Source organism: Manis pentadactyla, chromosome 13, assembly GCF_030020395.1.
Source record: "Manis pentadactyla isolate mManPen7 chromosome 13, mManPen7.hap1, whole genome shotgun sequence".
Classification (NCBI taxonomy): domain Eukaryota; kingdom Metazoa; phylum Chordata; class Mammalia; order Pholidota; family Manidae; genus Manis; species Manis pentadactyla.
In genome coordinates, this window is record NC_080031.1 from 70,752,354 (window position 1) to 71,024,944 (window position 272,591).

The following is a 272,591-nucleotide window of genomic DNA, read 5'->3' on the forward strand; positions in this document are numbered from 1 at the left end:
TGTAAAATGGTACAGTGAAAAAATATTTACAAGTTGGTGAGGAAGAGGCTATTGTCAGGTTTGGAACTTGATTTTACCCCACCTACAAACTAGTAAGTTACTGTGGTTGTTTCCACGGGTGCTGGCTGAAGACATGAGACTCCTGAATCAGAAACACAGCCCTCAGTCACTCATGGCACAGCACGCTGCCTGGCGTCAGCACCCTCTCACTGGCTCCCCTGTCCTCGAGTCCCGCACGCATGGGGCAATATGCTCAGATGGACTCAGTGCATACAGCGGTTTGCATCACAGCTGCAGGGCACTGATTGTGGGGAACCCACTGCTTTTTAAAAATCAAACAGTATGCAAGCCTGTGCTTTGTCTGGGGAATGCCCTTACCTTATCCTCTCAGAAGAGAAGGAAAGTTCAAGTATATCCTAGACTCTAAACTAAACTAGGGGACATCAACAGTCACTTCCAACTCTAATATGCTAAGCTCTGTGATCAAAGATTGTGTTTTCCTGTTGAAGTCATGAGGCGTGAGAGTTCTGAGTTCAACCACAATTTTTAAACGGGTGTATGAAGATACAATTTCTCAGTAATAAATTTCACATTTTTGGTTCTGAGACCCCCATTTTACCTGATACCAAAAAATTAAGTAAAATGAGTAAAAGTCAGTGATTTCAAAGATATTTAAGTTTAACACTGAAACACAGGGGGTTCCCCCCTTACCCTTGGGGTCTGATGCTCCTGGGGCTTACCCACCTGCTGCCATAGAGTGAGTGAGCACGGGGAGAGGAAGATGTTCACTCCCTGGTCTGCAAAGGTCCCAGACTGGCTTCCTGTTCCAAGTGTTACTCCTGTCTTGTACAAACAAGACACAGGCAGGATCTTCTTGAATTGATGGTACAGTCATAAGAAAAAGAGAAGAGCACAACAAAGTGTCAGCCTACCCTACAAGGCTAATCAAGCCTTGCCCTGTGATCATAAGTGTCACGGGTGAGGGAGAAAAATAAGACTCCAAATCTTGTAAAGTTAAAAGTCACTGATCTTCAGAATTCTTTTTTCATATAGAAAGCCTAGCATGGAGTACATGTGCAATTACATACACAGTTCATAGCAAAGCAGAACCTAAAAAGAACACGCTCCAGAACATTACTCACAGTGACCAGGAGAGGGCGCCTGGCACAAATGAATGAAAGAATACGGCCAACACCACGTTTTAGATTCCTCTTGACTATCAGTGCTTTAGAAATTTATTTTATTATGTCCATTGCAAACTCCTTTTGGTCTAAGGATAATTGCAGTTACACATTCTTTCTGATGACAGTCCCATACTTATAATATCCCAGGAGGCTGAGATACTGATTTTAGGACTCAGGAACAAGTCCACAAGTATATGAAATAATTCCAGAAGGAAGAATTTATTTCTGTAGACAATTTCCTAGAATAAACACTTTACAGGAATTAAAATGTTTAAGCAATCTTTCAGAAGAGGGAAAACTCACATATGTATTGAAAGCCTCTTGTAAGGAAAGACTTCTGATTCATCCTCTTTCCTCCGTTTCTTAAACATACATGTGGTTTGGCTAAGATTGCGAGCTCACAGAATTCAGTATCAAAGAATCCGTGCTTAAAGAATTCACCTCTGACCACACTAAAACAACGGAAAGAATATTATTGTATAATAATAGGAAATGGGACACTATATATCCCAGAAAAGAAATGAAGTTGAATTCTGTGTATTTCCTTTCAGGCCTAGCACAGACATAAACAACATTAAATTGGCCAGCCATATTCTTGAGGCATATAATTTTCTTTCTTCCCAAAGTGGACACTCCCTGGGAAAATACAAATAACTCCTAATTGGTAAGCCCTTCAACACAAAAAGAAAGTAGGCCACCTTGACCAGAGCACAAAATAATCTTTTCCAAGAGGATTTGAAGGCATACCATATTATCCAAGGGAAAAATACATATCAAAATATTTTATTACTTTATTTTTTTCATTTTCAAATACTTTTTATAGACATGAAAAAAAAAACATATTGATGAATCCATTTTTCCAAAACAAAACCATTATGTCTTTTAATTTTAGCCAGAAAGTGACTCCCCATCTCCAATATTTTAGAAATAATAACACTGTGGCAGAGTGTGTCTCAGCTGCATGGGAACACACAATATTTCCAACTTTGGGGGTAATATTTCCACCCACCAGACACTGATTTTATACTATAAAGTCACCTACAAATTCCAAACTGTTTCTGTCCTATTAGACTTAAAGAAATCTCTATAAGCCAAAGACATTATGGTTTAATTTACATTACAGTAACTGTAACCAGGTTTAGATCAAGAACTTAATTATTTCCCATTCAAAGGCAGTACATTTTTGATCTTGACTGCTAATTCACTTCCATGTCATTAATAATAATAATAATAGCATTATTTAGTGACTGCTATGTACCATTCCCTTCTCAACTATCTTCCAAGATAACTTTTGTTATCCCCATTTTAGAGAAGAAAAGACTGAGGGTCTTGGATGTTAAGTATCTATCCCTAAGGACAGAGAAATTAGTGACAAAAGTAGGACTGGCACCAGCTGTGTCTGACTCCCACCTCTTGCTGTCTCCACTATGCCTCACTTCTCCTTAAGTACATGAATTATTTTACCAAACTGAAACAATTGTCATTTTCTTTTAATAGCAATAGTAACTACTTTCCTAATTGTCAATTTTGCAATTTGGTGCAGAAGGGGTTGCAAAGCACATTAACTTTTTATTGCAACAGATAAGAATCCAGAAAATACAGATTCTTATTATAAAAAGTACATTTGGGTTATTAGCCTGAATACATAATAATGCATACATTTTCCAAGAGATCTTGTTGTTAACCACTACTAAGGCATTTTGTTTATTTCGTTTTAAATCCAGGTAAAAACCTTGTTTTTAGATATAACATTTAATGATTATGGGAAAAATAAAACATTCCTATGGCCAGGATCCTCACCTGACCATAAATTACTTAATGATGTAATCGGCCTACTTCTAGGGTTGTGTTTCCACACCCTAGGCAATAAGCTATTATTGACTCAGTCACTATATAAAGAGCTCTGCCCAGAGGCAGATACTAGTTGGATTAAAAACCTGCAGACAGCTGGATGCAGATGTGATTCTAATACTTGACCTATTGCTGGGAGAATAAAGCTGGGTATAAATACTTTTACCTCAAGAGTGTTCCATTGTCATTCCTCTGTCTCTCTGAATCCATAATGAACTTGCTCAGGGCTGAAACCCTCAGGCAAAACAGTGACCTTAATCAAGTTCTTGAAACAACAATATGCAGTTAAATGTAATAGAAGACAACTTTTAGAATTCTCTCAAAAATCTGCCCATGTTCTTATACTTATAAAAATTTAAAAATGGCTTTCATGTACTTTTATCAAGTTCAAACCAGGTGATATTAAATGCTTCAGAAAATCTAGGGCTTATTTTTGAAAGATTGGCCACATAAAATCTCAGAAGTGCATGCAATTCTTTTGAACAGTTGCCATCTTCCTGCAAGCCAACAGCGTCAAAACAACAGGCGAGGTTCACCATGTGGTCACTGGCTGCCTGGCTATTTCTTGGCAGGAGTGCTCAAGACAAGATGAGCCTTGGGGAAAATACCCAGATGAACAGACAGAAGATAGAATTCTGGGGGCTCCAAGCCATCTCAGATGGGCCCCCCACCTCTGGCTGTCTCCCTGCCATAGTGGCTGCTTTAAGCCCCCAGCCTGGCCCATGTGTCTGAAGGAGACCATTTAGGGAGCTGCAGCAGCGTGTGTCAGAGAGCTAGTATGTCCCACAGGTGCAGGGCACACGCTTTCCTTTGTGGTGTGTCTCCCCACCCCCTTTGGACCTGCATGAAGTCCTGGTCTTCCAGCCAGGAGCTGGCCCCAGGGCTGCTTAGCTGGTGGGCACGGTGGATCTTGCATTCCCTCTTAACAGTTTCTTAGCTTGTTCTCTTCCAGTGAGCACCCCGGTGTCTTCAAGAAAAGGAATCCCCACATTCTATCTGTACCCTTCCCAGCTCTGTCCTCTACCCCATGGTGGCCTCTGAGATGGGAGCAAGAGAGAGAGCTGGCTGGGTGGGGAGGCACCCTGGGAGGACCCAGCCCAGGCTCCAGGTCACCCTCCTGCCATCCCAGCCTGCTCGTCACTGAGGTTCTGACCTCTGAAGACCCTAGCACTGCCTCCAGCCATCAGCCTTTCTGTCAGGCAGCATGGTAGAGTTGTTCCAGCCCCTGCTTCCTCACCTACTGCCTGTGTGACATTGGAAATCACCGCACCTCTCTGAGGCTGTTTCCTACTTTGTGAAATATAGAAATGACATGTGACATTGTGTGAGTTTAAGATATAGTACATATATCAAATCAACATATTGCCCACCTTAAACTTACACAGTGTTACATGTTAGTTACATCTCAATAAAAATAAATCACTTAATTTATTAAAATAGAACAACCAAAACCCAACTCTGAGGAAGCAGCTTGAAAGGCATTAATATATTACTGGGCCCTCAGGGACACATGGCAGACAGAATTGTTAAGATGTTATCTTTGAGAATCTTCTTAAGAAGGTAACATTGCATAGTTGTTGAAATGGAAAGCTCTGTCATCTGGAAAGGAAAATAAAATGGGATCCAATCCTATTCTTTGCACCAAAAAAAAAAAAAAAAATTTAAAATACAGCAACAGGAGCCATAAAGGAACTGAAAATAAAATTCTGTCTAGAATAACAATGTGGTAAACAAATCAGAATAATATTTGTGGCACACAGGAAAATAAGAGCTTATTCCACTCATCTACAGTCAACTGCCATAAATCAAATTGAAAGGACTAACAATCTAGGAGGCAAACCATTTGAACACTTAACAGGACTAGAAATACAAATTACTTTTATACTTATAATTCTCAAAATCACCCATAATAAAAGAAATGAAAATTAAAACTATAAAAAAAGAACCTTTTCCATTTGTTAGGTTGATAAAGATGAAAATGTCTGACAACACCCTGAGCTCAGGAGGATACAGGAAAATATTACTGATGGGAGTGCAAACTGAAACAAACCTTCTGGAAGGCAATTTAGCAGGGCCTCACAAATCAAAACACGCATACCCTTTTATTGAAAAATTCTGTTTCTAGGAATATATCCTGCATGTATACTCCAATAGGAGCTAAAAGCTCCATATACAAGAACATTCATTACAGCATGTTTTTTAATTACAGGAGATTGGAAAGAACTTAAGGATATATAAGTAAGGCTAGTCACACAAACAGAGCTCTCTATAGACAATAAACACTGCAGATATTAGCAAACCAAGAATGCCACTCAACATGTACTGATATGTAATGGTTGCCAAGACAGGTAGATGGGTAAAAAAGGCAAAAAAATCATGTTATGACACTATCTTTTTGTGTTTTCAGGATATCTATGGATACCTGTGTATATATATGCACATATATACATAAGAGATACACAAGAAATTGGTAATGGATATCCCACTAAACTGGTATCTGAGGAGCATGGGTAGAAGGGAAACTTATTTTTCACTACATATCCCTTCACTGAAATTCCTTTTAAATTTCATAGCATGTGCATGATTTAGTTTCTTTTTTTCCTTTAAGAGTAGGTACTTTGTGCTCAAACAGCTCTTTATCAAGTTCTATTTTTGTTCCTCTAGACAGATCACTTAACTTCTTGTCTTTCAATGAAGATAAGACCCTAAGTAAAAAGCAACTGCCATTTTTAAAAGTTCAAATCTTAAACAACAGTAATGATTTGCTTGTAGTAGATTTTCAGGCATAATGACAGTTTAGGGGAAACATGGGGCATGTCTTCTGACATGACATGATAGTTGTTTTGCTTCCCAGCGTTCTCTTCCCTTCCCCTGACAATCACATTCAGATAGCCATTTGGAGAACTACCAGCTTCCCAGTCCTCAAACCATTTGTTTTGAGTGGACCTGAAGCTTGGTATAGGGGGTTGACAGAGAACTTAGATCTAGCCAATCAAAGCTTTGCATCCCCTGGTCAGACTTAAGACAAAAAGCAGTAATTTTGTGAGATTGTCTTCAGCATACCATGAAAAGTGCTACTTCCAGTATCACCTCTTCCTTCCAGAGCCATACATACACTGGTCACTGGCAGAGAACCGATTTTATCTATGTAGACCCCAACTCATAAGGAGCTGAATTCCAGCTAGCCTCACAGGTGCTGTCTCCAATAAGCCATTTCATTCTCGTGTGAAGCCAGCTGCTTCTGTGCATTGGAGTTACATGGTAAGATCTACATTTCTTGTGAGCACTGGCACGTTTCTCTACTTCTTTCAGAACACTTTTCAGAGTTTTCAAGTGCAAAGCATTTTTCTTTGAGGTGCAGCTTTGTAAGTGGGCCCCCTCAGTGTCTGAGAGCAGATTCTACCCAGGGGTCTGGAAGAAATGGTGTAGGTACGATGGAACATGAGGCCAATCAGCCATGCCCAGGTACCCAGGTAAGGTGACTGCATCAGCAAAGGTCACTTCTGGTTTGAAAAGCAAGGGAAGACCAGTTCGCCAGGTAGAAGGGATTATATCTGCTGACACTAGAAGGTCAGTGGGTTTAGTTTGGAGTTATAAGCAGATTTTTAAAAATCTTCCCAAGGGTTGCATCTACAATTCTCAGTCTCGCTCTTTCCCAAGTAATGCATTTTTACATAAGACATCTGGCAATTCTTTGAATTCAACCTATGTTGTAATTTAACAAGCCATAGGGTTGGACTTTGTGATTGATTCCTGGCAACCATCGACCACAAGAAAGAAAATTCTTCTAAGGCTAAAATCTCCCTGGTTCTCTAACCATGTTGAGTAGAAAATGTAGTCCTGAAATTCTCACTTCTTTTTTAACTCTCCCTGGAGCAGTCTGCAGCAGCCAGCTGATGCCCATTCATCATGTAATACTGCACCAGAACCCTTATCACTCCGTTAGCAAAGCTATGTTTTCTAAGGGCATTTCATTCCAGGGTCAGAGATTACTATTATCCCATCATTTAAAGGCAAAGTGGATCCCATTTCTTTCAACTCCACGTACGTTAAATACCTAACCTACTATCCCAAGTGCTATTATCAATCAGGGTTCAGTCAAAGGAAACAGAAAACATTCTATTTTAAGCAGAAAGTAATTTGAATCAGGGAATTTGGTCTTGAGAAAATCAGTGACAGAGATGGAGAATTGGACCTGAACTCCAGAAATAATTTCAGAAGGATTCTGTAACAGTGGCCTGCCAAGGGAGCTGCTACCTAGACCTTGGTTAGGCACGTTGGGAATCTGGAAACTGTCCCTGGCACTACTACTCTGGGAACACTTACCTTAGCTGCAATCTAGGGATCTGGAAGGTACAGCTGTCAGCCCCCGAGCCATGCCTGCACCTCCTCAACTCTGCACTACACCCTAGCCCCACAAAGCTACTGCACAGACCTTGGGACCTCCCTGCAGCAGAGAACCCCAATTCCCACACAGTCATGCTTGCCAGCAAGAATCAGCAGAAACTGAAAAAGGAATACCTTACATCAGTTTTAAGTTTTGTGCATCCCATCTGATTGAACAGCATAACTCTTACAGTTTCAAGGATCTCTGACAGGTGTACATTGTAGCTCTTCTACCTCTGCTACTCAGGAAGGCTTTCAAGGGGCTGCATTCCTCACAAAATCACAAAGCGAAATTCTAACACACTTGAAAAAATGACCTCGCTTATACTTGGATTTGTAATAAATGTGGTTCTTGGATGCTTCCTATTTATAAAAATGTTAATAAGCTATATTCTGAGTCTAAAATCAGCTTAAGCACAATGTTTTCCCAGCTTCCTGCCAATGAGTTGGACCTTTACTACTTCCAGAGCTACCTTCTCTCCGTGGTCAAGGGCTGAATTCTAAGGAAAGCAAATTAACTCCTAGAGATCTGTGAACTGAAAGGTTCTGTAAATGTCCCTTTAAACAATGTTTAGATTTATCTAAATAAGTTTTGGGGTAAAGTTTCATGTATCTTCACAGAAAAGGCAAATAAATATTTCAGATACTATAGATGTGATGGAGGAGTATTATTACTTGAGTAGTTTATCTGATTTTCAGAAAATGTACTGATCTTTTTACTCACACTGACAAAGATGCCATATCTGACATCATATATCCTGAAAACATACAGTAATTTCCCAAAATAACGAATAGTAAAGTGTCTTACATGCAAGGGAAAAGTGGAATGTGCGAGAACGGGAGGCACACAGACACCTGTATTCAGCAGCAGGCTCATCTGCAAATGGAACCACGTACCTGTAAATTCTCAGATGAGGTCTAAACAACCACATCTCATGGTCTGGTGTTTTTAAAATATGGATTCATCAAAGAGGAGACACACTTCATACTTTTTAAATTTTTTATGTTAATGATTTGAGTTTTAAAATCCAATGGATGGTGCCCAAACATGTTAAGTGAATTGAAATAAAAAGGGGGAGGAAACTAATGCTATTGTAATTGTTTTCAGAACCTTATATATGTGCAGCAGTGAAAAAATATTTAAAATTTAAAACTGTTCTTTAACTGCTCTCTACATCTGAGAATATCCTAATTCATGCTTTGCAGAAAAATCAGCCCATTCACAAATGAATTTAAATTTAACTTTTTAAAATTAACTTTAAAATGAACGTACAGTATGCCATTTGAAATTATTTGCTCACATTTAGATTCTGCATGTCTACGAGTTCCTTCCACACTGTGCCGACTTGGAAAGAACAACAAGGCAACTCAATTCCAATGGGGAATCAGCGAGACAAGAATGTCAAAGCCCAGATCTGGACGTTGCGGCTGAGACAATGGCTGAGCAGGGATGCTGTGGCCCTCTCGTCCCTACTATTGCCTCAGGTCCTTATAGCTTTGAAGTTGTTTCCAGTGCATGTGTGGGCTCAAATAACTGACCTCACCCTCCTTCTTAACACAGCGTAGGTCTTTGTACTTACATATCCCAAAGAGCATAGTTTAATAAATAGTATACATACTATTTTATGTAGTATATATAGTGTATATATGGTTTATATCACATAAAAAAGAGAGAGATCATTAGTTAAAAGAAAAGAGGAACCAAAAGCAAGGTTATTGTCATTCAGCATTCTGAGTGAAGAAAACATACACCGTTTCTTAAATGTATTGAGTGAATTCATCGATAAATCTCTTCTCCCAGCATATGGGCTTGAACTAACCCATTAACTTTCCAACACACTCATGTCTCCACCCAGTTACTCATTCCAGAGTTATAGTTATTGAGTCAAATGCCTTGGCCATTCTAAGAAAATTCCACAAGTAACAATTACCGTACTTGGCAGGAAGCCTGTGGTAATACCCGGCTAGAACTTTATTTTTTTGTTGACTTAAAAATACATTTCTAAAATATTTTTCAGATTTATTGCTAACTTAGGAAAGTATATTACCAAACTATAATGTGAAGAAAGAGCTAAAAGAAGTAATTTAAACTGGTAAATAGATAATAATCCAAATCAACATACTATTTAATTATCATCTAAATATAATTGAGTCCCTGTCCCCTGATGGCCTATTCTCAAATAGTAAATAAAAGCAATTGGAATCTTTACTAAGTCTCTTGGTGGGGGAGAAATGCCTAAAAATGGACAGATTGCCTAAAATTCTTAATACAAGCCATATGACTTGTTCTTGGATAGTTTTCTTATTCCTTTCTTTATAACACTCAACTCAGTCCTTCCTGTGGTCCTCCCACTGTTCCCCTTTCTCTCTCATCTCTCTCCTGCCTCAGGAGGGACCCTCTTTCAGTCCCTTGCCTCCTCCAGCTTGAGCTGCCTACAGGGCCTTTCCCTGCTGCATGCAGCCCTCGGTCAAGTTTATTCTTGCTCTGTGCTTTGACTGCTTTTTCATAAGAATTATCCCACCACCCATATTCTGCATAGAATACAACCAACAAGTAAGAAGTATTTCTCCTTGAAAGAAAGAAAAGGGGTGGGGAAGGCTATGGATATTTACAAGGTAATTCTATTTTCTCTGTTGCCCTTGGCCCCATTAGATCTTTCTGAACCACTACCAAGAGGAGAATGCCATCTGTGTTTGCACAGCTCACCACCACTCATCACATTCCAACAAGCTTTTCTTCTTCTGCACTGGGGTCAGACAGGCTCCCCACCAGACAGGAACTCTGGAAAGTAAGTGTACCATGCCTGTGTCCATCTATGTTTCTCCTATATAATTGGAAAGGAAATGCACCAGCACTAGGATTTTAATGCCCACCCACTCACTCAGGGCCTTTGTTTTCATAACAGGAAAATGAAGGTGATTTCGCAGAATTCTTTCTAATACATGGCGCTTGACTACTAAATGACCTGCACCAACAGAACCAAAGCAATATGGGACCAAGCTGAATCACCAAAGTTTGGGGGAATCCGAAGTGGCTCAGACAATTTTTCCTCCCATTCTGGGTACTATAAAATGTAGGGAGTTGGGTAGCTCAAAAATCCTACTGGAGTTCAATAACGGGGGCACTTCCCAACCTGGAACTCTCTGGGCAAGACAGGGCCTCCCCAGGGTCAGAAACCTCACTTTAAAGCATCACACTTCGAGAGCAGCCAGCCTTGCCTCATGCCTTCCTCCTCAAGACTTCTCCAGATCTGGGCTTGAGGCTCATTCATCTGTAAAGCTCCTGCAGGCCAGCCACATTCATGTCTTGGTCCACTTGAGTTGAAACTTGTTTAATGTTTACTTAAGTCTAAGACTGCTTAATAATTCTTCCTGATCAGTTCTTTCCTCAGGAACTTGATCCAGGCAATCCTGAACCCATGTCATACTCTATTGCCCCCTGGAGGATGACTCATTTCAGTGGTTTTTGGTAGAAATGCAAAAGCAGTTTTTTCCCACTCAGTTTCAAATGACATATGAATTCCAGCAAATCTCCGTCCTGGTGTAACTCATTCTAGAGCGGTGAGGAGGTCTATTATGGAAAGGAAAGTATTGACTGGCTTTGACACAGTAGACCTATAGAGAACATTTTTCTGTCTCTGAGGAAGTCTACCAAAGCAGTCTTATGTCATTTGCTAACCACTCCTAAAAGTCCATTTTTGGGCTCCTGGTGAGACACCTCCCATGAATTTCTCAAATTCCTAGTAGCAAGTAGCCTGTATCAGCGAATCCAGAAACTGCTCTACTTCAAGTCTCCCAGGAGAAGCGATGCCATGAGGATATGAGGTTTTCAGAAGGTGAGTCGAGATATTAAACTAACAATAGCATGACTATTACAGTCTTCTTTCTTTTAGGAATTATTATAAGAAATTGAGAAAAATTCCAAGCAATTGAGAGAGTCTGTTGAGAATGGATTAAAAGGAAAGACTATAGATACCCTCACCACAATGCTGCATAAATCTAGTTCTACATGTAGAACGTCCTATCCCCAAAATTGTTATTTGCTTCAGTATATCTCCAGAACATTTAATTGGCTTTTAATATTACTCTAAAAACCACTGGCACTTGTTCTGGGACCATTTCCTCATTTATAACGAATCTGTTAATAACCCGGCAGGCATGGGGTGAGTGCTTGGTTCTAGTGATTATTAAACGTTAGGCTCAAAATCCCACAAAGTAGTCCCTAACACGTAACTCCCATAGAACCTGGGCTCCACACCAACTTAGCAGGATGTCAATTCAATAAACAATCGTCAGTCATCCTAATAGTAATTTAGCAGTCAGAAACTTTACTCACACTCCAAGGGAAATGCCAAAATAGAGATCACATACTAAAGACAGCCAGTTTTCTTTAAAAATGTCTTTAGACATCATGCTCAGTCTCAATCTCTAGCCAATGTGAAATAAACATTGCATTTTTAAGACAGATCTCCATTCTCTTTCAGTGTTAATGGCATTGCTTTTCAGAAATTAGGCTGAAGTACCATCATGAAATAAATCTTTGTTAAAAATGATTATGTATCAGGTAATATATTGTAGCAGCATTTTATTTAGGGTCTTCAGTATCATCAGGAAAATGTATTATTTGCCTCCAGAAATAATCAACTTGATAATATCCATTTACTTACAAGGAAACAAGCAACTTGCATCAATTTGTTCTCTCTAATCACTGTTTGTATAACTGATTATTAGTACAAGGTTATAGCATAGTAAAAATGTACTGATAAATAAAATAACTCAGTGTATGCTCATTCTTTGTAGGGTATTTTTCTTTTTTGAAAGCAAGCCTCTAATGGAGACATTTAGAGAAAAGCCGATTTGATTGTGTACATAAACGTAAACACAAAAATATCTGCTGTAATAATTTGTGGATTTTCTTTATGGTAATCTTAAAGATCACAAATGATAATTTGGCAGTTCACATGTGAAAATATCACCATTTTCACTGGAGCTAGACCTGCACTTCACTGGGGCACTGTTATTTCCCAGAACCAGTCACAGCATTTTTAAGAGCCCCATCTCAATGCTCACATACGCATTCTGCCACATAAACTTTGCAGTTTAGTGTAGAGTGCCTTAAAGTATTTCTCCTTCTCATCTTACAATTCACCACCCAGTCAACTGCCGAAACACCATTCTCAAAAAAGGGCAGCTTATAAAGTAACCAGAGTCCTAATAAGATGTCAGTAACTGGTCATTTAAATGAATTATTCAATTTACAAGTGAATAAATAAGATAACTCTAAAACTATCTAGTCTACCATAAAACTGCTTTTTTTGTTGTTGTTGTTTTGTTACAATTAGTTTACCCTTATCCTTTTTTAAATTAAGAAACATGCAGATTTTGGTACATGTAAATGTGAGAGTCTAACTAAAGCCAGCTTGGTGTGGTCAAGTATTGGGCAAGATTTCCCACTCACCTCAGCCAAGACCCTGTCATTTTAGTGAGATTAAGGTTCCAATTGCTTCAGCCCAAGAGCCCTCTGGAGCAGACTCCCTGCATTCTGGTTAAATTATGCCTATTTCTCTCCCAAGTGAGTAAATACTTACATTCCCATGCTGAGACAGCTGAAGTGACTTTATATTTGGCACACTGATTCTGGGAGTGTAATACATGTTTGTTGAAACCATGCTGGGCTGGGACAAAGTATTTTTATGATTACTACTTATTAACATATATTAAGAACAGATACTATGCTTGATCAACACACAATACATAAAGGAAGTCGTCATTTCTACAGATAGAAATAAATAGCTTGGATGATTACTGATGAAATTTATATCCTTATGGAAATTGTAGTTTGATCAGGAAGAAAGACATTGAACATGTAACTATAGGTGAGGTCAGCTTTACAAAGAAGTACAGTATACTGTGTATGTGCAAAAGAGAAAGAGGTGACCTTCTGTCGGGGTTAAGGGAGAGTCTCCAGAAAGAAATGACATTCGAACTGAGACTTGAAGAAGGAGATGAATTTGGCTAACACAAGAGTAGAGTGATTCATGCAAAAAAGGCCCTTGATGGGAGCTGGGATGACAGTTTGATCTGGAAAGGCAATGAATAGTAGCAGTGTGGCTGGGGGAACACAGAGATGGTGGTGGCATGGAACTGCAGAAGTCGACAAGAGCCGGGTCCATTAGGCCCTAGTACGGATTTTCTACTTCACCCTAAGAGCAGTGAGATTCCCCTAAAGTGTTCTGACGACAGGAATGGCACGGTCAGATGTGTATTTGTGAAAAAATTATCCTGGCTTCAGTATGGAATATGTGAGGAGTGAGCATGTGTGAATGCGGGGAAATTGGTTAGGAGGCTAGTGCCTAAGAGAGAGAATTGATGACATGGACAAGGGTGTTTGAAGTGGACATGGAGAGAAGTAGAAATGTCCAGGAAATATAAAGGAGGTCTAATGGACAATACCTGGAAATGGATTAGATGTTGGGGTAAAGGACAAGGTGACCTGAGGGATGGCTCCCAGGTTTCTGGACTAGGCACTTGAGGCTATGGTTACTAGGACAAAGAACTATAAGGGAATAAGGGAATATTATGGTGCAAAATATATATATATATATATATATATATATATATAAAATCTATTTGGAATATATGTGTGTATGTGTGTGTACGTATATATATATATATATATATATATGTATACACACATAACTTTCATTTAAAAATTATTTCCTTCTTATCCATGATTAATTGACACTTCATACATACAAGTACTGCTCCTCTTACCCAACTCTTCGATTGATTCTGTAAGAGCTAAAATTAGTTAAAAAGTAAATAAAATTATACTTTCTTCTTATCTTTTAGTTTTTTATGAATCACTATAATTAGTTGAGATGTATTAATATTTTAGATAAAATAGCAAGTGAATATTTTTGGAAGTATCTGGTTATTTCCAATATTGTGAGTATATGAAATGGGTTATTCATGTTCTTTTCAATAGTTCTTTTTGATGCTAAAAATTATTTCCCCCAATAAATTAATTCTTCATTCACTGACGCATCATATGTGTTTCTGAGACAAAGATACAACTGAATGTATGTGTATGAATGAGCTAGGTGAAAATAGCATGAGAACCTCTCAGCTAACCTGAAGGACTGTGGTATAATAGTATGTGTATTACTTTAAGGCACAGAATTTTGGGATGGTTTGCTGTATAGCAATAGTTAACTGATTTGTTACTGTTTTTTTTTTCATTACCTACTTTCTAAAATTGTCCATATAGAATCATTCCTTGTGTGTCTTGATCATCTTCTCTTATTCACATCCACCAGCCCTTGTTTGTAGTCTCTTATTATTCTTCTCAAGTCTTAATGAAGAAAAGTTCTTAAAAGGATATAAAGTCAAATATATTAAATCTATATAGTAGCAACAAACAACAAGAAAATTAAGTTCAAATACTTTCATTTACAACAACCTCAAAACATGTAAAATGCTTAGGAATAAATTTAACAGAAGTGATGCAAAATTTCCACAAAGAATGTTATAAAACATTGCTGAAAGAAATTAAAGACAACCTAAATAAGTGGAGTAATATATGGTGTTCATGGATGGGAAGATTCATATCATTAAAATGTAAATTATCTCCAAATTGATCTACATATTTAATTCAGCTTCAATCACAATTCCAGCAGTGTTTTAGATAGAAATTGACAGACTGTTTCTAAATGTACACTTAGAAATATACATTTAAATGCAAATAACATAAAAGGGGATATTGTTGGGAAAAAATAAAATTGTAGGACTTTTTCAAGATTTCAAGAATTACAATAATCATGACAGTGTGGTGTTGGCATAAAAATAAGCGAACAGATCATTGAAAAAAGAATAGGAAATTCAGAAACAGATCCATACATATAAGGCAAATCAATATTTGACAATGGTGTCAAGGGGCATCTTGGAGAAAGAATAGTCTTTTCAACAAAGACTGATGGATCAACTGGATATCCACATGGAAACAAAATAAACATCAACTCCTATGTCATACTATCCCCAAAAGTGTTCCTAAATGGCTCATCAACTTAAACATAATGCTAAAACTATAAAGGTTCTATAAGAAAACATAGTAGAAATTCTTCTGGACTTGTGTTAGAAAAAGATTTCTTAGGATACAAAAAGCACTAACAATAAAAGAAAACAAGCTAATCAACTGGGTTTTATCAAAATTACAAACTCACTTGTTCTTCAAAAGACATCACTAAGAAAATAAAAAGGTAAGCCCACAAAGAGAATATTTTTAGTACATATGTCTCACAAAAATCTGTATCCAGAAAGCATAAAATGCTTACACCACAATAAGAATATAAAAAATTAAAAATTTGGTCAAAGATAAGAATATATATTTCACAAATGTGCAGCACATGAAAAATTACACATGAAAGAAGTACTCAAAATCTTTTGTCATTAAGAAAATGTGAATTAAAACAACAATGAGATACCACTTTCTATCCAATGGCTAAAATAGAAAGACTGAAATATCAAAAGCTGACAAGAATGCAAAATAATGAGAAGTCTATATGTAGCTGGTGTGGATGTAAAGTAGTATAACTACTTATAAAAAGATCTGACAGCTTCTTATCAAATTAAACATGTACCTAAAGATTCAACAATTAGATCCTTTAAGTATTTACCAAAAAGAAATGAAAAAAATAAATCCATAGAATAATTTGTAGATGAATATTCATAGCAGCTTTGTTTGTAATAGCTTCAACCTGGAAAAGACATGCTGAGCAAAAGAAGAGACACAAAAAGGTACCTGCTGTATAACTGCCACTTACATAAAGTTCTAGACTAGATAAAACTAATCCAGGTGAATAAAAAATCAGAACTGTGGTTTCCTGGGGCAGGGGTGGAGTGGGCTCATGGGCACTTCATAGAATAATGGAAATATTCTAGATCTTGATTGTGGTGCTGGTTTCAAAGGCATATACACTTACTAAAATTCATCAAACTGCACACTTGGCAGCTATGCATCTTATTTTACGTAAATTATATATTAATAAAGTTGATTTGTTTTTCAAAGAATCTTCTTGCCTCAAAGTAACAAAATAGGCACTTTAAAAAGTAAATAATGTCCCTTTTCCCATGTTTATGGAAAATGCCTTTCTGCATGATTGCCTATAGACAAATAGTGTTTCTTGGTTTTTAAGTTCTCACATCCAAGTACCAAGCAGTAACAACAGTCACCATCTACTCAGTGCCTAAAATAAGCTAGACTCTTGGCCACATACTTATGAACATGTTATCCTCACAACATCTCTGCAAGATAGGTTTTCATATCTTTATTTTTGGTGGAGAAACCCAAGTGTCAGAATAGTTAAGTAATTAGTCCAAGAACTCCCTGTTAGTTAATAGTAGAGGTAACAGTTATCCAAGGACTGTCTTTCTTTTTTCTTCTACTTTTCGCCTTCCAGTTCACTTGCATGTCACACTTACCCCAAGGCCATCTACCTACAGGCACTGGATAAGTAGTGATTGCTAGTTTAGTCATTTAATTGGCAGCCCACAAGCCTTTTGTCATGTAACCTTTAATGAGTCTCTCAACCTAATTTTTCCAATAACTAAAGAAAGAAAGTTAAAGAAACCAGTACTTAACTTCTTTCTACTTCACATGGCTAGAATTTAATAAGAGTGTTTATCACTGGACAGGGCTGGCTTCAGGATCTAGCTCTGCCAGTTCTTCACTGAGCATGGTACTTTGTCTCTCTAAGCTTCAGTTTCTTATACATAAAACAGAACTATTAATAACCACCTCACAGGTTGTTGTGAGGATAAAATGAGGTTAACACATTTAAGCATTTTGCATTATGCCAGAACATAGTAACTGATAAGAAATAGAAATGCTTACTATTAATGAGAGGACAGGTATCACCCTGTTAGTTAGAGAGGGTGATTCAATTGTTTAGTTTTCTTATTACTGCACATTTCCTTATTATTTCATTTTTCTACTAGGAATCTGTTTAGCAAGCTTGAAAAGGGCCTGAGTATTAAACTTAGTTATTTTGGCTTTGGAGATTCATTTGCTGCAGATCATTTTGAGGCTGTACACATTCACTTAAAATTTTCACTTAATATTCATTTAATATTTTCACTGAATCAATTCATGTATTTCCAATGTGCCACTGAATTGTTTATTTACAAATAATAAAAGTAAAAATGAAAAGTTCTCCTTATACTATTTATTTGCAAAATCTTATGTAGACTACTAGGAATAAGCATAAAAGATATGTCACTGGCAAAAAAGCATGTCTTGTTCCTGTAAGTAGCCAGGATAGTGGTCAAACTGTCCTGTATGACCTTTAGAAATCACAGTCCCCACAGTCTTCATGAGCTTCAGTTTTTCTCTTTTAATCAGCCATGTTCTAGAAGGAATGACTGTGATCCTTGAAATAGTTTTAATATAAGAAAAATAGGTAGAAGCCAAAAAAAAAACCCCATGTTTACAACCATGTACTAAAATGTACAACAATATAACTGGACCTGCTTCAAAAGGTGCCCCGTAGCTTTAAAAGTCATTACATCAAAATCTTTGATTCATTGCCTAAGGGGCTATATAATCAAGAAGATGTAAGATGGTTAAATGAGTAATATTCTAATGATAGCAAACAGGAAAAACACTATGATTCTCCAAACCGACCTCAAGCACAGTTAGGAAACAGGTTTACACCTTCACAGCCTCATCAAAACCTGCCTTTAACTCTGCCTCTGTTCCAAACTACAGAATACCCTTACATGTTCTGAGAACTACTGTTTTATAGAGGAGAAAAAGAAAACGCCTTATAATTTGCCTTAGGTTGTTAATAACTTGCTGACTCGCTCCTCCTCGGCTACAACAGAAAGCAGAGCTCCTCAGTTAAATTAAAGCAGAGGGTGGCTGATGGTGGACTGCGATCACTGCTTGTGACAGACAGACAACAGGAATGCCTTCGTTCAGCATAAATGTCCTCCTTATCTCTATTGCACCTCCTCAGAGGATCACACCTAGGTTATGTTAAATTAGATAACTTTTAGGCTTCTAGGTCAGTGAGGTGAAAACAGGAAGAGTTGAGGAGCACCAAATAAGCCAGGTTGTGGTCTGGGGAACAAACCTTGGTCTATCAGTTAGAAAGAACCCTAGTGCACCCCACAGCATGAAGAACAGCTGCCTCTTTGTCACCAGCCAGTCCATCAGGCCCAATCAAATCACTTGGACTTTCCTTGGAGGCAGTTTTGCCAACTGGCTGACCCCTTATTTTTGTGGTCATTATAACCAAATTACTTTGAACTCTGATTCACTGAATTTCAAAGACCCATTCTCCTATCAAAACTTTGCCTCCTCTTATTTTTCCATTTTGTTATAATGACTAAAGTTGTTCACTTAATCATGTATGAAAATGCAGTGAAGAAACTAGAATGAAATACTTCTCCATTCCCTGGGGTTAAGTTCCACTTTTCCCTTCCCGAAGTGGCCCAAGGGGATGGATAACCAAACAAGATATATTTAAAATTCATTATTTCTGGAATTCTTCTACCCAGTCTGTTTACTGATTTTTTTTTTTCCAGTTTGGTCTTGACACACAGACATGTGTGTACCAACCATCTACCTTTTATATTTGGGTAAGTACCTAGAAGTGGTATGGGGTCGAAGACAAGGAGGAGGAGAAGGGAACACAGGCACACTGTTAACTTTAAGACTAACTTTTCCTCTCCTCCATTTTACTCCAACTAAAAAGATTCCTGGTTCTTCATTCCACTCTGTTCCCCTTTTTCTGAATTGATTTAACATGAATGTTCTCAGTGTCCTCATTTACCTCTTGATTCATCCCCCTTGTGCCGGATGTCATACTTACCTCTTCTCTCAGTCATTTCTTCTTACACATCTCCAACTTCCCACTTGCTTTGTTCTTTTTATTCTCTGTGATGTTTTCAAACTGTGTGATACCAAAGCACATGTGGACATTAGTCTTTACCAAAGAACATGATTTATATATGCTTCTTGAGCCCCAAACAAGAGAGTAGATGCTCAACTCAGAGGTCTTTGACTATGGCATTAGTGTTTTGACTTTGGATATTCAATGGCACTGCTACATGGCTTGGGCTGTCTGCATAACTCTATCTTCCTTTGCTTGAATTAGCTCACAAATATAAATACGGTTAACAGGAACTTAGCCTATGAAAACTTTGCTGTCTTGGCCAATGGGCCAGATGTTGCAGTTTAAATTCTTGATATCCATACCTTAGAACCTTAAAAAAAAATTAGCATCATTCCATCTCTCTCTCTCTTATGGTATATATATTGCAGAATTTTCCACAAAAAGAAAGTGTCAAGGTCAAAGAGGAATCAGCTATGGATCTTACCAAAGCTAAAAAGTGAAAGGCATCTTGATGTAAAGGCAATTGGTGGTGTAATTATTATTTTTTCAGTGTTGAGTTAAAGAAAGTATCCTCCTATCTTGCTGATAATAGTTTGTCACTGAACAGGGAGCACATGTGTGGCTAGATAGTCTCCCACAGGTCTCGCAGACTCTTCCAGTTCTTCCCAATGTGGTAGCCACATGTCTGTCTTCAGCTGGCTAAGCCTTAAGCCAGAGAGAGTTTAGAGAAAGTGGAAGAGAAATCCAACTAAAAATTTCATTAGGATGTGCGATTTTCCCCTTTAGTGTGCATTTAAAAGAAAATAAATACTGCACATAATTACTGTTCCAGTTAGTTATTTAGACTCTTAAGATATTTTTAAGTCTGTTGGAGCAGATTTGACATAAATGATGAACCTCATTCAACTATACATTTTGAAAATGAGTGAACGAGTTGACACTCATTGAGGGCTCATGTGTACAAATCACCATTATGGTATAGTACTCTTCAGAGCATAAATGTGTTCAAGAAATACCTGAAAAACAAATAAATGTGTATTGTATTTCACTGATGGGAACTATGTAAAAAGGGGAAATGGCAGTCTTCAGACTCACACATGAAATATGTCCAATATTTCGAAGTCCAACTAAAGAAGCTATTCAATTAAATATTGAGAATCATAATGACACATGATAGTGAATAAATGGAAAGTAGCTGTAATTACTCAGATAGTCATAAAAATCAGAGGAAAAACACTTTAGAAGGGATTTGGGTTAATCCTTGAATCCCACAGCTTTTATATGTAAGCACCAGGATTGGAAACAAGGGTATTTTATCTAAAATCCAGCATAAACTTTCTGCCCTCCCATTAGGGGCTGCTCTGGTCTGTCATTTGAACAGTCTGATCGCCATAGCAAAGGTCTTCCCTCAGCCACGTGTGGTTAAGCACTAGCAGTTGTGGGCCTTCTATTTTCTGGGAGTAAGCTGCTCATGGGCACAGCCTTTTTCTGATGAGAGGTAATTATACTCTCTCCCTTCCTGCTTTTCCTATATTTTTCCCTGTCCATCCAAATTATATACACCTGCTGCTTCTTTTTATTCCACCTTTTTATAGCAGGTTTGGAGAAACCGAGTCATTTTAGTTCTGTAACAAGTCTATGAAATGCAGCTAGAGATGTCTCTGACCTTCATACAGAGAGATGGCACTATTCCCCTGCCATCAGCGGGATTTCCATTTGAATTTTTATCTTCACCATATAAACAATAGACTTACCAATCCATTGGAAAGTTTATCTGATACCCCGTTGTGCCTGAGGAGGCTGTGTATTCATGGGTAGAGCAAATGCACCTTGACGCAAAAGACCCAAACCTATCCCCTTGGACACAGAACCGTGACATGATCAGGTGAGAGAACTCGCCACAACCCCCTCAGTGTCAGGGCGCGTTAAGTGGCAAACAACAGAAACGGACTTCGGCCTCATTAAGCCACGAGGGGATGCACTGGGAAAATGAAAGGGAAAGCTTAAGGACCAGATCTTGGAAGGTACTGGTTTAAAACAGCTCAGGGGAAATCTGTGTAGCAAGAACTCATGGGCTCCAATGTTTTTGACCCTTGTGTCCTTCCGCTCAGGATTTGAGTTTTAGGGAGTTGTCTTGAAGAGCCCAGCGTGCACCTCATGCCCACTGCTGAGAGGAGGGCAAGTCTCACGATTGCCCAGTCAGCCCCACCATGCAGTTGAGGGAGGGAAGTTTCCCAAAGGAAAATAGTTGTTTTTATCAGAAAAAAATAGAGAAAATGGTTGCTGGGCAGTAAAATCAGCCTATGTCCACCCAAAAAGGATCAAACACAAAGGGAGGGACAACCAGCAGTCATGGGCGTAGACTGAAGCATATCTAGACACCAGCCCAGTGACGAGACCAATAAAAGGGTTATTAAAATCTGGTTTTGAGTCATAGTTTTAAATCGGGCCATTTAAACTTTTTTTTTTCCTCAGAAATGCTCCCCGTGTTGCCCAAACCCTGAGTGGTGTGTGAATAACTGGTCCATTAAGCATCTCTTTCCAGTCAGTGTTTCCTACCGCCTACCCCCGCCCTCCCACCCATTCTCCTGTGGCCACTCCCACTCCTGTCAAAATCTGAATCTGGAGGCTATTTCTTTAGCAACCCTTTGTTTAGATTAGAAGACCAATCAAACACCGTTCGCTGCTTTACTGACTTCTCCACTTTTAACAAATGGTGATTGAAGTTTTTTTTTTAAATCCAAAGTCGAACCTCCTTACTAGATACAGAAAGAGAAGAAACAAGTCAGATAAAATGCTTATGTCAAGCTGCTTTCTGAGGGCTCGCTCTGGCGGACTCTGTTCTCGCCCCCTTTACTTAAACTTCCTGGTAGGCACTCTCGAGATGAAAGAGGGTTCTTCGTTTCCACTTAAGGTACAAACCAGGCCGGCATTTTGAAAAAGAGACAGGTTTATACGTTTCGGCTTTAGTGGGCTTTGTTCCCTGTAAAATTTAACTTTTGGTTATTAAAATATTCACTGTAGGAAACAAATTTGTAACCCATTTCTCATTACCTACACAGAAAAGCAAAATTTGATATCCTGGGGTTTATATGCTGAGGGAGCTTCTCATAAAAGCGAGTAAGCGTGCACTGGGAAACGTGTCTGGTTAACTCCTTATGGATAAACGTTAGTCATAATCATCCCGCCGCCCCCACCCCCTCCCCGACTCTCGCCCCCAGCACCCACCCCTCCTCCCGACTTCCCGCCTCTCCAGGGCTGGTGACCTAATAGCATTTTTCTTCCTGCATATTTTGGCGTCGCCCCATGGCCTGGCTGCCTTCGCCTGTCTGAGTCTTTTGAAATTCCTGCATGTTCGCCCCAGATTAAGCCGAGTGTGTCTCAGGATGTGTGTTCCGTTTTGTTCTTTCCCCTTAAAGCTCCCTGTGCAACGTGTCTGGGGGGAGGAGGACAGGACTGGGGGGGGGGGGGGAGGGGCAGCGGCGAGGAGCTGTCCTCCTTGCACGTTTCCAATCGCATTACGTGAACAAACAGCGGAGGGGCTGCCGGGCCAGAACGGCTTGTGTAACTTTGCAAACGTGCCAGAAAGTTTAAAATCTCTCCTCCTTCTCTCACTCCAGACACTGCCCGCTCGCCGAGGCCGCTGCGCCGCTCCCCGTCGCCTTCCAGAACTGGGAAAGAGGACAGAGGCGGGTGCCACGTCCTTCCAGCTGCCTGTACTGAAGGAGGATCTGCAGCCCAAGCTTCGCACTGCTTGGTAGGGACTGAGATAGCCGCGCTCCGCCCGCCTCCCTGTTTGAAGATCTCTCTCTCCCTCTGGTGATTTGAGATCCGTTTTTCTTTTTTCCGAGCTACGTCCTCCCAGAGAGGGCGCAATCCCGCAAAGGGAGCGATGCGCTTCGCCTGGACCACGCTCCTGCTGGGGCCGCTGCAGTTCTGCGCGCTCGTGCGCTGCGCTCCGCCGGCCGCCGGCCAGCAGCAGCCCCCTCGCGAGCCGCCGGCGGCTCCGGGCGCCTGGCGCCAGACGATCCAATGGGAGAACAACGGGCAGGTGTTCAGCCTGCTGAGCCTGGGCTCGCAGTACCAGCCGCAGCGCCGAAGGGACCCGGGCGCCACCGCCCCGGGCGCTGCCAACGCCGCCGCCCCGCAGCCGCGCACGCCGATCCTGCTGCTCCGCAACAACCGAACCGCGGCGGCGGGGCCGCCGGTGGCCGGCTCGTTGGGAGCCGCCGCTGGACGCCCCAGGCCCGCCGCCCGCCACTGGTTCCAAGCTGGCTATTCGTCGTCCGGGGCCCGGGACGCTGGGGCCTCGCGCGAGGACAACCAGACGGCGTCCGGGGAGCGCCCGGCGCTCAGTAACCTGCGGCCCCCCAGCCGCGTGGACGGCATGGTGGGCGACGACCCGTACAACCCCTACAAGTACTCCGACGACAACCCCTATTACAACTACTACGACACCTACGAAAGGCCACGGTCCGGGAGCAGGTACCGGCCGGGATACGGCACCGGCTACTTTCAGTATGGTAAGTACTCCCAAGTCGCCGGAAGCACCCGCGCCCCCTCCCCAACTCCGGAGCTCCCCGACGTGGCTGCCTAGGCGCGGCAGGCCTTAGTCCTCGCAGATCTGAGCCCTCCCCCTTCGCCTGCAAAGGCAGCCCTGGAATCTGGTGCAAACAGCGCGCTTGGCCCCTCCTGCTTGCTTTCCACTTTGCTTTGCCGCCCCGGGCGTCCCCCGTTCTCTGGCCACCCGCAGCCGGCTGGGCGAAGGGTGAGGAGGAAGGGACATGGAGCTACCCGTAGCTGGGACGGGGGCCGCTGGGTTGTCTCACTACTGTATCCATCGCCTGCTGACGTTTAGGTCTCCCGGACCTGGTGCCCGACCCTTACTACATTCAGGCTTCCACATACGTGCAAAAGATGTCCATGTACAACCTGAGATGCGCTGCGGAGGAAAACTGCTTGGCCAGGTACCTGCTAGGATCTTCACGGCCTGGCTCCCCAGTCCCGGTTCCGCGGGCTGCTCTGGGGGTCTGGGTCTGACCGCTCTTGTTGCGTGCAGACAAGAGTTGTAAAGTGGGATAGGAGCTGGGAAATGGAACACGATCTACTGGGCATGCTGACCTGGATGGAGGGTTAAAGTTTTGAAGATTTCTGTGGGTTCTGCCTTACAAACTGTGGCACAAATCAGGGAGATGGAACAAACCCCAATCCTGGAGAGTTGGGGTCTCCTGTTCTTCTTCCAAGATCCTTAAACTCTGAAGCCAACTGTTACCAAAAACTTTCTGTTAAACAAGTGTACAATAAAATGGAAAACGATTGTAATGTAAGAGCTTGATAATACTCCCCTAAAAGACTGGGAGTTAATTTGCCAGTGTGGCACCCTCATTGGCAAAGGTTGTTTTCTTTCTTCAAAGCCACAGTTCACTTAGCTGTTTGGGTATTACTTCTGCGAGAATAAGGGCATGAGCAAGAGCTCTGTTTTTACATTTGTCCTAAAATAAAATCAGAGCAATTTTGGGAATGGAATTCTTGCTTATGGAAAACCAGCAGAGGGAGCAAAAGATGTTTCAGTAGGTCTCATAAGAATTTTTACAGTGTACATAAAATAAGGTCATGAGTAGTATTTTTATATCCACAGGAAATACATCAGAAGGAATAATGTTTGTTTAGCTCTTCTAAACAATTTGTTTATATTTCTTCTGCTTTGACCCTTTAGAATAGACAGGCTGAAGGAAGAGCAGAATCCAAGCTCATCATTTCCATTCTTGAGTCTTGTATCACTCACACCCTTGCACTCCACTCCTATGATACTAATGCACTAATGCCCTTGTTTTGAAGATAGTGAAGTTACAAAATCTAATCTGGGTGTATACTTTTAGAGTTAATTCCCTATTCTACATACTTAACTGTTTAAGAAGTATGTTGTTAAGTTCAAAGTTCTTAAGCAAATATGATTTTTTTATTTGGGATAATTTCCATCTCAGTTTCACTCAGTCATATGGTTAGACTGGAATTGATTATAAATACAAAGTTTTAAAGCTAATTTTATTATGTTTTAAAAAAAATTTTAAACTGCAGATGTCTATAGCTGTTATTCATTCACCCACTGAACAAATATTCACTGAGCTCTGACTGACCTGCCGGGCACTGTCCTAGCACTGGGGTTTCAGCAGTAAACAAAATAAGCAAAATGTCTCTTGGAACTGATAGTCTAGTTAGGAGCAAGGGGTAGTCACTGTTATAAAATGGGAAGGTTTTGGTTGTAGTTTTGTTTCTAGTTAACATTTTGTGAAAATAATCATCTTCCTTTTTTGAAAATCACAGCTCAGCATACAGGGCAAGAGACTATGATCACAGGGTGCTGCTAAGATTCCCTCAAAGAGTGAAAAACCAAGGGACATCAGATTTCTTACCAAGCCGACCAAGATACTCCTGGGAATGGCACAGCTGTCACCAGTAAGTAGATGGGCTTCCTGGGTACTTTTGAGTTGAGGTTTCATTTTTCTGGTGGCTCTGTATGGGACAGATGCAAGTCTTATTTCATACACAGAGGGCAGAACTTGCTGTGGTTTACATTTGAATTTTTCTCTATGTAATTTGACATAACCAAGGGAGTCTAAGAAAATGTATCAACTACTAGTCCTGCTACCTTTGAAATGGGAAACCCTACATCCAGTGTACTTACACTGTTGACAGGATATAGCAATTCGGTTCACTAGAATTTTACTCCAATATATTACAGGTAAGATTTCTAAAAAAGCCTATTACTAGCCAAGATCATTTACAGTTAGCATTTAATAAAGACGAACATACATTTTCGAAAGGCCTCAGATATCACCCTCAAAGAAGAAAGATGCAGATGATATACTCCACTGAGCTGAGAAGGACCTACCTCCATCTTCTACAAGGCCTACACTGAACCCAGGATAGTTGCCAGTTCAGTCCTAAATTTAAAGATCTTCTCATAAGGCAATTCTATAATTTGACTTGGTAACTTGTCCAGGTGTTGACTTCCAGGAAATCCTGATGTGTGCCCTTCAACTTTCTGTAATTTGAGCCATTTCTTCTTGTTCTTTCCTTATATGAAAAGATGAACTACAGCACCATCTGTTTAATGACGTGAGAAAAACAGATATGAGCACTCTGTGATAAAACAGAACTATTTTTCTCCTAAATAAAAGTTCATATCAGTTCAGTAATAATGGTGGATAAAACATGCCGTATTTCTCTTTGTATTTTAGTAATGATTTAAAATATGTGAGAACTCGACTTTTAAAAACCTCACAGAAACCTCCCTAGTCATGTGCTCTTCTTTTCTGAAATGAAACATCCATAGTGGCAGCCAAAAGCAAAATACAAGAAAGCATATGGCAAGTTTCACTTAAACACAGACAATTTACTGTCTGTCGATTTGATATTCAAAGAGAAGTCAGGGTGTAATAAAAAAGCAAAATGCTCAAAATAAGTCTTTTTTTTTCCTAGTAGCAAAGTTAAAATCTTACAATTTTGATAGATTTCTGTCCTTGGGTAAGATATCTAGCATGAGTCTAGCTTTAAGAAGATAAACTTGATTTCAATTTTAATGTGGAGACAAATGTGGGGGGCAGTGGGGAAGTTGTCTAAATTCCTCAGTGCTTTCTCTGTATGTTACTGACTGCTGTCTCTTCATTGTGTGGAACATTAGACATTACCACAGCATGGACGAATTCAGCCACTATGACCTGCTGGATGCCAGCACTCAGAGGAGGGTGGCTGAAGGCCACAAAGCGAGCTTCTGTCTTGAGGATACATCCTGTGACTATGGCTACCACCGGAGATTTGCATGTACGGCACATACACAGGTAAACTGACACCCCAGAACCAGGAACCTCAGGCTTCAGAGTGAAAACTAAGTGGTCTTCTATTTGCTTTCTGTCTGCCTGTTTTCTATAAACTGCTCCATTTAGGAAAATAATTAGGAAAAAGAAAGTGATGACTTGATTCAAATGACTTTTTAAATATTTCATCATCATAGAAGGTCACTATGCATACTCATTAGGCTCCACAACAAAAGGCAGTTTACTCTCTGAAAAAATCTGAGTGATTTCCAGTATCTGCCCTCATTCTGTATTCTTTATCTGTCTTGGCAGGTAACCATAGGGAAGAGACCTCTGTTTTTCTCACCTGAAAAAGCATTCCCTCTCCAGATTAGCAAATTGGAGAGAAAATAAGTTTGGGCTTAGCAAAAGGAGAGAAAGTTTCTTAAAAAGCACTTTTAAAAAATGTCTCTTTTAATCATGTGAATAAGAACAGAAGGATGTAATTTCATTCTCCAGGCATATATGTTTAAACCTACGGTATAATTGATGTCAGATGTCTCCTGGATAGATTTTTAAAAATAGTGCTGAACTAAGCAGTTTGTATGTCTTAGAATGGGAAAATGTGTGTCAGTTAAAAGCCATGCCAGTATTTCCGTAAGAAACCTTAATTTGTAAAAGGACATTATAATTTTACTTAGCCGAAATCTTGGCAAGAAGTAGTGAATGTATATAACTCGGCACAAAGGGATCAGCAGCTGGCATCTTGGGAAGCAAATTCCAGGGCTGTGGCAGGAAGATTTCCGGTGACCTAAATGTTCCAGTTGCTTCTTTTTCTGAGCTTAGATCATCATAGCAATTGGAGGTAGAAAAAGTTCAATTATAAATGCCCTGGGCCAACACGTATTCTTTAAGCAAAAGGAGACTTAACCTATCCACACATTACACATATGTGCCCACAGAGATTCCCTCTCCACTCAGTGATCTCCAGGTTCCAGAGTGGCTGCCTGTGAAGGAGACCTGGAGTTTATTTTCTTCACTTAGAAAAACAGGCACTCTGGACAGCTCAGTGCTGAAATATTTGAATCCAGGACTATAGGTATCTATAGCACTTGGGTCCTTGGGGCAACCTCATTTCACTCTATAAATAAGCTTTCATGTTAATTATCCTCTGTTTATGTCCTACTTAATCATTATTCACCAGGCCTTGCATTACAAGCAATTTAAGTATTTTGTGCTTTGACTAGATTGGTATTTCTTGAACATGGACTTCATTTAAAGGAAAGAAAAAATTGTCACAAGGCCCCAATGTTGACTTATAGTTGTATTTATAATGTGGTTCGAAGCTATCCAAAGATAAACTAGATATAACTTCCTTATATTTATACTTTCATTTAGCTTTTAAGTTCTTATATAATAATTCATATATTAAATATATACAAAACTAGAAACTGTTTATTGACCTTACTAACTTCATGTAACAAACAGTTATGTTTTGTTAAAGCCAAATAGTTTATGTAGACAGCCTTGGCTGAGGTTCTACCTTTCATCTGTTTTTAAAGTTTGACTTTGAATACATAAAATGCCTGTTAGCTTAATGGCCTTAAAATGGCCTGTTTGCTTAATGGCCTGTTTTTTGTTTGCTTGTTCAAATAATCAAAGCTCATACTTACACTAAATTCCACCAGCTGACTAATCCTATCTAGTGCCAACTCCCAATTCTTTAAAGCTGTCACTCACTTGAGGTAAGATAAACATTGTAGCATTATTTAAATCACTGTTAAATAAGTATCTAACCCAAAGGCTGCCTTACAATGCCAACCAGGTGCTAGTGACAAAGAGCAGCAGCAGTACTAATAATAATAATAGCTACTGACACTTACTGAGTATTACGTGCCAGGATCAGAACCATGTGCAGGAATCAGAAACCTAAAGTTCTTCATTATCTATGTACACTACTCAACATCCTATCCACAGAAGACTGCAAATTGGTATGGGCCATAGTGGGACTCTGGTGCTCACTGCTGTGGCCCAGGTCCTTCTGAGTCTGACCTGAGCTCCCCTGTTGTGTGCTGTACGAGATCACAGTTCTCCTAAATCAGACAACAGTCGAACAAGCATTGCTGGAACATGCCTAGATGATTTTGCTATCTCTTTGGTGATCAAGGAAATCTTAGCCCAAAGTAATTTTGGGTGCTGAAATTAAATGGGAGTAGTGAGTTAAAATGATTCTAGCATATGCTTGTTAATTTGCTTTGTATTAGAATAAAAATATAACAGTTACAGCTCCTCACGAAGAACTAATGGAATCAAGAATATACCTATGGACTGCAGTTTGAGCAAATGCCTCCAGACTATGACTTTCTGGAGAGCAAGGACCGTAACATAGGTATTTTCCCCTTTTCAGCCTGTAGAAGGCATCATTACTTATTGAAGTGAGTATCATGCATGCCGAATGATGGTGGCATTCATCCACTGAGGCCTACATACACCCCTTTAATTCAACAAAATATTTCAGTGACAATGTGAGAAAGACTGTAGTATGGGGGTTGAGGATAGGGACCCTGGACCCCTGAAAGCCTAAACTCAAAACCAGCTCAGCCACTTATTAGCTGTATATCCTTGGGTGAGTTATTTGATCTTAGTGTCTCAGTTTCCTCATCCGTAAATTGGGGGTAATAATAATTGCACCTGCCTCACATAATTGTGGGAACTGAATTTATATATGTAACATATTGAAAATTGTTCCTGGCACATAATCCATACTTCCAAGCGTTAGCTATTCAAAAATGCAACACAGACTCTACCCTTAGGGAGCCTACATTCTCTAATTAGGTATATTCTTATATAGAACGATTATAATACAGAGCAGAAAGTGATAAACACTATGAAATCTATACACAAAAAAAATGTATCATGAGTACAGGAAGGTAATTTCCAAGAAGAGACTCTGGGGAGGGTTGCATTGAAAAGAAGACAGCTTAGCTAAGAAGATTATTACATGGCCTTTATTCCTGAGCTGGTGATATTCTAGAATTTTACTGGAGGTCTATTTTGTTACTTAAGATTGTATTTATCACTGGTGATTTATGACACTTTTTAAGAAGCTAGATGTACTACTACTTATATTAGTCCTGTATTTTTTTTAGCTGGAGGAGCTATAAGGCTGAGTAATATATACTCTCAGAGGAGATGAAATATAAGTATAGCTTTATGTAAAACTCTTGTAAGTACTAACTTAAAATTTAATTTGCAAATAATAAGCATATTCTTTAGCACATTCTAACTATATATACCTCTAAAATTTTTTTATTTTCTTTATTTTAGGGGTTGAGTCCTGGCTGCTATGATACCTATAATGCAGACATAGACTGCCAATGGATTGATATTACAGACGTACAACCTGGCAACTACATTCTAAAGGTAGAGACCTTGGAAAATATGTCCCTGTAATTTATTTCAATTGCAACTCAGTGGGCCTTCTCCTCTGGATTCAAATGTTAAAAAATGTGGTCCTATAAGCAATTATACATCTACAACTACTTCTAAACCAACCTAGATGTATAAAAAAGTTCTTATTTTAAGGAACTTGAGAGAAAAATACACAGCCTCCTTCTATAATGTCCCCAGTTTAACCACTTGTCTAACTTAAACCTTCTCCCGACTTGACTTAGTTGAAGTCTTCCTCTCCTTGCTTTAGCCCTGTGGGGATGGGGAGGAATTACCCAGCAAGCACTGATGGACTCTGAAACACGGATGATGTTCATGTTGCCTAGGTCAGCGTGAACCCCAGCTACCTGGTGCCCGAGTCGGACTATTCCAACAATGTCGTGCGCTGTGACATTCGCTACACGGGACACCATGCGTACGCCTCAGGCTGCACAATTTCACCGTGAGTCCTATTTGCCTAGCTAAGAAATTCTCTTCACAAATGTGTCAGCTCATCGACAGGCATGATACACATGTCTGTTTCTGCTGCCACTGCAGCTGCCTTATAAAGAGGCAAAGGGTAGAAAATGGTAGCCTGCACTAACACATAATTTGCACTGATCTTTTTCTTTGATGATGCTAGATGTACTCAGGGTTTTACCATCCCAAAGCTTAGTTTTCAAGAGAAGACATACACACGCTGTTTACTCAAAATGCCTGTGTGGTGGCTGAATGTGTCAGTTATGCAACGTGCAGTGCAGTGTGGGTAACACTGTGGGAGCCCAAACACCCGCCTCTTCTCACAGTACATGAAGGAGGTCTGTAGATTCCTAGAGTTCTTCAAAGTACATTTTGAAAATCGCTGTCCTCAAGTGTGCAGCAGAAGTCAGACTGCCTGTTTCATAGAAGTCAAGATTTCACATATGAGTTCTAGAATCACAAGTACTAGGGAAATGCCCTGCACAAGGAGGGACATGTGGAGGTTCCTTTATGATTTTCCTAGTATTAAATCTTAGAAGAAATCCTGGCACTGTAAGTTCTAACTGGGGTGATGCTTTGACAACAGTGGTTAAAGGAAGTTGGGCAGTTCTGCCTGCCTGCCTTTCTGTCCCATCCCAACCCCTTCAGCACTGCCTGCTCCACTGTGTTGGGTTACAGACCCAACAACATATGTCATCGATACCTTCCCAACAAGGGGAACACCAGTAGTGCCACACTGAACACACACTGGCTTTGCATCAACACAGGAGAGGCGCTGGTGCCTCGTGGCCACATGGCTAGGTGTAACGGAGCTACCCTGTATACTCACAGTTAACACTTTCTCCCCAATACACAATCCAGGATCATGGTTGGTGGCACATGAATCTGCAGTCTGAGGGTTGTCCCAAGTCCTAAACCTGGCTGTGCCGGTTTTCCCTGCACCTGGATCTTAGCGGGGGGTGGGGGGTGGGGGGTGGGGAAGGTGGGGCTTAAAGCAGCTCCTGCTCCATTTATGGAGCCATGCACTGTGGCTTGGGCTGCATTCACCTCAGAGGGGAACCTTTTTCTTAAAGCCATAAGGGAGCAAAGCCTGTGCTTTGGAAGTGTCCACAGCATTAGAGATAGATGTGCCCTGTAACAGGAAAGGTAATCAAACATTTTCTGAACATGCTCACAAAACAGAAAACTTGGCTGATTTACAGCCCATATTGTGCAGAATTGATCATAGTATAACTGAAAATCTGCAGAACACCAGTGGAATGTAAGCTAAAATAAACTAAAATGCTGTAAAATACATGGACTAATTAACTTCTCTTAATTTTTATAATTCCTTGGTCTAGTCATTCATTCTCTATTTATTTATTGACACTCCCAATTTTGCACTATGTATTAACCGAGGTCCTAAAATGGATATTAGAGAATAATGTTAAGATAAGTATGATTCCTGACCCTTTACTGCTCTCTGTAGCCTTATTACAGTAATTTCCAATAATATTACTTGTGAATTTGTTTAATGTTTGTCATCTCCATCACAACTGGGACCTAATCTCTTGAGCACTACTGTGTACACATTGCCAGATACACAGGTCTGCCACCATGTAGCCTCTCATTCAACACTTAATCAGTAGATAAATGGCCCTCTCTTTCAAGGAATTTTGAGTTTGGAATTTAGAAGGTGAGAGCAACACACACAGAACTGTAATAGAAATGCACTATGACAATCCCATGAGGGGTAGAATAAAATGCAGTGCAGATAGAGGGGCCTGTGCTAACAAGCCAGGTGACTTCCAGGCCCAACTGCTGACCTCACACTAAGAACAGGTCCTGAGAGGTGACTCTGTTATATAGAATGTGTCTTGCTTTTCACTGGTAGATCCATTGAACTAGATATTGCCAGATATTTAAAACAAATAAAAATTTCTATATGGTTCCAGCAAAGAGTTGCTTTTTTTTTTAATCAGTTAACACCGACTGTAAATACATTGTAAGAATGGTTGAGGTTAACTTGTAATAAGCAATATTGATCAGATAAAAATAACGGAACAGTGAAATGACCCACAGTTAGTGATTTATAATAAAATTAAAAGATCATGCTTATCTCTGAGTGGAAAATAACAGAAGTGCAAAAACCTTGACCTGAGAAAGGAACCCTCACCTTCAGGAGAAGGATGCTTGCTCTTTATATATGACTTCCACCTCCGGCCTCCCTTACTTGGGACCAGAGTTCAGAAAAAGGAGAGCCTTGCTCTGGCTGAGATTCTGGAGTGACTCTAGGGCAGCATTTGAACTGGGCCTAGAGGTCTGAGGGGGACCGCACAGAGGGAAGGGCACACCGGGAGGAGGCAATGCCACTGCAACTGCATGGCAGGAAGAAACTGCAGGGCATGCCGGCACGAGCAGATCTTCACGCTGGGCTGAGGCACAAGTTTCATGAAGTTAGGAGTTGTACAAGAAAGGTGGAAAAGTGCCTTGGGACAACATCAAAGAGGGAACTGAAGAGCCATCAATGAGTGAACTTGGCTCTGAAGGCCATGGGGACTCTCTGACCTTTCGTGAGCAAGGAGTAGAGCTTGCCTAAAGCCATGTGGCCAGTCTGGTGGTATCGTCAGCAGTGGTGTGCGTGTGTGATTCCCCTGATAACATTATAATACTTTCTAACTCTTAAAAACACATCATCTCTTGGTTCACTGACTGTTTTTCATGCTAAAATCAAATATTTGAGAGCTTTCTATTGGTGTGTAAAAACTACCCCATAAGAAAATGTGCTCTGCCTTTGATGTATCCTCTCTTTTTCCTCACTGTAAAAAATGTATGGACCAGAGGACTCTGTGGCCAAGTTCAGTCCTATGATATTATGACTAAGTCCTCTTCTCATAAAAATTACTATTAGGAAATAGATGGTTTGTAATTTGGACTTCTTTTCTTATAAAAAGTGATTCTTTTTTTTATAGAAAGTGATTCTTATTTGCTTTACATGGAGATCTGTGATATTCGATTTATTGGCTTTCACCCAGTCTTTGCCTGTGAATGCATCCTTCCATATCCAAAACTGTTCTGACAGAGGACTTGAACGTGTTTCTAGGTGGACATGCCATACCACCTCTCAACTGTGCAGGGCTACTGGTCCTTTAAATCCTGCTTTACTCTTGATTATTTCAGAGGATGCTTCTTTTAAGTTTAAACGTCAAGTCTGTAGGCATGAGGCATAGGCTTTCTGCAAGACATGGTCACCTTCTTCAAATTAGTATTAAAATAATCTATTGATGGATAATTCACAACATGAGTGTTGCTTAGGTGGAGGGAAATTGCTACATACATTTTTTAAAAGGTTGACTTTAAACTTGTCTACTGTACTTATTCATAATATTGTCAGGTTAATAACTTGTTTTATTTTGTTTCCTTAATCTAGGTATTAGAAAGCAAGCCAAAACTCCCAATGGATAAATCAGTGCCTGGTGTTCTGAAGTGGGAAAAAAATAGATTAACTTCAGTAGGATTTATGTGTTTGAAAGAGAAAACAGAAAAAAACAGCAAAAGAAATTTTGTTTGGACTCTTTAATAACAAAGCACATAACTGGATTTTGAAAATTTAAATTGGCATTATTTGGGAAATTTGTAATATTATATTTCATGTAACTTTGTGGATTAACCAATGTTTCAGTTCTGCAGTTGCACACTTGGCTCTTTCAAAGAAATCTAAATTTCTTGTGCTCCCTTAGAAATTGTAATGCAAAAGGGAAAATACTACTTCAACAAATGAGCCAAAATTACTTTGTACTGAGAATTTTCTGAAGTGAACCATAACAATAACTGGCTTATGTATGTCTTAGCACAGAGTATTTTAGAAATGAGGCTCCTACTGTTTAAATAGATACAGACACATTTGGTGCTAAAGAAAGAACAAACACATTATCATTGGTGTCAAGAAATATTACTATATAGCAGAGAAATGGTAATACATGTATTCAGATAGTTACATCCCTATATCAAAATTATGTTTACATTTTTGAATTAGTAGATAAACTTTCTTTCTGTCAAGTGTACAATTTCACTCCGACTTAAATCAGCTTTTGTTTTGGAGTGAGTTAAATAATTGAGCTGCCCAACTCCTGATCTGACATTTGCTAATGCTCCCCTGTACTCTTTAATTTTTCTATGGGTAGAGACCTTTTAAGTGGCATTCTTAAAACTATCCTTCTGGGGATTGGTACACGTAGGGCAACATCAGAATGGGAAGTCATTCTGATGACAGATATCATACATCTGGAGATGATATGCATCTAACCATATTAAACTTAGAGCCAAAAAATTTCCTTGATATAAAAGTCATACAAACAAGTCCCCCAAACCCCAACTGTCTCTCAAATACTTAAAAAAAAATTAATGAAGAACATCCTAGAATTTTCAAGGTTTCTACATTGTTTTCATGTTTGGCTTTTAAATTATACAGAAGAAATGACATAATATATGCAGATATATTATGATATATTATCATAGATAGAACTCTATCATAGGCCATCAGGAATCATTCATACATGGCTTTTTGTGTGTATTTGAAATATAATCCAAGTTAGCAAAAGCTCATAGCATTACATACTTGAGGAGTTGGTGAATAAGGTGAAAAAAAAAAACTTTTTGCAAAACCAAGGACTGTGCTGCATAATGAGACAGCTGTGATTATTATTTTAAACTGTGAAAACATGTGCCACAAAAAAATTGGAGAATTTCTCTCTTCCCTAGATTCAAAAGGTACAGGAAGAAATTAAATTATACTTTTAAGTTAGTGGTGCTTAAGCAGAAGTCTTCCTATAATAACCAGTATTAAAATCTCAAGCAAGGTATTTCCAATGCCAGGACACATTAGGTAGAATTTAAGTGAGTTGGCAACCCTGTATTGGTGTGCCAAGTCAACACCAATTACTAATAAATCATTCCGCAATCACAAGGCAAGAGCAGCTAGCAATAGACAGTCTTGAAGGGGAGGGTATAGCAGGGTATGTGGATTGTGTGGATCCACATCTGCGAGGACACACACTTACCAGCAGAAAATACAGATAGCTTGATAGAGACTCAGTACATTCATTGAACTAGTATCTTAGCTATGGAATAGCTTCTTTGATGTACCTCTTTGCCTTAAATTGCTTTTTAGTTTTAAGATTGTATAATGATCCTTTCAAACTGTAATCTTTTCTAATAGAGATATTTTAATATAGTTGCTTTTTTTTAAAAAAAGTACAAAAACTACTGTCAGTATTAATACTGAGCCAGACTGGCATCTGTAGATTTAATATCTATCATTTCATTAAGATTCTTACCCCTGAGTTAAAAACTATATCATGGCCTTTAGATACATATGACAAGACGTATTTGCTGATTCATTGGGCCATCCGTCTGTCTGCCCATCCATCACATTTGAGGGACTAATACATGTCAGGCACTCACATGCTAGGCATTGGGATATAAAAGACTGCCCCAACCTCAATAAGTATTAAAAATGTCATTATTACCCATTAGTTTTGTAGATTTGACATATTTCATTTTTAACGTCTAAAATTTTTCGATTTTAAGCACTATTATTATTCATGACCATATTTTATTTTAAAAAATAAGTTAAAAATCATAGTTATATGCATGTATGCATTACTAATAATTAAAACTATGTTTCCAATCCTTGAAATGTCTGCCTTTTAAATAGAACACCTACTCTTTGCTTAATATCAAAGAAAAAAAAGGTTTCAATTAGGAGGCTAAAGATTCTTGTTTATTCCTTATGTAACCATTCCTCCCTGCTGCCGTCCACTGGCCCTAGTCACCTCCTTAACACTCCCAAATAACTCACAAGTCAATACCTAAACACTCAGTTGAACACTTTGAACAAATTGAACACTCAGTTTTTTAAAACCTCATGGGATCTCTTCTCTGAATAACCACCAAAGCTCACACATAATGATTAGCTGGTAAAAGTTATCCATTAATAAAATGAAAAATACAATCCAGTCTTACCAAAATCTAAAGTAACCATTGTTTAAATAACAAATAGGAATGACACAAAGAATATGGAGTACTGAAAGACTGGCTTTTAAACTAATAAAGACTGTGAGAATATTGGTTCAGTAGGAAGATAATTTAGTGAGTCTTTTACATGCCTCGTAATTATTCAGACCACAATGTGGATTAAAGATGTTTAGATCTTTAGAGGATTCAGTCTCCCAACACTACCATAACATGAATCTACAACTTGCCTATTTCCAGTAAATCTTTATATTTTTACATAATAATTTTACTCACCATTTCTATCATCTAATTATGTACTAGGCATTGTTTGTAATAATGAACAACATATTTTTTTCTCTTTGAAACCTCATAAGATCATCGTACTCATAAACATTCCCAATATTCAGATTTTAGAAGAAATGCAGTTCACTAAAATTATTGTGGCACTGAGAATTCATCTTTAACAAATTATTTGGAAATATTTATTTTCTGGTCAGAAGATGTTTTGTTTTAAAAGTAACTTGTTTTGATACTAACAGGATAGTAATTGATAAGTAAAAATTACCCTTTTACTATATTTTTTATGTTTAGAATTCATAGTCACAATCAATATATTCAATCAACGGCTATTTCCTTCCCAGCTACAAAAAGTCCTGGGCCACTTTTGAACACATAAAGCATTTCATTTATCCTTGAAGCCAAAATGGTGCTGAATTATTTCAACTTGAATGTAAAATGTGTTAAGTCTTAGCTCACAGAATTTAAACATTTAGTTAATATATAACTGCTTGCTATGAACTAAGTGACATGTGATTTGGTATTGTAATGTTTTTAATAAAATTTTAGTTTCTCCAAAATTTTTTAGGAATCCTGTTTATAAGACATTTTAACTTTTCTGACGGGCTCTTATTTTAAATGCCTAGACACTGGCCTTATACTCTTCTTTACACTCTTACATTCTTTTATTATATGCCTATACTATGATTGCAAGATTATGTAAAAATGCCTTGAATAAATGATTTCAAGTGTCTAGAGTGGTCACTTGTTATATATACATAAATGATACTAATTTCATTTTAGGTTAAAATCTTAAAGCCATGTGTATGGTTGGTGGTTTCGGTTAATTGCTTTTTGAGTTAACAAACTATTTAGTTAGCTCATGTGACTTGAAACTTGTCTATGATGGATAAAAATAAAAAACCATCACACATGAACGGATCTTCACTTTTGTCACCATTACCAACCACTTCTAAGGACGCAGAGCAGCATTGTGAGAACAACCATATTCTGTTTTGATTAGGGTTTAGACACATTCAACTCAAGCTACAAATTATTTATATAAAGAGAAGCACTGCTATCATAGTAGTCCTTATTACAGGTGTACCAGATGGGCCTGGAAGTTGGTAATCTAGAGGCCCCAAACTATGGGCAAGTGTTTTATGGGAACAATTCACAAAATAAAACCACAAAAACAATTCACCTTTAAGGAACTCTTGTAAGTAAAACCTGATGCAGATGTGTGGCTGGCAGTTTGCAGATCTGAATTGTAGAGTATCAGAGATGCTTGAAACCATGGACTGATTTCCTGCTTCCTTGCCTGCCCGAGGCAAAGTATTGGAATACACTTCAGTTACTAACAGAAAAGACGATTTCCTTTGTCTCATCAGTGTTCAGTGCTTCAAACACTACTCACTCTTACCTCATTAACAAAAGATTGGGGCGTGCAGATCTTGCCTTTTGTCAAAAAAATCAACTGTGTAGGACATAGGGATAACTGAAACCCACCAATTTACTGCCTGCTTTCCTTCCTAAAAACTGCATGACTTAACAGGATCCTTTCGGTGGAAATAATCATTTCATTCTCAACAATGTTCTATTTTTAGAAAGAAATACAGACCTCCCCTATTTGTCAGATAACTTGAACACTTTATGTAACTCTTATTAAAATCTCTCCCAGGTATTAGTGGTTAATAACGTTCAAGGTGAAGCAATGTTCTTCATGGTTCATGCTTTTTGTATAATTGTATTTATTTTATGTTATACATAATAGCAAATTTAAGTCAATTTCAAGTAATTCTTAGTACTTCTCTCAGTGGGCAGGGTGAAACAGGATTGGAAATGAATGATTTGGAAGGATACAGGCATGTATTTACAATTTGCTGCCAATAGTTTGCTGCTTAACTATGGGTAATAGGTAACAACTTTGGAGAGAGAGAAAATAAAGCCACAAACAAAACCATAAACCATCAATACACTGATCGAGAATATGCCTGGGCCACTGTTAGAAATACAATATTGCCAGTTTCCAATTTCTTTACATATCATGTCAAACTAAAGTTTATGACACAAATGCATGTAACAGGGACTAACTAAAGACAAATGTAATGATAAAGCCTGGCAAGAGAGAGTTCCTTTTTTTTCAGTGAATTAAATAATAGTGGATCTTCATTGCACTATCTTTACTGAACAAATGTGTACATTTGGAGCCTGAAAAATTCGGAGCCAATAAATTACCAACTAGTCAGTTGCAAACTAGTGAATTCTATCTTTGTCAAACAGCAAACATTAGAGCCAAACACTTTCAATTACAACAAATAAAAGGGTAATATTAGGGAAAAAAACTTATATAACCATCTATAGATGGGTTGTGCCTGGGGCTAAGATTCATGCATATATAAATAATCTGGTAGTTGTGATCGCTTCACTTTCGTTTTAGAGGTCATTGGTTTCTGGTAACAGGAATATATCTTAAACTTGCTTACTCCAAAGAGGAAATTATAAGCTAAAGTAACAAAACAGAGGATGGGCAAAGTTAGGGTTTGCCTCAGAGCAGACGGAACTAGGAAATGAAAGACCAGCAAGACCATGTTCTTGCTGCCTTTTCTCTATTTGTATGTTAACTTCATTCTCTTGTTCTAGTTTCCCCATGAGGATGGAAACCTTGTTGCCTACAGATCTGGGTATACATCTACACAGCCTGTTGATCAGAAAGAAAACAGCACTAAACTGTTACTCAAGTTTGAAAAATCTAGGGTAAGGCAGGCATTCATGGGCTCAGTCTGGGTCATATGCCAATCCAAGCCTGGTCACTGTGGGCACTGTGACAGGTCCGGCTGGAGTCAAGGGGTCTTTCCCATTCAGTCAACAAAGTCAAGGAAACAGGGTCAAGAAAAAGAATGGCTGCTCTTGTCCGAATCACATGACTGCATTTTGGCTTTATGCATGGCAGTGAGGGGAAGATGTGAGAAAGGAAAATGATTACTCCAGAGGAGGGGTGAATTATTATAGGTATTTCAGTGAAAAGATTACTGGGAGCTAACACACCACCCTATTTATGTCCAGCAAAAAGACAAATAAAATTGACATCTATATAATCCAACACATAACCTTTCCTTCCAAGCTGCTCACCCACCTGATTTCTATTAAGAGAACCCTGAGTTCAGTACCCAGGAACTGACTTTTCCCCCAGAGAAAAGTAATGACAGCTTTTGCTCCCATTCAACACTCTTCTCCTCCCCTATTGGCAGGTCTAAACACCTCACTGTCACCCCACCTTCCGTCTCATGACATCTTAGTAGGGCTTTTCAAGAGCCCTATCTTGGCAAGTAGGGATTTTCCTTTTTATTTAACCAGTCACATTGGAGTTAAAAAAAAAAAGAGCATCAATCCAATGAAAAAAGAAGGGAAAAGAACAAGAGAAAGAGCCATTCTTTTAAGGTTTTGTTCCTCCAATTGCTACCCTCTGAACCCTCTACCATCCCTCCACCCTGTTGTTTGTCTTTGACCACCAGGGAGAGGCTCCCTGGGAAGGGATCTCTTGGGGGTGGCAGGACATTGCACTCTTTATTTTATTACCAGTGTTCTGGAAAAAGCACAGTGGTAATGAGAAGCTTGAGAATAGCAAGTAGTCAGCTATACCTGACCCTCTCCTGATACTCTTAGAGTTTTCCCCATGTTTTAAATCCAGGGTGCAGAAAAATGTATGTGTGGTTGATGCTGGGTTGCCATGGAAATGGTGCACAGGTATGACAGCCCATCCCAGAGGTTTCTGAACCTGAGTTCAAGCGCATCAGTAACTGGGTTAAACCTGCTTTGCAGATCAGAGATCTAAGGATAAGGTCAGAGAGATGGGATAGAAAACACACAGCTTACCAACTGGAAAATGACCTCCTGAGCCAAGATTGCCTTCAAGGCCCAGGCTGACCAGAGATGCCTTTTAGTCCACAGGGAGTTATCCTGTTACTCTTTCAGAGTTTGAGGAGGCTTATCAGGAACTAGACACACATAGCTTAATTCCCTGCCCCTTTATCCCCAATTTTCTCAGGGGAATACATCTGAGTTTTAGAGACATGGAAAAAAATGACATGATCTCCTTTTTCTCTCTCCTAATATAGAGAATTTCACAATTTAGCTACAGGGGGTCCTCTAGGATTCTTTCTCTCTCAGTGATCAACAAGAGGCCAATGTGAATGCTTTAACTCAAACACTGGTCTCATGTGAATCTGTTAGAAAAAAAAATCTAAGAGTTGGACTGCACCCTATCAGTCTTCACTCAAAAAATCTATGCTTCTATCCTGATTCCACTGAAATCATTTAAGAAGGTGGCCATCAATAAATAATATGCTTTTTACTGAGGTAACTACTAAGGTAAACAGTTCTTTGGTATCATCAAATATTTAGGTAATATTCAAATTTCACCAATCATGTCATAATTTTTTCCTTTAAGATGGTTTGTTTGAATCAGGCTCAAACAAGGATCACACATTGAACTTGGCTATTATATGTTTCAAGTCTCTTTAAAATATATATATTTTCCCTTGATCATTGTTTTCTTTGTCTTGCTATTAATATGTATGAAAAAATAGGTATTTTTTTAGACTACCTATTGTCTCATAGAATTCTCCACATTCTAAATTTTGCACACTGTATCCTGATGGTATAATTTAATACATTCCTCTGTTCTTTGCATTTCCTATAAAAAGTCAGATCATAGGCTTGGCGAGTTACAGGTTAGGTTTGATTTGGGGAAACGAGATGACTTGCTAGGTGGTGGTGCATCCTTCATAACTGCATCACTTGAAGCCCGGGGTGTTCGTTAGCTGTCTGTTTTCTTGTGATGTCAAGGAAGATCAGTGCATTCAGTATTATCAGTCTGATCCATCCACTAAAAAATTCCCCATCAGCTGCCCATTTTAGCAGCCATTACTGATCACTGCTAGACCAACTATCAAATTATCAAAATCAGTGGATTTTTTAAAAGAACTGAGAGTATTCCATAATGGCCTATATGCTTTTTCATTTGAACTGAACTATGTTTCATTCATTAATGTACTTTATTAAATAACATTTAACACAAAATTTGATACAAGCCTTTTTTCCCTCTTTTTGGTAATTTGAGAAAGTTTGGGAACCTTATGAAAGACATTTAAGGTGCTGTGCTCTTTCACAAGAAAAGCCAAAACATTGTTTTTGGAGCTGTTTTTGTCATATGCATGTGTATTTGTACCCCCATTATTGTCAAGTGTAACTTTAACCTTACACAAATGATCTGTTGATTTGAAATATCATGGGAAAACTTTGACCTAGAACATTTTCAAAGAGGTTAGTTACTGGAAATACAAGAAAGCTAAGGACACTTGGCCAAGTGGTTATATTACATGCTTTAAATCTCTACATAGCTTTCTTCTTCCTCAGATTTTACAATCTTAAATTTGGTTTCTCAATTTCCTGTGAACTAAATATGAAGAACCTGAACTAACACTCAAGGCCCCAATCCCCTACTTCTTCGGTCTCATGTCCTACCATTTTTGTCCATTTTCTCCTCCAACCAAACTAGACAACTGGCTAGCTCCCCTTAGGCCTCTGTCTCCCCAGGGGAAAGTACTTGCCCTTTGAATACACAGGGACTTTACCTCTCATTCTCTTAAGGTGTTTGTGTCTTTTTTATAGATTCACATATATGCATGCTCCCTTTAGACTTGTACTGAATAGCTATTGTTTCTTGGCTAACACCTTGGCTTCCTCTTTTTGGAAAAAGTTAGCACCCTAATTTCCTTTTAGGGAAATACCTCCCCCACATGGCATTATTAATAATCTTGTCCTACACCAAGTAGCAGACAGCTCCAGGTCCCAAGCTAGATGAATTAAAAGATACCTTTTCCCTAATATTTTAATTGTATGCAAAGTGACTAAAGATTGGTAATGGTTAGGAATGACTAACTGGCAGGCAGATGCACTTCTCAAGAATTAAAGCTAATTACTGAGTGCTTGCCGAAGAGCCTTATGGTCTAGGGATAAACTCCAATTTGCAAATGTGGCAGGGCTATGTCTTAGTGTTTATTTGCTGTTTTCAGAGTGTTTCCACACTGTTTCTTCTCACTTATACTCAGTCATTTCTCCTTTCCCAGGTTATATTCACCCAGGAACAAAGACTCAAAAAACCTGAGCCCTGACATGCCAGATGAGTTCTTACAGACATACTTCTAGGGCTATTTTCTCTGCCCTCAAAAAAACAAATTAAACTAGAAAAAAAGAGACAGAGGGTAGAGTGGGAAGTGAAACTGGAGATGGTCAGAAAGAGGAAGACAAGAACTTTGAGAGGTTCAGGTTGCTGAGTGAAATGTTCTCTGATTTTTCACTATGGATAGGCTGCCACTCAACAGTCCTGGACTCTGGTGGGTCCTCCAGAAGAAAGGGGTAAAGGAACTCAGATACCTTACATGAAGATGAAAGCATAATAAAAATATAAACCAACCACAACCCTTATCATAATCACACCAAATTGGAAATGAGTAAGATCAATGAGAAATTCCCCCATAGATGAGCAATGGTTGTAGAACCACCTAGAGGATTAATTCATATCTTCTCTTCTATGATCAAACATTACCTTCTTTTCCATTCTCATTCTCCACTATTACTACCAGGTCCAAGCCATCCTTTCTCTCACCTAGTTTATTTAAATAGCCTCCTAATTGGCAGGAGCAGCTATTCAGCTGTTGAGAAACTGAAAAACCTTCCATGATTATTTATATATTCAAAATAATATTAAAATGTTTAGAGTATATATTCAAGAAGCAAATATTTAACTGAGCACCTACTAAGCACTGCTCAAGTATGGGACATGGCAGAGAAGAAAACGAAGTCTTTGTACTCACAAAGCTTATATTCCAGATAGGGAGACTGACAACCATGTAAATATCTGGTGATGAATGTCACAGAAGATCAATCAAGGAGGGAGGATTACTAGATACTGTTTTCTCAGGGAGGTCAGAGAGTTCTCTCTAGTAAGATGGCACTGAGCAGACACCTGAAAATTGAGGGATGGAGCTTGCAGATAGCATAAATTCAAGCACCAAAGAAAGTAAACTTTAAGCACAGTCATGCAATTATAACACTTGAAAACCTCTATTTTGTCACAGGGGGTGCCTATGATAAAAAAAATTCAGAAGTAGTTCACACCTATTTTCAGACATGAACTAAATTGACTGTTACTGGTTTATGTGAAGACTAGAAACTTCTGTCCATGACCGAGAGTGTAGCTGAACACTGAATATTCATACCATGTTTAGTTTAAAAATAAACACAAATAACCCTCTCCCCTTCATTGGCCCTCTGAGTTTTGGCTGTCTTTACTGAAAAACATCCTTTTAATTTTAATCTGAAAACAACGTGGAGAATGACTTTCTTTCAAAACAAGTTTTCCCTTGAAGAGAAACACATGTTCAAAGCACAAACAGCATTCCAATATCTGACTTAAGGCTACTTAATTTCTGCATTCTGATGTCCTACTCAGGCTACTGAACAAGTTCCTACACATACCATTTCTTCTCCAATTCTATAATTTAGGCTTGCTCACGGAAGCAGACAACCATTTTATTCAATTAAAGAACAACAAAGAGAACGTGTATGAAATCCAAATACTTCCCAGGCTACAAATAATTTCTAAGAGTAATTAAAATTAATATCCCAACATAAATATAAAATATACAACTTAGTTCTAAAAACTGTTTGTAAAGAGTATATAAGAATACCCAAGAACATTCTGAGGAAAAAAATGCTTATGAGTAAACCAGGCTTCTGGGTATTTAAATAAAATCCAAAGTTATAATAATTTTAAATGTAATACTGGGTCAGAGAAATAATTAAGTAGAAAAGAAAGTGAGCCCAGGAACATTCCTGTGATTATATTGTGACATTTCAAATCAGTAGAGAAAGGATGACCCAGCTACCAAAAATAACATTAGAAAAACATTGATTTTGGAAAAAAAGTTAGATCCCAACCATATATCATATATATATTAGAATAACCCTAGCTGCAGTAACAGATAAACATCCCAAATCTCAGTGACTTAAATACTCACTATTTCTTGCTCATGAAAAGTCTAATATATGACAGGATAGGGTTAGCGGGATCTGCTCCAAACAGTCATGCAGGGCCTTGGCTGATAGAAACTTCACCATTTTCCAAATCTATCTTGCAGTGCTCTCCAGGATGTCAACATCTAGCTGGAAAACAAGAGAGGCAATGTGGAAGATTGCCTGGGAAGTTTTGTGGAGCAGGTAAAAATCATGTTATCATTTTTACCCATATTCCATTGGCCAGCAGTTGCCTAACTTCAAGGATGCTGAGAAATTTCAGCCAGGTACCTAAGGAAAAGAAGAAATAGACTCAGTGATCACATAGCCAGTTTCTAATACAGTCTTGTCTTGCTGGTTACCAAGTATCCTACCAAACCTATAGCACACTCCCTCCTTCCCCAAGGGAGACAATCCAAAATTCCATTTAGTTATTGCAACCAGCTCAAAGTCGGAGATCTCTGAATGATCGAACAAGTTACAGAAATCTCTCTAATTGTCACCAGTTCCAACATACTATGGTGAAGATAGAGTAGGTGATTTTTACTAAAAACTGCCATCTGGCAAAGGGAACATAGGAGACACACAAAAGGTATGGGTCTATATATACCACTTTTGATAGATATTTTGAGGTCCTTCTGATCTGGCAGTAGGAACATCTCCTTAATTTCCACTTTGCTATCAGGAAGGAACTACTTGGATCCAACATTCTTCACAGCTGTAGGATCTACCATTTGCAGGTTCTCTTTTGTCCACTATTACATTTGAAATACTGGGGATTGTGCCCTCTTTGAGAGGCTTTACAATTTCTGCAGCCATATCTTCCCTGACCAAGTTTGGGAGCCCCAAAATACTTTTAATGATGGAATACATAAAGGCTGCTGGATTCCATTTCTGCAATTTGTTTGGCATTACAAATAAGCAGATTTGTTTTTAAGGGAAAAGTATAGTTACATATACTAGCAGGATCTCTCAAAGTTCTTTCCTAAATATAATTCTCAAGCCTGCCTTATATATTTCCTTCCTCTGCCCTCATACCTTAAAGCTATCATGTTTGGGAGGAAATGTCACACCTTTACTCAGGTTTGTGCTAGACCCAGAAGTCTTAGTAGCCCTTTGAATGTATAATGTCTTACATTGGAGGCTAGAAGCAGTGGCTTTTCCATCTTTTAAATTTTTTCCACTTGCAAAGAAATTATTGCTCCATCCCATCTCTTTTTTTCTATCACCTTTACTGACAAGCGTAGACGGTAACAACATTACCAACATTCTACTTTCCATTATTTCCCTGGAACATGGGTCATTAGGCATGTGGTCCACATTCATAATTGCAAAGGACCATCTTAAAAATTGTTTTGTCACTTCATGACACAAATCTCATTTACAACTTTGGATATTAGTTTTCATCTTGACTGCTAGACCAATGCTATGTATTTTGGATTTGTTTTAGTAGCATTCTTCCTCTAGCACTAATTCCTGCACCAGTGTAATGACAACTGTTTTATCAAAAAAAATAAAACACAAAAACCCAGATTCTATTGATTTAACACAATAGGTGTTTGATAACTTGAGCTCAACTAACTTAAGTGGAGGAAAGGGTAGATGACTATGATTCTCAGTTATCTAGACTCCAAAGCTGAGGACAGTTCCTTCATCTTAAGAAGGGGGTCTTCTAATGTCTTCCTGGGAATTGACAGCCAGCTGAGGGAAAAAGGAGTGAAGGATAGAAGAGAATTTTATGGATTGGACCAGGAAATGGTTTACATAATGTTCATCCATATTTCACTAAGCAATTAATAAGTCACATGACCCCAATCTACCCCAAAAAGAAGCTGAGAGATGTAAACTAGTTGTGTAATAATTGGTTAAAAGAGTTTGCCAATCTCTGCCAGAATACACAGGGGTAAACTCTAGGGAGATTAAAGGCTAAAGATAAATATAAACCTATAAAAAGTACCAGAGGCACATAGACTAGAGGGATGCCAAGAACTATACAGGGTCTGAGAGTTCAGTGGGCCTACACTGGGTGCTCAGGAGAGAGAAGCGCAAAGCAGAGATAAAACTGTCTTTGAAGGTGCAAACCTCAAAGAGGAGGGGCTACTGCTGCAGGAAAGGCACAGACACCCACCAGGATCCTACCTCCCTAATGAGAAAGCCTTGAGCCATTATAAGGTCATCAAACACTGTCAACAAGGCACAGGTAAAAACCCATGTGCTTGGGTAAGTGGAAAAGGGGAAACAAAATGAAACAATAACAACAAAAAAATCTCTGTATCCCTGGGGAGAGTCAGAAAACTATCCTGTACCCAGACTATTAAGTAGATCTCCTAACTTAGGGAAGAGCAATAAACTCTCCCAAAAAAGATTCAACAAAGCTACAATGAAGAGTTTTGATGACACAAGGAAGAAGGGCAAAATCCCTGAGAAAGCCATAATCCTAAACCATGGTCCTTTAAGTATGAAAACCACAGAAATAATTTACACAACAAGAGCTCAAAGAATTCTTTCCATGAGTCATTTTTTCAGAAATCTACCAGAAAATGAACTTTATCCAAACAAAAGAGACTGGGAAAACTTAAGCAATTTAGTTTTAATATATTTCATTGGAAATCTAAGATTAAAACTAAGGTGGGGACAAGGGTAGAAGAATGTCATATAAGAATGCTCCATATATTTCAGTGAAATAAAAATAATGTAAGTACAAATGGGAGGACAATGGGATGGAACGAGGCAAGTAAAATAAACTCAGCAACTGTGATTTAGGCAGTAAGAGTTAAGGGATGTCATTAAAAATGGAAAGTGATATGGAAGCAACCTAAATGTCCATCAGTACATGAATGGATAAAGATGTGGTACATATACACAATGGAATGTTACTCAGCCATAAGAAAAAAACAGATCCTACCATTTGCAACAAGATGGATGGAGCTAGAGGGTATTATGCTCAGTGAAATAAGCCAGGTGGAGAAAGACAAGTACCAAATGATTTCACTCATATGTGGAGTATAAGAACAAAGGAAAACTGAAGGAACAAAACAGCAGCAGAATCACAGAACCCAAGAATGGACTAATAGTTACCAAAGGGAAAGGGACTGGGGAGGATGGGTGGGAAGAGAGGGACAAGGGTGGGGAAAAAGAAAGGGGGCATTACAATTAGCATGTGTAGTGTGGGATGGGCATGGGGAGGGCTGTGCAATACAGAGAAGACAAGTAGTGATCTTACAGCATCTTACTACGCTGATGGACAGTGACTGTGAAGGGGTATGTGGGGGGGACTTGGTGAAGGGGGGAGCCTAGTAAACATAATGTTCTTCATGTAATTGTAGATTAATGATACCGAAATAAGTAAGTAAGTAAATAAATAAAATGGAAAGTGCAGATTGTGAATTAAATAAGGGACTAAGAGTACTGAAAAGGTATAACCACCATAACAGAAATATAACCTTCCTAAATACCAAAGTTTAGGAATTTCCTTTTTTAAAAAAAGGACAGAACAAACACATTATGAAGAGAGATTAAATATAATTAATAAAACAATATGACAGAATTGAAACCAAATGTAGTCATATCAACAAATGTGGAAGGCTTTGCTTATTAAATGGAAAGATTTTCAACTTGATTCATAAAGACCCAACTATATGCTTTATTCAAGAGACACACCCAAAATAGAATGATGCAGAAAGGCTAAAAATAAAAGGACAGTCAAAGGTATTTCAGGCAAATGGAAACACTAAGAAAGCGAAGACAGCAACACTGGTATCAGATAAAGTAGAAAGCAAAGAAGTGTAGAGAAAGATTTTCTAATTATGATTCCAAATCCATATGTAAAAATGAAAGGAAGTAAAGAGAAAAAAAAGAGATACATCTGACACATAAAATAAGTGGCAAACAAAATGACAGAAAAATAAACAACATAAATAAAGTCAAAACACCACTGACAAATTGGGGGAAAATATTTGCAATACATACAACAGCTAAAGGGCTAGTATCCCTAATATATAAATAAATCATAAAAATTAGACAAAACCAAAATCCTCACTAATGGAAAAATGGGCAAGACATGGAAAAAACTCTTAAAAATGTATACAAAAATAGTCCTTAGAATTGAGAAAAGTATTTAACTAACTATACCAATAATAGGAGAAATGCATAGTAAACCTATACTGAGGTAACATTTCCCATGTATTTAATAGGCAAAAATCATAATGTAAAACGCCATTCTTTCTTGGAGACATTGGGGGGAAAGAGGCCTGTCTCCTGTGCTGCTGAAATTGGTACAAATTTCATGGAAGTAATTTTGGCAGTTTTTTAACATGCTACATATGCCTTTACCTTCTGACGTAACATTCCTAATTCTAGGAACTTACCCCAAAGACATAACTCCAACAATATGAAAATACATACTGTTGTTATTTTCTTTGTAACATTGTTTATAACTGCAAAACAGAAAATAACCTATATACCCATACACAGATAATTGAATAAATCCGTACATCTACTCAATGATACTGTAAAGTTTTGTCTTAAATGAGATTTCTATGGGCATATTTGTGATTTCCAGGATATATTTTTAATTGAAAAAATAAGCAAAGTTCAAAAAAGCATGTAGGGAATGTTAGTTTTTGAGGAAGAAGGGGAAATAAGAAAACATACATATATAGAAAATATAAATACATATATTTATTCATCTGTGCAAATAGATACACAGGAAGGATACATCAGAGACTAATGAAATTGCTTATCTATAGGGGATGGGTGGGCAACAAGAGAAAAGGCAACTAATCAGGCTAACTTTTTAGTGTTTTTAAAATTAAGATACAATTCACATACCATAATATTCACTCTTTTAAAATGCACGATTCAGTGGACTCTTGTATATTCAGAGTTGTGCAACCAACATGACCTCCAATTTCAGAGCACATTCATCAGTTCAAAAAGAAATAGAATACCCATTATCAGTCACTCACTCCTCCTCCCTCCCCCAGCCCCTAGCAATCACTAATCTACTTTAGGTTGCTATGGATTTACCTATTCTGGATATTTTATGTAAGTGGAACCACATTTTGTGCTTGGCTTCTTTCTTAGCATGATGTTTTCAGACTTCATTCATGCCATACCATGTATCAATACTCCACTCCTTTTTATGGCTGAATATTCTGTGGTATATATATATATCACTTGTTTGTCCAGTCATCAGTTTGTGGATTATTTGGGTTGTTTCGTCTTCTTTGCTACTGTGGATAATGCTACTATGAACACTTTTGTTCAAGTTCTTGTTTGAATGTTTTCACTTCTCTTGGGGTATACAGCTGAGAGGAAATGTGATGTCATATGAAACTCCCATTATGCCAGTGTTGATACACTTCATGGCATTCCACAAGTCTTTGAGGATCTATTCTTTTTTCTTTTCCTATTGCTCAGACTGGATAATCTCAATGGGTCTATTTTGAAGTTTACCAAATCTTTCTTTTGCCTGCTCAAATCTTTTATTGAGCCCTCATTTTTCATTTGTTACTATACTTTTCAACTTCTAAATTTTTGTCTCAATATATTATTTCTGGCACATCACTGATATTTTCTATTTAATGACATTGTTCTCAGACTTTTAGCTCTTTAGACGTCGTTTCCTTTGACCCTTTGAACATACTTAAAATAGCTTAATTAACGTCTTTGTTGAACGAATCCAAAGTCCAGGCCTCCTCAGGAACGGTTTCTACATACTGCTTTTTTCCTTCTGCATATGGCCCTATTTCTGCAGATGTCTAATGTTTTACTGAAAACTGGACATTTAAAATATAATAGTGCACCTCCTGAAATCAGGTATTACCCTGTCCTCAGGGTTTTGTTTTTGTTGTTTGGTGAGTTTGTGAACTATTTTTGTGAAGTCTGTATTTTTTGTTGTGTATGGCCACTGAAGTCTCTACTTCATTAGCTTAGTGGTTACTAATAACTGGACAGATTGTCTTAAATGCCTGGGATCAACACTTTTGATTTTGCTGAGGTGCTCTGTGTGCGTGTTGGGGTACACCTTCAACACTTAACCAGGAGGTTGACAAAACCTCAAGGTCAGCCAGAGGTGAGATTAGGGTCTTCTCAGCTTTTTCCCGAACATACAAGCAGCCCTGTACATGCACGTGATTTCCTTATTTCCAAGAAATATGTCAGAACTTACCAAAGATGCCAAACTTATGAATATTTATGGATAATGAATTCTCCAGATTTCCTTTTAAGCTTTTTGATGAACTTCTTGTTTGTCCCAATTGTTATTCGCTACCACAGACAGCCACGATGTTAAACACTGGCTATACATGTCTTTTAAAAGCGATCTCAAGAAAATAGCTTCTCAAGACAGACTTGCATGTGGGGTTTTCCAGTGAACTAACAAACCAAATAAAGTTCTCAGGGAATGTATCTTTGAAGAAACCCTAATCCTTTTCTGCCCATTCCAGGTGCTGCCAGGCTGCCAGTTTGACTGTGATTGTGAACTCTTGGTTTTCAAGACTACCATGGATCTAGGGAGTGGGAGATGAGAACAGGGCAAGCTAAAATATCACACAGATGACTGTTTTTACCAAGATTCAGCCATTTTTCTTGAATAACACTTCTGGATTGTTATAAGATTTTCATTAATTCCACAGTTCTGAAAAAGTTGCTTGTGACAATAAGTTCTCTAATTGGTTTTTATGGAGACAACTTCTAGCTGTCCTCACTCTTGTCATTTTTGCTGACATCATCCCGAGTGAGTCTCAGACTTAGTTGTGATATGGTATGCTCTTAGGCTAAAGAAAAAAGAAAACTAAACATATATTGAATTTTCATTAGTAGACTTCTATTTTGCAGAGGGGTTGATTAGCAATTCTGAAACTAACTTCTGTGTATTCTAGGGTTAAGACAGTAAGTAAATATACTGCAGATAATGGGAGCCATTTTTCTCACAGAAAAAGGACTTACATGACAAAATAACACAGGAGATGGCTGGAGAAGGCTCCCACCAGCCAAATTAAGGTAAACTTCAGCATCAAAATAATGGACTTGTGTTTCTGACTGTTATGTAATAACAGGGACTAGATTTGCCTTTCTATATTACATAACTAGAAAACTCTAAAAAATATATAAAAACAGAGGTTTTCAGACTATGCACAAAAAGCAGTATAGGACAGTAATACCTGAGAGAAAGAAAAATGAGTACTTCAGATCACTGTCTGAAAAGTTTCAGAACTATAGTGCAAGGGGAAGGAACACCCAAAATAGCCCAGTGGCCTTATTGGAAGACCTAAAATTCAGAGTTTAGATAGGCTGATGTGACTAGAATTTTGGAGGCAAAATACTAGGAGAAAGAAGACTAGAAGAAAGAAGACAAAAGACTAGAGTGGAAGAAGATGCACAGAAAGTGCTCTGAAGATCTACAGAGGTTCCCCTCAAGTCGATGGTGTAAAACTGACCTGGGCAATGTGACCCAAGAATCTACCAAGGCCAGTAGTGGGAAAAGTCACTAGAAAGGAGTTGGTGGAACAATCCCAGGGAACTACACATGCCCAGGTATAGTTTGTGTTCTCACCAGACACAACAGGAAGATTTCCTAATAGAAAGCATCAGGTAGAGTTCTAGAATGGCAATGACTCCAGTGGAGCTAAATGAGCCTTAGAACAAGGTTTCTCAACCTTAGCACTACTGACATTTTGGGCCGGACAATTCTTTGTTGTATATACTATAGAATGTTTAGCAGCATTCCTGGCCTATATCCATTAGATGTAACTCCCCTCCCCCAGATTCACATCCAAAATATCTCTAGATATTCCCTGAGGGTAAAACTTGCCCCAGATTGAGTGCTACTGCATGCAAAATCATTAAAACAGCTATTAATGTTCCACATGTTCAAGGAAGTACAGAAAAACACAAACATGATAAAAGACAAATGGAATACTAGAGCAAAAATAATGTATTGTACCATTATATGTAGATGCAAAATGTGTGTAAAGAATTGTAAAAGGCTGGGAGGAAGGAAATTCAAGTATTATGTATTAAGGTACATAGGCTCTATGTAAAGTAGCATAAACTAGTTGAAGTTAAACTGTGATAAATGAAAGGTATGTATTATAAAACTTATAAGCTAATAATAGATAAAATGAAGTAATAAAAAATATTCAACTAAAAAAATAAGTACAAATAGGATGAAAGAGGTATCCATAGATCACACAGGAATAAACTTAAAAATAGAAGAGGGGAGAAAGGAAAGCTCCTTCTTATTATAAAAAGTTGGTTAATAAATAAATGTAGACTCAAGATGAATTTTTTTTTAAAACTATCATTTACAACTACTATTGCAATAATTACTTTAGGTAAGAATCATGAACCAGTGTTAAAATAGCACATGAAAGTTTCAGAACAGGATATATATGTAGTCTCAAAGTATCCCCCTCAAAAAAATATTAAGTATAAAGAGGAAAGCAGTAACTTTACAGTGGAGAGTCTTTATGGATGTAACTTCAAACAAGTAGGCAAAGTTCACATCACCAACAATAGGCCACATTATCCACCTCCTGATATGCCCTGGGACAAACTTAACACCGCTTCTATGACTTCTTCCCAACCAAAAGTACCCAGCTTGAATTTAGTAATGGGAACATGAGAAAAACCCACATAAAGGGGCAATGCAAAACAAAACTGGCCTGTACTTCTGAAAAATGCCAGTGTCATCAAATAGTGAGAGACCCAGAAACTACTTCCAACTAAAGAGACATGAAAACTGCATGTAAGGCATGATCCTGGATTTTCTGTTGCTGTAAAGACACTGGGACAATTGGAAAACCTGATAATCTGTTAAGTGGATTGTGGTAATACAAGAGAATAAAAATGACTGTTTTTAAAGAGCTGATGTAAAGGGTAGGAGAGAGGATAAGAAATGGAGGGAGAGAAAAGGTGAGAGGAAGAGAGTAGATGGAGAAAGGGGGAAGAAAGAAATGGACAGAAATAGAGAAAGAAAGAGAAGAGGAAAAAGAGGAGGAGGAAGTGAGGGGAGGGAGGATGAGAGCCAAAAGTAAAGCAAATGCAGTGAACGTTAGTACTGGTGAAACTGGGGTGAAGGATATTGTGTGGTGCAGAACTTGGCCTTGCCCAAAGAGAGGAACTTTGCCTATGGTTTCTGGATGGAGATCTGTTTTACCTGACTGGAGTGTCTGTTTAGGTAAGAAGTTAGCTACACTAAAAAAAAACAAACTATGTGATCTAGGATGGGGGCTTTGGGTCAAGGGATATCAGTCCACTTGGAACAATCATCAGTTGATCATGTCTGTATACTGAAGCCACAATAAAAATTCTGGACACTGAAGCTTAAGTAAGCTTCTCAGATGGGCAATATGTTTTGCATACTGATGCCAGGATGATAATGCACCCTCAGGACAACAGAAGCTTTGTGTTTAGAACCTTCATATATAGCATCTCTTGCTTTGGCCGGTTATATGATAAACCTTTTCTCCATAATAAACTATATACCTGTGAATATAATAGGTTTCAGTGAGTTCTGGGAGATATCTTGTAAATTTTTAAATCTGAGGTTGTTTGGGAACCCTCCCCCTGCAACCTTCTCCTTCACCTCCAAACCTGCAGCCAGTCTAAGAAAGTGAGCATGGTCTTTGTGGGCTCATCCCTCTAACTTTGTAGTTGGATTCTAACTCCTTGCAGTTGGGGTAAGAAGTCTTGGGGAGACTTGGCAGTCTGTAAGATAGTGTACTCAACCTTGCAGTTTGGCTAAATCTGGGTAGGCAAAGACACATTTTTCTTTTCCTGTAATAATTTTCCATAATTAAAATTTCAGTTGAAAGTAACTTCAATTTTACATTATTGAAATTATGTCAAAATAAAAATTGAAAAACTGGAAAGAAAAAAGAGAAAAAACATTTTGCATGCAACACAGCAAACATAATTTTCTCTCTGCATTATCTCTTGAATTTCATTGCTCTAGTATTCAAATTCTTAAGCTCTTGGGAAAAAAAGAAATAGCTTTCCAGAGCTTATGGATTCCTGCTAACTAGAAAGTTTTTCCAGCCATTGACAGTACCTGAGGATATGCATAGAAAATATGGAATGTAGTTATCTTTACTAAGTTAACCAAGAACTGTTTATCTGTCCCAGTGTAGCAAAAGTATAAACTTAAAATGGGTTTTTAAAATCCTGTTTTCCTTTTAAATAACAGTGCTAAGATGTCTGGAGTAGTCCCTTCCTCAGTAAGTCATGTCAAACCTCTCTACTCAGCTATCAGTGGAAATGCTCTTTCAACCATACCTCCTTCAGAATTTGTTCTTTTAACTTCCAGTCTATGATTCCTCAAAAAATGTTTCTAAATGAGCATATAGTCAAGTAACTAACTACATGTTCCACATTCTTGACTTAACAGAACTATTTATATGCAGTGATACAGAAATTCCATTTCTGGTTGTCTTGCTACAGTTAAACATGTATGTTGCCTAAAAATACTGAAACATAATTCAGAAATCCAAAATTGCCCTGGGAAACGATTTTAAAACAGTCAGAAAGTACGAGATCATCAATCATTAAAACTATAAAAATCAGTATTTATTTGTATAACTTATCTGTATACCTATGTTAAAAGTTACTGTCAGTTTGGCTAACAAGGATAACTTTTAGCAAAGATGATCTATTTTAAATAAATAGTTAGAATTTCCTCATATTTTTCATTATTTTAAATATACCCCAAAATTTATTTTCAAGGCAAGACACATGGAGCTAAACTAATAAAATACACTTCATGATAAGCACTAATGAGAAAACCTGAGACAGCTATGACCTCAAAAATCTTTTAGAGAGGGAACTGTCTGGGAATATTGTTAAGAATCAATTTAATTATATGTTTGATTTATGGCAGGTTTATGTAAACACAACTTGAACAGACTTAAAAAAAGAAAAATAACAACAACTTATTCCTATAATCTCTCTAAGGAAGCTTATTCAAACACTAGTTTAAATAATGGGCTCGTAATTTAGAAAAAAGAAGGAAAGAGAATTAACTTTCAGATGGCAAGGTTCACAAAAAGAGGTATTAATCAATCATCAAATGTAATTTTTTTCCCCTGAAACAGAGCAATTTTAGATTGCTGTTCTTTTCGCCTTCTGCTTGCTTCCCATGAAGGATGAAGAGGCAGTTGTGGTTGCTGTTTTGTACTATCAAGTCCTCTTTGTGCACTCCTACTAAACTGATTCTTGATCTGAGGTTCATTTTTTTGAAAACCTGGGAAGAGAAAGCAAAATTAGTGAAAACAAACCACCTGCCTAAATAGCACACAAGAGAAGTATATTTTGTCTTCTCAAATCAGTATTAAAGGAAAACATTTCGTTTTACTTAAATGGAATACCTCACAATTTAGAATCTAAGTCTAACAGGAAGTTTGAAGTTGAGATATACATATGAGCGATCAATTTTGGTATACATACTTTCTAATCCTTGTAAATAAATGTTTATTGCATGCCTTCTAATGTATGCTGTACTGTCTTATTTACATTGACAGTAAGAAAGGAAACAGGTCAGACAACATGGAAGGCTGAAAAAAACAAAAAGATATCTTGCATTTTCAAAGGAATATCATTAGCTTGGTATCTGTGTGGAACAGATGTAACCAGATAATTCAAGTCTTAATTTACTAAGATACTGAGTCTCACAATGTTGATGGGAGAAATTATTTTTTAAGTGCTAATAATTGATTCCACTCCCTCCGCTACTGAACAAAAAGTTGTTACTGCAAGGTAAATTACTAAATTTACTCGACGTTCTTTTTTAGTCATAAAGTTAACATCCACTGGGTATGAGGGTGGCAACTTGTATTCTGGTCCTTATAGTCTCTTTCTGATGAGACACTTCAATTACACTCTCTGGACCAAAAAAGTACTGTTTTGGGGAGACACACTAGCCTGAAAAGACATGAAACAATACATATTTATGGAAATAAAAAAAAGGTAAAAATTTGAATACAGATTTATTAAGCAGTCCTATGGGTGTGTGATTTCTGTATTACCAACTTAGATGTCATTTTCTAAAGTGTTTTAAAGATCTCCTTAAAAAGTAAGTATCATACCAGTTCCTGGACTTGCCATGGGAATGAGGAAGGAGATATCTAAGCTGACCTGTGCATACAGTAAAACAACAAATTTGACTGGATCTATACTGTTGGAACTCAACCAAGAATTTGGAGAAGTGCAAATTGTAGCGCTCCAAAGTCTTACAACTACAGACTATTTACTGTTAAAAGAACATATGGCATGTGAACAGTCCCCAGGAATGGGTTGTTTTAATTTGTCTGATTTCTCTCAGACTGTTCAAGTTCAGTTGGACAATATCCACCATATCATAGATAAGTTTTCACAAATGCCTAAGGTGCCTAACTGGTTTTCTTGGTTTCACTGGAGATGGCTGGTAATTACAGATATGCTTTGGTTATGTAACTATACTCCTATTATGTTAATGTGTGTGCGCAATTTAAGTAGTAGCTTAAAACCTATACATGCTGAAGTTACTCTACAAGAAGATATGTCAAAGAAATAATCAATCTTCCCATGTTTTCTTCCGCCTGCTACTTCTATAGCTTTTCTTCTTCCTTCCTAATTACAACCCTTAAATAGAATTCGTGCCTCATATCAAATTTACCGAGTATCATAATTCTTCCAAGTGGTAAAGATACCTCAAGACAAATGCTGAGCATAGAAGCCACAGGGCATAAATCTGCAAAGAAGTAAAAAGCTAACCTTTTCAAACAATAAGGCTTCCCTCTCACTTACCAACTTTACATTTCCCTGTATGGCCCCAGAAGATGACTGGTTAGCCAGAGACGGGTAAGATTCCTCAAGGGAGGAACAACCTAAGACAGGCACAGTCGCAGGGGGGCCATCAGATGAGAAATTGGGGATCAACAGAGGTGAGGCTTAGAACCTCACCCCCCCTGTTCTGAGAGAAATCTTCTGCATACGTGGATGTTTTATTGCCCTGGTCTAGCTTGGATTAACACATAGTCTACAGGCACACATCTGATCATCTACATTTTCTCTCTTACAACACTAAACTATGTTTTCTACCTTTATCTTGTATCTACCTACCACTTCAGCATTTTATTAAAAATAATAATAATAGGAGGCGGAGCCAACATGGCGGCGTGAGTAGGACAGTGGGAATCTCCTCCCAAAAACATATATACTTTTGAAAATACAACAAACACAACTAGCCCTAAAAGAGAGACCAGAAGACGCAGGACAGTGGCCAGACTGCAGCTACACCAGCAAGAACCCAGCGACTGGTGAAAGGGGTAAGATACAAGCCCCGGCCCGGCGGGACCCGAGCGCCCCTCCCCCCAGCTCCCGGCGGGAGAACAATAGGCAGAGCGGGAGGGAGACGGAGCCCAGGACTGCCGAACACCCAGCCCAAGCCATCCGGGCCAGAGCGCAGACACAGTACATGCCCAGGGGGCCCTGGATACTGGGGGAACAGGGAGTAAGACCTCTGAGCGGATGCTGAAGCTGATGCCCCTGTGACAAAGAAAAGCGGGGGCTTTTTGAAAGTCTTAAAGGGACAGGGACTTAACAGCTTGACGGAAACAACCCAGGTCACAGTACAGCAGCTGGAAATTACAGGGAAAACCGGGTGCACTAACCCCCTGGGCAACAGCTCTGAGACCCCTCACGGAGGCAAACAGTCAAGCAGCACCCCAATCAATTACCCCACCGGGCGCTGCGAAAGCAGAGAAGCAGCCTGAGACAAATTCCGCCCACAGAAAGGGAAATTTCTCCCTTCCGGCCAGGCAAGACACAAAGACCCAGTCTACACGCAATTACCCAACACAAGCCACTAGGGGTCGTAGTTGCCCCAGTAAAGAAAGGCCAGTAGCAAGTGAAAATTTTGGCCCTCCCAGCTGACAGTCAATAGCACCTGTCAACATGAAAAGGCAAAAAAATATGATCCAGACAAGACTAACCCAGACAGCTTCAGCATCTGCTACATCTTCCCCTGAGAAGGAATCTGGGGAGATAGATTTAGCCAGTCTACCTGAAAAAGAATTCAAAACAAAAGTCATAACCATGCTGATGGACTTGCAGAGAAATATGCAAGAACTAAGGAAGGAGAATTCAGAAATAAAACAAGCTCTGGAAGGACTTCAAAACAGAATGGACGAGATGCAAGAGACCATTAATGGACTAGAAAACAGAGAACAGGAACGCAGAGAAGCTGATGCAGAGAGAGATAAAAGGATCTCCAGGAATGAAAGAATTTTAAGAGAGCTGAGTGATCAATCTAAAAGGAATAATATAAGAATCATAGGCATTCCAGAAGAAGTAGAGAGAGAAAAGGGGATAGAAAATGTCTTTGAAGAAATAATTGCTGAAAATTTCCCCAAACTAGGGGAAGAAATGGCCTCTCAGACCACAGAGGTACACAGAACTCCCATGACAAGGGATCCAAGGAGGGCAACACCAAGACACATAATAATTAAAATGGCAAAGATCAAAGACAAGGACAAAGTATTACAAGCAGCCAGAGAGAAAAAAAAGGTTACCTACAAAGGAAAACCCATCAGGCTATCATCAGACTTCTCAACAGAAACCCTACAGGCCAGAAGAGAATGGCATGATATACTTAATGCAATGAAACAGAAGGGCCTCGAACCAAGACTACTGTATCCAGCACGAATATCATTTAAATATGAAGGAGGGATTAAACAATTCCCAGACAAGCAAAAGTTGAGGGAATTTGCCTCCCACAAACCACCTCTACAGGGCATCCTACAGGGACTGCTCTAGATGGGAGCACTCCTAAAAAGAGCACACAACAAAACACCCAACATATGAAGAAGGGAGGAGGAGGAATAAGAAGGGAGAGAAATAAAGAATCATCAGATTGTGTTTATAATAGCTCAACAAGCGAGTTAAGTTAGACAGCAAGACAGTAAAGAAGTTAACCCTAAACCTTTGGTAACCACAAACTTAAAGCCTGCAATGGCAATAAATTCATACCTTTCAATAATCACCCTAAATGTAAATGGACTGAATGCACCAATCAAAAGACACAGAGTAATAGAATGGATAAAAAAGCAAGATCCATCCATATGCTGCTTACAAGAGACTCACCTCAAACCCAAAGACGCGCACAGACTTAAAGTCAAGGGATGGAAAAAGATATTTCAAGCAAACAACAGAGAGAAGAAAACAGGTGTTGCAATTCTAGTATCAGACAAAACAGACTTCAAAATAAAGAAAGTAACAAAAGACAAAGAAGGACAGTACATAATGATAAAGGGCTCAGTCCATCAAGAGGATATAACCATTATAAATATATATGCACCCAATACAGGAGCACCAACATACCTGAAACAAATATTAACAGAACTAAAGGAGGAAATAGAACGCAATGCATTCATTCTAGGAGACTTCAACACACCACTCACTCCAAAGGACAGATCCACCTGACAGAAAATAAGTAAGGACACAGAGGCACTGAACAACACACTAGAACAGATGGACCTAATAGACATCTACAGAACTCTACATCCAAAAGCAACAGGATACACGTTCTTCTCAAGTGCACATGGAACATTCTCCAGAATAGACCACATACTAGGACACAAAAAGAGCCTCAGAAAATTCCAAAAGATTGAAACCCTACCAACCAACTTTTCAGACCACAAAGGCATTAAACTAGAAATAAACTGTTCAAAGAAAGCAAAAAGGCTCACAAACACATGGAGGCTAAACAACACGCTCCTAAATAATCAATGGATCAATGACCAAATCAAAATGGAGATCCAGCAATATATGGAAACAAATGACAACAACAACACTAAGCCCCAACTTCTGTGGGACGCAGCAAAAGCAGTCTTAAGAGGAAAGTATATAGCACTCCAAGCATATTTAAAAAAGGAAGAGCAATCCCAAATGAACGGTCTAATGTCACAACTATCAAAATTGGAAAAAGAAGAACAAATGAGGCCTAAGGTCAGCAGAAGGAGGGACATAATAAAGATCAGAGAAGAAATAAATAAAATTGAGAAGAATAAAACAATAGCAAAAATCAATGAAACCAAGAGCTGGTTCTTCGAGAAAATAAACAAAATAGATAAGCCTCTAGCCAGACTTATTAAGAGGAAAAGAGAGTCAACACAAATCAACAGTATCAGAAATGAGAAAGGAAAAATCACAACAGATCCCGCAGAAATACAAAGAATTATTAGAGACTACTATGAAAACCTATATGCTAACAAGCTGTGAAACCTAGGAGAAATGGACAACTTCCTAGAAAAATACAACCTTCCAAGACTGACCCAAAAAGAAACAGAAAATCTAAACAGACCAATTACCAGCAACGAAATTGAAGCGGTAATCAAAAAACTACCAAAGAACAAAACCCCCGGGCCAGATGGATTTACCTCGGAATTTTATCAGACATACAGGGAAGACATAATACCCATTCTCCTTAAAGTTTTCCAAGAAATAGAAGAGGAGGGGATACTCCCAAACTCATTCTATGAAGCTAACATCACCCTAATACCAAAACCAGGCAAAGACACCACCAAAAAAGAAAACTACAGACCAATATCCCTGATGAACGTAGACGCAAAAATACTCAACAAAATTTTAGCAAACCGAATTCAAAAATACATCAAAACCATCGTGCACCATGACCAAGTGGGATTCATCCCAGGGATGCAAGGATGGCACAACATTCGAAAGTCCATCAATATCATCCACCACATCAACAAAAAGAAAGACAAAAACCACATGATCATCTCCATAGATGCTGAAAAAGCATTTGACAAAGTTCAACATCCATTCATGATAAAAACTCTCAGCAAAATGGGAATAGAGGGCAAGTACCTCAACATAATAAAGGCCATCTATGAAAAACCCACAGCCAACATTATATTGAATAGCGAGAAGCTGAAAGCATTTCCGCTGAGATCGGGAACTAGACAGGGATGCCCACTCTCCCCACTGTTATTTAACATTGTACTAGAGGTCCTAGCCACGGCAATCAGACAAAACAAAAAAATACAAGGAATCCAGATTGGCAAAGAAGAAGTCAAACTGTCACTATTTGCAGACGACATGATACTGTACATAAAAAACCCTAAAGACTCCACCCCAGAACTACTAGAACTGATATCGGAATACAGCAAAGTTGCAGGATACAAAATCAACACACAGAAATCTGTGGCTTTCCTATATACCAACAATGAACCAACAGAAAGAGAAATCAGGAAAACAACTCCATTCACAATTGCATCAAAAAAATAAAATACCTAGGAATAAACCTAACCAAAGAAGTGAAAGACTTATATTCTGAAAACTACAAGTCACTCTTAAAAGAAATTAAAGGGGACACTAACAGATGGAAACGCATCCCATGCTCATGGCTAGGAAGAATTAATATCGTCAAAATGGCCATCCTGCCCAAAGCAATATACAGATTTGATGCAATCCCTATGAAACTACCAGCAACATTCTTCAATGAACTGGAACAAATAATTCAAAAATTCATATGGAACCACCAAAGACCCCGAATAGCCAAAGCAATCCTGAGAAAGAAGAATAAAGTAGGGGGGATCTCACTCCCCAACTTCAAGCTCTATTATAAAGCCATAGTAATCAAGACAATTTGGTACTGGCACAAGAACAGAGCCACAGACCAATGGAACAGACTAGACAATCCAGACATTAACTCAGACATATATGGTCAATTAATATTTGATAAAGGAGCCATGGACATACAATGGCGAAATGACAGTCTCTTCAACAGATGGTGCTGGCAAAAACTGGACAGCTACATGTAGGAGAATGAAACTGGACCATCGTCTAACCCCATATACAAAAGTAAACTCAAAATGGATCAAAGACCTGAATGTAAGTCATGAAATCATTAAACTCTTGGAAGAAAACATAGGCACAAACCTCTTAGACATAAACATGAGTGACCTCTTCTTGAACATATCTCCCCGGGCAAGGAAAACAACAGCAAAAATGAACAAGTGGGGCTATATTAAGCTGAAAAGCTTCTGTACAGCAAAAGACACCATCAATAGAACAAAAAGGAACCCTACAGTATGGGAGAATATCTTTGAAAATGACACATCCGATAAAGGCTTGACGTCCAGAATATATAAAGAGCTCACACGCCTCAACAAACAAAAAACAAATAACCCAATTAAAAAATGGGCAAAGGAACTGAACAGACGGTTCTCCAAAAAAGAAATCCAGATGGCCAACAGACACATGAAAAGATGCTCCACATCGCTAATTATCAGAGAAATGCAAATTAAAACTACAATGAAGTATCACCTCACACCAGTAAGGATGGCTGCCATCCAAAAGACAAACAACAACAAATGTTGGCGAGGCTGTGGAGAAAGGGGAACCCTCCTACACTGCTGGTGGGAATGTAAACTTGTTCAACCATTGTGGAAAGCAGTATGGAGGTACATCAAAATGCTCAAAACAGACTTACCATTTGACCCAGGAATTGCACTCCTAGGAATTTACCCTAAGAATGCAGCAATCAAGTATGAGAAAGATCAGTGCACCCCTATGTTTATGGCAGCACTATTTACAATAGCCAAGAATTGGAAGCAACCTAAATGTCCATCGATAGATGAATGGATAAAGAAGATGTGGTACATATACACAATGGAATACTACTCAGCCATAAGAAAAGGGCAAATCCAACCATTTGCAGCAACATGGATGGAGCTGGAGGGTATTTTGCTCAGTGAAACAAGCCAAGCAGAGAAAGAGAAATACCAAATGATTTCACTCATCTGTGGAATATAAGAACAAAGGAAAAACTGAAGGAACAAAACAGCAGCAGAATCATAGAACTCAAGAATGGACTAACAGGTACCAAAGGGAAAGGGACTGGGGAGGATGGGTGGGTAGGGAGGGATAAGGGGGGGAGAAAAAGAGGGGTATTAAGATTAGCATCCATAGGGGGGTGGGAGAAAGGGGAGGGCTATACAACACAGAGAAGACAAGTAGTGATTCTGCAACATTTTGCTACGCTGATGGACAGTTACTGTAAAGGGGTATATAGGGGGGACCTGGTATAGGGTTGAGCCTAGTAAACAAAGTATTCGTCATGTAAGTGTAGATTAATGATTAAAAAAAAAAAAAATGCAGTTCCTATGTGGTGACCTCTAATGAGTTCTACACAATGATATAAAGGACATATAAAAGTGTAGGCAAAGGGTCTGTTTGTGTTTATACAGAGGATCAAAGCCTAATTTGGCTACCCCGAAAATGAACTAAGATACGATATGAAAAAGTACTTCCAACATCAGCACTCTCGGGAAGACTCATGACAGAAGATGATCAGAAAAAAAAAAAAAAAAAAAACTTCAACAAAGATCCACACACTGTCACAGGTGTAGATGCACTCATCCCACCAGTTCCTGGACTTGCCATGGGAAAGATGAAGGAGATATCTAAGCTGGCCTGTGCATGCAGTAAAACAAAAATTGGACTGGATCTATACTATTGGAACTCAACCAAGAATTAGGAGAAGTGCAAATTGTAGCACTCCAAAATCTTACAACCACAGACTATTTATCGTTAAAAGAACATATGGGATATGAACAGTCCCCAGGAATGGGGTGTTCTAGTTTATCTGAATTCTCTCAGACTGTTTAAGTTCAGTCGGACAATATCCACCATATCATAGATAAGTTTTCACAAATGCCTAAGGTGCCTAACTGGTTTTCTTGGTTTCACTGGACATGGCTGGTAATTACAGGTATGCTTTGGTTAGGTAACTATATTCCTATTATGTTAATGTGTGTGCACAATTTAATTAGTAGTTTAAAACCCATCCATGCTGAAGTTACTCTACAAGAAGATATGTCAAAGAAATAATCAATCTTCCCAGGTTTTCTTCTGCCTGCTACTTCTATAGCTTTTCTTCTTCCTACCTAATCACAACCTTTAAATAGAACTCGTGCCACATGTCGAATTTACCGAGTATCATAATTCTTCCAAGTGGTAAAGACACCTCAAGACAAATGCTGGGCATAGAAGCCACAGGGCATAAATATGCAAAGAAGTAAAAAGCTAACCTTTTCAAACAATAAGGCTTCTCTCTCACTTACCAACTTAACATTTCCCTGTATGGCCCCAGAAGATGACTGGTTAGCCAGAGACGGGTAAGATTCCTCAAGGGAGGAACAACCTAAGACAGGCACAGTCGCAGGGGGCCATCTGGTGAGAAAATGGGGAGCAGCAGAGGTGAGGCTTAGAACCTCCCCCCTCATGTTCTGAGAGAAATCTTCTGCATACATGGATGTTTTATTGCCCTCGTCTAGCTCGGATTAACACATAGTCTACAGGCACACACCTGATCATCTACATTTGCTCTCTTACAACACTAAACTCTGTTTTCTACCTTTATCTCGTATCTACCTACCACTTCAGCATTTTATTAAAAATAATAATAATAGAGAAATGTGGTATCCTCATATAAATCAAGTTTAAAAATCAAATGAATATTCATATTTGAACTGACTGTGTATAGTTCATAATGCATGAACAAAACCGAAAGCTTCTGTGATGACTGCCCTTGCACTGTTCACCATGTAACTTATTCACTATGTAAGAATTTGTACTCCATGTAAGAATTTGTTCATTATGCATCAGAAGATTGGAGACTGATGAAAATTAGGCTTGGGGTGGATTAATGATTGTGCATTGAGTATTGACCCCCCTATACAGAAATTTATTGTGGTTAACAACTATTTGATCAATAAATATGAGAGATGCCCTCACAAAGTATATATATATATATATATATATATATACATATATATATATATATATATATGTATATATATAAACACACTTCCAATTGTAAAATAAATAAGTAACCGGGATGTAATGTATAGCATAAGGAATATAGTCAAAATATTTTAACAACTTGGTATGGTGATAGCTGGTACCTAGAATTATCATGTATATAAATGTTGAATCACTGTGTTGTACACCTGAAACTAATGTGATGTAATACTGTGTGTCAACTACCCTTCAATAAAAAATAATTATCTACAAAAAAAAAAAATAAATAATAATAATAATAATAATAAAGAGAGAAATGTGGTATCCACATATAAATCAAGTATAAAAACCAAATGAGTATTCATATTTGAACTGACTGTTTATAGTTCATAATGCATGAGCAAAACCGAAAGTTTCTGTGATGACTGCCCTTGTACTGTTCACTATGTAACTTATTTACTATGTAAGAATTTGTTCTCCATGTGAGAACTTGTTTGTTATGCCTCAGAAAATTGGAGACTGACGAAAATTAGGCTTGGGGTGGATTAATGATTGTCCATTGAGCATTGACTCCCCTATACAGAATTTTATTGTCGTTAACAACCATTTGATCAATAAATATGAGAGATGCCCTCACAAAAAAAAAAAAAAAAAAGGACAGACTTCCAATGGTAAAATAAATAAGTAACCGGGATGTAATGTATAGCATAAGGAATATAGTCAAGATATTGTAACAGCTTGGTAGGGTGATAGCTGGAACCTAGAATTATGTATATAAATGTTTTACCACTGTGTTGTACACTTGAAACTAATGTAATGTAATACTGTGCGTCAACTACCCTTCAATAAAAAATAATTAAAAAAAAAAAAAAAAGTAAGTATCATGATGTCATATAAACAGATACACAGCCTGGGACAGCATTTCCAAAACATCACTAGTGCATGTTTCTAAAACATACACTAGTGTATGTAGTGTATGTGTATCTATTTATAATAAATATCATGAATATATAAGCTAATAAGCAAAACAAACAAAATCCTTTTACTTGGGTTTCCTCATTGGGAAGATATGGGAGTGCCTAAAGTACAGTTATCCTATGTTTATGAATATAAGGTAAATGAGGCAGATTGCCATGTTCTTGCCAAACTTAGTTTTTTCTTTTCCTTCTAAGAGCACAACCAGAAGGTATTTCCCTTCACACCACCACTGGATGAGGCCATGTAACTGAGTTACAGCCAATGGGATCTGAACAAATGCCTTGACTATAAAACCTCTCATTTTATCCTCTATTTTCTCTCTTTCTCCACTGAGCAAAGAGAACTCCTAGAGGCACAAGAGGGAAGACGACTGTAAGGAGCAGACTGTGATGAACAAGAAATAGATCACTGAGATTTAGTAGCTATTTATTACAGCAAGCAGTCAACTGTGAATAATACTGGAAGTGGTACTGTGTGGTTGGGTACGGCCATTAAAATAACAAATCTGGCTTTGGCTTAGCGGTTCAGCAGTAAGAATAAGGAAATGGGGTATCTGAGGCTGAAAAAGGGGCACCCTACGTGTTAAAAAAATAGGTAGAACTATTTATTGCCAGTGATGATGTGGGAAGCAGGCTACATGCCTATAGAATTTGCAGCACCAGGGTAAGTGGCTGAAAGAAAGAAAAGATTAGGTTCTTTGGAAATATACTACAAAAAAAAAGAAGAGTTCGGGAAGGAATTGGCCAGCTCACAGGCAAAAACTAAAGGGAACAAAGAATCCAAATGTTTGGGAACTTAGGTTTAGAAAAGCCTCTGGGCTCCAAACAGTAAGAGGTAAGACTGAGAGAGGTTTTTAAGCAGTAAAGGCTCAGAAACACTCAGACCTGCCTCAGAGATAAGAGTAAAGGTATAGCCTTCCCAGCCCAACTTGCGTCTCAATGTAGCAGATACTCTGTGACAGGGGGCGGGTTGTGGGGGTGGGTGGGACAGGGACAGACACAAACATAAAAAAGGCAAGTTTGAGCACTAGCTCGAGGGAAGAATTTCTGGTGTGGTGACTAGCTCATAGATGGACTGACTGAAAACACAGAGGTCAGAAATCCACTAAGTCTTTGAGGAAACTGCATTGTAAAAGAGATCACAAGCCTAGACTGGAAAAAAACTCTTGACCATTAAGACCTTAAACCATAGACTTTAAACCATCTTCAGGACCATATACTTTTACCAAGCACTTGGGGCAACCCCCAAAGAGATCATACAAAATGTCCACTTTAGATGTGGCCATGGAACAAAGACCTTCTCAAAAGTACAGTCAGGGACCATGGAGAACAATGGGTAAGGATGTCCTTCCCCGATCCTTAACAGTTTCTGCTCAAGGAGATGTGATGTGTGCCTCTCATTTTTCCCTAAACTGATTGAGAGTTTTTACTGTGGCTACCTGTCCCTGCTCTGCTGCTAAGTATCTGCTATGAGGTGGGGCAGTCTGTGTTTTGAATGCACAGGACACTGAACTGCGAGCAGCCACATCGATGAGGTAGTGAAAGGCGCTGCACCAACACCCAGCGATCCTGGGCTTTGAGATGGACACAGCCACTGCATGGGTCTTTGCGGGTGGCTTCCTTTGGAGCAAGGCTAGGCTGAGAGTCCTCTCTGTGTGGGAGGAAAAGCAAAATCGGCATCTGGTAATTGAAAAGAGGACCAGTGGCAGATAGTTATGTGTTCAAGAAACTCCACTTTTCTTTTTTTCTCCCAGCCCCATAATTAGACTGCAATTCTTAGTTCCTTTGTGGCTACATGTGGTCATATAATTGAATTCTGGGTAATAAAATGTACACACAACTGATTCTTGCTACTTTCTGGCCCATGGAAATCTCTAGCAAAATTTTCCATGTACTCTATTCTCTTCTGCTGGCCAAATCAAGAACACTTAGGAACTGGAGGAGAAAGGAGCAAAAAGATGGAAGGAACTTGATGCCTGAATGACTATGTAAAACACCACCTCTCTGCTAATACAGTGGACTATGATTTGAGTGAAAAAAACTTTTTTATTATTTTAAGCCAGTGAGAGTTAGGGATATGTACAGAAGTCAGCCTACTCAAATACTCAAACTTGATTTGTTATGAATTAATCAGAAAATATTCTGGTTTTACTCTTAACCCAGGAAGCAAACACTTGTTACTGAAAGTATAATGGCATGGCATTGACTAAGATATACCTTATATAATAATTTACTTAAGAATATGTTGATTTAGTTCAAGATAAATTAAACAGACCTTATTATTTCCTGGTAACTTTTGTCTGTATTTTTCTTATTGGCAGGACATAGGTAAAATAAAAAACAATCAAAAAATTTTAAATTACACTGGTAATTTTAAGATCCTCTGTTTCCATTTCTGCGAGTACATAATTCATTCAGGTTATTAGGCAACACACTTTTTTTCATCCTTTCACTGTGGCAAAGCATTGCATAACTCCATATGGAAGTCAGGCAGCCATTAGTACTTACCTGAGGTTTTGCTTTTCGGAGCCTGCTCTCTGTAATTTCTAAAAGAAGAAAAACACCATTAGGACTTGAGAAAGATAAATAAATTATCTGATCTTCATTAGATAACATAATAAAACTGTTATAAAACTCATATTATATTCCCTCATGCCACCAGCATTTTAAAAAATCATAAAACCCCCAGGTTTTAGCTACATCACATGTGGTAATTTTCCTCTCTCTACCCTCTTAAAGACTTCTGGTCATAGAATATCCTATCTTGGTTACCTTGTATCTACTCTTAAGGACTATCTAGACAAAGAATTTCCAGTCTTCTCACGGGGGAATTAATCACATATAACAAAAATTAAGACTTATATTTTATGGTAGAGGGAAGGGATAGTGGTATATTATTTTCAAGTGAGGAAAAAATGTAGCCTTTTGAGGCAGGTTTTAGAGTTATAAATAATATTTTCACTATTTTCAATTCTCTAAGATGATTGTGTGTTTTTCTCATACTCTTCCTTCACTGGAAAATCTCAATACCACAGTTTTCTATTCTACTAAAATTTATCCCTGACTTATAAATATAGAGAAAAACAGTTTATTGAAGAAAACAGTTATTACTGAATAAATTAACTAATCATGATCTTTATTATGAAATGTGAAGAGAGATATCCCTTTCCAAGTTAGAGTTACAAGTGAAATTAAACTTGACTTAGAACAGCATGAAAAGTGGTGGTTAATTACAGGGATAGGGACAGCAGTCCCACCAAGTATAAAGCCGTCTGGAGAAACTCAGTGTTAGGACAAGCAGCTGGATATACTGAAATACGAATACATAATCAAATGTTTGATGTTTACAATAGTGGCCCTGGGTCATCAAGAAAAAAACTATTTTTCAGAAAGTTCTGTTTAAAGAATGAGATATGAGACATACCCAGAAGTTTTTCATCAAAAGCTAATTCCAAGTTTCAAACGTTTGTAAGTCAAAGGAATAAACTTAAATTAGCTAGACAAATTATTTTGCTATAGGATAAATCTGGCATTGCCATATATGTATTTGTATATATTATCTCGATATAAAGTTGGAGAAGGCCAAGTCTAAACACAGGATGTATTGTATAAACTAGCATTATTTATGGGTGATAGGCTCTTCTCTTATTTTAGGATGTACAGTTACTTCATATTTTAAAAAAAATTAAGAACCAATAATTATTTCAGAATACAAAAATATACTTACCTTCTGGAGCTTTTAGATCCAGATAAAGAATGGAAAAACACTGATTCAAATTTCCTTGTTTCTGTATTTGGCTTATTTTTGTCATTTTTTATACCCCGCTGGGTTTCAAATATATCTTCTTCAGGTAACACTTTCTGGATGGTTTTTTGTTCCTCAGCTGAAGCATGGAAACTACTTTCCTTCTTTCGTGTCCGTCTGACTTTCCCAATGAAGAAGTCATCACCACTATCACTTTCCTCAGACATGGAAGACTGTTTATAAAACCTTTCTTCAGTGCTATCATCAAAATAATCCCTCTCTTCTTCATGCAATTCCTTTCCATCACTGCTACCGCTACATGAGTTATCAGACTCTCCCTTTTTTCTTGTTTTACGTAACATTTTCCCTTTTCGGTCAGCAGGTATCTTTTGGGGCTCAGAGGGAACTACAGGATCCTTTTCAGAAGGCTTTGGTGGAGAGACTGGAATATCCACTGCTTTGGGTTCATGTTCCATCTTGGATATTTTTGCTTTTGAATGTATTGGTTTCTTTGCCAATAATTTGGCTTCTTTCTCTTTTTGGTCACTGATAATAGTTCCTTCATGTTGTACCTTACTGGTATCATCATTTGAACACAAAGTGTCCTTGGAATGATTTTCTTCTGAAACATTCTTTGATGATTTAACCTCAGCAACATTTTGTCTTGCATCTTTAAAAGCTTTGACAGCAGCTGCAAGAGAAATAGCACGACTTATTTCAGCATCGAAACAAATTTTATAAAATAACATCATTTTAGTACAGTATTTTAAAGAATTACTTGTAAACATTTAAGAGGACAACTGGAATTTGTACTAAATATGTTATAAAGGGTCTGAATTCTAAATGTCAACTTTTTAACAACCAAACATTTAAGAAATGCTTAAAGGTGTCCATTTTAAATCTCCCTAAAAAAAAAAATCGTCCTAGCATGTCTTGGAGTTTATGACGGACAGTGAAAACTTCGCTGAATATAAATAAATAAAATAAGTGGTAATTTTAATTTCTGTAGAAATAATGATATGATTGTAGGTTTCAGACATAAAAATAATAAGTATCTTCTAATCTCACACATTTAATTACTTCAATACATTTTATAAAACACATACACATAAATGAAAATTATGTGACTAAGTGCGGCAACATGTAAAGTAATAAAATGAATTATATCAACATTTAGAAAATCAATTATATTCAATATCATGAATATATTACTATATAAATACAGTAATTTATATAGTCATATACTTACTATATATTATGTAAATAGTACTTTTTATACTTACATATTAGAATTTAGGAAAAAATGTAATTTAGTTTCTTGAGACATCAGATACATTTCATATTTTCAGGTATCTTCCCATTTTTGGAAATATTGAAAGAGATATTTATAATATAAAAGATCCTCAAAAGGAAAATAAACCATAAAAATATACGGTCATTTATTCAAAACTGTATACACAAATGCTTAATTAAGTATATTGCTTACAAGTCACTTAACTCCTACCTTTTAGCACATCTATCTTTTTCTTCAGAAGAGGGTGCATTGCTAGTCTGGCAATTGCTCTTTCAGGTGCAGTAGAATCAGGCTGCAAATTGAACAATAAACAAAGAGGGATGAAAATAATGTGGCACTATTAAGGCATGAATAAAATTAAATATATCATAATGTTGAAAAATTAGAGATAGGGAATAGGGATTAATAATCTCATTAGATAAACCACCTGTATAATCAATCCATGCTAAAGGTAAATAAAATACATGGTGATAAAAATGTCCTTGAACAATTAAAATCATGTATTTAATTAATGAATATTCTTTTGGGTATTTTATTTTGAATACCTACTGTTACTACTATATTCTCAGAGCCTTCCACCACAGTGCCTCATGTATTAGCCAACACTTTATAAATATCTGATGATGAATGAATGAGAACAGATCATATATAATATTTAATGTGTTTATAAATTTAGACAACTCATAATTCAGGCTAATTGCTCTAAGTATCATCTGTAGGCTGACAACTTTCAAATTTCTACCTCCAACTCTAACTTGAGCTGTGGACTTACATATTCCACCACCTACTTGACAGGTTAAGGGAGAATTCTTTAATTTTCTTTTCAAACTTGCTTCTACTGCAAGTCTTTACCATGTTATTATATGTAATTTGAATTTTTCTTGCTCAGCCCTAAAACTTTAAGGATTTTTCCATCACACTGCCATTTCCTTCATCTCACAATTCATCTGTTAGCAAATCCTGTCTTTTGTCTGCAAAATGCATCCAGAATTAGTCACTTCTAACCATTTCTATTCTTACTACCTTTGACCAAATCAACACCTCTCACCTGCACCAATGTACCAATGTAATAAACTCACTCAACTTTGCATCCTGCTTCACTAATAGCCAGTTTTCCATAAAGCAGTCGTAGGGAGTTTCTACATGTGTACCAGATCATGCTCATCCCCATATTTGTTCTTCTTTAAGCTTTCCTGCCTTCTGATGCTTGGGTTATTCCACTGCAAGCTCTTTCCTACTTGGAACACACATGGCTGATCATTTCATTGAATTTAGGTCTCTGCTCAAATGTAATCCGAACTAACACAACACTTTCCATCACTCTTTAGTTACTTCACATCACTTAACACTGCATGCCAGTGTAGATATTTTGATATCTGTAAGGCAAGGACTTTGCTTTCCTCATTGCTATAGACCCAGTGCCCAGAACAGTAACTGGTAAGAACTGGCATTCAGCAAACAATCCACAGAGCAACTGAATAAATATTTCACTAGTATGTGAACACAGAGCTACCAGCTCCAAACATCTTTATTTTAAATTTGTCCTTCATTTTAACAGTCTGATATAAGGCTTTTTTCCCTCCAGTAACATAAACATATGAGTAAAAGCAGGATGACTGGAGTTTGAAATCTATTGTTTGGAGGACTTACCTGGGTAGTGTCACTCAGAGAGCTACTTCTTTAAATTATTCCATGGTGCAAATCCTGTGCCAGGACCGCCTATTGTCTAACTGCCTCATGAACGGGGTTGAATTGTATCCTCTCAATTTCATGAATTAACTTAACTAGAAACTCAGAATGTGGCCTTACTTGGAAACAGTGTCTTTGCAGATATAATTAATTAAGTGGAGACCCTACTAGATTAGGGTGGGCCCTTAATCTACAACTAATGTCCTTACAAGTGCATTTTGGACAGAGGCACAGAGAAACAGAGAGGGAAGAAGGCTGAGGCAATGATCGGAGTTATTCTGCCACAGGCCAAGGAAGGACTGGGGCCACAAGAAATTGGAAGGAGCAAGGAAGCATTCTTCCCTAGAACCTCCTGAGGAAGCATAGCCCTACTGACACCCTGATTTCAGCTTTCTAGTCTCCTAAAAAAAACATCAGAGAAAAAAATTTCTCATGTTTTCAACCACCCAATTTGTAGTACTTTGTCACAGCAGCCTTAGGGGAGCATAATATACCTTGACTTTGACTCTTAGTTTAACCTTCTCCAAGAAATGTAGTCCATTTGAGCCACTCATTAACTACAGTGTTAAGTCAAACCTCGGCTTCTTCAACACCTTGCTAGGTTTTCTGAAGACAACACAGGATTTCTTACCCATTTTATCTACTTCAGAGACATGCAACAGAATTTGGAAAGAAAGTCTATCACTGGTATCCTGAGTGACTCAGCAATAAGCTGGGCTGCTGAAGGTTGGGTCAAACATGCTTGCTTGAGATTTTTAGGAAAGGAGCACATGATTTTTTGGGCTGAAAAGACCCAACACAACACAGGAAAATAGAGTCATATCAGAATACTCGGGTCTATAATAAGCTTTCAGAGAAAAAATAAATCACACACACACACACACTGAGGAATCAGAATCAGTGGTCAAAATACAATAGAGTAATGCTTCTGAAATTCTGAAAGAAAATGATTTCCAAACTAGGGAAGAATAAAAATACTTCCAGACCTGGAAGGTTTAAAAAGTTTACATTCCTTGAACTTTTCCCCCTAGAAGCTACTGGCTCCACTAAAATGAGGAGGGATGCAAAAGAGGAGAAGGTATGGTTGTAAGAAACAGGAGACCCAAGCAAAGGCATCTCCAGGATGGAGACAGGAGGTTTGGATTTAAATTTAGAATACCTGGTATATTAAATATTTTGAGGGATTTCAATAATGTTTGAAGAATTTGGTATTACACTTGAGAGAAGACAGAAGACTAATAAAATAAAGGTAACTATTACAAACTACAGGAAACCAAAGTATTATGCAGAAAAGCAAAAGTAATAATCATTTGCTGTATGACTCAAAATAACATGATTACTAAGTGTTTATCTCATCTAAATAAGACCAAATAGGATGGAAAGAATAAGAAGGATAATTTAACACAGGGGCTAGAGAAGGAAAAAGAGGTAAGTCCTTATAGACCACAGCAGGAAGTCAACAGCTAATGCTTAAAATGTACTAATATAAACGTATTGATGTGGGGGGTAAGTTCCAGAATCAACTGAAGTTTGGACTAATAGAGATCTTTCATTTTTCACAAAAATTCTTGCACAAGTGTTTGATTTTCAAAATCAGTGGTTAGCAAATGGGCTAGTTCTCAACTGCTACCTGTTTATTCAAAAAAAGTTTTATGGGGGCACAGTCAAATTCATTAATTTACATACTATGTTTGCACTATGTCACAATGGCAGAGTTGAGCAACTGTGACAGAGACTGTATTGCCTGAAAAGCCTAGAATATTTACTGTCTGGTCCTTTATAGAATAAGTGTGACACCTGCTCTAAATTACATTCAAGTAGAATCCTTGGTGGGGCTATCTGAAAATATTAGGAAAAAAGAAAAAATTGTTTTAGCACGCTCATGATGTGTGAAAGTTTAATTTGAAACAAAAACACCGCCTTGACATACTTTTGTTGCCAAATCATGGCAGCAGGTTATAAGCACTAAATGTGCTTCCTGAATGGTGATATGATTTGAGATCCTGGCTCAGTAGAAACAATCTGGTATTCAGTACAGAGGCAATATGCTATACTCCTCAGGACTAACCCCAGAACATTTCAGGCACACCTCATTTATTGTACTTCACTTTATTGCACTCTGCAAATACTGTTTCTTTTACAAATTGAAGGTTTGTGGCAATCCTGCGTTCAGCAAATCTATCAGTGCAATTTTCCAACATAATTCGCTCACTTCATGTCTCTGTGTCACATTCTTGAAGTATTTCAAAATTTTTCATTATTATTATATTTGTTACGATGATCTGTGATCACAACTTGCTGAAAGTTCCAAGGATGGTTAGCAATTTTTTAGCAAAATGATTTTTTAATTAAGGTATGCACCTTGCCTTTTTTTTAAAGACATAATGCTATTGCATACTTAATAGATGATAGTATGCTGTAAACATAACTTACATATGCACTGGGAAACCAAAAAATTTATTTGATTCACTTCATTGCAATTATTCACTTTATTGCAGTACAAAAACAATTTTTCCTCACAAATGTTATACATACTCCAGAAACCTGCCCTTTCTTCAGTTACAAGGGAAAAGAAGACGCTCTAGCAGCAGCTGTTTATCATTAACTGCTTCTTCCAATGTATTTCCCCCTTGGAGCTACTAAAAATTCACTTCAGATATAACCTGTAATACATGAACATATGTATTTGTAGCACAGATAAATTAGAAAGTAACTGTTCTCATCATGAGTTAATTTCACACATTTTAGATAAGACATTGTGGGAATCCTAAATAGATTTTGACTAAATGTATCCATGTATAGTTGTTCAAAAACATATCTACCACTGTTTCTAAAAATCTCTGCTTAATAGCTAGGTAAAAGCAATGATGAACTGGGCATTTTCTTTCCAAAGCTAGCTACATTTTTCTATCTTATTTATGAAGAGTTATAGAACAAGCAGTGGTACTACTTATGTCTAGTATTGACTCTAGGTAAATTTGTTATGATATATTTCTTCATTGAATTTATTTAGCAATCTTATTCCTCTGCCCTAGAATGTATCCCAAGGAACTATGACTTAATGATCTGTTTATTCAACATGGTAGTGGAGGCGTACGTAGAGGATTCAGGCAAGAAAAAGAAACAGTTCCAATCGGAAAGTTAAGAAATCAAATGGTGTCTGTAGATGACATGATCTTATATATAAAAACCATAAAGACTCCAAAAAGCTGTTAGAACTAACAAACTAATTCAGTAAAGTTACAGTACGCAAAACCAACATACAAAATTAAGTTGCATTTCTATACTTCAACAGCAAAATAGCTAAAAGAGAAATAAAGAGAATAGTCCTATTTACAATACCATCAAAAACAATTAAAATACTTAGGAATCAATTTAATCAAGGAGTTAAAAGATCTATATGCTGAAAACTGGTATGATTTTAAAGAAAGAAACTGAAGGAAATACAAATAAATGGAAAGATATATGTATTCATGGATTAGAAGAATTAATACTGTTAAAATATCCACACTACCCAAAGTGTTATAGATTTAACACTCTCCCTATTAAAATCACAATGGCATTTTTCATAGAAATAAGAAAACAAATCTTAAACTTCATATGGAACCACAAAAGACCCTGAATAACCAAAGCAATCTTAAGAAGGAAGAAGAAAGCTGGAGCACATTCCCTGATTTCAGACTATACCACAAAGCTATAGGAATCAAAATAGTATGGTACTGGCATAAAAACAGATGCAAAGACCAATGCCATAGGACTGAGAGCCTAAAAATAGACAAATGCATATACAGTCGAATCTTGGAAAGGGGGCCAAGAATACTCAATGGGGAAGTACTCATTTTCAATAAATGGTACAGGCAAAACTGGATATTCACATACAAAAGAATGAAACTGGGTCCCTATCTTATATCACTCCTAAAAACTAACTTGAAATGGACTGAAAAGACTTAAACCTGAAACCTGAAACCATAAAACTGTTAAAAAGAAACTGTAAGGGAAAAAAATTCCCTGATACGGGTTTTGGCAATGAGTTTTTGGACAAGATGCCAACAGCACAAGCAACAAAAGCAAAAATAAACAAGTGGGTTTACATCAAACTAAAAGCTTCTGCAAAATAAAAGAAGCAATCAACAAAATGAAAAGGGATCCTATGGAATGGGAGAAATTATTTGCAAACCATATCTCAGACAAATGGCTAATATCCAAAACATATAAGGAACCCATAAAATTTAACAGCAAAAAAAACAAGCAGTATGATTTAATGGGCAGAGGACTTGAATGGTTATTTTTCTGAAGACATACAAATGGTCACCAAATACTTAAAAAGGAGCTAGAATCACTAATCATCAGGGAAATGCGAAGCAAAACTTATGACTTCACAGCTGTTAAAAGGGCATTTATCAAAAAGACAAGCTAACTAAAAAGCGTTGAAAAGAATGTGAAGAAAAGGGAACCCTGGTACACTGCTGGTGTATGTAAACTGGTGCAGTCACTACGGAAAATGGAAGTTCCTCAAAAAAATTAAAAATGGAGCTACCATATGATCCAGCAATCTCACTTCTGAGTAAAGGAATTAAAGAACAAAAAGTTTATCTAATAATTAGACTAACAGTCTTGAACTGATTTCAAGATTACCTAGCTATTTAGGAACAAGCTGGAACTTGAAGTCAGTTTTCTGAATTCACTATGTATTCACAAGTTTTCTTCCAAACTATTTGAGGTGACTTTCCCTCATTTTGCATCTCAATCCAAGTCTCCCTGAAATCTTTATGTTAAGATACAAGAAGCTTGTGAAACTAGTGGCCTTGGGTTCTTATCTTTGGCAGTGTTTTGGCTTCTGCTGCAACATGTGATTGGTACACTTTGCTTAAGGTGCTGGGCTAAGCATAGGAACTCACAAGAGTAGTAGGGCAACCCCTGCCATGAGACTTCAAATCCTTTATGCCTCCTTGTTTCTTTCCTCTCCATCTTTCCTTCCTCACTACTTTCTCTCTTTAAATTACATGAACATGCCTTATTATGTGAAGGTACGGTCTGGCTTATACACAAGGACACAAACACCATCCTTTGAGGCTCACAATCTTGCTGCACTTTAAAAGGTTAAGACAAATGCACAAATAACTAACCCAAGGCAGAATGTGATAAACTTCATAGCAGAGACAGAGAATGTTATATAGGTTTGTGTAGTCATACATCTTAAATTTAAATGAATTTATTCTGAAACTTAAAAGGCTAAGTATTTTTTATGAACAGTCTTTTTTACACCTGCATGACAAAATCTTCACAATACTGAGGAGGTATGAAGGAAACCACAGCTTTCCTTATTTAAAGTTGACACAGTGTTTGCCATGGAAAATTCTCAGGAAACTGCGGTTTTCACACTCCTCCAGTTTCTTCCCTTTCAAATTAAATAAAAAGGAAAAACACCTCATCTTTTAATGGAAAAATTTTATTTTGGCATATGGGTGCTTATTATGAACACAAGCATTTGGTGGTCAATTTTGAAAAGAATTTTAAGAATGTACAATGTGAATATACACAGTCTAAAAACGAAAGGGCTCTCTTATATGCAAGGTTCATTCCTTTGCAATGTTGCCTAAAACAAATGGTTTCTAAATGAAATGGTAGAGGTAGAATGCTAGTAGCAGTACTTTTAATTAACTGGACTTAATTTCAATTCTAGGTTTTACCTAAGATTATAAATCACCATATTAATATTTGTATTTATAAAAATATTTATAATTCCTATGGTGCCATGATTCTAAAGTGTAGTTTTACATATATGGGATTTATTCCATCCTTTCATCCTAAACTTTTGTTTCATATGCAGAGACCTGGATTTAGACCTGTACCTGCCATGTCCCATTGACTGACTACAGGTGTATTTTTGACCTTTCAAGTCCATTGTCTCATCTGTTAAATGGCATTATTATCATCTTTCCTGAGAAAACTAATATATATAAAATACCTAACGAGTCAGGCAACTGGTAGATGCTAACATATATTAACTTGTTTCCTCTTATCCTCTACTTGTTTAACGTTAACTGTCCATTATTTTATACTCGATTACATATTCCTCCAGAAAATTTTCTGTCCTGTATTCTCTTCATTTCTTTCAAAGTACATAGTGTATTGCTTTGAATGCAAGATGTTTTGAACTGAGAAGTTCCTGAAATTTTGGCAATAACTATCTGGAAATATCAGAGTTCTGGTCCCTAAACTCTAGCTTTAAAATCTCATCATATACACATTAAGTGGCTGCTTAACCTTTGTACCCTCTTTCCACATTTAAAAATGAACACACTACTATTATTACCACACATACACGTGCCTGCATGAAAGCTTTCTATATGAGATCACTGCTGTAAGACCAATTGAGATAAGAATGTATATGGATGGGACTCTTATCCCAGGGGCTCTGTCCTCTCACTTTATCTCTAAATAAAACCCTCTGCCTTGCTCTCCTAAAAAAAAAAAAAAAGAATGTATATGGAAGAACTGTGCAAGCTATAAGATGTTATATTCCGATTTGGTCACCTTCCACTAAGCTCCCTTCCTATGACAAACTAAACAATAATTAGCCCTCCCTCCCCAACACTCTGCCTCTTGCTCACTTTTATTTTAGAGGTTTAATTTACTAACATTTTGATACAGAAGAACCTGAATCCAGTGGAAAAATATCACAAATAAAATAAAATTTTAACCAAATAGCTAAAATCAAAACATCCTAGGGGGAATCTGAAATGATTTTTAAGCATGGCAGTTCCCCTTGGCTTTAAATGCTTCAAGGGCTCCATCAAGAATTTTGAGCCCTTACTCCCTACTCCCTTTCCACCTTCCCTTCCTTCCTTTTGTTTGAATGGAAGTACAAAAAAAAAAAAATGAAATCAGGTTTCACTTGAAAATATTTCACTCAGATCCTAACAGTAATAAAGATTTCTATATGAATTTCTATTAGATTTCTATCTGAATTACTATCATAAATATCATGGTACAAATCTAGCTATATAAAAATAAGATTAATATTACAAAATAGCAATAATAAGTTAATATGGATGTTTGTTTCCCCATTTTTAAGATAAATGACATTTCACACAATGGAAGGTTGAACAAAGGGTTGTAAATAGAAGAAGATACCCTAAAAAACTGATGGTATATACATTAAGTAATAATAACCTTCAAAAGGGAAAAGAGCTTGGCTGAGGAAAAAAAAAAAAAGACACAAGACATTTTATTTTGGATATTTTCAAGTTCAAGTTAACTAGTAAATATTGCCAAGTTTTACTGTTAGAGTCTAAATGAAAACATATTATTATTATGGAACTAAAAATAAATTGCTTTTTACTTCCACCACAAATTAAACATTAATGAAATACTTTTAGAATTTACCAACCAGAAAGTTCAAAGAATTTATTCTGGTAAAAATCCTTCATTACTAACTTTTTGAATTCTCAAGAGAAAACAAAAGTACATTCTGCCTTATTTTTATATAGTCACCACTATTCTACTTAACATGCCATTGTTATGACTGATATATAGACCAAATCACAAATTTAAAGCTATAGGAGGACTAAACTTTTTTCTAATCTGTGTAAATGAATCCTATGAAATAAGACTACTTACTATAAAATCATGCTAGTAAAAAAAGACTGCTGTAAAATCATGCTCATGACTTTGGTACTGTCACATGACAAGGAGGATGATGACAAAATCCTTCCTCCCCTCATACTAAAACTTTTCATATTTTGGCCTTCTTACAATAAAATGCTTTAAAATTTAGCATTTTATTTATAGAGAATGTCTCATATCAATCGTAGAGATGTGAATGCTAGTCTACATGGATGTAGAACTGGAGGTTTTGGGGGTTTTTTTTGGTAAGGCTGGAACAGGCAAACAGACATATAGTTGGAGATTCCAACATACCTCTCTTAGTAATCAATAAAAGCAGGCAGAATCAGTAGAGATATTAATCACCTGAATAACACCATCACCTGATCTGATTGACATTTACAGACACTGATATCAATAAAATACATACTGTTTTCAAGTGCACATGAAATATTTACCAACATAAGCCATGCTCTGGACCATAACACAAATAATAAAAATTAAATGAATAAAAATCATAAAAAAGGGTACTGAAGGATCATGAAGGAAATAGTAAGGAAAAGATACCTGGAAATACTCCTCACTCCTCAGAAAATAAACAATATACTTGTAATTAAACCATGGGTCAAAGATAAAGTTTCAAGGGAAATTTAAAACATTTTTGAATTCAAAGAAGATAAAAATAAAACATACCAAATTATAGTATGCAGCTAAAATTAGTACTTAGAGGACACTTTATAGCATTAAATGCTCACATTAAAAAAGAATAAAGCTGTAAAATCAGTAATTTAACCTTCAACATTAAGAAACTACAAAAGGAGGCAAATGAACACAAATGCAAGAAGAAAGAAACAATATAGATTACACAGAAAATGACAATGAAACTGAAAACAGAAAAATCAATTAACCTAAAATCTGTTCTTAGGTGGAACTGTCTTATGTAGGCATTAGCAAAGTGGGTGGGAATGAAAAAAGGGAGATAATAAGAAGAGGCAGCAAATTCAAGGAGTCAAAGATCTGGGAACAAAGTCCTAACTATGCCACAAAACAATGGTATAGCTTCCATTAGCTCAATTATTCTTTCTGAGTTAGTTTCAGTTTTCTCATTTGTAACAGGATGAAAAGAATTTTTCATAGGGTGAATGCAGAGATTAATTGACAATACATGAAAATTACCTGGAAAAGAACAAAAATAAAGATTCTTTGTTCTAATTAGTAATATTCCAGACTGTTATCTAATGCATAAATGACACATTAAATTCAACATACCTTTAATGACCTTGAAGGTGTGATAACACAGCAAAGCAGAATTCATAAATTACCATAAATATATATATTTATGTGGCAACGCTGGAGATCAAGGGGGTTAAAAATCATTATATACTAATAATAACTGGCTTCCTTAGAGTTTTCTCTTAAATGAAAAAAATGACAAGAAAAACGCAGGTCAATAAGATAAATAAGGAAATTTTCCTAAAAGAAATACAGTCCATTGCAAATCTACCTTCTTGCAGGTTTTTTCAAAGTTGATATCATCACCAAGAGCAGATTTAGTTACTGTATCAGGTTTCAATTCCTGCAAAAGAATAAAATTAATAGTTTTAGTTATCAATCAGTATAATTTATTTATTTACTTACTTATTTTGGTATTGTTAATATACAATCACATGAGCAAAATTGTGGTTACTAGATTACCCCCATTATCAAGTTCCCATCACATACCCCATATTAGAGTCACTGTCCATCAGCAAAGTAAGATGCTAGAGTCACTACATGTCTTCTCTGTGCTATACTCCCTTCCCCGTGCCCCAACCCCTGTTATGTGTGCTAATCGTAATGCCCCTTATTCCCCTTATACCTCCATTACCACCCACCTTCCCCAGTCCCTTTCCCTTTGTAACTAACTGTTAGTCCATTCTTGGGTTCTCTGACTCTGCTGCCATTTTGTTCATTCAGTATTTGCTTTGTTCTTATGCTCCACAGATGACTGAAATCATTTGGTACTTGTCTTCCTCCACCTTGCTTATTTCACTGAGCATAATACCCTCTGGCTCCATCAATGTAGTTGCAAATGGTAGGATTTGTTTTCTTCTTATGGATGAATAATATTCCATTGTGTATAGGTACCACACCTTCTTTATCCATTCATCTACTGATGGACACTTAGGTTGCTTCCATTTCTTGGCTATTGTAAATAGTGCTGCAATAAACATAGGGATGCATATGTCTTTTTGAAATTGGGATACTGCATTCTTAGAGTAAATTCCTAGGAGTGGAATTCCTGGATCAAATGGTATTTCTATTTTTAGTTTTTTGAGTAACCTCTATACTGCTTTCCACAATGGTTGAACTAGTTTATATTCCCACAAGGAGTGTAGGAGAGTTCCCCTTTCTCCGCATCCATGCCACCATTTATTGCTCCTAGTCTTTTCCATGCTCACCATCCTAACTGGTGTGAAGTGATATCTCATTGTGGTTTTAACTTGCATTTCTCTGATAATTAGCAATGTGGAGCATCTTTTCATGTGCCTGTTGGCCATCTGAATTTCTTCTTTGTACAAGTGTCTGTTCATATCCTCCACCCATTTTATAATAGGGTTATTTGCTTTTTGGGTGTTGAGCTGTGTGAGTTCTTTATATATTTTGGATGTTAATCCATTGTCGGATATGCCATTTACAAATGTATTCTCCCAGACTGTAGGATGCCTTTTTGTAATGCTGATGGTGTCCTTTGCTGTACAGAAGCTTTTTAGCATGATGTCCTCTCATTTGTTCATTTTTTATTTTGTTTCCCTCATCTGAGAAGCGTTCAGGAAGAAGTTGCTCATGTTTATATTCAAGACAGTTTTTTGTCTATATTTTCTTTTAAGAGTTTTCTGTTTTCATGACTTACATTCAGGTCTTTGATTCATTTTGAGTTTACTTTTGTGTATAGGGTTAGACAATAATCCAGTTTCATTCTCTTACATGTAGCTGTCCAGTTATGCCAACACCATCTGTTGAAGAGGTTGTCATTTCCCCACTGTATATCAACGGCTCCTTTATCGTACATTAATTGATCATATGTTTGTGTTTATATCTGGGCTCTCTAGTCTGTTCTATTGGTCTATGGGTCTGTTCTTGTGCCAGTATCAAATTATCTTGAGTCCTGTGGCTTTGTAGTAGAGCTTGAAGTTGGGGAGCATAATCCCACAAGATTAATTCTTCCTTCTCAGGATTGCTTTAGCTATTTGGGGTCTTTTGTGGTTCAATATGAATTTTAGAATGATTTGCTCTAGTTCGTTGAAGAATGCTGTTGGTATTTGGACAGGGATTGCATTGGATCTGTAGACTGCTTTAGGCAGGATGGCAATTTTGACAATATTAATTCTTCCTATCCATGAGCACGGGAAGTGTTTCCATTTATTGGTCTTTAACATGTTTAATTTTTCTCATGAGTGTCTTGTAGTTTTCACAATATAGGTCTTTCACTTGCTTGGTTAGGTTTATTCCTAGGTATTTTAATCTTTTTGATGTAATTGTGAATGGAAATGTTTTCCTGATTTCCCTTTCTAAAAGTTAATTATTGGTGTATAGGAATGCAGTGGATTTCTGAGTATTAATTTTGTATCCTACAACTTTGCTGAATTCAGATCTTAATTTTAGTAGTTTTGGAGTGAATTCTTTAGGGTTTTTTATGTACAATATCATGTCATCTGCAAACAGGGACAGTTTGACTTCTTTGTCAATCTTGATGCCTTTTATTTCTTTGTGTTGTCTGATCGCTGTGGCTAGGACCTCCAGAACCATGTTGAATAAAAGTGGGGAGAGTGGGCGTCCTTGTCTAGTTCTCGATCTTAATGGAAAAGCTTTTAACTTCTCACTATTAAGTATAATGTTGGATGTGCATTTGTCATATGTGGCCCTTATTATGTTTGGTACTTGTCCTCTATACCCATTTTGTTGAGTTTTTATAATGAATGGATGTTCAATTTTGGCAAATGTTTTGTCGGCTCCTATGGAGATGACCATGTGGTTCTGATCCTCCTTTTTACTGATGTGGTGGATGATGTTGATGGATTTTCTAATATTGCACCATCCTTGCATCCCTGGAAAAAAATCATACTTGATCATAATACATGATCTTTTTGATGTATTTTGAATTTGGTTTGTTAATATTCTGTTGAGGATTTTTGCACCTATGTTCATCAGGGATATTGGTCTGTAATTTTCTTTTTTTTGACTTTGCCTGGTTTTGGTATTAGAGTCATGCTGGACTCATAGAATGAGTTTGGGAGTATTCCCTGCTCTTCTACTTTTTGGAAAACTTTAAGGAGGATGGGTATTAGGTCTTCACTAAATACCTGATAAAATTCAGCAGTGAAACCATCTGGTTCAGGAGTTTTGTGCTTAGGTAGTTTTTTGATTACCAATTCAATTTCCTTGCTAGTAACCGGTCTATTCAGATTTTCTGTTTCTTCCTGGGTCAGCCTTGGAAGGTTGTATTTTTCTAGAAAGCTGTCCACTTCTTCTAGGTTATCCAGTTAGCATATAATTTTTCATAGTTTCCTCTCATAATTCTTTGTGTTTCTCTGGTGTCCGTAGTGATTTTTCCTTTCTCATTTCTGATTCTGTTTATGTGTGTAGACTCTCTTTTTTTCTTGGTAAGTCTGGCTAGGGGTTTATCTATTTTGTTTATTTTCTCAAAGAACCAGCTCCTGCTTTCATTATTTCTTTCTATTTTTTTTATTCTTCTCAATTTTATTTATTTCTACTCTATAATCTTTATTACATCCCTCCTTCTACTGACTTTGGGCCTCAATTGTTCTTCTTTTTCTTGTGTCGTTAATTGTTTTTAGACTGTTCATTTGGGACTGTTCTTCTTTCCTGAGGTAGGTCTGTACTGCAATATACTTTCATCTTAGCACAGCCTTTGCTGCATCCCACAGATTTTGTGGTGCTGAATAATTGTCGTCATTTGTCTCCATATATTGCTTGATCTCTGTTTTTATTTGGTCATTGATCCATTGATTATTTAGGAGCATCTTATTAAGCCTATATGTGTTTGTGGGCATTTTCGTCTTCTTTGTGTAATTTATTTCCAGTTTCATACCTTTGTGGTCTGAGAAGCTGGTTGGTTCAATTTCAATCTTTTTTAATTTACTGAGGATCTTTTTTGTGGCCTAGTATATGATCTATTCTTGAAAATGTTCCATGTGCACTTGAGAAGAATGTGTAATCTGTTGCTTTTGAATGGAGTGTTCTAAGATGTCTGTTAAGTCCATCTGTTCTTATACGTTGTTCAGTGCCTCAGTCTCCTTATTTTCTGTCTGGTTGATCTGTCTTTCAGAGTGAGTGGTGTGTTGAAGTCTCCTAAAATGAGTGCATTGCATTCTATTTCCCCCGTTAATTCTGTTAGTATTTGTTTCACATATGTAGATGATCCTGTATTGGGTGCATAGATATTTATAATGGTTGTATCCTCTTGTTGGATTGACCCCTTTATCATTATGTAATGTTCTTGCCTCTTGTTACCTTCTTTGTTCTAAGTCTATTTTGTCTGATACAAGTACTGCAACTATGGCTTTTTTCTCCCTATTAGTTGCATGAAATATCTTTTCCATCCCTTTACTTTCAGTCTGTGTATGTCTTTGGGTTTTTGAAGTGAGTCTCTTGTAGGTAGCATATAGATGGGTCTTGTTTTTTTACCCATTCAGTGATTCTCTGTCTTTTGATTGGTGCATTCAGACCATTTACATTTAGGGTGATTATCAATAGGTATATACTTATTGCCATTGCAGGCTTTAGATTTGTGGTTATCAAAGGTTCAAGGGTAATTTCCTTACTATCTAACAGTAGAACTTAACTCACTTAGTATGCTATTACAAACACAACCTAAAGGTTCTTTTCTCTTTCCTCCCTTTTCTTCCTTCTCCATTCTTTACATATTAGTTATCATATTCTGTATCTTTGTTTATCCCTTGATAGACTTTGCGGGTAGCTGATTGGATTTTGTATCTGCTTAGAAATTAACTGTTTTATTTTGCTGTGGTTTTATTTCCCCAGGTGATAGCTATTTAGATTAAGGAATACTTCCATCTATAGCATTCCCTCCAAAATGCACTGTAGAGGTGGTTTGTAGGAGGTAAATTCTCTCTGCTTTTGCTTATCTGAAAATTGTTTAATCCATCCTTCAAATTTAAATGATAACCTTGCAAGGTAGAGTATTCGTCCTCAAAAGACAGAGTCACTGAATGGATAAAAAACAAGACCCATCTATATGCTGCCTACCCATTAATCTCTTCAAAAACCCAAAGAGATATACAGATAGAAAGGAAAGGGATGGAAAAAGATAATCCATGCAAATGATAGGGAGAAAAAAGCCAGAGTTGCAGTACTTGTATCAGACAAAATAGACTTCAAAACAAAGAAAATCACAAAAGACAAAGAAGGACATTACATAATGATAAAATGGTCAATCCAACAAGAAGATATAACCATTATAAATATCTATGCACCCAACACAAGATCACCTACATATGTGAAACAAATACTAACAGAATTAACGGGGGAAATAGAATGCAATGAATTCATTTTAGGAGACTTCAACACACCACTCACTTCAAAGGACAGATCAACCTGACAGAAATAAGTAAGGAAACTGAGGCACTGAACAACGTATAAGAACAGATGGACTTAATGGACATCTCAGAACACTCAAACCAAAAGCAACAGATTACACATTCTTCTCAAGTACACATGAAACATTTTCAAGAATAGATCATATACTAGGCCACAAAAAGATCCTCAGTAAATTTTAAAAGATTGAAATTGTACCAACCAGCTTCTCAGACCACAAAGGTATGAAACTGGAAATAAATTAAATGAAGAAGACGAAAATGCCAAAAAATACATGGAGGCTTAATAAGATGCTCCTCAATAATCAATGGATCAATGTCCAAATAAAAAGAGATCAAGCAATATATGGAGAAAAATAACAACAATAATTCAACACTGCAAAATCTGTGGGACGCAGCGAAAGCCATGCTAAGAGGGAAGTACAGTGCAACACAGGCCTACCTCAGGAAAGAAGAACAATCCCAAATGAACAGTCTAAACTCACAATTAATGACACAAGAAAAAGAAGAACAAGTGAGGCCCAAAGTCAGTAGAACGAAGGGCATAATAAAGATTAGAGTAGAAATAAATAAAATCGAGAAGAATAAAATGACAGAAAGAATCAGTGAAAGCAGGAGCTGGTTCTTTGAGAAAATGAACAAAATAGATAAACCTTAGCTAAACTTACCAAGAAAAAAAGAGAGTCTACACACATAAACAGAATCAGAAATGAGAAAGGAAAAATCACTGCAGACACCACAGAAATACAAAGAATTATGAGAGAAAACTATCAAAAATTATATGCTAACAAATTGGATAACCTAGAAGAAATGGACCACTTTCTAGAAAATACATCCTTCCAAGGCTCACCCAGGAAGAAACAGAAAATCTGAATAGACCAATTACCAGGAAGGAAATTGAATTGGTAATCAAAAAACTACCTAAGCACAAAACTCCTGTACCAGATGGTTTCACTGCTGAATTTTATCCAACATTTAGTGAAGACCTAATACCCATCCTCCTTAAAGTCTTCCAAAAAGTAGAAGAGGAGGGAATACTCCCGAATTCATTCTACAAGTCCAGCATCACTCTAATACCAAAACCAGGCAAAGACACCACAAAAAAAGAAAACTACAGACCACTATCCCTTAAACATAGATGAAAAAATCCTCAACAAAATACTAGCAAACGGAATTCAAAAATACATCAAAAAGATCATCTGTTATGATCAAGTATGATTTTTTCCAGGGATGCAAGGATGGTACAACATTCGAAAATCCATCAACAACATCCACATCAACAAAAAGGAGGACGAAAACCACATGATCATATCCATAGATGCTGAAAAAGCATTTGCCAAAATTCAACATCCATTCATGATAAAAACTCTTAACAAACAAAATGGGCATAGAGGGAAGTACCTCAACATAATTAAAACCATATATGACAAACCCACAGCCAACATTATCCTTAACAGCGAGAAGCTGAAAGCTTTCCCTTTAAGACAAGGAACAAGACAGGGATGCCCAATCTCCACTTTTATTCAACATACTTCTGGAGGTCCTCGCCATGGCAATCAGACAACAAAAAGAAATAAAAGGCATCCAGATTAGGAAGGAAGAAGTCTAACTGTCACTGTTTGCAGATGACATGATATTGTACATAAAAAACCCTAAAGAGTTCACTCCAAAACTACAAGAACTAGTATCTGGAAAGAAAATTAATACACAGAAATCTGTTTCATTCCTATACACTAATGAGGAACTAGCAGAAAGGGAAATCAGGAAAACAATTCCATTCCCAAGTGCATCAAAAAGAGTAAAATACTTAGGAATAAACCTAACCAAGGAAGTGAAAGAGCTATACTCTGAAAATGACAAGACACTCATGAGAGAAATTAAAGAACACATGAATAAATGGAAATACATCCTGTGCTCACGGATAGAAAGAATCAATATTGTCAAAATGGCCATCATGCCTAATGCAATCCACAGATTCAATACCATCTACATAAAAATACAAACAACATTCTTCAACGAAATAGAGCAAATAGTTCTAAAATTCATATGGAACCACAAAAGACCTCAAATACCCAAAGCAATCCTGAGAAGGAACAATAAAGCTGGGGGGATTACAAGACACTCATGAGAGTTAAAGAAGATACCAATAAATGGAAACACATCCTGTGCTCATGGATAGGAAGAATTAATATTGTCAAAATTGCCATCCTGCCTAAAGCAGTCTACAGATCCAATGCAATCCCTGTCAAAATATCAGCAGCATTCTTCAACGAACTAGAGCAAATCATTCTAAAATTCATATTGAACCACAAAAGACCCCAAATAGCTAAAGCAATCCTGAGAAGGAAGAATTAATCTTGTGGGATTATGCTCCCCAACTTCAAGCTCTACTACAAAGCCACAGGAATCAAGACAATTTGATACTGGCACAAGAAAAGACCCACAGACCAATGGAACAGACTAGAGAGCCCAGATATAAACACAAGCATATATGGTCAATTAATATATGATAAAGGAGCTGTGGATATACAATGGGTAAATGACAGCCTCTTCAACAGCTGGTGTTGGCATAACTGGACAGCTATATGCAAGAGAATGAAACTGGATTATAGTCTAACCCCATACACAAAAGTAAACTCAAAATGGATCAAACACCTGAATGTAAGTCATGAAAACAGAAAACTCTTAGAAGAAAACATTGGCAAAACTGTTTTGAATATAAACATTAGCGACTTCTTCCTGAACACTTCTCCTTGGGTGAGGGAAACAAAATAAAAAATGAACAAATGGGAGTACATCATGCTAAAAAGCTTCTGTATAGTAAAGGACACCATCAGCAGAACAAAAAGTCATCCTACAGTCTGGGAGAATATATTTGTAAATGACATATCCGACAACAGGTTCACATCCAAAATATATAAAGAACTCAAAACGCCACAACACCCAAAAAGCAAATAACCCTATTAAAAAATGGGCAGAGGGTATGAACAGACACTTGTACAAAGAAGAAATTCAGATAGCCAACAGGCACATGAAAAGATGCTCCACATTGCTAATTATCAGAGAAATGCAAATTAAAACTACAATGAGATATCACCTTACACCAGTTAGGATGGCCAACAAGGAAAGACTAGAAACAGCAAATGCTGGCAAGGATGCGGAGAAAGGGGAACCCTCCTACCCTGCTGGTGGTAATGTAAACTAGTTCAACCATTGTGGAAAGTAGTATGGAGATTCCTCAAAAAACTCAAAATAGAAATACCCTTTGACCCAGGAATTCCACTCCTAGGAATTTACCCTAAGAATGCAGGAGCCCAGTTTCAAAAAGACGTATCCACCCCTAGGTGTATCGCAGCCCTATTTACAATGGCCAAGAAATGGAAGCAACCTAAGTGTCCATTAGTAGATGAATGGATAAAGAAGATGTAGTACATATATCACAACTGAATATTATTCAGTGATAGGAAGAAAACAAATTGTATCATTTGTACCAACATGGATGGAGCTATAGGGTATCATGTGAAATAAGTCTGGAGGAGAAAGACAAGTACCAAATGATTTCACTATCTGTGGAGCTTAAGAACAAAGCAAAAACTGAAGGAACAAAACAGCAGCAGACTCACAGAACCCAAGAATGGACTAACAGTTAGTTACCAAAAGGTAAGGGACTTGTGAGGGTGGGTGGGAAGGGAGAGATAAGGGAAATAAGGGGCATTATAATCAGCACACATAACGGAGGGGGGGCACAGGGAAGGCAGTATAGCACAGAGAAGACAAGTAGTGACTCTATAGCATCTTACTACGCTGACAGACAGTGAATGTAATGGAGTATGTGGTGGGGACTTGATAATGGGGGGATTCTAGTAACCACAATGTTGCTCGTGTGATTTTATATTAATGATACCAAATTAAAAAAAAGAGAGGCAAGTAGTATAAACAATAATAAAACCATTCTCAATTAGAAAACCATGGATTGAGGATAAATAAGACGAAAATGAAGATACCAGAGCTATGTAACAGGTGCTAAATACAGGATACTGCACTAAACAACATTCAAGTAAGTATGAGAGACGCACACTAAATTAGACAAGTAAAATTTGAGCAATTTTACTTAATTGTACAAAAATGGTGCAAAGATTTTTTCATAAAAAAAGATGCAATGCATGGGAAAGTAAAAATATCAGTAATTTGCTAATCAAATTATAATTAAACATAGCTTCTGAAACTGGGCTTAAATGGTTTCCTTTTCTTAAATTTCTTTAAAATGACCCAAGTCTGAAAATCTTCACCTTCCCACTTGAAAGTGTTAATTTGTATAATACATATATTGTTTTATTTTTAGTCATTCAATCCAGTTTTATTTTCTAGCATCAGTGTAATATGCTTCTTTTATTTAAGCTTTCATAGTTAAATTATCCAATTCATCTTAAAGATAAAATAAAGTATTAAATTATTTAAAATACATATGCCAGGAGTTACTAATGCATTCACAAAACATCAGAGATATAAAGGACTTCAGTTTTCACATAATTCTATACACAGAGAAGGGTTAACTCAGCCGGCCTGGGACGCCCAAACTCTACATATACCTTAGAATGGCCTATCTTCAGGAATCCTTAGCCAGCTCCTGGGGGATTAACCCTGAGCCCTTGGAACACAGTCTACCAACCTGATGAGACAGTTTATGCTAACTATGTGATTTACGGTGACCAACTCTATGTCCGGGGAGAATGGAGCCTGAGCAGTTGAGTTTAGTCTGGTAGGTGATTCATGCCTATATGACTGGCTCCCAAAAAAACTCTGGCACCATGGCTCAGGCTAGTTTCTCTGTTTGGCAAACCCTTTGCAAGTGTTGTCACATAGTATTGCTGGGAGCATGTCCATGTGACTATACTGCAACAGGACATCTGCAACGTTACACCTGGTTTCTTCTGGACTTTCCCACAGGGCTGATGTTCTTGTGCTGATTTTAATCTGTATCCTTGAACAGCAATAAACTGTTACTGTGAGTATAAAAGCTTTTTTTGAGTTCTGTGAATCCTTCTAGGGGATCACAGAACCTCAGGGAGGTCTTGGGGACCCCTGACCCACTTAACTTTATAGAAGGGGAAATGATAACCCAAGAAATCATAACCCAAGAGACCCATTCCAAGTTTACAGCAGGGCTAGCAATTGAATTGCCACATTTTGCTTTTTGCCAAATCCTGTTAGTGGTGATAAATTAGGAATTGTTTTAATTCTTCCCTAATCACATTGCTTGACATTGCTCAAGTTTCCTACATTAAAGGCAGTCATCCACTAATAAGCAGATCCATCAGAATATTACAGACCCCTTATTCCACACCATGCCAAATACTACTGCTTTCCTTATATTCAAATTAGCAAATTTAACTGAAATTAGGTAATCCTAATTTCAGTTATTTAGCTATCTCCTTGTTAGATAGCTTTCTTCTCTCCAGAGGCTTTTATTTGAACAACTGAATATACTGACTCATAACTAGATAACCAATGTAGTGTCTCTGATTGAGAAAGAAGTATGTTTCCAACCAAACAATTCTGTATCAGGCTTTGAGGGAAACTGGGTCAAGATACAATGCAGTGGGGAGGCAGTAACCATGCTGACATTTTTAATTCCAGAGGCTTTCATTAAGGTTGGGCTTATTGATTTAATAAAATGTAAAAAGTTTGTATATTCCAAAATATGATTAAAATTGAAATGTGATGTTTAGAATATGAGGGGTTAATCCCCAACTACAAGGTGCCAAGAAAAGTCTGGATTCTTGGAGGTTTTGTCTATTTGGAAAGGAGGCAAGAAATGCATTTCTTTGAAATAAAGAATCTGAAATAACTCGTGAGTTACTGATATCCAAATCTTCATGCTTGTCCACAGATGGCAATCTCATTATGGTTACCCTTCAGTGACAACAAGAACCTTAGTTCTTAAAGATTGTTCTACTGTTTCCTAAGTACAGTTCTACCACATGGAGCTTCCATAAGGTTATACTCTGTCATTGTACTGCCAAAGGATTTTTCCCCAATAAAATACCTCTGTCTTCCTCCTTCACCTATTTCTGTGTTCCCTATTGCAATTAGTGACCTCTCCAGCCTCTGCTGCTCAGGCTGGACAGCTCAGAGTCACCTGACACTGTGGACCCCTTCGGCATGCTTCTGTTATGCTCCCATCCCCCTTTGTGCTTTCTCTGTTGCAGTGTCTGTTGAACTGGTTTCCTCCTTTGGATTACGATTATCCTACCTACAGGATCAGGACTTCATTACGGATTGTGTGGATTCTAATAACCTAACTGGGTTTCCTGCCTCCAGGATCAGTAACTCCAAGGCCTAGTACATCACTGTCCTAAACACAGAACAAAGTCAAAGGCTTTCAGTCTGATGCTCAAATCCTTTCATTACCTGGTCTCAAATCTTCCATTACCTATCTGCTCTAATATTATAACATACTTCTAGGAGTTTTATATACCACCACTCAGTTTTACATAGAATCTCCTAAATACATTGTTTATTCTTCCACTTCAGTATCTTTGGTAAAGTGACTGCTTTTAAATTTTTTATTTGTGGAATGCTTTTCTCTAACTGGTCACCTATCTTTCTCACTCCCTTTTCCCTCAATCAAAATCAAATCCATCCATGCTTCAACTCTTGGTTTCCAAATACTACTGATATTAAGCAGGGGGTCTCAGAGAAATGGTGGATCGAGGACCTGCGGGCAGGGAAAGTATGAATCCTGCATAGTTTGTCAGTCCAGAAAAAGAAGAGCTGATTGGGTTCCCCCAAAGGCCACAAACTGGCTTAGAAGGGATGGATGCAAACAGCAAAATTTGGTGTTAAAAAGAATAATGACAGCAATAAACCATACACAACCACACCGTATAATGTGTTTAAACAAGGACCCATTTGACAGAGAAATGAGGTTCTGTTAAAAATTATATGCTGAGACAAGTGGTGATTACCAGGAGAATCCCAGGAAATCTGGTCATATGGTCACCCTAACTATATACTTGCCAATTCCTGCCATCTCCAAATGCTCTTTATTTTCTTTTTTAAACTCACATCAAGCAGACTATTGCCTCGATTACTCCACCAACACCATTCTTGTAAAAGTCATCAACAATCTCCATGTTGCAAATGTAACGAACAGGTCTCAGTCTTCTTACTCAGTGCAATACATCTCACTCTTCCCCCGTCTTGGACTATTTTCAACTTTTTAGCAAGTTAATTCCTCCTTTCTCCTTGATATACTTGCTTCATCTGATGTACAGGACCCATACGCTCGTCATTTTTTCTTAGCCTCCTTTGCTATTTTTCCCTCTTCCTAGCTTAAGAGTGGACCAGGATTCTGTCCTTTCTACTCTTCACTATTATCTAGTATTACGTGATTTCATCCAGTCTCATGACTTTAAATATCAATGTCAACAACTCCCAAAAGTATCTACCTCTGCCACACCCTCTCTCCGAATCCTTTCTACTCTGCTGTTTTCCCACAGAATATCATCTACTAACTTCTAGTAATAATTAACTTTTTTGCAATAAATGGAGTTGGGAAAACTGCACAGCTGCATCCGTAAGAATGAACCTGGCCAATGTCTTACACTATATAAAAAATAAACTTAAAACTGATTAAAGACCTAAATATAAGACCTGAAACCATAAAACTCCCCAGAGAAAACATAGCAGTAAACTCCTGGACATCAGTTTTTACAACTGTTTTTGTATCTGTCTCCTCAGATAAGGACAGCAAAAGCAAAAATAAACAATTAGGACCACATCAAACCAACAAGCTTTCTGCACAGTGAAGGAAACCATCAACAAAGGAAACAGCAGTTTAGTGAATGGAAGAAGATATTTGCAAATGATGTATTGATAAGGGGTTAATACCCAAAATATATTAAGAATTCATACAACTCAACACCAGAAAAACAAACAATCCAGTTAAAAAATGGGCAGAGGACATGAATGGACATTTTCCCAAAGATATACCGATGGCAAACAGACACATGAAAAGGTGTTCAACATCACTAATCATTAAGGAAATGCAAATCAAAACCACAATGAGTTATCACCTCATACTTGTCAAAATGACTACTATCAAAAAGACAAGAAATAACAATTAGTGGCAAGGATAAGGAGAAAAGGAAACCCTTATGCACTGCTGGTGGGATATAGATTGGTGTACTGAGGAAAACAGTATGGAGGGTCCTCAAAAAATTAAAAATAGATCTACCATATGATCAAGCAACTCCACTTCTGGGTATTTATCTGAAGAAAATAAAAATACTTATTTGAAAAGATATGTGCACCCCTAAATTCATCCTAGCACTATTTAAGATAGCCAAGATATGGAAGCAACTTGAGTGTCCACTCATAGATGAATGGATATAGATATGGTGGATATACACACACACAAACACACACACTACAGAATATTATTCAGCATAAAAAAAGAATGAAATCTTGCCACCTGTCAACAACATGGGTGGACTGGGAGTTACTATAAGTGAAAATCAGACAGAAAAAGACCAATACTGTACCATTTTCCTTACTGTGTAATTTAAAAAGCAAAACAAAGCAGAAGTAGACTTACAAATGCAGAGAACAGATGGTGGTTGCCAGAGGAGAAGGGGATGAAGGGATGGTGGGACTAAAGGGGTCTAAGAGATACAAAATTCCTGTTATAAAACACATAATGGGGATGTAAAGTATAGAACAGGGAGTATAGTCAATAATATTGTAATAACTTTGCTTTCTGACAGATAGCATCTAGACTTACCACGATCATTCCACAATATATATAAATGTTGACTATGTTGTACACCTGAAACCAATATAACACTGTATGTCAACGATGCTTCAATTAAAAAAGACAAAGACAAAATAACCACAAAGAGTAGTTTAATTTTTCAAAATAACATGCAAATGATCTGACCAAACAGAAATGAGGATGAAATCAATGCAAGAGATTGATTGAAACTGGTTAGCTAAGCACTGCACGTACGAGGATGAAGTGAGCACTGGCACATTAAGTTTCTGTTTGGTGCTGCAGTTCCCAACAGTGGGAGTAATAAAGACACCCAGAGTCCCAGGGGACCTTTCTCATATACATATTCTTTCTCAAGTAAACATCTATTACAGTGTATGTCCCCAGGCATGAATCTTGATGAATCTATCTTCTGCCTCCAGACCAAAAACAGTTTTAGCAGATGATGAAGGCTGTGACAATGATTCACTCTGGTTTTGCGACAGTATGTGTGAGGCAGTGGTAAAGGCTGCCTTGTTAGTGGATAAAGGCATGGAACCTTCACACAGGAATGCACAAAGATGTGTAAGGAACGTATGCACACTGAATGGCAATGATAGAAAACGGTAGTCAGGATGTGAAGGATCAACTGTTGAAAAAGTTTTTAATGCCTACAAGGAATTAGACCCCGTGAGGTAAACAACAGGAAGCTAATATAGATTCTTAAATAGGAGAATGATTTAATAAAGTAGGTTTACTACTAGGAAACTTTACTACTGTCAGGTGCTGGCAACCAATTAAAGAATTACTAAGTGTCTACAAATAGTACTGTCTCACTCTAGTTCCAAGTAGACTTTCATGTCTAAAATTGAATCTTCAGATTCTAAAAACTAAACTGAATGCATCCTTCAACTATGGGTTATTTTCATCAAGATATAAAATAATTACAACTTCAGTAAGTTAAAAACAATTTGTATAATAATCCAAAGTTTGTATTTCATTTAAAAGTAGATAATAACTAAGCATAAACATTATCTAACAATTTAGTCAAAGGAAGTTCCAAAACCTTCTTGTCATATAATCCTCTCTCTCACAGCAGAAACACCTTTGAGAAAACAGGACAAAATAGCTCGTTTAACCAAAGTGATTATTAAACATGATCACGTTTTCTATGTCAAAATAAAAATCTACACTGTTCTTGGCACATAAAATTACCCACTTCTTTCATATTCAGAGGCAGGCAGAGAAAATGAGGTCCAGCAATTATATCTTCCTGAAGATTCTACATAGAACACTTCTGCATTATAATAAATCTGAGATTTTCTGATTAAATTTGAATAAATGAGATTTTTTCAGTGTAGTGACTCTCTTCATAAAAAGTGGCCTTGGGGAGAAGAATTTACTATTTTGAAGTGGGATCCAAACATCTGTTTGAAAAATTTTGTGGTAAATTTATAAGGAGTAAATGAAATACTTAAAGCCACTTTCTTTTTATGTCTTCTCAGGATAACATGTCAAGAATAAGAATAATCAGTGGAGGTGAGAGGTATGTAGGTATTATTATTATTCAGTATATCAAATAAAAAGAGGACAGAACTACAGCTTGATGTGATAATATATACTTGCTTTTCTACTCCTAAAATATTTTATCTACATATACTTGCTAGTTTTCCTTAACCAACCCCAAAGAGTTAAAAGGAGAAAACAAACAAAATCTCAAGCCTCATGAACAATTACTTAATCCCACAGCACATTTTTCCCCCACAGTGAATCACCTAGGAAATTCATCAAAAGACCTTAGGGAAATGACATAAGATAAGTGAGTGAGGCAGTCTTTCGCTGTATTTTTGGCATAACAACTAAAGGGATGTATGTGCTAAAAGGGACATAGCAATGTGTTAAAAGAGAGTGGTCTTTAACTGAAAGAATAAGAGACACCCTTTCAAAATTTTGAGAGTCAAACAATTTGTTATTGCAGTTCTAACTACATAAAAGTATTTTCTCTAGAAACTTCAAGTTTCCAGTTATCTTTTTTCAGGGGCATATATGACAATAAAATCCATACTCATTTCTTAATTATATTTCCATGAATTAACAATTTAAAGATCTTACGTCAATTAATACTAGGATCATGTTACGTTCAAATTTGTTTAAAATATAGTACCAAATTTGGCAAGGACTGAATGGTTTTTTGAAACCTAATCATTGCTACTAATTCATGGTCCCGAGGGAGTTACTTCGGCATTTAGCTTCCAGATTTTATTTCTAAATGTTAAATGCACTTTTATGCACCTCTAGGGATAATGAGGCAATCTCTATCTTTAGAAGGCCCAACTATTCTAATTAGGTCAGAATTATAAAGAAATCTTGGGGGTTTTTTTCCCCCCAAGAGGCAATGATGATATACTATTTCACTATCATTTTCACTTTTAAATTAACTGATCGTTAAAATTAAATTCAGCAGCACATTTCTTTATAATAATTATTCTTGATAAAATTGTGCACATACTACTTAGTAATTAGGTTAGTAGAGTATTAAGAATATGGGCTATTGATTCAGATAGATTTAGATTGAATTTTGGCTTTGCCAAGCTCTAGAAGTGTGACTTTGGATACAGTAATTATCCCTTATGTCCCGTTTCCACATCAGTAAATTGGAGCTAAACCAGAACCTTGCAGAGCTACTATACTATACAAATATACACAGCTGTATATACACATACACACACACACGGGCTATAGTAAAGGGCATGGCACAGAGTAGGTGCTCAATTATTAGTAACTAAAATTATTATTTATGAGCAGCTGTGTTCATACATCTGAAATCGAGCTTCTTACTGTTATAAATATTTAAGTCTGTGATGTGAAGTTGTATAAAACAGTACCTTTGTTACCTAATTGAGATTCAATCAAAGAAAATCATAAAAATCATATCAATTTGATTAAACAGTTATCATTTTTAATTGTCACTTCTGCCAATAAATTTTCCCTGATTACTTGATAGAAACAAGTTCTTGCTCTTTTAAAATTTTCAAAGCACCTATCATAATTTACTGTCTTTAAAATTTGTGAGTAGCAGCTCCTTTCTCTGATAGTGTAAGATTTCTGCAGAGCAAAAACAATGAATCGCATGGCATATTACCTTCCATAAAGATAGGTTTAATAAATGTCTCCTTAATGCATGAAAAAAGTCAGTCATTGCTTCCTATCTGGTTATCTTGCCTCTATGCTCCTCCAAAGTTATCTTCAAATAACATATGAATACTCAAAAACTTTTGACCATTCACATTTTCTAAAAGGCTTTGAACAGTAATCTCATCTACCATTTTAGCACTATTTTCAACCACATGTTCTTCCATTCATTCCATATTCCAGCCAGGATGTTAATTCACTGAAGAAATACTTGCTGAATGTCACTTTATGCCAATTTGTGCATTAGTACTGGATATAGAAAGATGATATCCTCTTTCCAAAAAAGGAAACATACAAAGGGATAAGTTCAATGTACTAAACCCTGTAATAGAAAGAGTGCTTCCAAATCACACTGTGCACTTTCAGACCTAATGCTTTGTTCTTGGAATGCTCTATTTACTTTACCTACACTGCCTTTTCCTAAGTAAAATCATATTTATTCTTCAAGTTGCAACTCAATGCCCCCCAGCCCTCACATTCAGTAAAGTCTTCCCTAAGTCCTGTAAGTAATTAATCAATCCCCTCTCTAGGTTCCTACAACTCTTTGATTTTAACACTGGTGTAGCATATATCATACAGACTCATGTTTGTTGCTTGTGCCCCATAGAATAGTATGTTCTCTGGCAGTAGAAATCTATATATCTATGTACATAGAAGGCTCTAAATTAAAATGTATTTAACTAACCTGAGCACATAATATGGAACTTATAATAGCTGTTCTAGAAATTCCTTATCTTTTTTTCATTTGTACTTTGTGTTTTTCTCTGCTGGTTGCAAATTTTATAGGTCTTAAGAAGATATATGACCATTAATAAACTGGAATGCTATTTTAGATTGTGATGAACAAGAATAAGTTTTGTTTTATTATAATGAATTTTATTTTATTATTTATAACAAGCTTTATTTTACTACACTGGTTTTCAACAAAAATCAAGAATTTAAAAAGTGAGGCTTTTTCTTCCTGCCTCCTATTTATAAAATGGATAAACCATATAAAGGGACTAGTTACTTTTTATAGAAGAAATGAGAGAATAAAAGTGAACTATACATTTTCATTTGTTAATTGGAACATTATTAATTGCATTCTTAATTGGAACAGTTAATTCCCCTGGGTATTATTTTTATTTGATAGGAGACTACACAGCTTACATAATATAGTGGTAGATAGAGAAAATAGAATAAATTTTTCATATTCAAGAAAAAAATCCAGAACATGACTGAGTTTTTATCACAAAATGTTAATTCTTTGAGTAGCCAAATCACTAATACTGGTTATTTTAACATATAGGAAAAAACCAAAATGCATACATAATTTCCATTATGACAGGAATCTAGTAATATATGTGGTCAAGTTAATGAATGAAAGTGTTTGAAAATAACTTGTCTCCTTTCAACCCAAAATTCAGGTGACATTCCAGTTATATAAAAAACAAAATTCTGTTTTGTGGGACTAATTAGTTACTATTGCTTTTCCCAAGAGCCCTTTGCCTCCCACTGTGTGTTCCCAACAAAATATGTTGAAATATTTGCCTCTTCTCTCAGTCACCACATTATTTCATATTGGAATGATGATAGTATTATTAGTTGTCCAAATTTTTAAATTAATAGTTGAAAATGGCTTAGGATACTTTCAGTTAGTAGAAATGTTCTGCCAAGGTTCAAATTTCCAGAATTTCAAAACTTAAAAAAAAAAAATCAAAACAATTCAAAAAGAAATAAAAAATGTTTGTCAAAGAAGTCTTGTGATACTTCTTTCTTTCGTATGACCCCTAAACACAGTTTACACATTCAGCAGCCTATGAACTAGGCTCATCCAGACTGAAGCAATTCCAAAGTCAGTTTATTTTAAAATTAGGTGTATACAGTGACTCAGTAAATGCTAATAGCACTTTCATCACTTTGCCAACAAGGACCTCTAACTTTTTCTTTGTTTTCAAATAGAAGCAAGCATGTTCAAAAACGGAGGGTGGATACCACTTTTATTTGCCGCAACTGTCTTATTGAAAGGTAAAAATATTTTAAGGCCACTGTAGACTTAACATCTTTGTATCAATAAAACATCAAATGAAAATCATGACCCCTATATATTAATGCCACACTGCAAAAGGTTTCAGGAATATGACCTATTCAAAATACTGGCTTAAGTTGTAGAAACCATATGCCAGGAAGTAAACTGAAATTCCAATATGATGATCTGTTTCTAAATTTTGTTGCATGAGTGTGAGGAGAGCAGTATATACTGAGCTTTTAAAATACCAGTATGACTTCCTGTTTATCATTTCAAATGTCACAAGTTGAGTACAGATGGACTTTAAATCAAGTAATCTTGCTCTGCCTTTACAAGCAATAAAAGTTCTGCTTTTTAAAAAAAAAATCAGTTTAGAACACTAAGAAATTAAATAGCAACACAATAAAAATTTTAAACTTTTAGGATATAAAAATGCACTGCTCACACATATGCACACGTGCACACACCCACCCCTATGATGCCAATATAATAAATCTCTGCTTTCTATAAATTATTGCTGTACAATGATTATTTTTTTAAGGAGGAAGTTTTCCAATTCATACTGCTTTACTGTTTTAAAGTCTCTATTAAATACAAATCTACTGTATAAGAGCAATGTATCTTTGTATGTAAAAACATTAAATACATATGTATAAAATAAATGAAACTCATTAAGATATTTTTCCCCATCTTATTTTATTCACTCTCCATTTAATTTTACAATCTATTAATAATTTATATATAAATCTACATAAATTTTTAATTTAGTGATTTCAAAAATTTTTACAATTATGCTAAGCACAGTATTTTTCAGTGTTACAATGTTCTTGTGAATATTCCCCTCTCGTCTTATGTATCCAGAAGTACTTTTGTGGAATATATTCTTAAAAGTGGAAATGCTTAGTCAATAATTTTAACACATGTTGCCAAATGTCTGTTTCAAAAGGATATACCAGTTTTTATGCCCTCCAGCAGTGAATAAGACTGCCTGTCTATGTAGTGACATCCTCTCCAACAACAGCTATTTTTTGATTCACCTTAGTTCAACAGCCATTAAATTTACATTGTTCAGTCTACAGGTTTACCTATTACATAAGTTATCTATTTAATTAAGTGCCCAACAAACGAGGTATTGCCAATAACATAAGAGAAAAGCAAAGGAAAAAGAAGAGAAAATATGCCAGGACAAATAAAGGCAGTAGTCATATAGATGGAACCATTCTCATGGATACCTGCGCTGTATAAATGCTTCCTCTTGGTAAAAATACTACGTCTTTAAGGTGAACCAAAGATGTCAAGAAATTATTTATTATTTGGTTTCTTTAATGCATCTGAGAAAAATCACCTTATAAAGCACAGATTTATGAAAGGGACTTATAGGTCACAGCACTGATCGTTGCAGATCATGTGGCCATAAGACACTCTATATGGGTAGGCTTATGGTGTAAGGGAAGTCAATGAGAAAGAAACGTTACACTTCTCCCTTCTAGGTTTCAGACCTCAAGGAAAAAAATACAACTATTGAAATAATTCAGACTTAATCAGACATCTTTTTCTACATAAGTAACAGAATGGATGAAGAGGAGAGGTGGGAAGATATGCTTAGATGACATGAATAACAACAAAAACCATTTTGATTCTATCAGAACAGTTCTGCTAAGCAGCTAGACAACAGAGATACCACAACTTGATAAACTCATCAATCATCATGATCAAATAAATGAGTTTCTGCTTTGAAAATAATATTGCTAACTTCAAAAACACCATCAACAAAAACCCTTAATTCATCACTCCCTCCTTGAAACAATCTCTTCTCTTGGTGCCCTAGACATACTGTCTTGTTTCTTTTTCTCCTTCAGTCTCTTACTTACTCAGATCCACATTCACAGTGTCTTGAGGGGCAAAGGCCTCTTTCCTTAGCTATTTACAACTACTTCCAACTTTCGTTACTCCCATTCCTGGTTATGAGAGGCTAAGATACTAATAGATAATATGATTAACCCCCTTTTCTCCCACCTCCCCCCATAACAACCATAAAACCTGGACATACAACAAAAAGTCCTGCCTGAAGGTAATGAAGGGTGCGTGGAAGCAGACAGACTCTGACAGCAAGTCCAAGCTTCCTGGGAGTAAAGACAGGAAGCTGTACAAAGTCAGCATCTCTTCAGAGTTTCGCCTGAGGCTACCTGCAGTCTGCATGGTCAGGAGCAGTGGCAAAGGAACCACTTTGTGGAAGACTAAAGTCAGGAGAGCTTATCCACTGAGAGAGCAAGGGAAACCCACAAAGGGAGGAACCACGTAAGAGATCCAAAACCCTGAACCTCTCATGCAGGAACAGGTTCAAAGTAGTTCACTACAAAAGATTTAAACTGAGGCTGGAGCTGCTGTCCAAAAAAATTAACTGCTACAACAACCACTCTTTGCCAAAAAAAAGTAAGCAAACCCAGAATCTCTACTACTTAATCTTCGTAATATCCAGGCTAAAATACAAAAGTACCCAGCATACAAAGAACCAAGAAATAAACATTTTTCCTCTTTTCAGGCAAAAATGGCTGTTATCACTATCCTCAATGATATAATCAAGAAGGAAAAAAAAATTCCTCTCAATGAATTGCAATCTTACCAGAGAAATAAAAAATCCCAGCAGAGAAATAGAAACGATAAAAAAGTGTTAACTGATTCTGTTATAGAACATCTATCACTGAAAAACTAGTATGAAAGTCACAGTCTCAAAGTTATCATCTCATAAAATACTTTATAAGTATTAAAATCCGGCAGACAGCATCTAAAGCAAATGACTGAAACTCAGCATCACCAGAAAAGACAATCATGGATATGATACAATGTATTATTATTATTATATTGTGGTATTACAATTTTTGAAGTTATTTACAAAAAGTTGGAGGAAAACACAAACAAAGCTTAAGGGGAGCTATTATAAATCACAGAGAGAATTAAAGCAGCTGTCCTGGGATCCATCCATTCAAATCTTTACCAGAGGAAATTGAGGGAAAAGTAGGTAATGGAGCGTAATGTATGTATCAATATACTGATAATCATCCTCCTGGAAACAGGCTAATGATTTTTGTTACCTGAAGAATGCTCTTCATAGGATGTCCCTTGTTAAGGATGCATATAGTAAATAAACCCAACATCTATGGATTTGAGACATGGCACATTGGGGAACACCATGTAAATTATATATATATGGGGTACAGTGTGGAGAAGTTTCAAAATCTATATGTTCTCTGCTATGAGGTAACAACCAGACTTCCTAATTTCAAGATCTCATCCACTCTGGGCTATAAAGTGCATGTCTAGTGTAGAAAGGGAGGCCATGTGGAACCACAGAATCCCAGATCTTTCCTTGTTTCACTTGGGCTTTCTGATTGCATGTATCCTTGAAACTATTAGTAAACCTGGATTTTAGGTAAGATCTCTAATACGTGAGTCAGACTTAATTCTTTGTATTGGCTTACAAATAAAAGGTCAAACTGTCAAAAATAATTATACTTGGATTAAAATATGTATTTTAGTAGAACAAGTGAGCTGAATGTTCATTTGACACAAACAATTAACATAGTACTTACAGGATAAGGCATTATTTACCTATGGCAAAGTTTATTTTTAAGCATTCATAAGAAAACATATAAAATCACAGTATGTGAAATTACAGAGAGAAATCTCAATAAATGTTTTAAAAGCATGCATAACCAGAAGTATTCTAAAATTCTACTATATGAATATATATAATAAGCCTGAAATTCAATGGATGTGTGCAGTGTAAGCATTTATAAACATGTCTGGAAATAAGATTCTGCCTAATTTACAGGGTTGTGGTAAAGTTCAAATGATATGATATAGTTATTATCATAATCTAAATCATTTTTCCTATTTGTGGTCCGCTAATGACAATCACTTAGAAACAGGCTCCAAAGGAGCAGGCACAGCAATCCCAACATCTGATGCAAGCTCAAGCCATGTCTTATAATAATAGAGACTTGGGCATGTAAAAATCAGGGAAGAATGAAACAGAGGGAGAGAGTTTTAAAACAGAGAAGGAAAGGGGTAGCAGTCTGAGCAAGGTCTCACAGAAGAATATGCAGGTTCTCAGTGCATAGGAATAATCAGCATAGGGAAAAGTAATGGCCCAGAGAACAAAAAGGGAAAAAAAAATGCAGATGGAGGTAACTGAGTACATTTAGCTGTGAGGCATGAAAAAAACAAAACAAAACATATTGCACATCTTTGGGCCTTTTTTCACACTGAGAAGGCAAGTATCAATATTTACTATATTATCTCGAGAATTCAACCTCTAGGAAGAGTAGTGTCGAGACATATTTCAGGAAGCTACTGTCTTAGCAGTACAATCTGGCAGTTAACACTATTAGCTTTATATAATCAGTTGTGAAGTCCACCACCTAACAACTATCTGACCTTGGGAAAATTGCTCAACTTCTCTAAGTCTTTGTTTCTTAGTCTATAAGATAGGGATAATAATGATCTCTACCTCATGTGACAATGAATATAAAACATACAATATGGTACGAGGCACGTAGTAAATGCTCAGTAAAAGCTAGTTACTGCATTTACTATAGAGAAAGGGATTTCCTGTACATTTTGATTGATTGAATGTATGCCTTAATTTTATCATCTTCTTCTCTAGCTAAAGAACTTAAGGATCTGTGAAAGTTGACAAACTAATTTCCAAAGAAAACCATAGAACTATTACAGAAGCCAGTATTTATACTAATACTGAAGTTTTCAGTATGAATACTATTAGAAAAAAGCAACAGAGCGGGTATTATGTCCCCTGACTTCAAGCTATACTCTAAAGTTACAGTAATCAGAAACAGTATGGTACTGGCACAAGAAAAGACTCATAGATAAATGGAACGGAATTAAGCCCAGATATAAACCTATGCATATATGGTCAATTAATATACGATAAAGAGCCATGGATATACAATGGGGAAAAGACAAGACTGCCTCTTCAACAACTGGTTTTGGGAAAACTGGACAGCTACATGCAAAGAATGAAACTGGATTACTGCCTACTCCATACACAAAGTAAACTCAAAATAGATCAAAGACCTAAATATAAGACATTAAACCATAAAACTCCTAGAAGAAAACACTGGCAAAAGTTGCTTGAATGTAAGCATGAACAAAGATTTGGTATTCATCCATTACAGTGTATAAAAGTGGAACCTATGACTTTATAATATCATAAAGATCAGGTCATATTTTTTCTTGGCCAGAAAACACAAACTCCCATTTCTAAAATTACCTCAGGTTTCTTCGAGGAAGTCATTCTGCAACAAAATACCCTATTATCATAGAAAGCAAGTATATGACAGTATGTCATGAACAAGGCTATAAAAATGTAGTGGTATATGAGCCAAGGGAAAAAATCCATCTGGAAAAAAGAGTAAGTAGACGTTTTTCTCCAAATTTAATTGAAACTTTGAGTTTTCTGTCTTGTGACCATTTCTTTGATACTCCCATGTACATGATATACACTTTCTTAAAAAATTACAAACGACCTTTCAATTTTTAAAAGTGCTCTATTTGCCTTTTTAAGAAAGGAAGACCAACTCTGTAAAAGAATCATGAATCAGAAATGAAATTTGACATGTAATGAAATCAAACACAGTCTTCCTCATATTCTTTTTATTCTCGTTTCTACATTTAAACTTAATCCAGTTTTAAACATCACAAAAAGTGCTGAAGTTACAGCAACCAATCTTAACTACCTAACCACTACCATGAATTCAAATATATACACTACTGATTTTATGAATGCAAGGAACATACGGATTATGAATTTTAGGTTTCTATGAGGCAACAATTCCATAAAGGTCTTACAAACCTATGAACTCTATGACTGAGCCTGATTTCTTACTGCTGATGAAATTTAAGGATAAAAGAAAACAACTTCCACATATAGATCAAATAGGATTTTCTTTTTTAATTAATTAAATTAAAGCAACTATTGAGAGTTACAGAAGGAAAGTATTCTAAAGAGTAATGCATCTTTTGTTCTCAAACTCTTCACACACTGCACATAGTCTTATTATATATAATGCATCTTTTCCATGATAAAATGAAGAAATTACATGGAAAAATTTAGGTAAAGGAATGTAATTTAGTAAGGACCTTGGTTAAGAGAAAGTGAAAGAGGCAAAAGGAAAAATCCTAATTTCCCATCTTAGTGTCATCCTCAGAACAAAGAACTCTAAAGATTTTATTTCTATAGGAATTTCATAGGGAAAAAAAACAGCATACGAAAAAGCCCAAACAATGTGTAACCCAAATTGACACAAATGATAATCAGGAGTCAAATATAGGATATTTTTACTGAATGATTGGATAAAAAGGGATTGGAGCTTTGAGAATGATATATCAAATGGATTCCATGAATTTGGCAGTATTGTGAAAATAAAACAAATGAAAATACCTCACAATAAAGGAGCCATGGAAGAAAAACTCACATAAAAAAAAACCATGCCTTAGAACTTTTACTCAGATTAGCTGTGATAATTTTATCCTATAAAACACTTAATCATCTCTTCAAAAGGAAAAAATGGTGAGAAGTTTTGGTAATCTACCTCAATTAAAATATTATTAGAGAATTGTCTTGTTTTATCTATCTCTAAACTTAGAATACCAAAATGTAATAGTCAAATATACATGCAAAATGACCCTACAATTAAGATAATTGTTGGTACCAAATGTTGTGTTTAAGTTCTGCAATAAAACAGTCTCCCAGACATTTAATAGTAGGTCATACGGTAAATGAAAGTTTCCACAAAGTAAAAGCAGTGAGAAGACATAAAAATCGTGCTAGTGAAGAGTCTGGCTGAAAGAAACAAAAATATGGATCATTTTGATTCAACCCTAATTTTATTTCAAGTTACTACAGAGCTGAATAAAATCCTAACACCACCACACAAAAATTTATTGAGTTGGCAATAGGCAAAGCATGATGTCAGCTTCCAATATCACCATCCACATTACCAAACAGCATGAACATTCAATGCCTGAACTTCTTAGACTTTATGGCTAAGGTTACAGTAAAAACAAAAACCTTAGGCATGAGGCATCATTAAACATACATGAGTTTAGTTTGGCATAGTTTGGCTCAAATTAGTCTAGTACTTTAACAAATTCCATTAAAAAACTTGGAAAAATGCAAGCTTAAACATTACAATATTCTAAATGTGCTACATTCTGCACCAAATAGACCCATTAAATAAGTCTTAGTCAATTCAAGCTAATATTCAAGTAAGTAACACCATATACCCCCACCCACTGCACGCCCACAAAGTGCAGGCTGATAGAAGACATGGAGACACACATATGTACACACCCATCTAAGTCCTTACCTTCATGGCATGGATTTCTTCAAGCAATCGTTGTGCCCGTCTCTGGTTTTTTAACAGTGCATCTTCAGTACCCCTGCAGAAAATGCAATATGTAGCGAAGAAAAGCATTTATCTTAGACTTCTCTCAAATGAAAAATCTCATTTCTTTTAAAAAGGCATAATAAATCTCTAAATAACAAACACTGTCATCCTGTACTATCCTCCCCTTGCCCAATACATACCCCAATTCCATCAACAAACTCAAGTTTTTGGCAAAGATAAGCATTGTCCCAGCATTATATTACAGACTATTAACATTAACAGTTTGTCTTCTATTCCTTAATAGGATGGCCAAATAATATTTTTTAATTAACATATTAATAACACATTGTTTAAATGTAACACAAATTTCATAAGCTATAATTAAAGGTTGAATTAAATTTTATTAAATGAAAACTTGTTCTCTGGAATTAATGGAATATGTAAGTTAAAAATCTGATTATATTGGAGGGGAAGGCTATTCTGAAATATTTACTAAGAAGGAATAAGAAATTAATCAGGAATAAAACACATCTGAAAACTATTCATGCTTAAAGTATAAAAACTATAAATAGCATATTTTTCTCTAATGCTAGAGAAACTAAAATTACAAAGTATACTTTAAGACACTGAGAATTTCAAATTAATTAGCAATTCAAGGAATAAAGTGATATAAAATCTTCATAACTGATCCAAGGTATTAGTTCATTTGTTAAACTATAGCAGCATCTTAAAGTAACTTCCAATTACATAAAACACATAAACAACCCCAAAGGGCTTTCATTCCAAAAAGGCCAAAAGGACAGCTTTGAAAAAAAGTAGAATAATTCATCACGTATTTTAAAGTAAATAAGGTCCAAACCATATAACGACTTGCTGACACAGCACATTTAATCTCACTCATATCCTTTCCACATATAAAACAAAGTGCTGAAATAGTAAGATATTTAATTATTCCTCTAGGTTCCACCCTTCACTTTTGTAAATACTGAATGAAAACAACTTTTGACATTTCATTAGTCCCAGGACCATTAGTGTAAGTGACTAACTTTTTTGACTTCAGTCTGCTCACACTCCTGACAAGTTTTCGGATAACCAAAACTCGGACTCGCTTCACTTCTTTTCTCATCTTCACAACCTTTGAGGAATAAAGCAAAAATTAGGAAGGCTGTTAATTCAAGAAGAAACATACTTTGTTTTGAGTCTTATTATAGATTACTCTACCAACTGAACCAAATTTTTGTTTAACTATATGGTTTAATGAAATCAAACCTCTTCCATAAACAGCGAAGGAATGAATCAACATTCTAAAAAATGTGTCTGAGGATTTAAGAGAAATAAGTTGTAATTTTTAAAAGGTCATAGCATTCCTTGTAGTTAGTATATTGATATTACCCATACATCTTGTTCCTGGATCATAATAAACTATGAGTTCCCTGAGGTCAGAGACCATCATGTTCATCTTTGTGTCCTTGTGGTTGAAAACAGAATTTCACCTATAATGGCAGACATTTAATTTGCTGAATGAATGTTTGTTATAACAATAGCAAATATGTTAAAGAATTATATTTTATTTATTTATAGAACACCTCTGCATTTATTTTTGGTAATAAATTATTTCAAGCATAAGTTTAAAAGAAACACAAAAAACACAAGGGCATACACACACCAGATACATGTTTTAAATCATCCCATTAGAGAACAGTGTTGAACTCTGGAACAAAAAAATAGAACTATTGGCAAAGAGATGGAGATATTATAATGACAAAGAACTCCGTATTACAATAGTGCTTACTACAAGAAGGGATGTTATCATTTGAGTTTATGTTCGTCTGTCATTTTTAGGAGCCATACACTTACAATTCTTTCTTTAATGTCCTTCTCCTTCTCCATTTGAGGAACTATATAAACTTTAGTTCAGATATAATCTCTCTTGTGAAACCTTCAATGACTTCTTCAGCTAAACATAACCTGCTCTTGAGGTTCCCACTACACTTTGTAGGTAGGATCTCACTGTACTGTCACTAACTGCACATGTGGCTGTCTTGTTCTATAGTCTGAACTCCTCTCAGAGAACAGGGCATTGCAATATTTACATACTGTTTTCCACCTTGCAATAATGCCTGGCACACACAATCCCTTAAATTCTTCTCACCAAAATAACATTATCAACCTCATCCTGTTTATTCAAGGCCCTTGGATTTAGCCTTAACAGCTTCTCTTATCTTCTATTAGTATCAGTCACCCCTCATTCATTGAAAATAATGGCAAACAATTTATAATTTCTCTCCATCCTAGGTTTTGCCATCATTCTGGGTGAGGTAGATGTCCACCTGAATAACCCATCTGATATTACATTCTCACTTCTTGACTTCCTCTTTTCTAATGGCCTAATCTTTTCCATCTCAGCCACCCAATTCCATGGTCACACTGTAGCCCTTGTCATCAATAATAACTATTTCATTTCAAAAGTCGTGAATTCAAATACTCCACAATGAGATCACAACTTTCACGAGCTAGGTTATTTTAACTTCATCCACCACAATGGTCTGTGACTTCATTGAAACCACCAGTTCACTCACCCCTTTCACGTTCTCTCAAATGGTTAGTCCTTTTAATTTTCCCCCTTTTATCCAGTTTAGGAACATGATCAACACTTGCCAATACCTTAAACTTCCTCTAATTAATCCTGGATGAAAAGAACATTCTGAGTCTTTTTCACAGCACCCCAGTAGGCAGGAAATACTTGAGATTCTACTATAAATCCCCCATGGCTAACCTTGACTGGCCTCTACACTTCCTAGCAACCCCACTGTACATTTTTCATCAATACACTCTACAACTATTTTAAACCTCCACATGCGTTCCTACAAAAACATCTGACCTTCTCTCTCTCTTTTTCCATTTCATGGAGAAAATAAATATCAGATGGGAACCATCATCTTTTATTACCACAAACACAAATTTACTTGCATCCTCATCCTCTATTAATAAAGTTATAAGAAATACCCCTACACATATGTCAGGTTAGTCTCTTATTTGTGTTTTGGAGCCCATCCTTTTCTGTCTTCCTAGAACCCTTTCTATAAACTATTCCTTTCCTCTAGCATTGTGAATATCTTAAGTGGATGTTTCCCAGTGATTTTTAATCATTCCGGGATCATTTTCACTGAAGACAAAACAAAACATCCACACTACAAAGTTTACTAGGAGCACCCTCTCTTTTCAACTGCCTCAGAGCTAAGCTTTTCAAGAGTTTAAACTATTTCATGCATGCCATATAATTCCAGTTTCCTTTCCCATGGTCCACTTAAAGCTATCACAAAATTCAACAGGAATTTTTCAGACTTCATTTACTTGACATCTTAGCAGTATTTGACACTTTTGATTGCTTCCTCTTTCTTGAAACACATTTTCCTTGGTTTCCAGGACAGATTACTCCCCTGGTTTTCCTACTGCCTCTCTACACACTCTATCTTGGTTTTTTAAGGCTCACAGACCTCTAAACAGTCATGAGTTCAAGGCCGACTCTTTTTTTCACAATATACTTTTGAACCCTAAGTGATTGTACATGTATATATTGTTTTCATTTGCCACATAACCAAAGATGACTCAAAAATTTCTGCCTTTGTCTGAGATCTCTCTTTTAGGTCCAGATCTAAATATCCAACTGCCTACCTGGCATTTCCTCTTGGGTATGTTTAAAATTATTTCCAACTCACACTTGTCCCTCCCCAGTTATCCACAATTCAGTAGTAATACATTATTTAACATGCAGATCTGATGTCACACTTTTACTTAACTCTACCCAGTGGTTTCCAGTTGCTCTTAGGATGGTCACATGGGCCTAGTTTATTCCTTCATACTAGTCATGATCACACCTACTTCCAAGTCTTTACACTTGCAATATCCTCTGGTATGAACGCTCTTTCTCCCCAAGTTAACTTGTAAACATCTTATCCCTCTGATGTTGGCTCAACTGTCATTTCTAGACTGCTGCTAGACTTACCATGACTGTTAGTTTTAGTTTAGTATTTTACTTTTAATCTAATTATGTTTAATATGTTTTCCTTCCAGTAGGTTATATATAAATTCCATGAAGGTCAAGTATCTGGTTTTACTCAACACTAAACCTAACATAGTGGATTACATATAGTAATTGTTCAATAAATATCTGTTAAATAAACAACCAAAAAGTTTGCAATACTGACTTGTTCATTCACTGTTTCAAATGCAGAGTAATCAGGTTTCTTTCCACTAGATATGTTAACCACTTTAGAATTTGTTTCAAAGTTAGATCCACTTAGAAAAAAATCACACTGAAAAGATTCTCTTCAGTAAATGTTCTTGGAAAAATTGGACAGCTACATACAAAGGATGAAACCAGACCACTGTCTCACACCTTATACAAAAATAAACTCAGAATGGATTAAACACCTAAATATAAAACCTGAAACTATTAAACACAGTTTTTATAAAACTAGAAGAAAACATAGGCAGTAAACTCTTGAATATTCATGTAATTTTTGGGGGGATGTGTCTCCCCAGGCAAGGGAAACAAAAGCAAAAATAAACAAGTGGGACTACATCAAACTAAAAGGCTTCTGCACAGCAAAGGAAACCACCAACAAAATGCAAAGGCAACCTACTGTATGGGAGAATATATCTGCAAATTACATATCCAATATGGGGCTAATAAACAAAATATATAAAGAACTCATACAGCTCAACTCCAAAAAAATAACAAGTAATCCAATTAAAAAGTGTGCATAGTACCCAAATAGACATTTTTCCTAAGAAGGCATATAGACAGGCTAACAGACAAGAAAAGATTCTCAACATCACTAATCATCAAGGAAATGCAAATCAAAATCACTATGAGATACTTCATACGAGTGAGAGTGGCTATTAATATCAAAAAAGCAAGAAATAACAAGAATTGGAGAGGATGTGGAGAAAGGGAACTTTCCTAAATTGCTGGTGTGAATGTAAGTTAGTGCAGCCACTATGGAAAGCAGTATGGAGGTTTCTCAAAAAATGAAAAATACCAAACAACCTAGTAATTCCACTTCTGGGAATTTATCTGAAGAAAACAAAATCACTAATTAAGAAGATGTATGCACTCCTATGTTCACTGAAGTACCATTTACAATAGCCAAAATATAAAAAGCAATGTAAGTGTCCATCACCAGACAAATGGATAAGGAATATGAGGTACATATATATAATGGAGTATTACTCAGCCATAAAAATGAATGAAATCTCACCATTTGCAACATAGACTGACCTAGGGGGTATTAAGCTATGTGAAATAAGACAAATACTGTACATGGAACCTTAAAACAAAACAAATGAACATAGAAACAAAACAGAAACACATGTATAAACACAGAGAACAGTCTGGTGGTTGCCACAGGGAAGGAGACAGGGGATGGGTGAAATACATGAAAGGGGAAAAAACTTAGAATGTTTGATATCTTGATCTCCAGTGATGGTGACATCAATGGATACACGTCAAAATTCGTCAAGCTGTACACTACGATTTGTGCATTTTATTCTCAGGTATCTTAATTAAAAAATACCTGTATCAATAAAAAGTCATTTAGACTAGGTTTAAGTAAAAAAACAATTGATACATTTTATAAGCAACATAACAAGGATTTATGACACATTTTGAAAATTAAGTCATAAAATAATTAACAAGTGATAAATTATGCATTAAAATTTATTAACAAATGTTTCTGAGTGCTATACCCTGCTGGCACAAGAGATAACTATATACCATTTGCTAACCACTGTAAACCAAACTTCACTAATACATTGCAGAGGTAGTCCTTGGTTGCATTCCAATCATGGGAAAGCTAGACTCCAATTTTAAAATTCCAGTTTAAGAAGTCCTATGGTTGCCAGTACTGCATCAGGGAATTCTTAAAAGCAAAGGGAATGTTTCATGCACTTAGTTTCAGGCCGATGCCAAAAAATGCTTTCCTGGTCTTTTTTTTCAGTATGTATACTGACTTTAGTGCTTTTCTTTCAGTATACTGCCTTTTTTTAGTATTAGTGTGTAGGCAGTAAGAAAATTTGATAAGCTCAGTATATTACAAAACCTAAGTATATTCACTTTATGTAAAAATGGTATTATAATTTAATTTTTCTCACAACTACTCACCTCAAGCACTTAGTTTCCTCTGAGCATTTACATTTTTGTTCCACTGACAGCTAGCTAGCTACCAATAGCCTTTCAGTTAGGATTTAAAAGGTTGACAATCCATTTGTACCTATTATGAAGCTGGTTGACAGATTACCCAAAAATCAACAAACAGGCCTAAAACACCCAATATCATCAGAGGGCCATGCTCTGTTTGAAGGCCAATGTTTCTTTTTTTCTTGATTCTTCAACCAAAAGCATACAGAACTATCATTATTAGAAATATGAAAAAGTATGATTTTGATGGGAGGTAAGGAAGGAAAGAGAAATAAAGTGAGCGGGAGAAAACAGTGGCCTAATAATGTAAATCATATGTACTGACAGAGAAGAAACAAAATGAAAAAGAAACGACAGGAAAAAATATGAAGACAGAAACTGAAGGACAAGTTTGTAGGTCATCACTAAGACTGACAAGCCCAAGCTGAGTACTTCCAAACAGCAAAAGAACACACTTAATATAATCTATGAGAGCAGGAGGAGGAGTGAAGACTTACACACAGGAGCACACAACACAGGTATTGAAAGGGAGCCCAGCCATGCAGATGCCCTCAGTTAACCTGGTAATGTAACCTGCATCACCTCTTCGGTAGACAATGACACAAAAAGGGAACCACAAAGAACAAAAGCCGGCAGTGTCCAACTCAAGGAGATTCCAAGAAGAGTTCCCCTGCTCAGAGACTAAAGAAATCCAATTTGTACTGGAATAACTCAATAATGGGGACAGATGTGTCATATAACTGAACACTGAATCATGCAACTAAAACAAAATCCTTTCTGTGGTCTAATGTAGGTCAAAAGAAAGGAAAATAATGTGTTTTACAAGGTGAACACTACTATCTACATTAGATATATTTGTTAATAAACCAGCTTTCTCATGTACACTGACTTCTATAAGCTTATGGTTAACGTGAATTTGCTTTTGAGAGAATGACCTACACTTCTGGGCTAACAATGATAGTAAGTTTCTGATCTACAAAGCTGAGAGCAAATGTAAAGGTAAAGTCTACTTTGAATTGACTCTTAGTTGGCCATCTGCTAACCAGTCAACTAGTCAGCTTCTTTTGGTAATGTACTGACTCTGCCATGTATTTTAATCAACCTGCAACAAAACCCCAGGGTTATTAGAAAGCAATTACCAAGAGCTAGTACTATTCTAGGGAAGCCTGCAGTATGAAGGAAAATGTATCTGTGTTTCTCAGAGACACTAAAATTTCTGGGTATTCATAACAGATCAGTGAGATTGCAAATACAAAAAAAATGACAATATATTCTGTTCATGAGGCTGAGAGGAAACAGGCACACTCATACACTGCTGGTAGGAATGTAAACTGGTATACTCCAGCTGGAGGGAACTCTAGTAATATTTAATAAAAATTCTATTTCCAGAAATCTCTCCAAATACACACCTCCCTTAACAGGAAAAGGCAACACAGAAGACTCTTTACTGCAGCATTCTTGTCACACAATAAAATGTTGCAGCAATAAAATGTTGCAAATAAGATAAAATATTGTATATAAAGCATAAACAATGTAGTATTTTAAATCAATACAGAAGACCTGCATGCGTATCACCTTGAAAATAATGTTTAGCAAAAAAGGTAACTTTTAGATGATAGCTGTAGTATGATACAGTATCACACTACACAGGCAAAGTTTAAAAATATACAATACAATACAATACTATACAGTGGGTATGTTACTAAAATTACAAAAAATATGGATGAGAAAACAACACATTGTAAGAGTAATTACCTCTGACTTGGAAAAGAAGGTTGGTGAAATTAAACATTACAATATGGCAAAATACTGACATTTCTAAACACGGTAGATTAAGGAACATTTGTTACATCATTTTCCATGTTTGAAATATTTTATACTTAACAAAATTTATGTTTTTTATATGGAGACTTCCAATTTGGACATTTTGAGAATAATTTATTGAATTTACTTTCTATTTGTGATGAGTAACAATTTAAAAATTCTAGAAAGCTTGGTGACTATCTACAGTTTAATCATTATTGAGCATATACTGCCATCTAGCAAAACTTCCAAGAATAGTTAAACAAGCAAACAAATGGTTTTCTTTTTATGGATGTACCCTGACTTACTATTTTAGCAAAAAATATAGAAAAGTATTAAACACTCAGTAATGAATAGGAGATTTGCAACTTAAAAAGCACACACACAGTTTTTGACACCTATCTTTTACAATATATGGAAGCAAATCCCTTGGTTCTCTGTCACTAAAGTTTTATCTTCACCATCTTATAGGAAATGAGGGTTAATTTTCCAATGGGCTTACTGGTAACTTGGTATCAAAATAAAACAATCTCAGTTTTACATAAAAGCCCTTTGCACTACTATGGAGTTAATTTACCTGATCAGATGGGTTCACCTCCTAATTCTGATTTTACATCATTACTACCTAAAGAAAGAGACGACTGGAGCAAACCCAATTCTAGTTTTGCAAATTCTTTACTCACTGAATGCTGCTCCACTGTTGCTTCTAACTGTGCATCCTTTTCTAGTTTTAACAGAAAAGGAGAAAAAAAATTACATTTAGAAGATCTGTCCCCCTCAAGCTGACTCAAGCCTAGTTATCCATACTTTCATCTGTCCAATAGATATTTATTCTTACCTGTAGACAAGGTACTCGTACAGGTTAGGGAAGTTGCTATAAAAAGTCAGTTAAATATTCTCACTTCAAAGTCTATATAAAGAACTGATGAAGGTAAAACATTTGAAAAATAATGAAGATAAAGTAAAAAGTGATAGTTTATATTTTATTTATTTATTTATTTTTATTTTTAAAAACTAAAGGTAGACTTTTATGTCACTTCAAAGTGAAGAAGAAATGTTATTTTGAGAATATAGAATCAGGAAGTGTTCTGTAATGCCTGCTTTTATTCTTGGAAAATTTTTTAAAAGATAGAATTATTAAGGGTAGAAGACATTGAAAGTATAATATATGAGGCATTTCTGCAGACAAGCTTTTATTTTCACAAAAGACATTTTGGGAAATTAAATATCCTACAATTAGATAGCCACATAAGTTCTTAAAAGAAAATGCTGTAATTAGCAATTTCATGCAGATATGAGTACCACAATCCCAAAAGTATTACCAGAGATTTATAAATCTTTGCAAATCTTACGAAACCTATGGACTCTTTTCCCTCCAGAGCCAGACATACAAACACCAATTTACACATAATTTCAGGCAGTTACAGGATCCCTGAAAGACATCCCTGAATCTCAGTTAAGCAGAGCTAATTTAAGTTATTAAGGATCATAAAAATGATGCAAGTTTTCATTCAACAGATAGGTACTGAGGATATGATTGCTAAGCAAAAATTTACTGTCAGGCAAAGGGGATAAGAAATCTCTCTCTCACACACACACACATACACACACACAAACAGCAATGACTGGAAGTGCTAAATAAATGGTGCAACAAGAGCTTATAAAAGGGGTAAATGAAAGTCAAGAAAGGTTTCCCTGAAAAAGTGAGCAGTAAAGTAAAAGTATGAAATGTAATAATAAGAGGAAAAAGAGCTTCTGGTAAAAGGAACACCATGTGCAAAGGATCTATAGGTGCTGTGCTGGACAGTGGAGGAAGGCTGAGGAGGATGTGGTACAATAGAAGGGGAAAGACTGCCCTTATTTTAGACTGCTGTTTACCAAAAGCAACAGAAGCACCAACTAGTTTTCAAGAAAAGGGTGGGGAGGTCACATGATTAGATTTATGTTTTGAAGACAGCACTCCAGCTGCACTAAAGAGAGAGATCAGATTAGAGGTGGGGAAGAGTCAAGGAAAACAGCTGGGAGTCTAGTACAGTAGTTCTGGTGGGAGATACAACCTAGACTAGGATAAAGGTGGTGAGTAAACAGTAATGCAGAGGTCTGAAAGATAACAGTGAATTTGAACTCTTTTTCAGATAATTTTTTCCCTTGGAGAAGTTGTTAATTCTTTTGCCAATTTTCTATGACACAGCATCTCAATTTCCATGAGCTATTTTATAGTAATGACATTAGCTGTTTATTCATATTTGCTGTATTTCTTTTTTCTAAATGGTTGTCCTATTTTTTTACTTTGGCATGTTCTTCAGTTTTTCTGTAGATGTATCCATATTTCTGTTTCGTTTGTACTTTTTCTTTCATTTATTTTCAATTTCAACACCTTCCCTCCTCTCCACTTCTTTCCTTTTTTCCCCCCTTCATACTAGAACATATAAAAAATTTTACTTTAGTGTAGGATGTGTATAGTTCCTAATATAAATTCATTTAGATATCCAGCAAATGTTGTAGGGGAGTAACATATACACAAAACAGAGGAACAGGTACAAGTATTTCAAGTAGAAAGCACTCTGCTTGCACACCGAACAGACACCTCGCCCAGACTGAGGAGAATTAGTCAAGACTTCCTGAAGGTCAAATTTTAACTGTTCTGAAGAGGCCTGGAAACTAAGTGCAAGAAGAAAGAGCCTTAAATGAAGAGTGATAAATGACTGTCACTCCTACTCTCGGAGTAATTTCAGAATTGAATAGGAAGCTCACTAGTATTTTCCATGAATTCCCAGGGATATCATTACAGGTAAGGTCTCAGACTACCTTAGAGGTAATCTAATGGTAAAAGCCAACCAAATGTTTTCTGGAACTAGCACAAGCTTAATGTATGTTTATGAATATATAGTAAATGCCTTCAGTTTCCCTTTTCAATATATTTCAAATGAAATCTAGACTTAAAACCTAGCAGCAAAGCAGTAACATATTTCAGTTTTATTTCCTACTTCATCCCCCAATGGAGAATTATCTATCCCTATACATTTCAAGAGGCTTCCTACTGCCACCCTTTCCCTGCTTATTCCAGTCCCTCTGCCTGAATTGCCCTCTTCCCCTTCCCTAATCACCAACTGCGATTCCTGTATAAGATCCTTTAAAACCAAGAACAAATACCACTCATTTCATTTTGCCTTTTGCACTATTTGTTTTTCGGCATTATTCTATATTATAGGTGGATGTTGCTTACCCTTTCCTATCTGGGTGTGGCTTGCCTGACTATTGAAAGTGTGTCATACACAACTACATAATATATGAACAGTGATTTACTCACGGGCACTTTCATAACCACTGAATAAAGATAATAAAAAACTTTCACTGCTGTAGCTGTGAGATCCTCATTTGATCCTTGCTTTTCCAGATTACTTTAGGTCTTCAAATGACTTATGACTCCCTTGAATAGAAGCATAAACTGGAAAGACAATAGAGGCAGAAATGGAAGCCTACTGTTATTGACATGTTATGGTGGAAGTGATGACAGCAAACGCCTGATATAAGAATGGATTTAAGAAAGAAAGAGAAAAAGTGAACTGGATACAGCACGTATAAACAGCTTTTTCTTAAAATCTCACTGTAAATGGAAAGAATACATGCGGTAATGAACATAGTTATAAACGATACGGTCTCCTGCAAGATCAGCCATGTATTAGGAATAACCTACAAGTCTCAATCCCGCCCTTCACTTCCGGCAGTCAATAAAAGGCAGGTAATGTGGCATGAGAGTTTAGTAATTGTTCGGCACTGTGGACTTTACATACACCAGTTAACACAGGTCTCACAACCTTAAGAGGAAAGTATCACGAGCTTCGTTTACAAACAAGGGCACTGAATAGACTACATCATCCTCCGAAAAGCCCCACACAGAAAAATTCATGGGGCCTCAGGGCCAGAAAAACGTCACTTGCTTCAGTCGACCACAGAACGAGAGGGGAGGTCCTGCTGCCATCACGCGGGCTCCGAGAAACCCGCCCGAGCCCTTCAAGAGGCTCCTGCAGCCGCGCTCCCCACCCTCGCTCCGCGCCAGACCACGCGCCCGTCGGAGGGACGCAGAGGAGCCGTTCTGAAGCCCGAAAAGGAGCCCCACCGGCTCCCAGACCGCGGCACTTACCTCGTTATTGAGGTTCGGAGTCCCGGGCTGAGCCATGAGAGGTCTCGAAGGGTCCGCCGCAGCCACTGCCGGCTCGTGAACTGCGCCTGTCAGACGGCGGCTGCGTAGCCACGCCCCCATACGGCAGGCCCCTCCGTCCAAAACTCATCTGCAGTCGGTTTCGGCCGACGCCCGATAAAAAATTTTACCAAGCTCTGCTGCAGAGAACAGTAGTGAGGGGAACAACTTCCAGAGCAGAGCGCTACGCACCGGAACTGCGCGTTCCTTTGGAAACCAGGCTCCGGCGGCCCAGTGGGAGCTATACAAGCGCTTCCTGTGTTTTGAATGTCTTCAAGATGCTCATTTTATTATACTCGTTTATAGACGTGGCCCGATTTTGTAAGGACATTAGGTCTGTGTCCCAATATGGTTGAAAAAGGTTTGATAAAAGCATTACTGGAATGACCACTTTTTATACCGAATTTTTATCTAGTGTTTGTGATGATTCCTGCACTTCTAACAACCATGCCTTATTGTCCAGCCTTACATTATAGCTCAGCCTCGGACATATTCTTTTCACACTGTAAGATTTAAATTTGGATAGTTAAGTGCTTAAAGCCAAACCAGGATGCACATTTACTGCTGCCTGTGGAAATGTCAGTTTTGAAGTATTAGCCTGCGGGAGAGGACACAGGGAAGTGAATCTGAATTAGAAAATATATTAATACTTAACAACTGGTAGAAGTGAGCGTTAAAATGGGTCAAGCTAGGGGACAATCCCTGAATGAATTATCTCCAAAATATTCATAGAAATCCAGTGAGATAGGAACTGTTGTTATTATTTTACAGATGTAAATGTAAACGGACTTCGCAGGAGCCAAGTATTTTACTTAGCCAGAGTTGCCCAGCTGGGTCCGATCATGGCTGCAGAAATCCAGGGCTGGTTACATAGTCGGCGAGGTCCGGTGCAAAATGAAAATACAGGACCCCTCATTCAAAAAGTAGGAAAAATGTCTTCTTTTGGTGTCTTGATGTGTCATGTGTTTTTATTTGGCATTTAATCTGGAGCTCCTCAAGCACAGGCATACTAATGAGGTTAGTCCTCACATGTACCTGGGACTCCCGCCGTAGGACTTAAGAGAGAGGCACGTATCCTGGAACAAGAGGACGGTAGTTTCTGGGCAAAGACCCAGAAATGGGAAGCCCAAGAACCCAACTGGGAGGATGTGGGAGACAGGACACCATATGACCTGAAACTAAGACCTTAACACATTTTCCTTGGTCCCCTGGATTTCACCTACAGAACTCAAAATTCAGATAGAATTATTAAGAGTTTCAAGACTGTAGTGAAAGAACCTTTAAGCTAGTCCCTCTTATGAGACTCTAAGAACAGAGCCCTGTGCGGAACCCATGCTCTTAATTTGTGATTCTGTTTTAAAATTGTAGTAACTCAGACTTTTACTTGGATTTGTATTCTTTTAGTTTAAAATGTGATTTGGGTACAAATAGCTTAATGGCTTCTTCCTGTTTGACTATTGTCACATAAAGGTAGTTTTTGCCATTAATAAATCATACACTGAATTATAATTGTCTTCCCATCATTAAAACTGAGCTCTTGGAGTGTAGGGGCTTTTAACTCAGGTGGGTCGTGGGTCGTACGCACAACATACAAAATACATAGGAAAAGACACCTTAAAGACAAATGTAGAGCTTTATGGAAAATGCTACTTCAATTTGGGAGAAGGGTGTTAACAAAATTGATTCCATGTTGCTTCATGTACTCTTCATATGAAGTTTGTCTACAGATGTCAAAGGCTCTGTAGTGTTTTCTCTTGATCACCCCTCTTGTTCTCCAACACCTCACTTCTCTAGCCACCACAGTCTCCTCGAGCTCAGCACATTTGTTTTCTACCTTTTCATAGCCCAAGCTCTCTCCTTGTCTTGTGACAAGAACCAAATCTGGGTTCTCAAGGGCTACTTTTCAAGACCAAGTCAAATTCCACCCATCCTTTTTAAGAATCTTATTCATAGCCTCAAAACAAGTTACTTTCTCTCATCAGCAGTTCATTCTTACATTATTTACAATAGTCTAGTTTGAAATTTCTTTTGTACTATTTTTTTTTATATTATAAGCTCTCAACAACCTTACATAGTCATTTTTAGAACTAACAGTTTTTCACTGTCTCTTGTGTATTATTTCCAGTTCAATCTATTTCCTCCTTTTGGTGCTACAATCTCAAAAATTATTTTGATTCCTTACAGAGATGATTCTACTAACCTGCTCTCGTTAAGTTATGCACATTTCCTCTAGTAATAATAATGTATTATATTAATCACGTTAAGTTTCTCTAGAAAGCAACACATCAAAGCACACCTCCACATTTTATTACTGAAAGACTGATGTGGATCAGTTAAATGCTGTCAGATATATGAGACAATGAAACTATTACCATTAAAGGCATCTAATGTCAGACTGTTTCTCCTCTTTATCACAGTGCTCCAGTAAGTGGAAGTAAGGATCCACCAGCATGTTCAGTGGGGGCTCAAGTTTTTTAATTTCAGTTTTCTCAAGAGTTTCTCAAATCCCACTGTATTTGTCTGCTTGGTTGCCATAACAAAATATCAGACTGGGTAGCTTAAACAACAGAAATTAATTTTCTTACAGTTCTGGAAGCTAGAAGTCCAAGATCAAGGTGCTGTCAGGGTGGTTTCTGGTGAGAGCTCTCTTCCTGGCTTACGGAGGCCACCTTCTTGCTTTATCCTCAGGTGGCCTTTCCAACGTGAGGATAGAGACTCTATGATAGAGTCTGAGATGCAGACTCCTCTGGGGACTCTTCCCCTTCTTATAAGGATAACCATCCAATTGGATTCGGACTTCAGCTTTGTGAATTCATCTCACTTCATTACCTCTCTAAAAACTTTGTCTCCAAAAACTATCACATCAAGAGTTAGAGCTTCAATATGAATTTTGATGGGACACATTTCAGTCCATAGCACCCACTTTCTTTGGGAAAAGAAAATTACCTCAAAAGTAATTAATCTTTTCCTGACAGCTTTTTATGCACTATCATTTTGCACTTTCAAAAATTGTAGCCACCATACATTTCTGGATTACAGTTAAACTCATGGATGTTTAGCAATTAGAATGAAATTGACAAATAGACAAACACATATATGCAACTGATTTTCAATAAAGTTGCAAAGACATTTCAGTGGGTGAAGATAGTTTTTTCAAAAATTGTGCTAAAACAATTGGACATCCACATGAAAAAAATTTGACATTGACTCATATCTCACACCAAAACAGAAACAACTTAAAAAGGATCATACCCCTAAATGTAAAACTTAAAACTATAATATTTCTAGGGGACAACATAGGACAAAAACATTGTAACCTAGGGCTAGGCAAAGATTTCTTGGATACCAGAACAAAAACAGAATACACATAAAAATACATAAATAAATAAATACACGTACCATTGAAATAGCAATATGAACTAAAATAATGTATGTGTTAGTATACACTTAAAATTAAATACAAAATGTATTTTCATAGTTTTTGTTGCAGCTGTGAATGATATATTTTCTCTCATTTCTGCCTATATGAGGTGGCAGTGCCAGTACAGATACAAGCTATGATTTTTTTTTTCAGTGTATTTATTATGCCATGACTCCAACCAATTTTTTTTTTGTAGAGAGGAAAATTTTCTAGGTATACAATAAAATTATCAGACAATTACATCTATTTTTTTCAGTTTTTATACTAATTACTACATTTTTGTGTTAAATGTCCTTATCAACATTAAACTTCTCTTCAAAATACACTGTTAAGAGAGTAAAAAGAGAGGTCATACATGGAGAGAAAAATTTTGCAAATAATGCTTTATAAAGGACTCTTATGTACAATATATAAAGAACTCTCCAATCTCAATAAGTAAACAACTCAATAAAAAAATAGGCAAAATATCTGAACAGATACCTCACCAAAAAAGACCTGTAGATAGCAAACAAATTCATGGAAATATATACAACATCATCATTAGGGAAGTGCAAGTTAAAAAGTCTGATCATATCAAGTGCTGGTGAGGATATGGAGCAACTGGAACTATCAAGCATCATTTGTACACACGGAGAAAGTACAATCACTTTAGAAAGAGTTCAGTAGTTTCTTAAAGTATACATTCAACACCCATGTGATCTAGGCTTTCCCCTCTGAGAGCAATAAAGAAGTGAAACCATATGTCCATATAAAGACTTGTACATGAATGTTCAGAAGAGCTTCTTTTGTAATATCCAAAATATAGAAAAACTCATTACCATTTGAAAGAAAAAGTAATAATCTGTGGTGTACACACAGATATACACACAACAAACCAACAATCAGAAATAAAAAAGCATGATATACACTACAATATGGATATACTTCAAAATAATTATGGCAAGAAAATCCAGACAAAAGGAGTACATACTGGATTATTCCATTTATGTAAAATTCTAGAAAATGCAAACTAATCTATAGTGACAACAAATAGATCAATCAACGATTGCCTGAGGACATGGAAAGAAAGGATACAATGACTGGAGAGAGAAATTATTAAAGTTCATCAGGAATCTTTGTGGATGATACATTATCTTGATTCAAGGATATTACATACATATATCAAAATATACCAAACCGTACACTTTAATTCTCACAGTTTATTCTTTCAGTTATGCCTCAATCAAGCTATTAAATAAATACACATACCATTGAACTAGCAATTCTACTCTTAGAAAACTATGTAACAGTTATATTGGTTCAAATTAATGATTCATATATAAGGTATTCATTACATAAGTATTTCTAATAACAAAAGATTGGGGAGGCAACCTGTCCATCAACATATTACTGATTAATGGATTCATTAAGAAGAATAATCAGCTATTTATTTACTGGAATGGAAGGCTCTTCATAATAAATCGTTTAATGAATAATTAAAGTGGCGTTACACTATAGTATGCTATTTTTTCAGTGTGTTTGGAGGAAAGATATGTACATACAGATATCATTTACTTGTTGGTAAAGCATCTTATTCTCTGGAGGGCAAGTCAAGTGGCTGGGAAACATGGGTTAAATCTTTCTACTATAAACCCTTTTGTATCTTTGATATTTTGTACCATGTGTTAGTATAAACTTAAAATTAAATACAAAATGTGTTTTCATAGTTTTTGTTGCAGCTGTGAATGGAATATTTTCTCTCATTTCTGCCTATATGAGGTGGCAGTGCCAGTACAGATAAAAGCTATGATTTTTTTTCAGTGTATTTATTATGCCATGACTCCAACCAATTTTTTTTTTTTTGTAGAGAGGTGAATCTTCTAGGTATACAATAAAATTATCAGAGAATTACATCTATTTTTCAAGTTTTTATACTAATTACTACATTTTTGTGTTAAATGTTCTAGAACTTTTAAAACAATGATAAGTAATAACACTAATAGCATTCCTAGCTTATTTCTGATTTTTTTCTAGTTTCATTAAGAAATATATGACATATATCACTGTATAAGATAAAGGTATACAGCATGATTCCTTGATTTACATATATTGTGAAATGATTACTACAATAGGCTCAGCTAACATCCATCTTCTCAGATAGGTAAAATAAAAAGAAAAGAAAGAAAAAAAGAAAAAGGAAAACATTTTCTTGGTGATGAGAACTCTTAGAATTTACTCTGTTTTATTAATTTTTAATTTTTTAATTTAATTTTGGTATCACTAATCTACAATTACATGAAGAACATTATGTTTACTAGGCTCCACCCTTCACCAAGTTCGCACCCACCACATACCCCTTCACAGTCACTATCCATCTGCATAGTAAGATGCTGTAAAATCACTACTTGTTTTCTGTGTTGCACAGCCCTCCCTGTGCCCCCCACGCACTATACAGGCTAATCGTAATGCCCCCTTTCTTTTTCCCCGCCCTTATCCCTCCCTTCCCACCCATTCTCTGCAGTCCCTTTCCCTTTGGTAACTGTTAGTCCATTCTTGGGTTCTGTGATTCTGCTGTTTTGTTCCTTCAGTTTTATTTGTTCTTATACTCCACATATGAGTGAAATCATTTGGTACTTGTGTTTCTCCACCTGGCTTATTTCACTGAGCAGAATACCCTCTAGCTGCATCCATGTTGTTGTGAATGGTAGGGTCTGTTTTTTTTCTTATGGCTGAGTAATATTCCATTCCGTATATGTACCACATCCTCTTTATCTATTCGTCTACTGATGGACACTTAGGTTGCTTCCATATCTTGGCTATTGTAAATAGTGCAGCGATAAACATAGGGGTGCATCTGTCTTTTTCAAACTGGGGTGCTGCATTCTTAGGGTAAATTCCTGGAAGTGGAATTCCTGGGTCAAATGGTATTTCTATTTGGAGCATTCTGAGGAACCTCCATACTGCTTTCCACAATGGTTGAACTAAGTTACATTCCCACCAGCAGTGTAGGAAGGTACCCCTTTCTCCACAACCTCGCCAACATTTGTTGTTGTTTGTCTTTTCGATGATGGCGATCCTTACTGGTGTGAGGTGATATCTCATTATGGTTTTAATTTGCATTTCTCTGATGATTAGCGATGTGGAGAATCTTTTCATGTGCCTGTTGGCCATCTGGATTTCTTCTTTAGAGAACTGTCTATTCAGCTCCTCTACCCATTTTTAATTGGATTATTTGCTTTTTGTTTGTTGAGGTGTATGAGCTCTTTATATATCTTGGATGTCAACCCTTTATCAGATCTGTCATTTATGAATATATTCTCCCATACTGTAGGATACCTTTTTGTTCTATTGATGGTGTCCTTTGCTGTACAGAGGCTTTTTAGCTTGATATAGTCCCACTTGTTCATTTTTGAATTTGTTTCCCTTGCCCAGGGAGATATGTTCATGAAGAAGTCATTCATGTTTATGTCCATGAGATTTTTGCCTATGTTTTTTTCCTAAGAGTTTTATGGTTTCATGACTTACATTCAGGTCTTTGATCCATTTCGAATTTACTTTTGTGTATGGGGTTAGACAGTGATCCAGTTTCATTCTCTTACATGTAGCTGTCCAGTTTTGCCAGCACTATCTGTTGAAGAGATTGTCATTTCCCCATTGTATGTCCATGGCTCCTTTATCATATATTAATTGGCCATATATGTTTGGGTTAATGTCTGGAGTCTCTATTCTGTTCCACTGGTCTGTGGCTCTGTTCTTGTGCCAGTACCAAATTGTCTTGATTATTGTGGCTTTGTAGTAGAGCTTCAACTTGGGGAGCGAGATCCTCCCCACTTTATTTTTCCTTCTCAGGATTGCTTCGGCTATTCAGGGTCTTTGGCAGTTCCATATGAATTTTTAAACTATTTGTTCTAGTTCATTGAAGAATGCTGTTGGTAATTTGATAGGGTTGCATCGAATCTGTATATTGCTTTAGGCAGGATGGCCATTTTGACGATATTATTTCTTCATAGCCAGGAGCATGGGATGAGTTTCCATTTGTTAGTGACCTCTTTAATTTCTCTTAAGAGTGTCTTGTAGTTTTCAGGGTATAGGTCTTTCACTTCCTTGGTTAGGTTTATTCCTAGGTATTTTATTCTTTTTGATGCTATTGTGAATGGAATTGTTTTCCTGATTTCTCTTTCTATTGGTTCATTGTTAGTGTATAGGAAAGCCACAGATTTCTGTGTGTTAATTTTGTATCCTGCAACTTTGCTGAATTCCGATACTAGCTCTAGTAGTTTCGGAGTGGAGTCCTTAGGGTTTTTTATGTACAATATCATGTCATCTACAAATAGTGACAGATTAACTTCTTCTTTACCAATCTGGATTCCTTGTATTTCTTTATTTTGTCTAATTGCCGTGGCTAGGACCTCCAATACTATGTTGAATAACAGTTCATCTGTTATTTGCATCTACGTTCATGAGGAATATTGGTCTGTAGTTTTCTTTTTTGGTGGGGTCTTTGCCTGGTTTTGGTATTAGGGTGATGTTGGCTTCATAGAATGAGTTTGGGAGTATTCCCTTCTCTTCTATTTTTTGGAAAACTTTAAAGAGAATGGGTATTGTCTTCTCTGTATGTCTGATTCCGAGGTAAATCCATCTGGCCTGGGGGTTTTGTTCTTTGGTAGTTTTTTGATTACCGCTTCAATCTCGTTGCTGGTAATTGGTCTGTTTAGATTTTCTGTTTCTTTCTGGGTCAGTCTCAGAACGTTGTATTTTTCTAGGAAGTTGTCCATTTCTCCTAGGTTTCCCAGCTTGTTAGCATATAGGTTTTCATAGTATTCTCTAATAATTCTTTGTATTTCTGTGGGGTCCGTCATGATTTTTCCTTTCTTGTTTCTGATTCTGTTGATGTGTGTTGCCTCTCTTTTTCTCTTAATAAGTCTGGCTAGAGGCTTATCTATTTTGTTTATTTTCTCGAAGAACCAGCTCTTGGTTTCACTGGTTTTTCTGTCTTGTTTAATTCTTCTCAATTTTATTTATTTCTTCTCTGATCTTTATTATGTCCCTCCATCTGCTGACCTTAGGCCTCATTTGTTCTTCTTTTTCCAATTTCAATAATTGTGACATTAGATCATTCATTTGGGATTGTTCTTCCTTCTTTAAATATGCCTGGATTGCTATATACTTTCCTCTAAGACTGCTTTTGCAGCGTCCCACAGAAGTTGGGGATTTGTGTTGTTGTTGTCATTTGTTTCCATATATTGCTGGATCTCCATTTTAATTTGGTCGTTGATCCATTGATTATTTAGGAGCATGTTGTCAAGCCTCCATGTGTTTGTGAGCCTTTTTGCTTTCTTTGTACAATTTATTTCTAGTTTTATACCTTTGTGGTCTGAAAAGTTGGTTGGTAAGAATTCAATCTTTTGGAATTTACTGAGGCTCTTTTTGTGGCCTAGTATGTGGTCTATTCTGGAGAATGTTCTATGTGCACGTGAGAAGAATGTGTATCCTGTTGCTTTTGGATGCAGAGTTCTATAGATGTCTATTAGGTCCATGTGTTCTAGTGTGTTTTCCAGTGCCTCTGTGTCGTTACTTATTTTCTGTCTGGTGGATCTGTCCTTTGGAGTGTGTGGTGCGGTAAAGTCTCCCAAAATGAATGCATTGCATTCTATTTCCTCCTTTAATTCTGTTAGTATTTGTTTCACATATATTGGTGCTCCTGTATTGGGTGCATATATGTTTATAATGGTTATATCCTCTTGTTGGACTGAGCCCTTTATCATTATGTAATGTCGTTCTTTATCTCTTGTTACTTCCTTTATTTTGAAGTCTATTTTGTCTGATACTAGTATTGCAATACCTGCTTTTTTCTCTCTGTTGTTTGCATGAAATATCTTTTTCCAACCCTTACTTTTTTTTTTATTTTATTTATTTATTTATTTATTTATTTTTTATTGAAGGGTAGTTGACAACAGCATTGCATTACATTAGTTTCAGGTGTACAACACAGCGACTCAACATTTATATACATGATATTTCTAGGTACCAGGTATCACCATACCAAGTTGTTACAATATCTTGACTATATTCCTTATGCTATACATTACATCCCGGTTACTCATTTATTTTACAATTGGAAGTGTGTTTATATATATATATATATTGTGAGGGCATCTCTCATATTTATTGATCAAATAGTTGTTAACCACAACAAATCTCTGTATAGGGGGGTCAATACTCAATGCACAATCATTAATCCACCCCAAGCCCAATTTTCATCAGTCTCCAATCTTCTGATGCATAACGAACAAATTCTTACATGGAGTACAAATTCTTACATAGTGAATAAGTTACATGGTGAACAGTGCAAGGGCAGTCATCACAGAAGCTTTCGGTTTTGTTCATGCATTATGAACTATACACAGTCAGTTCAAATATGAATATTCATTTGATTTTTAAACCTGATTTATATGTGGATACCACATTTCTCTCTTTATTATTTTTAATAAAATGCTGAAGTGGTAGGTAGATACAAGATAAAGGTAGAAAACAGAGTTTAGTGTTGTAAGAGAGCAAATGTAGATGATCAGGTGCCTGTAGACTATGTGTTAATCCGCGCTAGACGAGGGCAGTAAACATCCATGTATGCAGAAGATTTCTCTCAGAACATGAGGGGGGAGGTTCTAAGCCTCACCTCTGCTGCTCCCCATTTTCTCACCAGATGGCCCCCTGCGACTGTGCCTGTCTTAGGTTGTTCCTCCCTTGAGGAATCTTACCCGTCTCTGGCTAACCAGTCATCTTCCGTCCAACCCTTACTTTTAATCTGTACATGTCTTTGGGTTTGAGGTGAGTCTCTTGTAAGCAGCATATAGATGGGTCTTGCTTTTTTATCCATTCTATTACTCTGTGTCTTTTGATTGGTGCATTCAGTCCATTCACATTTAGAATGATTATTGAAAGATATGTACTTATTGCCATTGCAGGCTTTACATTCGTGGTTACCAAAGGTTCAAGGTTAGCTTGTTTACTACCTTACTGTCTAACTTAACTCACTTATTGAGCTATTATAAACAAAGCCTGATGATTATTTCTCTCCCTTCTTATTCCTCCTCCTCCATTTTTCATATGTTGGGTGTTTTGTTCTGTGCTCTTTTTAGGAGTGCTCCCATCTAGAGCAGTCCCTCTAAGATACCCTGTAGAGGTGGTTTGTGGGAGGCAAATTCCCTCAACTTTTGCTTGTCTGGGAATTGTTTAATCCCTCCTTCATATTTAAATGATAATCGTGCTGGATATGGTATCCTTGGTTCAAGGCCCTTCTGTTTCATTGCATTAAATATATCATGCCATTCTCTTCTGGCCTGTAAGGTTTCTGTTGAGAAGTCTGATTATAGCCTAATGGGTTTTCCTTTGTAGGTGATCTTTTTTCTCTCTCTGGCTGCCTTTAATACTCTGTCCTTGTCCTTGATCTTTGCCATTTTAATTATTATGTGTCTTGGTGTTGTCCTCTTTGGGTCCTGTCTCTCAGGAGTTCTGTGTGCCTCCATAGTCTGAGCAACTATTTCTTCCCCAGTTTGGGGAAGTTCTCAGCAATTATTTCTTCAAAGACACTTTCTATCCCTTTTTCTCTCTTCTTCTTCTTCTGGTACCCCTATAATGTGGATATTGTTCCTTTTGGATTGGTCACACAGTTGTCTTAATATTGTTTCATTCCTGGAGATCCTTTTATCTCTCTATGCGTCAGCTTCTATGCATTCCTGTTCTCTGGCTTCTATTCCATCAATGGCCTCTTGCATCTTATCCATTCTGCTTATAAATCCTTCCAGAGTTTGTTTCACTTCTGTAATCTCCCTCCGGACTTCATCCCTTAGCTCTTGCTAATTTCTCTGCAGCTCTGTCAGCATGTTTATGATTTTTATTTTGAATTCTTTTTCAGGGAGACTGGTTAGGTCTGTCTCTGCAGCTCCTCTCTCAGGTGTTGTCTGAACTATCTTGTACTGGACTAAATTTTTTTGCCTTTTCATGGTGATAGTGGTGGCTGTAGGCAGGTTGCGGGTGTGTCAGCTGGGAGAAGAAAGTCCTTTCCTGCTTGCTGGATGCCTTGCCCTTCTCCACTGCCTGTGTCGGTTACCTGCACTCCTGCAGCAGCCACCGGGTTAGTCCCCTAAGCTGCTGTGGGTGGGGCCTCCATCAGAGCAGCACAGAGCTTTCCGGGGAGTGGCAGCCATGCTAGGTGCACTCCTCTGTGGTAGTGGCGCCCCTGCCAGGCAGCTGTGTGCCAGCAGCGGCCTTTGAGTCTGGCCCGGGCAGCTGTGTGTTGGGCTGGAATTTCGGTCAGCTGCTGGGAGCGTGCCTGCTCCCTCTGGCTCCGCTGCAGGTGCACGCAGGGCTCTCCCGCACGGGCCTCTACCGGGCTCCTCTGGATCCACTGCCGCCAGTGCGCATGAGCCGTATCCGGGCTGTTCAGTTGCCGCTGCTGTGGGCTCGCACAAGCCTCTCCTGGTCTCCTCTGGCGCCATTGGTGCACGCAATCTGCTGCTGGTCCCTTCTGGCGCAGCCGCCCCCGGCACACGCTACCACTCTCCCGCTACTGGGCCAGTGTGTCGGGGTCCACACCAGTTGGAGGAACGACTGGCAGGCTGCTTAGTGCCATGAGGGGCTTCAGAGCTGCACTGCCTCCCCGGGATTTAGGGCGCCTAAGGTTTCCCGGGATCCCCAGCTGCTAAGTGTGCCGGGATGACTTCGTCCAGCTATGGGGTCCCTGTCTCTTTAAAACTTGCAGAAAGCACTCGCTTTTCTTTTGTCTTGGGGGCACCGGTTGCTGGGACCTGCCCACAGGTTTTGCTTTTCTGTTTCTCTAATATCCAGCACCCGGTGCACCTTGTATCTGTGTTCCGGGTGCGGATTTCTAGAGCTGGTTGTTTAGCAGTCCTGGGCTTTCACTCCCTCCCCGTTCTGACTCCTTTCTTCCCGCTGGTTTCTGGGGCAGGGAAGCATTCGGGTCCCGCCTGGCCGCGGCTTCTATCTTACCCCCTTCATGTGATGTTGAGTTCTCACAGATGTAGATGTATCCTGGCTGTTTTACTGCATCCACTGGTGTCTCTTTCAGGAATAGTTGTATTTATTGTATTTTCATAAATATATATGTTTGGGGGAGGAGATTTCCTCTGAGCTACTCACACTGCCATCTTCCCGTGATCCCCCAATTTTACTCTGTTTAAACAACTTTCCTTTATATCATACAGCAGTATTAACTATAGTCATCACCTTGTACATTATATCCTTAATACTTATTTATTAGTGGAAGTTTGTGCCTTTTGACTACCTTCCTCCAATTCCTCCTTACCCTTCTCTCCTCCTCTGATAACCACAATTCTGATCTCTTTTTCTATGAGTTTGGTTGTATGAGTGTGGTTTTTGTTTTGTTTTTATATTCCATATATGTTAAGTCAAACAGTATTTATCTTTCTTTGTCTGGCTTACTTCACTTAGCATAATGCCTTTAAGGTCCATCCATGTTTTTGCAAATGGTAGAATTTCCTCCTTTTTATGGGTGAAAAATATTCCACTGTTTTTTAGACCACAACTTCTTTATGTGTTCATCAACTGACATACACATAGGTTGTTTCCATTTCTTAAGTATTGTAAATAATGGTGCTGTGAACATGTGGATGCAGATAGCTTTTTGAGTTAGTGTTTCTGTTTACTTTGGATATATTCCCAGAAATGGAACTGCTGGATCACATGGTAGTCCTGTTTTTAATTTTCTGAGGCTCCACCATATTGTTTTCCATAGAGGCTGTACCAATTTACAGTCATTTTCTCCATAAACATGCCAACATTTGTTATCTCTTGTCTTTTTCATGAAGACCGTTCTAATAAGCATGAGTTGATATCTCATTGTGATTTTAATTTGCATTTCCCTAATGATTAGTCATGTTGAGCATATTTTCATGTACCAGTTAGCCCTTTGTGTATATTTTTTGAAGAAATATATATTCAGGTCCTTTACCCATTTTTAAAATTAGGTTGTTTGTTTTACTACTGAGCTATATGAGTTCTTTATATATTTTGATATTAACCCCTTATCAGATACTTTGGGAATATTTTTTCCCATTCTGTAGGTTGTCTTTTGCTGTGGAGAAGCTTTTTAGTTTGATTTAGTCCCACTTGTTTATTTTAGATTTTGTTGATTGTGCTTTAGGTGTCATATCCAAAAAATCATTACTAAGACTCATGTCAAGGAATTATATTCCTATTTTTTCTTTAGGAGTTTCATGGCTTCAGGTCTTACATTCAGTCTTTGGTCCATTTTAATTTTTGTATGTGGTGTAAGAAAGACTTCATTCTTTTACACGTGACTATCCAATTATCCTAACATCATTTATTGATGACTGTATTTTCTCCATCAAGTATTCTTGGCTCCCCTGTCAAATATTAATTGACTGAGTATACCTGGGTTTATTACTGGGGTTTTGATTCTGTTCCATTGTCTATTTGTCTGTTTTTCCCCAGTAATATACTGTTTAATTTATTATGGTTTATCATATAGCTTGAAATCAGGAAGTGTGATGCTTCAGAATTTCTTTGGCTATTTGGGGTCTTTTGTGCTTCTGTATAACTTTCAGATGTATTCTACTTGTGTAAAAAATGCCGCTGTAATACTGCTAGGGATTGTATTCAATCTATGGGTAGCTTCTGGTATCATTAACATTTTAATGATGTTAATTATCCACTCCATGAACATGGGATGCCTTTCCATTTATTTGAATTTTCTTTATTTCATCAATGACTTAATAGTTTTCAGAGTAGAGATTTTTCACCTCCTTAGCTAAATTTATTCCTAAGTGGTTTTGTAATTTTTGATGCTGTTGTAATAAAGATCAGTATTTTTTTTCCAGAAAATTTGTTGCAAGTATATAGAAATGCTACTGCTTTTTACATGTTAACTTTATATTCTGTAATTTCACTGAATTCATTGATTAGACCTATCAGTATTTTAGTTGACTGTTTAGGATTTTTTAATATATAAAATCATATCATCTGTAAGTAGAGATAATTTTTACTTCTTCATTTTCTTTTTTTTTTTTTTTTTAGATAGCCACTTTTATATTTATATGCATATTGTTTTTTACATGAATGGGATTATTTTTATATGGTTTTAATACTGTGTATAGCTTGCTTCCTTCACTTAGCAGTATGTTACACATATCTTTATGGTCCAAATAGATCTGTGTTTTTATTTTTTTTGGATAATTATTTTTTATTGAAGGGTAGTTGACACACAGTATTACATTAGTTTCAGGTGTACAACACAGTGATTCAGCATTTATATACATGATAATTCTAGGTACCAGCTATCACCATACCAAGTTGTTACAATATTTTGACTATATTCCTTATGCTATACATTACATCCCGGTTACTTATTTATTTTACAATTGGAAGTGCATATATATATATATATATATATATTTTGTGTGTGTGTGTGTGTGTGTGTGTGTGTGTGTGTGTGTGTGTGAGGGCATCTCTCATATTTATTGATCAAATGGTTGTTAACAACAATAACATTCTGTATACGGGGGTCAATGCTCAATGCACAATCATTAATCCACCCCAAGCCTAATTTTTGTCAGTCTCCAATCTTTTGAAGCTTAACGAACAAGTTCTTACATGGAGTACAAATTCTTACATAGTGAATAAGTTACATGGTGAACATTACAGGGGCAGTCATCACAGAAGCTTTCGCTTTGCTCATGCATTATAAACTATAAACAGTTCAAATATGAATATTCATTTGATTTTTATACTTGATTTATATGTGGATACCACATTTCTTTATTATTATTTTTTTTAATAAAATGCTGAAGTGGTAGGTAGATACAAGATAAAGGTAGAAAACATAGTTTAGTGTTGTAAGAGAGCAAATGTAGATGATCAGGTGTGTGCCTGTAGACTATGTGTTAATCCGAGCTAGACGAGGGCAATAAACATCCATGTATGCAGAAGATTTCTCTCAGAACATGAGGGGGGAGGTTCTAAGCCTCACCTCTGTTGATCCCCATTTTCTCACCTGATGGCCCCCTGCGACTGTGCCTGTCTTAGGTTGTTCCTCCCTTGAGGAATCTTACCCGTCTCTGGCTAACCAGTCATCTTCCGGGGCCATACAGGGAAATGTTAAGTTGGTAAGTGAGAGAGAAGCCTTATTGTTTGAAAAGGTTAGCTTTTTACTTCTTTGCATATTTATGCCCTGTGGCTTCTATGCCCAGCATTTGTCTTGAGGTGTCTTTACCACTTGGAAGAATTATGATACTCGGTAAATTCGATATATGGCACGAATTCTATTTAAGGGTTGTAATTAGGAAGGAAGAAGAAAAGCTATAGAAGTAGCAGGCGGCAGAAAACATGGGAAGATTGATTATTTCTTTGACATATCTTCTTGTAGAGTAACTTCAGCACGTATAGTTTTTAAACTACTAATTAAATTGCGCACACACATTAACATAATAGGAGTATAGTTACATAACCAAAGCATACCTGTAATTACCAGCCATCTCCAGTGAAACCAAGAAAACCAGTTAGGCACCTTAGGCATTTGTGAAAACTTATCTATGATATGGTGGATATTGTCCAACTGAACTTGAACAGTCTGAGAGAATTCAGATAAATTAAAACAACCCATTCCTGGGGACTGTTCACATCCCATATGTTCTTTTAACAGTAAATAGTCTGCGGTTGTAAGATTTTGGAGTGCTACAATTTGCACTTCTCCTAATTCTTGGTTGAGTTCCAACAGTATAGATCCAGTCAAATTTGTTGTTTTACTGTATGCACAGGCCAGCTTAGATATCTCCTTCTTCATTCCCATGGCAAGTCCAGGAATTGGTGGGATGAGTGCATCTACACCTGTAGCAGTGCGTGGATCTTTGTTGGGTTTTTTTTGATGATCATCTTCTGGCATGAGTCTTCCCGAGAGTGCTGATGTTGAAAGTTCTTTTTCATATCGTGTCTTAGTTGATTTTCAGGGTAGCCAACTTAGGCTTTGATCCTCTGTATAAACACAAACAGACCCTTTGCCTACACTACTTCTTCATTTTCTAATTTGTATACTCTTTATTTCTTTTTCTTGCTTGATTGCTCTATCTAGGACCCCCTAGTACTATTTGAATAGGAGTGCTGAGAGTAGACATCCTTGTCTTGTTCCTAATCTTAAAGGAAAAGCCTTCAACCTTTCACCGTTGACTATGTATGTTAGCTGTGAGTGAGCTTGTCTTATGTGAACTTCATTATGCTGAGATATGTTTCCTTCTATGTCTAATTTGTTAATAATTGTTATCATGAATAGTGTTGAATTTTGTCGGATACTTTTTCTGCCTGTATTGTGAGGGGATCATATGATTACTTTATTCCATTAATGTGTTGCATCGCATTGATTGATTTACATATACTGAACCAGCCTTGCATCCCTGGGATAATCCCACTTGATCATTGTGAATGACTTCTTTAATGGGTTGCTGAATTCAGTTTGCTAGTATTTTATGAAGAATTTTTGCTTCTATAGTCATCAGGAATATTGGCCTGGTCAGATGGGGCTGCAAGACACTCTCCCCAGTGAGTGGGGCTATGTCAGGCTCCCTTGCCTGGGCAGAAGGAAGAGGGGTCCAGGCTACTTTAAATTTCCCAAACAGGCTCTCAGGTCAGGAAGAGCCACAGCTACCTGCTGCCTTGGCTATAATTTGATACCCCTTGTGTGCATAACACAGGAACCCTCCACACCAGGTACTTGCTTTTCTCTAGGGACGATCAGGTCTGCTCACCTGCCTTTTAGTTAAAACTCCACTGACCTACACTGTTTCAGGACTTTGTTGCCAGACCTTTTGGTCAGATGGGGCTGGAAGACACACTCCACAGTGGGTGGGACTATAATTCAGTTACTTGTCTGGGTATGAGCAAACCAGATGTTAGGGACAGCAAAACTGCTTGAGGATCCAAGTCAGGAAGGTCTGTGCCCCACTGAGTTGTGAGATCAGAGTAAGGAATCCCACAAAATAACCCACAGTGCCACAGGGTTAGTTGATCCCTTAGGCTCCCTTTTCCCACTGGAGGAACCCTAGGCTCAGGGGAGACCCGTATGTGTGATGCTTCATTGGCCTGGGGGAATGGCAATGCAGTCAATGGGCAGCTGCTTCTCTGACCTTTCTAATGCAGTCTGCCTTGGTCTCTGTGACATAGGAGTGCTTCAGTCTTGCCCCTTTGATCCAGCATTCTTTCAGTGGTGTCTTAAACAGCTGTTAGTTCTTAATGGGTGGAGCAAAGTCAGGGTCAACCTATGTTACATCTTGGTGACGTGAACTCTTCCCAATTTTAATGAGAATGGCTTTAACATTTCATTACTTGAAATGATATTTGATATTTGTTATAATGGGTAGTTTAATAAAACTTAGGTAGTTTTTAAATATTTTTCCAATTTTTTTATCGGTAGAAATGGTTGTCAAAATTTTTATCATCTTCCTTTTCAGTTTCTGTTGATTTGATCATCCTGTCTTTTTCCTTTAAAATACTTGGCCCACATATGATCTACTTTTATTGTAGCTATTAGAAATGTATGAATATGGACACTTGCATAAGGCCTGCCTATCAGCAGACTACAGCAGCCAGACTACTTGTCTCTGGACGTTGCCAGCTGGCCCACTCCCCATCTGCACAACCTACCAACCATCCCACCTATGGACCTTGCCAATTGGCCCACACAAAGTCTTTGGCCAGGCTAACTGATGAGTGACTTTCCCTGCTGAAACCAGTCTATGAAGTCTATTAGTGGTGACAGCACCTTCAAATGTGCAGACAACAATGCAAATCTATTAGGGTCATGAAAAATCAGGGAAGTGTAACTCCACCAAAGGCACAAAACAAAGCTCTAGGAACCAACTCTAAAGAAGTGGAGATCACTAACTGCCTGATAACAAAATCAAAATTTAATTATCTTAATGAAGTTCAGTGGCTAAAAAAGAACAGAGATGTAAAACCAAATGGAATCAGGAAAATAATACATGAAGAAAATGAGAAATTCAACATCCTTTCATGATAAAAACTCTCAACAAATGGGGGTGGGTATATGTATATATACACACACACAAACAATAGAATGGACATTGCCAGGGGCTGGAGGGAGAGGAAATAGGGGGAAGTATTAGTCAAAGGGTTCAAAGTTTCAGTTATACGAGATGAATAAGTTCTAGAGGTCTACTGTACAGCATAGTGCTCATAGTTAACAATACTTTATTGTATACCTAAAAATTTGTCAAGGCGGTAGATCTTATTTGCTTTTATCATCAAAAAATAAATAGTAAATAAAGAGGGTAGGAGGAAACTTTTGGAGGTGATGGAGATGCTAACAGCATAGATTATGGTGATGGTTTCACAGTATATAGTTATCGCCAATGTTATCAAGTTGGATATATTAATTGTGTACTTTTTTTTGTATGTCAGTCTTACCTCAATAAAAAGAGCTTTTATAAAAAGAGAAAGTTATGGGCTGGTACTAACATGGTGATTGTAATGGTATACCTTTCTCTTGTTTGAATGAGTAAAGAAGAGAGAAGTTCTTGGGAATCCTGCCATTTTTGCAGCATGTTGTCTGCAATTTTTATTACTTGAACTATTATTAGTAATTCTTCTCACAATAGACTGCAACACAACTGAATGTTAGAATCCCTACTAAAAACCACTGCATTAAGTTTTTCAGTTCCTCTGGCTCTGTACTTTTCAGTCCTCTATCCCTGGATGGCAGTGTTGTTCTCCAAATTTCTCATTACAATTCATACTTGAAATGTTAAATAAAGAAAGAAACCTAAATGAATGGCTTATAGTGGCATTTTCTGAATTAGAAGGAAAACAGATGGATCTATAAGGTTTTATATTTCTGCAATCTCTAAGATTAACCCCTCAGGTTTCAATTTTTTATTTTAAGTAATTTACTAAACAGAAATCAATCCTCTAAGTGAACCACTAAGAAATTTAATATATAATGTTCTCTATACAGATGTTATATAGATACACATAAACACACACACACACATACAACATACTGAAAAGTATAACTAGTTACTGGATAGGAAACAGGTAGCTGGTGACTCACCAGGCTATTATGCTTACTAAATCAATCCTCTGGTTATTTTTTTGCCTGAATATCATTTGAATTTTTACAGTGTTTTGATTAGATTTGTTATTTTATACCTCCAGGAACTTTAAAAAAAAGTTTTTATTTTACAAACTGTAAATCTTAAAAAGCTGAAATAGCTAGTTAATGTATCGTTAAGTTTCACAAAATCTGAAGGGATGGAGCTGACCCTTAGTTTGCAATTTAGCGTTTTGGCTATAAGGGTTGGCTCTGGATTCAGACTATCTGATACCAAATTTTAATTTTATCTCTTAATAAGTATGTGCCCTTGGGCAAATTATGTAAGCTATGACAAGTTTTTTTATTCATAAGAATGAGAATGATAACCTCTTAGGATTATTGTGATGAGTAAATGAAAACACAGCATAGAGTTCCTGATCAATATTTACCTCCAAATAATTTAAACTGCTATTATGTCCCGTCCAGCGGGACCTAGTTATTTGTGGGGACGAGGGAGATCCGACCTGAAAGAAAATGGGGGCGAGAGAAGAGCGAAGGCAAGACAATGTTCTGATCAAGCCTTCAAATTTTATTGTAAGACGGGGGTAGATATACACCAGTGTTCAGGGGCAGAGTGGGCCATAGGATACTTGTAAGCAGGGGATTGGCTGCATAGCAGGGATGGCGCAGCGAGTTACATTCTGATTGGCATATGATAATGGGGAAGGAGGGGGAGAAGAGTATCTCTTGGCGCGCGCGGGCTTTCTTGTTGGCGCGCGCGGGCTCGCAGCTAATCTCCAGGAAGTGAAGCAGGAACCTCATGAACTGTGGCCATCTTGTTGTCTTTGTGTGGCTCCCAACATCTCCTCCCTTTCTATTTATTTCAGAAAGGTGGGCCTTAATCGAGTGAGGGAATAGAGGCCTGGCTCCTCCAGTAAGGTAACATCTTGCGAATGTCTACCTATATGCTCTCGGTATCTTTTAGGGAGGAGAGGCAGAGCTGAAAGCCAAATTGCTAGCTGATATTAAGGCTTTATGTACATATGGATACCAACCTCTATGCAAGCCAGGCATATTCTCAGGGAGGACCAGAGAGGTTCTAGGAAGAACCCTCCCTTGCGGTACTTTGTCTCGCACTCATCTCGATGCCCATACCCTCATAAATGGTAATGGGGTATGTCTGGTTCTGGCCGACCAGCATATGGGCCACATTAATTACGGTGCCAGAATCGATGGTACCATGGTTGAGGTGCCTGTAAAGTTGAGAACTGGAGACCGGGAGCGTTGGTTGGCTCGGTATTAGACTCTTCATCACAGGCTGTAAGTCTGTGATAATGAACAGCAACTGCTGGCTTGACGAGCTGGTCAACCTGCTCTCGAATAAAGGCTGTTAGTTTTCTTAAGGCCCAAGGGCCAAAAGACACTAAAAGGAGGAGTCCTGCTAAGGGTCCAAGGATGGTGGGGATCAGAGTTGTGAGCCATGGGGACTTAGTGAACCAGGACTCAAAGGGACTTTGGCTAGCTTCTCGCTCTCTCTTTCTCTGGTCTAGCCTTTCTCTAAGCTTTGACATTGAATCTCTTATTATTCCGGAGTGGTCTGCATAAAAACAGCATTCTTCTCTTAAAGCTGCACACAGACCTCCATCTTTTAGGAGCAGTAGATCTAGCCCCCGTCTATTCTGCAAGACGACTTCAGAAAGGGAAGTCAGAGATTCTTCAAGTTTGGTAATAGATTGTTCTATGGTTTTTAGATCGTCGTCAATGGCGATTCTCAGCCCTTCATAGTTTTGGTTCCCCTGGATGATGGCAGCTGTCCCTGTTCCCACTCCTGCTGCAATTCCTACTCCCACTAATGTGGCTAGGGTCAACGAGACTAGTTCTCTCTTGTACCTATTTTTAGGGTCGAACTCAGTGACAAATGAGGAATCATCATGATATATAAGCCTTGGTACTAGTTGAACCATAACACAGAAATCATGGGAGGAATTGAAAACAGAGGTGGAAACACACGGTGTTAGTCCAGTGTTACAAGCCCACCATCCTTGACGGGGAGGGACTAGATACCTGTTCTCGCCTGAGGAAACTATAGGTAGGGTGTGATTACACAGACTTTTATGGGTTGAGGGAATTGTTCCTAAACATGTAGCTTTTCCAGTTACCTCAGTCAGGGTTAACTTTTGCGAGCCCCAGCTACAGGCTTCGTGGCTGGTCGTATTATTAAAATTGCCTAACAATCCTAGTCCTTCATAGTAAGGAGGTGAAGAGGAAAAGCATAACCAACAGGATTCGGTAGAATTTGGGTTGGTGGTATTTAGAACTCGGAAAGCTCCTTCAAGGAGGTTGAGAAAGCGCCATCCGGTGCTAGGAAGGAAGGTGGGTCGGTTAAGAGTGGAGGCGAAGGAAGGGGTGGCAGCGTCTGCAGGTGGGGCTAGGGTTGGCGCGGGCGGGGCTGGGAGACGCGGCTGGTCTCGCAAGACAGCGTTGGGTCCTACTGGGACAGCTGGAAGAGGCTCTGCTTTAAGCTTGATTGTAAACGAGACTCCATTATCATAGCCACTCTGGTAGAGTCTCAGTCCCCATGTGGCCCCCGTTGTCCAACTAGTACTCCGTTTCCCAGGATTGGTGAATTCGATACGCAGCGGGTGACACCATGTATTGCACGTGCCATCGTTGCCCCGATTTGAGTGGGTGTAATTAGCAGTGACTTTAATAAGGTCCCATGAGGAGGAGGGCCGCCAGTAGGTGTCACCTGAGGTCTCACAACTCCAGCTTGCACAGTAAAAATCTGATAATCCTTGACACTTCCAATTAAGGGCCTGGCTACGATGGTAACCAGGGCAGACATAGAAAGTGAGGGTTTTCAACTCTCTCCTCTTGCTGGGTTCTCCGCATCCTCCCCAAGGGGGCGATCCTAGGCTCCCAGGGGAGGAGGGGGGTTTTTGGAAGTCTGTGTGTCCTTCCAAACCCCAATTGGCTGCATCTATTGCTAATGTACACAGGTCGGGGTACAGGTCTGGCCACCAGGAATAGGGGTGTGCTATTTTTGACACACTCCAAACTACGTTCCCTGTCCCACTGATCACCTCCCAGGTCAAGTTGTGAGACTGCTGTGGGCTGGAACATCTGCCTGGGGGAAGGGAGCACAGTACCAGTACAATGGCACACAGTTCGAAGGCGATCATCTTAGGGGCGTTCTGCTGATCTTGAGCTGGAGAGGATTCTTGGTAGATTGGGCTCTCCACAACAGGTTTCACATGAGATGCGTGGATCCACTTCTTGCCTTCTGAAATTAAACAGAAAGGGAAGGCTTCTCAGGGGTTAACATGCCCTGGACTAGAGTTATTGTTTTTGCTTTTATTTGTGTCTAGAAGTTTAATGAGCCTATCTGGGAGCCATCGGGCATTTTGTGCCTTAGCATCATATATACAAGCATGTCCTTTCCCCCATATGAGCACAGGGTCAGGCCCGTGCCATGTGTTGGTCATCGGATCTCTCCACATAGCCTGTGCATAATTATCTGCCGTGGAGGGATGCCAAAGGCGATCAGCAGCGGTTTTACCCGCGGAGTCATAAGTAAGGAAATTAAGAACAAACAGTGCATGATTTAGGAGTGTCTTTGCATTACCTGTTTTCGGATAGAGTACTTCTCCCCCCGACTGAAGTTTGAATAACATGTTTTTAAGGGTTAAGTGGGCTCTTTCAACAATGCCTTGGCCTTGGGGATTATAGGGGATTCCTGTTATGTGCTTAATACTTAACTGCGCACAGAACTGTTTAAAGCTAGAGCTGGTGTATCCAGGCCCATTGTCAGTTTTTAAGATTTTAGGTGGTGGTAGATATGCCAGGCATGAGAGAACATGGGTAATAACATTTTTAGTTGCCTCTCCCGTTTGCAAGGATGCACATAGGAAACCACTACATGTGTCAATAGACACATGGATATATTTTAATTTACCAAAGGGAGGGTAATGAGTGACATCCATTTGCCATATCTCTCCTGGAACCAACCCCCGGGGGTTGATTCCATTATGAGGCTCTGGGAGGAGAGTTAGACATCCTTGACATTGCCGAACTATTTGGCGGGCCTGTTCTCGGGTGATTGAAAATTTGAGTCTAAGAGTATGAGCATTGAGATGATGTAGTTCATGGGCCCGTTGGGCTGCAGCCAAGGGTGAGTCTGACGTGACAGAGGCTACTAATTGAGTCGCCAGATCAACTCTGTCATTGCCTTTGGCAAGCGGCCCTGGAAGGCCAGTGTGAGCGCGTATGTGCCCGATGAAAAAAGGGGCATCGCGGTTTAGAATTAATTTTTGCAATTTTGCGAATAGGGGGGAAGCATTTGTAGAAGGACGTATATAAGGCACTGTCTCTAATAGGGGAACAGAGGTTGCTACATAGGCACTGTCAGTGTAAAGGTTAAAGGGGGCATCTATTAAAAGCTCAAAAACTTTGATTATTGCAGTTAGTTCAACAAGTTGTGCAGAAGAGAGGTCTGTCTGTATTCGAGTAACTTGCCCATTAATACTGAAAGCGGCTATACCGGAGGAGGACCCATCAGAGAACACTATCACGGCCCCAGCAATTGGCGTGGTTTTAGTCCTTTTGGGAAAGACAACCGGGGTCTTTTGAAGGAACTGGACTAATCTGTCTGCAGGGTAATGATTATCTATTGTCCCATGGAAGGAGGTGCAGCTAATTGCCCAATCATCATCATGTTGAATAAGCCATTGTAATTGAGATGTATTGTATGGGAGGGTTATAACTTCAGGGTCTCTCCCAAACAACTTGAGAGCTGCCTCTCGGCCTAAACGTAAAAGGGCAGCAACTAATTGAGGATAGGTAGCTAAGACTCTAGGGGGGGAGGCTGGCAAATGAACCCAAAATAGTGGATGGTTTTGCCAAAGGACTCCTGTAGGGGAGAAGGGGGTAGGGAAAATGAGCAGCCACAAACTTAGATGTGGAGAGAAGTAGCTAATGGTCTGTTCAGAAATAGCCTGCTCTACAATGGTTAATGCCCTTTGTGCTTCTGATGAAAGCGAGCGGGGGGGAGGAAGGATCAGGGTCTCCACGTAGGACATCAAACAAGGGCTTTAACTCTCCGGTGGTCAGCTTTAAATAAGGCCTGAGCCAGTTGATGTCTCCTAGCAGACGCTGAAAATCATTAAGAGTGTTTAAGGAGCTTCTCTTTAACTGAATTTTTTGAGTGAGGATTTTATTAGAAAATAATTCAAAGCCTAAAAATAGTTGGGGGGGGTGGACCTGGACTTTTTCTGGGGAAATTTGTAGTCCTCGATCTCGGAGGGCAGTGACTAGCTGTTGACTGGCCGCATAGAGCTGTTGCTGGTCAGGACCGGCAAGAAGAATATCATCCATATAATGGATAATATACAAAGTGGGGAAGAGCAACCTAAAGGGGTCTATAGTCTGGGCTACAAACTTTTGGCAAAGAGTGGGGCTGTTGGCCATTCCTTGTGGGAGAACTCTCCACTGAAACCGGGGAGAAGGCCCTACACAATTGGTAATGGGTATACTAAAGGCAAAACGTTTGCAATCATCAGGATGCAAAGGTATGGAGAAAAAACAATCTTTTAGATCAATTACTAATTTGACATGCCCTTTAGGGATGGCTATTGGAGAGGGAATTCCCGGTTGTAATGCGCCCATAGAGACCATAGTCTTATTAACCGCCCTGAGGTCTTGTAGGAGCCTCCACTTGCCTGATTTCTTTTGGATTACAAAGATTGGGGTGTTCCAAGGGGATGTAGAAGGTTCAATATGTCCAGCAGCCAGCTGTTCCTGCACTAACTCTATGGCTGCATTTAATTTTGTAGTGGTAAGGGGCCATTGATCGATCTAGACAGGAACATCACTTTTCCAAGTAATCTTGTCTGCCTGGAGTGCAGGAGGAGCAACGGCCCTTACGAAAAATGTTTTTCAAACCCTAAACCTGAGCGGTCTATCTTAGGCGTGGCCAGTATCGGGTTGGGATCTCCCTGTTTTAGTTTGCCCAACCCCTGACCAGGGAGGTAACCCTGTGAAAGCATCTGCTGTGTTACAACTTCATTAGGGCTACACATGATGACTTTCATTTGAGAGAGGATATCTCTTCCCCAAAGATTTACCGGCAACCCAGGAACTACGAAGGGTTGAATGAATCCGGTATTTCCTTCTTCATCTTCCCAGTTTAATAACTGTGAGCTCTGTAAGGTGTTTCTTGACTGCCCAATTCCTTGTAGATGGGTCAAGGAAGCGTGTAAGGGCCAGCTGGAGGGCCATGAAGCCTGAGATATGACCGTAGAGTCGGCCCCCGAATCTAAAATTCCTTCAAATACTTTTCCTTGGATCTTAAGTTTAAGAGTGGGGCGTTCTTTAGTAATAGCTTGGATCCAATATAAGTCTGAAGAACCTGGGGTAGAGGAGCCTCGCTGCTTATGAATAGCAGGGTGAGATGTACTTAAAGGGAGGGGGAGCGCCTGCGCAAGGCGCTGACCTTTCATAATGCTGACAGGGCACTGGGGGGCACTAGCAAGAATTTTTATTTCTCCAGTATAGTCATTGTCAACTAAGGAAGGGTGGACAATAAGGCCGTTTATTGTGGTGGAAGCTCGCCCTAAAATTAGAAAATAAGTATCTTTGGGAGGTGGGCCATAAATTCCTGTGGAAATAATTGTAATTCCCTCCTCAGGCGTTAATATTGTTGAGGAGGAGGCACAGAGGTCAAGTCCTGCACTCCCGGGTGTGGCCCGATAGAGGGCGGGAGTGCTACAGCTAGGCTGTTCCCCGAGGCCGGCTGAAATGGAATTGGCTGGGGGGCCCGGGGCTGGCCCCTCAGCCCGTTTCCCTGAAAAGGGGGGGTGAAAGGATTTGTGGTACTGTAAAAAGGATTTGTTGGATTGTTACGGCACTCTTTGGCCCAGTGCCGCCCCTTATGGCAGCGAGGGCAAATACCGGGGACTGACCCAACTCTAGGAGGAGGAGCTGTGGTAGGGCATTGGCGAGCGAAATGGCTTGGCTGTCCACATTTAAAGCAGTTACGCATAGGCGGTGCGCCCTTGGGGAAGGAAGGAGGATAAGAAGCCGGGGGAGTTTGAACAGCGGCACCTACAGCTAAAAGGGCTTGGACTTTGGATGTAAAAGGATCGACATCTCTACACATTCTCAGCATTTCATCAAGAGTTTTGTCTCGAGTCTTACCGCGGAGGACGGCTCGACATGCCGAATTGGCGTTTTCATAGGCTAGCTGTTTTACAATCTTATCATTGGCAGCCGCGGAACCAAGGGTCCTTTCGGCGGCCTCTAACAGTCTGCTAACAAATTCGCTATAGTCTTCTTGCGAGCTTTGAGTGATCTTAGTTAGAGGAGTGTTAGCAGTCCCGGAAGCAGGGAGTGATATCCAAGGGGAAGGCGCTGCTGCCTGGTTTCAGAGATATATCTGCCCTGTCCCGTAAGCTTATCAAAAGTCCAGGACGCTGTTGGGGAATGAGGGTCTTTTACATTGGCAGCAGCGATGGTCTGACAACGGTCAGCAAAATCTGCCTTCCAAGTTAAAAACTGACCACGGGTAAGCACAGCCTGGACTGTACGCAGCCATTCACCTGGGAGTAAATGTCCTCCTCGAGACAGCGAATCAAGAACAGAAAGGGTAAAAGGGGCATTGGGGCCATAAGCTTTAACGGCCGCGTTCAGCTCTTTTAAGCTTTTGAAATGGATTTTGTGAAATTCTCTAGGGCCATCAGCAGGCTCGGCCGGCTCTGGCTCAGCCTGCTCCTCTCCCTCACTTTCTATTTCCTGAGCAGCAGGGGCGTCTTCGCCGTCGCTTTTAAGATCGCCCTCTTCCGGACTATGTGTTGTGGAGGTGGGGCCAGAGCGGGCGGAGGCTCGGGTAAGAACAGGAAAGAGCAGTTTTTTAGGTTGTTTATTAGGTTTTGTGGCTGTAAGCGGTTTCTTAGAGAGGTCCCTTTGCGAATATAACGCGGGACGAACTGGTTGGGAGACAACTAATTTTTGGAGATGGCAAGTTATTCTTTGTTCTACTATCTGTGCTATTAGGTCTTCAGTGCTGGTAGGGGGGCTAACAGGACCGGGAGCCGGAGGGGGTAGCGGAGGGGCCGACGGGGGCAAAAAGGCCGGGGCGCAAACATTGGGAGGCTGAATAGAGGGAGTGTAAGAGGCTCTTTTCAAAACTGGGGGTGTGTAAGAAGGGGGGTTAAGCGACGGGGCGGCAAGGGGCCAATCTGGGTTGTGATACTTGGCCGCTTCGTCTTCTAGTTCAGCTGCGTCTCCCGGATCTAAAGGCTCGCCATTTTGGCTCTTAGTCACGACTGGAAAAACTTTTTGTGTATCGACAAAGTCCGAATCTCGAGGGAGAGGCGGATAAGTGCAACATTTGGGAGGGGTATCATGGAGGGCACCGAGCAAAGATGGTGTCGGGCTAGGGGAGGGGGATTTAGCCGATTTTGGAGCAGGGGGATCACTCGAAAGAGACAATTTTGAGGCCGCCCGAGATAGGGGGCGGAGGCAATATTCTGCTACTGACAAGAGTTGACGTTTATCAGGGTCAGTATTTTCAACAATATCTCTGATAAGACCCCAATAGGAAAATACTGAAACAGGAACAGAGTCAGGGCCGTTTTTGATAAGATAATCATTTAAATCTCTACCTACTTTCTGCCATTTTTTAGGATGAATTTCGGGGCCATTAATGATAAACCACGGACAGACTTCATCAACAAAAATAAAAAACTTTACCAAGTCTTTCTTTTTAACTCGAACTCCTCTCTCCCTAAGTGAACTTTTTAGGTCTCTTATGAAGACCGCTTCTTTACTTAATTTAGTTCCCATTTTCTTGTAAGGCGGCCGGTACTCACCAGGGACGACGACCTCCGTGAGCGGCGAAAGGCGTCTCCTATTGTTTCATCAAGAAGGGGTCTGCGCAGACGATATCTCACTCGGGGGTCCGCCTGTGAAGGATCTGCACCTCTGGCCCCACGTTGGGCGCCACTTGTCCCGTCCAGCGGGACCTAGTTATTTGTGGGGACGAGGGAGATCCGACCTGAAAGAAAATGGGGGCGAGAGAAGAGCGAAGGCAAGACAATGTTCTGATCAAGCCTTCAAATTTTATTGTAAGACGGGGGTAGATATACACCAGTGTTCAGGGGCAGAGTGGGCCATAGGATACTTGTAAGCAGGGGATTGGCTGCATAGCAGGGATGGCGCAGCGAGTTACATTCTGATTGGCATATGATAATGGGGAAGGAGGGGGAGAAGAGTATCTCTTGGCGCGCGCGGGCTTTCTTGTTGGCGCGCGCGGGCTCGCAGCTAATCTCCAGGAAGTGAAGCAGGAACCTCATGAACTGTGGCCATCTTGTTGTCTTTGTGTGGCTCCCAACACTATTATGTCCATTTTCTCATTTGATCTTGACAGTAACTTTGTGAGATAGGTATACCTATGAGGGATTCATTTCTTATGAATAACAAATATGCCTGAGTTCAGAGAGGTAAAAAGACGTCAATCCAAGTCTCTTGACACAAAATCACTGGTGGCAGTTTTATAACAACTCCATGATATGGATGTATAAATTACATTAATATTTATGATCTCTATGCCATTCTTTCCTATTCACCTAATTACTTCTTGATTGTTCAATAATTAATGAGCTAATGCACTTTGTAAATTATAAATTGCTTCATATATATGATTTATTTAACTATTTGCCATTTAGCTCAAGATAGGTTCAAGATTATGCAACAGAGCCTATAATAATTTAAAGCTAAATTAACTATATTAAAGCCCAATTCAGATTCATTTTCCATATAGTGATTGGTTTTGATTCATTTTAATTAACACTTTGAGTGTCTATTCTGCAAAGCATTGCACTATTTTCCGTAGGAGACAAATGATTATTGTTCTTGCCCATGTTCACCATAGATTTAGACAGTAGGGACTTTAATAATTCTAACATCAAGGCCATGTATTAAGTGCTATAGAAAGTGTATTATAGGGAAATGAGAGAGCAATTTGATTAGAAGACTTCCTAGAGAAGGTGAGTTTTTGGTTCCATTTTGAAAGAAGGGAAGTATTTCTCAATAGGCAGCTGTGGAATAAATAGGGAGAAAATTCCTAGCAGTTAAATTAAAGCAAGGTAATTTGACCCCAGAATCCCACTGCTTGGAATTTACCCAAAGAACAAAACTTCTCAGATTCAAAAAGACATATGTACCCCTATGTTTATTGCAGCACTTTTTACAATAGCCAATGTTGGCCTCCTCCCTGTCTCCAACCCGCAGATTAAGGAGGCGACGTGATGAGATATAGAAGACCTGAACAGACCAGCCAGGGGACTCAAAGGCGTAACAGCTCAAGAGTAATGCCAAGAAGGCACTCCTCATATTCATTGAGTAAATGAACATCTGATGAAATCTGAGTAGGGGGTTCAGCACATGATCGTTATCTATCTTTGAGTCCAGCCCAAGGGCGGGACACTCCTCAAGGACATCGAAACCATGTGAGGGCGGTCACGAGCTGTAGGAACTTCTTATGGCTTTAATCACTCTGTCCTTAACCAAACATCAGAGGTCTTAGGAGAGACAATCAAGTCACAAATCTTCATACACTTGAATTCTATATTACTTGATTTATATATTAAGCCCATTAATCCTACAAGCCAAGATATGGAAGCAACCTAAGTGTCCATCAGTAGATGAATGGATAAAGAAGATGTGGTACATATACACATTGGAATACTATTCAGCCATAAGAAAGAAACAACTCCTACCATTTGCAACAACATGGACGGAGCTGGAGGACATTATGCTCAGTGAAATAAGCCAGGTGGAGAAAGACAAATTCCAAATGATTTCTCTCATTTGTAGAGTATAACAATGAAGCAAAACTGAAGGAACAAAATAGCAGCAGACTCAGAGACTCCAAGAATGAACTAGTGGTTACCAAAGGGGAGATGTGTGGGAGGGTGAGTAAGGAGGGAGGGAGAAGGGGGTTGAGGAGTATTATGTTTAGTACACATGGTGTGGGGGATCACGGGGAGAGCAGTGTAGCACAGAGAAGGCATATAGTGGATCTGTTGCATCTTACTACACTGATGGACAATGACTGCACTGGGGTATGGGTGGGGACTTGATAATACGGGTAAATGTGGTAACCACACTGTTTTTTCATGTGAAACTTTCATAAGAGTGTATATCAATCATACCTTAATAAAAAACTTAAAAATGAAAGCAAGGTAGTAAGACAGTCATATTTCATAAATAGAATAATACACTTAAAGAGTTTTCACACACTCTTGACATTTCCAAAAACACTGTTAGACATAGAAATTGAAACCCATATACACATCTCTTAAAAATGATAATTCTCTTAAGTTATTGACATTTTTAAGAAGGGAAGCAGTCTTTTGAGGTAAAAACCAAATTCCATAAATTTTAGTAGACTGGGAGAAGCAGGTTTCAAAATACCTGGGAATTTATGAGTTTGTAATTGACTGAGTATATTTAAGGGAAATTTTGCTTCAATTATATTAAACCATAATGAAAGAAGTTTGGGAAAGAGTGAAATGAATACTATAAAAGCCTGTTCAGAGAAAACATTTTTAACTACAATGTGACCATCAAGGAGCATGGGATTTGTAGCAAATCTTTTGGGTCATTTGTCCATTGAGACTGAGAGGGAGATAAGATGAATAGCCTGGAGACATAAATTTAGCAGGTCATTTAGCCTCTCCCTGAAGGAATTCAGTGCTATTTCTCTGGTGAGGATTAGGGTTGGAAGAAGAAGCTGTTATTTTTTCCAATTCATAGTCAGAGTTCTTCAAAGTGCTATCTCTGCTTCACTTTTCAGCTGCTCCTCAATGTACTGCACTTGGAATCCCAATACCGCTCCACTGAAATACTGCTTTGTCAGGGCACTCACCTGGGCTTTAGAGTGCTCTATGTACAAAATATACCACTTGCCCTTGCCAGGACTGACTCACCTGAATGTGTTGGCTGAGCCAGTGGCCCTCTTCCTCTTTTGTCTCCCACATGTAATATTATCTAAGCCAGAAGCCTTGTCAAACAGATGTACTATATGTAGTGGTTGCTTCATAACAGACTTTTTTTCTTGCCTGATCCTAGGCATATAGACACTATTGGTTCAACAAAGAATTATCCAGTCCAAATGTCAAGAGTGCTGGAGTTGAGAACTGCCAGTCTATATTCGTGTCTATAAGACCCTCTTCATTTACAGTAGAGTGCCAAGGGCCAGGCTGTGGGAGAGGTCAGTTCCGGGCACAGGAAATGAGGGCAGGGGTAGGGGTTTGTCTGTAGAGAAGTTAAAATCAATTATAATCCTGACTAAAAGTCAGTCTGCTTTTATTCATGCATGAGAAATCCTTTAAAAAGCCAGTGATAAAATTCTCCTCCCCAAGTAAGTATTTTGTCAGTTTAATTTCTAAATGATTACCTCAATTTTGCTATTAAGTTTTAAAAATTTACATGTAAGCTTCAAAATTAGCAAATTTTTATTAATTTTAATAAACATCATATTCTGTATAAAAGTGAGTTTGGATAACCATTTATGCAGTTGGGCCCCTGATCCATGTAGACTCAGTTACATCTATTAATAGTAAGTTTGTGTAATAGTTTGGAATCAAGCTCACTTTTTGACATTAGTTCATTTGCAAACTCTGTGATAGGACATACTAGTGCATTTAGCAGTGATTCAAAATAATAATAGTTGTATGTGATTTTCCAAGTTTCTTTCTAGTAGGAGGTTTTAGATGAGGTTAATCAAACAAAAAAATTGTAAAAATATGCATCCTTGAACATTGTATAATGAAACACTAAACTTTAAAATCATTTCTGGAAGACAGACATAGATAAAAGATGGAAAAGGATATTAACAAGCAATACCAACAACCAAAAAGAGTAAGAAAATGGGCATTCACATAGAACGAAGAATCAAATTTCAAAGAAGAATGCCAGAAGGAAACAAGACACGCTGCGGGTGTTAAATTGCCACAACAAAAAAAGAAAGAAAATGATAATATTTGAATGCCTCAACTCTTTTACCTAAAAATGTACACTTCTTCTAAAGCAATGGATTAAATAATTCCATGTTGTTTATCATTCAGTCATTTTTCTCTGATTTTTGAGTAAGAAAAATATTCTGTGGTTGTAATCAGTATTATAGAAATTTATGATAAATTTCATGGTGAAAATATTGCAGTGGAGATATTTTTGACTGAAGAGCAGTTTGAAATGACTAGTGTACATTCTAAAGAAACAAAGACAAGACTACTATAGTAATTTTTGCAGTTTATTATGAAAGGGATTACAGTGAATCTGAGACACATGTATTTCAATGCTGAAGACTTTTTTCAGTAGTTGCATGTTGCTCCATGTGAAAGAAACATCAACATTAAAATTAAAATGTGTCCCTCCACTCTAAGAAGAAATTGATAAATCTGGCTATGCTATGTAATAAACATGAATATGTTTAGAAGATCAACTTTTGACTAAGTTTTTGACAAATATCCAGAGATTCAGGCTTGAAAACAAAAACAATAAAGTTATTTTTGAGTGCTGTGACAGACAATATGTAGGAATACATTTTCCTTTCTTAAATGAATATATTAATATAATTTTAAATGTATTCATCTTCTCTGACAAAATAAACAAAATAGATAAACCCCTAGCCAGATTAATAAAGAGAAAAAGAGAATCTACACGCATAAACAGAATCAGAAATGAGAAAGGAAAAATCCCTATGAACACCACAGAAATACAAAGAATTATGAGAGAATACTATGAAAAATTATATGCTAACAAACTGGATAACCTATAAGAAATGGACAACTTTCTAGAAAAATACAACCTTATAAGCTCCAGGAAGAAACAGAAAATCTGAACAGACCAATTACCAGCAATGAAATTGAATTGGTAATCAAAAATCTACAGAAGAAGAAAACTCCCAGACCAGATGGCTTCACTGCTGAATTTTATCAGACATTTAGAGAAGGCATAATACCCATTCTCCTTAAAGTTTTCCAAAAAATAGAAGAGGAGGGAATACTATCAAAGTCATTCTATGAAGCAACCATCACTCTAATACGAAAACCAGGCAATGACAACACAAAAAAAGAAAACTACTGACCAATACCCCTGATGAACATAGATGCAAAAATACTCAACAAAATATTAGCAAACCGAATTCAAAAATACATCAAGAAGATCATACATCATGATCAAGTGGGATTCATCCTAGGGCAAGGATGGTACAACATTAGAAAATCCATCAACATCATCCACCGCATCAACAAAAAGAAAGACAAAAACCACATGATCATCTCCATAGATGCTGAAAAAGCATTCGACAAAGTTCAACATCCATTCATGATAAAAACTCTCAACAAAATGGGTATAGAGGGCAAGCACCTCAACATAATAAAGGCCATATATGACAAACCCACAGCCAACATCATACTTAACGGTGAAAAGCTGAAAGCTTTTCCTCTAAGATCGGGAACAAGACAATGATGCCCACTCTCCTTGCTTTTATTCAACATAGTACTGGAGGTCCTAGCCATGACAGTCAGGCCACACAAAGAAATAAAATGCATCTAGATTGGTAAGGAAGAAGTCAAACTGTCCCTGTTTGCAGATGACATTATATTAGACATAAAAAACCCTAAATAATTTACTCAGAAACTACCAGATCTAATATCTGAGTTCAGCAAAGTTGCAGGATACAAAATTAATACACAGAAACTTGTTGCACTCCTATACACTAACAATGAACTAGCAGAAAGAGAAATCAGGAAAATAATTCCATTCACAATTGCATCAAAAAGAATAAAATAACTAGGAATAAACCTAACCAAGGAAGTAAAAGACCTATACTCTGAAAACTACAAGACACTCTTGAGAGAAATTAAAGAGGACACTAATAAATGGAAATTCATCCCATGCTCTTGGGTAGGAAGAATTAATATTGTCAAAATGGCCATCTGCCTAAGTCAATCTACAGGTTCAATGCAATCCCTATCAAAATACCAATAGCATTCTTCAATGAACTACAACAAATAATTCTAAAATTCATATGGAAATACAAAAGACCCCAAATAGCCAAAGTAATCCTGAGAAGGAAGAATAAAGCAGGGGGGATTAGGCTCCCTGACTTCAAGCTCTACTACAAAGCCACAGTCATCAAGACAATTTGCTACTGGCACAAGAACAGACCCATGGACTAATGGAACAGAATAGAGAGTCCAGATATTAAGCCAAGCATACATGGTCAATTAATATATTATAAAGGAGCAATGGATATACAATGGGGAAATGACAGCCTCTTCAACAGCTGATGTTGGCAAAACTGGACAGCTACATGTAAGAGAATGAAACTGGATTACTGTCGAACTCCATACACGAAAGTAAACTCAAAATGGATCAAAGACCTGAATGTAAGTAATGAAACCATAAAACTCTTAGAAAAAAACATTGGCAAAAATCTCCTGAATATAAACATGAGCAACTTTTTCCTGAACCTATATCCCTGGGAAAGGGAAACAAAAGCAAAAATGAACAAGTGGGACTATATCAAACTAAAAAGCTTCTGTACAGCAAAGGACACCATCAGCAGAACAAAAAGGCATCCCACAGTATGGGAGAATATATTCATGAATGACATATCCGATAAGGGGTTGATATCCAATATATGTAAAGAGCTCAAGTACTTCAACCACCAAAAAGCAAATAACCCGATTAAAAAATGAGCAGAGGATCTGAACAGACACTTCTCCAAAGAAGAAATTCAGATGGCCAAGAGGCACATAATCTTGCATAATTGTCTGATTTATTAGCTAACCTTTCTATTGTTACATCATTTCACCTTTCTTTTATCTATTATCTTCTCATTAATTGTATAATTTGTCCTTCCTTTATACTACTGTCAAGTGGGTATGTCAATTTTCCAGTTTGAAGCTTTATTCTGTTATTCTGTTTCTTCCTGGTCTTAATTTGTTTACTTATCCCGTTTTGACCTTGTTCAGAGTTTTTTTTTCCCCTCTCAGCTTTCCATTTTTAGTTTTGTGTTTTGGCTTGTCATCTTGTCTTGACCTGCCTGTTGTATTGAAGCCAGTTGCCAGTTCTATAACATAAAGAATTCTAATGGATGTGTTTGTCTATTCCTTGGGTTACATTTAATTTCAAACAGGGGCTTTTTTCTTTATTTCATTCGGCTTTGTTTTTCTCAATATGTTTACCTAGTTGGTATGCTCTCTTTTTTTTTCTTATTGCTCTTGTTTAATTAGGGATTCCCATTCTCACTCAGCCTGCTGTATTTTACTACTGGTGAACTTACTCTGACCCTCTGTATTTCTCTTGGTCTGGGAGCTGAGAAAATCTCTCTCCACTCACCATCTTGAAAAGAAGTCAACCTCCTCATCCCTGGAACCTGTGAATATGTTACTGCAAGTATCAAAAGAGCCTTTTTAAATGGGATTTATTTAAAGATTTTGAAAGGGGCAGATTATCCTGGATTACCTGTGTGGGGATGATGTAATCACAAGAGTCCTTATGGGGAGAGGTTGGTGGGGGAGGGGGAGAGAGAGAGAGAGAGAGAGAGAGAGGCCATGTGACAGTGGAAGTGGATGTTGGAGTGATGTGTCCTAAAGATGAAGGAAATGAAGGTGAACCAGCAACGCAGGCAGCGTCTAGAACCTGGAAAAGGGAACAGATTCACCCCTACACCCTCCAGATTGGACCAATACTGCTAACATCTTGATTTTAGGCAGTAAGACCCATAATGGACTTCTGATCTCCAAAACTGTAAGATAATAAATTTGTATTTTAAGCCACTAAGGTGGTGGTAATTTGCTGTAACAGCAATAGGAAGCTAATACTATAGGTTATCTTCAGAATAATCCTCTTAGTTCTAGACCTTATCTGAACCCTTTTACTTTTGGCAAAGATTTTCTTTTTCCCTCTTTAATGTTTATTGACAACTAACTTAATAATTCTCCTTAGTCACTAGCTTATGGTTATTTCATTGATTTATGTTTTCTTTTTGTTTATGATCTCCAATTCCTTCCTGATGCCCTGCCCAGGCATACGGTTTAATGGGCTTGGCTTCTATTCTTGGAAATGTATTCTGTTGTTCATGCCAACCATATGTTCCTTATCCATTCTTCTTGAGTTAGAAACTAAAATGCCACCTCCCTCCTAGTATAAATAATGCTAAGAATATCACCCTTGTAAAGATCCCATTATAGAATGAGATTACAGGCTCATAGGTTATATCCTTATTTAATTTCATAAAATATTGGCTAATTGTTCTCCAACACAGCTACATAGGTCAATACTTCATTTTATATCATGAAGGTTCTTTTTTTTTACCCATATCCTTACAATCATTTGTATAGTTTGATCTAATTTTTACCAACTTGGTATGTGTAAAATAGTATCTAAGTTTTGGTTTGCATTTTTCCATGGGTCTAGGCCTGGTTCTCTCAGGTAATGCTTTATCCTCACCCTTGGGGAGATTTAGTAATGTGGTTACCCTAGATACATACAGTAATTGTCTTTTGTTTAATCCATATCATTGGTTCTCAAGTTTTGATACAAAGTGCAAGATAAAAATTCAAGTTGATGGTAGAGTTTGTGTTGGGTAAAAGGGATCCCCCCATCAGTGGTTTGCTCTGATGCACGTGTCAGAATGCTTTGGAACCCTGTCTCACTTACTTATCAGCTGACAAGGCTGAGAATATCTTGGGAAATGTGCCTACCGTTTAGTGGCTGAGCCCATTTGGGGGGAACACCGTGATGAGGGAGGACCTACTGGAGGTAAAGAAGGCTGAAGCTGGCTGGATCATGGCCTGGCTCTAGAACAACTGCTAAATTTGAAGGAAATACATACTGCCCCTCAGGGAGGAGCCAGTCAGTGGGAATTTAGGAGCAGAATGCAGATAACTAGAGTTCAAACCCTGTGCAGAGCCCCTTGGTTTCCAGGAGACGGGGGCCTAGAACAGAAGCTGGGGCATGAAGACTTCATGCTTGACAAGCTCAGGAGTCATGATGAGGGCCATGGGATGTAAAGCCTGGGGCTTCCTCTTTCCCTGAAGGCTCTGGGGAAGTGACAGGGAAAGGAGTTTCAAAAGAGACAATGGGTTGTTAAAACACATGAGCCTGTTCTCTATAGCAGGGAAAATTCAATAAATGTAGGAACTGTATGGAACCACAAGGTGTTCGCAAACCCACTATACATATGCACCTCCCATACAACTTACACGTGTACATGTTATATGGTACTGCTAAGATACGACCATTACCATGTTCTATGGGGCAGGCATGGGTCTAGACCTGGTTCTCTCAGGTAATGCCTTATCCTCACCCTTGGGGAGATGTAGTAATGTGGTTACCCTAGATACATAAAGTAATCGTCTTTCGTTTAATCCATATCATTGGTTCTCAAGTTTTGATATGAAGTGCAAGATTAAAAATTCAAGTTGATGGTAGAGTTTGTGTTGGGTAAAAGGGCCCCCTCCCATCAGTGGTTTGCTCTGATGCACGTGTCAGAATACTATGGAACCCTGTCTGACTTACATCATAATGGCCCTACTGGTGTACTTAAGCACCGGCCAGGCCAGTGAGTGAGTGAGTGAGTGAGTGAGTGAGTGAGTGCAGAGAGAGTTGCTTGTTGTTCTTGAATATACCTACTTGACTCTTGGCTGTCATCACTTTAACCTCTGGCAGCAGAGTTCCGGGGAGGAAGGCATCTGACTTCGGTCACTCACTCTCTGAAGTGCTGAGCCATGAAGCGCAAACGAAAAAGGAAACATCTTGAAACCACACGTGCCCCCAAAGCTGCCAGGACGTCAGGAGGTTTGTGTCAGTGATATTCTCTGAGCACTGGGGAGCTAGAAACCGTCTTCTAAAGAAAAAAGGAGCGAAGACTCCTACTTATGGGAGAGAAAGGGCAGGAAGGCGGGAGGGTCGAGAAGGTGTGGGTGCGCCGCTCCTTCTCAGGGACCTGATCATCTGAGGGCCGAGAGGAGGTTCCTGTGATCAGGTCCTTGTCTCTGTGGTTCAAGACCTGTGTTCCCCACATCATGCTGATCTGGGTTCCTGTATCACAGATTTAGTGATTGATTAGTATGATATTTCTTATAGAATGCATTTCTCTTTATTTCCTTTTTTACAATGTTATAAATTTTCCAATAACACTTTTTCCAGTTAATGAAGAAAGTGTGGCTCAAAGAGGCAAATGAAAAATTAGGAAAAAAGTTTGACTACCTAAAATTGGAGGTGCAGGGATGAGAGTGTAAAGTCATACAGAAAATGAATTGATTTCTTAGATTATCTCAGACATTGAGATCTTTCTTTCACTGTCTCAGAGTATAGAAAGGTAAATGTGAGGCTCCTTTATGAAATTTAAGAAAAAAACCAGCAGGATACACACACACACACACACACACACACACACACTTGCACACACATGTACAGACAATACCATTTAACCACGATGGTTGAATTGATAAAGTGGCTCTTTCTGGAAAAACGGGAAACTGAAATAGTTGTGATGACTGTGAGGTTTTAAAAAGTAAACAAGTCCTATAAGGAAGAGCAGGTGATCAGTAGTGGGAGGGAACAGATCAGGACCAAAACCAAGGGTCCCAGTGGTAGCTCATGAAGAGAATGTGACATTTCCAACAATGTTTGGGATTTCAGCACACTCCAGTGGAGCCTAGGAGAGAGGCTTGTAAAGTGAGTCTGTCTTCAACTCAGCTTCACTACAAACAGTGCATGTTCAGAGATATTTTTTAGTGTAAACTATGACACGTAAGACACATTCACACCAATTCACACTTACACACATATATAGCATAAATAAGCCAAGGGAAGACACAGAGTAGTTTCTAAGATAATGGCTTGCTTAGTACGTACCAGGTCCAGTTATTTGCTTCTCAAAACTCGTTTTATCACTAACGGAGTAGATTCATTAGTTGGACTAGAAGAGGCCTTAGTAACTAATACATGAAGGAATCTATTTCTTATATGACAATTAGTGTATGTGAAGGAACAGGGCAAGTCTCCCTGCTGACAGAAACTTTTTTATAATTAACACTCACTTTCAAATAGACCCAAGGTTATCAACATCCCAGAAAAGGAAAGAACACAGGAGTGCACAGAGGAGGATTTCATGCCTATGCCTGGCTGCCACTCATTTCCCACTGCAGAAAACTTAGTCACATGGTCAGAACTACATAGCTCTGGAGGAAGCGCGCTCCTGACCCAGGGCCCAGTCCCCCTCTGAAAGCGGTGAAATGAAGTCCAGGAAAAGGGCAGGTTGGGAGAAAGGCTTTTCTTCCTTGCAGTCACTGGCAGCTCATGCTCCCCAGCCTGGCACACACTCCACTGCCCCACCTCTGCTGGAGACAGTCTGAGTCACTGTGGTGTGGGCTAAGAGCGAGAAGGGGCTGAGGAGGAGCCAGGTGGGGAGACGGGGCAACGCGATGGCCCAGGCTCAGAACTGAGTCCCTTCCCTCAGCAGGGCCATAAGTGACCCCTTGCCCAAGAACTGCCCGGGGTGTCCATTTCCAATCCCCGGGCAGAAATATAGCACATGGGTGTGTCTGCCTCCTTTGAAAGAGGTTTTCAAAAGATGTGAATAGGGAGGCTAAGAGTCTTGGAGAAATACAGAAATACATTCCCAGAAGAGGAGTCTGGGGCAAGTGTATAAAGTCTTCATTAGAGCATCTCCAGCAGCCATGGTGGAATTCCCTGCGAAAATGCTGTATCTCTACACCTCTCTATATTTATATTGACATCCCTACCTTTCCATACATCAATGTAGATACCAATCGAGATAGGCAGGAGGCAGGCAGACATGCAGAAGTCTTTTAAAACTTGTACCCCATGTCCTCTAATTATATAATTTCTCATGAGGAAAAAGGAGCTAGTATCCAATTTTAGTCACTAGTTTTTGATATTCTGTATACATCTTTAGAAATATCACATACAAGATACCCAGTATCACTGACATCTACTATACCCAATTTTCATAATTGCTGTTTCCTTATATTTTGGAGCAAGTAAAGTTTCAAATGCTTAATTTCATGGGAGGGGTTTCAGTGCCTAACGTGATTATCCACTCAACATGTCTTTTTTGAATGGATACAGAACCTAGAAAATGCTCCACCTGTTTTTCTTGTATTCATTCCTCAGAATTCGAGAATTCTCAAGAGGATTCTCCTGAGCCAGAGGCACGTGTGGTGGTCCCAGACCACAGTCTGACACCGGGAGAAGAGCCCTCTATCTCAGAGTATTTCTCCTGCGTGTCACGTCCAGGACAGCTTCCTGCTACTGCTGAAGACGGTAAGGGAGACACAAAGGCTGGACAGGATGAATAGCTGCGGTGGCTCAGTCCAACCCCTACTTACTTCACTTTCCCTTCAAAAACAGGAAAGGGCTTCAGGGCAGAGGAACTAAGACTGAAGCCTCTGCAGAGGGACAAATTGGGGGTGTGCTTTCAAGGATAGGGCAGTTCCCCATGTGAACACTGGGACAGCTGTGAGTGAGATAGGGGGCTGTGCTGATAAGTGTGGGAATTCAGTTACAACCTCTTCCCTCAGATCAGCACAAACTCAGTCACACACACACTCTATATTCCTTCATACCAGATATAGCCCCATTATCCTTTCCTGTCACTTTTTCTTTCATATGCACATGCCTTCATTCCAGATGCGTCTTTCCCATTCTCTACGAGCATTACACAGATACACACTTTCACCTTCCCTGCTCACGCAGTCATGCTCAGACTCTGATGTCTACACACTAACCCATAAATAGTGTACACCCTTTCACACAGGTAACTTGTTTTACCTCCCTCATTAGAGCTAGCTCCGTATCTCTGTTCCATTTATAAAGACACACTTTGTGAAATCCAGTCACTCATGATCTATAGATGGAACAACCAATATTACCACACATTTAAAATTTTCAAGGGAAAATGGTATTATGCTATCCACATAAATGGAGGCTATCTGGGTTCACTGAAGACATTACATAGCAGACTCTTATTGTTTATTTAATGGATGGATAAATACACAAACACCAAGCACAGACCATATCTATCATTTTTATTTAATTTTTCCACAAAAGCAGATCTACAGTATGGACACAGGAGAGTGGCCACAACCCAAGGCCAGAAAGCAATGGAAAAGCTTCCTGGCCCTGGTAAGAAGGGACCACTGAATGGGATGCAATAGGCAGTGGGGATCTAGGCAGAGCTCAGAGATGAGCTGCGTGATTCTGCTCATCAGTCAGCACAAGGCTGCCCAGTACAGAAGGAAACTCAAAATGCTTCTCCATCTTCATTAATATAATCCCCAGCGGAAGTAGTAAATCCCAAGGGAAAATACTTCGAAGGATTGGAGCGAGCCCAAGGAGACAAGGGGAGGGCAGAGAGTTATTTGAGGAAATGGTGGAAGAGGGCCTAAGGGGATGAGTTGTATCAGAGGAACATGGAAGAATATGTCAGTATGAGCTGGGCAAGGACAGGTTATATTAACAGGAAGGTGTGACAGGACTAATAGCCTAAAGCAGGCCCAACACGGTAGGATCTTCAGGTCCTGACCTGAGTAGAGACATACCTGGTCCGAGACCCCAGCACAGCAGTATCCTTTCATAGCCAATGTTCTCAAGTTCAACCCTACACAGACCCATCTGCACCCCTGATCATCATCATTCACTTCCTTGTCATCTTCCACATGCATCTGAGTTCTCTACTCTGTTTTTGTCCCAACCATACAAAAGCGCTGCATTAGTTGTCCTCGTGTTTTAATGTTACATGAACATGAGTACAGAATACATGCTTTGTGTCTTCTTCTTTTCACTCTCTGTACTTGTGTTTGTAATCAGTATCCATGTTATATGTGACTGTAGTTCCTTCATTCTTGGCACATAAATAGTGTCTTTATTGATTACACTTTTACGAGCATTTGGGTTACTTTCAATCTGGGGCTACTCTAAAAGGTGATATTCTCAAAATTCTATTACATGTATTTTGCTATATGGACATATTTCTAATTGGTGAATGCCTCAGAGTTAGAGGGCTAGGCTTTAGTGTTCATATTCTACTCAACCCCTCAGAGCTCAATCTTTCAAGATTTTACTTTGTAATGCAATCATTCACATGCTGCTTTACATTTATTGTTGCATGCCCTGTCCTGCGCCCTCATTTACTTTGGATCGTCAAACAGTTCTACATTGAAAATTCATATATTCTTTCTCTTACAGCCATTGATTTTTATATTCTTCTGTGCTTTCACTGTTACCTTACATTTCACAAATACATTAATTACCCTAGTGTCAAAGAGAATACTCCCAATAATCCTGTTGCACAACTAAGCCACCTAACATGTGAAACACGCACACACATGCATAATCGCAGGACACGCAGTCTGCACACAGATATGTGCTGACCTAAAACACAGACACAAAGCACACATACCATTCTCTCACACACAGAACTATCCCATGTTCAAATGTGCAAACACAAGATCAGTCACACATTAAAGAATTTATATACACAAAGCACATGACATTCCTCACACCATTCTGTCACAATGTGTGCATGATACACACACCTGACACATTCATTAGATATGAAGGTCATCTTAATTCACTGAGGAAAAGTGAGCTTGGTCAGCAAAACAAACACACTGACTAATAATAAATAGTTAAATTCTGCAAAGATAAAAATTCACCAATTGTTTCATCTGGGATTGTAGATCTAAGAGGGGGGAATGCAAAGGGCACACCCACAAAAAAAATACGGTGGAGGAAAGCCAATGGTACCAAAAATCTTAAGCAAGGTGAGTGAGTGTGAGGAGCCTGGACTACAGGGTCCAGAGAGTAACCCAGAAAGCTGAAATAGGCCAATTCTCTGTCCAAGCCAAAGATAACTGTTTAGGACAAACTCAGTATTTCTGTGAGGGAAAGTGGGGAGAGTACATCACGGAGAAGAGTGTAGGAGGGAACAGAATGGAACCAGCCGCCTCCATTACTTTCACTCCATTTCCCAGGAGTCTCAAAGCTCCACGCATGGGGTGCACCGCCTGGGTACTCTTTGGAAGACAAAGTTGCGGGTCCTGAGGGAAATGACGGACCCTCTGAATCAGAACGCTATGCCTCTGGCTCCTCTCTTGACTCGGCCTCTTGTGCTGCTGAGCAGAGAGGAAGAGCTGCTGAAGTCTAGGCAGATCAGGGCAGTGGGAGTCTGCACAGACCTGTAGAGATCGAGCTCAGTGTCTCTGCTCAGCCAGAGAAAAAGGTCTACTTTGGGCCCAGCCGCAGTCTACTCCTCTCCAATTTGGGAGACCAGGGCTCTGTTTCCATGCCATCTACAGGAACTCATTTCAAATACTTCCTTAATTTAATCACATCTGCAGAGTCCCATTGGCCTCCTAAGGTTAACATTCATAGGTTTTGGGGAATAGGATATGGCATCTTTCAATGGTGGGGGACCTTACCCAGATTATGACAACTAAAACAAAATGTATTTAACCCAATGACATGTAGTCAGGTAAACAAATATTAAAGTATTTTATCTAATCGGTACTCTGTGGCAGCACAGGTCCAAGACAGAGAGCAAGAATTTCCATACAGACAACATGTGTGTTTTATACCCTCCTAGCCATTAACACTTGGGTAAAATCAGAAACTGTTGAATATTTGTATTTTCGAGCTCTGGCCAGAAAAGAGACTGCAGTCTCCATGCATGTAGGACACAGAGCGAGCAATCAAAATGCATGGAATCGATGAAAGAGTGGCTGTACCTCGACAGCAGATTCACGGTGGTGGCATAAGAGGGTGTATATCAGTTTCCCAGTTGACTGGAGATAGAAGCTGATACAAACCCCTGTCCAGACGTGAGAGAACACAGAAAGATAACAAAGTTTCTTTCTGCTCTCGGAGATATGCAGTGCATGTACATAAGGCCCAACCTTGAGATTCAAGGGAAATCTCAACAAGGACAAGTGCCCAAAAGTGCAATGTATCAGACGGGGCCATGTTTGAAAAGGTAGAAAAACTGACAAAATGACAGAGAAACAGGCAGACTAACTCAGGCTGAACCGGAGAAGATGTGCTTCCCTGGTCACCATGTCACAAATCTTTCACAAACAGCTGGAAGGGAGCCAGAAAGGTCCAGAACAATTTTCCCATGCAGGAACCCATAGATTCCTCCTTTGTCTTACAGAGGAGAGCAAAGCTCCTCTGTACAAACAGGTTTGCTGATACAACCCCCTGTCCAGACATGACGTGTGTGTCCTCTTGTGCATGAAGAGTGGCCACAGATTTGAAAGTGGCCCCTCAGTTCTTGCATCCAGCCACCTCCTGTCCTCATAAGCACACAGGTGTGACACTCCATCACACCCACAGCTACTCACACTCACTCACACGCACACTCCTAAGCTGATATCCACATGTGTTAAACCATCACACCCTCACTTTTCTGCACACACATTTCTCTAATACGCTTTCTCTAACATCATTCCTTCAGTACCATGGTCTCTGACCCCGCAGATAATCCCACTCTTGTAGCACTCTGTATTTCACACCAATAGGGCATGAAACCATCACAATTGTATAACAATGTCTAAAACTCCTCTTTGTTCCCAGGCTCTTAGTCCCTTCACATAATCCCCAAATACCACCATCCATCTAGTGACCGCTCTCCTATCTAGCCTTCACGTGGCCACTCTGTTATGCTTTCGTGGTCTCAACACATCTCACAAAGTTCTTCAAATCCTCACAGTCTTTGCTATAAATCAAATAGATATTATGTAACTACTGAAACTTTCATAGCACATAAAACACAGGTTACTCATAAATACATGGAAGATACACTGCCTCCGTAAGTACAAAATTATGCTTCATGTCAGTCACCCAGCACACCACACCACCTTCACACATCCAGGCCATCTCATCTCTAGACTCACTACCTAAAATTGTTGAAGAAACATGACAGGCACATACACATCAGATTATACTCTGTGCTGATAACAGTGTGGGAATTCAATTACCTCTTCCCTCAGATCAGCACAAACTCATGCACACACACACTCGATATTCCTTCATACCAGATATAGCCCCACTATTCCTTCCTTTCACTTTTTCTCTCATATACACATCCCTTCATTCCAGATGCGTCCTTCCCATTCTCTACGAGCGTTACACAGATACACACTTCCACCTTCCCTCCTCACACAATCATTCTCAGACTCTGCTTTCTACACAGTAACCTGTAAATAATGTACACCCTTTCACACAGGTAACTTGTTCCAGCTCCCCCATTAGAGCTGGCCTAAGCACTCAAAAACTCATAGGCCCTGAAATGAATTCACTGTCATATACAGGCTTTCTATTCCGCATACCACTTCACCCACAAAACCTTCAGCCCAAAGCCTTCAGCCCCTCAGAGAGCTGCACTGCTGGGAAGCTCAAGCACACTTCCTCCAACACGCTCCGTCTTTAACTGTTTCACAGTAAGAACATGTACCACCCCTGTTCACATGTATTGTCACACCACACACACATGTACACCATCATTCACCACCCCCTTACCAATGTCAGAAGCACTCACCAGGTGTGTCCCAGAACACACACAGACCTCCACACCCTCAATCCCACATAATCACACCACACACATACCTCAAATAAAATGTATGTCACACGGCATTCTGTGATTTCACATATGTATGTACTTCCAGGCCATGTGCCCACATAGGAATATTCTCATGACCATCTCAACTCCTACAGACTTCACACACTTATTCTAGTTTTCTCATGTCTGAAATTTCCTTTCCCAGGAGGAGGAGGAGGAGGAATCCCTCTGTTGCATCAGGATATTCTTCGTACTGGGCCTCTTGAAATGACTCAACCCCAGGTTTTGGAGGAACGGGAAGCTCCCTCCCTCTCTACGGAAGACTCCTTTCCACTATACCTGGGAAGGGCACACATCAAGAAGATTTACTATAGGCGTGTCCAGATGAAAAGAGGTGTGGCTGTGTCATGGGATGAGGTGGAAGTCTATGAGCCTGCCTCAAAGAAGACCAAAAGAGAATTTGCTTTTTTTGAAGAGGCTGAAAAAAAGGGTGAAGAGACCTCAGACATATGGAGCCGCTTGTCTACACGGCAACTCATAGATGTCAGCGACTATAGCGAAGCCCCAGAGGAGAGGGAGCAGGCTGGCAGTGCGGGGGAGCCTCCAGCCCAGGAGGAGAGCCCCAGGGCCAAGACGCCTGAGTGGCTGGTGGCCCTGGACAGCGGCTTCAGGTGCCTGGGCTGCTGCCGGGTTTTCCCCAGCTTGGAGGTCCTGCAGGACCACGTGGCCAATGCGGTCCGTGAGGGCTTCAGCTGCCAGGTTTTCCAGCATGCCTTGGCTTGGCTGAATAAGAATAAGAAAGAAGAGGACAAGGAGGAGGAGGAGGAGGAGGACAAGGAGTATCAATTCGAGACCACTTAGATGGTAGACCATAGAACACTTCGGCAGGAAGACATCCTCCTGCGAGTACATAGACTTTTCCAGGCCCTAGGAAAGTGGAAGTGAAGTAGTCCAGACTCTACTGAGGGCCTTCATCTCTTAGCAACCATGATACCCACTTTGTTTCCATGTATCCACCACCTTCCCTACCACCACGCAGGAACAGGAGCAGAGCGCCCCTTTTAATAGTTTCCACTGCTCTCCTGAAGACGAGGGACAAGAAGGCAGATCACACCATGCACAAGACCAAGACGTCCTCATGCAAACCAAAGAACAAGAAGCACCAGTCTAGCATCTCTACCACTATGGCTGAGAACAGGAAACTGGCTGGAAGTGGAGACTATTAAAAGGGGCCAGCTGCAGAAGAGGTGAGGGCCCCAGGGGTGAGAGAACATCTCAAGGACACTTGGGATTCGGTATCAAAGGCCAGGGGAGTCACAAAGCTCAGGACGAGGCAGAGCTAGGCCTTCTGTCCTTGAGGGTTTGCTCTACCCTTTTTCTGGGTGTGAGTGGGATCTCAAACTCCATTATGTGATTCCCATACCTGAGAGGAAACTGCTTAGCAGTTGCAACCACTTGAGAGAAACAAACCATGTAATCCTTTCTTTTTCCCCACCTAGGAAAAACATCCCTAGGTATATACAAGATGTAGTAGTTCTGGCCACTTCCTTAAAGTGTCAAGTGTAACTGGGGAAGGAGGGAGAAAAAGGTGATGCTTTTGCCGTGGACCATTTCTCAGTTTAACATGTTGCCTCCTAGAGGGACACACGTGTGCTCTTATGATGCTTCACAGTCCTCACATCATCTTCTTACTATAACAGCACCAAGGGTCTTGTTCTCTCAGCAGCCAGTGGAGGAGTTAAACATAGACAAAGCTGAAGAGACATTGTAAAGCCAATAAAGAGAGTGTGTCTTTTTAGTTAGAGGGACAAATGAAGGGCTGCTTCTCCACGTTCCAAAAGTCACAGTTAGAATGGAACCTGGAAATGGTCCTCAGCTTTCTAAATCATGCAAGAAATCCTGAGAGTGCCTGAACACTTGTCACTGAAATAAGAGCTGCCTTTCTCATCGAATGGATCCCCTTCTCTGTTTTGGTTCCTTCAGAGCAACCTAGACCTACTGGCCTGAAGATTTCAAATGAAGGCATCTGACACAGCCCTGCAGTCTGACGAGAGCGCTGCACTTCTCGTGAGCACCACAGCAACAGGCAGGGCTGGCCTGGCATGGCCTGAGCCTCTGGAGCTGTTCCCTGTTATCCCGGGAATATGCGGTGGCCGGCTCTGGAGAAGATAGCCACACACAGCCAGGTGGAGCCCACAAAATGCTGGGAGTGCCACACATGCAGGAGACCTGTGGAAAGAAGTTCCTGCTCCTGCTCGTCCCTGTCAGGGAGGCAGGGGCCACTGCTGAGTTCCACTTCTGTGTTCTCAAGTCTCTTCATACATACCTGTATTGGGCCAACCTGTGCTAATAGCTTATCTTCTGTCTGCAACTCAAATTAAGGTCTATGAGCCACTACTACTGGACTTATTTTCAGCTCCTCTCTTTTGAAGGACTTGGCTGTTTTAGCTGTTACTTTAACTAAGCATCACTACTAACCCTTCAATAAAATCTTTGTTTAGTCTCAATTAGCCTGAGTCATTTTCTGTTGTTTGTAATCTAACATATCTTAATGGATATGCAAATTAGCTTTAACATTTCTTCCTTTTTAATCACTGAAATGGTATAGCCTAGAAAGGAGTAGCACACAATATTCCTCTGAGTTTATACTGAAGCAGTAAGGAACATATACTTATACTCAGTATGTATACTATATTAATTAGGAAGCTGTGTTGAAAAGGTTTACATATGTATACAAAATAATTGGACTTCAGTAGAGTAGACCCAGGCTTAAATTCTTTACCAACTCTTAGCAGCTTTGCACACATTGGGTGAGTGCCCTCATCTTCAAAGTGGAGAGCGTGTTAACTAGAATAACAGGGATTGTGAAGGTAACAGACACAGGTTAAAGCACCTAGTACACTGTTTTGAGATTTGTTTTCCTTACCTCCGATAATCAGCAGTTTGATTATGTGTCTGGGTAGGGTTTTTAATTTTTTTAGTTTTTATTATTAAGATTTGTTGAGCTTTAAAAAAAAAAGCAAACTCTTTTAAATGTTGATATAAACTCACAAGAGGTTGCAAAAGCAGTCCAGGGTGGTCCCATCTACCCATCATGCAGCCACCCCCAACATGATCACAGTACATTATCCAAACAAGGAAGTTGACTGGAACAATACCATAAGCCAGACTACAGACCTTCCTCAGATTTCACTACGTTAGCAGGTGTCATTCTTATGTTTTCAAGTATAATTCTATGGCATTTTCTCCTATGTGTAGATTTATATGCCCATCACTGCAATCAAGATACAGAGATGTTCTGTTTCCTTAAAGCAAACCCCTCACGTGGCTCCTGATAGTAAGTCACATCTATCCTTCCTGTCCCTAACTCTTGGTGACCACTCTCCATCTCTCTCTACTTTCTTTTCATGTCAAGAACTTTAATAAATGGAATCATTTAGCATATAAACTTTTGAGATTTTTACATTTTTTATTTCAAACATAATTCCCTTAAAACCCAGCCAAGTCATTGCATATATTAATAGTCTATTACTTTTATTGCTGAGTATTCCATTTCGTGATGTAGAACAGTTCAGTGTATCATATAACAAGGGCATTATGCCGTTTCACATTACTGGTGTGATTATAGGTTAAGATTCTATGACGTTAGTGTCGAGGTTTTTGTGATAAATTGTTTTCATATTTCTCACATAAATGCCTAAGAGCGTTAATGTTTGGTCATATGGTAAGAGTATACCTTCTGTAAAAACTGCTCACCAGTTTCCATAGTGGCCTTACCATTTTTGTATTCCCACTGATCTATGAGTAATTCTGTTTCCCTGCATCCTCACCAGTATTTGATAGTGTTAAGTATTTTTAAGCCATTTTAACAGATACACAGTAGTATCTTGTGGTTTTGACTTGCATTTCCCTAATGACAAGGGTTGCTAAACATCTTTTCCTGTATTTATCATTTGCATATTTCTTTTGTGAGTTGTCTGTGTAAGTTTTTTGCCCATCTTTTAGTTCGGTTATTATTGAGAAAGTCCTTTGTATGTTCTGGATATTATATATATGTATTGAGCTCCACAACTTGGGGTGAGGGGAGGAAATTTATGCATCTCATATTGTTTTACATGTTCTAACAAATATATACGACTTTTGCAACTTAAAAATAAAGTTAGTTAAAGGTAAGAAACATTTTATTTTTTAAAAGATTATAGCAAAATTATGGATGCTAGATCAAATTTATTGCTTAACGATTACTGCACACAACACTTAAGCTAGATTGTACTAAAAGCTCCAATTTATAAGGGAGTTAAGAAAGAGTATGATAGTTTAACTATCCTAAGTCACACAGTTTGTATGTGGTTTCAGTAGTAGCCTTTCTCATTTATTTGCAAAATTGAGATATAGGAAATTTTCTTAGAAGTAGAATAGCTATGTCCAAAGTTTACAGAGTTCTTGGCAAATTGCCCTCTACAATTATTATTTCCTTTTATACACCCACCATCAAGGAGTGCTTGCCCATTTTCTTACCAACATGGATTATCAATCTTTAATTTACTAAACTCAAAGGTGAAAAAAATACTTTATTCCTCAGTTTCATTGCATTTATCTTATATTAACATTCTTTCAGATGTGTGTTGTCCATTTACAATTTATTGCTGAAGACCAATTTCAAGGGAAGAAACACAAAATATCAAAGACACAAATGTTTTCCCTTCAATCCTAGAAGGATGACTTCATCTGTGAGATTGTATCTTTGATGACTGAATAGGGTAAAATATCATGATTGACCCTATGAACTGTACTGCTGAAACCTATCATCTAAATATTTCAGTGATTATTATTGACTGGGAATAGTTGTGACTTGAAGAAAAAATAACCTCAAGACAACATGAATATTCTAATCCAAAGTTATAGATCTTACTTCTGAAAAGAAACCAACAATGAGAGAGCTGTATTGTAACTCCCTTTTTATTTTTCTCTAAATGTTCTGAAATGCTGTCTTGTGTTCCATCTCTGCTTCTGAGGAGGAGTATCACCATGGGCTCATTGCTTAACCTCTTGAGGCTTGATCTTCTAATATGCAAAATAGGGATAATGATAGTTCCTATCTCAGAGGACTGAAATAACAGGGGAAGATAATGCTTTTAAGGTGTTTGTCACATTAAATATTCTCAATAAATGCTGCTATGATCAAAGCTAGACAAGCCGATTTATATCAATGGGAGGTCTATAGGGAGCTGCCTACATCCAAGATAAAATTTGTAATGAAAGGTAGAACATGGTGAAATTGCAACAAACTAATCTGAATTTAAATGAAAATGGAGGCTTAATATTTCTCCTTCATATCACTGTTACCCATTCCTGATCTGTCAGAAAATCTGACTAGAAATTCTGTGGAGAAACTATTTCATCGTAGAACAAAACATTACATGGTAACGGTGGATTAATAAAATTCAAAATGGAAGTAAGTTATAATTTTATTTATGAAATATTTTAACTCGATTTCTTGTCCAAACTTTTTTTCATTGTGCTAAGAACACTTAACCAGAACTCTAACCTCCTAGACTTTTAAGAGCACCTATACAGAGCAACTACAGCACTGTTAAGTATAGGCAAATACCATACAGCAGGTACGTAGACTTGCTCATCTTGCATAAATGAAACTTTACACTTGTTGAATGGCAACTTCCCATGTCTCCCTTCCTTCAGCCATTCTGCTCTCTGCTTCTATGAGTTTGACTATGTTAGATATTTCATATAAGTGGATTTCAGTAGTATTTGTCATTCTGTAACTGACATTTCACGTAGTATAATGTCTTACAGGTCCATCTACTTCATCACAGATAGCAGTATTTCCTTCTTTAATAATGTTTGCAATGAACATGGGAGTGCAGATGTCTCTGAGATCTTGATTTCAGTTCTGTTGGAGAGGGAATGTTGAATCACATGGCAGTTTTATTTTTTGATTCTTTGAGTAAACTCCCTACATTCCAATTCAAAAGTATACAAGGGCTCCCAATTTTTCAACATCCTCACCAACACTTGCTATCTTTTGTGTTTTGATAATACCCATCCTGGCAGAGGTGAGACAATATTTCATAGTGGTTTTCATTTTCGTTTCCCTGAGGAGTAGTGATGTTGAGCATCTTTTTATATACTTGCTGACCCTTTGTGTGCCATCTTTAGAGAAATGTCGATTCAAATCGTTTGCCCATTTTTTATTCAGGTTTCCTTTTTGCTAATGAATTCTAGGTGTTCTTTGTATATTTCCTTATCAAATACATGATTTAAAAGAATCTTCTCCCATTCCACAGGTTGCCATTTCACTTTGTTGACTGTTTGCTTTGCAGTGTAGAAGCTTTTTAGTTTGATGAACTCCCACTTGTCTACTTTGCTTTTTTGCTGCTTATGCTTTCGGTATCATATCCAGAAAACCATTGCCAAGACCACTGTAAAGCTTTTCTCCCGTTTTCTTGTAGAAGTCTTACAGTTCCAAGTCTTAAATTTAAGTCTTTAATCCATTTTGGGTTGACTTTGTTGTGGTGCTAAGTTAAGGGTCCAATTTAGGAAATACATGATATACAAGATAGGAAAAAGTTTTTAAAAAGTGAACGAGTTTTTTTGAAAAGAAAATTTGCAAATCTTTAGCTAGACTAAGAAAACAGAGAGAACACTCAAATAAAATCAGAAATGAAGAGGAGGCATTATAACTGCTGCTAGAGAAATAAAAGGATTATAAGAGGCTACTATGAACTATTATATACCAATGGATTAGATAACCTAGAAGAAATGAATAAATTCCCATAAACATATCCTACCAAGACTGAATCAAGAAGAAATATAAAATTGGAACAGACCAATAATGAATAAGGAGATCAAATCGGTAATGAAAAGTTTCCCAATAAAGAAAAGCCAGTACCAGATGGTATCACTGGTAAATTTTACCACACATCTAAAGAATTATTGTTCTTTCTCAAACTCTTTCAAAAAATTCAAAGAGGAATGAACATTCCTAAAATTTTATGAGGCCAGCACTACCCTGCTACCAAAGATAAAGACAGACACCACAAGAAAAGAAAATTTCAAGCTGATATCTCTGATGAACAGAAATGCAAAATTCGTAAGAAAATATGACCAAACTGAATTCCACAGCACATTAAGGGAATCACATGCCATGACCAAGTGGGATTTATCCTTGGGATGCAAGGATGGTTCAATGTACACAAACCCATTGATGTGCTATATACCACAATAACAGAATGAAGAACAAAAATCACATGACCATCTCAACAGATTCAGGAAAAGCATTTGACAAAATTCAACCCTCTTTCATAATAAAAACTCTCAACATACTAGGTAAAGAAGGAATTTACTTCAACATAATGAAAGCCATATTTGACAGGGCCACAGCTAACATCATGCTCAGCAGTGAAAAACTGAAAGCTTTTCCCCTAAAATCAGGAATAAGGAGACAAGGATGTCTACTCTTGCTGCTCCTATTCTATACAGTCCTGGAGGCTCTACATGGTGCAATTAGGTAAGAAAAAGAAACAAAAGGCATCTAAATCACAAAGGAAGAAGTAAAATTATCTCTGTTTGTAAGATGACATGATCTTATATGTAGAAAACCTTTAACACTCCACAGAAAGCTGACAGAACTAACAATGAGTTCAAAAAAGTTGCAGGATACAAAGTCAACATATAAAAATCAGTTGTATTTCTATATACTAAAACAAGCTATCTGAAAATGAAGTTAAAAACATGATCTCATTTAAAATAACATTAAACACACACACACACACTACTTTGGAATAAACTTTACCAAGGATGTGAAAGTCATACACTGAAAACTACAAAATATTGATGAAAGGAATTTTAAAAACACACTAAAACTTTTTAAGAATCAACATCTCATTAGTAGTAACTAGGACTCCTATTAAATACTAATTCCTATTATTTTATATGCATACGTTTATATTTTCCTCAATGGCTCCCTTATTACTAACATAACTGACAGTTCTAGGGAAAATGCAAAATACAAATAATGAAGAGTCTGAAGATATGGAAACAAAAGAAACTCATCAAGAAGACCTTTAAATAGACTCTTAATTACAAAGTGGATTTAAAATGATCCACTTTGAACACCCAAAGTCAAAATATAATTAGTTTATTTGTAGAAACAAAATTAATTGACTCCAAGAATAAACCTCAAAATAGTTTTTCTTTTTGCCACCAGATAAAACAAAATCATACATTTTAGGAAGATGAGTGACAGATTTGAGAAGGCAGGTCATACTGCATTTCTCTGCAAGTGGAATGCAATTACTTCAATACAATGGTGTACGTCCAGGGGAAGGAGGAGTTATCTGAAAAGTACTGTGCATCCTCTGGGTTTTAGAAGTTCACATTTATCTGTCATGTTTAATCACAATGAACACCACAATAATCCTAAAATGCTCATAGATAGATAATCCGAGAGAAAGTTATTCAAGGTAACAGAGCAAGTGAGTAGCAGAGGCAGCATTCAAACTCGTCTCTGTGTGAGGTCACCAGGCACTAGAATGTATGTATATTATATGTGTGAGCTTTAACATCAGGCACATAGATGTGAAATTTACACCAATATCGTATTTAATGCTAAATTACTATCATCCTAGTACCCTATTCACTTGTTTCCAGACTTGTTCTGGGGGTTTTTTTCTGACCAATCTCTAACACATACAGATTATATGAAGCTTCAAATTCCCTCTTGACATAGGTAATGGTTAAAATATTCAACAATTTGAATGGCATCATCACTACCCAATCAGAACTGACAGAGTTGCGAACAGTCAGACTCTGTGAACAGACCCTTGATGGATGAATTCAGTACTGCTCCAAGGCAACTGGGTCCTGGCTTTTCCTATGTGCTCTATGCATACTTCCCATTCCAGGCCCTGTGTTTACTAACAAGGTTGCATCTCACCCAACACACACAAACTGGGGAAAGGAACTGTGTGGGCAAAACAAATAGGATTACCTAGTTTAAAATAACACCTTAAAGCACAAAGAAATATAGATGACTTTTTTGATATGTGCTGTGTGTTTTGCCAGATGTTTTTCATGTGCTATTTCTATTTTTCTCCTAATAACCCTTTATTAAGGGAATTACTAGTCCCTATTTTACAGCTGAAGAAACTAAAGCCAAGAGAGTCTAACTTTGCTAGGAATAAAATAGCGGAGATAGGGCACATGTTTTCTTTACTATCTGCAGGAGTTCATGGGAGAAATCTGCCTACCCAGAAAGGATGGTGCACGTCCCCAGGGAGTGGGAAGGAAAGCACAATCACTACTGAAAGGTAACACGTAGGCATGTCAAATACTGCAGGTTTCCTCTGGCTGAAAAATGAGCCCCCAAAATAGTAAACATAGCAATATCCTGACCTGCAGACAAACTTCTACATGTAAACTTAAGTATAAACTATATACTTAAGAATTCAATTTTTCTCCTTATGATCTTCGCCATCCCTGCATGTTACTAAAATTGCTGGCGCTACACTCACTGGATTCCAAGACTGGCAATATTCAATGATTTGTCATTATAAAATGACATACTTTTATGTAGAAACACCATATTTAAAAGAGCTGTGTGCGTGTGTTCTAGAATTGTGCTATCACTGGGATACCCTGTGTTCTGCAGTATGTGGTCAACCAAAGAGGCAGTGCCACCCAGAATGGCTAAGTCCTACAGGTTAGATTCTTCATCTCCATTCTGTTCCCCTTTTCACATTTTTTTTTTAACCTCGGATTTCCAGTAGTTAGACATTATCAGCATCTCAGGCAAAGGCCTTGAACCAGAACCTTCTTTGGATTCATTCTTTCTGAGCCTAAAATCTTGTAAGCCCAGTCAGAGGCCTTTAAAGAATGTTACACCCTGAAATGCTTCTGGCAGATTTTGGAGAGTAATGTTTCCAAGCTGTTCGGACACAAGGTTGTGCGTTATGAAGGAAGGCAGCGTACTGTAACTGATCGGTAACTGGCATGGCTGGGGCATGTCCTTCCTAAAGGATGCTTTACAGCCAAGTAAAACACTCTAGATCTCACTTGAATCTCTTACATATCCAAACTGTTTCCTCCTCTTGGGACTTCTTAAAGCAAATTTACCTTTTGTGAACTAACTGCTGTAAATGTGTTCTTCACTCTCCATTGAACTGTGATTATTTGAATTAGGGGATGCTGCTTGTCCAATTTCCTTCTACTCTGCTGAACTGGAAGCTGGGTGACCCAGCCCAATGTTGGCAGAGTGAATGAGTGACCTTGGGTTGTGCCAGTTGAGGTCTGGAGTAAGCAGTTACCACTTGAGAAGAGCGAAATGTCAGAATCAATGGCATGAACACACCCTGGAGATCTGAGAGCAAACAACTGATCTTCAGCTGCTGGGCTGGACCCAAATCAGAAGGACCAGAAAGAAGTAAAAAATCAGAGCTGTGAGTTTAGCAATGAGGACAACAAATGGAAGGAAGGGATGTTCAGAATTAGCTAATATTGGTTCTCTGCAATTTCTCCCAAAACTAGAGTCAGCAGCTCCCCTTCTGGGATTCCTAGGGAATTTTAGCTGAGGTAAAAGGTACAGTTCTGGTTCAACACCTTCTACTTTGGGGCATGTTCCAGAGCTTTCCTATCTTTCTCTGGAGGAAAAGTGAGATTTGTGTAGAGCTTTCTCAGAGTAATCACAACTGCCTTCCAGAGATTTCTATTTCCAGATATTGAGACTGGTTTTGATGGACATGGGACCCAGTATGTTCCTCACTGCGTATTCTGGCTCCCATCACAGGCTGTTGGGGGTGGATTCAGTGGTGTGGAAACACGAAACCATTCGCATTCCAACACAGATGCTAAGAAGCAGGAGAGAAGATGCAAGAGCTAGTACAGTGGTACCAGCAATTTGGTCTGGTTTCTATGAAACACTGTTTCTCCTCATAGAGCAGGTGGTGACCTGGATGGAAGCATAGCGTCTACAGAGATTAGATGCTGTCAATTAAAGGGTTTTATGTTTCTCCAAAGCAAGCTGATGCCAAGGATCAAATATCAACCACCCAAAATTTCCAAAACACACAGCCCCTCATTTCCCCCTTCTACACACACCTGATTTAGAGATGACAGTTGGAAAAACAGACATGAGTGAACCAAGCCTGGGACCAATTACTCACAGGTTAACAACAACGGACCCAACAAGTAGTGTTACTTGGGGTCATGACAACCCTTTACAGGTAGTGGCTTCACAATTGCTAAGATTATCAACAACTTTAAGAGTTGTGAAGTAGGCTAGCTTCCATTAATGGAATTAGAAGTCTCAGGTAGGCAGGAAGGCTCAGGGAGCCATTTGCCAGTTCAAGGTACAATTTGAAAGCCAGAGGGCCTCTTCATCTTTTTAAGGGGACTCCAGTTTCTTAAAGGGTAGACTGTGTGGAAAATCAGACCAAGATATTAATTACACTTTCATTCAGTCATTTGTCAAATTCAGATCCTTAAAAGGAGAAGAGAAGAACTACGAACTCTAAGAAGGGGTTATCTATTAGATGACCATGAGAATCCTGAATCCCAACTTCTCAGAATCCTATGCTTTAGTAGGAGTAGCCTCATTTCACTCACATATCAACTTGACTGGAAATTGTGCGAAGACTTCAGATGAATCAGATGCCTCTTATGAGTACTTGTTCTCTTCTAGACATGCCCCAGCTCTCCTCATTGCCTCCTTGCCTCCAGGCAAATAGTACCATGTCTTAGCATGGCTGAAGTGGTAAAATAAAGACACTTCTCCATGAAGAAATAGCTGACATGCCAAAGCAATTTCCATATTCAACTAAGTTCTACTGTCAGGAACCAGGAAAATATGTATGAGTCGATCTTTGAGACTTGGACCAGAATATGAAGCAGAGTATCAGGTTGGACAAGGAAGAATTTCTTGTCGTGAGCCCACTCACTCAGAAATCAATATTCAGTGCTCTGACAACAGCTGGAGCAAGTCCTAATCATCTGACTCCTTGAAGCTATACTACAATGATCTACCAGAAATAAGTGGACATACTGGACCCCCTGGTATATAGATCTGAGAAAGGGACTCAGAAGGTTGGGAGGTGGCATGTAAGGCTAAGACACTGTATGAATTTGGAGGAGATAATGTCTCTCATTTGATATTTCCGTATTTGTAAAAGAAACATAATGATACCCTAGTAGACTATAAACTACTTCACAGCAGTGACTATGTTTCATTCATTATTCTATCTCCTGTTCCTCACAGGACATCACCAACATTTGTTGTTTGAACAAATGAAAACATAAGCTTACTGTGAGGATTTAAGTGACACAATGTACAGATACACATAAAGTATCTGTCACAGAGTGCTCACTATATCACACATCTCTCTCTTTCACCTGCTTTCTTTGAAATCTGCTTCCCAATAGCTCTCCATTCCACTCTCTACAAAGGAAAGTCACATGTGCTGCCCTACTTAGGGAAATTACCTTCTGCCTTTTCTGTTAGAATGCACTTTTATGTGTTAATACCATTTTCTGCCATTATCCACAGGACTGGCTGCTAGAATTAGCATTCTCAATCTAAGATCTTGTCATAAGAGTATTTGTTTTCTTCTTAACTTTACAAAACCAAAATTCTTTACTCTGGAAATCAATGGACTTTACTGGTAATGGTAGAAACATGGACTAGAAGTTAGCAAATGCTTGCAGCATGCCCTCATCAATATTTGTTAAATGTAATGGTGTAAATTCATTCCCTTATCTGTAGAAGTTACATACAAATACCTAACAGAGGCATTGCTGTAGTGAAAAATAAGAGATAAAACATGGGAAGCACCTAGGACATGAGAGGCACCAGATTAGCTTCAAATATAACATGTATTCATCTCCCTACCTATACACACCTCCTGTCATCTCCTCTTCTACTCAAGTTGACAATCACTCCATGTATTCCATTTTGGGAGACTGAGTTAATCATGAGAACATCCAAACCCATCTAGTTAATATCTATGTTTTACAGCCAAGTAAAATGGGCCAGATCTCACTTGAATCTCTTACACATCCAAACTGTTGTCTCCTCTTGGACTTCTTAAAGCAAATTCACCTTTTGTAGCTAACTGCTAGAAATGTGTTTTTCACTCTCCACTGAATTGTGATTATTTCAATTAGGGGATACTGATTGTGTTGCTTCAGGTGTTGTTCTGGTTGTCTCTTCCCTGAAGAATGACCCAATTCCTTTCTTATTCTTCTATATTAGCTGAGATTATTCCCCAGCTGCTCCTTTTCCCTCAGGAGGTAAGAGGAAATTTAACACACAGCCTTTCTGAAGCCCTCTGAGCCTTGGGAAGTTCATGTTAAATGCCAAGATTTACAAATTCTCTTTAACTGCTCTGAAGTCTAGATTTATGTATATTTTGACTCAAGAGTATCTAATACACTTTTAAAGGGAGTTTTAAAAGACAACTTTCATTATTATTGGGTCGAATTTAATACTTTTAATAACAGGGTAAAATTTGGCCACAAATTTTAATTTACTCTTATTTTAAGAATAAATTACCCTTCAAACGAATTATGCAAGCCACTTGCTAGAGCTAAACTCACTAGGGTCCACTAGATGAGTAACTTAACTAATAGGAGATACTGGGAATTTATTTTAAGATCTGAAGTAATTCAAGGAATGCCTTGGAGAGATGGGCAACTTCCTAGATTTGGGGCTGCGGTACCTCACCTAACAATGCATCTACTCGCGTTATGATATATGAATGATTTCCCACAAAGCTTGAAAAGCAAGTAAGATTGCAAGCTTTGTGGATAAAACTCCAGAGGGCCTTAATCTAGGTAAAAACTGGAGAACCCTGAAACACAAATGGTATTTAGAGGCTTAAACATGAAGAGTTCTAACAATTCCAGCTTTCTGCCAACTATTCAGAAGTGGAAGTACACTCTAACCAGCCTGTTCAGAAAAATTCTGCTTCAAGTGCTTGGGACGGAGAGGAAAGCAAGCTTGAACGTGGTCAGGCAGGAAGCCATCCAGTCAGAAGAAAAGGGCTCTAGGGAATTACATAAAACAGTCAGAGAATAATTTATGTTCATATTAACAGTTGTCTTCCATTTGCTTGATAAAAATGGAATGAAGAGCCTAGAGTGTTAAGTTCTTCAAGGGTGGGAACACTGTCTTCATTCACCTTTGATTACTGAAATCTAGTACAATGACACATTTGTTTAACAGAACTGGGCCAGAGTGAAGAAACTTAAAATGCCTACTTCTTAATAAGAAAAGAGAAAATCTAAGAGGTCAGTAAAGTCTCTTATCAACTAAAAAGTCACATTCAGGCTTTGCTAAGGAATTTTCAGTTGCCAATATGGACTTTTTCTGTACAGAAGGAAAGCTGAAGAAATCAAATACTTGGGGGAGGGGGAGGGATGCCAGGACCAATCCTAAAATTACCCTGCAAAATAGAGCACTTGCTGCTTGAAAGTATTCCACATTACTCTGATTTTTATTTAATAATGGGTGAAGGTAAAACACTACTTAGGACTCACTGAAAGATAGATACTACGTGGTGAAGGGCCGGGGCACCACAGTAGCTAATAAGACAGGCAAGTGTTAGCTAAAAGATAAGGCACTGCTCTCTCTTACAAAAGATTTCATGCCACCTGGAAAACTCAGTTCCATTTCTAGATCCAGCAATAGACGTTTTAGAGAGCAGATATGTAGCTATTCCAAGGACATATTATACGTATTCAGTGTTGAAAAGTCATTTGGTACCCTCGTACACCGCACTTATATATGGTGAAGATAAGATTCACGAAAATTGTGAAAGAAAAAAACACCAGTTCTGTGCTAATATGGTAATTTTACACTATGCCATTTCTAGTATATGGGGTCAATTCTAAGTAAAATGACTAACCAAACAGGAACACTTAGGTTTCTTTAATACAAAACTAAATCCAACCCCCTTTTTCAGATAAAGCTATTTCTCTTAAATTTTAGAAAGATTTTCTTTACTTTAAATTGAATGAACTAGTTCAAGTCTGCTGCAATTTCAAATGCAGAACAAAATGGATTATTTCATATGGTAATTTGTAAATTTTATGCCATAGTAATACATTAAATATTTGGGAGAAAAAAATACAACTTAGATACATTTCAATTTAGAAAAAGAAAATTTTGAAAATTTTCATATCAAAGATTATAAGTATGAGGCAAACATATTGAGCAGCTTTAAAAACAAGAGAGGCAAGTAGTAAAACCACTCTCCATTAGAAAACCATGGATTAAGGATAAACAAGAGGAAAATGAAGATGCCAGAGCTATGTATCCTAAATAGAGGATACTGCACTAAACAACATTAAAATAAGTATGAGAGACTCATACTAAATTAGACAAGTAAAATTTGAGCAATTTTACTCAATTGTACAAAAATGGTGCAAAGGTTTTTCATAAAAAAAGATGCAATGCAAGGGAAATTAAAAATATCAGTAGTTTGCTAACTAAAATAGCTTCTGAAACTGGGCTTAAAAGGCTTTCCTTTCCTTAGATTTCCTTAAAATGACCAAAGCAGGAAAATCTTCACCTTCCCACTTGAAAGTGTTGATTTGTGTAAGACACACATTGTTTTATTTTTAGACATTCAATCCAGCTTTATTTTCTAGCATCAGTGTAATCTGCTTCTTTCATTTAAGCTTGCAAATAGTTAATATTATCCAATTCATCTTGAAGAGGAAATAAAGCATTAAATTACTTACAACACACATGCCAGGAGTTACTAATGCATTCATAAAACAACAGAAATATAAAGGACTTCAGCTTTCACATAGTTCTATACACAGAGAAGGCTGGTTAACTCAGCCAGCCTGGGATGCCCAAATTCTACATAAACCTGAGAAAGGCCTATCTTCAGGACCCTAAGCCAGCTCCTTGGGGGGATGAACCCTGAGCCCTTGGAACACAGGGTACCAATCTGATCAGACAGTTTATGCTAACTATGTGATTTACGGTGACCAACTCTCTGCCCAGGGAGAATGGAGCCTGAGCAGTTGAGGTCACTCAGGTAGGTGATTCATGCCTATGTGACTGGCTCCCAATAAGCTCTGGCACAACAGCTCAGGCTAATTTCTCTGTTTGGCAACACTTTGCAAGCGTTGTCATGTAGTATTGTTGGGAGGGTGTCCATGTGACTATACTGGGACAGGACATCTGCAAAGTTACACCTGGTTTCTTCAGGACATCCCCCCAGGGCTGATGTTCTTGTGCTGATTTTCCTCTGTATCCTTAAACAGCAATAAACTATTACTGTGAGTATAAAAACTTTTCTTGAGTTCTGTGAATCCTTCTAGTGAATCACTGAACCTCAGGGAGGTCTTGGGAACCCATGACCCATTTACATTTACAGAAGAGGAAATGATAACCCAAGAGATCCATTCCAAGTATTAGAGCAGGGCTAGCAGTAGAATCGCCATGTTTTGCTTCTTGCCAAATCCTGTTAGTGGTGATAAATTAGGAATTGTTTTAATTCCTCCTTATCACATTAAACTGACATTGCTCAAGGTTCCTACATTAAAGGCAGTCAACCACTAATAAGCAGATCCATCAGAATATTACAGTCCCCTTGTTCCACACCATGCCAAATGCTACTGCTTTCCTTACATTCAAATTAGCAAATTTAGTTGAAATTAGGTAATCCCAATTTCAGTTATTTAGCTGTCTCCTTGTTAGATAGCTTTCTTCTTTCCAGAGGCTTTTATTTGAACAACTGAATATATTGACTCATAACTAGATAACCAATGTAGTGTCTCTGATTGAGGAGAGAAGTATGTTTCCAACCTAACTATTCTGTATCAGGCTTTGAGGGAAACCGGGTCAAGAAACAATGCAGTGGGGAGGCGGTAACCATGCTGACATTTTTAATTCCAGAGGCTTTCATTAAGGTTGGGCTTATTGATTTAATAAAATGTAAAAAGTTTATATATTACAAAATATGATTAAAATTGAAAGTGATGTTTAGAATACCAGGGGTTAATCCCCAACTACAAGGTGCCAAGAAAAGTCTGGATTCTTGGAGGTTTTGTCTATTTGGAAAGGAGGCAAGAAATGCATTTCTTTGAAATAAACAATCTGAAATAACTCGTGAGAGAGCTACTGACATCCAAATCTTCATGCTTTTCCAAAGATAACAATCTCATTATGGTTACCCTTCAGTGACAACAAGAACCTTAGTTCTTAAAGATTGTTCTACTGTTTCCTAAGTACAGTTCTACCACATGGAACTTCCATAAGGTTATACTCTGTCATTGTACTGCCAAAGGATTTTTCCAAATTAAATACCTCTGTCTTCCTCCTTCACCTATTCGTGTTCCCTATTGCAATTAGTGACCTCTCCAGCCTCTGCTGCTCAGGCTGGACAGCTCAGAGTCACCTGACACTGTGGACTCCTTCGGCATGCTTCTGTTATGCTCCCATCCCCCTTTGTGCTTTCTCTGCTGCAGTGTCTGTTGAATTGGTTTCCTCCTTTGGATTACGATTATCCTACCTACAGGATCAGGACTTCATTATGGATTGTGTGGATTCTAATAACCTAACTGGGTTTCCTGCCTCCAGGATCAGTAACTCCAAGGCCTAGTACATCACTGTCCTAAACACAGAACAAAGTCAAAGGCTTTCAGTCTGATGCTCAAATCCTTTCATTACCTGGTCTCAAATCTTCCATTACCCATCTGCTCTAAAATTGTAACATACCACCAGGAGTTTTATATGCAACCCACTCAGTTTTAAATAGAATCTCCTAAATACATTATTTATTCTCTCACTTCAGTATCTTTGGTAAAGTGTCTGCTCTTAAGATTTTTATTTGTGCAATGGCTTTCTCTAACTAGTCACCTATCTTTCTCACTCCATTTCCCCTCAATCAAAATCAAATCCATGCACGCTTCAACTCTTGGTTTCCAAATACTACTGACATTAAGCAGGGCATCTCAGAGAAATGGTTGACTGAGGACCTGATGGCAGGAAAGGTATGAATCCTGCATAGTTTGTCAGTCCAGAAAAAGAAGAGCTGATTGGGTTCCCCCAAGGCCACCAACTGGCTTAGAAGGGATGGGTATGAACAGCCAAATCTGGTGTTAAAAAGGATAATGACAGCAATAAACCATACACAACCACACCGTATAATGTGTTGTTCAAACAAGGACCCATTTGACAGAGAAATGAGGTTCTGTTAAAAATTATGCTGAGACAAGTGGTGTACCAGGAGAATCCCAGGGAAATCTGGTCATATGGTCACCCTAACTATATACTTGCCAACTCTTGCTATCTCTAAATGCTCTTTATTATTCTTTTTTAAACTCACATCAAGCAGACTGTTGCCTCGATTACTCCACCAACACCATTATTGTAAAAGTCACCAACAATCTCCATGTTGCAAAATCTAATGAACAGGTCTCAGTCCTCTTACTCAGCGCAACACAGCAGCATCTCACTCTTCCCCCATCTTGGACTATTGTCAACTTTTTAGCAAGTTAATTCCTCCTTTCTCCTTGATATACTCGCTTCATCTGATGTACAGGACCCATATGCTAGCCATTTTTTCTTAGCTTCCTTTGCTAGTTTTTCCTCTTCCTAGCATAAGAGTGGACTAGGATTCTGTCCTTTACTCTTCACTATTATCTAGTATTATGTGATTTCATTCAGTCTCATGACTTTAAATATCACATATATGTCAACAACTCCCAAAAGTATCTACCTCTGCCACACCCTCTCTCCTAATCCTTTTTACTCTGCTGTTTTCCCACAGAATATCATCTACTAACTTCTAGTAATAATTAACTTCTTTTTAATAAATGGAGTTGGGAAAACTGCACAGCTGCATCCGAAAGAATGAAACTGGACCAATGTCTTACACTATATGCAAAAATAAACTTAAAACAGATTAAAGACCCAATGTAAGACCTGAAACCATAAAACTCCCCAAATAAAACACTGGCAGTAAACTCCAGGACATCAGTTTTTACAATTGTTTTTGTATCTGTCTCCTCAGATAAGGACAACAAAAGCAAAAATAAACAATTAGGACCACATCAAACCAAACCAACAAGCTTTCTGCACAGTGAAGGAAACCATCAACAAAGGAAACAGCAACTTACTGAAAGGGAGAAGATATTTGCAAGTGATGTATCAGTAAGGGGTTAATACCCAAACTATATTAAGAATTCATACAACTCAACAACAGAAAAACAAACAATCCAGTTAAAACATGGGCAGAGGACCTGAATAGACATTTTCCCAAAGAAGATACACCAATGGCCAACAAACAGATGAAAAGGTGCTAAACATCACTAACTGATGCCGGGGTTTTTGTTTGCGGAGCCGAAGAATGAGCTTCACTAACAGTCAAGGTAGGAGAGCAAGATACAGGCTTTTATTTAGAGATACAGTGAAAGGACAGAGCTCCTGGCTCACGCCAGGAGGGGACAAGAGGGTCTGTAGTGGTGCGCTGTCTAGGGGTTTTATAGACAGTTGAGGATTTTTCGAGAACATGAAAAAAACTTAGGGGTGTGGACTTGTTAAGTGGTCTCTGAATATTTAGAATTAACTTAACACAAGCAACTTCTTCTGATGATTTCTCTTTGAGATACCAGCATCTTGGTCTGGGGGCACAGGAAACAAGGCCACCTGCTCAGCTCTCCAAGGTGGGCTGAGGTATTGTTTGCTAAAGAGTAAGTTAAGAATTTCTAACGTCTTAACTTCTTGGGTATTAAAATGCAATCTTACCTTTAAGGTGGAATTTTTCCTGCCTTTTACTGTGTTGTTTATGCCTGGGCTTACCTGCTAAATTAGTTGCCCAGTTTGCAAAATTACTTCATCAGATCTGAAGGAGAAAGACAGCACATAGGCCTGGGCCTTTTAGTATGCTAAAGAGAACTTTACACATGATTATAAATGGTTAGCGTAAAAAAACATGTGCTACTCTTCTTTATCTGGGGAACATTAAGTGATTTTGCTGAAGAATGATTCTAGAGCTCAATGTTTAACATAGAGTTTTAGCAGGGGGGTTTCCTTGCATGTAGTTACATCATTGCTCTGACTGCAAATATCTCACCCTGCCCCTTCTGGAGGCCCTTACCCTACTCTGACTACACCCACGGTCCCTGTCTCATAATTATTAGGGAAAAGCAAATCAAAACCACAATGAGTTATCATCTCACACTTGTCAAAATGGCGACTATCAAAAAGGCAAGAAGTAACAATTGGTGGCAAGGATATGAAGAAAAGGGAACCCTTTTGCACTGCTGGTGGGATATAGATGGGTGAACTGAGGAAAAAAGAATGGAGGGTTCTCAAAAAATTCTGGGTATTTATCTGAAGAAAATGAAAATACTAATTTGAAAAGATATGTGCACCCTTAAGTTCATTCTAGCAGTATTTAAAATAGCCAAGATTTGGAAGCAACTTAAATGTCCACTCGTAGATGAATGCATATATATATGATCCTTCACATCATGACCACCGTTTTCTCTCCTTGCCATTCAGTGTACATACATTCCTTACACATGTAAAAATGTTATACAAATTTAGCATAAAAAAGAATGAAATCTTGCCACTTGGCAACAACATGGGTGGACCTGGGAGTTATTGTAAGTGAAAGTCAGACTGTATGATTCCCCTTACATGTGTAATTAAAAAAAAAAAAAAAAAGCAGAAATAGACTTATAAATGCAGAAAACAGACTGGTGGCTGCCAGAGGGGAGGGTGATGAGGGGATGGTGGGAATAAATGGGTCTAAGAGATACAAAATTCCTGTTATAAACAAATAAATCATGGGGATGTAAAGTACAGAACAGGGAATATAGTCAATAATATTGTCATAACTTTGCTTTGTGACAGATGGCATCTAGACTTATCACCATCATTCCACAACATATATAAATGTTGACTCACTGTGTTGTACACCTGAAACCAATATAACATTATATGTCAACCATGCTTCCATTTAAAAAGACAAAGAAAAAATAACCAAAAGAGTAGTTTAGTTTTCAAAATACCATGCAAATGACCTGACCAAACAGAAATGAGGATGCAATCAATGCAAGAGATTGATTGAAACTGGTTAGCTAAGCACTGCACATACGAGGATGAAGTGAGCACTGGCACATTAAGTTTCCGTTTGGTGCTGCAGTTCCCAGCAGTGGGAGCAATAAAGACACCCAGAGTCCCAGGGGACCTTTCTCATATACATATTCTTTTTCAAGTAAACATATATTACAATGAATGTCCCTAGGCATGAATCTTGATGTATCTATCTTCTGCCTCCCCGCAAAAAACACAGTTTTAGCAGATGATGAAAGCTGTGACAATGATTCACTCTGGTTTTGTGACACTACATGTGAGGCAGTGGTAAAGACTGCCTTGTTATTGGATAAAGACATGGAACCTTCACACAGGAATGCACAAAGATGTGTAAGGAATGTATGTACACTGAATGGCAAGGAGAGAAAATGGTGGTCAGGATGTGAAGGATCAACTGTTGAAAAAGCTTTTAATGCCCACAAGGAATTAGACCCTGTCAGGTAAACAACAGGAAGCTAATATAGATTCTTAAATATGAGAATGATTTATATAATGTAGGCTTACTACTAGGAAACTTTACTAGTGTCAGGTTCTTGCTGGCAGCCAGTTAAAGTACTAAATGTCTACAAATAGTACTATCTTACTCTAATTCCCAGCTGACTTTCATGTCTAAAACTGAATCTTCATATGCTAAAAACTACTGAATGCATCCTTCAACTATACGTTATTTTCTTCAAGATGTAAAATAATTACTGTTACAGAAAACCGGAAAACGTGGACTGGATAGCTGATGGAAGAACCAAGAGGCACTCAGAGGTCTTGGAGGGTGGAGGTTTATTTTATGATGGCAGGCTCAGAGGAGAGTGATCTCCAAAGGCTGAGCCCCGAGTACAGCAGGGCCATGCCTTTTACACAGTTACTACAAAGCTAAGGGGAGAGCCAGCACCCAGAAACTGTTGCAGTGGGAGCTATTAGGTCACTGTAGGTGTATTCAGGATGCTAGTTATATTTTAATCCATTTCTGTAAAGGTTATCTGGATACCATAGTATAAAGTAATGGGCTTCCATGACTAACAACCTGTTCCTTACCACTGGGTCCTGGGGGTTGGGATGGGGGTGGGGGAACAGAATACAGTATTTCTGAAGCCACCATAGAAACCCTATTTCCTTGGCTTTCATGGCTTCCCACCACACCTGCCAAGAGGGGGAGGGAATTGAGAACTTTCTGAGTATTGCCCCATCATTACAATTTCAGTGAGCTAAAAACAATTTGCATAATAATCCAAACTTTGCATTTCAAAGAGATAACTAAGCATAAACATTATCCAACAGTTTAGTCAAAGGAAGTTCCAAAACCTTCTTGTCATCATATAATCCTCTCTCTCACAGTAGAAACACCTTTGAGAAAACAGGACAAAATAGCCTGTTTTAAGCCAAGTGATTAAACAGGATCACATTTTCTATGTCAAAATAAAAATCTACACTGTTCTTGGCACATAAAATTACCCACTTCTTTCATATTCAGAGGCAGGCAGAGAAAAGAGGTCCAGCAATTACATCATCCTGAAGATTCTACATAGAACACTTCTGCATTATAATAAATCTAAGATTTTCTGATTAAATTTGAATAAATGAGATTTTCTCAGTGTAGTGACTCTCTTCATAAAAAATGGCCTTGGGGAGAAGAATTTACTATTTTGAAGTGGGATCCAAACACCTGTTTGAAAAATTTTGTGGTAAATTTATAAGGAGTAAATGAAATACTTAAAGCCACTTTCTTTTTATGTCTTCTCAGGATAACATGTCAAGAATAAGAATAATCAGTGGAGGTGACAGGTATGTAGGTATTATTATTATTCAGTATTTCAAATAAAAAGAGGACAGAACTACCTACTGCTTGATGTGATAATATATATTTGCTTTTCTACTCCTAAAATATTTTATCTACATATACTTGCTAGTTTTCCTTAACCAACCGCAAAAAGTTAAAGGGAGAAAACAAACAAACAAACAAAATCTGAAGCCTCATGAAAAATTACTTAATCCCACAGCACATTTTTTCCCCACAGTGAATCACCTAGGAAATTCATCAAAAGACCTTAGGGAAATGACATAAGATAAGTGACTGAAGCAGTCTTTCCCTGTAATTTTGGCATAACCACTGAAGGGATATATGTGCTAAAAGGGATAGAGCAATGTGTTAAAAGAGAATGGTCTTTAACTGAAAGAGTAAGAGACAATCTTTCAAAATTTTAAGAAAGTCAAACAATCTGTTATTGCAGTTCTAACTCCTTACAAGTATTTTCTCTAGAAACTTCAAGTTTCCAGTTATCTTTCTTCAGAGACATATATGACAATAAAATCCATACTCATTTCTTAATTATATTTCCATGTGTTAGCAGTTTAAAGATCCTATGTCAGTTAATACTAGGATCATGTTACATTCAAATTTGTCTAAAATACAGTACCAAATTTGGCAAGGACTGAATAGTTTTTTGAAACCTTATCATTGCTACTAATTCATGGTCCCAAGGGAATTACTTCGGTATTAAGCTTCTGGATTTTATTTCTAAATGTTAAATGCACTTTTTTGCACCTTTAGGGATACTGAGGCAGTCTCTATCTTTAGAAGGCCTAATTATTCTAATTAGGTCAAAATTATAAAGAAATCTTGTTTTCTCCCCCCCCCATGAGGCAATGATGACATACTATCGTATTTCACTATCACTTTCACTTTTAAATTAAGTGATGGTTAAAATTACAATGCAGCAGCACATTTCTTTATAATACTTTTTCTTGATAAAACTGCGCACATAATACTTAGTAATTAGGTTAGTAGAGTATTAAGAATATGGGCTATATACATGCGTAAGTTACTCTACAAGAAGATATATCAAAGAAATAATCAATCTTCCCATGTTTTCTTCCATCTGCTACTCCTATAGCTTTTCTTCTTCCTTCCTAATTACAACCCTTAAATAGAATTCGTGCCTCAAATCGAATTTACCGAGTATCATAATTCTTCCAAGTGGTAAAGATACCTCAAGACAAATACTGGGCATAAAAGCCACAGGGCATAAATCTGCAAAGAAGTAAAAAGCTAACCTTTCCAAACAATATTGCCTCTCTCTCACTTACCAACTTTACATTTCCCTGTATGGCCCCGGAAGATGACTGGTTAGCCAGAGACGGGTAAGATTCCTCAAGGGAGGAACAACCTAAGACAGGCACAGTCGCAGGGAGGTCATCAGGTGAGAAATTGGGGATCAACAGAGGTGAGGCTTAGAACTTCACCCCCCCTGTTTTGAGAGAAATCTTCTGCATCTGTGGATGTTTTATTGCCCTTGTCTAGCTTGGATTAACACTTAGTCTACAGGCATACACCTGATCATCTACATTTGCTCTCTTACAGCACTGAACTATGTTTTCTACCTTTATTTTGCATCTGCCTACCACTTCAGCATTTTATTAAAAATAATAATAATAATAATAATAATAAGGGAGAAATGTGGGATTCACATATAAATCAAGTATAAAAATCAAACGAATATTCATATTTGACCTAATGGTTTATAGTTCATAATGCGTGATCAAAACCAAAAGTTTCTGTGATGACTGCCCTTGTACTGTTCACCATGTAAGAACTTATTCACTATGTAAGAATTTGTTCACCATGTAAGAACTTGTTCATTGTGCTTCAGAAGATTGGAGACTGATGAGAATTAGGCTTGGGGTGGACTAATGATTGTGCATTGAGCATTGAGTCCCCTATACAGAATTTTATTGTTGTTAACAACCATTTGATCAATAAATATGAGAGATGTCCTCTCAAAAAAAAAAAAGAAAGAAAGAATCAACTCAGAAATAAAAAAAAAAAAGAATATGGGCTATAGATTCAGATAGATTTGCACTGAATTCTGGCTTTGCCAAGCTCTAGAAGTGTAACTTTGGTCACAGTAATTATCCCTTATGTCCCGTTTCCACATCAGTAAATTGGAGCTAAACCAGAACCTTGAGGAGCTACTACATATATAAACAGCTTTATATGTATGCGTGTGTGTGTGCACGCACACACACAGACACACACACACACACACACACACAAGGGGTGTAGTAAAGGGTGTGACACAGAGTAGGTGCTCAATAATGAACTAAAATTATTATTTATGAGCAGCAGTGTTCTTACATTGGAAAAAGAGCTTCTTAAGTCTGGGATGTGAAGTTGTATAAAACAATATCTTTGCTAATTAATTGAGATTCAATTAAACAAAATCATGAAAATCTTATCAATTTGGTAAAATAGTAATATTAATTACTTTTTAATTAAATTGTCACTTTTTCCAATAAATCTTCCCTGATTACTTGCTAGAAGTTCTTGCTCTTTTAAAATTTTCAAAGCACCTATCATAATTTACCTGTCTTTAAAATTTGTGAGTAGCAGCTCCTTTTTCTAACAGTGCAAGATTTTTGCAGAGCAAAAACAATGAATCACATGGCATATTACCTTCCAAAAAGATAGATTTAATAAATATCTCCTTAATGCAGGTAAAAAGTCAGTCATTGCTTCCTATCTGGTTATCTAGCCTCCACGCTCCTCCAGACTTATCTTTCTAGAAAATAACATATGAATATTCAAATACTTTTGATCATCCACATTTCCTAAAAGGCTTTGAACAGTAATCTCATCTACCACTGTAGCACTATCTTCAACCACATGTTCTTCCATTCATTCCATATTCCAGCCAGGATATTAATTCACTGAAGAAACACATGCTGAATGTCTGCATCAGGCCAATTAGTGCATTAGCACTGGAGATAGAAAGATGACATCCTCTTTTCAGAAAAGGAAGCACATAAAGGAGAAGTTCAATGTACTAAACCCTGTAATAGGAGCAGAGTACTGAACAGGGCTTTCAAATCACACCGTGCACTTTCAGACCTAATGCTTTGTTCTTGGAATGCTCTATTTACCTAGACTGCCTTTTCCTAAGTAAAATCATACTTATTCTTCAAGTTGCAACTCAGTGCCCCCCACCCCTTATGTTCAATAAAGTCTTCCCTAAGTCCTGTAAGTAATTAAATTAAACAATCCCTTCTCTAGGTCCCTACAATTCTTTGATTATAACACTGGTGTAGCATATATCATACACAGATTCATGTTTGTTGCTTGTGTCCCACAGAAGAGTGTTCTCTGGCAGTAGAAATCTATTTATCTACATACATAGTACGCTTTAAATTAATATTAACTAACCTCAGCACGTAATATGGAATTTATAATAGGTGTTCTAGAAATTCCTACTCTTTTTTTCATTTGTATTTTTTGTTTTTCTTTTCTGGTTGCAAATGTTATATGTCTTAAGAAGATATATGATTATTAATAAACTGGAATGCTATTTTAGATTGTGATGAATGAAGGAATAAGTTTTGTTCTACTATGCTGTTTTATTTTATTATTTATAATAAGCTTTATTTTACTACACTGAGTTTCATCAAGAATAAAGAATTTAAAAAGTGAGACTTTCTCTCCCGACCTCCTATATATAAAATAGATACACCATGTAAAGGAACTGGTACTTTTTATAGAAGAAATGTGAGAATAAAAGTGAACTCTACATTTTCATTGTAAATTTCTAAAAAAAAACATTTTAAATGGGAACAGTAATTCCCCTTGGGGTTATTTTTATTTGGTAGGAGACTACACACCTTATATAATATAATAGTAGGTGGGGAAAATGGAATAAAATTCTTCATATTCAAGAAAAAAAACCCATGATTGAGTTTCTCCAGTTACCACAAAATGTTAATTCTTTGAATAGCCAAATCACCAATATGGGTTATTCTAACTTATAAGAAAAAAACAAAATGCATACATGATTTCCATTATAACAGAAATCTAGAATATACGTGGCCAAGTTAATGAATGAAAATGTTTGAAAATAACTTGTCTCCATTTAACCCAAAATTCAGGTGACATTCCGGTTATATAAAAAACAAAATTCTGTTTTGTGAGACAACTAATTACTGTTACTACTGCTTTTCCCTAGAGCCCTTTGTCTCCCACTGTGTTTTTCCAAGAAAATATGTTGAAATATTTGCCTCTTCTCTCAATCACCACGCTATTTCATACTGGGAGGAGAGTAGTATTCGTTTTCCAAATTATTTTAATTAATAGCTTAAAATGGCTTAGGCAGCGATACCTTCAGGTAGTAGAAATGTTCTGCCAAGGTTGTTAAGTTCAAATTTCCAGAATTACAATACTTAAAAAAAAAGGGAGAAGGGGAATAAGGGGCATTACAATTAGCACACATAACAGAGGGTGGGGGGCGGGGCACAGGGAAGGCAGTGCAGCACAGAGAAGACAAGTAGTAACTCTTAAGCATCTTACTACGCTGATGGACAGTGACTGTAATGGGGTATGTGGTGCAGACTTGATAATGAGGGGAATCTAGTAACCACAATGTTGCTCATGTGATTGTATATTAATGATACCAAAAAAAAAAAATCAAATCAACACAATACAAAAAGAAATAAAAAATGTTTTTTAAAAAAGTGTTGTGATACTTCTTTCTTATGACCACTAAACCCAGTTTACACATTCAACAGCCTCTGAACAAGGCTTATCCGGACTGAGGCAATTCCAAAGTCAGTTTATTTTAAAATTAGGTATATACAGTGACTCAGTAAATGCTAATAGCACTTTCATCACTTTGCCAACAAGGGCCTCTAACTTCCTCTGTTTTCAAATAGAAGCAAGCATGTTCAAAAACGGAGGGTGGATACCACTTTTATTTGCCGCAACTGTCTTACTGAAAGGTAAAAATATTTTAAGGCCACCGTAGACTTAACATCTTTGTATCAATAAAACATCAAATGAAAATTATGATCCCTATATATTAATGCCACACTGCAAAGGGTTTCAGGAATATGACCTATTCAAAATACTGGCTTAAGTTGGAGAAACCATATGCCAGGAAGCAAACTGAAATTCCAACGTAAAGATCTGTTTCTAAATTCTGTTGCATGAGCATGAGGAGAGAGCAAGCAGTACATAACCGAGCTCTTGGAATACCAGTATGGCTTCCTGTTTATCATTTCAAATGTCACAAGTTGAGTACAGAAGGAGTTTAAATCAGGGCATCTTGCTCTGCCTTTACAAGTAATAAAAGTTCTGCTTTTTAAAAAAAATCAGTTTAGAACAAATCATTGTAAAAAATTAAATAGCAACACATTAAAACTTTCAAAACTTTTACGATATAAAAACGCACTGCTCACTCATACGCACACGTGCACACACCCACCCTTATGATGTCAATATAATAAATCTCTGCTTTCTATAAATTTTTGCTGTACAATGAATATTGTTTTAAGAAGGAAGTTTTTTGATTCATATTGCTTTATACTTTTTTAAGTCTATTTAAATAAAAATCTACTGTATAAGAGCAATGTATATGTTTGTATGTAAAAACATTAAATATACATGTATACGTATAAAATGAAACAACTCATTAGGGTAGATATTTTTCCCCATCTTATTTCATTCACTCTCCATTTAACTTTACAAGCTATTGCTTTATAATTTACATATAAATCTACATGAATTTGTAATTTAGCGATTTCAAAAAATTTTTTTTCATTATGCTAAGCACAGTATTTTTCAGTATTACAATGTTTTTATGAATATTCCCCTCGAGCCTTGTGTATCTAGAAGTATTTTGTAGAATATATTCTTAAAAGCAGAAATGGTTAGTCAATAATTTCAACACATGTGGTCAAATGTCTGTTTCAAAAGGATACATACACCAGTTTTTATGCCTTCCAAGAGTGAATAGCCTGTCCATGTAGTGACATCCTCTCTAAGAACAGCTATTTTTTCTCATTCACCTTAGTACAATAGCCATTAAATTTTACACTGTACAGCCTACAGATTTACCTATTACATTAGTTATCTATTTAATCAAGTGACCACCAAAAGAGATTACCAATAACATTAAGAAAGAGGCAAACAAAGAAACAGAAGAGAAAAATGTACCAGGATAAGTAGAAATAAAGGTAACAAACCATTCTCATTGATACCTGCACTATATAAGTGCTTCCTCTTGGTAAAAATATTATGCCAAGGTGAAGGTTTTTACTGGAGATCTTTAAGGTGAACTAAAGATGTCAAGAAATTATTTATTATTTGATTAATGCATTTAAGATAAATAATCTTATAAAGTACAGATTTATAAAAGGGATTCACAGGTCACAGTACTGACTGTTGCAGATCATGTGGCCATAAGAGACCCTATCTGGGTATATGGGTAGGCTTATGGTGTAAGGGAAGTCAATGAGGAAGAAACATTACAATTCTCCCTTCTAGGTTTCAGACCTGAAGGAATAAAATACAGCTACTCAAACAATTCAGAATTTAGAGTTAGTTAGACATCTTTTTACACAGAAGTAACAGGATGGGAGAAGAGAGGTGGGAAGATATGCTTAGATCACATGAATAACAACAAAAACCATTTTGATTCAATCAGCACAGTCTTGCTAAGTAGGCTAGACCACAGAGGAACCACAACTTCATAAATTCATCAATCATGATCAAATATATGAGTTTCTGCTTTGAAAATAATATTGCCAACTTCAAAAACAACAACAACATCAACAAAAAACCCTAATTCATCACTCCCTTCTTGAAAGAGTTATTAGGTTCAAGTCTTAGGTTCTCTTTCTTCTTCAGCTTCTTACTTACTCACATTTACAGTGTCTTGAGGTGCACAGGCTTCTTTCCTTAGCTATTTACAATTACTTCCAACTCTGGTTACTCCCGTTTCTGGTTATGACAGGCTAAGATACTAACAGATGATGTGACTAACCTCCTTCTCTCCCACCTCCCCCAATAATGACCATAAAACCTGGACATACAACAAACAGTCCTGCCTCAAGGTAATGAAGGGCGCATGGAAGCAGACAGACTCTGTTGGCAAGTCCAAGCTTCCTGGGAGTAAAGATAGGAAGCTGTACAAAGTCAGCATCTCTTCAGAGTTTCGCCTGAGGCTACCTGCAGTCTGCATGGTCAGGAGCAGTGGCAAAGGAACCACTCTGAATAGTCTAAAGTCACAATTATTATTGAAATTGGAAAAAGAAGAACAAATGAGGCCCAAAGTCAGCAGGAGGGACATAATAAAGATCAGAGAAGAAATAAATAAAATTGAGAAGAATGAAACAATAGAAAAAAATTAATGAAACTAAGAGCTGATTCCTGAGAAAATAAACAAAATAGATAAGCCTCTAGCCAGACTTATTTCAGAGAAAAAGAGAATCAACACACATCAACAGAATCAGAAATGACAAAGGAAAAATCACGATGGACCCCATAGAAATACAAAGAATTATTAGAGAATACTATGAAAACCTATATGCTAACAAGTTGGAAAAACCTAAAAGAAATGGACAACTTCCTAGAAAAATACAAACTTCCAAGACTGACCAGGGAAGAAAGAGAAAATCTAAACAGACCAATTACCAGCAATGAAACTGAAGCAGTAATAAAAAAAGTACCCAAGAGCAAAACCCACGGTCCAGATGGACTTACGTGGAATTTTATGAGACATACAGAAAAGACATAATACCCATTCTCCTTAAAGTTTTCCATAAAATAGAAGAGATGGGAATACTCCCAAACTCGTTCAATGGAGCCAGCATCATCCTAATACCAAAACCAGGCAAAGACCCACCAAAACAGAAAATAACAGACCAATATTCCTGATGAACATAGATGCAAAAATACTCAACAAATTTCTCAAAATATTCAAATTCAGTTAGACAGTATCTATCATATCACTGATAAGTGTTCACAAATGCCTAGGGTACCTAACTGGTTTTCTTGGTTTCACTGAATATGGCTGGTAATTGTAGGTCTGCTTTTGTTATGTAGCTGTATTCCTATTATATTAATGTGTGTACACAATTTAATTAGTAGTTTGTTAAAACCTATACATGCTTATATTACTCTACAAGAAGATATGTCAAAAAAATAATCAATCTTCCCATGTTTTCTTCCATCTGCTACTTCTATAGCTTTTCTTCTTCCTTCCTAATTACAACCCTTTAGTAGAATTCGTGACTCATATAGAAAATTACCAAGTATCATAATTCTTCCAAGTGGTAAAGATACCTCAGGACAAATGCTGGGCATAGAAGCCACAGGGCATAAATCTGCAAAGAAGTAAAAAGCTAACCTTTTCAAAGAATATTGCTTCTCTCTCACTCACCAACTTTACATTTCCCTGTATGGTCCCGGAAGATGACTGGTTAGCCAGAGACGGGTAAGATTCCTCAAGGGAGGAACAACCTAAGACAGGCACAGTTGCAGGAGGGCCATCAGGTGAGAAATTGGGGATCAACGGAGGTGAGGCTTAGAACCTCACCCCCCCTGTTTTGAGAGAAATCTTCTGCATCCGTGGATGTTTTGTTGCCCTTGTCTAGCTTGGATTAATACTTAGTCTATAGGCACAGACCTGATCATCTACATTTGCCCTCTTACAGCACTAAATTATGTTTTCTACCTTTATCTTGCATCTACCTACCACTTCAGCATTTTATTTAAAATAATAATAATAATAATAATAATAAGGGAGAAATGTGGGATTTTATACATATAAATCAAGTATAAAAATCAAACAAATCATATCTGACTTGATTGTTTATAGTTCATGAAGCGTGATCAAAACTGAAAGTTTCTGTGATATGACTGCCCTTGCACTGTTCACCATGTAAGAACTTATTCACTAGGTAAGAACTTGTTCACCATATAGGAACTTGTTCGTTATGCTTCAGAAGATTGGAGACTGTTGAGAATTAGGCTTGGGGTTGATTAATGATTGTGCATTGAGTTCCCTATACAGAATTTTATTGTTGTTAACAACCACCATTTGATCAATAAATACGAGAGATGCCCTCTCAAAAAGAAAATACTCAACAAAATATTAGCAAACCAAATTCAAAAATACATCAAGAGGATCATACACCATGACCAAGTAGGATTCATCTCAGGGATGCAGGATGGTACAACATTCGAAAATACATCAACATCATCTACCACATCAACAAAAAGTAGGGAAAAAACCACATGATCATCTCCATAGACACTGAAAAAGCATTTGACAAAATTCAACATCCATTCATGATAAAAACTCTCAACAAAATGGGTATAGAGGGCAAGTACCTCAACATAATAAAGGCCACATATGATAAACCCACAGTCAACATCATACTGAACAGCGAGGAGCTGAAAGCTTTTCCTCTAAGACGGGGAACAAGACAGGGATGCCCACTCTCCCCACTGTTATTCAACATAGTAGTGGAGGTCCTAGCCACAGCAATTAGACAAAACAAAGAAATACAAGGAATCCAGATTGGAAAAGAACAAGTCAAACTGTCACAATTTGCAGATGACATGATATTGTACATAAAAAACCCTAAAGAATCCACTCCAAAACTACTAGAACTAATACCGGAATTCAACAAAGTTGCAGGATAAAAAATTAATACACAGATATCTGTTGCTTTCCTGTACACTAACAACGAACTAGCAGAGAGAGAAATCAGGAAAACAATTCCATTCACAATTGCATCAAAAAGAATAAAATACCTAGGAATAAACCTAACCAAGGAAGTGAAAGACCTATACCCTGAAAACTATAAGACACTCTTAAGACAAATTACACTAACAAATGGAAACTCATCCCATGCTTATGTATAGGAAGAATTAATATTGTCAGAATGGCCATCCTGCTTAAAGCAATCCACAGATTCAATGCAATCCCTATCAAATTACCAACAGCATTCTTCAATGAACTGGAACAAACAGTTCAAAAATTCATATGGAACCACCAAAGACCCCAAATAGCCAAAGCAACCCCGAGAAGGAAGAATAAAGTTGGGGGGAATCTCTCTCCCCAACTTCAAGCTCTACTACAAAGCCACAGTAATCAAGACTTTGGTACCGGCACAAGAACAGAGCCATAGACCAGTGGAACAGGATAGAGACTCCAGACATTAACCCAAACATATATGGTCAATTAATATATGATAAAGGAGCCATGGACATACAATGGGGAAATGACAGCCTCTTCAACATCTGGGGTTGGCAAAACTGGACAGCGACATGTAAGAGAATGAAACTGGATCATTGTCTAACCCCATACACAAAAGTAAATTTGAAATGGATCAAAGACCTTCATGAACATATCTTCCCGGGCAAGGGAAACAAGAGCAAAAATGAACAAGTGGGACTATATCAAGCTGAAAAGCTTCTGTACAGCAAAGGATACCATCATTAGAACAAAAAGGCATCCTACAGTATGGGTGTATATATTCATAAATGACAGATCCGATAAAAGGTTGACATCCAAAATATATAAAGGGCTCACGCATCTCAACAAACAGAAAGCAAAGAATTCAATTAAAAAATGGTCAGAGGAGCTGAACAGACAGTTCTCCAAAGAAGAAATTCAGATGGCCAACAGACACATGAAAAGATGCTCCACATTGCTAGTCATCAGAGAAATGCAAATTAAAACCACAATGATCGCCACCATCCAAAAGACAAACAACAACAAATGTTGGCGAGGTGGTGGAGAAAGGGGAACCCTCCTACACTGCTGGTGGGAATGTGAATTAATTCAACCATTGTGGAAAGCAGTATGGAGGTTCCTCAAAAAGCTCAAAATAGAAATACCATTTGACCCAGGAATTCCACTTCTAGGAATTTACCCTAAGAATGCAGCAGCCCAGTTTGAAAAAGACAGATGCACCCCTATGTTTATCGCAGCACTATTTACAATAGCCAAGAAATGGAAGCAACCTAAGTGTCCATCAGTAGATGAATGGATAAAGAAGATGTGGTACATATACACAATGGAATATTATTCAGCCATAAGAAGAAAACAAATCCTACCATTTGCAACAACATGGATGGAGCTAGAGGGTATTACGCTAAGTGAAATAAGCCAGGCGGAGAAAGACAAGTACCAAATGATTTCACTCATATATGGAGTCTAAGAAATAAGAAAAAACTGAAGGAACAAAACAGCAGCAGAATCACAGAACCCAAGAATGGACTAACAGTTACCAAAGAGAAAGGGCCTGGGGAGGATGGCTGGGAAGGGAGGGATAAGGGGTGGGGGGAGAAAGGGGGTATTAAAATTAGCATGTATAATGTGGGGTGAGGCACAGGGAGGGCTGTGCAACACAGAGAAGACAAGTAGTGATTCTACAGCATCTTACTACGCTGATGGACAGTGACTGAAACGGGGTTTGTGGGGGGGGACTTGGTGAAGGGGGGAGTCTAGTAAACATAATGTTCCTCATGTAATTGTAGATTAACGATACCAAAAAAAGAAAAAACTCATTTCAGTGTGCCCTGACTATATTATGGAAGGTTATCAAAACAATAACAATAGCACTGGTTTACCAAATAAACTGTAATGCTACCTACTCTTCAAAATGAACACACATACATTACAATTGGTACACTAGCTGCTTCTGTCAGAAGATCTGTAATCAGAACAATCCATTACTAACCAATGAAAATTAACTTCACAAATGAAAATTCTTTACTAGGCACATGTAATACCAGGTTTACTAACTTTGAGACTAAACAAAACGCACAGGAAGAACTGAGTTCCTATGTGTGCTATCAAGCATATATAGTCAGAACATGATTCTCAACTTTAAATCTTGGCAGAGAACCTTCTTGAATATTCTAAATTCCAAAAATTATCCAAGACTGAAATAGTTGGTACTCTAATTTTAAAATTCTGTGATTTCTATAAAACACTTAGATTTTCTGATTTCACTGTTTTTTGTGTTAACCAAACATACCAGCTAAATACCCAAAGAATTTCTTCCTGGTACATTTCCTGGTTAAATGATTTATGTTTGGCATGTCATAATTAACATTATTCTTGTTTTTTTTTTAAAGTAGAAATTAGTATTAGTTCAATAATATTAAAGGTCCTTTAATACTATTTAAACATATTTTAAAATAGGCCAAGTTTTACAAAGGGAAGCCCAATTTAGTATTTGTAATGACATATGAGCACCATAAAAATCCTTCTCTTTCCCCAGATGCGAACAGTATCAAACTTTCCCTTTCTGTATTCTCTCCACCCACATAGACCCACACGCCCTCCCCCACAAAAACTTTTTCACCCTCCCACCAATGAAGGCTTCCCTAGAGTGAACAAAAAAACAGTTAAACTAAAGGACGTTTACTATCACAGAAAGTTGAGGAAAGAGAGTGCTAATGCAGCCTGCATTTTTCAACCAATACCCAGAGAGCTACAGTCAGTCTTTTGACTTCTACTCTGGGTCTCTTTGGCTAGGAACACTGGGATGTCTAATACAGAAGAGAGCCTGGAACTATATATATTATGCTTGTTTTCCCACCTATAGCAAAGGTGTTTAAATTCCAAACTAGAGATAGGAATTCCTAAATATTAACACAATCTGTCTCTTACAAATTACCTCATTTCCATTTCATTCAAATCACAGTTTGAACACTAATTATGGATAAACTACAACATGAATATTGTGTATATTAAAACACATACTGTTATATGCACAGAAATATTAGAAAAATCTAGGTTCTAATTAACTGTGACTCTTTCATTTATTGTCTTTAATAAAATATTTTTTATTCTAAAAACAAAAGTTGTCAACAGATAAGGGCCACATTGCTCACATACTTTCATTCTAAAAACAGTAGTAAATTAATAAGGAGAAAGGAGTGAGGGAAGCATTCACTTAGTATATGTGAAATCTTCCCTAATTACTCACCGGATAATGGTGGTGAAATATATAACCAAATTTGAAAAAAAGTTAAAGAAACTTTCAATAGAAATATTTTATTTGGACTTAAATCTAAATTATTAAATCTATTTTAAAACAGTAATTTTTAAATTATTGAAACAGGCTTCTTCATTATTCACCAATTCAGTCAGTACTTATCAAGCGCTTTCTATGTGCCAAGCATTAGAATGGATACAACCTTCATTTTATAATAACTGACATTTTTAAGGGCTTCACATGTACTAAGTAATGAGCTTAGACCACAGCACTTTATAATGTAACAACCTTACAAATAGGTACTACTTTAGCCCCATTTTACAGATAAGACAAAAACAGTGTAAAAGAACTTTCCCATGGATATGTAACTAACTATAAGGGACTAGGTTGGCAATTGAACCCACTATTAGGTGTCACTAGTACCTAATCACTCTTTTAGGGGCTTACAATGAAACTGTGGAAGATATACACCAGGCAAAACTGCTTAATAATATAATGAAAGTGCAAATAAAGTGCTTTGAAAGTATAAGAAACATAGTTGCTGCCTCCTAGAAGCTTTCATTCTAAGAATAAAGTCAAAGTAGTTTGATGCTACTTTAGTAAAGATGTATCTACTACTTAGTATACTAATTGTATTAGTAATTGCATATTTTAAAGTCAAAAATCCATGAGAACTAGCATTCAATTTCACTTCAATTAAAAACCTGTCAGACTATACAGAAAACAGGATCTTATCTCTCATAATATTTCTAAACAAAAATGGGTAAATCATCTGAAAACATGCAAAGGAAGGAATTACAAACACAGAACTCTCTTCACAGAAGGCACAAAGTACCAGGAGGCATAAAAGTATTCTTCAGGTGGGCCTGACAGAGTTAGATCTCATGTCCCTAATCTCAAGTAAAACTGGAGTTTAGAGATGTTTTTTTAATCTGCACATAACACCTACCATTAATGTTTACTATATTCCTATCAAAGAAAAAGAAGTCAAATCAGCAAACGTTAAAAACAAAATTCAAGGAGTAAACAACAGATTCTGCTTTTTAACACGAAAGAAAAAAAGGGAAATTTCAAGAGAGAGAAATTTAAGACGTATATAGTGTCTAAGAAACTGAGGGCAACAAAACTTAATTTGTAACAGAACTATCAACTTAATGTTAGAGAGTCAGGGATGGATTGGCTACAAAGGAAAAAGATGACTGCTCATCCTAAAACTACCACAAAATTACAGAAAGCTGGATCTCTTCACAATAAACAAAAATAAATTTATTTTTACCTTATTACTGGAATGTTTCCTGAGATCTAGAAGAAATCTGCAGTAAGCACGGTCTATGGAAACAGACTTAAAATTCAGCAGGACTAACCAAGAAACTACAAGACAGTGTAAGACAACCATATAATCTTTGGCACATCAACTCACCTCTCCTTTAAAGTAACATGGAAGCATTCACCAAGGTTTTACATACACTTGGAGGAGTCATCTAGGTGTTAGGCTGTCATATTGTATGCACTTAGGCATTCACACCACTGCTTACATAGGTTCCGAATGTCTTGTTAGAAAAAGTTCTTAGAATTTACACTGGAGAAAACACTCATATAACTTTAGGAGATGGCAGAGAATGCACTGTTACCATCCTATAATCTCGCAGAGGAAAACCCCCTTAGGATGCTGTTTATTCCCCAGCTAAATAGCAAGAACTGCAAGCAATGTCTAACTACAGCTAACTATAGTTGCTCCCTGAGACCCTGAGACTTCACTCTTCTCCTGAGTATTCAAACTCAGTATTTAGAATTAGAATCTCTAAAACTAGTGTCAAGTGCCAACTAAGGTGTGCATGCATCACTCCATGGGGAGGTACAGAACTATCTATAAAAGCAAAGAACTTGGTTGGGACAGATCTAGAAGCACAATTCAGGCACTAAATGCCTATACCATGTTCAAAAATGACTGCTTTTTCTTCTGTTATTTATTTTGACTGACAACTACCAAAAAGAAACTCAAAAGTAGAGAAGAAAACTTGGGTATCTGGTAAGCTGTTTGTCTCACTTGTATATGTAAAGTCAAGTTTCATTTTTAATCACAACTAAGAGAGCTACACAAGTTGTAGCAAAAGTAATCAGCATTATAAATGTTTAGATAAAGTGTATCATGAGCAATACTGATGACAGTTTGAAGTTATTATTAAAAAGTATAGTTGAGGCAGAAAATGCCACACTACTGGTAAGTAGCCAAAGCTTAGGGCCCTCTTCCTTCTAATATCTGGGGAAGAATGAAAAACAAGTCACTATCAATAAAAGTTAACCTGAAATTACCACTACATAGCAAACAGGAGTTTTACTGAAAAACAGATTTCAGTAATTAATGTGAGCAATCTAAAATAATAAATATTTCCCAGGACTTCTAAACTGTTACTTATGGAATTCACAGGATGGCACGAATGAATTATTTGTGGAAAAAAAATGTTTTCTTCTTTCCAAAGTTATTCCTCAGTGAACTGGAGGAAAAATAAATGAAAAGCTCTGTTTTCATTATATTTTTTACTCAGTGCTAGTTATTGATAGTGAGACAGGGACCGTGGGTGTAGTCAGAGTAGGGTGAGGGCCTCCAGAAAAAGACCCCTACCAAAACGCCATATTAAACGATCAAACAAGTCACATTAATTTTCTAAAGTAAAATATCAAACTAGGAATATAAGCATTCTTCAATGAAGATTAGTTGAAACTAAAAAAGGCCAAGAATAACCTGGCCTAAAATGTTTGAACATCCCCCAGATAAGAAAATACCTCAGCATAGCCCATGTCTTATTTGTGTCAATTAAATGAGGCTATTGTAAAATTTACTTTAGCCTGCCGAGAGGCCCAGTTTATCTTTAACTTAATCCAGATGCTGCTTTTCCTCCTCCAGCCCTAATCAAGTCAGTAACTCAGCTCACCTTGAAAGCAAAATAAGCAGCCTTGACTGATATGCTCCCAAACCAAGAAACTACTACTCTGAGAAACGATCAAAACAGTAAATTTCTTATGTTAACTCCACAAAATAATCTAGAAAACTAATAAGAAACTTAGTGTCTCCTTAAAAATAAACATTTAGAGACCATCTAGTAGTTCCACCTCCCTAACTCTGGGTCTCTCAACTACCTATAAATCCCCTAGACAACGCACCACCACGGACTCTCTTGTCCCCTCCTAACGTCAGCCGGGAGCTCTGTTCTTTCACTTTATCTCTAAATAAAAGCCTGTTATCTTGCTTTCCTACCTTGACTGTTTGTGAAGCTCATTCTTCGGTTTCGTGAACAAGAACCCCAACATCAATAGCAATCAGTAACTGTTTCAAGACACCTACTTTTTTAAATACCGAGATATATGACCGTAACTTACAATAAAGAAATGAAACCAATCCCAACTATTTCTAAACTCGACTATTTGAATCTATCTAGTGGGGTGATCAAAAGCCTGTCACACACACGTTACACAACGACTTTTGGATAAACGACTTAGGCAAACCATCCCAGAGCAAGGACGTCAGACTAAAACTTTAAAAATCCTAAGAAACATTCTAACTTCTGAGTTCAGGCTCCGTATAAGCACTTCAATGAATAGAATGTTTAAAGCTTCCTTCGCTCTCAAAGGCCAGGTCCACCCGGCGCTAGGGGCGGGGACCTCTGTGGGGGACGTGGGCGCCCCCGTCGGGCTGACGAGGCGTTCTTGGCCTCCGCCCGTCATCTAGGCCGAGCCCGGCTGACTCAGGGGCGCCGACCGGCCACGGGCGAAGCGGGAGCTTCCCTCACTCACCGTTGAAGCGCTGGTCGCCGACACTGCCCACGGAGAAGCAGCGGTCGCCGGGGTTCACAGCCCCGGTCAGACCTGGTGCAGGTTCATGTCCGCGCTTTAGTCCAGCAACGGACGCCGCGTCCAGTTCATGCTCGGGGTCGGCAGCCGCTTGCCTCCCTCCTTTTCTCAGGGGCGGCGTCCGCTCTTGGGCGGCGACGGCAGTGACAGGGGCCAGGCGCCAGGTGCCAGAACCGCTCAGCCGGGTCCGCAGCTCATTCCGAGGCCCGGAGGGGGCGGGCCGGCGAGCGGGAGGAGCGCTGCGCTCGTCCGCGCACCTGTCACAACCCGCGCGGGCCCAGGTGAAGCTCCCGGTCGATTCAGCGGCCGAGACCCCAGGCCGCCTCACTTGCAGGGCCGCGGCTTCCATACACTTGCGCCGGGCTCCAGGTGGGTAGCGCTGGGAGAGCCCAAGTGGCGCAGGCAGCACACGCTCGACTGAGCTGTGCCTTTCAGCGCCAGTGCACACTCCCCCCACTGGCCTTCGCCGCCCACTACGCATCTCTAGAGCCCTTCGCTCGAAATATCGCGAGATGTCTTGGGGAACGAGGTGAACTGCGGTAAAGGGCTCATTGTTTTACCACAGTATACAACTCTGCTAGTGGGTATGAAAACGCCTCTTCTCCTCAGATGCTGGCCAGTCCCGAGCTCCAGTCCAGTTGGGACTCCGCCCACTTCTCAGGACAGGCCAGTCTCTTTGAGGCTTGTGAGCGACTCCGTCCTTTTGAGTGTTGAACGTGGGGAACCTGGTAGAAACATAACAAGACCAGAATGAGGTAAGAGTTATCAAATTGTGCCTTAGAGCAGGGTTTGATCCGACTGAGGGTCCAGAGCTTCGAAAGGAGAAAAGCATTATAAATGGAGTTGCAGTGGCCTCAGTCCTTGTAGAGACTACAAGTCCCAGCAAGCACCGCTCCCGCAGGCAGCCCGTCAGGGCTCCAGCCAACCAACTCCTTAAAGCATCTCTATCCTGGCGCAGCACTTAACCGAGTCGCACGAGCGTTTCCAACTCGCCAAGCAAGGTACTTTTGATCGGTTCAAACACTTGACAAGAACTAAAATGAAATGTTTTCACCTAAGTTTACCTTAACCTACATTTTGAAGCAGTGCGGCTAATCATATTGCAAACAAGTACCGCGTTTGAGCATTTGTTTTGGAGAAATCTAAGAATTCCAAAATGATCAGTGTCAGCAATAGTAAGAGTCAACCCTTACTGTATTTTAACAGAGGTTTACTATTATTATTGATAAGCATCTGTTTATATGTCTCCTCCCATGTACTGTAAATCTCTTAGGGACTGACTGTCCTGTTCGTCTGTGTGTCCCAAGTTGTCTAGCACAATGCTAATTCCAGTTTAGGTGTTCAATGTTAAATGAATGAATGTAGAAACTCTCCACCCAAAAAGAGTATTTTTTTTAATTACTAAGTGTTTTTCTTATAAGTTTGTTGTGGCAAAACAAAAACAAAAAAGCAAGCCTTTGCACTTCATACTTGGATGGGAGGAGGACTACTAATTTTTATTTCCTTTTACTTTCCCAAAGGTTTTACAATGTATATTTACTTTGTTTGGCAATAAAAACCTACATTAAAAAAAAGTTTAAGAGTTACCCTCCTTTCTCTAACTTGAAAGACGTAATTAAATTACATTACTTATTCCGGTCTCATCATAAAAATGAGGGACTTAAAATTTACTTTGTCTTAAACTATTTTAGTGTTGTCTAATGTAATTGCAGTTTAATTGGTATTTTAATTATTAATTCAAATATCATTTAAAATGGTTTAGTTTAATTTTATATTTTAGACCCTACATGAAGATTTTTCTGTGTCCCACATAACTTCTACATCTACCCAAAGTTTGAGATGTTACTCATTCTATTCTGCCCAGTTTTTTATTTTGAAGGGCATAAAGTATAGCAGAGTAAAAGAAACTAAGCAACCAAGTAGTTAGGAGATCTGACATCGACTCCTCATCTCACATTTGCTATGTGACCTTGGGAAGTCTTGTTAACTTTAAGACTCATTTGTTTCATCTATAAAATTAGCAAGTTAAACCTGACTATCAACAACATTTCCAGTCCCATAACTCTGTACAAATGTTAGTTTTCATTTAATTCCTTCAGCCTTGAGAAGACTACCTGAATTTGAATTCTGGCCTAACCACTCAGGCAGGTTACTTAATCTCTCTGTGCTTTACTTTTTTTTTTAATCTATAAAATGGAGATAGTTACAGACTTTCTTTTTATATAATTATCATGAGGATTAAATGAGTACAGTGTTGGCATGTAGTCAGAAATCAGTAGATGTTAGCTATTATTATTAAATAAACCTAACCTTTTTACACATACTTACTCTTTCCAAGGTTTTCCAAATAGTGTCAAACCTCAGCCCAAATAAAACTTTCCAGGGTTGTTGGAGACTACACAAATGTTCTGAGGCCATACCAGTCTGTATATAGAACTGTGGGACTACAATAGCTAATGAAATGCAAGGGTATTCTTTTGCCTCTTATTCATCAGAAACTACTAGTTTATTAAATTTCCCCTTAAACAACCTATCTTTGATATACAGCAAAGAACTGTTGCAGTGAAACAATTAAATGCTTGTAATTCATTTATTTATTCTCCTGCAACTCTGACCTGCTGTGTGGCTTTATATATAAAAATTATATGAAATTCACATATCCATAAATAAAATTTTATTGGCACAGCCATGCATAGTCCTTCAGGTATTGTCGATGGCTGCTTTCACACTGCAACTGCAGAACTGAGTAGTTTCAACAGAGACCAGATAGCCTGCAAAGTCAAAAATATTTACTAGTTGGCCCTTTATAGAAAAAGTTTGATGACACCTGACATATAGGAAGAATCCTCTACTTTGTGGCCAATGAAATAGTTTTTGCTATGCAGAATTGTTATTCTACTAAGCACGACAACTGAGCTTAGTTATCAAAACATATAATATTAATGATTACATGAGCATCTTTAAATATATCTATTGCCTCTCTGATTCCCCAGTATTTGTCATAGCACAGTCAATATTCACTAATAGTTGAATGAAAGGATAAATGTAGACAGGACCTGACTTACATACATGCAAAATATTCCCTGAAAGAATATGACAGAGAGGTGTCTGTAGGCAATCCCTTTGCTTCCAAGCTGCTGCTTCTCATAGATCACCCCCCTAATGTCATTCACCTCCCCTTAACAAGGCTAAATCCAGTCCCGACTTCGTATGCAACTTGAATGTAACTCTGACCTTGTGGCAAGATTAGTAATGTAAGGAAATGGAGGGAGTGAAGGTAAATTATGCATGTCTGCCTTTCATCCTCCCCTCCCTGTCTCCTGCCCAGAGGCCACTAATTTACCTCCTAACATGACAAGTCCTTGGGAATTCTTGAATCTAATTATTCCCTTAACTATAACTGAATTTTTCAGTCTGTCTTTTGAATGCTCAAAGACTGTGTGCTTTTGTTTCCTCCTTTAATTTCTTTAGTTACTTCAGTTTTTTTCTTTAGCTTTATTTCTAAGAAATAAAAGAGGAAGGATGGCTCTACAAATGGAAACTTGTATTTTTTTAAAAATAAAATGTTGTATACTCCATATTATTACTAGTGTTAGGCTGGAGGAAGGAAAAACAAGGACATGCAAACAGAACAAAGAGATGCCATAGGGGGAGAACAGACAAGACCCCAAGGTCTGTGCCTTATATGGAAAGGGGACAGCTCTTCCTGAATTCCATCCTTCTGATGTGCCAACTAAGATCCGGATGTCATCCTCCTCCCTCTTGGGAGGAAAAAAGTTTTCTAGTTGTCAATTATGTCACCTTTAGCCAATCATACCTCTCCATGCCCCCTAGGATAGCTTGCCCACTCCTCCCCCTCCTAACCCCTTATAAGCCCCCACCTCCCTGACCGGGTATGACGTCCCCGGCCTGTAATACCCAGACTGCAGAACATCACCCAGGAGTTGCACTCAAATAAACTACCTGGCCCTTTGTTGCCTCTCTTTGCCTGCTTATTTTGGCTAAAATTTATCTTACAACTAGCAGCAAAATCTCTTATTAGAGAACTAAAGTGCTGGAACTGGCAGACAAAAGAGAAGCTGTGCTCTCTCCAGTGCTAGTCTTAAAGGGAAGAGGGACATGTATCAGACCTCATGGGTGGTGTAAATGTAAAGAAAAGCAAATGGGTTCAGCACTGAGATCCTGGTGGGGAAAGGAGCGTATAGGAAGCCTGTTCAGATTGAAAAGCAATCATGCCTCTTCCTTGTTCTCTGGGTTCCTGAAATCCTTGTTATTACCCTCCTCCCTGCTGCCCTCACCCTAAACTCATGAATACAAATCCCTAATCTCCCAGAGTCTATGCCACAGGAGCCACCAATAGGGGCTTCGGACACTACTGACAACACCCATGTGGGTAAAATTGTAATATTTCCAGAATATCTCACCTGGCTTTGGTACATCTGCATATCAGCAGGCACTCTGAGGTGTAAAGAAGAAGGCCTTAGTGCATTTGCATCTTTCATCTCCATATCAATGGGTAATTACCTGGGGAACAGAGGGCTTATCTGTACCAGAGAAGAGAGAGAGAGGGCCGGTGGTTGCTGCTTGAGCAGGAGAGAGAGAGATGGGCCCTGACGGCAGTTTTGTAAGACCCTTTTACCCCAAAGAGCGTTTTGCGGTCAATTTCTTTGGTCACACTGAATCCATAGGAACTTGCCTGGGCTGAAACACATTAACAAGACAACCCAATAAACCAGAGAAATAAAGGGAGGCCCTAATGTCATAACAAGGCTGAGGCAGGGGGACTGTGTGGCTGGAATTTCACACAAGCATTTTAAATTCATAATCTCATATAGTATGAGGGTCACTGTGCAACTAAGACATTGACTGCCCCATAAACCTGCCTATACTGCCAATAGGAGCCTTGCTATAGGGAAATCCATCAGGAATGTTACAGGTTAAATAGATATTTGAGCAATGATATAGGACCCTAGCCATCCTTTTTAATAGTGTTACTATCGAAAAATTGATTTCAGTACCTCTCAAATTTGATGCTTGCCATTAAATACTCTTAGTTCTTAGCTCACACATACTTGCCTAGCTGGAGGTTTCTCTACCCATTAGCACTTAAAAGGCAATTATTAATAAAGGCTATTGTTTATTAAATACCCACTAGATATCATAGTAGGTATTTTATTTATCTCATTGAAATATCAACAACCTTATAAGGGTAATATGTCTGTTTTACAAATGAAAAGAGAGCTAAACTCAGAGATAAATAATTTTCCCAAGGTCACATTAGCCTTGGGTCATATCACCACTTGAGGATTTGAACTCAGATGTCTTGTGCTTCAAAGGCTAAGTGTTCTCCAAAAAACCCTGAATCCCAAGGTGAATACAATCAGAGCCTATCACTTATCCCCTTGTGAGCAAGATGAGAGGGGAGGGGAGGGGAGGGGAGGGGAGGGGAGGGGAGGGGACCTCCTTAAGTTGTATCTTCAGTGATTCTCTGGTAGGAAGTACCATCTTCCTCAGTTTTCTCCTCCCCTTCCTCATAATGGAAGGAAAGTTCACCTCCTTACCTTGACTCACTCCCCAACTATAAAGACCAGTCCTCGTTGAAGGATAAAATACACATCTCCAACCAAAAAGTACCTGAAACTCAGCCAGTTAGAGGGATATTCACTGGGTTAAAGGCAAGTACTTCTAGAAAAGTTTTAGAATTACAAATAAGTCAAACACATCAGCTGTGGTTTTATCAGATTGTGGCTTTCCTCATACCCATTGGAGTTTTCTTTAGGGGGAAGAAGAAATCAAGATGTAATTTCCCTCTTTCCCTTTCTCCACTGCCTGGTTTGTGAGGTTGACTCTGTTCGCCATATCTTCTCATAAGACTTTCGGGATCAAGTGATTTCTGACCAAGAAACAAAAGCAAAATCATCCCATTCCCCACTGGATGCAGACGAAAACTGGAAATCAAATCAGGGACAACTTCAAAGGAGACATTGGAGAAGAGCCAAGCTGGGTCTTGCAACATGAGATGACATACGTATTTTTGCTGTTTCAAGGTCACTTGTATCTAGCCATGTCACTCTGAAAACGTCACTACTTTCTGGACAGTTGGACGTGTTTTATTAGGAAAATGATTTTTCTCTTTGTTTCTGTGTCTGTGCACTGATAGGTTGGTTCAGTAATAAATATGTGAGACCTTTCATTTGGAAAAAAAAAGAGATGCCATTTTGAAAGGGAAAGGAGAGGTCATGTGGAAGACAGCAGCAGGGAGTTCTGCTTAGAGAGGAACAAATTACAGGCAATGAGCTCTGGAACAGGAATGAAGAAGAGCAACTATCTCAATCAAAGTCCCAGCAAGCTATTTTGTGGATATCAACAAATTGATTTAAAGTTTTATGGAGAGGCAAAAGACCCAGGATAGACAATATAGTATTGAAGGAGGAGAACAAAGTTGGAGGACTGACACTACCTGATTTCAAGACTTACTATAAAGCTACTTTAATCAAGACAGTGTGGTATTGGTGAAAGAATAGACAGATCCATGGAACAAAATAGAGAGCCCAGAAATAGAATTACATAAATACAGCCAATGGATCTTTGACAGAAGAGCAAAGTCAGTACAATGGAGCAAAGGTAGTCTTTTCAACAAATGGTGCTGGAAAAAAACAGGTAATGTGCAAAAAAAAAAAATCTAGACACAGACCTTATACCTTTCACAAAAACTAACTCAAAATGAGTCACAAAATCCAACCAGTTCCTGGACTTGCCATGGGAATGAAGAAGGAGATATCTAAACTGGCCTGTGCATACAGTAAAACAACAAATTTGACTGGATCTATACTGTTGGAACTCAAACAAGAATTAGGAGAAGCGCAAATTGTAGTGCTCCAAAATCTTACAACTACAGACTATTTACTGTTAAAAGAACATATGGGATGTGAACAGTCCCCAGGAATGGGTTGTTTTAATTTGTCTGATTTCTCTCAGACTGTTCAAGCTCAGTTGGACAATATCCACCATATCATAGATAAGTTTCCACAAATGCCTAAGGTGCCTAACTGGTTTTCTTGGTTTCACTGGAGATGGCTGGTAATTACAGGTATGCTTTGGTTATGTAACTATACTCCTATTATGTTAATGTGTGTGCACAATTTAATTAGTAGTTTAAAACCTATACATGCTGAAGTTACTCTACAAGAAGATATGTCAAAGAAATAATCAATCTTCCCATGTTTTCTGCCGCCTGCTACTTCTATAGCTTTTCTTCTTCCTTCCTAATTACAACCCTTAAATAGAATTCGTGCCTCATATCAAATTTACCGAGTATCATAATTCTTCCAAGTGGTAAAGATACCTCAAGACAAATGCTGGGCATAGAAGCCACAGGGCATAAATATGCAAAGAAATAAAAAGCTAATCTTTTCAAACAATAAGGCTTCTCTCTCATTTACCAACTTTACATTTCCCTGTATGGCCCCGGAAGATGACTGGTTAGCCATAGACGGGTAAGATTCCTCAAGGGAGGAACAACCTAAGACAGGCACAGTCGCAGGGGGGCCATCAGGTGAGAAATTGGGGATCAACAGAGGTGAGGCTTAGAACCTCACCCCCCATTCTGAGAGAAATCTTCTGCATATGTGGATGTTTTATTGCCCTTGTCTAGCTTGGATTAACACATAGTCTACAGGCACACACCTGATCATCTACATTTGCTCTCTTACAACACTAAACTATGTTTTCTACCTTTATCTTGTATCTACCTACCACTTCAACATTTTATTAAAAATAATAATAATAAAGAGAGAAATGTGATATCCACATATAAATCAAGTATAAAAATCAAATGAGTATTCATATTTGAACTGACTGTTTATAGTTCATAATGCATGAGCAAAACCAAAAGTTTCTGTGATGGCTGCCCTTGTACTGTTCACCATGTAACTTACTCACTATATAAGAATTTGTTCTCCATGTAAGAACTTGTTCATTATGCTTCAGAAGATTGGAGACTGACGAAAATTAGGCTTGGGGTGGATTAATGACTGTGCATTGAGCATTGACTCCCCTATACAGAATTTTATTGTCGTTAACAACCATTTGATCAATAAATATGAGAGATGCCCTCACAACAACAACAACAACAACAAAAGTACACACTTCCAATTGTAAAATAAATAAGTAACCGGATGTAATGTATAGCATAAGGAATATAGTCAAAATATTGTAACAACTTGGTATGGTGATAGCTGGTACCTAGAATTATCATGTATATAAATGTTGAATCACTGTGTTGTACACCTGAAACTAATGTAATGTAATACTGTGTGTCAACTACCCTTCAATAAAAAATAATTATCTACAAAAAAAAAAAAAATGAGTCACAGACCTAAATGTAAAACAAAACTATTTAACTCCTAGAAGATAACAGGAGAAACCTAGAAGACTGATGACTTCTTAGATACAATAACAAAGGCAGGATCCATGAAAGGAACAATGGATAAGCTGGGTTTCATTAAATAAAAAACTTTTGCTCTGGAAAGACAATGTCAAGAGAATGAGAAGACAGACTGCAGACTGGGAAGAAATGTTTGCAAATGATGCATCTGATAAAGCACAGTTGTCCAAAATACACAAAGAATTCTTAAAATTCAACAATAAGAGAAAAACTACCTAATTTAAAAATAGACCAAAGACCAGAAGAGAACCTCATTAAAGAAGATACACAGATGCCAAATAAGCATATGGAAAGATGCCCCACATCATATGTCATCAGGGGGAAATGCAAATGAAAATAACAATGAGATACTACTACACATCTATCAGAATGGTGGTCCAAAATCTGGAGCACTGACAATACCAAATGCTGGTGAGGATGTGGAGCAATAGAAGCTCTCACTGATTGCTGGTGGGAATGCAAAGTGGTACGATCACATTGGAAGACAGTTTGGTGGTTTCTTACAAAACTAACCAAACTCTTACTATGCAATCCAGCAGTCATGCTCCCTAGTATTTACCCAAAGGGGTAGAGAACTTATGTCCACACAAAACCTGCACACGATGTTTATAACAGCTTTATTCATAATTGCCAAACTTGGAAGCAACCACAATGTCTTTCAGTAGCTAAATGGGTAAAATAATATGTGGCACATCCAGACAATGGAATATTATTCAGTGCTAGAAAGAAATGAGCTATTTAAGCCATGAAGAGTCATGGAGGAAACTTAAATGCATATTGCTAAGTGAAAGAAACCAGTTGGAAAAGACTATATATTGTATGATTCCAAAGATACGATGGTTGCAAAAAAAGCAAAACTATGGAGGCAGTAAACAGATCTGTGATTACCAGGGGTTGGAGGCATGGGATGAATAGGTGGAGCACAGAGGCCTTTTAAAAGGGCAATGAAAATACTCTGTATGATACTATCAAGATGGATACTTGTAATTATAATTAGTCCAAGCCTATAGAATGTACAACACCAAGAGTGAACCCTAAGGTAAGCTATGAATTTTGGGTGATGATAGTGTATCAGTTTTGGTTGTAACAAATGTGTCACTCTGGTGGGGAATGTTGATAATGGGGAAGCTCTGAATGTGTGAGGACAAGGGTATTTTGGAAATCTCTGTTCCTTCCTCTTAATTTTGTTTCTCTAAAGCAAAACTTCTCTAAAAAAATGGTCTCCAAAAAATAAAAAAGGGAGACTATGATTTGGAAAATCATCATAACCTGCCATTTCCCCCTAGCAGAAAAGATGAGAGGAAATAGGGGAGGTAAATTAACAAAAAGAAATTTGGGGAATGTTTCATAAGCATGAGAATAAATAATTACAGGAGACTGATATATTCTGAAAGTGAAGAGAACAGTGTATGCAAGGGGGAAAAAAACAACAATGTTTTTTTTAACTCAATTAGATTATAAACAAACCTTACCAGGAACTATGCTTGCACTCAATCATGTAAATATTATGGAATAACTGATGAGCCAGAACATAAAATTTTCCTGCAAAAGAAACTGTCAGCCTCTTTTCTGCCTAGGATAACATAGCAAGTGCCCTTAAAGGAATCTGTGTATGTCTAGGTAAGAGTCACTTGAATGGCTCCTTTATGCAATATAAGCTGAGGCTATTTTGGCATAAAGATGGGAGAGTGAAGCTGGGTCACACACTCTGTCCACCAATATCTAAAGAGCTCTCTCTCTCTCTCTCTCTCTCTCTCTCTCTCTCTCTCTCTCTCTCTCTCTCTCTCTCCCTCCCTCTCTCTCTCTCTTTCTACAACAACAGCAATGTTTTGTCTATAACAACCATTTTAAAAAGGAACACAGCCTCCTGTGATGACCAGAAAAAGTGATGGCCAACTATACAAGTAGAAGATTCAGCTCAGGCTTAGTGTGTCTCTACTTGAATCAGAAGCAGTCCTTGAAAGTAAAAACAAATCGTAAGAATTCTCACCAAGAATCCCAAATTTAGAAAGAAGTGAACTGAGAATATAGCCTTAGATTTTTCTCCTTAGCCTAGGGATGTGGACATAGCTACTAGGAAGAAATGGATGAAAAGAGAGAACCGCAACCTAGGTGGCTTTTCACCCGCCCATGCTTAGCACTGGGCCCTACACTGAACTTGGGGAATGGCAGTGGTAGTTCTCATTAGTATGGGACTGGTAATCTGGCAAGTATCAGTATATTAAAAGTAGACTACATAAATCTACAAAATCCCACCAGAATACATGCGCTTAATCCCTAGGCAATACTGTCTCATGGTAGGTTCCCTGGCCATGTAGTTTGTTCAGGGCTGGGCCCTGGTGTGGTCAGTCAGAGTCCTCTATGATTTTTCTGCTGCAGCTAGCCAGGGACTCTTGTATTTTTAAAAAGAAAGGACCATCATCCCTGAACATAGATGATGTTTGAATGTTTTAAAAAGAATGAAGAGAGAAAAGGAGAACTAAGTTCTATTTTTGATAGGGAGTAAGACAACGTCATGAGAAGCTCACTTGAATCCTTGGTCCAGTCCTGTATACTGCCTATCCTTCCAATCATGTGGGTCTAGAATCTTTCCAACTGGCTTTTTTTTTTTTATTAAGTCAGTTTGACTTTTAATTGTTTCTGTCAGTTTGGATCACAAGATTAATACATGATAATTTACACACCAGCCATCATGGGAGTTCCAATTTTCCTGAATCTTTGGAAACTATTAGCATGTAAATAAATAGAAGAGATTCAGCTATTGTCGAAAGGCAAGAAGAATACCCTTTCAGAATAGTGTTTTATACATACCTCTGCATAACTTGGCTCAATTGCTACCAGTAGGATTTTAAAAATTACAAGTATATATTTTTTAGCTATTTTACTAATGTAGTAAAGATTAGGGAGAAAAGTAACAGGTAATTTAAAAATTGTAAGTAATTTTTTCTACCAGGTAGAAAATTAATTCCACATAAAAACACCTAACAGAGCTCTGAACAAATAGAAGAAAGCAGAGTTGAGGAATGGACGAATTAGTCTGCTTTCACCTGCTGAAATTTTTCCTTTCCTATACAGTAAAGAAAAAGAGAACATTTTTAAGATGGAAATTCTGAAGGTAGCTTTCTTAAAACCCTTATTTATGTAGCTGAAATTGCCAGAAACTCAAATGGCCATAATATCTTTTCTAGTGTTTTGGAAAGACAGTGCCATTTTCTCAGTGCAGAAAATTTTGATTACTGTTCCTACATCGAAAGCATCCATAGAGAAAGAGTTCCAGGTTGTAAATAGTGCTTTAATTAAAGCACATCTATCTGAACCAATAATTTATCTACTTCTAGTTCTTAAGATTCAAATTCTTAAGAAGTAGAAGTAGATAAAAGATGTCTCTTGCTATGTATGAAAAGTCGCTTTTGCTGCATATGTTTCTGGAAAAAAATAACTTTTGTTTTGCAAAAGTGAAATTAAAAAATACATATAGGATGGTATATTTACATGTTTCTAAATTCCTATTATAGATAATGAAGTTTGGTGTCTAACATGGTACATTGTTTGCTTAATATTCTTCCTAGAAAGTTTTTATCCTAGGAAAAAAAGAGGGAGAAGATTTGAAAGTTTCTCATAGGAGAGCAGGAATGGAGGCAGGCTGCGGATGAACAGGGCTGGATGACTAGGGAAATGATATTTCACTAATGTAGTAAAAATTAGGGAGAAAAATAGCAGGACAAGCCATTTTGGGTAGGCTAAGACTGATTTTAGGGTTTGAGTTTAATGTTATCATAGGTATAGCGCTGGTAATACAACACTAAGATGTCCATTAAGTGTCAAGAGTTCACCCTCAGGGAGGGAGGTGAGTTCCAAGTGTGAGCGGGTGAAAAAGCAAGAAGTGGAGAGTCACAGGCTAAAGCCCAGCGACTGCCCGATAGTAGTCTTCAGGGGCAGCTCCTCTAATGTAGGCGGATGGAAGGAGCTGCGAGGGGCCGTAGGGGGGCTTTAGAAGTATGCTGCTTGGGGAGGAAAGGCATGCTGCCCAGAGTGTAAAAAGAATTCAGGTCCAAGAACAGAGCATCAGAGGTAGGACTTAAGGAGATTGTTGGAGTTAATTCAGGAATACATGAAAAGGACATAAGGAGGCCTTAGCTGGCAGCAGTACCTATAAATTGTGTTTGCCTTTTTACTTATTTGTTGTCCTTTTCTCAAGATGGATTCTGAAAGAGGAAAACTATGAAGGGAATTACAAGGCTTTGAAGAATTAGCCCACCATGAGGGACTCAAGTCGTTCAGCCAAGCCTTGAATCTGACCCAGGCACAGAGCTTGTGAATAGATGCAGAGTATCTTTTCCTTTCTTTCCTTCCCTCTTTTCTTTCTGCCCATACTTCTTTTAAAAATATTTTTGTTTTTCAGGGATTTAGAAGTTTTTTTTTAAGTTCCCTGGCATCTAGAAGGCTCTAACAGTTGACTAGAGAATACCTAGACTGCAGTAGATTAAAGGGCATGGTTTCCTTGGCTTCAGTCAGAGGACAAGTCCTTTCTAGCACTGGCTCTAGACCTCCATCCTGAAAGTCTAATTACTTTGCTTCTCTGACCTTGATTGCTACCTTTAAAAGAGGTTTTAAAGCCTGTTCTGTCTCCTAAGCTTGCCAAGCTCTATTACCTCAGTCTAGTCAGCAATCTTGCCTGCCCAGATCTCTTGCTGTCTGATCGCACTGAACCCCATTTGTGTCACACCCTACAGCATAAACCTCCTTTGGAAAGACTCATCTGAGAGCCAGCTCCTTACACAAATGGAAAGACATAAAGATTCTAGAGGGAGTGAAGACCAAGGATGTAAGGAATCCAGGGTGGAGGGGAAGGACTTGGAAGTTGTTAAGCGTAGAAGTAGAGACCTTTGGCTAGAGACGGTGGAGGTGGAGTAAGAAAGCTTAAACTTGATAGTCTTCATCCTTTCTGCAAAACAGGATTCAAATGCTTTTCAAAGAGGGTGTGTGAATTATACAGTATGTGAATTATATGCAATAAAGCTATTTGTTAAAAAGGAGAATATAGACATAGAATAGGATTAGGAAAGTATTGAGTTTAAAAGTCACATTCAGATCAGCATGGTAGTTCCTAGTTATGAGTCCCCTTAATGTTGTGTCTATACAGTCTGGTTGCAATTGTCTGTATGCTGTCTTTCTTTCTCATTGAAATACTAGACTGCTTCAGAGGCTTCCATACAACCTGTTCAACTTTTTAGCAGTCAGTCATTCCAGAGAAGGAACAAATGGTACACAGCCAAGTCTCCTAATCAACCAATGAAAACATAATGGATATACTAAATATTCTAATGCATAAATAATATTTATATAGGATGTTTTAGGCTACATGTAGTCTACTCTGCAACTAGAAAGTGGCTTAAATCATAAAGACATATAATTATGTCATACAACAAAGATAGCTACCAGATGGTGCAGCCACAAAATGTGGGCTTTCTCCTGATGGGCACATGTTCATTACAACAGTTCCGAATTTTTCCTCACCAGAGAACATACAGGAATGCAGGAAAACTGGGGAAGGAAAAAGACATTTTCCTTACTTTCTGCTTTTCTTTTACCAGGGAGGAAAATCTTTCTAGGAAGCTACAAAGAAAACTTCCTGTTATATTTTAATGGCCAAAAATGGGTCAAACCCTTATCTTCAAGGGGGGCTGGAGAAGTGAATAATGAGCTTTTTATCTTTAGTGGAAGAACTACAAGAAAGGATTGGAAATGGCTTTTGGGTGGGCAACTAAACTGTTTGCTACATTATTGACAGGGCAAAAAGATAAACCATGAAATAAAACCAAGAAATACTTGCTTGAGGAACTTCCAATATGAGCAGATTTCTTTTAAACTAAGATAAAGCTCAAAAACTGAGGACTAAGATTTGAGAAAAATAGCACACTTGAATAGCAAATAAAACTTCAAAAGACAAAATATGCATGTATGAAAATTTGTTATGAAAAAAAATCTGATTAAGATAGCTTTGTGTTTTAGACTCCACTGATTCTGGGAGGATTATAGATTTTTTATAGTGCTAGCTAACTTTTCCTGTATCACCTCCAGAGTAGATGCCTAGGGGGCTAAGAGTGATAGATGTGACCCTCTTAAACAAACTCTCTGAGAGTGTTTCTAACAGCCACTCCTCAAAATAGTATTTTTTTTCCATCTTAATTTTGAATTGAGTCACACTTAGCATCTCTATATTTCTGAATGAGGTTTGAAGTAAAACACTAAACATATCCTAAATATGGTACTAGAGGATGAAGAAAAGTGCTGATAGTTAGAGAAATGTAACCTCATTCTCAGATCCTGGATCCCTCCAAAAGCTGAAAAAAGAAAAACAAAACAACTATTTTTCATTCAGACAGTGACCAAATCATAAGTTGTGAAGGCCTATTCCTAATTAGTAACATCTAAACTCAAAGAATATCTTCTGTACATTTTCTACTATACAAAGTGAGAAAAGGAACCACACTAGTTTTTTATGTTATTAATAAATGAAGATATTGTTCATACATACTACTTTAACAATCTTGACTACATGGACCTTTGGATTTTATTTTTAGAAAAGGAAATACAGGGAGAGGAACCAAGATGGTGGCATGAGTAGGGCAGCAGAAATCTCCCAAAACCATATGTATTTTTGAAAATGCAACAAATGCAACCATTCCTAAAAGAGAGGCCAGAGGATATAGTACTACAGCCAGGCTACATCTACATCTGCGAGAACTCAGCATCACAAGAAGGGGTAAGATACAAGTCGCAGCCCAGCAGGACCTGAGTGCTCCCCCCACCCCTGCTCCCTGGCGGGAAGAAAGGAGAGTTGGAGTGGGCAGGGAGTGAAAGGCCAGGACTGCTGATCAACCAGCTCTAGTAATCCACACTGGGAGCGCAGACATACATTGCATGGTGTGCTGGATATTGGAGAAACGGAAAAGTAAAATCTGTGAGTGGGTCCCCGCAGCTGGCTCCCATGGGACAAAAGAAAAGCGAGTGCTTTTTGAAAGTCTTAAAAGGACAGGGGCCTCACAGCTGGATGGAAGTGTCCTGGCACACTCAACCCAAGAGCTGGGAATCTGGGGGAAATTCAGGTGCCCCAGACCCCTTGGAGGTAGCAAAGTACTGAAGCCCCTCATGGTGATAAACAGCCTTCCAGCCAGAGAGCGGCCACACCCACAGCAACCACCCAGAATCTCCTCCCAGTATGCACCTACCTGAGCCAGATGCAGAGGCCACCGCCAATGTGCAGCTGCCCCTCACAAGCAGAGGAAACCGGGGCAAGGTGCAAAGGGGTACCACTCTCGCAGGAAAGCACACCTGGTGCACCTGCCACTCCCACCATGGTTCTGGGCTACCCTGACGGCGACCCCACCCACGGCAACTAAGGGGATTAATCCAGACTCTACACCAGGTGTGCAGGTAACCAACACAGGCAGTGGAGAAGGGCAAGGCGATCAACAAGCAGGAAAAGACTTTCTCCAAGCTGACACATGTGCTACCAGACTACAGCTACCTCTATCACCATGAAAAGGCAAAATAATTTGGTCCAGTCCAGAATTACCCAGACAACCCCGAGAGAGGGCCTGGGGAGATAGATATAACCAATCATCCTGAAATAGAGTTCAAAATAAAGGTCATAACCATGCTGATGGACCTGCAGAGAAATATGCAAGAGCTGAAGGATCAAGTTGGGGGGGAGAATACAGAAATAAAACAGTTTCTGGAAGGACTTAAGAGCAGACTGGATAAGGTGCAAGAGGCTGTTAATGGAACAGAAATCAGAGAACAGGAAAACAGAGAAGTTGAGGCAGAGAGAGATAAAAGGATCTCCAGGAATGAAACAATATTAAGAGAATTGTGTGATGAATCAAAACAGAACAATATTCGCATTATAGGAGTACCAGAAAAAGAAGAGAGAGAAAAACGGATAAAAACTGTCTTTGAAGAAATAATTGCCAAAAACTTACCCAAACTGGGGGAGGAAATAGTCTCTCAGACCATGGAAGCCCACAAAACTCCCAACACAAGGGACCCAAGGAGGACAAAACCAAGACATATAATAATTAAAATGGCAAAGATCAAGGACAAGGACAGAGTATTAAAGGCAGCCAGAGAGAGAAAAAAGGTCACCTACAAAGGAAAACCCATCAGGCTATCATCAGACTTCTCAGCAAAAACCTTAAAGGCCAGAAGAGAATGGCATGATATATTATTTAATGCAATGAAACAGAAGGGCCTTGAACCAAGAATACTGTATCCAGCACGACTATCATTTAAATATGAAGGAGGGATTAAACAATTCCCAGACAAGCAAAAGTTGAGGGAATTTGCCTCCCACAAACCATCTCCACAGGATTTTTAATGGGACTGCTCTAGATGGAAGCACACCTAAGGCTAAATAGGTGTCACCAAAGAAAATAAAATCAGAACAAAGAAAGCAGACCAAAGAAATACTAACTAAAAGCAAAAAATAAAATCCACTACTCACAAAAACAGTCAAGGGAAACACAAAAGAGCACAGAATAAAACACCTGACATATAAAGACTGGAGGAGGAAGAATAAGAAAGGAGAGAAATAAAGAATCATCAGACTGTGTTTATAATAGCTCAATAAGCAAATTAAGTTAGATGGTTAGATAGTAAAGAAGCTACCCTTGAACTTTTGGTAACCACGAATCTAAAGCCTGCAATGGCAATAAGTACATATCTTTCAATAATCACCCTAAATGTAAATGGACTGAATGCACCAATCAAAAGACACAGAGTAATAGAATGGATAAAAAAGCAAGACCCATCTATATGCTGCTTACAAGAGACTCACCTCAAACCCAAAGACATACACAGACTAAAAGTCAAGGGATGGAAAAAAATATTTCATGCAAACAATAGGGAGAAAAAATCAGGTGTTGCAGTACTAGTATCAGACAAAATAGACTTCAAAACAAAGAAAGTAACAAGAGATAAAGAAGGACATTACATAATGATAAGGGGGTAAGTCCAACAAGAGGATACAACCATTATAAATATATATGCACCAAAGACAGGAGCACCAACATATGTGAAGCAAATACTAACAGAATTAAAGGAGGAAATAGAATGCAATGCATTCATTTTAGGAGACTTCAACACACCACTCACTCCAAAGGACAGATCCACCAGACAGAAAATAAGTAAGGACACAGAGGCACTGAAGAACGCACTAGAACAGGTGGACCTAATAGACATCTACAGAACTCTACATCCAAAAGCAACAGGGTACACATTCTTCTCAAGTGCACATGGAACATTTTCCAGAAAAGACCACATACTAGGCCACAAAGAGAGCCTGAGTAAATTCAAAAATATTGAAATTCTACCAACCAACTTCTCAGACCACAAAGGTATAAAACTAGAAATAAATTGTACAAAGAAGCAAAGAGGCTCACAAACACATGGAAGCTTCACAACATACTCCTAAATAATCAATTGATCAATGACCAAATTAAAATAGAGATCAAGCAATATATGGAGACAAATGACAACAACAGTAGAAAGCCCGAAGTTCTGTGGGATGCCGCGAGAGCACTTCTAAGAGGAAAGTATATAGCAATCCAGGCATATTTAAAGAAGGAAGAACAATCCCAAATGAATAGTCTAAAGTCACAATTATTGAAATTGGAAAAAGAAGAACAAATGAGGCCCAAAGTCAGCAGAAGGAGGGACATAATAAAGATCAGAGAAGAAATAAACCAAATTGAGAAGAATAAAGCAACAGAAAAAATAAATGAAACCAAGAGCTGGTTCTTTGAGAAAATAAACAGAATAGATAAGCCTCTAACCAGACTTATTAAGACAAAAAAGGAATCTATACACATCAACAGAATCAGAAATGAGAAAGGAAAAATCACGACAGACCCCACCGAACTACAAAGAATCATTAGAGAATACTATGAGAATCTATATGCTAACAAGCTGGAAAACCTAGAAGAAATGCACAACTTCCTAGAAAAATACAACCTTCCAAGACTGACTAAGGAAGAAACAGAAAATTTAAACAGACCAATTACCAGCAACGAAATTGAAGCAGTAATCAAAAAGTTACCCAAGAGCAAAACCCCCGGGCCAGATGGATTTACCTCAGAATTTTATCAAACATACAGAAAAGACATAAAGCCCATTCTCCTTAAAGTTTTCCAAAAAATAGAAGAGGAGGAAATACTTCCAGACTCATTCTATGAAGCCAGCATCACCCTAATACCAAAACCAAGTAAAGACCCCACCAAAAAAGAAAATTACAGACCAATATCCCTGATGAACATAGATGCAAAAATACTCAACAAAATATTAGCAAACTGAATTCAAAAATATATCAAGAGAACCATACACCATGACCAAGTGGGATTCATCCCAGGGATGCAAGGATGGTACAACATTCAAAAATCCATCACCATCATCCACCACATCAATAAAAAGAAGGGCAAAAACCACATGATCATCTCCATAGACACTGAAAAAGCATTTGACAAAATTCAACATCCATTCATGATAAAAACTCTCAACAAAATGGGTATAGAGGGCAAGTACCTCAACATAATAAATGCCACATATGATAAACCCACAGCCAACATCATACTGAACAGTGAGAAGCTGAAAGCTTTTCCTCTAAGATGGGGAACAAGACAGGGATGCCCACTCTCCCCACTGTTATTCAACATAGTATTGGAGGTCCTAGCCATGGCAATCAGACAGAACAAAGAAATACATGGAATCCAAATTGCTAAAGAATAAGTCAAACTGCCACTATATGCAGATGACATGATATTGTAAATAAAAAACCCTAAAGACTCCACTCCAAAACTAGTAGAACTAATATCAGAATTCAGCAAAGTTGAAGAATACAAAATTAATACACAGAAATCTGTTGCTTTCCTATACACTAACAATGAACTAGCAGAAAGAAATATCAGGAAAACAATTCTATTCACAATGGGATAAAAAAGAATAAAATACTTAGGAATAAACCTAACCAAGGAAGTGAAAGACCATACCCTGAAAACTACAAGACACTCTTAAGAGAAATTAAAGAGGACACTAACAAATGAAAACTCATCCCATGCTCTTGGCTAGGAAGAATTAATATTGTTAAAATGGCCATCCTGCCTAAAGCAATCTACAGAGTCAATGCAATCCTTATCAAAACACCAACAGCATTCTTCAATGAACTGGAACAAATAGTTCTAAAATTCATATGGAATCACCAAAGACCCTGAATAACCAAAGCAATCCTGAGAAGGAAGAATAAAGTGGGCGGGGGCGTCTCTCTCCCCAACTTCAAGCTCTACTACAAAGCCACAGTAATCAAGACAAGTTGGTACTGGCACAAGAACAGAGCCACAGACCAGTGGAACAGAATAGAGACTCCAGACATTAACCCAAACATATATGGTCAATTGATATACGATAAGGGAGCCATGGACATACAGTAGGGAAATAACAGCCTCTTCAATGGCTGGTGTTGGAAAACTGGACAGTTACATGTAAGAGAATGAAACTGGATCATTGTCTATCCCCGTACACAAAAGTAAATTCGAAATGGATCAAAGACCTGAATGTAAGTCATGAAACCATAAAACTCTTAGAAAAAAACATAGGCAAAAATCTCTTGGACATAAACATGAGCAACTTCTTCATGAATGTATCTCCCCGGGCAAGGGAAACAAAAGCAAAAATGAACAAGTGGGACTATATCAAGCTGAAAAGCTTCTGTACAGCAAAGCACACCACCAATAGAACAAAAAGGCATCCTACAGTATGGGAGAATATATTCATAAATGACAGATCTGATAAAGGGTTGATATCCAAAATATATAAAGAGCTCACGCACCTCAATAAACAAAAAGTGAACAATCCAATTAAAAAAATGGGCAGAGGAGCTGAACAGTTCTCCAAAGAAGAAATTGAGGTGGCCAGCAGACACATGAAAAGATGATCCACATCGCTAGTCATCAGAGAAATGCAAATTAAACCACAATGAGATATCACCTCACACCAGTAAGGATTGGCACCATCCAAAAGACAGACAACAACAAATGTTGGTGAGGTTGTGGAGAAAGGGGAACCCTACTACACTGCTGGTAGGAATGTAAATTAGTTCAGCCATTGTGGAAAGCAGTATGGAAGTTCCTCAAAAAGCTCAAAATAGAAATACCATTTGACCCAGGAATTCCACTTCTAGGAATTTACCCTAAGAATGCAGGAGCCCAATTTGAAAAAGACAGATGCAACCCTATATTTATCACAGTACTATTTACAATAGCCAAGAAATGGAAGCAACCTAAGTGTCCATCAGTAGATGAATGGATAAAGAAGATGTGGTACATATACACAATGGAATATTATTCAGCCATAAGAAAACAAATCCTACCATTTGCAACAACATGGATGGAGCTAGAGGGTATTATGCTCAGTGAAATAAGTCAGGCGGAGAAAGACAAGTACCAAATGATTTCACTCATATGTGGAGTGTAAGAACAAGGAAAAAAACTGAAGGAACAAAACAGCAGCAGAATCACAGAACCCACGAATGGACTAATAGTTACCAAAGGGAAAGAGACTGGGGAGAACGGTTGGGAAGGGAGGGATAATGGGGGGTGGGGGAAGAAAGGGAGCATAATGATTAGCATGTGTAATGTGGGTGGGGGCTCGGGGAGGGCTGTGCAACACAGAGAAGACAAGTAGTGATTCTACAGCATCTTACTACGCTGATGGACAGTGACTGTGATGAGGTTTGTTGGTGGTCTTGGTGATGGGGGGAGTCTAGTAAAGATAATCTTCCTCATGTAATTGTAGATTAATGATACTAAAATAAAGTAAAGTGAAATGAAATAAAATACAGCCATACCAGAAATAAACACATATTTATGGTTAGCAGTTGCTGACAAATACAAGCTTATGTCTGTTTTCTTAAAGCAGTATATTCAGCACCCAAATGAGTGTGACAGCTCAAAAAATCCCATCTTTTCTTAAGGCAAGATATTCACAAACAAAATGTGCTATGTAAACATAGTCCACAACTTGCAACTCCCATTTCCTCTGGTCTGAAGGCAAAGTAATCACAAACAAAAGTTTTAAAGAAATCCCTCTTCATTCATTTGGGGTCTAACGATTGTCTGGAATGCTACAGACTGGTCACAGATCAGTAGAATAAGGGAAGAAAGAAATGACTGCAAAAGGACCTGGACTTATCTGTTGTTTGAAATTTTTAAAAATTTGTGACAACTCCGACAATAATGTAAATTGCTTAGAACAGTGATGGACACATAATAATTGAATATACATTTAACTGTCAGTATTATGATGCTCGTTATTTGCACAGATATTACACAATCTCCAAAACAAAGCAAGGGGAAGGAGTAAAGTGCAGAGAGTCTAATAATACCCTATCATTTGTGAAAATAAAGTGTGGGTGTGTGTACATAAAAAAAAATTGTGACAATTCAGAATTATCCTTAGGTCATTAATTTTCCTGTCTAGTTCTGTGCTTGTTACATTAATTATTTTTGCTGTTGCCTATGTTTCTTATCTTTTAAGATGGTGTCTTAATATTTAATGTTGAGATATGCTCTTGAAGAGTTGGTTCCAAACTTCAGCTATAAAGTCATCATCAAGAGTAGAGGAAATCATACTGTTGAACCCCAAGACATCAAATAGAAAATGGATTTATGATGTTAAAAAAGTTGGTCAATGACTTTTATACAGAATAAATGTGAAAGATTACTTTTTAAAATTTCTTTACTCGAAAAGAACCAAATAATTAAAAACAGATATGTAGAAGTCATGTATGAGTGAAATATACATATAATCCAAATCTGGGACTTCTGAAGCATATTAAAGTATTGGTTCATCTTTTGTAGACATTGCTTGCTTCTGTCTCTAGAGGCAGCAACTGGACCTGGGTTCTAAATGTAATGGAAGGCATTAATCACTATCAAAAGTATCATTTTATTTTCATAGCAAGTAATGTTCATATCAGTTATTGGTATCCCACTAAGTCTAAATATTTCATGTAAATGAAACAAACATAAGGAATTAAATCATATGAAACAAAACTTTGACTTTTGATGTATGATCACTCAAGGCCAGTGGATGGTAATTTCTCCTTAATGATCCCACAGGTGGCTACTTTATGACTTTCTCATATGCTTATTATTGGAACCTGCAGCCCTTTCAGAGTGCCACCACTTAATACAGTTTTCAGATTATTAATCTAAAAATATAAAAGCTGTTTGATTCTTTTGTATCATCTGCTTAAGTAATTACACAGACGTAGACCACAGTTTCCTGTCACTTTGTTTGGTACCTTCTGCATTCATAAGCCAAAGACATTGTGGATATACAGGTCTTTCTTTCACCCATCCCTCTGCCATTGTTCTTCCAGATCTCAGCATTCATTTTAATGACCCATGATCACTCTGACCTCACCAGTTTTTCATGTCTTCCACTCTAATGATCATACAGAGCTTGTCACCTGGATTTGACCTACCAAAGGCCTGGGAACCTGGGGTTTCACCCCGACTGCTCTTCTCTCCCTCCTACTTCAGTTTCCTGCTTCCCCTCCTTCAGGTGCATTCTCTCCACCTCTCTGAATGTTTCCAAGATATTTCTGACTATCGCTATCTGCTTTTTTTATGTAAATTCTGAACTCATTGGTTAGGTACTTTAGGGTCGTGCTCATTAACTATAAAATCTGAAATATGTGGTTACAGCTTAAATTCTCTCCTGCACCACAAACCTATTACCAAATGTTTCCTGGATTTCTGAAATCTACTTCAAAGTCAAAGATCTCTGGTACATCTTCCCCATCTTGTATTATCTATGATAATTGAAGTCACTCAGAATGGAAAATTTGCTATCTTCATCTCTCTCATACTTTCTTATTATTTATTTCAATCACTGAGTTGTTAATTCTACTTTTTCTGAATATATCAAGCTTTAACCTCTTTTTTCTTAGCCTCCTACATTTAAGTATTACAATCTGTCATATGGAAAACTGCAACACCTTTCTGGAAGAGTCTCTTTTTCTCTTTTCTCCATACTCTAATACATAATCCCAGTCCAGTTTAAGCCTTTCTGTGTGTAAAATCCTTCATTAGCTCCATACTGCATTTGTCTAAACTTTGTGGTATTAAAATCCATTGGCTAGAAAGTCCTATTCTATTTTTCCTGCTATATGCCTCAGTTTTTCTATTCCCAAAGCATACGTTATAGCAAACCCAAAATATTTTCCACCTGATAAATATATTCTTTTTTCCTCTTGTCCGATTTTTGATGAATCTTTTTTTCTTATTCTGGAATGTCTTTCTCCTATCATCACCACTTACAAAAAATCTTACCTGTCAAACTCCAACTCATATTCTGTCTCTTCATAAAGCTTTATTTAATTTCCTTCATCCTCATCCCTGGAATATTCTGTTTAGCCTTTTTTTGAAAGTACTTGCCACATTTTACTGCACTTTCTTTAGAATCCCAGGTTTAACTTAATTGGACAGATATTTGTTGATCATATACTATATGCCAGGCACTGTGCTGAGGACATGGAATGTATCAGTGAACAAAACAAAAATCCCTGCTCTTCTGGGAGGGGAGACAATAATAAATACTACACAGTATAAATAAGTTAGTTACATGGCTTGTAATAAGGGTGAGAAAAGTAGGAGATAAAGTCAGAGAGAGAGCAGGGGCCATGTCATGCAAGGCCATAGAGGACATCAGGGGCAAAGGCTTTTGCTCTGAGAAAAATGGGGAGACATCAGAGGATTTTGAGCAGAAGAATGGCAAATATATAACTTATATTTTATGAAGAACATTCTGGCTATTGGGTTGAGAAGAGACAATAGGGGAGTAAAGGAAAAAAGAAATCCATGCTAGGAGTGATGCAGAATGGAACTAGGGTGGTAGCAGTGAATGAAGTCAGAAGTGGTCAGATCCTCGTTATATCCTGAGGGCACAGCCAATAGAGTTTGCTGGCATTTTGGATATGGGTGTGGAGGAAAGGAAGGAATCGACAATGATTCCAAGAATTTTGACCTGAGTAACTTTAAGTATATAATTGCCCTCAGTTGAGAAAAGAAAAGTTGTAGATAGAACAAGTTTGGAGGGTAAGATTAACAGTTCAATTTTGGGTATGGTAACTTTGAGATATCTATTAGACAACCAAGTGAAGTCGTTGAGAGGATTAATTGAATATACAAAACTGGAATTCAGGAGAGGGAGCTGAGCTGAGCATAATTTACAGCCGGTGGAACTCAGTGAAATCCCTGAGAGTGCGAGTGTTCATAGAGAAGAGACCTGGTGCTCTTCTACATTAAGAGATTGATAAGAAGGAAAGGAATTAGCAAAGGAAATGGAGAAAAAATAGTCAGTGATATTGGAGGAAAACCAAGGAAGGGTGAAGTCTTGGTTTCCAAGTGAAATATATACATTGCGGAAGAGCAAGTTATTCACTGCAAGTGTGGCTGGGAGGGGACAGATGAAAACTAAGAATGAGGCTGGATTTACTCACAGGGAAATAGGGAGAATAGTGTGGAAGTGGCGATGAGAACCAGGAGAATCTCCAAGTTCAGTACCAAAAAGACTGTGGGAAGGAAAAGCAAATTCCAACAGCTGAAATGAGTGCATGGGATTTTCCTGAGCTGGAAAATGATGTAAACATTCAGAAATATTAACATAGGGGATTTAGTGATGTGAATGCTGAATTTCAGAGGACAGAGTGGAAGAGTTTTAGAAGTTGAGGTGGAGGTTTGGGAAGGAATTCCGGGATATGATTTGTATCTCTTGGTAGAGATGAGAGTGCAGGTGATGGATGAGATCCTGGGAATGTGGGTTCTTATTAGATATAATGGGTAAAGGGAATAATGAAATTAGTCCTGCTGGAATCAATACAGATAGTGGCAGGGGGGTAAGGTTTGGGGATAAGGAATGATTGGGTTTTGGGGTTCCCTCTTAGACCCATTGACAGAGGATCAAGATGATATTTAAAGCCGTGTTGAGATGTGGTCTCAGTCTCCTCATCCAGACATCCTCTTGACCTCTAAGAAAAGGAGTAGAAATATGGAGGAGCCATAGACTTAATTCCAGTTAGGAATTAAGTTGAGGAACAAACTAATACCAAATGTGGGGGCTCCACCTGAATCCCTTTAACAAGACTGGTCACTCTGGGAAAGCTGAGTGTCACTCTAAGCTGGCCCCTCTGAACTCCTGATGACATCTGCAAAAGACCTGGGCTTGCTCTGGTCAGAATAAATAGAGACCATCCTTGCTGGGTTCAGCCAACTGCAGCCAAATGATTAGATGACCCGCCAGCCTACATCTGCTCGCATGGGGCCTGAGGTGCCTCTTTGGAGAGACTCACGCTGGAGAAAGGAGCAGGCACAGTGAGCCAGGGCAATAACAAAGCTGGGTATGAGGATGGGAGTAGGTATTACGCCAAGTGAAGTAAGTCAGAGAAAGACAAGTACCATGTGATTTCACTTATATGTGGAATCTAAAAAGTAAAACAAATGAACAAACAAAACAGAAATAAACTCATAAATAGGAAGAACAAACTTATGGTTGTCATAGGGGAGGGAGCTGGGGGATGGGCAAATAGGTGAAGTGCGTAACAAGGGAAAAAATACCAGTTGTAAAATAAATTAGTCCCAGGGATGAAAAATACAACATAGGGAGTATAGCCAGTAATATTGTAATATCTTTGTATGATGACAGTAACTATGCTAATTGTGGTGGGCATTTTGTAATGTGCATAATTGTTGAATCATCACATGTACACCTGAAACCAGTGCAATGCTGGATATCAACGGTACTTCAATTTAAAAAAATAGGTTATAAGTAAAAACTGAAGGAAACCTGTTCCCTGTGTGAGATCCCAGGGCAGATCAGAAATTGCAGAACCCCAGAGCCTCCTGGGAGGAACAGAACCTGACAAACTTCACTGCAGGAATACCAGTGGGGACTCAGCATGGACTTGACAGCCATGTTTCAGAAATGGGTAAGAATGAGTGAAATGAGAGTTATTACTGTGAGTATGAACTACATTTATTGCCAGTAGACTAATGAAGCTTGGATAAATTATTGTTACATTGTAATGAAATCAAATGGCTGTGCTCCGTGGCCTGTGAGCGTGGAGGGAAAGACCATGCTTATATTCCCCACTGCATACAGTTGAATGAATGCATTGAACTGGTGACCGGAAATGGTTAGAAATATCTTCTGATGCCTAGCCCCGGTGGCGCTCTGCTTTGTCAGCGCTCAGAAGTCTCCCATACAATTTTGAACCTGAGGAGAAGAAGGAAAGAAACCCAAGTTATGTTCATGAGCTAAGTGGCCTCACTAACTGATTCAATTCTTTTTCTCCATCAAAAACAATTCTGGTCCCACAAGAAATTTCAAATAAAAGTTTGTAGAATATGCTCTGACTCACATCTTAAACAGTATTTTTTGTATAGTGTGACAAAGTTATGAACATGAGGCTAATGATGAATAAAGAGTTGACTTAAATTTCCATATACCTGAGAAAAAGAGTGCATTTCCTTAAGAATTCTTTGCTGAGAGGCCACACACAGTGACCAAGATGAAAGAGAGTAAGAGTGTAGAAACAAATTAATAAGGCTACCAAATAATATGAACGAGAAAGGAAACGAATGCATAAGGCCATAATGAAATTAGAAATTTGACATATTGAAGGGAGAGAGAATCAAAGGTAGTTTAAAAAATAGAGCAAGTGGAATCCTTTTTTCCCTTTGGGTCTTGACTTGAACTTCCCCTTCTCTGAGGGCCTCCTTGGACTACTCCTTATAAACGTGTTCCCATTTTATTTTCTAGTGACTCAGACCATAGCTGTGCACCTCTAACTTTGTTTACTTGTTTGTGGTCTGTCTCCTTCAGGAAGTGGAAGGCATTCTAAGGGTAGAAGCCACTCTGTGCTTTATCTATCATCTATCCTTACACTTAAGCACAATGCCTAGTGTATAGCAGGCATAAGTATTGGTTGAATAAATGGATGAATGAGCAAATAAATGAAAGGATAGGGAGAATATCTGTTATATATTCATTTTTCATATCGATAGTGGATCAGTAGTTAAGATAATCCCCAAAAGTAATCTGTTCAAATGCAGGTATCCCTCTCTGTCCCAGGAATAAACGCCAATACTCCTGGCGTAACCTCAGAATTCCTGATAGGCCATTAGGGGAAAACTGCCTTATTTATAGCATTCTGGGGATGGGAGATGATCTAAGATCCTGTTGGGTATATCTGAGAGGTAACCTTGGGTTGTGGAAATAACCCTGTCTGACTCCTGGTGACACTATAGGTTCTGTAGTATAGTTATTAATATAGACAATAAATGGTATTTAAACTTAAGTGGCAAATTATACCAGCCTAAATTCCCACAAAGCAATCCCCTGAAGTTCACAATTTCTAGATAAATGAGTTGGCAAAATTTGCTCTTACTGAGCCTGCTGTTGTTCCCACCTGATCTGATTGTTCCTGTTATGGGATTGCTTGGTCATGAGCAGATGCCATACCCACCCTGAACTCTCTGGTGATTAACTGAGAGAGCCTAGGGGTTTCCCCCTATCTGTGTGTCAGTGACCTGTCAGGTAAGTCTTCTTCCTTCTTCAGTTGCTACCATCTTTAGCAGTTTAAGCAAATTGAGGATGGATACATGTGGCTTAGCCATGATCCTCCAAACATTGTATGTATCTCCTCATATTGTGACAATATCTTTACTGCCTCTTCTGGAGTTTCATTTTTGTTCTGCAATTCAAAAGAAGCAAATATCTTAGATTCTGTGGCGGGAGCCATGCTACTCAAGCTGTGTAGCAAAGCTCAGGCTGGAGGAAGACCCCCACAAAGCAGGGGCCTTTGCAGCTGGCTCCCCCTCTTACCCACCTTGATTTTGTTTTTCTCCATTATACTATTGGCTTTGCTTTTGCTTGCATTTTTGCCAAAGACTAAGCTAACCTTTGCTAAGCAGCAGGGAAAGGAGGAGAACATAAACTTCCCAGAAGCTTTTCAGGACCGTGCTCCTGAAGAATAGAACATGCAGAGGCCAGATAGCAACCTTGGCATAGAGTACCAAAACCTGCAGGTAACTAGTCAAACACTGACTACCCCATCTCCACCTAAGTGGGAATGCCCCCCTTGTTTGCAATGCTAGTGAAATTAGTGATGAAGAGTTTTATAAGAAAATTAGAGAAATAGGGGAATACTGAAAGGAATAACCCTGTCTGACACTTAATTAATCTCATGTTTTCTTCCCTCTGCTACTTCTATAGCTTCTCTTCTTCCTTCCTAATTATAGCCCTTTACTAGAATTTGTGCCTCATATGTGAAATTACCAAGTACCATAATTCTTCCAAGTGGTAAAGATACCTCAAGACAAGTGCTGGGCATAGAAGCCATGGAGCTTAAATCTGCAAAGAAGTGAAAAACTAACCTTTTCAAAGAATATTACTTCTCTCTCACTTACCAGCTTTACATCTCCCTGTATGGCCTCGGAAGATGGCTGGTTAGCCAGAGATTGGTAAGATTTCTCAAGGGAGGAACAACCTAAGACAGGTGCAGTCGCAGGGACGCCATCAGGTGAGAAAATGGGGGCCAACAGAGGTGAGGCTTATAATCTCACCACCCGCCCCCCCCCAGTTTTGAGAGAAATTGCTACACCCATGGATGTTTTGTTGCCCTTGTCTGGCTTGGATTAATACCTAGTCTATAGGCACAGACCTGATCATCTACACTTGCCTTCTTATAGCACTAAATCATGCTTTCTATCTTTATCTTGCATCTACCTATGATAGAATAAATATTATGAGGAGATAAAATGTATCCATTGCATTAGAAATATAGATGATACCTGCCTAGCTAACTGTGGTAGTGAGTGACCTGTATTTCGCCCTGAGCTGATAGACTCCATAGTCACTGCTACATGCTGCACGTTTCTGTGGTCACATGCATTACTTAGAAACCGCTTTGCATAGAAACAAGAAACACAGTAGAGTACATGTTGCTAGGAAAAGTTTCGGTCAAGGAACAGAAAAAGATCACCTGTCTAACACTTGACCAACCATGAATATATTAGAAAGAAAAAAGCTTGCCTATACCTATTAATCAACTGTCTATACCAATTAATCAACAGAACAATAAAAAAATAATCATATCCTTGTGCAAAATGGTATAAATAAAGCTGTCGTTGGCACTTTGTCGAGAGACCACCTCCATCTGACTCCGTGTCCTGTCTCTCCGTGCACTGACTCCGTCTCATCCTTTTGGGCTTCACACCCCCCTGCTGGAGTTGGACTCTGGCAATTCTGCATACCTGTAGTTTGATTGAAAACTCAGCTAGGGTGACCAGAAATTGCTGCCTGCTAGTTTGTAGCTCTTGTTTTGGCATGTTTATTAATACTGCCTCCTTTTGGTTTTGAGAATGTCTTTTGCTGGATTATAAATTAGCCTTAATAGGGAGTTTGTTCATCAAGAGATTGCTCTAGTTTCCAATACCTAGAAAGAAACCACCAATTAGCATTAAATCATAGTAGGTCCTGGCAAGATCCATGCAAAATACCCAGAAATACCAGTCAGGTTACCAGCACTCATTTTTGGTAAAGCAGGTTTCTAAATATTTATTACTTACAGATTTATCTTACTCTTCTAAAGAATCAGCCCTGGTGGAAACCAGGACTCACTTGCAGTATACATGTATAACTGTTAGGTCTTTTGACAATCTTAGGGATAATTCTTCAAAATCTCCATGCCATACATATCTCTCTAATAACATGTACATGTAATATCCAAGTAATCCCATAAATAAAGGAATAAGGTAGTTTATGATGTTTAAAATCAGATTTCTACTAGCAAAATTTCATCATTTTTATAATATTAACCTTCAAATGTCTTTGAATGTGGAAGATGAACTTGTTGATGGATGATGAGGGCCATGTTGTGCACAACTATGTGTGTGTGTTTGGGAAGGCATTTCTCTCCAACAGACACTGAGCGCTCATTCTGAGTCGCAACACTGCTTTTCTATTAGTTTCTTCAGATTTGGAACTAAAGATATTAACTGGTGTCCATTGGTACTATCCAAATTTCTGGTAGGTAGAAAATTTTCTGGGCTTATATTCACTTGTTTAACTATCCCTTATTGGCACAAGGGTATGTTATTCCAACAGGGCTGCATGAACCTGTGCGTGAGTCACTGTGGGAGAGCAACAAGTTCTCTGAAAATAGGGTCATTTGTTGGCCAGAAATTCCATCTTTGTTAAAAGTGAAGACAGGCAATAGACACAGAAACTACAGACGAATACTGGGAGCTCAGATATTGGCAGTTTATCTGGGGTGTAAGAAAGAATATTGGGTTTTGCACATATATGCATATGATGTATTGCTTACTTACTGTATAGTATTCGCTGCTTACTGCACATCCTAGTAAATCCTGGGAAGTGTATACTTGCTCTGTTTCAGATATGTCTGGGATTTCTGGGAAAGGGGAACACACCACCCAGTAACTAAGAAAATTCACAAAATCTTCAAGAATTGATGGATAAACTTGGTCAATTTGATTGTTTTCCTACATTTTCTTAGTCTTTTTTTCCAAGTTGTAGATTTTTTGAAGTGGAGAGGTGGAGTTGGGTTTTTGGAGGGCCAGCAGGCTTAGAGTTGTCAAGGAAGAGAACTGGAGAGGAGAGAGTGAGTGAGCTCAGGCACCTGTGAGAGTCCCCAGGTCCGATGCATTAAGGGGGGAAAGAGCCATCGAAAGGGAGCAGTCAAAACAATCTCTGAGCACAGAGAGGGTCAGAACTGTTGGTATTCCCACCCGCCAAATGGGGGTGGGGGCTTCAGGGTGGGGTGGGGTGCTTACAAGGGTATTTATTGCTTCATCAGTGAGGCAAAATTAGCTCCAGATGAAAGGTTGCTTTGGTTCCTCCTAACAAAGTTTAAAAGAAATCCTTACAAAGATCAAATCATTTCCAAGTAATTTAACTGTGTCCCAGAAGAGAAATTAAGAATACTTTTTAAAGTATGAAAAATTCTCCATCATAATATAAGTTGGTCATGAGGATGGTAGCACAGCATGGAGAATATAGCCAATGATTCTGTAACATTTTCCTGTGTCGACAGATGGTAACTGCACAAGTGGGGATGAGAATTTAATAATATGGGTAACTGCTGAACCACTGTGTTGTTCTTGAAACCAATATAAGATTGTATACCGACTATACTTCAATAAAAAAACGAGAATCAGCACCTGATAAGGTAAAATTTACAACTCCACCTTGCCCCTTGATAATTGCATAGCTCTTGCTTCTGAAGTATTGCATCCTGGCCTTTACTATTTTAGGATTGTAAAACTCCTATTACTCTTCACAAAGCCAATACTGTGCGGCATCTCCTGCAATCTTCCCTGTCTTAGAAAAAGTAGCCACTAATAAGCGTCTCCCCATTTCTGGGGCTTTCATGTTCCTCATTGTTTCAGTAGACAGTGCTGCTTTCAAGCCCATCCATGGGCCACAGTTGGCCAGTGAGTAGTGGGGATTTTTGCTTTATATTAATTAGTATGTCCTCCCTGGCGTATCACCTTTCCCAGTCATTTCAAGCCCTTTTAATTATCACAGCTGCTCTGACATTTCTAGTGCTCGTACTGTGGGCCACTACTTTTCCCAGGCTTCCAGTAACTACCCCAGCGGTCTGTTAGCACTTGTTAATGCTATCGTAAGCACAGGTGATTCGCACCGGCAGGTTGAACTGCCATTCGGGGCAGGCCGAAGAATAACCGAGGCACAGACAGGTCCGTGAACCTGTCTTTAAGTCGGGGTGTGGAAGCAGAAGCAAAGCCTTCCGGGCAGCCTTCTTACGGGCTCCGGGACAAAGCCGGCACTGTCCCGGCGAGCGTGTGTTTACTACCATGCACAGTACAAGCAAGATGACAATACTGAATCATGCCTCTCCGGATGTCCCGTGTGAGGGAGCCTGACAGACACCATGTTCTTGTCCACTTTCCCCACACTATCTCAGGGTTCTTGCCTGATTATTCAATCCTCTGCCACAGGACGGTATCCTCACAATGATAAACTCCTCATCCAACTTGAGCCTCACAGGACTTGTTATAGGACCCTCAGGATACAGCCCCACATAAGACTTCCCTGCCTCCTGCTGAACCATATTCGCCGGTTCCTGCACCCCATTTCTCCCCAGCAGGCCTGCAATGTGAGTGGCTTGGTTATGCTGTGATTTGACCCTGGTTAATAATCGTGCGGTAAGTGGAGGTGGTAGGGAATCTGAGGAGGGTGTGTGTTCTCTTTCAAGGCTCTGCATCATCTTTTTTTTTTTAGTGAAAACATTATATTATAATATGCTTTTCCAAACTAAATATTAAAATTAATATTTAATTTTGAACATATTAAGTTCTACATGCATACTTCTAAGCATCTAAACTGCATGTTAAACAGCTGAATACATTCTACTCACACTTCAGATCTTTAAACACCAATAATCTATATAGCTATTACTACAGGACAAATTTAACTAGAGGTCTTAGATAATTTTAAAGTTTACTTTGAAAGCACCAATCATTAACATTTTTGCATTTTATTCACAAACACTGATACAATTTGTTTATGTTAAAACAAATATTTTCTTAAAAATGAATGTGTATTAAAGTACTGATAAAGTAGGCTTTATTCCAGTATGTTCATTAAACAGACTATTTCCATAGTATCTAAGTCTACTTTTCAGTGATCTGTTCCATCCTTGCTACCAGATACTTTTTCAAATTATCAGAATTATTTTTTCAAAGAGAGGAATAATCAAATTCCAACCCGTACATCTTATAAATGTTTTACATCTAACACACACAACTTTACAGTTCATGCAATAGGCAGTGTCTAAAAAATCAGTTACTAAATCTCAAAAACATTTAAATGTCTATTTAAACACAGTGTCTTCTGAATTTTTTGTGTGTAAGGAAAGTAATCTGTAAACATCTTTACCTTTAGTTCATGCTTCATCATTTGCTGTGGTCATTGTGAAAGAACTGGGTATGACTTTATAACCATTTGTGAAGTGGTCCATCTTTGCAAAAATATTACATTACATGGGTAAAGAACAAGTCTTAGAATTACCATGTGGTACAAATTTATGAAATCAATTTCTGTATTTAAAAAGACTACTGAACAGTCCAAACTGCTGTCGCTGAATATTCTAAATACGAGCCAACAGGACTACACTAAAAATGTCCAAAAATAAGGCCTCTGAAATAAACATTTCCATTCTTTAAAAAAAGACATAATAAATGTACATCACATGGTCAGTGTACATATAAAAGTCCTCAGTTTAAACCATTCTGGATGACGTATCTGAAGTAAAATGACCGAGGTTTTCTTCTGTCGTCGACCTCTATTGTTTTTAGGGCATTTTCTTGTTATGCACATGACAATTGCTACTATAATGGTGATCTGTACAGCTCCAATAATAGCTGCAATAAGAACATGAGTGAGCTTTTGCCTACTTGGCACTACATAGGGAATACTAAAGTCTGTCTTTTCACAGTGCTGTCCAGTATAGCCAGATTCACACCTACAAGAAGCCTTCTGAGTAGAATAGATGAATTCACATTTTCCATGGATGCAGTAACCATTGAGGTTTTCAAGACAAGGCATGTGGTTTCCAATATAAACATCTTCTCTTTGATCACTAGCATCTTTTACATCTGGTCGATACTGTAATCCATCATCTTTCTTTCCCAACAAACTAGTGTCGTCTGTGTCTGTGCAATGACCAAGATGACTTATATCAATCTGTTCTTGCTTTATACAAGATGCTTCTCGAACAAAACAGGGATTGTTATAGGAACTCCCATCAGAAGCACACACAGGATTAAAACTGTATCCACTGCAATCTGTATTACATACACACCCAACATTCTCTGCATCTTCTTCACACTCAGCTTTGTATTTGCAAGGTCCACACTTGGAGTGTTGTCTGTGAACTTCTGCCCCTGACGCTTCCTCTTCTCCTTCTCCAGAGCCAGAGCCGTTATCGGAGTAGCATGGTCCTCTTGCTACTACTGTTATCTCTTTCTGGTGCTTACAAGCAGCCCTTCTGAGAAAACACTCATTTTGATAAGTGTCCCCATTTGATCCACAGACGGGAATGTAATTGTATGGCACTGAAACTGACATGCACATTTCAAACCATCTCCATCTTCTTTACAGACTCCTCCGTATTTACATGATGATTCATCACAAACTCTTACATCAGACTCCCTCACATTTAATTCTGAGCAGTTGATGCTCTTGCCTTTGCCGCCGGGACAGTCCCCGCCGCTGCCGCTGCCGCCACCCGCGGGCTGGTTGGACGCGCGGCTCCCGGACAGAGAGAGGGGCGAAGAGCAGAAGCACCGACGTATAGCAGCAGAAGGCGAACCGGGCGCGGCAGGCAGCCGAAACGGCGCCTCAGCGGCCGCGGCGCCCATAGCTGCGCCCCTGGACGGCGGGAAGAGCCGGGAGCCGCAGGCCCGGGGCATCCAGCCCCGCGCCGGGAGCCGCACCGCCGACTCGGCCGCCTCCTAGCAGCCGCGCCGCTGCGCCCGGGAGCAGCCCAGCAGCATCCCCTCCCCGCCCGCAGCGCCCGCCGCGCTCGGGACGGAGTCGGAAGGTCCGGGCGCGAGCGAGGCTCTGCATCATCCTTAATCAAGGGCAGGGGACAAGTCTTGGGAAGGGTAAGCCACTTCTGCAAGGGCTAGAGAGATCAGTAAGATCTGAAGGGTCCAGATTCTCAAGTGTTTCACCCAGATGTCCCCATTCCAAGTCTCAGGATCCCATCCTGAATGGCATACATGATAGAGTTGAGAGTTCAGCTTCTGTTCTCTGGACTTCTGCTGTTCTTGTAATTCAGTGTTGGGCTTGATCTTTTTTCTGCCCTTTTGCTTCAAAGGTAAAAAGCCCTTTATTTGTTTTCAGGGACAAATGCTGACTTTTATGATGAGCTTTAAATTTGAGATTAATCTCCTTCAGTGTGTCATTGAATTTCTGCAGAGCATCAATAGTAGCCAGGAAAAGTTATCTGATTCTGTAGTTCTTACTTACATTTATGGTTGAAAGTCCCCATAAACTTCTCGAATACCCAAGACACTGCACCAGCCTGTGCTTTCTGACACACTGATGTCTCACCCCAGTTTACCCCAGGTACAAGTTCTAGTAATTGCACCACTACCACAGGCCAGGAATGATAAATATTCCAGCTACCACCAGTGATCTTTGTTATCAGCTCTCCAAAATCCCATTCTATAATTTGCTTCCTAGGACCACTTGCAGTGCCAGCTGTCTAATTCTGATTCCCAGGGACACAGACTTGAGACAGAGCTGCGCAGCAGGAGGATGTTGGGAATGCTCAGTAGCTGTGAGGGAATGAGAGCAGCATGACTGGGCTGGAAGAGACATTGAACTGTGTAGTGCAGTCACAACAGGCTAAGGACACCCTAGGTCGCTGGGGACCAGTGGCGGTCTTTCAGCATCATCTCAAATTAATGCAAGGGGGCTGAGCCCTTGTATCTTCGCATTGATCCATAGCAGAGGCAAGTTTTTTTTTTTCAGTTGAAGCATTTGTTGTCAGTCAGCTCCCTGAACCTGAGGATAATTCTTGTGAGTGTCTCAGCTGTAAGCCATCTGCAGCCAGCACGCCCATGAACTTTGAGAATAAAGCTGCCGCGTCTCAGCCTTGACCTTGACAGTGCAATCTGGGTAGCAGGGCACAGGAACCCCTCCAATCTCCTACATACGAATACAGTTCATGAGCAGTATCGCCCCACTTTACTTTTATTCCCCACAAAGAACAAATCAAATGTGAAATTATGTAGTGATATGCCTTTGAAAGAACCTTAAAATAACATCCAGGTGAACGTTCTTGGTTTTCAGCTGAAGAATCAGAGGTGCAGGTAAGTCAAGTGGCTTGCTCAGGGGAACAGAAGAGGCAGGTGCTGGGCTTAGAGTTTGGGTCCTCTGCCTTCAGCTCAGTATTTTTTCACTGTTACAATCTGTCACGTCTAGAGAACTACAGCATAATAGGCCGTTTCTCATAGTTGAAAGTCACAGAATCTGGTGTCCACTGCAACATGCTGTGGATGCCACCCCATCATTACCGTGCACCTCCAAGGCAGTGTCTTCTTTCCTCTTAATTTTCTAGAAGCATTGTTACTTTCTCTAGGACCAGGATATTAAATAGATTAAGGTTTTAACCTCCAGAAGGAATGTGATATTCATTTATAATGTACTCTTATTGTTGGAAATTTTTTTACGTAGTCTTTTTTTTTTTTTGCATAATTTAACAAACAAGGATTGCCTTGGTAAAAGTGAAGGCTCAACAGCAAATGATCTGAATTCTGTTTTTTGAAAACATATTCTTCTTAGGCTATCTCCAAGATGGAAAATAATCATGCTCCTCCCATAGCGTTACCTTTGTTTCAATTGAAAGGCTGTTTGGAGTCATCCTTCTCTGAAGAGGGAGTTTTCCCATGAACTGGGAAAAACTTTAGATCTTTAGCTTCTCTGCTTATTATTCCTCTTATTAGTTTGGCCTTTTCTAAAAGAATTCTCTCTGAAACACTTTCTGCTCCTGGGCTGAAGTGTTTCCAGAAAGAAATTGTTTTTCAATTTGACATTTAAGTTCAGTAGCCTTTCACTGTGCATTTATAATGTGCTAAGTACAGTGCTACATGTCAGGATACAAAAATGTTCAAGATACAGTATCATCTCTAAAGGAACTTGGTTTAATTGGCATGAGATAAAGGCTGAAAAACATAATTACATTATTCAGTAATGTGTGTTAAAAGGGCTGTTGGTTTCCAGAGTAAGTTGAGGAATAGCTTTGATGTTACTGAGACATTGGACAAAAAGCCATGGTATTGTTTTCAGAAAGCTGCAGTTAATACTGTATGTGTATGGAGTCTGTGGAACAGTCACTAGCTCTCCTAATTGGCATGCTAAGCAGGAATGATTTATAATCATGTGGACTATGAAGGAAAGAAATACAGAAGGTGAAGTTCTGTGCAATGCCATGAGAATCTGGGAACAGAGGGTTACAAAATACAGGCTCATTTGGTACTTGTCTTTCTCCACCTGGGTTGTTTCACTGAGCATAATACCCTCTAGATCCATCCATGTTGTTGCAAATGGTAGGATTTGTTTTCTTCTATTGGCTGAATAATATTCCATCTAGTAACCACAATGTTGCTCATGTAATTGTATATTAATGATACCAAAAAAAAAAAAGTACAGGTTCATGGCAGAGATTAGCTTTTTGCTGTGGGGAGACACAAATTGAGTAAGTAACACCTGCTTTAGATGGTAATTCGCTGGAACTTTGGGAATGCTCTAAAAGTGAGAAGTAAAGCCTGGGAAGGAAGGATAAACTTACTCATGTTAGTGTTTTGCTTGAGTTCAGCCCCTGCTCCGTTTAATTCTGACACTTTCCTAGAACTTATGTTATATAACATCACCTAAATTGCCTTCGGATATTGGAGTAAATGGTAATGTCTTGTTAAAATTATTACTATTGTGTATTCAGTGTGCATTTCTGTAGGAACTGCTTTTAGTTAGAATAGGGTTTCAGTTTCACCATCAAGTAGACCTGTAAAATCCTCCTATTATAGTATTTACTTTACGTTTGGATTAGTATCAAAAGTCAATGCCACTTCCGAGGAAACCCTGAAAGGTAACATTTTGTATTTTAAAACAAATTAGTTTTTTAGAATGTATTATCCATAGCAAACTGTATATGGAGTTATGTTCCCTTTGATCAGAACAGGTAACTTACTGTGGCATATTTTCTTAGAGAGAATGTAGAGGAGGAAAGAAAGGTGAGAGAGAGGTAGCAGGTGTCTTTATCTCTCACTAGGCACCTGGCTTCTTGCTTTTCAGACTCACCTTCATTTTTTTCCTTTTTCCCAATTTTTTTATTTTGAACAATTCTAAATAAATTGAATACTTTCTTCTGCTCAAATTCCAAGTTAACATTTTGAACATTCACTTTATACACACACACATATAGCTTTCCTCTGCTCTGCCTCTCATTCATTTTCTCACAGTATCACTGTGAATTCAGGCTTTTAAAAAAACTTCAATATGTTATTGTGGGGAAAATGGAAGTTCCTATGGTCAGGATCCTCACCTGACTGTAAACTACCTGATGATGTAATTGGCCTACTGCTAGGCTATTGCTTCCACACCCTAGACAATGAGCTATTATTTACTGAGTCACTACCCAGTGCTCTTGGTGGAGGCAGAGATGGAGGTGGATATGGACCTGCAGACTGCTGGATACAGATGTGATTCTAGTGCTCAACCTACCACCATGAGAATAAAGCTGGGTATAAACCCTTTAACCCCAAGTATGTTCCATTGTCATTTATCGGTCTCACCAAACCATAGTGAACTTGACTGAGGCTGAAACCCTCAGGCAAGACAGTTACCCATTACTATCATTTAAAAAATCTATTTTCTTATTGAATTATCATTGATATGCAATATTATATTGGTTTCAAGTATAGAACACAGTGATTTAACAGTTACCCACATTATTAAATACTCAGCCAAACTAGTGCAGTTACTATCTGTTAACAGAGAAAGATGTTACAAAACTATTGACTATATCTTCCGTGCTGTGACCAACTTATATTATGATTGAGAGTTTGGTGCCTCTCTATCCCCCTCATCACCCCACCTACCTCAACACCTCCCCTATGGTAACCATGAGTCACTTCTCAGTGTCTGTGAGTCTACTACTGTTTTGATCTTTTTTTTGTTTTGTTTTTAGATTCCCCATATAAGTGAAATCATGCAGTATTTGTCTTTCTGCACCTGGCTTATTTCACTTAGTATAATGTCGTCTAGGTCCATCCATGTTGTCACAAATGGCAGAATTTCTTTACTTTTTATGAGTGAATAATATTCCATTGTGTATATGTACCACCTCTTTTTCATCCATTCTTCTATTGGTGGGCACTTTGGTTGCTTCCATACCAATTGCAAATAATGTGGCAATAAACATAGAAGTGCATGTATCTTCTTGAATCAGAGATTTTATTTTATTTGGGGAAATTCCTAGAGGTGGAGTTACTGGGTCAAATAGTATTTCTATTTCTAGATCCATACTGCTTTCCACAGTAGCTGCACCAGTTTACATCAGAAGGTTCCCTTTTTGCCACATCCTCACCAACACTTGTTTCTTGTCTTTTGGATAGTGGCTATTCTAACTGGCGTGGGGTGATTTTTCATTGTGGTTTTGATTTTCATTTCTCTGATGATTAGCAATATGGAGCATCTTTTCTTGTGCCTGTTGGCCCTCTCTACAGTCTTTGGAAAAATGTTTGTTCCTCTGCCCATTTTTTAATTGGTAGTTTTTTGTTTTGGTGTAGAGGCATTAGTTCTTTTTATAGAACAGAAAAAATACATCTCATGTTTTGAATAAATAATCTATTTTTGGAGGATTTTGATGAATTGATACTGCCACTAAGTCAACACCTTAAATAGTCGGTTTTTCTTGTTCTGTTTACTTTGGGTAATTCCTTTAACCGTCCTAAGGTCTGATGCTAAGGAGATTTGATTAAGTACCTAAAAGAATTCCAAATGTTTAGAAATATGAAACTTATCCAATATTCTTCTAGTACTTTTATTGATTATCAAAGTTGTAATGGTCTGTGTTGTAAACCTTCAAAATTTGCTGAGTTGGTCCAATTTCTTGACTCAAGCAAATTATATGAGCAGATTTAAGAAAATCCAATCCAGGGATTCTCTGTAAATGTGACAGCAACACAGACAACTTGATATAAGTTCCCTGATGACATTTATCTTTTGTTTCAGAACAAAAGATAATCCTATAGATCTATTTCTGCAGATTGGATTTTTGTTTGAGTTTTGGGAAGAGACAGTTTCAACTCCTTTGAGTAGTTGAGAAATAGACAGAAATGCATAGTTTACTCTGAAAATGTGCAAGTTCCAATTTGCCAAAATAAAATGTCTGGAGCATACCTGAGAGGTTTCCACATGTCCTAAAGATGCTGTTTGCCTTCTCACATTATGCATTTACCAAATGATCAAGGGTGCCATTTGAATAATATAGCAGGCACCCCCATTTGGGTATGGAAAGCTCTGGGAATGTAAACTAAGAAAACAAAAACAACACCTCTTCCTATAGAGTATTTTATATAGATAGGTACTATTACAAGATAGAAGTCAGTTTTAAAAAAAAAAAATCACATAAAACCCAAGATGATGATGAAGAAAAGTTAAAAGATTTTTAGAAACAAAAAAGGTATACTTTACTTACTTATTTTTTTTGTAATAACCACCATTTCTTGAACACTAATTTTATTACACACATCATTTGTGTTATTATAAAAGTCTTACAAGTTATCATTCTATTCTTTTTTTTATTTTGGTATCATTAATATACAATCACATGAGCAACATTGTGGTTACTAGATTCTCCCCATTATCAAGTCCCCACCACATACTCCATTAGAGTCACTATCCATCAGCGTAGTAAGATGCTAAAAGGTATACTTTAAATACAAATATCCAGTAACCTCACTTCTTTGATCCTGTAGACCAGTTGTCAAGCTGAGTTAGAGTTTTAAAACCATATGAACATTATTTTTCAAAGCTGATTAGAAATTAATGACTCAATCAGCTCTCCTAAAAATAATTGGATTTAATTATGGGAGGGTGTTGTCAGAGCCACCTGCCTTTGCTCAGTTGTATCCTGTGTTTTATGACATTGACTTCAACCCCCTTTTAAACTTTCTTATCCTTCCTTTGTGTTTCATCCTAGAACATTCCAAAGCACCCAACCTGGCCAAGCAACATTCTATTAGTAGAATGTAGAGCTCAACTTTAAGCAGTAATGAAAGCCTCTCAAATTGCTCCAGAAACCTCCTGTTCCTTGGCACTACTGGACATTCCTTGTTCTTCCCTGGCATCTGACTCTCTTGGCTCTGACAATTCATTTTATTTTATTTTATTTTATTTTATTTTTTTTTTAAATAATTATTTTTTATTGAAGGGTAGTTGATGCACAGTATTACATTACATTAGTTTCAAGTGTACAACACAGTGGTAGAACATTTATATACATAATTTGAGGTTCCAGCTATCACCCTACCAAGCTGTTACAATATCTTGACTATATTCCTTATGCTATACATTACATCCCGGTTACTTATTTATTTTACCATTGGAAGTCTGTCTTTTTTTTTTTTTTGTGAGGGCATCTCTCATATTTATTGATCAAATGGTTGTTAACGACAATAAAATTCTGTATAGGGGAGTCAATGCTCAATGCACAATCATTAATCCACCCCAAGCCTAATTTTCGTCAGTCTCCAATCTTCTGAGGCATAACAAACAAGTTCTTACCTGTAGAACAAATTCTTACATAATGAATAAGTTACATGGTGAACAGTACAAGGGCAGTCATCACAGAAACTTTTGGTTTTGCTCATGCATTATGAACTCTAAACAGTCAGTTCAAATATGAATACTCATTTGGTTTTTATACTTGATTTATATGTGGATAACACATTTCTCTCTTTATTATTATTATTTTTAATAAAATGCTGACGTGGTAGGTAGATACAAGATAAAGGTAGAAAACATAGTTTAGTGTTGTAAGAGAGCAAATGTAGATGATCAGGTGTGTGCCTGTAGACTATGTGTTAATCCAAGCTAGACCAGGGCAATAAAACATCCACGTATGCAGAAGATTTCTCTCAGAACAGGGGGGGTGAGGTTCTAAGCCTCACCTCTGTTGATCCCCAATTTCTCACCTGATGGCCCCCCTGCGACTGTGCCTGTCTTAGGTTGTTCCTCCCTTGAGGAATCTTACCCGTCTCTGGCTAACCAGTCATCTTCCGGGGCCATACAGGGAAATGTAGAGTTGGTAAGTGAGAGAGAAGCCTTATTGTTTGAAAAGGATAGCTTTTTACTTCTTTGCATATTTATGCCCTGTGGCTTCTATGCCCAGCATTTGTCTTGAGGTATCTTTACCACTTGGAGGAGTTATGATACTCGGTAAATTTGATATGAGGCACGAATTCTATTTAAGGGTTGTAATTAGGAAGGAAGAAGAAAAGCTATAGAAGTAGCAGGCGGAAGAAAACATGGGAAGATTGATTATTTCTTTGACATATCTTCTTGTAGAGTAACTTCAGCGTATATAGGTTTTAAGCTGCTACTTAAATTGCGCACACACATTAACATAGTAGGAGTATAGTTACATAACCAAAGCATATCTGTAATTACCAGCCATCTCCAGTGAAACCAAGAAAACCATTAAGGCACCTTAGGCATTTGTGAAAACTTATCTATGATATGGTGGATATTGTCCAACTGAACTTGAACAGTCTGAGAGAAATCAGACAAATTAAAACTACCCATTCCTGGGGACTGTTCACATGCCATATGTTCTTTTAACAGTAAATAGTCTGTAGTTGTAAGAGTTTGGAGCGCTACAATTTGCACTTCTCCAAATTCTTGGTTGGGTTTCAACAGTATAGATCCAGTCAAATTTGTTGTTTTACTGTATGCATAGGCCAGCTTAGATATCTCCTTCCTCATTCCCATGGCAAGTCCAGGAACTGGTGGGATGAGTGCATCTACTGCTGTAGCAGTGCGTGGATCTTTGTTGGGGTTTTTTGATGATCATCTTCTGGCATGAGTCTTCCAGAGAGTGCAGATGTTGGAAGTTCTTTTTCATATCGTATCTTAGTTCATTTTCGGGGTAGCCCAATTAGGCTTTGATCCTCTGTATAAACACAAACAGACCCTTTGCCTACACTTTTATATGCCCTTTATACCCTTGTGTAGAACTCGTTGGAGGTTACCACACAGGAACTGCCCTTTTTTTTTTTTTTGCTTTGTTTTTGGTATCACTAATCTACACTTACATGACGAATATTATGTTTACTAGGCTCTCCCCTATACCAGGTCTCCCCTATAAACCCCTTTACAGTCACTGTCCATCAGCATAGCAAAATGTTGTAGAATCACTACTTGCCTTCTCTGTGTTGTACAGCCCTCCCTTTTCTCCTACCCCCCCATGTATGTTAATCTTAATACCCCCCTACTTCTCCCCCCCTTATCCCTCCCTACCCACCCATCCTCCCCAGTCCCTTTCCCTTTGGTACCTGTTAGTCCATTCTTGAGTTCTGTGATTCTGCTGCTGTTTTGTTCCTTCAGTTTTTCCTTTGTTCTTATATTCCACAGATAAGTGAAATCATTTGGTATTTCTCTTTCTCCGCTTGGCTTGTTTCCCTGAGCATAATACCCTACAGCTCCATCCATGTTGCTGCAAATGATTGGACTTGCCCTTTTCTTATGGATGAGTAGTATTCCATTGTGTATATGTACCACATCTTCTTTATCCATTCATCTATCGATGGACATTTAGGTTGCTTCCAATTCTTGGCTATTGTAAATAGTGCTGCAATAAACATAGGGGTGCATCTGTCTTTCTCAAACTTGATTGCTGCGTTCTTAGGGTAAATTCCTAGGAGTGCAATTCCTGGGTCAAATGGTAAGTCTGTTTTGAGCATTTTGATATACCTCCATACTGCTTTCCACAATGGTTGAACTAACTTACATTCCCACCAGCAGTGTAGGAGGGTTCCCCTTTCTCCACAGCCTCGCCAACATTTGTTGTTGTTTGTCTTTTGGATGGCAGCCATCCTTACTGGTGTGAGGTGATACCTCATTGTAGTTTTAATTTGCATTTCTCTGATAATTAGCGATGTGGAGCATCTTTTCATGTGTCTGTTGGCCATCTGTATTTCTTTTTTGGAGAACTGTCTGTTCAGTTCCTCTGCCCATTTTTTAATTGGGTTATTTGTTTTTTGTTTGTTGAGGCGTGTGAGCTCTTTATATATTCTGGACGTCAAGCCTTTATCGGATGTGTCATTTTCAAAGATATTCTCCCATACTGTAGGGATCCTTCTTGTTCTATTGATGGTGTCTTTTGCTGTACAGAAGCTTTTCAGCTTAATATAGTCCCACTTACTCATTTTTGCTGTTGTTTTCCTTGCCCGGGGAGATATGTTCAAGAAGAGGTCACTCATGTTTATGTCTAAGAGGTTTTCGCCTATGTTTTCTTCCAAGAGTTTAATGATTTCATGGCTTACATTCAGGTCTTTGATCCATTTCGAGTTTACTTTTGTATATGGGGTTAGACAATGGTCCAGTTTCATTCTCCTACATGTAGCTGTCCAGTTTTGCCAGCACCACCTGTTGAAGAGACTGTCATTTCGCCATTGTATGTCCATAGCTCCTTTATCAAATATTAATTGACCATATATGTCTGGGTTAATGTCTGGATTCTCTAGTCTGTTCCATTGGTCTGTGGCTCTACTCTTGTGCCAGTACCAAATTGTCTTGATTACTATGGCTTTATAGTAGAGCTTGAAGTTGGGGAGTGAGATCCCCCCTACTTTATTCTTCTTTCTCAGGATTGCTTTGGCTATTCGGGGTCTTTTGTGTTTCCACATGAATTTTTGAATTATTTGTTCCAGTTCATTGAAGAATGTTGCTGGTAGTTTCATAGGGATTGCATCAAATCTGTATATTGCTTTGGGCAGGATGGCCATTTTGACGATATTAATTCTTCCTAGCCACGAGCATGGGATGAGTTTCCATCTGTTAGTGTCCCCTTTAATTTCTCTTAAGAGTGACTTGTAGTTTTCAGAGTATAAGTCTTTCACTTCTTTGGTTAGGTTTATTCCTAGGTATTTTATTTTTTTGATGCAATTGTGAATGGAGTTGTTTTCCTGATTTCTCTTTCTGTTGGTTCGTTGTTAGTGTATAGGAAAGCCACAGATTTCTGTGTGTTGATTTTGTATCCTGCAACTTTGCTGTATTCCGATATCAGTTCTAGTAGTTTTGGGGTGGAGTCCTTAGGGTGTTTTATGTACAGTATCATGTCATCTGCAAATAGTGACAGTTTAACTTCTTCTTTACCAATCTGGATTCCTTGTATTTCTTTATTTTGTCTGATTGCCGTGGCTAGGACCTCCAGTACTATGTTAAATAACAGTGGGGAGAGTGGGCATCCCTGTCTAGTTCCCGATCTCAGCGGAAATGCTTTCAGCTTCTCGCTGTTCAATATAATGTTGGCTGTGGGTTTATCATAGATGGCCTTTATTATGTTGAGGTACTTGCCCTCTATTCCCATTTTGCTGAGAGTTTTTAACATGAATGGATGTTGAACTTTGTCAAATGCTTTTTCAGCATCTATGGAGATGATCATGTGGTTTTTGTCTTTCTTTTTGTTGATGTGGTGGATGATGTTGATGGACTTTCGAATGTTGTACCATCCTTGCATCCCTGGGATGAATCCCACTTGGTCATGGTGTATGATCCTTTTGATGTATTTTTGAATTCGGTTTGCTAATATTTTGTTGAGTATTTTTGCATCTACGTTCATCAGGGATATTGGTCTGTAGATTTCTTTTTTGGTGGGGTCTTTGCCTGGTTTTGGTATTAGGGTGATGTTAGCTTCATAGAATGAGTTTGGGAGTATCCCCTCCTCCTCTATTTTTTGGAAAACTTTAAGGAGAATGGGTATTATGTCTTCCCTGTATGTCTGATAAAATTCCGAGGTAAATCCATCTGGCCCGGGGGTTTTGTTCTTTGGTAGTTTTTTGATTACCGCTTCAATTTCGTTGTTGGTAATTGGTTTGTTTAGATTTTCTGTTTCTTCCTGGGTCAATCTTGGAAGGTTATATTTTTCTAGGAAGTTGTCCATTTCTCCTAGGTTTCCCAGCTTGTTAGCATATAGGTTTTCATAGTATTCTCCAATAATTCTTTGCATTTCCGTGGGGTCCGTCGTGATTTTTCCTTTCTCGTTTCTGATACTGTTGATTTGTGTTGACTCTCTTTTCTTCTTAATAAGTCTGGCTAGAGGCTTATCGATTTTGTTTATTTTCTTGAAGAACCAGCTCTTGGTTTCATTGATTTTTGCTATTGTTTTATTCTTCTCAATTTTATTTATTTCTTCTCTGATCTTTATTATGTCCCTCCTTCTGCTGACCTTAGGCCTCATCTGTTCTTCTTTTTCCAATTTCGATAATTGTGACATTAGACCATTCATTTGGGATTGCTCTTCCTTTTTTAAATATGCTTCGATTGCTATATATTTTCCTCTTAAGACTGCTTTTGCTGTGTCCCACAGAAGTTGGGGCTTAGTGTTGTTGTTGTCATTTGTTTCCATATATTGCTGGATCTCCATTTTGATTTGGTCATTGATCCATTGGTTATTTAGGAGCGTGTTGTTAAGCCTCCATGTGTTTGTGAGCCTCTTTGCTTTCTTTGTGCAGTTTATTTCTAGTTTTATGCCTTTGTGGTCTGAAAAGTTGGTTGGTAGGATTTCAATCTTCTGGAATTTTCTGAGGCTCTTTTTGTGGCCTAGTATGTGGTCTATTCTGGAGAATGTTCCATGTGCACTTGAGAAGAATGTATATCCCGGTGCTTTTGGATGTAGAGTTCTATAGATGTCTATTAGGTCCATCTGCTCTACTGTGTTGTTCAGTGCTTCCGTGTCCTTACTTATTTTCTGCCCAGTGGATCTATCCTTTGGGGTGAGTGGTGTGTTGAAGTCTCCTAGAATGAATGCATTGCAGTCTATATCCCCCTTTAGTTCTGTTAGTATTTGTTTCACATATGCTGGTGCTCCTGTGTTGGGTGCATATATATTTAGAATTGTTATATCCTCTTGTTTGACTGAGCCCTTTATCATTATGTAGTGTCCTTCTTTATCTCTTGTTACTTTCTTTGTTTTGAAGTCTATTTTGTCTGATATTAGTACTGCAACCCCTGCTTTCTTCTCACTGTTGTTTGCTTGAAATATGTTTTTCCATCCCTTGACTTTTAGTCTGTACATGTCTTTGGGTTTGAGGTGAGTTTCTTGTAAGCAGCATATAGATGGGTCTTGCTTTTTTATCCATTCTGTTACTCTGTGTCTTTTGATTGGTGCATTCAACCCATTAACATTTAGGGTGACTATTGAAAGATATGTACTTATTGCCATTGCCGGCTTTAAATTCGTGGTTACCAAAGGTTCAAGGTTAGCCTCTTTAGTATCTTACTGCCTAACTTAGCTTGCTTATTGAGCTGTTATATACACTATCTGGAGATTCTTTTCTTCTCTCCCTTCTTGTTCCTCCTCCTCGATTCTTCATATGTTGGGTGTTTTGTGCTGTGCTCTTTCTAGGAGTGCTCCCATCTAGAGCAGTCCCTGTAAGATGTTCTGTAGAGGTGGTTTGTGGAAAGCAAATTCCCTCAGCTTTTGTTTGTCTGGGAATTGTTTAATCCCACCGTCATATTTGAATGATAGTCGTGCTGGATACAGTATCCTTGGTTCAAGGCCCTTCTGTTTCATTGTATTAAATATATCATGCCATTCTCTTCTGGCCTGTAGGGTTTCTGTTGAGAAATCTGACGTTAGCCTGATGGGTTTCCCTTTATAGGTGACCTTTTTCTCTCTAGCTGCCTTTAACACTCTTTCCTTGTCCTTGATCTTTGCCATTTTAATTATTATGTGTCTTGGTGTTGCCCTTCTTGGATCCTTTCTGTTGGGGGTTCTGTGTATTTCCGTGGTCTGTTCGATTACTTCCTCCCCCAGTGTGGGGAAGTTTTCAGCAATTATTTCTTCTAAGATACTCTCCATCTCTTTTCCTCTCTCTTCTTCTTCTGGGACCCCTATAATACGGATATTGTTCCTTTTGGATTGGTCACACAGTTCTCTTAATATTGTTTCATTCCTGGAGATCCTTTTGTCTCTCTCTATGTCAGCTTCTATGCGTTCCTGTTCTCTGATTTCAATTCCATCAATGGCCTCTTGCATTCTATCCATTCTGCTTATAAACCCTTCCAGAGTTTTTTTCATTTCTGCGATCTCCTTTCTGGCATCTGTGATCTCCTTCCGGACTTCATCCCATTTCTCTTGCGTATTTCTCTGCATCTCTGTCAGCATGTTTATGATTCTTATTTTGAATTCTTTTTCAGGGAGACTGGTTAGGTCTGTCTCCTTCTCTGGTGTTGTCTCTGTGATCTTTGTCTGCCTGTAGCTTTGCCTTTTCATGGTGATAGGAATAGTCTGCAGAACTGGGACAAGTGACGGCTGGAAGGACTTCCTTTCTTGTTGGTTTGTGGCCCTCCTCTCCTGGGAGAACAGCGGCCTCTAGTGGCTTGTGCTGGGCAGCTGTGCGCAGACAGGGCTTCTGCTTCCTGCCCGGCTGCTATGGAGTTAATCTCCGCTGTTGCTGTGGGCGTGGCCTGGCTCGGGCAGCTACTCCAAAATGGTGGAGTCGCGTTGGAGCAGGAGCGGCTGGGAGGCTATTTATCTCCGCAAGGGGCCTCCCTGCTCCCTGCAGCCCAGGGGTTAGGGTGCCCAGAGATCCCGGATTCCCTACCTCTGGATTAAGTGACCCGCCCTGCCCCTTTAAGACTTCCAAAAAGCACCCGCCAAAACAAAACAACGCCCACCAAAAAAAAGAAAAAAAAAATTTTTTTTTAATTAAAAAAAAAAAAAAAATGTGGTCGTTCGTTTTTCTTTATTCTCCGGTGCCAGCCTCAGGCCTCTGCTCACCGGTCTTTCTGCCCTGTTTCCCTAGTATTGGGGTTCCTATCCCTTTAAAACTCCCAAAAAGCGCTCGCCAAAACAAAACAGCAAAAAAGCAAAAAAAAAAAAATGGTCGCGCGCTTTTCTTATGCCCTCGGTCGCCCAGCCTCCAGTGCCTGCTCACTGTTCTTGCTGCCCTGTTTTCCTAGTATCGAGCGCCCTGCACTCTGGCCCGGATGGCGGGGGCTGGGTGTTTGGCAGCCCTGGGCTCCGTCTCCCTCCCGCTCTGCCTGCTCTTCTCCCGCCGGGAGCTGGGGGGAGGGGCGCTCGTCTCCCGCGGGGCCGGGGCTTGTATCTTACCCCCTTCGCGAGGTGCTGAGTTCTCTCAGGTGCGGATGTGGTCTGGATATTGTCCTGTGTCCTCTGGTCTTTATTCTAGGAAGGGTTGTCTTTGTTATATTTTCATAGATATATGTGGTTTTGGGAAGAGATTTCCGCTGCTCTACTCACGCCACCATCTTCTGCCCCTCTCCTGACAATTCATTTTAGACACACCTCCCCGGATGGTGCCCTCTGGGATGGGTTGGATCCATACACTGTAGCTCAGGGTGGAAATGCTCCCATCCTGACCTGACCCCAAGGACCAGCAGAACCGGAAGACCAGCCGCTAGGGAGGAGCAGGTCAGCCCTGCCAAGTTCTTTGGGATTCTCCACCTCTGCTTCTAGCTGTTTCTAGTTAACCTTTTGGGCTCTCCCTGAGTGAATGGCTCAGGCCTTACCTTTCATACAGTAAGGGCAAAGAAATCATACCATTTAACACAAAAATAACAAACATAGATTTCCTTGAAATACCTTTTATTGTGTGAAAAAGAGTTCATCATAGGGAGGAGTTCCTTTTTCTTTTTGTCTTTCTTGACATTAATGTTTTTGAAGAGTCCTGGTCTTTTATTTTGTCGTGTCCTTCAGTTTGAGTTTGCCTGGTGTTTCCTTACAGTTATATTCAGATTAGGTACTTTGGGCAGAGAGTCAACAGAATCCACAGTACGTTCAATCAGGAAGCACTAGGCATCAATTGGTTCCCTAGTGGTGAGTTGAACTTTGATCCCTGGATAAGTTTTTCTTACCAGTTTTCTCTCCTGCAAGGGAGGTTTCTCTTTGTCATTAAGAGCATTGTGAGGAGCTACTAGTGTCAACTGCCAAACTTTAAGGACAGCTCCCGCCCAGCTCACCTTCTCCTTCCCCACCCCAGCCTTTGCCTGAGGTCCCTGGGGGCCAGCCTCACCCAAGGCCCAGCTCCTGTCCCAGCTCCCACGTCAGTCTGCCCTGATTGCTGCTGAGACACTTGCTGGGCTATATTGTGATTGTCTTTTGGAGATAGGGCAGGGACATGAGACCAGCATCATGATTTACTTTTTCTGCCTATGATGGAAAACGCTGAGATATAACCAGTACAGTTGGAACAGGCAGGACTCCATCCTAAGGCTAAGATTCCGTTTTAAAATCCAGGGAGTTAGGAGGTAAGATTCCTAGCATACTTTATGGTAAGCAGCCAATAACTGACCTGTCTTAAGGCAGGGCAGGCGGTCCTCACTGATATGTTCCCAGTGCTTGAGGGAAACCACTATCTTGGAGAGGCACCAGATCAATAAATTCCTTGTGTTAAGTTTATCTTGCAGAATTATCTGGAGGACAGACTGTGGATGATGAACAGTGTCTTTCACCAGAGATAGCCATCATGGACCGCACGGCAACCTTATGCCCCCCTGACCCTTTATCTCATTCTTGAAAAATCCTTAAAAAATAGAATCCCCAGCTTTTTAAGCACGTCTCCTGTCTGAGTTTGCCTGCACCCCCTTTCCTCGAGTGTGGAGTTTGTGACTTAAATAAAGACTTCTCACTGCCCAGCTAACTGTGTTTTGTCTCTGTGCTCTTCCAGTGATAAACGTGTTTGTTACTTGCCTATTTCATTCTGTTTTCTAGATTTAAGCACTAGTCTTCACTTTCCCTGTCCTACTTCAGACAAGTTGGGAGTTGCTACTGAGAGCTCTGATTTGGGCTTGGAAGCTCCTGTCACCTGGGTGACCCGGACAGAACTGCAGCTGTGTGATCATATTCTTTAGGAGCCTTCCTGAAAATCTCCTTTCCTTGCCTTTGGGAAGTAGTCAGAACATAATCTCTCTCCATCCAGTGCTCTGTGGCACCCCCAAATCCTGGGGTGGTAGGAACTTAGTTCCCAGGCCATACAGATTCAACAGACATTAGGCGCCGGGGGATTCTGGCTTTAGGAGTTGATGAGGGATCTGCCCTAAGCCCAGCAGGAGTTGAGTGAGTTTCCCTTCCCTCTCTCTGCTCTCCGCAGCCTGCAGGGCAGCTGCCATTCCCAGGTACTCTCACTTTAATGAATTCCTCCCTTACCTACACTCGTCTGACCTGCCTGAGAATTCTTTCTCGCTCAGTCAAGAACCCTCCCCAGCCCAGGATGAGGTTTCACCTAGTGCCCAGGGAGATACCTCCCCAGATGCAGCGGCCCAACAGCATTCTGGAAATGTGGACGGGTAGCCTGCATACTTCTTGGGGGCAGGATTAGGTTTTATTTGCATTGGTGTCTTGGAATGTGTCAAACTGTGGCTTTTTTCCATGAATGAGCACCTAGGCAGGGGACCCAGTGACGATGATTTGCTTGGATTTCAATGCTTTTGTCACATCACTGGGCGTCTGGACTTACTGAATAATGACATGTAAAAGAAGTCTTTTTGAAAGATAAAAATAAAGACATAAATGCTTCTAGCTTCTAAATCAAACAATTTACTTCTGGAGGAGATCTAGGTGACCAGATATTCCAATCCTGGTATTTTATGAAATAAATTTATAGGATCCCCAAGATGAAACAGAGCTGGGACTAAAATCCAGATTCCGTGTCCGAGGCTTCCTCACGTTCCGAGTTCCTGTTAGTCTCGGTCCAGCCATTTACAGACACAAAGTGGAATGGACAAACTTCATGACTGGCAAATTAAGATGACTCCACTTACTTTTTTTCTTTTTGAGGCAAAATTCGCATTTAAAAAATTAACTATTAGCCACTTTAAAGTGTATACTTCAGGAGTATTTTCTGCACTATATGTTTGTCTCTTCTTCCCTTACTTAAAAATATTTTGTTTTGCATGTGGTATTTTATTAGTCTCGGTTCCACTGAAACTCCAGGTAAAGAATGATTTTCAGAGTCAAGATGAGTGACAGCCTGGGTGGAGGAAGAGGAATGAGATCAGTCTGGCCACCACGTCCCTCCTCCCACCGAACTCCAGGCTGGGATAGCTGCTGAGTTAACCCTTTAGTGGACATTTGCCAAAGATGAGAAGTAAGTCACCCCTTCAAGGCACTGTTTTACTGTGAGGGTTTCTGTTGTCTTTTTATCTTCCCTGTTAAGCCTTGGGTGCAGAAAGAGCAAAGGACAAAGAGCCTAGCAGCTTTGAGGGTGGGTTTGGTTTGACTCAGCCAACTGTCAGAGGGGCGTGGGGACTATTTAGGAACCTCTGCGAAGCAGGCAGCGGTGGGCTTTGGCCTGGGGCTGACTACCACCTTGTCTTCCCAGGTGAATGCTAAGTGTGCTCCACCTCTCACTGATCCCTTCCTCTGAGCCTCCCGCCCACCCCAGTTTCTCTCTCCTGAGCTTGTGTCTGGATCTACTCTTCTGGCTCCAAGCATAGAGCCCCAAGTTTCTGAGTAGTCTTTCTCTTTTTTTTTACTCCATGACTTGACTACATGACAGAACTGGGTCTTTTTTTTTTAATTTAAGTATAGTTTATATACAATTATATTGGTTTCAAGTATATAGCATAGTGGTTCAACAGGTACCCACTTTATTAAATCCTCACCCCACTAGTGCAGTTACTATCTGTCAGCATAGGAAGATGGTACAGAACCATGGCTATATCCACGATCCTGTACTACCATCCCTCTGACCAACTTATATTATGACTGGGATTTTTGTGCCCTTTTATCTCCCTCATCCTCATTTTGAGCAGTCTTTTTAGATACCTCATTCAGACTCTACAGTTTGACTGAAGATTTTTTACATTTGAAGTTTCATGGTATTTTCTAAACTGCTTTCTCTTTCATTCAATAAACACACATTGTTATGTCTTAAGCTCTTTCCCTGTGCATGAAATTTGTCAGACATGTGGTGCAATCTAACGCTTAAGTCCATGTGGTTCTTACTCTAGAAAGACAACTAAATTCTAGTAGGGAAGATAAATTAGAAACACTTATTTATTTGACAAATAATCATTGAACTTGCATCATGGTAGGTGCTAGGGCTGCAAAGAAGACCTGGGCAAAACACTGGTGCTCATGGTGTGGGGAGAATTGTCAGTCTGGATTGACAGTAAGAGTCATTCACTGAGCCTAACCATGAGACCCCTGGGAGATGTTTGACATTCTCATTTAGACCAGGGAAGGCTTAGTTTTATAAGACAGACTTACAAAGGTAGGCCTAAGAAATCTTTTAATATCTTCTATTATAAACAGTTGCTTGAGGGATCAATGTAGGAGTCCATGAAAAGATGTGGCAGCCACACGTCTCTGGGGACCTCGGACCCCAGGAACACACCTTCAGAGATTCCCTCCTAGAGTGCTCGCTGCCTCAGACGCCTCTAGGTCAAAATGTCCCCTTCCTGGGAGAGAAAAGTGGACTGTGCCCTCCTTGCTCAGAGTTCAGCTCTAGACCAGCCAGCCATGATGAGAGGGTAGAGCGACATGACAGGAGTAAGACTTACAGGAATCCACTCACCGGCACAGTCAGAGGGCAGCCTGTCATTCACCACACATGACTATAATCCTTTAACCACGTATTACAGTTAAAGGTGAGCTTTATTTTCCATAGCAGAGCAATAAGCACATTAAATGATGTCTTCTTTCCTAATATTCTATTTTCAAGACTTTAAAAAATTTATTGAGACCCAGTGCAGAGGTGTGACCAGTGGAGAATAGAGGATAGGTCTGGTGTCTTGGTATGCAATGGGCGGTATGTGAAAGGTAAACACTCTGTGATTACTCTGAACATACAATCAAGAACAAATCTCTTATTTGATTACTTTTTTTTTTTTTTGTAGATAATTATTTTTTTATTGAAGGGTAGTTGACACAGAGTATTACCTTACATTAGTTTCAGGTGTACAACATAGTGATTCAACAATTATATACATGACAATTCTAGGTACCAGCTATCACCATACCAAGCTGTTACAATATCTTGACTATATTCATTATATCCTGGTTACTTATTATTTTACCATTGAAAGTGTATACTTTTTTTTTCTTTTTTGTGAGGGAGCATCTCTCATATGTATTGATCAAATGGTTGTTAACAACAATAAAATTTTGTATAGGGGAGTCAATGCTCAATGCACAATCATTAGTCCACCTCAAGCCTAATTTTCGTCAGTCTCCAATCTTCTGAGGCATAACAAACAAGTTCTTACATGGAGAACAAATTCTTACATAGTAAATAAGTTCTTACATGGTGAACAGTACAAGGGCAGCCATCACAGAAACCTTTGGTTTTGCTCATGCATTATGAACTATAAACAGTTCAAATATGAATACTCATTTGATTTTTATACTTGATTTATATGTGGATAACACATTTCTCTCTTTATTATTATTATTTTTAATAAAATGCTGACGTGGTAGGTAGATACAAGATAAAGGTAGAAAACATAGTTTAGTGTTGTAAGAGAGCAAATGTAGATGATCAGGTGTGTGCCTGTAGACTATGTGTTAATCCAAGCTAGACAAGGGCAATAAAACATCCACGTATGCAGAAGATTTCTCTCAGAACGGGGGGGTGAGGTTCTAAGCCTCACCTCTGTTGATCCCCAATTTCTCATCTGATGACCCCCCTGCGACTGTGCCTGTCTTAGGTTGTTCCTCCCTTGAGAAATCTTACCCGTCTCTGGCTAACCAGTCATCTTCCGGGGCCATACAGGGAAATGTAAAGTTGGTGAGTGAGAGAGAAGCCTTATTGTTTGAAATGGTTAGCTTTTTATTTCTTTGCATATTTATGCCCTGTGGCTTCTATGCCCAGCATTTGTCTTGAGGTATCTTTACCATTTGGAAGAATTATGATGGTAAATTTGATATGAGGCACGAATTCTATTTAAGGGTTGTAATTAGGAAGGAAGAAGAAAAGATATAGAAGTAGCAGGTGGCAGAAAACATGGGAAGATTGATTATTTCTTTGACATATCTTCTTGTAGAGTAACTTCAGCATGTATAGGTTTTCAGCTACTACTTAAATTGCGCACACACATTAACATAATAGGAGTATAGTTACATAACCAAAGCATATCTGTACTTACCAGCCATCTCCAGTGAAACCAAGAAAACCAGTTAGGCACCTTAGGCATTTGTGAAAACTTATCTATGATATGGTGGATATTGTCCAGCTGAACTTGAACAGGCTGAGAGAAATCAGACAAATTAAAACAACCCATTCCTGGGGAATGTTCACATCCCTTATGTTCTTTTAACAGTAAATAGTCTGTAGTTGTAAGATTTTGGAGCGCTACAATTTGCACTTCTCCTAATTCTTGATTGAGTTCCAACAGTATAGATCCAGTCAAATTTGTTATTTCACTGTATGCACACGCCAGCTTAGATATCTCCTTCTTCATTCCCATGGCAAGTCCAGGAACTGGTGGGATGAGTGCATCTACAGCTGTAGCAGTGCGTGGATCTTTGTTGGGGTTTTTTGATGATCATCTTCTGGCATGAGTCTTCCAGAGAGTGCTGATGTTGGAAGTTCTTTTTCATATCGTATCTTAGTTCATTTTCAGGGTAGCCCAATTAGGCTTTGATCCTCTGTATAAACACAAACAGACCCTTTGCTTACACTTTTATATGCCCTTTATACTCTTGTGTAGAACTCATTGGAGGTTACCACACAGGAACTGCCTTTTTTTTTTTTTGGTATCACTAATCTACACTTACATGACGAATACTATGTTTACTAGGCTCTCCCCTATACCAGGTCCCCCCTATAAACCCCTTTACAATCACTGTCCATCAGCATAGAAGAATGTTGTAGAATCACTACTTGCCTTCTCTGTGTTGTTCAGCCCTCCCTTTTCTCCTACCCCCCATGCATACTAATCTTAATACCCCCCTACTTCTCCCCCACCTTATACCTCCCTACCCACACATCCTCCCCAGTCCCTTTCCCTTTGGTACCTGTTAGTCCATTCTTGAGTTCTGTGATTCTGCTATTTTGTTCCTTCAGTTTTTCCTTTGTTCTTATATTCCACAGATAAGTGAAATCATTTGGTATTTCTCTTTCTCCGCTTGGCTTGTTTCACTGAGCATAAAACCCTCCAGCTCCATCCATGTTGCTGCAAATGGTTGGATTTGCCCTTTTCTTATGGCTGAGTAGTATTCCATTGTGTATATATACCACATCTTCTTTATCCATTCATCTATCAATGGACATTTAGGTTGCTTCCAATTCTTGGCTATTATAAATAGTGCTGCGATAAACATAGGGGTGCACTGATCTTTCTCATACTTGATTGCTGCATTCTTAGGGTAAATTCCTAGAAGTGCAATTCCTGGGTCAAATGGTAGGTCTGTTTTGAGCATTTTGATGTACCTCCATACTGCTTTCCACAATATTTGAGCTAACTTACATTCCCACCAGCAGTGTAGGAGGGTTCCCCTTTCTCCACAGCCTTGCCAACATTTGTTGTTGTTTGTCTTTTGGATGGCAGCCATCCTTACTGGTGTGAGGTGATACCTCATTGTAGTTTTAATTTGCATTTCTCTGATAATTAGCGATGTGAAGCATCTTTTCATGTGTCTGTTGGCCATCTGTATTTCTTTTTTGGAGAACTGTCTGTTCAGTTCCTCTGCCCATTTTTTAATTGGGTTATTTGTTTTTTGTTTGTTGAGGCGTGTGAGCTCTTTATATATTCTGGACATCAAGCCTTTATCGGATGTGTCATTTTCAAATATATTCTCCCATACTGTAGGGTTCCTTTTTGTTCTATTGATGGTGTCTTTTGCTGTACAGAAGCTTTTCAGCTTAATATAGTCCCACTTGTTCATTTTTGCTGTTGTTTTCCTTGCCCAGGGAGATATGTTCAAGAAGAGGTCACTCATGTTTATGTCTAAGAAGTTTTCGCCTATGTTTTTTTCCAAGAGTTTAATGGTTTCATGACTTACATTCAGGTCTTTGATCCATTTTGAGTTTACTTTTGTATATGGGGTTAGACAATGGTCCAGTTTCATTCTCCTACATGTAGCTGTCCAGTTTTGCCAGCGCCATCTGTTGAAGAGACTGTCATTTTGCCATTGTATGTCCATGGCTCCTTTATCAAATATTAATTGACCATATATGTCTGCATTAATGTCTGGATTCTCTAGTCTGTTCCATTGGTCTGTGGCTCTGCTCTTGTGCCAGTACCAAATTGTCTTGATTACTATGGCTTTATAGTAGAGCTTGAAGTTGGGGAGTGAGATCCCCCCTACTTTATTATTCTTTCTCAGGATTGCTTTGGCTATTCGGGGTCTTTTGTGTTTCCATCTGAATTTTTGAATTATTTGTTCCAGTTCATTGAAGAATGTTGCTGGTAGTTTCATAGGGATTGCATCAAATCTGTATATTGCTTTGGGCAAGATGGCCATTTTGATGATATTAATTCTTCCTAGCCACGAGCATGGGATGAGTTTCCATCTGTTAGTGTCCCCTTTAGTTTCTCTTAAGAGTGACTTGTAGTTTTCAGAGTATAAGTCTTTCACTTCTTTGGTTAGGTTTATTCCTAGGTATTTTATTATTTTTTTGATGCAATTGTGAATGGAGTTGTTTTCCTGATTTCTCTTTCTGTTGGTTCATTGTTAGTGTATAGGAAAGCCACAGATTTCTGTGTGTTGATTTTGTATCCTGAAACTTTGCTGTATTCCGATATCAGTTCTAGTAGTTTTGGGGTGGAGTCCTTAGGGTGTTTTATGTACAGTATCATGTCATCTGCAAATAGTGACAGTTTAACTTCTTCTTTACCAATCTGGATTCCTTGTATTTCTTTGTTTTGTCTGATTGCCGTGGCTAGGAGCTCCAGTACTATGTTAAATAACAGTGGAGAGAGTGGACATCCCTGTCTAGTTCCCGATCTCAGAGGAAATGCTTTCAGCTTCTCGCTGTTCAATATAATGTTGGCTGTGGGTTTATCATAGATGGCCTTTATTATGTTGAGGTTCTTGCCTTCTATTCCCATTTTGCTGAGAGTTTTTAACATGAATGGATGTTGAACTTTGTCAAATGCTTTTTCAGCATCTATGGAGATGATCATGTGGTTTTTGTCTTTCTTTTTGTTGATGTGGTGGATGATGTTGATGGACTTTCGAATGTTGTACCATCCTTGCTTCCCTGGGATGAATCCCACTTGGTCATGGTGTATGATCCTTTTGATATACTTTTGTATTCGCTTTGCTAATAATTTATTATGTATTTTTGCATCTACGTTCATCAGGGATATTTGTCTGTAGTTTTCTTTTGTGGTGGGGTCTTTGCCTGGTTTTGGTATTAGGGTGATGTTAGCTTCATAGAATGAGTTTGGGAGTATCCCCTTCTCCTCTATTTTTTGGAAACCTCTAAGGAGAATGGGTATTATGTCTTCCTTGTATGTCTGATAAAATTCTGAGGTAAATCCATCTCTCCCGGGTTTTTTGTTCTTCGGTAGGTTTTTGATTACCGCTTCAATTTTGTTGCTGGTAATTGGTCTGTTTAGATTTTCTGTTTCTTTCTGGGTCAATCTTGGAAGGTTGTATTTTTCTAGGAAGTTGTCCATTTCTCCTAGGTTTCCCAGCTTGTTAGCATATAGGTTTTCATAGTAGTCTCTAATAATTCTTTGTATTTCTGTGGGGTCTGTCGTGATTTTTCCTTTCTCGTTTCTGATACTGTTGATTTGTGTTGACTCTCTTTTCTTCTTAATAAGTCTGGCTAGAGGCTTATCTATTTTGTTTATTTTCTCGAAGAGCCAGCTCCTTCTGCTGACCTTAGGCCTCATTTGTGCTTCTTTTTCCAATTTCGATAATTGTGACATTAGATCATTCATTTGGGATTATTCTTCCTTTGTTAAATATGCTTGGATTGCTATATACTTTCCTCTTAAGACTGCTTTTGCTGCGTCCCACAGAAGTTGGGGCTTAGTGTTGTTGTTGTCATTTGTTTCCATATATTGCTGGATCTCCATTTTGATTTGGTCATTGATCCATTGATTATTTAGGAGCATGTTGTTAAGCCTCCATGTGTTTGTGAGCCTCTTTGCTTTATTTGTACAGTTTATTTCTAGTTTTATGCCTTTGTGGTCTGAAAAGCGGATTGGTAGGATTTCAATCTTTTGGAGTTTACTGAGGCTCTTTTTGTGGCCTAGTATGTGGTCTATTCTGGAGAATGTTCCATGTGCACTTGAGAATAATGTATATCCTGTTGCTTTTGGATGTAGAGTTCTATAGATATCTATTAGGTCCATTTGCTCTACTTTGTTGTTCAGTGCTTCTGTGTCCTTACTTATTTTCTGCCCAGTGGATCTATCCCTTGGGTTGAGTGGTGTGTTGAAGTCTCCTAGAATGAATGCATTGCAGTCTATTTCCCCGTTTAGTTCTGTTAGTATTTGTTTCACATATGCTGGTGCTCCTGTGTTTGGTGCATATATATTTAGAATGGTTATATCCTCTTGTTGGACTGAGCCCTTTATCATTATGTAGTGTCCTTCTTTATCTCTTGTTACTTTCTTTGTTTTGAAGGCTATTTTGACTGACATTAGTACTGCAACCCCTGCTTTCTTATCGCTGTTGTTTGCTTGAAATATGTTTTTCCATCCCTTGACTTTTAGTCTGTACATGTCTTTGGGTTTGAGGTGAGTTTCTTGTAAGCAGCATATAGATGGGTCTTGCTTTTTTATTCATTCTTTTACTCTATGTCTTTTGATTTGAGCCTTCAGCCCATTAACATTTAGGGTGGCTATTGAAAGATATGTACTTATCGCCATTGCAGGCTTTAAATTCGTGGTTACCAAAGTTTCAAGGTTAGCCTCTTTAGTATATTACTGCCTAACAGCTCGCTTATTGAGCTGTTATATACACTGTCTGGAGATTCTTTTCTTCTCTCCCTTCTTATTCCTCCTCCTCGATTCTTCATATGTTGGGTGTTTCGTGCTGTGCTCTTTCTAGGAGTGCTCCCATCTAGAGCAGTCCCTGTAAGATGTTCTGTAGAGGTGGTTTGTGGTAAGCAAATTCCCTCAGCTTTTGTTTGTCTGGGAATTGTTTAATCACACCGTCGCATTTGAATGATAGTCGTGCTGGATACAGTATCCTTAGTTCAAGGCCCTTCTGTTTCATTGTATTAAATATATCATGCCATTCTCTTCTGGCCTGTAGGGTTTCTGTCGAGAAGTCTGATGTTAGCCTGATGGGTTTTCCTTTATAGGTGACCTTTTTCTCTCTAGCTGCCTTTAAAACTCTTTCTTTGTCCTTGATCTTTGCCATTTTAATTATTATGTGTCTTGGTGTTGTCCTCCTTGGTTCCTTTCTGTTGGGGGTTCTGTGTATTTCTGTGGTCTGTTCGATTATTTCCTCCCCCAGTTTGGGGAAGTTTTCAGCAATTATTTCTTCTAAGATACTTTCCATCTCTTTTCCTCTCTCTTCTTCTTCTGGAACCCCTATAATACGGATATTGTTCCTTTTGGACTGTTCACACAGTTCTCTTAACATTGTTTCATTCCTGGAGATCCTTTTATCTCTCTCTATGTCAGCTTCTATGTGTTCCTGTTCTCTGGTTTCAATTCCATCAATTACCTCTTGCATCCTATCCATTCTGCTTATAAACCCTTCCAGAGTTTGTTTCATTTCTGCAATCTCCTTTCTGGCATTTGTGATCTCCCTCCGGACTTCATCCCATTTCTCTTGCGTATTTCTCTGCATCTCTGTCAGCATGTTTATGATTCTTATTTTGAATTCTTTGTCAGGAAGACTGGTTAGGTCTGTCTCCTTCTCTGGTGTTGTCTCTGTGATATTTGTCGGCCTGTAGCTTTGCCTTTTCATGGTGATAGGAATAGTTTGCAGAGCTGGGACGAGTGACGGCTGGAAGAACTTCCCTTCTTGTTGGTTTGTGGCCCTCCTCTCCTGGGAGAACAGCGACCTCTAGTGGTTTGTGCTGGGCAGCTGCAAGCAGACAGGGTTTCTGCTTCCTGCCCGGCTGCTATGGAGTTTATCTCCGCTTTTGCTGTGGGTGTGGCCTTGTTCGGGCCTCTGCTCCAAAGTGGTGGAGTCGCGTTGGAGGGGGAGCTGCCTGGAGGGTATTTATATCCTTAAGGGGCCTCCCTGCTCCCTGCAGCCCAGGGGTTAGGGTGCCCAGAGATCCCCGGATTCCCTACCTCTGGATTAAGTGTCCCGCCCTGCCCCTTTAAGACTTCCAAAAAGCACCCGCCAAAACAAAACAAAACAAAACAAAATTTAAATTAAAAAAACAAGTGGCCGGTCGTTTTTCTTTATTCTCCGGCGCCAGCCTCAGGCATCTGCTCACCGGTCTTGCTGCCCTGTTTCCCTAGTATTGGGGGCCCTATCCCTTAAAGACTTCCAAAAAGCGCTCGCCAAAACAGCCAAAAAAAAAAAAATGGTCACGCGCTTTTCTTATGTCCTCTGGTGCCGGTCCTCCGGTGCCCACTCACTGTTCTTGCTGCCCTGTTTTCCTAGTATCCAGGGCCCTGCACTCTGGCCCGGATGGCTGGGGCTGGGTGCTCGGCAGTCCTGGGCTCCGTCTCCCTCCCGCTCTGCCTGCTCTTCTCCCGCCAGGAGCTGGGGGTATGGGCGCTCGGCTCCCGCCTGGCCGGGGCTTGTATCTTACCCCCTTCGCGAGGCGCTGGGTTCTCTCAGGTGCGGATGTGGTCTGGATATTGTCCTGTGTCCTCTGGTCTTATTCTAGGAAGGGTTGTCTTTGTTATATTTTCATAGATATATGTGGTTTTGGGAGGAGATTTCCGCTGCTCTACTCACGCCGCCATCTTCTGCCTTCCCCCTGATTACTTTTTTAATAGAATTTAAATTTTAAAAGAAGAGGTCCAAAAATGTATCATTATTTTTCTATGCCATGGATATTAATTGGTTTCTAGTCTTAAACGTGTGTAGACCCATGCATGTATATTTTAGTATCGTTGTCCTTCATCACATCTAAAAGTTAAGCTATCTACAGTCTTTCTAAATATGTAGATGGAAACCCATAATTAATGTCTATATTATGTTTGCATAAATATAGTTGTTGAAGTCACTATTTTGGTAGCTGTCTTTGAAGTCCCATTTCTTTGTCTCACACAAATGTCCTAAGTCTGTTTCCCATAATACAGTGCCTATTATACATCTACTACAAGACCTGAGATGGAAAGACTGCAGAGATGCTTTTCTAGAAGCCTAGAGAACAACTCAGCATGTCTGCAATGGCTTCATTACTAGGACAGGGATTGTGTCAGTCTGCCCCCGTCATCAGGTCCTGGGGGTGTTAGAAACTATGAAATGTAGGCCCAGCTGTGTGTGTGCAAAGATTAGCTTCCTGCCTGGTTAATAGATTATCTTTCTTTCTAGGAAACACATAAGCAACAGTTTCTGCCTCTTCTAGAACTTGATATATTTGGGAATCCTGAAAATCCCCACTGCAGAAGCTTCACAAGCTTTTACATTTCATATGAACAAATGAAGATGTCATCTTTTGAACTATTTATCTCCTTATCATTCCATTAGCTAGGATTTTTTTTTTTCAGTTTTCTCAAAAACTAAACTTTCGGATATTTTCTTTCTTTTCATTATTTAGGAATAGAAAAGATGTCTATTTCACTCCTTCTGTCAACCTCAGCTTACGGAGTGTGAAAACACATCAGTCATTCAATTTACACCTCTGAAAGAAAACAAAATACTAAAAAAAAATTTTTTGAATCTAACAGAGCAAATTCCACAATTCTTAGGTCATCAGATTTTTCCAAAGGAAGTTTACAAGTTTGTATCTGAATTGCCAGACTGAAATCTTTAGAAACCTGGAGTAACAAAACAAAAAAATGAGACTTGTGCTTTCGTTGGGTTCTGAGCACTCAAGGGACAGACCTGTCAGGGAGCTTTAGCTCTGCACATAAAACTCCCAGGTTCCCCAAGGAATCAAGGTAAGTTTCTCTTGCAAGCCTTATTTCTGCCCGTTGTTCTTGCAGTATCTTCCAGGAAGGCATAGAAAGAAATTATGGTTTGCAGTTCAGAAGTCCCAGATTCCGGTTGCTCCTCAGGCCCTCAGCCACAAAGCCTGACCTGTTATGTGCTCATTTGCTTCTTCCTTAAACTGGGCATAGCAGTATTTGCTCCCAGGACTGGGGCAGGATGGCAAGCAACAGCTGCAGCACTGAGCACGGTGGCAATGGGCAGGAACTCTGCAAGTGCTGGTGGCTGCTCGTGATGACACTGTGTTCTGCTCCTCATCGACACCTGCAAACCTCTGGGGGTCCTGGGGGAACAGAGATTATAGAAAGAGCCACCCCGAGAAGTTTCACAGGGGTTCTTCCCCCATTCCACCCAGTCCCAAGACCTGACTTATTGCTTTAAGAAGATAATGGCAGGTAGAGTGTGTATCTTCCTCTGTCATTTCCTCATCCCGGTCATGACACAGAGAAATGCCTTGGGATGGGTTACGAGTCTGAAGTATTCATACTTCTGCCTTTGGGGAGGCTGGGGAGCTTGAGGCTGTGGGATTCCAGGGCCTGTTTCCTTCTATGAGTAACTTCATCTTTCCACCCTAGTGTGCTGTGTAATATTTTAATTTTCTTGCCAGTTGTAGGTGGGATTGTAGGCCTCTAGGAAACCTTGTGCTCAGCTTTTAGACTAGAGCAGGCATTCTGGAGAGCAGTAGACAGGACTTTTCCATGATGAGTGTCTATAGACCGTACAACCCAACAGTCCCCTCTCAGGTCCATAACGGGACATGTATGGGGGTACTCAGTGAGATGGGGTCTGTGGAGGCGGGGAGCTGGTGCAATCTGGTGCCCATCAATGGGGATGGGTACTCAAAAGTGGGAGATGTCCACCAGGAAGTCCTACGTAACAGGCTAGATGAGCATGCAACAACATGGTAGATCTCAAAAACCATACTGAGGGGTAAAGGAAGGAACAGAATGAGCTCTTTACACAGATCAAACATGCAGGAGTACTAAATAGCTGTGTACTTTTATAATAACACATAAAACAATGTAATATACATTTAACACTCAAAATGTTTGCCTGTGGGAATTGGAAACAGGAGTGGGGAATGGAGATAAAAGGGAATGGATGGATGGATGGATGGATGGGTGAAATAAAGTGGCTGAGGCCCTGCGCAGAGGAAGTGGGGATATGATTGACATGGCTCTTGGCCTCTGTATTCGTAAATAAAAATAATTATCAATTTCTGTGTATGTGACTTTTAAAAGATTTAGGAGTAATTTTTCTAGGAAATACAAATATTTCCTTGGAAGCCACCAAAAATAGCCATTAATACCAATTCAACAAAAGTTAAATGTCAAACTAAGAGACAAAAAATGTATATGCAAGATGTTTTTCCCATAATAGTTATAAAAGGATGATTTGTAAGGAGAGGCTATTACTTTGAACGAAGATGTTAAAAATTACTAGGTGTATTACATTAATAGTTACAAAGAAATGCCTTCTTTGATATTGAAAGATCATCAGTTGATCTAGGAAGACTAAATTTGGAGGATTCACATTGTATGAGAAGTAGGGAGAGTATTTTCTCTAATCACTACTATCTTGCTTGTCTTACTGGTAATGAGAGTCATGTTGGGCATTTCTGATCTCCATCCCCTATCCCCTGCCTAGTCCAAAATATCTGA

General features: G+C 38.4%; 3 protein-coding genes and 2 pseudogenes across 6 annotated transcripts; 3 read left to right on the forward strand and 2 right to left on the reverse strand.

Moving 5' to 3' along the window:
• The first annotated feature begins 23,065 nt into the window (after window positions 1–23,065).
• Window positions 23,066–38,091, forward strand: LOX (lysyl oxidase). Of its 2 annotated transcripts, XM_036903137.2 has the most exons (7): window positions 23,066–23,841; window positions 24,177–24,285; window positions 25,643–25,774; window positions 27,003–27,159; window positions 30,442–30,537; window positions 30,891–31,006; window positions 34,433–38,091. In XM_036903137.2, the coding sequence occupies exons 1-7, from the start codon at window positions 23,211–23,213 to the stop codon at window positions 34,437–34,439; spliced, it is 1,248 nt and encodes a 415-aa protein (XP_036759032.2). In that variant the 5' UTR covers window positions 23,066–23,210; the 3' UTR covers window positions 34,440–38,091. The 2 variants fall into 2 exon arrangements, with proteins under 2 accessions (XP_036759032.2, XP_036759033.2); XM_036903138.2 differs by lacking the exon at window positions 34,433–38,091 and having other exon boundaries at window positions 30,891–31,010.
• Window positions 38,092–50,032: 11,941 nt separating this feature from the next.
• On the reverse strand, window positions 50,033–207,722 carry SRFBP1 (serum response factor binding protein 1). Of its 3 annotated transcripts, none has more exons than XM_036903132.2 (8): window positions 121,618–121,772; window positions 110,515–110,603; window positions 109,448–109,520; window positions 82,995–83,066; window positions 72,404–72,485; window positions 70,882–71,590; window positions 69,663–69,700; window positions 50,033–56,617 (listed from the first exon to the last, which is right to left on the reverse strand). In XM_036903132.2, the coding sequence occupies exons 1-8, from the start codon at window positions 121,735–121,737 to the stop codon at window positions 56,433–56,435; spliced, it is 1,368 nt and encodes a 455-aa protein (XP_036759027.2). In that variant the 5' UTR covers window positions 121,738–121,772; the 3' UTR covers window positions 50,033–56,432. The 3 variants fall into 3 exon arrangements, with proteins under 3 accessions (XP_036759027.2, XP_057346348.1, XP_057346347.1); XM_057490365.1 differs by lacking the exons at window positions 50,033–56,617; window positions 121,618–121,772 and adding exons at window positions 67,418–68,805; window positions 207,533–207,722; XM_057490364.1 differs by lacking the exon at window positions 50,033–56,617 and adding an exon at window positions 67,418–68,805 and having other exon boundaries at window positions 121,618–121,840.
• LOC130680231 (protein FAM170A-like) lies at window positions 159,977–177,838 on the forward strand. The gene is made up of 4 exons (XM_057490498.1): window positions 159,977–160,046; window positions 162,390–162,539; window positions 168,038–168,567; window positions 177,755–177,838. Exons 1-4 carry the CDS (start codon window positions 159,977–159,979, stop codon window positions 177,836–177,838), a joined length of 834 nt encoding a protein of 277 aa, XP_057346481.1.
• Window positions 207,723–208,101: 379 nt separating the features above from the next.
• On the forward strand, window positions 208,102–213,607 carry LOC118921389 (60S ribosomal protein L39-like; annotated as a pseudogene).
• Window positions 213,608–241,404: 27,797 nt separating this feature from the next.
• On the reverse strand, window positions 241,405–242,704 carry LOC118921404 (tomoregulin-1-like; annotated as a pseudogene).
• Between the last annotated feature and the right edge of the window lie 29,887 nt (window positions 242,705–272,591).

Coding starts and splice junctions, on each gene's coding strand:
- LOX (XM_036903137.2), top strand. CDS start 23,211: ATGCGCTTCGCCTGGACCACGCTCCTGCTGGGGCCGCTGCAGTTCTGC. Junction 24,286..25,642: donor GAGGAAAACTGCTTGGCCAG/GTACCTGCTAGG, acceptor TGAAAATCACAG/CTCAGCATACAGGGCAAGAG. Junction 25,775..27,002: donor GAATGGCACAGCTGTCACCA/GTAAGTAGATGG, acceptor GTGGAACATTAG/ACATTACCACAGCATGGACG.
- SRFBP1 (XM_057490364.1), bottom strand. CDS start 121,737: ATGGGGGCGTGGCTACGCAGCCGCCGTCTGACAGGCGCAGTTCACGAG. Junction 83,067..109,447: donor AAGAAATCCATGCCATGAAG/GTAAGGACTTAG, acceptor ATTCTTTTGCAG/GAATTGAAACCTGATACAGT. Junction 68,806..69,662: donor TCCGAAAAGCAAAACCTCAG/GTAAGTACTAAT, acceptor CCTCCCACACAG/AGAGGACTCTCAGCCTAGCC.
- LOC130680231 (XM_057490498.1), top strand. CDS start 159,977: ATGAAGCGCAAACGAAAAAGGAAACATCTTGAAACCACACGTGCCCCC. Junction 160,047..162,389: donor AGCTGCCAGGACGTCAGGAG/GTTTGTGTCAGT, acceptor TTCATTCCTCAG/AATTCGAGAATTCTCAAGAG. Junction 168,568..177,754: donor AGGACCACGTGGCCAATGCG/GTCCGTGAGGGC, acceptor TGCTTCTGGCAG/ATTTTGGAGAGTAATGTTTC.